The following is a 286514-nucleotide window of genomic DNA, read 5'->3' on the forward strand; positions in this document are numbered from 1 at the left end:
ATTATACAGTATTATTAACAACCATCATGCAAAAACAAAACACATAACTCTTATACAAAATATCATGATTATATACTACTATTGAGCAAGCCGGGTCAACTTATGAAGGTTTCCTCCCCTTTTCTTTAATTTCTTAATTTCGGATTGAGGTTTATATAGTTAAAGTGACCAATCAAACCTAACCGGTCAGTTTATCAAACCTAACCGACAACAGTCACATTCTCCCCCGGACAAATTCCACACACCGAGTAAGTTCCATCCGAGTCACATGACCTTATAAATATATATATATATCAGCCACATCCAAAATAAAAATCGAAAATTTGAGTTACCTGCAAATGAAATGAAAATGAAATGAAAGCTTTAAATTTCACGTTCCAGTTCCTAGGTGTTTTAGGGTAAATACTAATAACAAATTGAACAACTAAGGAAGCATTCCTCCACCTCCAGAGAATATCCACTGAGCAGCAATGGTCAGTAGTTCATCAACGTTTAGGAATTTATAACTTTCACACTTAAAACGTTGTAAAATTACGTGGCCTTCTCTCTCCCCTGCCAATTTCTGTTTTGTTTTGTTTGTTTTTCACTTTAAAATTCACATCTTATCGCTTTTATCTCGTTAAGTGGGCAATAATTCTCTTTGCTGCTCCACTGGTATACGCCATTACTTCGTTACGAATAATTTAGAACAATATTGCCACAGTCCTAGCTCTGGAGTGGGCTGAAAAATAGTACCAAATTGAAACAAAAAGGGCTGAATTCGTTATTTTTTTTTATGACAGTGTAATACATGGCTCTATAACACGAAACTAAAAGAGGTAAAGTTCCAGAACACTCCCCCCCCCCTCTTCCAAGAGTCCCAATCAAGAAAGTGCTCTTTTAAAATAAAACATCCAAATAGGAAGACCCTGAACAACATATTATTATAAATTTCAAGATTTCAAGCTAAAATTCCCATCACACTGCTTCTTTCTCGTCTCCTTCATGCGCGGCACGGATTGTTTCCAGATATAGTTCGAATTACGAATTTTCCACACAAAGTTATGAGCTGCATCGTCACAGAATGAATATTCAACAGCACTTTTAAAGAATCCAGCACAGAGTATGAGTAACATGAGGTGTAGGAAAATTCTTACTGACGCTTTTGAATATGTGACAAATATTTGTTAAATAGTGCTGAATTGAGTAGAATTGTACTAACTTTTTCACAAAAGGGGCTGAAAATGCCAGAGTTGTACCAACGGGCCGATGAATGACAAAAAGGGCTGAATTTGGTACAATCGTATCTAGTGTGGCAACACTGATTTAGAATCAAGCAAAAACGGATCTTTTATCCCCCCTTATTCCAGATAGGTTCGGAGGCAACCGACGAAAATTTTGAAATTTACAACCTTCTAAATTTGATAACCCTTTAACTTCTTCTGCTAATAGTATAGGATACTTAAAATTCCTAAAAAGGAATAAAACAGATTTGTTTTCTTACCTAAATTTACCTATATTACGTCGATATCGTAAAGAAAAATTATTTTTGTTCTTAACTTTTATTTCCTCCCTCTAGGTGGCAGTACCATCGCAAACCTCGAGGACAATAAACAACTCGAAATCGCTTTGAGTCGAACATAAAAGAGGCGCCATTTAGTATCCTTGAACTTCTCACAATACTTTTGATCGTCATTATTATGTTTGTGTATTGTCAAAGAAAGGTTGAATAAGATTCTTGTTCGAGACTATTCAAGATTATTTGATAAAAAAGACGTCATCACTGACGACATTTTTGTGTTGAATTCAATAGTTCCGACCAAGCGTTTTCATCTTGGTTCTATTCTAAACAATCCAATTCAAGAGCATTAAATAGCCAATCAGCGCCCGAGTTGATTACAGGAAAATACAAAACAACTATGTTGGCATCGTGCGACAGAGCGATAGTTGTTTAATAAATATATTTTCATTTTTTTCATATTTATCTGCTATTCAAAGTATGGTATATTATAATAAAGAAAAGCAAATTTTCGTGCTGGTAATCTTGTTGATAACATAAACGATTCATGTACTTACAGTGATTGCATTGTCATAACGATTCTTAAATTTTGAGTGAATGAAAGGTATAAATATTAATTTAAGAACTGAATATACAAGAATGTCAGGTGAAGGTTAAGAAACAAGACTGTCAAATTAATATACATTTGACTTTTCTTAGTTCTCCCTTTCGGACTCAGGGCATTTTTGGCCTTTTACTGCATTTTCAGTTAGTGACTTATTGTTCAAAAGCTCTTTACCCGATTGATATGGCCAAGGCCTTCTTTTTTTTTAGAAGAGATATGTGGCTACTTTGGTGTAAGATAAATTATTGATGAAAATGTACGGGTAAAAATGTACAAAAATTCTCTAACCTAACCTAAAAAAGTCTTTGGTGTGTTGGCAAGGTACAGTGAAAACCTGAAGTTGCTGGCTGCCATACAAAGAGATAAAGAAAAATCTCTGTCATCATACACATTAAATTTTGACACTTTTAAGCCTCAGAAGCAAAAATCAATAGATAAGCCGGGGCTAATTTGGACTGAAATTTGAGAAGTAAATTCGACACCCAGAAGAAAGGGAAACTAATATGATAAACTATGGTCCAACTATATTTGGCCAAAATAAAATTATTAGGATATGTTACTTAGTGTCCAGATAGGAGCGGATTAAAAAAGTGACACATTTGTATGCCACTTTGACGACCTCGGTCCGAAAGGGTTAATAATACCCTCCGGGCTATTATTACCTGGCACATGCTCAAATAAATTGCGTACAAATTAATAATATTTGTGCAAAGCGATGTGCCCTGCAAATGATTACATATTATCCTATTATAATATATGCAATTATTTCACCAACAAATTCATTTGTAGTACATTGGAAGTTGTTCTTGAGTGCAGATAACCATTACAAGTGCTTCGCTGTACGGAGTCCAGACGTATGTTATAAAAATTGTTTAAAAAAAAAAAAAAAAAAAAGACTGGCAACTAAAAGTGAAAATGGTATTTAATCGAGTCAGGGCAGTAATGCAGCAGGGGAGTCCACGAGGCCTCACGTCTGTAAGCAGCAGGCGTGTCACCAACGGAGAGCATGCACATAAATGAGAATAGTACAAGACGTAGGCCTACTTAATATACCATTCAGTCCTTTTAACTCTAATATATTCCTTGTATTTATTTGACACTAGTAACATTGAACTTGTAAACACAAAATTCTGGTTTCCTTTGTTGTACAGAAAAGCTCTGACAGTGGAAATTAATATCCAGACAATACCCCTTCGTATGTACTCACTCATTTTAACCGTAAAATTATCATTTTTATGACGGGCCATTATTAACCAATACCGAATTTATTTATTTAGTCCTTTTTTAAATGGCGAAGTTATGGCTAATCATGCCTTGTCTCCCACTTGACCATGCAAACATCAAGATTAAGATTATAATACAGTGGCGTGGCGTGACACTTTCACAATTGTTACCGGTTGTTGATATTACAAGTATCTCTAGTTTTTCAATATCAGAAAATCTAGTACTTTTTTTTCTTTTAGCGTATTAATCATTTCAGACTATAGGCATTGGCAACGATTTTTTAGGGGAGAGTCAAATCTCACTTCATTTACCTTGATCTTTTTGAAAAGTGTGGCTCTTCAGGTTCTTCCATTTTTTACTAAATATAATCGAAACCGTCTCTCAATGATCTTAGATATTCTTCAAAGTTATCTATTTTTTTTTCTGCAAAAACTTACATTATGAATTTCCTTCTGTAAGATATTGAACAAGGTTTCTTATCTTGATCCTAAAACATAAAACAGTTTAAGTAAAAAATTGAAGTCAAAACTTTGAAAGGTTTGGTAGAATTTTGCTGCACGAACTCTGGATTGAGAATCTCATTCGTCGATGTTTTCGTCATGGATTTAAAGAGTACTAACAGTTCATCTTTAAAGCTATACAGCACATCATTTATCCTACTTCTATAGTTCCACCTTGTGTTTGAAGCTGTTGGGATACTTTTGTTGACTACACAGGCCGGCAGAAAGCCCAAAAATGATGGGGGGGCTGGCTGAAGTTAGCGGGGCCCGATCCAACCTTGTTATAGTTAATCATCATATTATAGTTCATTTCCAAGCCTACTGTGAAAATTTTAGGGGGAGTAGCAAAAATTTAGGGGGACCCGACCCTCCTAAACCCCCTGGATACGAGCCTGTGACTACATAGTCCAAAGCATTTGTTCTTTTTGAAGACTTCGAGAATAAAGCAAGTCACAACATAGTTTTAGAAAAAAAAAACTTACACCCTTTTGTGCAGTCAACGGACTTTTCTAACACTAAATTAAGCCTATGGGCATGACAATGAAAAAAAAATAGACTTCTGTGCATCTTTGTTTAACAAGAGGCTGCTGCTTCCTACCTCACCAACCATAACCGAAGCTCCATCGTATGTTTGAGCAACAGGTTTTCCGTATTGAAAACTAGTCAGACTGTCAAACACAATTTGGGACAGTCAAACTACGGTACAATGAAGACGATTGCAGTTCTTTTTCAACACATCAAACTGCATCAAAGTGCAAATTCAACTAATGGCTAGAGGCTAAAGCTGGAAATTTGCTGAATCGAAAGTATTCTATGCTAAACTAAAAACAAAATATTTCCAACTTAATTGGCATAAATCCTAAATAATAATAAATATACGAATTAGAAGGAGCGCCGGGAAACATCTTTACTTCTCTCTAATTATCATTACTATGAAATTGTATACTGTTAAGACAATGAAATAACTTTAAGAATACGGAAATTACAGCCAACTTTCCATACTTGGATTAGGAAGCAAACCAAACACTATAGTTGAATCACACTGTCAGCTCGATCCTCTATAGCGAGAGGAGAGCGAGTAGAATAAACATGCTGATGATATTCTAGATTCTCCTTGTTTTGACAGGGAACGTTCCTATTTTTTCCTGTTCCACTCAGCCAAACGGTAACATAAGGGCCATTCCAAACGTCCAAATACGAGCGCGCAGGATGCTTCTGGCTGGCATGCTTGAAGGTGCTTCTGGAGTGAATGACCGCTATCGGGGCTCACGTTACCTCTGAAATCTACGGTATCAACAACAGTATGTTCCTATTTGGCACTGGCAGTGTAAATGCGGCATTGGCCGTCCGAACTTTAAAAAAAAAAAAAAAAGAAAAAAGAAAAAGAAAAAAAGAAAAAGAAAAGAAAAGAAAGAAAGAAAAGGAAAATATGTAAACATCTTCCCATGTTGATGATGAAATTTAGAGACGTATGAAAACAACGAAAAACTGTCATATTTTTACCGTTACCGCCGGTAACAGCGGTAATATGCACTACACGCCCCTGTTATAATATTAAGTATTTAACTAACTCTATGGCTTATGGAATCCAGAGGTTCAATGCCGCGTTCAGAAAAAGCTCTCCACTGACTTCCATCCTTAGCCAACCGGATACAGTTTCTACTTTGTATTCCTATTTCTGCGAGATCCATCTTAATATTGTCTCCCATCTGCGCTTAGGTCATCCTAATGAAGGTACACACACACACTTGAAATAGGCTAGGTTTGTGAGAAAATCTGATGTAGATATGGAAGTAAGTCCAGTAGCTAGGGGGAAAGTATATTGTCATTGCTTCGCTTACTTTTCTGTGTTTTCAAGTTCTTTTTAAAAATAGTTTTTCATGCCATAGCATAAATAACACCAAAAGGCACTCATTGTGATTCTGTTCTTCGTCCGCCGTGAGCAAATTTTATTTAAAAAAAAAAAAAAAACTCAGTACAGAAAACGGTTTTTATACCTAAGCAGCATTGTATTCTCTTAAAGTAAGCTAACCTTAACTATTTTTGACCAGAGGCGTCATTTTAGATTTAGCTTGGAAGGGACAAGACCCCTTGATATAAGTAAAATTACGCGTTTTTCACTGATTTGCAATTATTCTATTGTTACAATCTACATAAATCTCAAATTCAGGGGGAGCACTTACCCTTCCTGCCCCCTCTAAATGACGCCTCTGTATTTGACGTAGAAAGTACAAAATAACTAACTAACTAACTAACTAACTCTATGGCCTATGGAACCCTCAGGTTCAGTGCCGCGTTCACAAAAGCTCTCCACTGACTTCTATCCTTAGCTAATTGCATCCAGTTTCTACTTTGTATTCCTATCTCTGCGAGATCCATCTTAATATTATCCTCCCATCTGCGCCTAGGTCTTCCTAATGGTCGTTTTCCTATGGGTCTTCCAGTCAAGGCTTTGAAAGCGTTTCTACTTTCTTCCATTCTAGCTACATGACCTGCCCACCTAAGCCTCCTAGACTTGACGACCCTAACAATGTTGGGTAAACCGTATAAACTATGTAGTTCCTCGTTATGAAGTTTCCGCCATTCCCCATTCTCGTTCCTCTTGGGTCCGAATATTCTTCTCAGGATCCTGTTCTCAAATACTTTCAGTCTATGTTCTTCCCTCAGAGTAAGTGGCCATGTTTCGCAACCATACAGAACAACAGGCATGATTATCGTTTTATATATTTTAAGCTTCAAATTTTTCGACAGAATTCGCGACGACAAGAGATTTTGAACCGAATAGTAACACGAATACAGAAAGTACAAAATATTTATTGAAAATTTGATGATGACAAAATCAAGTGACATGTTTCCTAAAAGGTTTAATATAGTCCCTTAAATTCCAAATGCCTGCAGAAAGTTAAGAAAGAAACGCTATTGATATAGTTGAGCTCCTTCGTGGCTAAGCGGTTAGCGTACGCGCCTTTGGCGTGGGAAACCCGGGTTCGATTCCCGGCGGGAGCTCATGTGGTTCGGATTCCACGTTAATCAGTAGGTCCACGTCTCATATAGCCTCGCTGCTGAACGGGACGTTAAACCCTCAATCAACTCAGCTATTGATATAGCTATTCATGAGCAAATCTGAACTAAATCAGTACATAGTTTCGCTTTCACCTCTTTCGATAGTTTCGGTAACTTGTTTTAGACTGTCACTTATCAGCAAGTATATAAAACACGATTCAATACCTCTATGATCGTGTAAAATTTGTTTCAAGTTTATTCGAGACTGTTATTCAAGTGTCTTGAATAATATTCCTTCGAACGTGTTAATTTCAAGTATTGAATTACAGGGTGTCCGAGAAGTCCTTCCCTGATTACAGAAATTGATAACTCAGGCTAGAAATAAGATAGAAATATGAAACTGGTGTTGAATTGTTTACAAACTATAAAAGTTTTGGTCACATCAGTACACTTCCACATGAGCACCCTTGGTAGCACGTAGCACATCTAGGCGATATTCAATTTCCATCCACACATTAGCCAACATCACTGGAGGGATCGATGCAACGACTGTGGTTATTCGTTGCTGCAGGGTTTCAAGATCTGGTACACGTGTTCGGTAGACCTCATCCATGACATAACCCCATAAAAAGAAGTCTAATGGGGTTATGTCAGGAGAGCGTGGAGGCCAAGCTGTTGGTCCATCACGACCAATCCATCGCCCAGGAAATGTCCTATCGAGATAGGCACGGACGTCCAAACCCCAATGAGGTGGTGCACCGTCTTGCTGAAAAACGACATCGGGGCGATACTGAAGCAGCTGAGGAACAGCATACAGCTGCAACATATCCAGGTACACTGCAGATGTGATGGTATCCTCAGCGAAGAAGAATGGCCCGATAATTCGATCGTGCAATAACGCGCACCAAACATTCACCAAAAAAAAAAAAAAAAAAAAAAAAATGAGACTTGGTAAAACAGAACAAACCTAACACAGACAAAAATTTTTATAGTTTGTAAACAATCAACACCAGTTTCATATTTCTATCTTATTTCTAGCCTGAGTTATCAATTTCTGTAATCAGGGAAGGACTTCTCGGACACCCTGTATCTTGTTCAAGCTTTTACAGGTTAAGAAATAGTTATTATAAATATTCGTCTTATAAAGTTCATCTTAAAACCCCTGCCAAATTCTGTAAGGCGCTCAGTAAATACCCTCACATAAACTAGACCATGTTGACATGAAGTTTCTTGTAATATTTCTCGACGTATTCACCTGTAAGTACGTGTTTTTGTCATTTGGACATCGTCAGATTCTAATTCAACGTCCTTCCACTATTAGAAAACTGCCAGAATCACTTTGATATCCATGATATGACTAATAATGCTTAAGACTCATAAATCAAATCTACTTTATGGCTTTTTATGTTATTTATACAATTTGCTTTTACCTACAATTAACCTAGAACAGTACCTCTCAGCCTTTTGAACACTACAACTCCCTTTTTGTTAGACTCATACACCCCTTTTCCTTAGAAGTAATAACAATAATCAAATGTACAGTCACAAGCAGAAATCTCTCTCTCCCCTTGAGTGCTTTAATTCAATTCCTTGGTGTCCAGGACATTTGCAGTTGTGAAAACGCCTGGACAGTAGAGACCTGCACGGGCCGAATTTTTCGGCCCGAGCCCAATCCAGTCCGAATGTGCCTAGGCCCGGCCCAGCCCGGGCCCGAAAAGTTTTGGAGATTTTCGGCCCGAACCCGGCCCGACCCGATAGGTTTTTTTAAAATTCTTGGCCCAAGCCCGGCTCGGGCCCGATAAATTTTAAAAGTTTCATTTTGTAGCATTTTTCACGGGCACACTTCTTCAACGTTTGCCTTTATTCTAATTATCGTTTAATGAAAGTCAATAATTATTGCAATTAATCGGCCCCAGCCCGACCTGAAGAGAAATCAGTGTCTGCCCGCCCAAGCCCGGCCCGGCCTAAAGAAATAACAGAGTCGGCCCGCGGGCCGGGCTGGGTTTCGGGCCTCGAGTCGAGCCCGGCCCGTGCAGGTCTCTACTGGACAGATATAACCCAATTGACACGAAGCATTTCTTCTCAAGGACAGTAGTTGGTAGCACTGAGGCAGTGTTAATGGAGATAAAATTGTAGAGTAGGCGACGAATGAAAAAGTTCGTGGTTTTGGCAACAATACTTTTAATACATACCAGTTAGCACGCAATTTATCAATGTATACCCAATTGTTTCTGCATGCACCAGGAAAATAAGTGGATAATGTTTTAGGAAATCATTCAAAGAAATAGAATTTGGCAACTTGAAAACCTGCAAGGAAATTAATTCTATCGAGTTAAGTTGCAACTGCTAATATTTTGTTAACGCTTTTTTTTTTTTTTTTTTTTTTTGAGACCGTCCATGTAATTCTTATTCGTGGAGTTTCCGAATCCAGAGGAGACAATTGAGTACGCAGTTTATTATGAATTTGCAAACGTATATATGTAGACCAAACACAAATCGATTTACCACGAATTGGCCTGATTTAACATGACTCAGCTGTAGTGATTTCGGATTCACAAAAAGTATGTTGACTCGGGTCAATCTGTGCTGGAGTCTTAGTTTGAAAAGCCTTTATTAGCATGATAGCGTGATTTTAATTTCTCTACTTTCGTATCACAAAGTATTGATACAATGACGAGATAAACTTACTCAACTTTATAGGTTGTGCAGTTTGTGCTGAATACTTAGTGTTTCTCAGTTATTTAGACTGAAATAGTGTGCATCTTTCTAAGAGTTAGCAGTGGCAGCATTCAGGCATTATTTTCAAATAGCCACAATGTCCAGTGGAATTAGGGTCTTTTTAAAATTATTATAGCGACATTTTAAGTGATTGAATTGGTTATGACTGCTAATAAGTAGTGGAGGTCATGTTTCCTTCACTCATCATGATGAGAACATTTCATAGATCCAAACTTCAAAAACTGTTTTAGGTAACGCGTATGTTCCAACGTAATTTATGATTATTACTTTTTTTTCGGGGACACGATGGCTCAGTGATAGAGCGCTTAATTCCGGTGCTAAGGTTCTCTTGTTCGATCAGAGGCCAAAGGAGCTTATGGTAAAAAATCATCATGTTCTTGATTGTTTTCAGGGTTATCCCGCTTTTTCCCAGTGGCCCCGCATATCGTAGTCGCTAACGCTCTTCCCTTTGGTGCGCGCAATCCCCGGTTCGATTCCCGGTAGGGGCACTCGGTCGAAAAAAAAAAGTGTTAAAAGCATTTTCAGGCGAGCAATCCTGAATGAGGTTTTCCTGGGTTTTCCTCATTCACACCAGGCAAATGTCGGGCTGGTATCTAACCTATAGGTCCAAGGCCGCTACCTTCCTTCCTCAATCCCTTCTTCCTTCCCTTTCCCCGGATAACGAGCAAGCCGAGGAACGTCATCCCTCCTCCGTGACGGGTTAAATGGCCATAGACATAGGCGCCTGAAGGCGGGGGCAGGGTGGGGCCCGATCACTCACCCTGGCTCACGAAAATATATTAAATTTCTTAAGATTTTCTTCATACAAATAAAGGAAACCAAACGTAACATAACGACCAAAGAATTGAGCCCCGCCCCATTAAAAAAAAAAATCTTCGGGCGCCCATGGCCATAGATGCCGAAAGCCCAGATATCTAAATCCTAAATCTTAATCTGTTTCTTCCCATATTCTCATTTTACCACTTTTTCTTTATCATTCATCCTTATTAATATCCTTTGATCTAAAGAACATAGCCATGGGCCGTAACACAAGAAATTTAATTTCAATTTCAATTTAGTTTAGTTTTGCCATAGATTTCAAAGTATTTCTCTTTTAAAAGATGTGGAGGCCATACACTGAGAGTGTTCTAGGAACCTATGAAGAAAAAATAACTATTAGCCAACTTAATCTTATGATGGAAGTGCCGTATACCCTACTAACTACGAAAGACAATATTTAAATATGAAAATTAAACGAAATTTATTACGTAAACTGACTTGCTTTTATCAAAATACAATTTTTAGACATGAAACAAAATTTGAATTGTAAACATTTTTTTAAAGAAAAACAAGTTTTATGATACATTTAACTCAATTAGAATTCAACAAACAACAAAACTAAGATAGAAACAAACAGGGACAAGTAGAAAGAAACGACGGACAACTATTTCAAGTGAGTTTATGATCTCCTTTGTGTTTTCTTTGTTTTCGTACGGGATTTACCCTTGCTGCTGTGCGATTTCTTATCACCTGACCCAATTTTCCCACTCTTCTTGCGTTTATTTCTGTGCTTGCTTAGGGTGTACATGTCTTGAAGTTTAGGAACCTTCTTGAAAGTTGTAACGGAAATCTCCACTTTAGCTCCGCCCTCTTTAATACTTTCGCTAACAAATTTCATAAAATCGTCCACCGAGTAAATTTTCTTTGTGACTGTAGACTTTTTCAGGCGTAACGTAGTTTTGGTAGCTTCAGGATAGTGCCGATACTTTGCGGGTGGAAGCTTTTCGCTGCAGTTTGTGTTGAATGGGGTTATCTTGTCTTTAGCCATTTTGACAGATTTTACATGTGATTTGAAGTTAGACGATGCGTTTAAAGACACATTCGAAATAGCCAACCGCTTCCCATTACTAGCGTTCTCTGTAACTTTCTTGTTGGTCGGTTTGCTTTCCGTGGTCTTCTTATTGTCTTTGTAGCTGTTGGCGTTATTGTTGGCAAAAACTGATTGAATCTTTTCGGCTTCTTGCATTAAATTAATATTAACATTAGATTTTTTAGTGTTAGTTTCGTCTGCATTACCTTTCGAAAAACGATCGACTCTGCTCTTCACACTTGTAGTCACTGGCATAATTGTTTGTGTGCGTGTGTTGGCACCAACTTGTGTTATTTCTGGTTTGCGTGCAATAGTCGTTTTACCAGTAGTTACGTCAGTGCTTCCATGATGAATAACTGTCTTTTTCCCAGCACAACTTTCACAAGATTTAACTTCATGCGGAAATGTGTCATCGGTATTCTCATTGTTTGTAGCTGATGACCTCAAACTGTATCTTAACTGTCCATCATGACCTCTGGTACATTTCAAAGTTCCTCTTTTCACAGCAAACTCAACATATCTTGTGATCATATGGGATTCATTGACTTCATCGTAACAACGAATGAAATCGGAAATTTCTCGTAGGGATGAGCCTTCAGGGAGATCAGAAATCTGGATAGCTCGTCTAATCATAGGCCATAATTGACATAAACTTGATTTATTCTCAAAATCTTCAGCTTTTAGTGTTGCAGGTGGTCTGCCTGTTAAATTCATCTCTGTCAGTTGACCAGAAGTTCCTTTCATGCTTATCTTTTAATTTGTGCTAAATTCACTTTCCTTCTAAATTTTAAAGACAAGATTCCAAAATTTTCTACGGAATAATACGAACAGAATAAATAGTTACTTTCTTAGTCCCACATTACGCTGCGAATTTTCTGTCATAGAAACAAAATAATTTAATTGTTGAACTAGCCCTTATTTCTGGAAGAAAAGAAGCATAAATACTTTATTATTATTATTATTATTATTATTATTATTATTATTATTATTATTATTATTATTATTATTATTATTATTATTAAATATTTTCTGAACTATTTAAAACTTGTACTTTAATCTAAAAGTAGGCAGAATCAGTCTAAAACATAGATTTGTGAATTTCACCTCTTCTGTTCAACGTCTATATAGGAGGCTATAAAATAATTCTTTGATAAAAAAAACGAGAAAGGCGTAAAAGTAAATGGCCAGGTTTTCAGCACAATAAGGTTTGCTGATGTCATAGCACTGATAGCGGAGAACGAAAAGAACTTGCAGGAAGCACATTCAAACCTGAACGACCAACTTGGAAAAACATACAAAATGAAGATAAATAAGAAGAAAGCCAAAGTGATAAAGTGCACAAGAGTAGGACAGGAAGAGGCAAACATATGACTAGAGGAGAAGAAAATTGAAGACATTAAGGGTCTTCACTACAGCGAAATTAAACTACCGCTAATTTTAGAGTTTTCTGTAATATCTTCAAAAGAAATAAAATATTCGAAAAACAGAAACTTAGTGAACTAGACAATACGATTTTGAATGTGATACCGTTATCACAACTCATCTATCTGCTTTCGATTTGTAACTGTAGATAGATTTACCATTTTTTGCGGGTTCTGTAAATAGCGGCATACCAAAAGCAGATTAGGTGAACTGTGGTAAATGGGTCACATGCAAAATCGTACCGTCTGGTTCACTACGTTTCTGCTTTTCGAATATTTTTATTTGTTTTTAAGATATTACAGAAAAACTCTAAAATTAGCGGTAGTTTAATTTCGCAGTAGTGAAGACCCTTAAGACGTTCCTCTATTTGGGAAATCTAATTTCCTCGGACGGAGGAAGTGAAAAAGATATTTAAGAATAGCGCAGGATAAACAAGCATTCCATAAGAAAAGTGGACTACGAACGTTCAATGTGTCGTTGAACGTTCGTAAACGATTTATTAAGACCCTGCTATGGAGCGTGGCGCTTTGCGGATCAGAGACATGGACATTGAGAAAAGCTGAAATATCCGAGCTGGGAAGCATTTGAAATGTGGTGTTGGCGCAGAATGCTGCGCATATCATGGACCGAAAGGAAAAAGGATTAAGACGTACTAAAAGAAGCTAATGAAGGACGACATACCATGAAGATAATAGAGAAAAGAAGAAACGACATGTTTGGCCAACTAATTCAGGACTCCGATTGGATCATCGTGTTGATAAAGGGAAATGCAGAAGGAAAACCAGGAAGAGGAAGACCAATGTTAGAATTTCTCTAGATACAGTTAAGAAGAAGAGACATGATTTATTATTATTATTATTATTATTATTATTATTATTATTATTATTATTATTATTATTATTATTATTATTATTATTATTATTATTATTATTATTTATTGTTGCCTATTACAAGAATTCATCCTATTTACAACAGGTTTACACAATTGATAGTACATCTAAATGCGAACAATAAAGAAGAAAAAAGAAAAACTATCAACAAGAAAGCATCAGGATATTTAATGGGTAAATGCGTAATGCGTAAAATGCGTAAAAAAAGAATAACATGTGAATAAAATACCAGGAAGAGAAGCAGAGGCGGAACCAGGACAGCCAAATCACATACGACCAAAAACATAGAAGATACATTTGATGTCTCATATAATGTTGTTATGAACGTAGGAACAGTGAGATACTTCTAAGGTAATTTTACTAGATCATCTCTTAATACAGGGGTATAACAGAGTCCATAATTAACTAATCAAAAACAATTATTAACACATACATACATTATTGCTACAAAGCAAATTCAAAATAATAACACTAAAGGGGTTGTTGAGAGATTAATAACTTACATTGGTAACAAATTACAATTGAATCGCCTTGTATAATAAATAAGGCATAACATTGCAAATATCATAATTAAATAGCCTACTTGTCAATTAGTATTTAATATTTATACTATGGATCATCTAAAAGTGGTAAAATAGATATAACTGATGTTATGTATACGATGAGTGGCACGGCAAAATCAATTTCAATGTTATTTTGTATTAATTTGTTAAATAATCTACACGTATTTATCAAAGGTGCATTTGAATGTGCAATTGTTTTATATTTTTTACAAATAAATGTCAATTTTGTCATCAAACACTTATGTGTAATATTAAAATTTAATAAATGTAAATACTCAGAACTATCAAGGTATAAAATAGGTCTCCCAAGGGAGAGAAAAGTTTTAAAATTTCCATGTTGCCCATCAACCTATGGCTGAGTAGAAGAAGAAGAAGCATCTACGTCATATGGCAGACATAGGCGCCTGAGCCATGGGGCAAAAGGGGTCACTTGGCCCCCCACTTCCCAGACTGGGGGGGCAAACATAGCATTTTGCCACACACCCCCACTTTCAAGGCACCAAACAATATACAAAAAGTCTTGTCTTTCAGGGAAAACTACCTTTTAAATACAAAGTACTGAAATAAATTGATAAGTGTTTATCGTAGTTAATCTTCTCTCTCTCTCTCTCTCTTTGTATATATATATATATATATATATATATATATATATATATATATATATATATATATATATATATATATATATATATAATATGTGTGTGTGTTTTAATGGTGACAGGTTTTTATCTATAATGTTCAAAATGCATATGCTTGGGTCAAAATTAGTGAACCATACATAGGCAACAGCTGGAAAGAAAAATTCAAGATTCTCAGATTTCGGTAAACCATCGATACAAAGAGCTAGATTCCAGCATTCATTTGATGCTAGGTCAGTTTTAAAATGCGCATGTCCAGAACAATGTGGAGGATTAAAACAACTGCAGATGGAAAAGTGGGTACAATAACCTGTCAATCACATCCTTAGGGTGTCCCGTGCCGCAGTAGAAGAAATAACATGGTAGAAACGTGAGGTAAGATCAACTTCTGCCAGTGTCTTGTGAAGCAAAAAAAAAAAAAAAAAAAAAAAAAAGTAGAGGAGGAAGGTGGGCACTTCTACTATCAAGTGACAGTCTATGTTGATCTGTTTATCTTTTAACTTCCGAACAAAGCAAGTATACGGTAAAAGAACCAGTAACATCTTGCTGCATTGGATCATATTCGTACAATCGCTATCGCACATGTGGATGGAAAGAAGGCTACGCATCATTCTCACTTCCCTTCTTCTCTTTTATCTCCCCTCAAATCATGTGAAAGAAGTATCTTTATAGTTTCCTAAAAATTTAGACAAGAAAGAATGCAAGAGAGTTTTCATAGTTTTGGGACAGTATGTCTGTATTTCTGTATCACGCGGGTCCGGCTGGTGCTCTTTAATATCATATCTTAAACTGTGGTATGTGTTTGAGTCGAGACAAAATTTCTCTCTTGAAGTATTTTAAAAAATGAGTGCTGCGCAGAGTACACTCGAAACTGGTGAATCATCTTATACAGTGGTGCCCACCCCCCTTATGTCTATGACGCACCCCCCCCCCCAATTGTCTATCCGTATGTGTTCTTCCATGAAAAAATCTTCTTTTCGATTAATTTTACCCCCCCTCATCAAACATATTTATATAGATTTTACCCCCCCCCCAAATATTTCAATGACGCAGTTTGCGTCATAGCCCCCCCTTGTGGGCACCCCTGTCTTATATCAAGAGTGAAGATAGCATTTCTAGTGTAAGTGTGGAATCGAGACCGGGAAGTTCAAATGTCGATAATGTGTCTGACAAACAACAGCTGTTTAACACATCCACACGTAGACAATGATACTATAAAATTGCAAGATATTAGTGCTCCCAATCAACCACGCGATATTTCTTTCCCTCAAGTGTATTTCGGTAAAGTACGAAGATGCTTTCGGGCTTGTTGGTTCGATAACTACTCTTGGCTTCATTGGGATCCATTGCCAGAGCGGGTGTTTTGTTTCACTTGCATTAAAGCTACGGAGAAAAATCTTTCGTTTTCAAAAAATATGGACGAAGGGTTTACTAAAAATGGTTTCAAGAACTGGAAAAAAGCACTTGAAAAATTTTCTTGTCACGAAAATTCTCGTGTTCACCGAGAAGCAGCATTAAAATTAGTCCTTAGTAAAAAAAAAAAAAATGAACGTGAACAGTAAATTGAACAAACAAATAGCCGAAAATGTGGTGTTTGCGCAAAATGCTTTTCTTAAGGTGATTTCCTCAATTCTCTACCTGACGATACAGGGATGTGCTTTACGTGGACATTCTGAGGAAGCAGGAAACTTATACCAGCTTCTGCAGTTGAGAGCAGAGGATTCCGAAGATTTAAGCAAGTGGCTTCTTTGTTGAGATAAATGGCTCGGCCATGACATTCAAAATGAAATTTTAGAACTTCTTGCGCAATTCGTTCTTCGTGGCTTAGCATCTGATATTAAACGGCAAAAGTATTTTTCTCTTATTGTTGACGAAACTTTAGACATTTCGCGTCAGGAGCAAGTGAGCTTGTGTATTCGTTATGTAAATCAAGCATTCGAAATATACGAGGATTTTATCGGTTTCTATAAAGTAGAAGGAATGGATGCATCTACATTAACAGCAGTGATTACAGATGTGCTTGTACGAATGGATCTATCATTGCAAAACTGCAGGGGACAGTGTTATGATGGAGTTAGTAATTTGTCCGGTTGTTACTCTGGAGTCCAAGCTAAAATAAAAGAAGTGCAACCAAAGGCGCTCTATATTCACTGTACTGCCCATTCTTTACATTTAGCTTTACAGTGGGCAGTACGACAAATTCCTTGTATTAGAGATGTTCTTGAATTCGTGCGTGTGTTTGTAAATTTAATACGTGACTCACCGAAGCGTTTAGCTAATTTACGAATATTCAGAAGGGCTTGTCGGAAACTAATTACAGTTGTTCTTCAAGTGTCTCGTTGAGACCTTTATATCCGAACAGATGGACTGTGAAAGCTCTGTCATTTGACAGTGTTCTGAAGAACTACGCGCCGTTATTGGAAACCCTGTAAAATATACATGATGATGATACAAGTACAGGTGGGTCTGTCGCTGGTGGCTTGATGCGTAACATGAAGGATTTTAAAACATTTTTCTCTATGGAAGCCGCTAAGGTTGTATTTGAGCTTTGTGAAGAACTGTAAACTTCTACAATATCCTGCTTTGCCTCTTTCTGAGGCTATTGACGCAGCGATACGAACAAGAGATACTCTCACCAATCTTCGAACAGATGAACATTTTGACAGGATTTGGACTAATGCTACGACAAAAAGAGAGTTGTTAGGCGTGGAAGAACAAACTCTGCCGCGTCAGCGAAAAATTCCGAGACGACTGGAGGATGGCTCTTCAAACTACACTTTTAATGATGTGAAACAGTTGTATAAAGTAGAAATCTGGTATAGACTATTGGATACCGTTTGTGGTGAAATCGAAAGACTGTTTGACCAACAGGACGTGAATACAGCCTTAAACACAGAGAAACTTATTGTGAAAGCCGCATGTGATATACAATGAAGAACTGAGATATGTACTTGATACATATAACGATGATTTGGACGAAAGTAGACTTCGAGCTCAGCTAAGAATGTTCCGTGATGTCGTTATAAATGATGCCAGAGATGTTGTTTCAGTGCAAGACGTCGCAGATGTCCTAAGTAGCATGGGGAATATGTCATACCTCTTCTCTGAAATTAAAACTTTGCTGCAACTACATTTACTTTTTCCCCCTACAACGGCTACTGCTGAAAGAACGTTTTCAGCTCTCCGTCGATTAAAGACCTATCTTATTGTGAAGCACTATGACTCAGAGTAGACTTAATCATGTTGCTGTTCTTCAGATTTGACCAGGAAAGAGTTGACAAATTAAATATGCGTGATATAGCAAATGAATTCGTATTAAAGACAGAAATCCGCAGAAAAACATTTAGTTGTTTCTGAAGCCAAAACTATTGTGTATGTGGTGTGTTGGGAATTGCGAGTGATAGTGATATAGTTTGTGACTTTATTTTATGTATAAGCAGCTTCTACTGTAACTTAAAAATTTCGAACATTTGGTGTTTATATATATTTTTACACGCTCAGGAATTGGCCATTTTCAAGAAAGAAGCCTTAAATTTAAGTAAGTAGTAAACATATTACTTTTTTATCATGGTAGAGCAATGCAGTAATTTAGTATATAATTAGTTCGTTCTGTATAATGCTTTCAAAAGGCAAAATTCATTCCTAATTCGATTAGCAATGGTTATTCATATTGCTGTTCATAGTGAAAAATTGTTTTGACTTCTGGTCGAGTATATTTTGTTGTGAAATTCATCGAATTATCGATGCCTTGTGTAGTAAAAGAGTTCCGTGAGGAGTTTTTCTTTCTTTCTTTTCTTTTCTTTTTTTCCTTTTTTTTTTTTTGTGCGGTGAAATCTCCCAATGTTTTCGGATAATGTTCCCATTAAGGCGTCGAAAATTTTAATCAACCGAAAACCACTAGTAATTGAGGTTAGCGCAATTTATTTATTGATTGCACAATTTAATGTCATTATTATCAGAACATTTATTTACAATGGTGTGTTTTCTTCGTTGGGGTCTTACGTAGCGCAATTTGATAATGATCTTGGTTTCCGCTCAAGCGAATCCACTTTCAATTTTTAGAGGGTACAATCGGTCTAAAATGTGAGAAAATATACTGATAGATTTTCTTGTTCCACCAATAGTCTTCCTTCCCGATAGGGCGTTCAACAGTGATCATCTTCTCGTACGAACAGCAATCATGATTGCTGTAGACCACCAATACAAATAAAAATTGAAGCTATGCTTATCCTCAAAGCCAATGACACAAAGAATGAATATTTTAATAATAATAATAATAATAATAATAATAATAATAATAATAATAATAATAATAATAATAATAATAATTATTATTATTATTATTATTATTATTATTATTATTATTATCATTATAAAATTCACTTAATCTTTATTGGCCAATTTTGCCCCCCTACTATTTACATGTGTTAGGCGCCTATGGTGGCAGATTATGCTCAATGAACACTTATCAACAGATCTCCGATGTAATGCCTTTCCACATATCGAAAGGATTGTACTTTGTACTTTGGAACTGAGTATTAAATCTGAATTATACTTCTTTGTAGATAAAATGGTTGTATAGCTCTACACGTCAAAGAGAATATACTAAATAAGAATTGATAAGGAATTCTTATATATGGTACTATCAACAATGGAATTCTTCAAGAATCTTGTTTGTCATTTTTATAAACTACTTATTAAAAGTAACCCAGTGATTTGAGAGGCCTCATCACGGCAAAGTTAAAATACCGCTAATTTTACAGTAATTATGTGATATCTTCAAATAGTTAAAAGATAATCGAAATGTGGAGCAAGAGTGCCCTAGCCATTTTGAAAATCGGCATTTATTTTCGCGTTTCTAAATGGCTGCAAACGCAAAGAGATGACTCGTGATAACGGTATCTCATGTAAAATAATACTGCCTAGGGCGCTCTTGTTCCACATTTCGATTATCTTTTATCTATTTTAAGATGTCACATAATTACTGGAAAATTAGCGGTATTTTAATTTCGCAGTGATTAGGCCTCTTAAAGCTATATTGAATAATCAATAATACCAATTACGATAAAATGTTACAAGTAGATTTAAATGAAGTAAATAGGTGACATAAAGATATCCTTTTCAGAGCTACCAGCATAACTATCTCATCCCCCCCCCCTTTATCGAATGTTCTAATTTCATTACTTGAGATCCAGATCATTTGCATATAAAAGATATGCATTTGCATAAAGATGAGTAAGTACTAGTAAGTATAATCTCACCTCTTGAATGAGATTAATCCTCAAGTGAGGTTCTTACTCGTAATTCGTATGCATAAAAAAAAAAATAAAAAAAGAAGAACGAATAGGAATGAGATTGTTCTCATTGTGACACACAGTTGTTAACTTGGTTTTGATGACGTTTCATACAGAAATGACGTAATGAAGGCGAGGATCATTATTTCTTTCCTTCTTTATATCAGGAATTCACAGGTATGCAGCGAGTGAAAATATGTTATAAAATTAAAATCAGTACCATGATTTGTCCAGCACGATTTTTATTTTCTGTTGAAAAAGGGATTAAACTACGGCTACCTTCGTTTGAACATTCCAGCAATATAAAACAGTGACAACCAACTTCTCAGCACTATACATCTGCAACTCTGCTTGCAAGTTTGAGGAGCCAATTAGTATTGGACTATAGTCAATTACCCGCTTCGATGGGTTAAAATAGAAATTAGTAATATATTTCGTTACTTAGTCACTTTTTACTATTACTAAAGCGGTCTCTGATATTGGAAATTTTCAATCATTTTTATGTATCTCCTCCTCAAATTGCGGGGCTGAATTTGGACTTAAACGTCATCGGAAGTATCACTATTCATATTCGCGACCCCGAAAACTATAAATTTGGCATTTTCGATGATTTTATATATATATCCTACTCCCACCTCCTCTATGTTGCGGGACATGGTTTCGAAAGTGTCACTGTTCATTTCAGCGACGCCGAAAACTATGGATTTGATAATGATATTGGTCATTTTCGATCTTTTTTATACATCTCCTCTCTCGTCCTCCCCCAAGTTATGGGGCTGAATTTGGACGTAAAAGGGAATAGAAGTGTCACTGTTCAACTCAGCAGCCTGGAAAACTATAGATTCGACACTGATATTGGTCATTTTCCATAATTTTCATATATCTAGTCCAAGTTATGGGGCTGAGTTTGGATTTAAGCAGAATCGGAAGTATCACTGTTGTTCTCATCGTCCTCAAAAACTATAGGTTCGACATTAATATCGGTCATTTTCGATCATTTTTAAATATTTCCCTCTTCCCCTCCCCTGAGTTGCATCGTAAAAGTGAAATAATAAAAACTATCCCAAGCCCGAACCACATCTATGTTGAAAATTTGATCGAGATCGGTAGGGTGGTTCCAGAGAGTAATAATTTGTTTTAATTTCATATACAGGTTGTTTCAAAACAACACTGACAACGTTTGGGAGATGATTTCTGACAACAAGATAAGACAAAAAGTATAGACCAACTCGGGTGCACTTTAAAGGTTAATAGCTCCAAAACTATGGGACCTATCCTAGTCGGGTCAATGCTTCACTTGGAAACTAGTATGTGTCTTATCCAAAAATCCATGTTTCAGAATCCTAAAGTACTAACGAAGGAATTTTTAAAGAGGGAGTATGGCTATGGGCATATAATTTGAAGTACTCTCCAACTACCTCTATATAAACTATTGCGGAAGTACCACGGGATTCTGAAACTTGGATACTTGAATAGGGCACATACTAGTTCGTAAGTGAAACCTTGACCCAACTACGGGAGGTCCCATAGTTTTGGCGGGGCCGCGGTGGCTCAGTGGTAGAGCGTTCACCTCTGGTGCTTGGGATCCCGGGTTCGATCCCAGCCCCCGCCAAGTGAACTTTGTGGTGGACAAACACCGTGTGCGTGGGTTTTCTCGGGGTTCTCCCGTTTCCTCCCACTTTCTTCATTCCACCATTTCATTCATTACTCATTATTACCGTCTCCTTTAGCCTAACCGGCATAACCGTGGGACGTAAAACTCAATGATTTCATTTCATTTTTTCCCCATAGTTTTGAAGTTCTAGACCTTTAAAGTTAATTTTTTTTCATGTTTTCGGCAGCCTGTAACTCCGAAAGGAGGCACTTGAGCACCCAGATTGTTCTATACTTTTTTTTCTTTTTTTACTTATCTTAGTGTGAGGAATCAACTCCCAAACGTTGTCGGTGTTGCTTTTTAACACCCTGTATATAAACATAAAAAAGGGAACATTTTTGTATATGTGATGGTGAAATAAAACAGAAGTGTTAGCTGATGCAATGGTGTTAGAGGTTTCCGGGGATTAAAAAAAAAAAAAAAGCTGACTATCTCTGTTTCCCGAAAGCATAGAAGAGGTTAAAGAACGGGAGTTAAGTTTTAAAATAAGCAGAAAATTTTGGGTAGCTCCAAAATTAGAAGAAATAGAGAAAATGATCAAGTGCAATCTTATTCCTCATAAAAGGTTACGTCTAATCACACAGAGGGGATATATTAGAGTGCACATGTTGAAATTGGAAGTGGGTGGGGCACCGGTAACCCTAAGATAAAGTCGATTGTGAATTAATAAAGAACAAGAAATGGTTCCTCCCTACATCATCATTTATTTATTTTTTATATTTTTAATTGTTATTTTTTATTTATTGTATTTATTTATCATTGAGAATGCAACATGATAGATTTTGCAATTGTAAGAACTGAGCTGTTTCTCCAGCTGCTCCAGCTTACATTATCTGCAACAAACATTGTACAGTACTTACAACTCATCTTCTCATTATTCAGAGTCCCACCTCTGGTTTCCAGTACATACCCAAGATAATGCTGTGTCATCAATTGTAAATTTTGTTCTTCAAATATATATAGACCTTTATAGTCATGCACATTAGGGTCACTCTGAACTTTATAAATTTTAAATCTTGGCTCCACATCCATAAATTCTGCCATTTTGATCCACTCTCACACACTGAGAGACAAGCGAGACTGGTACTGAAGTGGTTCACGAAATTTGTAGATTAATCTCAGCTAGATGAGATTATACTCAACTTTATGCATACGAAAAGTAAGAAATCACAGTATGATTCATGAGTTCCGAGCATTTACTCAGGTGCCTCAGATTAAACACAAATGACGTCACGTTGTCTCGCTTTTTATGCATACAACCTTGAGATTAATCTGAAACACTTGAGCAAAGAGTAGGATCTCACTTTTATGCATATCACCCATTGTCTCTGGAGCCACAGCATGAAATAGCTCAACGGATGCCGTATGGAAATCGTAATTAACCAACTAAAATTTTGTTTATGTTTTGCAAAATTTCAAAACTGATGCACCAATTGTGGTCATTCTTTCTTTGTTTAAATGAGTAAACGTTTCAGGTTGCTCCACATAAAGCCCCATGGATGAATTATTAATAAGATTGGATTCTAGGACAAAAAAGGAATATGATTAAAGTTATGAAAATATATTTGGAATAAATTACTCGAATATATAGTATATTAAATCTGTAAATCTGTCTAAACGTAAAGTTACTTTTTTTTTTAAATAAGAAGATACTCTAGTCCAATTATCAAAGTTGTGGGAAAAGAAGACATACTGTTATGCGGGACTTCCAAGTATATCAAAATATTTACACTTTTTTTTTTTAACAGTAGGCCTATACAATTTATTCATAATATGTGAACATGAAGTTTCAAGCTCTGAAAGGAGATGAAATAGAGATCTTAAGGATTAGATGGTGAGCCGATGAATGTCTTGCTTCATCTGGGAGCAAACTGTATAGTGATACAAATGAAAGCGAAAGCAGTATACGGCGACGGTGATAGCATTGGCAGATAAAGCTGTTCCCCTAACTGGGTTACACTCATACTCAGCGGCAAAAATCTGTCTTCAACATTGAGGAAGGGGGGGAAGACCGTTCCCATATTTTTTTTAAAGCTATGTTCAAAGTATTTATGAAGTTGAAAAACAATGGTGTGGAGAATCAGGTGAGCAGAGTTGTCTTCACAATTGGAAGGCAGGCAGATTTGAGGCTTATTCTCGGGGGGGAGGGTGGGGGTGGGCGTGGAATGAGAGTTTTATTACGGTAGATAAATATGATTTCTGGGATAAACCTGTTGTATATTATATATCATGCGATATAGATGAAGTGACAGTCGGACATAAATCATCACATTTCTGCCTAAAAATACATTTCAAATCGGCTTATTGGAGGGAACAGTCCCCCCCTTCCTCTGGATTTGCGCCAGTGCTCATATTGCAATGTAACATTACAATCTTACGAATCTACAGGCAATTTAGGAAAAGTGACTGTGCTATAAATCTGCCACTGCTTATATTGAATTTTTATTTATTTATTTATTTTTTAAACTTCAGTGAATTTTATGTTTCGTTGTTGCGAAACAAAAATACCGAATTCCATTTCGCCCATCTTAAAGAGTAGAAGAACATGGAGTCAGCCAATGTCAAGATGTTAGTTATATATCATGATTCTAGACAAAGTGTTTCAGCATATTGTGATCTCTTTATAGAGTTTTCAGCATGTGCTGAATAAATTGAATACAAACAGTCCAAGTGAAAAAGTTGGACTTCTCCAATTGTTGTGTTCTTAAAGAAGCAGAAACTAAATAATGACAAATCAAGAAAGAATGAAATTAATGCTAAGAATCTGCGATATAAAAATAAATGTAATATTTTCTCAAGAAATGTAATAAATTTGTTGAAACTTTAAAGCCAGCAGTCACATCCTATTACATACACCTTTCCGGGGTTTGATTATAAGTACAGTTGAGGTACATTCTTTCATTTTTCCGAAACTTTTAAGTTACAGACGTGAAAATTCTAAAAATTTCAGCCAACGAAAAAGATCACAATTTGTGAGACAATCTTGTATCGATTCCCGGTCAAAACAGAACGCAGTTCTCGGAATTGGGACATAACTCGATTTTGATATTGATAGGCTGTGAAATGTAATGAATCAGTATTGGTTTCGAAATTAGTTCCAAAGAATCCCAGTATGTAATAAGTGCACGCGTCGTCATTCTAGACGTGCGCGTCTTCCCTCTCAAGCAAAGTGGGTGAGAGAGGCGAGGGCCATACTAGTGGGTTACTCCTACACTAACCCTATCAATAATAAAGTCGCCAGCGTTCTCTGTGATTACGTGTTTAGTAATCCTATTACTGGGGAAGGAGTTTCCTCTGCTTTCGCGTTCCATTTTCTCCATTTCAAGATTTTCCCTCCGAGTTGGGTGGAGTTCTGGAGAATTTTTGTATTCTTTTAAAAAATCGTGTCCAACATTCCGTTGGCTGAAGTTAGCGATCCCATGAGTTTCTCTGAGTCTCCTTCCACAAGAAGAAGAAGAAAAAAAAACTGTAAGTAATATGGAAACAATAATCGTTGTTTATTGTTTTGTTGCTGCAAGATTTATGATGTTTCTCATAATTAGAATGTAAGAAAATTAAAGAATGAAAAACTAAGGCAAACGATGTGTGCGTGTATAGTTCAGTGATATGGAGGTATGTCTCAAAGTGCAAATAGTGAAAAGTATATTTTCCTCTCGGAGATAGCACTAACTGACGGAGACGGTCAGTATCTCTGGAAAGAATGCCGCCTTGGGCCGGCAAGCGCCGGACAGCAAAGGCATGAGAATTGAACGTGTTAAATGAGTCAAAAATTAAGTGATAAATAAGCAAGTTATGATAACTGAATCTAGTTTTATGTTTGCAATTTCATTGGACTTATGTGGTTTTTAGGAAAGTTTAGATCAATTCTAGAATCTATGCATTTTTACGCAAGTTCAAACTTAGATTTATTGTAGCTCGTTATTTATATTAAAATTGCGGAATAACGAATAACCGCCACATTTTAGCATCAAATAGAGTTTTGTTACATTTTTTTCGACAATCAGAACGTTTTATGAGAATGTTGGTAAGTTTTACATGTTACTCACTTTAGTGACTTAACCTCTTGAGTTGGTTGATACTCAAAAATTGATTGAAAAATCTCGTCATACAGAAGTTTCTAGTACATTTTAGTATAATGTATCATTTTATTATAATACTATCGTAAACCCACAATTTCTAATATAAATTTTGAAATCTTCTACTTCATGTCACTTATAATAGATTCTGAGTGGCTATGATTACAACGTGAGATGAAAAGTTCAATAACTGAAGATTTTAGCATTAAGGTAAAGTAGCAATTAAAGTTTCATTGGCTTATTCAGTGAAATCTGAATTCTTTATGACCATTTTTGCATTTTTCTACATTTAACCTTTTGAGAAAACTAATAATTCCTAAACAGATTACCTAGATGAGTATAGTAGCATGTTGACCTAACTACGAGCGCACTTTCCCCCTCCACCCCTGACTACCGAAAATTACAAACCCGCCACTAACCATTGAACTTTAATAAAGAAGGTGAGAGCAAAGTAGATCAGATATTGTACACTACGCATATGCTTTTATGACATTTAAATCATAAAAACTTACATCTAAAACTTATAACTAAAACTACTTACATCTAAAACTACAACTCTTCTAACTTATAATGTCCCCATGGTAGGGTATTGATCCCATCCTTTAAAACACATCTCTTATCATCTACACAACTTAAAGCTAACTTATTTACTTCTATACTGTACAAATCGTGCTTATAACTTCTAATCAAATTCATCTTCTTATAATATTCTTTTTGGTTAATCAAACAGTCCTTATATTCGTTAAATGAAAGTTCTTTATACACAACACTCTTCTTAACACCTTTAGCTTTCTTACAACACTTTTCTTTATCGAACTTACCTTTAAAGTCTTTATCTGTTAAATCTATTTGAGGTGCTTTTATACTGTACATCTTACTTCTTAAACCCACAAACTCTTCTATGATTGTACCTTTAATCTCATCCTTCATATTACCAAGTATTTTCTTATTGATTTGTGGTATCTTATATTTGTTATCTTTAGAATAATCACTCGTGTCGAAGTAATCAATGTAATTTTTCATGTCCTCGTACACATCTTCTGTTTGAATATGGTATATATAGCTATCAGTATCTGTATAACATACTTCTATTTTGTCTTGGTATTTTGGCTTCATCACATTATAATGGAAGTCGTACATTAAATATTTTGACAAATCTAGAATTGACATACCAACATAAATCGGTTTGTTAAATTGCACTTTAACCTTGTTCATGTGAACTGCTACTAAATTTTCCGTAAAAACTGTGGTACTCTTATAATTCGGTTTTGCTACAAGCTTCTCGTATTTTTTCTCATCACTTACAAGTTTGATATTAACTCTCTTTCTAATATTTTCCATAGTCTTTCCAAAAACTGAATTGTTCATGAGCTTATAGAAGTCTTTTTCAAAGTCATTTGTTGCTCTAGTTCTCATCTGTGTGTTTAAATCAATATATTTCTTTAACCAATCTGATTGTTCGAACTCTATTACTCGATGTATCGTGTTAAGTTTTAATCCAAGTGAAAGACATTGTTTTAGGTTTCGATAGTGAATTACATATTTTTCTTTGTCATATAGGGTTGTTAAGAGTTTTGATTGTTTTGAACCAGGTGAACATATGTTTTGAGGTGCTAATGGGTAGTCTTTGTGATAGTCATGCAATTCTTTAGGATATTCAAGATCAACTTCTAATATGTAACCAGTATCAGAATCATCAGGTATATTTGTGAAATCTATTTCTTCAATCTCCTCCTCGCTTAACCATCTAAATCCCTTATACGGTAGATATTGACTCATTGCCCACCCATACAAGTTATTGGCATCTAGATACATTAAGTAAGAATCTTCTTTATCCTTATCGTAATCTTCCATATACTTATTGTTTGCTTTCACATATCTTTTTGAGCATTGACTAATCCCACCTCTTATACCTTTCTCTACCATTAATACCATATCATAATCCCACAACAGCTCTAATTTTATATTTGTCATCTTTAACATTGCATCCCAAGCTAAACCTGGTGCTGTCATATACCAAGCTGGATCAAGATCATAAGCTTTAAGACATGTTTATCTAAAGTTCTCAAACACATCTGCTAACAATAATACATCTGTTTTCAAATATAAATCATGGTATTTTCCGAGATTTTTAATGTCAAATGTTCCCCACACTTTCTTTGCATGCTTATAATCCTCATCGCTTATATGTGTGTTGTTAAGCTTGTTGTAGAATGCTTCCTTTGGTGGTAATTTTCTTTCTCTAAACCTATCCCAATTGTTAACATAATCATATGGGTAAACACCTTTTCTTATCACAAGTTGAAACTGTTCTTGATTAGGATAAAAGTGTTGGGTATGTATCATTTGCTCAGGTTTCAAGTTCGATGACAATTTGTCTAAACTGCAAGCCATAAATCTAAATGAATCTACAAATTTCAATTTAATAGCTCCAACCTTTTTACTGAATGATATGTATCTTTCCTCGTTATTGGGTATTAGATCTATTTCTTCTTTATTACATCCAAGCTCTTTTATAAACAGGTGAGAGTCATATCCTGTCAAGTTATGTATGATCACTGGTACAAACTTTGGTACTTTAACTTTTAAATTGCAGTTATTACATAGAGGTGCTACAAACTCTCCTGTTATATGATCGTGATGTTTAACTTTGTGGTTTTCTGGTGTATATTTTACTTTACAGTAAGAACAGGATTCGGATTGGTTGAACTCTTTTCTCTGACTTTTTGTTAATGGTAATTCGTTATTTTGTTTGTATATGTTCGATATGTGTTTGGCTTCTTTTGTTAACAGTCTTATGAACTTCTTAGCTGCATCTTTACCTCTATACACAACAGGATTGGTTTTACTCCCATCACTCTTTACTACATAATAACAAAATCCAGATGGTTTATGTTGTTGATATTTTTTCGTATATGGCTCGTTATCTGGATAACATTCTTCACAACCCATAACTTTATTTAACATTCAAAATCAGCATAAATCACAAATGGCATTTTCATTGTGTATTGGTAGTTTTTAAATTCAACACATTTACCTTTTTCAGGCATTATTATTTTTACCGGATCATTTAACGAACAATCTTGCTCATGTTTATTTAAAGCGTCTTGTGAGTAAAAGTATAACAAACATCTATCACATAAATATTTTCGAGCTCTCCATTTAGTTAACTGTGCACATACTAGTCTGCTTAAATCCTTAATCCAACAATAGTGTGTTTTAACTTGGTCTTCATTTTGTTCTTTTACATATAATAAATTGACATGATTTTCTTGCTTGTTTTGTGTGTGATGTAGTATATAGATTGAATAGTCTTTATCATATGCATAAACATTTATAGAAATACTAAGTAATTTTTCAGCTCTTGGAATATCACATAGTTTTACAGGAAAATGAATATTTTTTAATTTTTCTTCTAAGTATTTAACAGCTTGCTTGTACTTGGAAGGTCGTTGTGGATCTTTATTAACTGGGTATAGTGCAGAACAAATTGAATATAAGAAACATTTTTCATCTTCGTTCTTTACATTTATGATTGCTTGTTTATTTTTAATTTTATCAGGTAATTCTATGTATGTTGATCCTCTATATGGTGTATATTTGACGATTGCTAGTTGTAAAAAGTTAATGTTTATAAGAGCCCAGCCAGAACCTCTAGCTTGGAGCTCATCCATTCTTGTTCTTAACCTTTGTTTCATCTTAGTTATTTCTTCTTTCAAATTACTTGATCGATATATTTCTTGGTTTTCAGTGTTAAAATAGAAGTTTTGAGTTTCTTCACCTTTCTTATATGTACAACTTATATAAAGATTAGCTTTCAATGAACTATGTTTACTTAAGCTAATTTGTAATCTGTTTGATATAGCTTTAGATGTTGCAGTAATATATTGTTCAAGTGGATCTTGTGGTTTGTAATCTGTTGTAAATCTCCATGTTTCTAATCTTGATTTTAATGCAATGTTCTGCCGTTTTACATCGATTGGTATTGATTCAACTTTGATTCTTGGTTCTTCAAATACTTCTTGTTTAAATGGGAATACATTTCTAATCTGCCTTCTGCTTTGTTCATCATCATGTTGTTTAAGAAGGTCTATCAGTTCTGCTTTTCTTAATCGGGAATATCTTCTGATTCCCCTCTCTTTACATTGTCGTCTTAACTCTATTACAGTAAACTTATTATAATTACTCATCTTATTTGTTATATAGAAAATCTTCAATTTTTATCTTCACCGGGTTATTTCAGTTCATTTTCATTTGTCCTAGTACAACGCTTAACATTGTGCACCCCTGCCATTGTCTACATATTACGCGTTGTATTAGAACACGGCTTTCATGGGATTAACCCATCAAAGTCACATATACACATTTAAAACTGAATCATTTTTGTAAGCTTACTCATCATCATCATCATAATCATCACTACCATATTTGTATTCATCATCACTACTCAAATCAGATGTTTTTTGTTGCATTACTAATAACTCTTTTTCCTTTAACAGTATTTGCTTCTCTAGTAGTGTTGCTAAGAGTTTAAGATCATGATGAATTAGTTCAAGTCTATCATGTAATAAATCAAAATCTTTCTCCATATTTGTTATATAGAAAACCAACAAAAAATGAAATAAATTTAAAAATCTAAGAATAAAAACAAACATGACTAGTGCTAAGGAAATATTATCTTACAAACCTGTATTTGATTGTGTATGTAAATATTTAGATATTGGTGGTTATAATGATAAAGACAAAATAAATTTTAGCATGTCCATAGGTATGTTAGATCATTTGTTCAAGAAGGCCACTAAAGAAAACAACTCATTTCTTACACAAAACATTCTCTATGCGAACGTTATGAATTTGTCTGATGAAATATTAGATTCACTGACTGACGAACAATGGTTATCTATAGGCTATGATGATTATGAGGAGGAATATAACTATGATCACATTACAGAAGATTTCATACGCAAATATCTGTCGAAAGTTAATTTGAGTGAAATATGTTTATGGAAAGAGTTATCGGAAGAGTTTATAAGAGAATTCGCTGATAAAGTTGATTGGGAGATTATTTCAGGAAGTCAAGACTTATCAGAAGACTTTATAAGAGAATTTGCAGATAGAGTTGATTGGAAAGAAGTATCGTATCATTAAAAGCTATCTGAAGAATTTATTAATGAGTTTATAGATAAAGTTGATTTTGATGCTATATCTTACAAAAACGAACTCTCTGAAGCCTTTATACGAGAACATGCAGATAGAGTTAATTGGTGGTACATATCTGGAACTCGTCAATTATCAGAAAACTTTATAAGAGATTACGCTGACAAAGTAAATTGGGAAATGATTTCAATGTCTCAAAATTTAACAGAAGAATTTATTGCAGAGTTCGAAAGCAGAGTTCATTGGACTAACATTTCAACTTATCAAGACCTATCTATAGACTTTATATATTCATTTAGACATTACGTAGATTGGAGAGCTATAATAAGAAAATATCATAATAATCCCAATTTAGGTGATATGTTGAATGTAGCATTCACTGTTGCAGCAGAGGGTAATGTATAACTAATTATCTTTTATGGCTATTATACCATAAAAGTTGTAACCTTTACAAATATCTAAACACACAACTTATTGTTAATTGTCTCTTATACTCAAAAACAAGTCAACAATAAACTCGTCGTCTTCTTCAATATCCACATGACAACCATACGAAACAACACAGCTGTATTTTTCTTTGACTTTGTTTAGGAGGTTGACCGAGTTTGGATCTTTGGTTTCTGATAGCACTGACATTCTTGGGTACTTTTCTTTGAGACACTGGAGTCTTGCCTTGACGTTACGCTGCTGAACCCTTCCAACCCAATATTTGTATGACTCGTAACGCCTAACCTGATCATGTTTGTCTGTGTCGTACTTGTCTACTATGTCTTGAAGCTGACCAGCCGTGAGGTTCTTTTTAACAATAACTAGTTTGTGTACTTTCCCTGGATCTTCTGTATGTTCAGCTGCTATATCTCTAAGTCTTGTGTTTTCTATTCTTAAATCGTTCATTTGTTGTTCTATCTCTTCTACTCTTCTTTGCAACTCTTCTTGATCTTCTTGAATCTGTTTAAAATTAGAAACGAAATAGTCTTCGATGATATCATAGCACTTGTCATAGAAGTCTTGTGATATCCAAATGGCAATAGAGAGAAATATCTTTTTGTAGACATATGTTCCTGAGATAATAACATTGGTTTCTGTATCCCCTCCACCTTTTACTAGATACTTAGAGCGACTCCCAGGAAGCTGGGAGTCGGTTTTTTCACTGTAGTACCTTATTAGTTCTTTTGATTGTTTGTTTTCTAATCAATGATCAAACCTCTTACCACCACTCTGACACAACTTAGTAGCATTGAAGTATCCTGTACTCTTATCTATAATCAACTTGAAATCACCGAAGATACCATACCAATACTGATCCTTGATCTGCTCGTAACAAATATCGTTTAAACTAAGAGAACTATCCATAGTACTCATATAGAAAATTTTTATATTTAACTTCATTTTCGTTACCTGCTAGTTTTACTATGTAATATGACGATTTTTGCCGGAGCATATCTGCGCCACCTAATTTTTATGTAGAGCAGCAGAGCAAAAGTGCTCCATTGCTCCTCCTGTTATTTGATAAGTAGAGCGTCTGCCGGAAAGTCGACCTACGCTTTTTTGATCGTAGTATCTTATCAATTCAAAAATTAGCTGGCCTACATCCAAGCCAGCAAAAACTCAACGTATTGATGAGTTTCTGAAGTGGTCGGAATTCCGACGAATTCGAAGTTTGTTGTGTTGCTAATTTTTGATAATTTTATCCGCCCGAATTCGGTCCCTGGAAATGTATGCTATGGGGGGTAGCGTTTCGTTACCCCCTTTTCTCGTTCAAACTATCCTTTTATGGCATAATATCCATAAAAGACAAACATCTATATTTACACTACAACATTACTCTTATCTATCCAACTATTATGCGAATCATCAAACCCTAGCCATTTGACATATACTTTATCATCTTTCTTTCTCAACACCTTTTGTACCAAGTATTCATCTTTGTGTTTCGTCTTTAATAGTTCTGGTTCGTAAAATCTACCTTGCACATCCTCTTCTTCTAAATCTTTAATTCTATATGTAGACGGATTAGATGGAATAACTTCACTAATAACAAATACTTCTGTTGACCAATTAGGTGTATATCCTTTCTCAAATAACCCTTTCGACTTACTTATACGAACATGATCACCTAACTTGTATTTGGGCTTAACACGCTTATATTCTTTTTGATACACTTTCTCCAATATTGTTCTCTCATTCTTCTTGTTAACTTCTATAGGTTTTAAACCAATTGTTCTATGAATTTGATGATTTGTAAGTTACTAGGTTTTCTCGTTCTTAATATGGATTCGAATGCTTCTGTAACATTCTTCCCACTCTTATCTTTAACAGGAACAGCAAACGCATATTTCGAGAACACATCTATAATCGTTAGCAAATACTTATAACCTTTATTGATTTTGGAAACACCTTTTAACACTCCACTATTCATTTCTACAAGATCAGCCTGCCAAAGATCATCGATACCTTTTATAACCACACTTAATCTGTCAAAGTTTTTTGTAGATGGTTTGTGAATTTCTTCTATAATGTCTTCTCTAACACCTTTACCTTCTTCTAGTCAATCAGGCTTTTTAACGAATTGAGTTTTAGTAACACCACATACAGAACAAATACCTTTCTTTAGATATCTTCCATTCTTTGTTTGTTCAATTCTAATGGTATCTTTCTTCGTATCTGTCAATTTCTTACACTTAACACAATACATCCTGTTTATTATATAGAAAATCAATAACTATCGCTGTTTAATATTATGCTATCAACATTCTCACCATCATCATCACTATCTTCGTCTTCTCTTTCTATGCATAAGAAGCAACAGTAATTTACCATGTTTCAGATCAGAATCTTTAGATGGTCTAACTGCTAGATTATCATTTGTATTAAAGTGCAATGGAAAAGTTTCAACTAGAGAATCATTTAAATATATATCTATATAATACGTATTGTAAGATGACTCTATATGCATTATCCTACCTTTATAAAGAAATTTGTATGTGATAGATAGATTATGTATTAAAAAGAACGGAGTTTTAACATTTTCTGATATCAATCGACTATGAAGCTCTATAACATGACTCCGTTTGATGAAGTTAAGCTCTTCTTTTAACATAGCAATATCTTTTCTCACAACTGTACTATCTAACTCTGATGTCATTTTAACATTACCAAAGATATCCATATTTATTATATAGCAAACGTCCTTAGGAAAGCTCTCTTTCTATGTACATTACAACAAACAATAATTGCCCTTCTTCCATAGCTGAATTTTTAGTTGGTTTAATTGTAATTATATCACTCTTGTTAAAGTTAAAAGGTAAATTTTCAATCAAAGTATCACCCAAATATATCTCTAGAAAGTATTTATCCAAACTTAACTCCATGTGCATTATTTTCCCATTATAGAGAAATTTGTAACCGTTAGAGAGATTAAATATTCTAAAGATTGGCTCCTTAACGTTTTTAGCTCTCAATCGACATAATAGAGGCATGGTTTCTTTCTGCATAATCAATCTAGTAGTATCCATCTTAACCTTTTGAAAATCTTCTTTCTTGATGTATGTGTCTTGTAATGCATCTTCAAATCGTTTTCTATCGTTCTCTAATTGAACTTCTATCGATCTAAGTTGACTTACGCTAACAATATCATTTAAATTCTCCAACAATTTTAATTTTTCTTCGCTAATATCAACATCACCTTTTCTATCTTTAACATTACCAAATATATCCATACTCATTTATTATACAGAAAATGCCCATCCTAGTTTTTCAAAACATTTCTCTAACATCTCTATTTGTCTAAGTGAGCGTTTAAAATCAATATCAACATGAGCATCATGCTTTTTCAACAGATAGTACAATACACATTTTAGGTTAATAAACAATGCTCTTTCCGGATACAGCTCCCTAAAGACCTCGTGTAAGTTTTCGAAGTCGTTTATAAGTGTTTCTTCCATATGTTGTAATTTTAATGGTTTTTGATCGGTAAGGTGATAGTGTATTAAATAGACATCATCATAATATTTTGTGTATTTGTTTTTCTTTAGTACTTTTAGAACATCTTTTGTTGATATTAAATCTCTTGGTATATCTCTAAGTTCATCATTTAACACCTTGAGCACCTCTTCGGGGATAATTCTATCCTGTAAAGCTTGCAAACGAGATAGCTGTAACTTAAACCTTTTTGTAGTATCGTACCATGGTTTTCTCGCACAAGCAGCTTTCGTTTCTTCACAAGTACTGTAAACCCAACCACTCTCTACAGAACAATCGCCACAAATGTAACTACTCATACCTTTTGTTAATGACTTACTACCACAATTACTGCACTCTAATGGTCTAGAGCTATAATTTGACAACAACTCCTTTAACGTAATTATTGGGCGTAACTTTTCCAACTCTTCTTCCGTGTACAAAAATTTTGGTATTAGCATTTTCCACAAATCAATAACTGTATATACGTTGTTTCTATCTCTTAAGTCTATCTCGCTAACATACTCAAAATACTGATAAAAATTATACCTATCTAGTGCATCTAGTTCATCCTCATGCTTCTCAAAATAATCTAAAAATCTATTGTGTATAGCTTCCATATTTATCTTAAACAAAACTTTTATGGATACAAACCATAAAAGCACTTAATCATTTTTAATCATATACATAACGTCGCTAAAAGAATACCCTTGATTTAGAAGATTTAAAACCTTAACACAAAGATGGCCACATATAACTGAGTTAAAGTCTTGTATTCGTTCGTCATTGTAGAATAAGTTTTCAATACCAAGATATTGTACCAGTTGTTTAGGAGGAACACCACCATAAGAATCGAACACGTACTTTATGTTGTTATCTTTCCAATAGCATATCCAATGAGTACCAATGTTTTCTGATTTATCGAGGTTAACTACACCACACTCATTTACATAAGGTTTTTGTGGAAGTTCATCACTCATAAATACACATCTAAATCGTTTTATCTTTAATTCTCTAGCCAACCTCTCTATATCGAAGTTGGTTAATGGTTTTAGTTTTTTGACTTCTTTGGTTTACCTGCCCCCTGCTTTTCTTCCATAGCCATATTGTGTCTCTTTTGTTCTTCAAGTTCTTGTTTATTCTTCTTAGCATCCAGTACAGTTTTAGTAATCGCTGCTGCACCACCTGCTAATGAGCCAACTGCTCCTAAAGCTGCTAGAATGGCTGGAATTGTAAAGATAAAACCGCCAATATGCTCTTTCTTAATCTTTTTCATTTGTGCAGTAGTTAAAGTTAAATCCATTCCTTTACCTTCTTTAATTTTCTTGGCTTTATCGTTCAGTTGTTTCTTTGTTAATACATGATCAATATTTAAATCCTTTAGTTCGTTATAAGGAACACTAAACATACAACCTTTAATAGAACACATCTTCCTATTTATCTAAGAGAAAATCTTAGTTTGCAAAAGTACAGATGTTGTAGCCCCACCAAAATCAATTAAGGAATCATTCTCATCTGTTATCCTTATCTCAAAATTATCAACCTTGTCTTTGGATATAGGGAAAAATAATGGATAAGTAGGCTCATATATATTGTTTGAACTCAGCATCTGTTTTGAATGATGCTATGATCCCTGTTTCTCTATGTGTGTATTCTGTATCTTTAACAAACATGCCATCTGCTATATTACAGTGAACATTTATAGTATCGAATGGGTGAAACTTTGGCAACTTACTTCCAATATGTGTTTTGTTCTTTTCTAAAACTTCAAAAACATTAAACCCGAGGACAGTGCCTATACTCCCAATTGTAACATCATTACTATCAGTTTCAATTCTAACTCTATTTCTTAAATGATCTTCTGACTAGCAGCGTTCACCCCGCTTCGCTGGGGTCACCCCGGAACGCAATAAACTTTGTTACTTAGATAATTTTTACTTTTTCGCTTTCAAGTGATATGATAAAAACCATAGAAGAATGGAGTAAATGTTAACATTATATCGCCTGTCATTTATGTTAACCCGCCGAGTGACACGGTCATGTGGGTTGCATATAAATACGGTTAGATTTAGCTATGATGAGCTAACAAAGGATTTGTACGTTATGGACACTTGAATGGTCAATTATCTCAAGACACTGGTAATTGAAAATTAAAGTGATATGATAAAAACCATCTAGGGTCCAAATATTAATAACCCCCCAAAAATGAAAGAAATTGGTTCAGCCGTATTAGCGTGATGAGCTAACAAAGGATTTGTACGTTCTCTTTTATATATATAGATAATGTTATGTTGATGGATTGAGATTTTAAATATTCATTAAGACTGTTTAAGCTGTATTGCCCTTCTGGTATAAAAACTTGTCTATCACCATATGAAAAACTGTTTTTTTGTGTTGTTATGTTTGGTGTCAGATATGTACTGTAAAACCCAACTAGTCCTATACTTAAATAGTTGCTCTTGTTGTCTAATTCGTAATGAAGTTTCTTCTTTAAAACAGAAGTATCACTCGTTAGCTTAAATACCTTAGCCATTTATTATATAATAAATGAATGAGTTTGATTTACCTAGAGATATTCCAAGAGAGAAAGTAATCAAGTTAATAGAAGATGTCATTCGAAAGTTAGAATACAGTTTTAAGAAGAAAAAGAGAAAACTACGAATTGTTAAATATGCATACTACACTTTGATCGCGTTGTCGGTTATACTTTCTGCAACAACTGGGTTTATTAATATTTTTATACCTTTAACAATTTACTCAATATTAACAACGTCTCTTGCAACTGAAAGTGCTATTATAACAGGTTTGTCTTCGAAGTTAAACATAAGCAAAAGAAAAGATGAATATAAAACTATTGTCACTTGTATTAACTCATTTAAAGAACAGTTAGAGATGATAACAACATTAAATGGTGAGATGGATAGTGAATATATAAAAGATACGTTGCTTAAGATCAGAGAACAACTTAAAGATGTAAGATAGGCTATGTAAATACAAGTCAAGTCCTTAAAGACAGGCGCGAGTTTAAGTCTTTTACAGACGTCGGGAAAATCGACGGCCGTTGTGATGGTAAAGCAATCTTCATCAACGAACCGGGTCTGTACTAGTACTGGACATATAAAGATTTTTAAAGGTGAGCAAAACGCTCACCCTCTGATTTTCTCTATAATAAATGAGTAAGAAAACTATTAATTGGGATGTAAAAGAAATGATAAAAGAAACAACAGCTAAGAAAAGAAATGGAGAGGTTATACCTGATGATGTTCGATGCCTTATCGTAGGTTCGTCGGGGTCTGGTAAAACGTTTTTGCTATTTAATTTTTTATTACAGCCAGGTTGGTTAAACAATAATTACTTCTACATATATTCTAAAAGCATGAATCAGCCAAAGTATGAGCAGTTAAAAGATCGATTTGAAAAGGCAGAACTAAAGTTTAAGAAGCAAATAGCAACGTTCTTAAGCGGTAATGATTCTATTGTACCTATTGATGAATGTGAAAAATACTCTGTTGTTGTGTTTGACGATTACATTTTGGAGAATCAAGATACTGTTAGAAATTACTTTACAAGAGGTAGGCATAGACATTTAGACTGTTTCTATCTTGCACAAACATATTCAAAAGTACCTAAACAGCTTATAAGAGATAACGTCAACTTCCTATGTATATTCAGGCAAGATGATACTAATCTCAAACATGTGTATAATGAGTTTGTTGGAGGAGATATGTCTTATGATAAGTTTAAAGAGATATGTTCAAAATGTTGGCAAGAAGATTATGGTTTCATAGTAATTGATATGACAAGGAAGGTAAACAATGGTAAGTATAGGAACAAGATAAAACACTTTATAGACGTTTGACGTTTTTTGATGTTTGACGTTTTAACGTTTGACGTTTATTGACGTTCTTTGACGTTCATTGACGTTCGTTCGTTTGCTATACAATAAATGGATGAGAAGGAAATTGATAAGAATATTAAGTTGAAGGAGTTCTTGATAAAGGGCTTCAAATCTTGGAAGAAAGAAAGAGCAGGTATATACGATAAATTTAAGACACAAGAACAACCTGTAATTGATGCTATTCAAAACTTGGGAAGTGAGATCAAAGAAGTAGCAGAACAAAATACAAATCTAATAACTGAACTTGTTCCAGTTGCACATAAGACGGCTTCAATAGATCCTAGTCTGCTAGAAACACCTAAAAAGATAACTTATGATAGATCCCCAAGTAGTAGTGATACGCCTATAACGGGAGAAATAAAACAGATGAGAAAACAGATTAAAGACAAAGTGGAAGGAGTAGAACCTTTAACAACAGCACAGTCATTTGGTAAGATCGCAACGAAATATTATAGTAAAAGAAATGATACTGTGTTTGGAATAAGAACTGTAGAAGAAGATGGAAAAATAATAAACAAGATAGGAAATTTGGAAGTTAAAGTGAATGGTGATGATTTGATAATTAATGGTAAAACTTATAAAGGAACAGAAGGTCTATGGGAATTGTTAACGACGGATACTAGTAAAACCATTGAAGATTATGATGATGATGATTTTGAACAGTACAAGGAAATAATTATAGAATCAGATGCTGCCTTCCAAAAATATAATCGAGATAAAAAGGTAGCATCTAGTAGAGGTTCAAAGTACATTAATATTATCAAGCCTATTTGGGATAATTATATTAAACCAACTTTACCCCCAACTCCTAAAAAGAACACGACACCTAAAAGGACTGGTGAAGGAATTAAACAATATACAGAGATACCTAAAGAATATATATGGATGGATGATGTGAGAAAGCTTATAGATAGGTTAATAGTTATAGATGGAGAAGAAAAGGCTGGAAATGATAACTTTTATAATGAGAAAGTAGGTATAGTGAGTATGATTAATAATAAGCTTTCACAGTTTATTCCTAATGATCCAAAAGGTATAGGTTATTTGATTAAGATCTTAAATACGTTACCACCACGATTCTGGAATGATGAGAAGCTTGGGAAAAAATTAGTAAATGATTTGATTAATAAGCTCCCATTTGAATTACATATTCCAGGTTTTAGATTTTGCGGGCCTGGGACTAAGCTTCAAGAAAGGTTAGAGAGAGGAGATGAAGGTATTAACCCATTAGATGAGGCTTGTAAAGAACACGATATATACTACAGAGACAATAAAGATACAGAGTCGAGACATATTGCAGATAAGGAACTGGAAACTAAAGCATGGAAAAGAGCATTTAGTAGTGATGCGCCAATTGGTGAACGATTAGCTGCTTTTGGGGTTGGTACTGCTATGAATGCTAAGGTTAAGTTGGGATGGGGATTATAAGTTTTTGATTGTTATTATGTATGAGTCTTTTATGGAATATCCCATAAAAGCGCTAAGGGGGAGTTTTAACCACCCCCACCTTACAGAACGTTCATCCTCAAAACGTTTTTATCAACGATGTTTCAAGATTTTCTTTATAATAAATGGATAGTGTTGAGAGTTACGAGTTACAGAGTTTTAAAGCTAACACAAGAACATTTAATAATTTGGATGAAGCTAACAAAGATATTGAGTTCGATTTCAGTGTGGGTGATGGGTTCGTACATCCACACAAAGCAGATTGTCATATGACTTTTGAAGTTGTTGGTGCATCAGCTGGAGGAATATTTGGTGCAAATGATACTATAAAACTTGTAGATAACTTCTTCCCATTCTTCTTTTCTCAAATTGAGGTTAGAAAGCATGGTGTTGTTATAGACAAGATTGAGCTACCAGGGATAACATCTACAGCTATCGGAACATTAAAGATTTCCAAACCAGAAGTTGAATATCTAAAACAAGCGGGATTTGAAACAGATGATAAACTTGGTCTAAGAAAGGACTTTAGTGTTTTGTATCCATTAAGATTAATTCCTGGCTTTTTAAGTGATTATAAAGAGGTTATGTGGAAAGGTGGATTGAGAATAACATTTACAAAAGCTAACAACAATAACGATGTTTTGTACAAATGGGCTGGATCGGGAGCAGCTCCTCATGATGGAAAAATAACAATAAAAAGTATGGAGATAAGAATGCCTATTGTTGAATACGAATCTAATTACGAAAACAAGTTAAAGTTGAATATTCTTAAAGAACCCAAAATCGTGTTTTCATTCCATACTTATCAATGTGTTCAGAAAACTGTTGTAGGTTCTTTCTTGGAGTTTGATGTTACTACTCAATTTAATTCTAGACAATTTGATATGCCTGATTTCGTAGTTGTAATGTTCCAAACTGATAGAAGTGGTAAACAAACGGCAGATGCAAGTAAGTTTGATCATTGTAAGGTAAAGAATATCTATCTTAAGAATGGGAGGAATGAGGTATTTCCAAAAGAATCAAGAAACTTAGATATTGCTAACAAGGATTGCTTTAAGATGTACGAAGATTATACTGCGTTTAAGAGAATAACATGTGGCAACACCGAAATGTACTATGACCCTAAAGAGTTTATAGATAACAGACCAATGTATGTGATTAATTGTAGTAAGAGGAAGAATGTATCGGTAAATGAGAGAACAAACATAAAGATTGTTGTAGACTTTGCAGAAGCTGTGGCTGCTGATACTATATGTTATGCGATTTTAATTGGGCGAAAGAACTTTACATATGATCCCAAGAATGAGAAAGTAGTAGAAGAGTTTTAGATAGTTAGCAAAATATCAACGGGCATAAGAGTATCGAAAAGATACCCTTGCATCCTCAAACTGTTTTCATTAACGATTGTTTTATGGAAGTTTTTTCCATCAAACGAAATTGACGAAAATGATTAAATATTTTTTAGTGAAGATAAAAATTGAAGATTGATTTTCTATATAATAAATACGATGGCAAAACACGTTGATGTTTTAAACAAGCTTGGAAGTCTTGAACAAAAAGGTTATTGGATTAAGAGAATTAGAATTAAATACAGAATATAAGATTGTGAAAATGGAAAAGATTAAAACTAAGTTTGGAAAGAGCATTTTGGCTGAATGTGAAAAGATTACGGTTTTTCTTCCACCTAGATTTACAAAACACTTAACAGATATAATGATTGATGAGATCGTTAAAGATGGAATAAAAATCAAATACACTGGTCTAAAAGGTAATTATCCTACTGTTGAGTTCTGTATGTAAATCCAAAAATGAACGAAAATGAACAAAAATATGTTGTCAGAACCAAAAAATGGAGTGTTTAGAAATGGATCCTCAAAAAAAGTTCATTCTTACTAATAACTTTAATGTAATTGTGAAAAATGTGCAAACCGAAGTTCAAGTTGTTTTTGATATTAACGGTTGTCTATTCAGCTTGAATTACGATCAGTGGACAGAGTTTAAGAAGTCATTGTTTCCTATAGAGAACGAGGTTAACAGAAGATTCCATTATCAGTATCCGAACTTGTAATTTTAAGTATGTTCTAAGTGTTTTATGGTGATAAAGCCATAAAACTGAGATCTTTAAACATACACAATGCATAAGGACAAGCAGTACTTTTGAATGTCATTCGAATTTTAAAGATACATGTGTTAAATAAGAGATTTATTTGAGTTTTTTGTAATTATATCCTTAGAGTTATGCAATTTATAAGACATTCAGTAGATAGTCAATTTATTTGTCTATTGATTGCTGTTTGAATTTTGAAAATCGGTTAATAAACAACGGAGATATAACAAATTCGGAATAGTATCCTTAGAGGTATGCAACCCACAATACATTCACAAGATGGCAAATTTATTTCTCTATCGAATGTCGTTTGAATTTTGAAAATCGGTTAATATTCGGTGAAGTTACAGAGAATTTTAGAAAAAATCAAAATTTCGGGAATTTTTTAGGGTTTATTTTTGAGTTTTCGGGAAAATGTTATTCTTTAAAAAAGTCTTAGAATTTTTTGAAGATTATGCTAGTATTTTTTATTTTTCAAATATCTGAATTTTTATTCTTGCAGTGTATACCAACTCATAATTTTTTTCAGAAATTTGCCAACTTTTTTATTTTGATGAGTTAGCACATTATAACTATGGGGACGTAAGACTACCCTATTAAAAATATTTTGGGTAAACACTATAATATTGAGCAAGTGAGTTGGCAACACTGACATTTTTTCTTTTTTTGAACATTGAAGTTTTAGCTATATTTGCTAGCTAGGTGGACATTCTAAGAAGTTACTCAGCTACTCAGTAGATAGTGCTGTATATCATGTAGTTTATCACTTTGCTAATAGATGGCGTTGCTTGTAGAAGTATTTGTTCATATATAAGGACCGATTTTCACTTGATTTCTTGAGCGTAGTGTTAGCCGAGCTCGCTCGCTTGCAGTCTGGCCAGCTGTAAGTAGTTATCGGCGTGGACGTCGCAGGTTCGAGTCGCCTCCAAGCCAGAAGAAGGATTTTCACTCTCTCATCTATAAGCGGCAAATCAGATTGAGTTGACGTGAATGGAGACTAGCGCTAGTCGGGAAAAGAAAACGAAGGCACAACAGAAGCAGCAGCAGAAGCAGCAGCAGAAAGAGAAACGGAGGCACAAGAGAAGCAGCAGCAGAAAGAGAAACAAACAGAAAAAGGAGCCTGAGAGGCAGCCAAAAGCAAACCAAACAAACAAATAAGAGAAAGGCGTAAGTCCTCTCAGGTCCACCTGTGCACAGGTTTTGCTGCTTTTTACTTTGAAAATTTATTTATGATTTTAAATGTCATAAAAGCCTATGCGCCATACTAAACTTTATCTTCTTATAATTCAGCTATTTCTGAACCGATTTCGATCAAACAAAAACTATTTTTTCAATCAAAGACAGCACTATAAGTTATAAGTTTTAGATATAAGTTTTTAAGTGTCATAAAAGCATATTCAATCTCACTTTAGCATTTTAGTTATGGGAATACTTTGCGCTCTGTAACTTTGTTTAAGTACTATGGTTAGTGGCGGGTTTGTAATTTTCGGTAGTCAGGGGCGGAGGGGGAAAGTGCGCTCGTAGTTAGGTCAACATGCTACTGAGTATCTAGGAAGTCAATATAAGAAAGTTCTAGCATGGATTTAACATAGTTTACAGACTTACTGAATGTTTAACGAAAATCCGAACTTTTTATGACAATTCTGGCATTTTTAAATATTTTTGTCAATTTTAGATTTAGCTTCTGCAAGGTAGTAAAAAGGAGCGACAAAACTTCGACAGACAGTAAATTCAGTGTTAGTTTAATGATAAATAAGACTGTATTAGAGATTCAATGGAAACCCAACATTTTTATGACTAATTTAACATTTTTCTCCATTTTAGTTATTTTGAGAAAACTCAGGCTGTTAAGCACAGTAGACTACCGAGTTTCCGGCCTAATGTGGCAGAAAGGCCGGAGTTTCCGGCCGTATTACAAAAAAAAAAAAGCCGGATAGGCCGAAGTTCTATGAACTCATTTCTTTATAGGAAAAATAAGACTTTTAGCAAATAGTAATTTCCAGGTTCATTTCAATATCAGGAATAAATTTATTACATGTTTTAACTAAACCCCGAACTTTTAATGATAATATTGGCATTATTCTGTATTTTAATCATTATTAAAAAAAAAAAACTTAGTACTTGGAGCTAGCGATCAATCGCATGAAAGATGAAAATTGTAAGTAACACCAAATTAAGGTTCATTTTGGAAATTCTGATTTCTAATAGTGTGGTAACAGAAACCCCAAACTTTTTACGATAATTTTGGTATTTTTTACGTTTTAGCAAGTTATAACAAAATCAGTCTCTGAACGAGAGGTTTCATGTAAGTAATCGCTATTGAAGCTGAATCACAGAAATTCATGAAAAAATTAAATGATTATGAATTTAATAGCAATTTCTAGTTTGTCCAACGAAACTCTACTAATGTTACGAATTTGTCAATTTTCAGTATTTTTTTTAAATTACTAAATAAATAATGAATAGAATAGAGAAACAGTAACTAAGTAGAAAAAGATGATGTGCTTCAAATTAAGATTTAGTTGACTTCATTTCATTCTAGTATTTACTTAATTGAAATTTCCTCGAAAATCCAAAATTTTAAAGATTATTTCATATATATTTTTCAATTTTAATTCGTTTTCTAGTGTGGTTTAGCCTCTGAAGTGGGGCGTAGCATAACAAGTCATTGTGGTCCTGCAATTACTAATCACTCATTGCGATTTCAAATAAAGGAAGACCAGTTGAATTGGACAAAAATAATGAGTAGAATTAAATGTGAGGTTTTAATAAATTTCTTTGTGCTAAGAATAGAATGGTATAGATGCTATCGGGTAACTAACCAGCTGTTCCCCCAATTCCTTGATTTTTAAAACAATCCTTTGGAAGACAAGTGTCCATTTGATACAGCACTGAAGCAGTCAAATGTTATTTAATAACGACATGGCCAGCGGCCCAACTGAAATCAAGTTGAATCAGTGGTTTTTAGAGACAAACCTTAAACAAATCGAAAAACTGTCCGAGTTAGAACGAGAAAGGAGAGGTTACCTCCAGCAGACTACTCACGTTTGCATTCTTGTCTGAGGATGACAAATTTCTTCTTGAACCACTTTTTTTGCCGGAACGGCGCTGCAAAGAAAGACAGGATTTATAACAATAATAATAAGAAGAAGAAAAATAAGAAATGTTGAAAGTAGAAATATGGAGTAATATCAAATAAAAGCAAATAAAAAGTAGGAAAATAATGAAAGTAAATGACATGATTTCCGGTTGTTGGTTCCTAGAACATACAGTGATCGGTTACCTAGTGAGTATAATAAAGTGAATGTTCAGGTATGATTAATAATATATATATATATATATATATATATATATATATATATACAGGTGTCTCAAAAGTCCCTTACCACCCCTATTAAAATCCAAATGGATGTACTGTCAGCGAATTTGATGTGGTAGGTGAACTTGAAGGTTAAGGGGAAACTTTCTGGCGTAGGGTACGCGGACGGCCGCCATCTTGGTGCTGTCATCTTGAATTTATCTTTTTTATTACAAACGCCACGTGGGTCATGTGATACATGACTATAGGCTAGAATTTCAGCAGAATACCGAATCTGAAGTCAAAATGCATTTATCTTTATGTGGTAAACAGTTATCCACAATTGCAGGTGTGACTTTCGTATTACATAATGTGCCCAACATGTCCGTGCTGGGCAATGCACGTGTTCAGACGCTTCTCCCAATTGCTATGGACACGTATTAAGGTTTCTGGTGATATTTGTTCACAGGCAGCCATGATACGTAGTTCCAGATGGCGAACATCACGAATTTTCACAGCATACACCATAGCCTTCACATGTCCCAAGGGTAGAAGTCAAGGGGGGTTACGTCTGGTGATCGGGCAGGCCATTCCATTTATCCACATCGACCAATCAACGTCCCAGGGAATCGTTCATCCAGGAACTAACGCACCTGGATGCCATAATGGGGAGGTGCACTATCTTGTTGGAAGAACCTGGGGAAGGTACCATCCTCGGACATCAGAGCCGGTATTATGTTTTCCTGCAACAACGCGAGGTATCGGTCTGCATTTAACGTTCCTAGAATGAAAAACGGACCGACGATCTTTGTTCCCCATATGCCTGCCCATACCATAGTTTTCCCTGCACCGGTCATTTTCGAGGGATCTGTCCATGGGGGGTTGTCACGGGACCAATAGCGCATGTTTCGCCTATTGACCTCACCATTTACGTAAAAATGGGCTTCATCCGAAAAAAGTATCTGCATATCGAACTGCGGAGTTACCCTCAATTGCTCAATAGCCCACTCGCAAAACGACGCGACGATCGGGATCGTCCTCCGACAAATGTTGCTGCAATTGCATTTTATATGGATGCCACTTATACCTTTGGAGCACCCTGTGCACTGAACTGTGACTCACGGCACACTGCATTGCTAAACGACGTTTGCTTCGCTGCGGCGACTTCGAGAAGGAGGCCAGCACGGCAGTAGCTGTTTCTTCGTCCGTGACTGTCCTTGGCCGTAAACTACGGGGTCTATCCACAACTGTTCCCGTTTCCTCGAATTTGGTCAATAACCGTTCCACTGCAAAATGCGATACAGGTGCTCGATGTGGATGACGCGCACTGAAATCGGCAGCCACTGCGCGGGCACTCCTCCCGCCCCATATTTTGATGATCTGGATGCGTTTGTCTCTCGTTAATGGCATGATTCACAACCTGCAACACAAAAGAAACGTACTCAAATTCACAACTTCGATTGTGGATAACTGTTTACACATAAAGATAAATGCATTTTGACTTCAGATTTGGTTTTCTGGTGAAAGTTTAGCCAATGGTCATGTATCACATGACCCACGTAGCGTTTGTAATAAAAAAGGTAAATTCAAGACCATATCGAGTAACTTTCTCAGGCATAGAAGATCTGGAAGCAATGCCTCTGAGAAGCGTACAACCGACGTACATAAAAATCAATTAACAGCAAGGTCCAGGATCCGAAATACGAATACCATGCAGGAAAAGACACTATGCAGTTGAGCGAAAGGCGTACAAACACTGTGATACTCAGAGATGTTGTTGAAAATGACCGTCATTGACTTCTATACAACGCTGACATCGGAGAAGCACAGATTGTCTGGTAAGCTCAGGCACGTAGCCAGGATTTCGTGAAGGGGGGGGGTCCGTGACATCAAATACTGTCAGCAAAATAATAAAAAAAGTATTGAAAAAGATTTTACAATATTTATGTCCTTCTCCTGTTTATTCAAATATAACAATTTTCCTTTCGTTATGACCTCAATTATTATAAAAAGTACATACTGAATACTGTCTTGTAAACTATCTTCTAATATAAATGAAATAAAGAGCTTGTTTGTATGTTTGTCTGTCTGTCTGTCTGTGTGCGGCCGGGGGAGCAGGCGAGTGGACCGACAGTTACCAAATTTTGGTCACGGGTTCCTTGGCCCAGGCCCCAGATCAAGACGAAGCGTTTTATTTTAAATTTCGAAACAGTGGGGTCTCAGGGGGGCGTTTTCTGGAACCGGCTTGGGAACCAGACAAATTGACCGAGAGTTACCAAATTTTAGTCACGAATACCTTTGTTCAGGCTCCAGACCAGAGTTAAACATTTTTGTTGAAATTCGCACCAGGGGGTCTCAGAGGTGCGTTTACTGGGACATGTAAAAGTAGTAGAAAATGACCGAATTTATTTACTTATTTAACAATCACCAGATACAGCTCAGAGGCCATTTTACATTGAATATCCAACAACATTAATAATGGAAAGGATTTGGGAAGGTATCGGCCAGGGCCTGTTTAGTAGGTGCCATCCCAACATTTGACTGGTAGGACTGAAGGAAACCCTGGAAAACCTCAGTCAGGATGGTAGCCAGCGGGATTCGAAGTCACGACCTCCCGAATGCGAAGCCAACGCGCTACCACTTTAGTTATTAGTGTCGAATTCATATTTTCGCGGTCGCTGAAATTAATGGTGTAACTCCAGTCGCATTAACTTCCAAATTCACGCTATTCGGCTCCGGGCCGGGGGTCACCGGAGGAGGGTGAGATACCAAGACATATAAAAGTAATCCAAAATGACCGATATTAGTGTCTAATACATTGTTTTCGCGGTCGCTGAAATCAATGGGGACACTTCCATTAGCGATGACTTGCAAGTATGCGAGCCGGGAGTCAGCGGGGAATGGATACCGAGACATGTAAAAAATAGCCCAAAATGACCGATATTAGTATCAAATCCATAGTTTTCGCGGTCGCTGAGATCAATGGTGATATTCCCACAGGCGTTGATTTCCAAATACAGCCCCTGTGCGAAGCATGTGTATATTCAACTAGTTTTAACATATATGCGTTCCTTTCTCTGTTGAATCAAATGCCAACAGAACTTCCTTTCAACATTTTTTTTTGTTTTTATTATTCCGTCAACTACTGTCGGTTCCAAATGACAGGTTAAAGGACCAACAGAAAATTGTCCATGAAATAACGTTTGATACTGCAAGGATGCGATGACGAAAAGTTATGATTAAAAATGTCCACGCTGTTACACAACGGCACTTATGCTTTCGAAAGTTTGAAATTTCCCTAAATAGTAGCAGGAATTCTGAGAATTCCATAACTTTTCTTGTAATTTCAAATTCCCTGACTCTTCCAGAATACCTCGCTTACCTCGCCACCATATTGCAAGAAATACAAATCTCCTTATAAGAAAGAGTAAGCAAAAGCTTTCTGTAGTTTTCTTTTTAATTTTTAGCGCTGATTCTTCTTTTTGTCATTTCATTTTGTTTTATCCTTCCTTAATTTTTTTTTCATTTCTGGTCTCAAAGGGGGGAGTCCGGACCCTCCGGAGCCCCCCTTCCTTGGCTACGTGTCTGGCAGGCTCAAATCAATGTGGCATGTCATTAATTGTCAAAATAGTGATAGTGATACGAGCAACGAGATACTTAGCACTTTCCATACGGATGTCATACACGAACCTTTTTCATTTGTCCTCACAGAAAAAAAATCCAATTGGTGAGGTCGGGGGAGTGAGGTGGCCAAGAACGAAATTCACCCCTACCAATCCAGTAATCGCCGAAAATATCGTTGAGTACGACCCAGGTTACCTGGTTGAAATGCGCGGCGGCGATGTTGTGTTGATACCAGATACAAAGTCTGTCTGCAAGTGGTATGTTTTCCAACAGTCCAGGTAAAATATCCTGTAGAAACGCTCGATTATACTCATCATTCAAAGCAGTAGGCAAAATGTACGGACCTATCAATGGCCATCTACCACGCCACATCATGCATTCACTGCGAGTCTATATTGATGTTGGCCACAAGGATTGCTTGGAGATTGTCTATATTCCAGACGTAAGTGTTGTGGGTGTTGAACTTGGTGTCTCTAGTAAACGTGGGTGAATCGCTTCATAACACTATTTCTCGAAAATCTGTATTGACATATGTTTGTTGCACATACAATTGGCAAAAATCCATGCTCTTGGAAAAGTTCGTAGGTAGTATGTACTTCACCTTGTATAATTTGTATGGATACAAACCTTCGTCATGCAGCGTGTAGCGAGCCAGTTACACGCAGTCGAGCATCAAGTTGTGCAAAGGATTCCATGTCAGAAGGGCCCGGACAAAAGGGCGAGGATAAAAAGGACCGAGTCAAAACGACCCCGCGTCAAAAGGGCCCCGCGACAAAAGGACCCGAATCAAAAGAGCCCAACGACAAAAGAGCTGGATTCTTCATTGCGCCGGTAGAAACGGCCGCACGGCCAAAAAGCCTGAAATCTAAGCAGAAGTGGAAATGAGGGATGCAAGAGGGAGCTAGTGTCTCCATAGTAAGTTGAAGTGTTTTTTCCAACAGAAGGAAGAGTATCAGTGATTGTTAGTAACTAATAGGAAATTTGAATGGTGATACTGATTTTGTGTGGTTGTTGTTTGTTCTACAACAATTGCTATCTCTTAAGTCGGTTCTCCGTGAAAGTTTGTTTGCATTCTCGTCTCACTGGGCTTGTATTCTCGTCAGATAGCCCGATTAGACTTTACATATTAATGACTGTCATCATAATTCTGAAATTCCATTTTCACCCTTCGGTCAAAGTATAAAAATGCATATTAATATGAAAAATATTCTGTTGAAAACATTAGTTTAATTTTGCTGTGAGAAGACACATGTGGATCTGTATGCAGGGTTGTTCAAAATAATTGGGACAACACAATAATAACGGCATGCGTGGACGGAGGAAAAGCAAATACTCCAATTGGTATTGTTAGAAAAACTACATTGATTTAGAGTGTGGTCACCGTGGAAGCTATTTTGAATTCCGCCATATTGCATATCACACAATATTCTTTTAAACGTAAAGAATATGATTTTACACTTCAATTTAGTCTTGAATATTACCGCAAATGACAATGTGAACTCATTTCTGACACATCGGCATCAGTTTAAGAGACAAGCTGCGCTATGTTTGACATGCATCTAATAGAAAAAAGTATCATGGCAGGGCAGTAACAAAGGGACGCGTGGACATAGGAAAAGCAAATGTTACAAGTTGGTATTGCTTTAAAACTGCGTTAAATGATTTCGTGTACATCATGTCAACCATCTTGAACTTCGCACATTATATAACACAAAATATTTTTAAATAGAATGAGGTATGTGTGTAACATAAATTTAAGCTAGAATCTTAACAGAAACGAAAATCTAAAGTGATTCTTGACCAACCGTCATTCGTTTACGAGATAGTGTGTGTTACGTTTAATACTAATTTCTAGTAGAAAAACGTATCGAAACAGGTAAGTAATAAAGAGGGTGTTCATTGTGTCCTTCACGTTTCTGTTCTTTTGCTTGCGTTTGTAAACTATCGTAAAGTGAGTTACCACATATGTTAATAGTAAGTATTACATATTTTAACATTTTAAATAGTAAGTATATTTGTTGTTAACTGTTACTTTGCGAATAGAATGCTCTTAATATGAAACGATTCGAATATTCAGTAGAATTCAACGACTTAATTCAAACAGTAGCAGGTGGTAATGTTTTATCTGGTAAGCGTATTGTGTTGTATGGAGTTAATACGGTAAGGGTACAATGGCAGAATAGGTAGAAAGAAACCTTTGTTATCCACATTGATAAATAATTAAATTTTCAATTAAATAATTGGAAGATAATTAAATTTTCTATAGCTTTCGTAGTTAAGCCAAAAATGGTGGGAAAATGTGTTGTTTTCCAACAAATATACATATTAAACCTGCATGGATATAATGATAATAGTTTTTCGGCAAGTAAATGTCAAGAACTTCCAACCTATCTGAGGAGGTACCTTAAAACACTGAGGAGGAAGTGTAATGGTTTGGGTTATTTATATTCATCAGGTTTGGTGAGTTAGTGTGTTGACGAGATTATGACATACGAGTTACGGCGAAAGAAGGTTTGAAAAAAGCATTATGCACAGCATGGAACAATATTTTCCCACACTATACCAAGAAAATTGTAAGAACCATGGCGAAATGCTTAAAGAAATTGATAAATCGTCGTATGTTTGCTATTAAATGCTAACTGTATTAACTTGGAGGGAGAAAATAATTTTGAGAATATTCTACAGTAGTTTGTCTCATGATGTTGGAATATTTATGTGATAAGGTAAACACAGATCGGTACATGCAAGTTTAATTTTTATTAGTTTAGTTTATATTCATTGAATTAATTTTATAACTGTTGCAAACAGGTGTTTCTGTTTTGTTATATATATGTCAAATACTTCTCGCCTGTCCGATTGCCGTCAATGGAAAAATAATCAATAATGATGTTTCTTATCTACCCAAACATTCAGTTTCTCTGGATACCGGATATATATTAATATGAAATATGAATTATATATATATATCCAGTATCCAGAGAAACTGAATGATTGGGTAGATGATATTAACCATCATTATTGATCTTTTTCCACTAACGGTAATCTGACAGGTGAGGAGTATTTGACATTGCTTCATAAACAGATTCTTCCTGCCATCTACTCTTAATATACATCAACATTGATAACGTTTGGCTCCAACAGAGCTCCGTTAACTTGTTTCTTCACTTTTATAATTTACTCAGAAAAGAATGTTAAAATTTTGTACTAGTTTTGTACCATTTTGTACCACCAATAAAAAGTTTTGTACCACGTCCATTAACCAGTAATGGACGATTCAAAGTGGGGGAACAAGTTAACGCCTGTTCCCTCACCATAGCGAACTTTCCCGAAAATAGTGTCAAAGTTTTGTACTAGTTTTGTACTAGTTTTGTACCACCAATAAAAAGTTTTGTACCACCTCCATTAGCCAGTAATGGACGATTTAATGTCTGGGCCTAGCGTTAGCTTGTTCCCCCACCGTAACGAATTTTCTCGAAAACAAGTCAAAGTTTTGTACTAGTTTTGTACCATTTTGTACCACCCATAAAAAGTTTTGTAACACGTCCATTAGCCAGTAATGGACGATTTAATGTCTGAACCCAGTGTTAACCTGTTACCCCACCATAACGAGTTTTCCTGAAAATAGTGTCAAAGTTTTGTACTAGTTTTGTACCGTTTTGTACCACCAGTAAAAAGTTTTGTACGACGTCCATTAACCATTAATGGACGATTCAAAGTGGGGGAACAAGTTAACTTGTTTCCCCGGCATAACGATTTTTCTTGAAAATAATGTCAAAGTTTTGTACTAGTTTTGTACCATTTTGTACCACCAATAAAAAGTGTTGTACCACCTCCATTAGCCAGTAATGGACGATTTAATGTCTGGGCCCAGCGTTAACTTGTTTCCCCGGCATAACAATTTTTCTCGAAAATAATGTCAAAGTTTTGGGGTTACATGCACAGGACCGACACGGCGTAGGATCGACACGGCATAGGATCGACACGGCGTAGGATCGACACGGCATAGGATCGACACGGCATAGGAACGAAACGGCGTAGGATCGACACGGCATAGGACCGAAACGGCACAGGGCCGACACGGCATAGGACCGAAACGGCACAGGATCAACACGGCACAGGACCGAAACGGCATAGGATCGACACGGCACAGGATCGACATTCTGTAGGGTGGTCAACACTTTCTGAAAATATCAATATCGCATATCCCTCACCTTGAATTTGTGGATATAAAAAATTGTAAGGATAAATAATTCTAAATGGTCTATTTTTAAAAAAAATTATATATATATATATATATATATATATATATATATATACAAATTGTATAAAAATATTGTGCGTAATATATCCATGCCGTAATAAATACACCTTTAATTTTGTGATATTAAAAAAAATACGCTAAATAACTCCAATAGTTGATTCGAGGTTTTCAATACTGAATAAATAATATTATTTGTCTGATATTTTTATAATGCTGTAATTTTTTATGTATACTAAGTTGAAGTATGTACATGTAACTGCAATTTTAAAACTGTAGGCTTAGAATTTGCGTTTGGATTTTTTTTTAAAGCGAAGCAATGCACCTATGTTAAGTTGCCTCCTTTGAAATTTCGAATTGAAATCGGAAGCCAATCGTTTGTTTTTCGTTTGTTATTGACTTTTTTGAAGAAAAATAGTAAAAATCGTATCTTTCTTAAAACATAAAGAGATGTTTACAAAATAAAGTTGGTATATGGCAAAATTTACCCTTGTTCCTCCACTTAAAATTTTGATTGAAAATCAAAATCAATTGTTTGATATGCGTATGCTACTAATTATTTTGAAAAAGAATAGTCTGTTTCGAAAAACATAAAGAGTCTTTTCAAGAGAAATGGGTGATGGAATTTCATATTGGCTCCACTTTAAAGTCTCGAATCAAAACCGAAGCCAAGCGTTTCTTATTGGTTGTTTTTAAGAGCAAATCGCTTGTTTCGAAAAAATAGAGAAAGAGATTTACAAAATAAATTTAGAATATGATCAAATTCAATCTGATTCCTTTACTTACAAATTTCGATTCAAGACCAAAATCAATCGTTTGATATGGATTTGTTGTTGCTTGTTTGGAAGAAAAGTAATTTGATTCGAAAAACATAAGAATATAATTAAGAAATAATGTTGATGAAGGTGATTTGTTTCGGGGCGGTTTGCTTATTTTGAAGAAAAAATCACTTGTTTCAAAACAACCAGTAAAATATATCTATTTCCAGGATACATTTGGTGGTCAACTTCATACTGTTTTTTCTGCTTTTAAATATCGATTCAATACTCAAGCTAATAACATGTTTTCCTTTCTTATTGATTGGTTTGAAGAGGAAATAGTTTGTTTTGAAAATTATTAAGAGTCATTTACAAAATAAGGTTGGGTGGGCCAACTTTTTGGTGGTATTTCAAATTTCGATTTAAAATCAAACTCAATCATTTATTTTTCGTTCGTTATTGATTGTTTTGAAGAAAAACTAAGAACCATTAAAGAAATTTTTATAGTAAAGGTGGTCACCTTCACAGGGTTCCTGCACTTCAAATTTCGTTCAAAGCATAAAACGGTTAAAATAATAAGAGAAACACAATCAGTACTCTACGCAAATGTTTAGGGGGTTCAGGGGCTTTAGGAACACAAGTTTATATAATATCAAGTGTTTATATATATAAACGTGCTAATATGATAAACGTGCTTAATTTTGCATAATACCTTGCTCAAGGGGGGTTTCAAAGTCCTTAATACCTTTACTTCAGTACGCCACTAAACATCAATTATAAGTCATTCGTTATCCAAATTGTACTTCTTGTACTGATTCAATCCTTAATTTTAAAGTTCAAAATTATATGAGCACTTATTATGCTATTGGAAAAGAGCACATATTTTATGACAGTGCAAGGTAGTTTCTTGTTTTAACAATTGAAAGAAAGGAAAACACCAATAAAAGTAATAATAATACCTGACACGAATTCCGATAGTAAATCATATTTTATTATCTTATTTGAAACTTTGAGAAAATTGAAGCTCTACACCGAATACAAATTGGATAATAAGCAATGCTTTATAATTGCTTGATAAATTTCAAATTGAGAACAAAGAGAGTGATACTGTTTAAAAGAAAGATTGGATAAAAACAAGAATTTTAGGAATGATCTAAAAAATGGATCAAAGTATTATGATCTTGGCTAATATTAATTTTTGGATCAGTTACCATAAAATATTCGAACGGTCTCTAAATCGAGTTTTCTCCAGATATGTAGTTCTCCAGGTATAAGGAGTACAAGAAAAATTTCGATTAATTAAATATTTTGGATTTTTTTTATAACGGGCCACAAAATTTTTGGACGGTCCCTAAATCGACTTTTCATATTTTTTACGCAATAAGCATATCACACTGAGTTAAGTAATATCTTGGGTTGGGTTACACTATATGTAGTTCTCCATATATAAGACATACAATAAAATTATTGATTGAATGAAATATATTGGACTTTTTGGATCAGGGGCTACAAACGTTTGGACGATCCCTAAATCAAGGTTTCGTATTACTTTCGGAATAAGCACATCATGCTGAGTTAAGTGATAGTTTTGGTTTGGCTGCACTATATGTAGTTCTTCAGATATAAGACTACAAGATTTTTTTTTATTGAATGAAATATATTAGATTTTTTGGATCAAGGGCAACAGAACTTTTGAATGGCCCCTAAATCGAGCTTTCGTTTTATCCAGGCACTAAGCACATCATACTGAGTTCAGTCATAGTTTAGGTTTGGGTACACTATATGTTGTTCTCCAGATATAAAGCCTACAAGAAATTTATTGTCTGAAATATATTGGATCTTTTGATCCAATAATAGTCCTTCATCCTCCATTTATACATTAAGCAAGTAACAGTATAACGTGTACATTACGTGATACAATTTGTATTTTATGGTGTGATGTTTAATAATAAATTATTAACAGAATACCCGTTCTTCGCACGGGGAGAATAGTTTCATTTTGAGCATAAAGGGCAATGGAATCTGAGTATGGATTTAAACTGCATCGGGAGTGTTACTGTTCGTCTGAGTGACTCCAAATACTATTTCATCGACACTAATATCGGTATTATTTTTTATCATTATACATATAGTGTGTAACTTCATTAATGTAATGAACGTCTGGAGGTGATTCCTGGACTCGGAAGAAGAATTTAAATGAAACGAAGTCTTTAGCTTATCATAATTATAACTTCTATGCCAATGGTAACGGATGATCAATCAACGGCTTCTTGTTCAACTTAAGAGTGTGTAAAAATGAGAAAAAAATAACTTTGATCCAGAGTAGGTTTATAACGACTGTGCATAAGACAGTCAGGGGCAAAAGATCATGTACGATGAACTAGAGTATAAGGGATTCTTCACATAACAACAGTGATTCCCACAAATTATGTGAATATAATTTGAGCCAAAGTAAGCTAGATTAAAAGATTTCCTCCCCGTAATGCGTAAATTCGTGGAAGATAATAACTACGAGTACAGAAGGAATGAAACTCGACGATACTCAAGGTTTTGCGCGTGTTGCACAAGGAAAGAAAGAAATACAATTTCAAATTATCGATTTATTCTGTTTCGGAGAAGGTAGGATAACTGAAATACTCAGAGGTACCTTGTACAGTATTTGTGCAATGCAGTATGTGTACACGAGACAGCTATGAAGAATAACAGTTCACAGTCTGATATTGTCGACCGTTGACCGCATTGCAAAGATGACATCGGCGAAGCAAATTTTTCCGCGTGTGATCAAGCACATCTGAAATTTCGTAGATGATTGCCGCAGCTATATTACATCGAGCTACAAGTTCTTCGACTGTCGTGGCCGGAGTTTCATACGTATCCCCGAAATAAAAAATCAAGCAGCGTGAGGTAGAATGAACGAGGTTGTCATAACACAGGTTTTTCTCTCCCAATCTGGGAATGTTTCATTTAGGTAAGTCTGCATATTCCTGTCAAAATGTGCAGGTGTACTATCATACTGAAATCACATCTGCTGTCTTATGTTCAAGGGCACATGTTCTATCAATTTTGGGAGAAAATTACGTAAAAATAAAAGATACGTACTCCCACACAGGCAGACCGATAATAAATAAGATCCTACCACAAAATTATCCACCACACCACACCAAATTTCTGCTGCTGATCGTTTACTAGAGTTGCATGTGGGTTTTTACGCCATACACATGATAGTTTCAAGACGGTTTTGATCATTCGACGTACGCTGTCTTCAAGTTCAGCTGTCCATATGGGGCTATTTCCTCCGATTTCACGTACGAGAAACCGAAGGGACCCCTCTCTCGAAGTCGAATATGGAGGCGTGGAAAAATACAAGGAAAGTTACTCTCTTTTGAGGGCGACGGTCACGATATAAACGCCTCACTTCTGGGCTATTGCCCTTTGCTACTCCATAAATGAGTTGCATATCTGCCAGCTCGTGGACAGGGTAATCTTCCATCGCGCAGGCGTGTACAGGTTGACACAATCAATTTTACTTAAACACCAACGTCTACACTTTTACACGACCTTAAATACCTGGACACAACCCTCTACCGTTGAACACAACATTTCCCATCCTGTTATACAGCAATTACACGTGTAACAGTAGAGCATCTGACTATGTATATCACTCACAAGTTGCGTAGATGCTTATTACAACTCAGCCATGCTAACTGAAGCCATTCCACAATAAAACTTCAAGACAGCCTTCTGTAAGCCACTCGCAATTGGCACACAAGGGACGATAGTTCCGTAGGTATTCCTCCGTGTAGGTATTCCATACAGCTCTAAGGTATGTACATTAGAATGTCGAAAAAAGACTATCCTTTTTTTTAAAATGTACTTTCAACGAGCTTCCTTTGAGAAAATTTTTCCGGCAATGATAAAATCAAAATGTAAGTGGTCTACACTAGGATAGTATTTTGGTATATTCACAATAGCAATGAAGTTTTTCATAGCTCAGGGAAAAGTTGAGGTTTGCCAACTCGAAGGAAGGGGAAAACGCCATCAAAAGTATTCCTGGGAGAAGATTCATCTAACGGATAAATCAAGTATACTATTCCAGCGCACTTCTTGGTATCGTTATGCAACGTGTACAACATCCCTTGTTTCTCCACTTTTGTTGCTTCTGTGCACAGAAGTACCATATTCCACGGAATTACATATTACGAGGAAGAAACCGTTTAATGCAGCTTACTTTTGCCCCATATCTATTCACACAATATTTGGAATCCCTGGGTCATGTGGAGAATTCCTTGTACACTCGTTCATCACATATGATCTTTGCATTTTTCGATGTTATATTTATTTACATGCCGCCTGACTGTCCTATGCACAGTCGTTTTAAACCTAATCTGGATCAAAGTTATTTTTCCTTTTTCACACACTCTTGGACAGGAAGCCGTTCATTTATCATCCGTTACCATTAGCCTAGAAGATATAAGTGTGATACGTTAAAGACTTCGTTCCATTTAAAATCATCTTCCGAGACGTCATTATGTACTGAGACAAAATAGATGAATCACACATGTGTATCTCTCTTTCTTTCGAATTCTGAGTGTTCTTCTAACTTGAACGATGCACTATTATTTTTTAATGTTAAATCTTGTACTTGATTGATCATTTCTTCATTCAACGTTTGATAAAATACTCAAAGGAATACTCCAGTTTCTTTGGAAGTCATCCTTGCATCGTCACTGTACACTAATCGAATCTACGACTAAAAACAATAGACATTCTTTTGCCCGACTTCAATCCGACGTTTTGTTCATGAGTTATGGCGGTTTATACATTTTTCCGACAAATTTTCGGGTGTTACACCCAGGTTGTTGTATAGTTTTTGTTTTATTTCGGTGTCAGGAATCACCTAACGACGTTTGTTATATTAATTAAGTTACACCCTATATATATACGGGCGCCATTTTATGTATTAAAAAAAAACAAATTTGTTTAGTAACGTAAATAGCTAAACTATGAAAACGTATTTACTAGAGAAACACTTTTTAGTTCTTGTAATAATTTTCTCTCAAACAAACTGAAGGTAAATATATACCAATAAATCAATACAGCTATATTTTAGAAAATGAAATGAAATCTTAGAGTTTTACGTCCCACGGTTATGCCGGTTAGGCTGAAGGAGACGGTGATTATGAGAAATGAATGAAATGGTGGAATGAAGAAAGTGGGAGGAAACGAGAGAACCCCGAGAATATCCACGCACACGGCGTTTATCGACCACAAAGTTCACTTTGCGGGAGCAGAGTTTGAACCCGAGACCCCATGCACCAGGGGTGAACGCTCTACCACTGACCCACCGCGGCTCCAGCTATATTTTAGAAATACAATAGGCACTGATTTTTCGAAGACTGCTCTAATACATAGGAACAATCAAATTTGTAAATAGAGAGTTTTCTTTTTAAATAAAACAAACTGAATTGCTTAAACTGCGCTATATCGATTGGTTTCAGCATCTGATTTTTTAAAAATAAATAATTAGCAGCACGAAAAATTCCTATATTATCTTCGAAAATAGACCTACATGTTAATTGCTTTACTGGCTTTATACATTTTTTTTGAAATAGTGATTGTAGGGGAAGATGGGGCTAGTTGCAACAATTTTCAGGTCTGTTGTTTTACTCGAAAATTATTATAGATATAAAAACTATATTGAGTGTACTAAAAGGTACATGCCTTAACTACATACCAAAAAAAGAGAAGTGCAAAACATCGAACGGCAGTTTTGATAGCATCCACTTTTTGAACTAAGTCCGACTGCTGACACTTGCCCCACCCATGGGTTAAATTGCAACATCATCTGGGGTAAGTTGCAACAATCGGACTTGATTCAGAAATTTAATGCTATCAAATCTACAGCTTGAACATCGCTTCACTCATTTTCACTGTGGCAGTCAATGTCTATAATCTATACAGATGTAGTACGGATTTCTCTCGGAACACGACCAATGAGACCACTTCTCACAACATAAACACTGTACCCAGTCTTCTTCTGTATCCTGTTCTTCGTACGGTTCTTCAGAAACCAAACAGACGACTTGAGAATAAATTCTTCTCAGCTGATGATTTTACGTTTTCGGTTGCTTTTAGATGCTTCTTTTTCATTTCGAAAGTACTTTTTTCTAGAGTGTCTGTGAGAATAGCACATCTCTTCCTTTTCCGAGCTGTCAGTTTTCTAGTTCCAGATTTTGGATAGAACCATACATGTTCAGGAGATTATCTGAAGGATTCTACACTATCTTCTTAGATGCATTTGCAGGTGATCCATGAAGCTCACTTTGACCTGCAGTCTGAAGTTCTAACTGAGAAGATGAAAGGAAACAACTACTACTAGGCACTGCAAGCAATAAGCCATCACTGTTGTCCTATAATAATAATAATAATAATAATAATAATAATAATAATAATAATAATAATAATAATAATAATAATAATAATAATAATAATAATAATAATAGTAATAATAATAATGGAATAATAATAATACTCTTAGTTTTATTACCAACAACAATTGTTCATATAACAATGCTTAACCGCAAAAATTTCTATTTCAATGGCATGAGGCATGTTGCAACAGATGTTGCAAGTTACCCCATCGAAATATTTATATATAAAAGCTTTCCTCCCCACTAAATAGCAGGTAACATGGGAACAGAAATATAATGTCATTGTGCTTCAACTGTTATACTATTTGGGTACTACATCTTACTTATTGTTATTACATATATGTAAGGAGTAGTTAGTGCTCTCAAATGGGTCAGGTCGGGTCGGGTCAACTCGCGTCGGGTTGTCGTGTCGGGTCAGTCGGGTCAGCTCAAGTCGGGTTGTCGTGTCGGGCCAGCTCGGGTCGGGTTGTCGGATGGGGGTCAATCGGGTCAGCTCGGGTCGGTTTGTCGGGTCGGGTCAATCGTGTCAGCTCGGGTCGGGTCACTCGGGTCGGGTTGTCGGATGGGGGTCAATCGGGTCAGCTCAGGTCGGTTTGTCGGGTCGGGTCAATCGTGTCAGCTCGGGTCGGGTCACTCGGGTCGGGTTGTCGGGTCAGGCCAATCGGGTCGGGTTATCGGGTCGGGTCAATAGGGTCAGCTCGGGTCGGGTTGTCGGGTCGGGTTATTCGGGTCGAGTTGTAGAGTCGGGTCAATCGGGTCAGCTCGGGTCGGGTTATCGGGTCAGGTCAATCGGATCGGATCACTGGTCGGGTCACTCGGGTCGGGTCGGGTCAGTCAATTCTAGTCACGGGTCGGGTCGGGTCGGTCTTGAACCCGACCCGACCCGTTGAGAGCACTAGGTATAGTAAAGAAAGAAATGGTACCAGGTTATGCGTACGCTGATGATGTAAATTTAATAGGGAATGATGGGAGAACAATAGAAAGAAATGCAAAGGTCTTATTAAACGCTTGCAGGACAAGGGTTTAGAAGTAAATGCAGAGAAAACTAAATACATGGAAGTGGGTTGGGAACGTAATACGGCCAATTATGAATGCGTTAAAATATTAAATAATAACATATTTTCTGAGTAAGTAATGGGGAAATCGAACATAAAAAAATGTGCTCCCTTTGCTCTTTCCCTTTTATGTGTTCAATTTTCAATTTTCAATTTTCAGTTTTTTTTTGTTTTTTTTTAATAGGAAAGCTTATATGCCAAGTTTTATTTTACTAGCTTTAGAAACTTGCGAGATACACTACCCTTTAAAAAAATCTTACCCCACCCTTTTTACGATACTTATTTCCAAAAATTCCTTCTTATGTACTGCTTTCATAAGAAAATTATATTTTATAACTAAAATTTATCGACTCTACTTGTAGTAGTATGCCCAAAAATCACTCATCTTTACTCTTTTATATAAGAGTACAGAAGATAAATACAGTCAAACAAATGGACTTCCATGAACAGTTTCCGATTTCTTATAACTAACTTATTCGTACATTTCCCACAAGCTGTGGTTTTAAATTTACGCTCTGTCAAGGACCAGGTTTCAAAAAGGAAGTAACTGGAAATACAATAATATTATGTATTTATGTACATGTGTAATATGTATAAATTTATTGTCTTATTGAAGCTTTCGTAATCTGAAAATAAACTTTTGATTTGCTTTTAATATATAAAAATCAAGCTCCCCTAGAAAAAATTGCAGGCTACACCCCTAAATGACTATGTAGTAATTTCTGCAAAAATGGCACAGGACCTAAAATTTAGGTCTAGTGCTTATATTTTTAGGACTTGTGCCGTTTAGAACTTATGAATGTCACCCAATGTATTGCATAGTAAATGTTCTTTGTTCAATTTTAAATCTACTGCGTTCTTTATGTATACCGTTGGTATTTAATGTTCACTCGTGAAATGTCTAGTGAGCTTTTGTCTTAATTAAGTAAACTTTGGTGGATTTTTGTCTTACTCTTAATAAAATTCATCATGCTGCCTCAGTGATGGTTTGGTGGGGAGTGAGCTACTCAAGCACAACCCAGCTGTATTTTTGCGAACAAGGTGTTAAAACATCTGCCAAGGTATACCAGAACACAGTGCTAACACCTATAGTGTAACCACTATCTGCTACCATGTTCCCTGGAGAAAGGTGGACCTTCCAACAGGATTCCACTCCAGGCCACACAGCGAAACCAACTTAGGACTGGCTGGCGCGGAACGTCCCTCACTTCATTTCTACCACTGATTGGCCTTCTAGCAGCCCGGATCTTAACCCGTTGGACTACAAACTTTGGGCAGTACTTCAGGCAAAGGTCTGCCATAAACGGCATCCATCTGTCGACAGTCAGAAACAATCTTGGCCCGAGCAGTGAGCAATTTTCCCATGGACAGTTTTGGGTAAGTTACATGTAAAAATGTAACGCGTTACAAGTTACTTTACTTTTTCCTAAAATGTAACGCGTTACTTGCCCCCAAAAAGTAACTGTTACTTTACTTCGAAAGTAACGCGTTACTTTTAGGTCTGAAACTTAGAATATGTGAACAAATGTTATCACTTCAATTTTCCGTACTACTATTACTATCGCTTTTATTATTATTATTATTATTATTATTATTATTATTATTATTATTATTATTATTATTATTATTATTATTATTGCCCTTTCTGAATTGCTTTATGTAAATGCAAGGACACATTTTTACTTGACAGCTATAAGTTATGAATATTTTCATATAAGGTAACATTGGCTAAAATGCCATACTGCGTTACTCGTAGGGATGGGCTAGGGTAACCAGACGTACTGATTTTCGCAGTACAGTACTGTTTTTCAAAGAGCTGTCCTGCGTGTTGCGAAGATGTCTAGGAAATCGAGAAATATCCTTCTTCTTTAAAATGTCCTGCGAAATGTCCAGAGTTAATTTATTTGCAATATCTTAATGTTTCATTCTTTATTCACAATATTTTGAATCAAACACACTCTTTTCCTGAATGATGAACCGCTGTGTTTTTTAACACTCCTCAGAAAACTAGGGATGGAGAACAATCAACAAACCATTTTTTACAATACATCGCTTTTACTGAGAAGGCCTTGTTGAGATATCGGTAAAGTAGGAAAGGTTTCTTATTGAACTTATGACAGTGATGCTAACCAAGTTAAATAGAAGTTCCTTTGTGCCGGTCTAAATTTTCTTTCATTTCTTAAAATAATACCACGCTTCGAAATTTATTATTATTATTATTATTTTTTAGCCCAACACGAACTTTGACTGTACGTTCATAAAATAAACCAATTTGTTATTCATCAAAGCATTTGGAGTTGTGTTTAATTCCTTTAATAATTTTGTTCAGTGCTTCTTCTTAACAAAAATGTTCATTAACTTAAGGTTAACATTAATTGAAATAATGATATGCGTATTGCCGACGCAGTAAGATATCATATACAGTACTATTATACTTGTGTCCTACTTTTCGATTGTTAGAATGTGGTCATCCTACGATGGGCACGAGTGAGTACGAGCGAGTATTCTTTGAAACTCGATTCGACTAAAAACAGACATCTTTGAACGCGATTCGAAAAATTTCCTCCAACTCGACTCGAATTCGGGTCGAGTCGAACCAAATCTGGTTTGTAGTTTCGAGTATTCTCTTCAAGTATCTTGCATAGACAATATAGGTTATCAATGATACTAGTACTACTACTAGTACAACTTTTATTATTATTATTAATAATAATAAATAATAATTATAATTATAATTATAACAACACTGTGTTTAAACATGAAAGAAACGCGGTCTGTGTTTGAATACTAAAAAACTAGTTGATTGCTAACCTCGGTAGTCGTGAATTCTAGGAGTCAAGGATATTGTTCACGAGCTTGTGAATTTGGGTTGAGGGTTTAGGTTTGTATTCGGGCTCGAGCCAAACATTGTTAAAATTATAGGGCACTGGCCAAATATCTTCAAAACTGTTCGGCCCGGGTTTACAATTGTAAACAACTTGAGCAGCTGGGCTCACAGCTCACTCACTATGGACCCGAACCGAGAAGTGAGCCGAGCCAACAGCTCACCGAACCGTGTCAGCAAGAGCCTTCGGCCCAGATGAGCCGAACCGAGCAGATGGTTCATCCAACCAAGCCAGCTCGAGCCGATGGTTCACCCCAAGCGAGCCGGCTCGAGCCATCGGCTCAGTTATTACTTCCCAACTGAGCTTCTTATTAAAAAAGTCTCTTGTGGTCTCGATATCGAGACGAGAAGACATGCGAGCATGTTTCCTCTAGTGAGCAACATTAAAAGTATTCCATATTACTACTTAGCTTACATTTCTCATGGCTTTCGCTTTCTAGTGGAATCAGGCCATGATTTCAAAACGAGTTAAAACGTAATAATAATAATAATAATAATAATAATAATAATAATAATAATAATAATAATAATAATAATAATAATAATAATAATAATAATAATAATAATATAATAATAATAAATATAAGTATTCCATACATATAGAAATGCTTTTGACCAAGCACACAAGAAATTATATTTTGTCCATTTAGCACTATCATTCTTTTGTCACTCACAATTATTAATATTCATATAGTAAATATCTTATAATTCTTATATTTTAAAATCAATTGACAGGTCTCTGATTGCTTTTATGAGAAATAAATATTTGGTTTTATAGATACTACGCAGTGGGGATGATCGTGCGTCGTTTCGGTCCTATGCCGTTTCGGTCCTATGCCGTTTCGGTCCTGCGCCGTGTCGATCCTGTGCCGTGTCGATCCTGTGCCGTTTCGTTCCTATGCCGTGTCGATCCTGTGCCGTTTCGGTCCTATGCCGTGTCGGCTCTATGCCGTTTCGATCGTACGTATTCTATGCATATAACTTGCACAGGCATAGAATCGACAGGAGTTTATAATTTCTAAGAGCAAAGATTAAACAGATAATAAAAATATTATTTTTTTAGGCATATGATTAAAAGTTAAATTATTTCAGAGCAGCGGTGTGAGAGCAAAACGGCACAGGATCGACACGGCATAGGACCGAAACGGCACAGGATCGACACGGCACAGGACCGAAACAGGTTTCTGAGCTGAATTGTCGGTCGTATGCCGTGTCGATCCTGTGCCGTGTCGATCCTGTGCCGCATCCCCAAAGTTTTGTACTAGTTTTGTACCATTTTGTACCACCAATAAAAAGTTTTGTACCACGTCCATTAGCCAGTAATGGACGATTTAAAGTCTGGACCTAGCGTTAACTTGTTCCCCACCATAACGAACTTTCCCGAAAATAGTGTCAGAGTTTTGTACTAGTTTTGTACCGTTTTGTACCACCAATAAAAAGTGTTGTACCACGTCCATTAGCCAGTAATGGACGATTTAAAGTTTGGACCTATCGTTAACTTGTTCCTCCGCCATAATGAATTTTCCCGAAAATAATGTCAAAGTTTTGTACTAGTTTTGTACCGTTTTGTATCACCAATGAAAAGTTTTGTACCACCTCCATTAGCCAGTAATAGAAGATTTAATGTCTGGGCCCAGCGTTAACTTCGTTCCCTTACCATAACGAATTTACCCGAAAATAATGTCAAAGTTTTGTATTAGTTTGTACAATGTTTTTTCAACAATACAATGTTTCATACGACGGCCGTTAGCCAGTAATGGACAAATTCATATGCTTATCGATTGATCCTTACCTTACGAATTTTTCCCAAAAAAAGTGTCGAAGTCAAGTAGTTGTTTTGTACCACAAATTAAAAGTTTTGTACCATGTCCATTAAGGAGTAATGGATGATTTAAAAGGGTGAACAAGTGAACGCCTTTTCTTGAATATCAACGAAATTTGCTATAGTGTCAAAATTTTGTACTATTTTTTTTTTTTTTTTTTTTTTACCATTTTGTAGTCTTTATAGAAAATTTTGTACCAAGTCGATTATCGAGTAATGGATGATTAAAATTGGGGGAACAAGTTAACGCCCGTTTACCAACCTCAACAATTACTCCCGAAAATAGTGTCAAAGTTTTCTACTTGTTTCGTGCCACGTCCATTAGCCAGTAATGGACGATTTAATTTCCGAACCCACCGTTAACGGTTTCCCAACATTAACGAATTTTCCAGAGACTAGTGTTAATGTTTTTCCTAGTTTTGTACCAATTTTTATCACCAGTATAAAGTTTGTACCACGTTCATTAGGCAGTAATGGACGATTAGAATTGGATAACAAGTTAATGGATCTTTCCCAGTCTAAAGTATTTTTTAAACATACAAATATAATTTTGTGGCTAAGCACAAAATTTAGGCGCCCTATTGAATTTCAAGATTTTAGCTGGTACCATTATGGGGTAACTAACCAGCTGTTCCCCCAATTCCTTGATTTTTAAAACAATCCTTTGGAAGACAAGTGTCCATTTGATACAGCACTGAAGCAGTCAAATGTTATTTAATAACGACATGGCCAGCGGCCCAACTGAAATCAAGTTGAATCAGTGGTTTTTAGAGACAAACCTTAAACAAATCGAAAAACTGTCCGAGTTAGAACGAGAAAGGAGAGGTTACCTCCAGCAGACTACTCACGTTTGCATTCTTGTCTGAGGATGACAAATTTCTTCTTGAACCACTTTTTTTGCCGGAACGGCGCTGCAAAGAAAGACAGGATTTATAACAATAATAATAAGAAGAAAAATAAGAAATGTTGAAAGTAGAAATATGGAGTAATATCAAATAAAAGCAAATAAAAAGTAGGAAAATAATGAAAGTAAATGACATGATTTCCGGTTGTTGGTTCCTAGAACATACAGTGATCGGTTACCTAGTGAGTATAATAAAGTGAATGTTCAGGTATGATTAATAATATATATATATATATATATATACAGGTGTCTCAAAAGTCCCTTACCACCCCTATTAAAATCCAAATGGATGTACTGTCAGCGAATTTGATGTGGTAGGTGAACTTGAAGGTTAAGGGGAAACTTTCTGGCGTAGGGTACGCGGACGGCCGCCATCTTGGTGCTGTCATCTTGAATTTATCTTTTTTATTACAAACGCCACGTGGGTCATGTGATACATGACTATAGGCTAGAATTTCAGCAGAATACCGAATCTGAAGTCAAAATGCATTTATCTTTATGTGGTAAACAGTTATCCACAATTGCAGGTGTGACTTTCGTATTACATAATGTGCCCAACATGTCCGTGCTGGGCAATGCACGTGTTCAGACGCTTCTCCCAATTGCTATGGACACGTATTAAGGTTTCTGGTGATATTTGTTCACAGGCAGCCATGATACGTAGTTCCAGATGGCGAACATCACGAATTTTCACAGCATACACCATAGCCTTCACATGTCCCAAGGGTAGAAGTCAAGGGGGGTTACGTCTGGTGATCGGGCAGGCCATTCCATTTATCCACATCGACCAATCAACGTCCCAGGGAATCGTTCATCCAGGAACTAACGCACCTGGATGCCATAATGGGGAGGTGCACTATCTTGTTGGAAGAACCTGGGGAAGGTACCATCCTCGGACTTCAGAGCCGGTATTATGTTTTCCTGCAACAACGCGAGGTATCGGTCTGCATTTAACGTTCCTAGAATGAAAAACGGACCGACGATCTTTGTTCCCCATATGCCTGCCCATACCATAGTTTTCCCTGCACCGGTCATTTTCGAGGGATCTGTCCATGGGGGGTTGTCACGGGACCAATAGCGCATGTTTCGCCTATTGACCTCACCATTTACGTAAAAATGGGCTTCATCCGAAAAAAGTATCTGCATATCGAACTGCGGAGTTACCCTCAATTGCTCAATAGCCCACTCGCAAAACGACGCGACGATCGGGATCGTCCTCCGACAAATGTTGCTGCAATTGCATTTTATATGGATGCCACTTATACCTTTGGAGCACCCTGTGCACTGAACTGTGACTCACGGCGCACTGCATTGCTAAACGACGTTTGCTTCGCTGCGGCGACTTCGAGAAGGAGGCCAGCACGGCAGTAGCTGTTTCTTCGTCCGTGACTGTCCTTGGCCGTCAACTACGGGGTCTATCCACAACTGTTCCCGTTTCCTCGAATTTGGTCAATAACCGTTCCACTGCAAAATGCGATACAGGTGCTCGATGTGGATGACGCGCACTGAAATCGGCAGCCACTGCGCGGGCACTCCTCCCGCCCCATATTTTGATGATCTGGATGCGTTTGTCTCTCGTTAATGGCATGATTCACAACCTGCAACACAAAAGAAACGTACTCAAATTCACAACTTCGATTGTGGATAACTGTTTACATATAAAGATAAATGCATTTTGACTTCAGATTTGGTTTTCTGGTGAAAGTTTAGCCAATGGTCATGTATCACATGACCCACGTAGCGTTTGTAATAAAAAAGGTAAATTCAAGACCATATCGAGTAACTTTCTCAGGCATAGAAGATCTGGAAGCAATGCCTCTGAGAAGCGTACAACCGACGTACATAAAAATCAATTAACAGCAAGGTCCAGGATCCGAAATACGAATACCATGCAGGAAAAGACACTATGCAGTTGAGCGAAAGGCGTACAAACACTGTGATACTCAGAGATGTTGTTGAAAATGACCGTCATTGACTTCTATACAACGCTGACATCGGAGAAGCACAGATTGTCTGGTAAGCTCAGGCACGTAGCCAGGATTTCGTGAAGGGGGGGGGGTCCGTGACATCAAATACTGTGGTCATCACAAAAGGGGATCGATCTCTCTAAACTATTTTACTGGAACATACATTGGTACGTTTAGCCAGGATTTCGTAACGGGGGTGGGGTTGGGGGAGTGACATGAAATTCTGAAGGCCCAGGAGCTCGATCAATCGAAACTACTTTACTATCAACATATATTAGTTTGTTAGGACAATAAAATGAGGATATGTTGGGAAGTATTTTAATAACACACTATGAAGAAATTTCGAGCAAAATAATAAAAAAAGTATTGAAAAAGATTTTACAATATTTATGTCCTTCTGCTGTTTATTCAAATATAACAATTTTCCTTTCGTTATGACCTCAATTATTATAAAAAGTACATACTGAATACTGTCTTGTAAACTATCTTCTAATATAAATGAAATAAAGAGTTTGTTTGTATGTTTGTCTGTCTGTCTGTCTGTGTGCGCCCGGGGGAGCAGGCGAGTGGACCGAGAGTTACCAAATTTTGGTCACGGGTGCCTTGGCCCAGGCCCCAGATCAAGACGAAGCGTTTTATTTTAAATTTCGAAACAGTGGGGTCTCAGGGGGGCGTTTACTGGAACCGGCTTGGGAACCAGACAAATTGACCGAGAGTTACCAAATTTTAGTCACGAATACCTTTGTTCAGGCTCCAGACCAGAGTTAAACATTTTTGTTGAAATTCGCACCAGGGGGTCTCAGAGGTGCGTTTACTGGGACATGTAAAAGTAGTAGAAAATGACCGATATTTATTTATTTATTTAACAATCACCAGATACAGCTCAGAGGCCATTTTACATTGAATATCCAACAACATTAATAATGGAAAGGATTTGGGAAGGTATCGGCCAGGGCCTGTTTAGTAGGTGCCATCCCAGCATTTGACTGGTAGGACTGAAGGAAACCCTGGAAAACCTCAGTCAGGATGGTAGCCAGCGGGATTCGAAGTCACGACCTCCCGAATGCGAAGCCAACGCGCTACCACTTTAGTTATTAGTGTCGAATTCATATTTTCGCGGTCGCTGAAATTAATGGTGTAACTCCAGTCGCATTAACTTCCAAATTCACGCTATTCGGCTCCGGGCCGGGGGTCACCGGAGGAGGGTTGAGATACCAAGACATATAAAAGTAATCCGAAATGACCGATATTAGTGTCTAATACATTGTTTTCGCGGTCGCTGAAATCAATGGTGACACTTCCATTAGCGATGACTTGCAAGTATGCGGGCCGGGAGTCAGCGGGGAATGGATACCGAGACATGTAAAAAAATAGCCCAAAATGACCGATATTAGTATCAAATCCATAGTTTTCGCGGTCGCTGAGATCAATGGTGATATTCCCACAGGCGTTGATTTCCAAATACAGCCCCTGTGCGAAGCATGTGTATATTCAACTAGTTTTAACATATATGCGTTCCTTTCTCTGTTGAATCAAATGCCAACAGAACTTCCTTTCAACATTTTTTTTTTTGTTTTTATTATTCCGTCAACTACTGTCGGTTCCAAATGACAGGTTAAAGGACCAACAGAAAATTGTCCATGAAATAACGTTTGATACTGCAAGGATGCGATGACGAAAAGTTATGATTAAAAATGTCCACGCTGTTACACAACGGCACTTATGCTTTCGAAAGTTTGAAATTTCCCTAAATAGTAGCAGGAATTCTGAGAATTCCATAACTTTTCTTGTAATTTCAAATTCCCTGACTCTTCCAGAATACCTCGCTTACCTCGCCACCATATTGCAAGAAATACAAATCCCCTCATAAGAAAGAGTAAGCAAAAGCTTCCTGTAGTTTTCTTTTTAATTTTTAGTGCTGATTCTTCTTTTTGTCATTTCATTTTGTTTTATCCTTCCTTAATTTTTTTTTTCATTTCTGGTCTCAAATGGGGGAGTCCGGACCCTCCGGAGCCCCTTCCCTTGGCTACGTGTCTGGCAGGCTCAAATCAATGTGGCATGTCATTAATTGTCAAAATAGTGATAGTGATACGAGCAACGACATACTTAGCACTTTCCATACGGATGTCATACACGAACCTTTTTCATTTGTCCTCACAGAAAAAAATCCAATTGGTGAGGTCGGGGGAGTGAGGTGGCCAAGAACGAAATTCAACCCTACCAATCCAGTAATCGCCGAAAATATCGTTGAGTACGACCCAGGTTACCTGGTTGAAATGCACGGCGGCGATGTTGTGTTGATACCAGATACAAAGTCTGTCTGCAAGTGGTATGTTTTCCAACAGTCCAGGTAAAATATCCTGTAGAAACGCTCGATTATACTCATCATTCAAAGCAGTAGGCAAAATGTACGGACCTATCCAATGGCCATCTACCACGCCACATCATGCATTCAGTGCGAGTCTATATTGATGTTGGCCACAAGGATAGCTTGGAGATTGTCTATATTCCAGACGTAAGTGTTGTGGGTGTTGAACTTGGTGTCTCTAGTAAACGTGGGTGAATCGCTTCATAACACTATTTCTCGAAAATCTGTATTGACATGTGTTTGTTGCACATACAATTGGCAAAAATCCATGCTCTTGGAAAAGTTCGTAGGTAGTATGTACTTCACCTTGTATAATTGTATGGATACAAACCTTCGTCATGCAGCGTGTAGCGAGCCAGTTACACGCAGTCGAGCATCAAGTTGTGCAAAGGATTCCATGTCAGAAGGGCCCGGACAAAAGGGCGAGGATAAAGAGGACCGAGTCAAAACGACCCCGCGTCAAAAGGACCCGAATCAAAAGAGCCCAACGACAAAAGAGCTGGATTCTTCATTGCGCCGGTAGAAACGGCCGCACGGCCAAAAAGCCTGAAATCTAAGCAGAAGTGGAAATGAGGGATGCAAGAGGGAGCTAGTGTCTCCATAGTAAGTTGAAGTGTTTTTTCCAACAGAAGGAAGAATATCAGTGATTGTTAGTAACTAATAGGAAATTTGAATGGTGATACTGATTTTGTGTGGTTGTTGTTTGTTCTACAACAATTGCTATCTCTTAAGTCGGTTTTCCGTGAAAGTTTGTTTGCATTCTCGTCTCACTGGGCATGTATTCTCGTCAGATAGCCCGATTAGACTTTACATATTAATGACTGTCATCATAATTCTGAAATTCCATTTTCACCCTTCGGTCAAAGTATAAAAATACATATTAATATGAAAAATATTCTGTTGAAAACATTTGTTTAATTTTGCTGTGAGAAGACACATGTGGATCTGTATGCAGGGTTGTTCAAAATAATTGGGACAACACAATAATAACGGCATGCGTGGACGGAGGAAAAGCAAATACTGCAATTGGTATTGTTAGAAAAACTACATTGATTTAGAGTGTGGTCACCGTGGAAGCTATTTTGAATTCCGCCATATTGCATATCACACAATATTCTTTTAAACTAAATTTTCAATTTAGTCTTGAATATTCCCACAAATGACAATGTGAACTCATTTCTGACACATCGGCATCAGTTTAAGAGACAAGCTGCGCTATGTTTGACATGCATCTAATAGAAAAAAGTATCATGGCAGGGCAGTAACAAAGGGACGCGTGGACAGAGGAAAAGCAAATGTTACAAGTTGGTATTGGTATAAAACTGCGTTAAATGATTTCGTGTACATCATGTCAACCATCTTGAACTTCGCACATTATATAACACAAAATATTTTTAAATAGAATGAGGTATGTGTGTAACATAAATTTAAGCTAGAATCTTAATAGAAACGAAAATCTAAAGTGATTCTTGACCAACCGTCATTCGTTTACGAGATAGTGTGTGTTACGTTTGATACTAATTTCTAGTAGAAAAACGTATCGAAACAGGTAAGTAATAAAGAGGGTGTTCATTGTGTCCTTCACGTTTCTGTTCTTTTGCTTGCGTTTGTAAACTATCGTAAAGTGAGTTACCACATATGTTAATAGTAAGTATTACATATTTTAACATTTTAAATAGTAAGTATATTTGTTGTTAACTGTTACTTTGCGAATAGAATGCTCTTAATATGAAACGATTCGAATATTCAGTAGAATTCAACGACTTAATTCAAACAGTAGCAGGTGGTAATGTTTTATCTGGTAAGCGTATTGTGTTGTATGGAGTTAATACGGTAAGGGTACAATGGCAGAATAGGTAGAAAGAAACCTTTGTTATCCACATTGATAAATAATTAAATTTTCAATTAAATAATTGGAAGATAATTAAATTTTCTATAGCTTTCGTAGTTAAGCCAAAAATGGTGGGAAAATGTGTTGTTTTCCAACAAATATACATATTAAACCTGCATGGATATAATGATAATAGTTTTTCGGCAAGTAAATGTCAAGAACTTCCAACCTATCTGAGGAGGTACCTTAAAACACTGAGGAGGAAGTGTAATGGTTTGGGTTATTTATATTCATCATGTTTGGAGAGTTAGTGTGTTGACGAGATTATGACATACGAGTTACGGCGAAAGAAGGTTTGAAAAAAGCACTATGCACAGCATGGAACAATATTTTCCCACACTATACCAGGAAAATTGTAAGAAACATGCCGAAATGCTTAAAGAAATTGATAAATCGTCGTATGTTTGCTATTAAATGCTAACTGTATTAACTTGGAGGGAGAAAATAATTTTGAGAATATTCTACAGTAGTTTGTCTCATGATGTTGGAATATTTATGTGATAAGGTAAACACAGATCGGTACATGCAAGTTTAATTTTTATTAGTTTAGTTTATATTCATTGAATTAATTTTATAACTGTTGCAAACAGGTGTTTCTGTTTTGTTATATATATGTCAAATACTTCTCGCCTGTCCGATTGCCGTCAATGGGAAAATAATCAATAATGATATTTCTTATCTACCCAAACATTCAGTTTCTCTGGATACCGGATATATATTAATATGAAATATGAATTATATATATATATATATATCCAGTATCCAGAGAAACTGAATGTTTGGGTACATGATATTAACCATCATTATTGATCTTTTTCCACTAACGGCAATCTGACAGGTGAGGAGTATTTGACATTGCTTCATAAACAGATTCTTCCTGCCATCTACTCTCAATATACATCAACATTGATAACGTTTGGCTCCAACAGAGCTCCGTTAACTTGTTCCTTCACTTTTATAATTTACTCAGAAAAGAATGTTAAAATTTTGTACTAGTTTTGTACCATTTTGTACCACCAATAAAAAGTTTTGTACCACGTCCATTAACCAGTAATGGACGATTCAAAGTGGGGGAACAAGTTAACGCCTGTTCCCTCACCATAGCGAACTTTCCCGAAAATAGTGTCAAAGTTTTGTACTAGTTTTGTACTAGTTTTGTACCGTTTTGTACCACCAATAAAAAGTTTTGTACCACCTCCATTAGCCAGTAATGGACGATTTAATGTCTGGGCCTAGCGTTAGCTTGTTCCCCCACCGAAACGAATTTTCTCGAAAACAAGTCAAAGTTTTGTACTAGTTTTGTACCATTTTGTACCACCCATAAAAAGTTTTGTAACACGTCCATTAGCCAGTAATGGACGATTTAATGTCTGAACCCAGTGTTAACCTGTTACCCCACCATAACGAGTTTTCCTGAAAATAGTGTCAAAGTTTTGTACTAGTTTTTACCATTTTGTACCACCAATAAAAAGTTTTGTACCACCTCCATTAGCCAGTAATGGACGATATAAAGTCTGGGCCCAGCGTTAACTTGTTTCCCACCATAACGAACTTTCCCCAAAATAGTGTCAGAGTTTTGTACTAGTTTTGTACCGTTTTGTACCACCAATAAAAAGTGTTGTACCACCTCCATTAGCCAGTAATGAACGATTTAATGTCTGGGCCTAGCGTTAGCTTGTTCCCCCACCGTAACGAATTTTCTCGAAAACAATGTCAAAGTTTTGTACTAGTTTTGTACCATTTTGTACCACCAATAAAAAGTTTTGTAACACGTCCATTAGCCAGTAATGGACGATTTAATGTCTGAACCCAGTGTTAACCTGTTACCCCACCATAATGAATTTTCCCGAAAATAATGTCAAAGTTTTGTACTAGTTATGTACCGTTTTGTACCACCAATGAAAAGTTTTGTACCGCCTTCATTAGCCAGTAATAGACGATTTAATGTCTGGGCCCAGCGTTAACTTCGTTCCCTTACCATAACGAATTTACCCGAAAATAATGTCAAAGTTTTGTATTAGTTTGTACAATGTTTTTTCAACAATACAATGTTTCATACGACGGCCGTTAGCCAGTAATGGACAAATTCATATGCTTATCAATTGATCCTTACCTTACGAATTTTTCCCGAAAAAAGTGTCGAAGTCTCGTAGTTGTTTTGTACCACAAATTAAAAGTTTTGTACCACGTCCATTAAGGAGTAATGGATGATTTAAAAGGGTGAACAAGTGAACGCCTTTTCTTGAATATCAACGAAATTTGCTATAGTGTCAAAATTTTGTACTATTTTTTTTTTTTTACCATTTTGTAGTATTTATAGAAAATTTTGTACCAAGTCGATTATCGAGTAATGGATGATTAAAATTGGGGGATCAAGTTAACGCCCGTTTACCAACCTCAACAATTACTCCCGAAAATAGTGTCAAAGTTTTCTACTTGTTTCGTGCCACGTCCATTAGCCAGTAATGGACGATTTAATTTCCGAACCCACCGTTAACAGTTTCCCAACATTAACGAATTTTCCAGAGACTAGTGTTAATATTTTTCCTAGTTTTGTACTACTTTTTATCACCAGTATAAAGTTTGTACCACGTCCATTAGGCAGTAATGGACGATTAGAATTGGATAACAAGTTAATGGATCTCTCCCAGTCTAAAGTATTTTTTAAACATACAAATATAATTTTGTGGCTAAGCACAAAATTTAGGCGCCCTATTGAATTTCAAGATTTTAGCTGGTACCGTTATAATGTGGAAATGACTTCCGGTAACACTTCTACTTCCAAAAGATCCGATATTCAGGAACCTGAATTTAATCGTGGATTCTGTTTTTGATCCGACTTTCGGTTGTAAGCAGGAAGTGACATTTAAACCACTTTCAGCCACACTTCCTGTTCGAAAATACCCGACTTTTAGCGTACTCGGGAACTTGAATTCTATGCCGATGCCTATTTGTAAATCCAATTTCCGATTAAAAAGTTATAAGGGGGCACAGTCAGTCAAACTGAAAATCACTTTTATGCCACTTCCGATCACACTCTGGGTTCCAAAATACCCCATTTCTAGTCTGCTTTAAGTGTAGTTGAGTATTTGGACTTAATGAAGTCCGTTTTTCGATCCAACTTCTTGTTCTAAACGGGTAGTGACTTTTAAACCACTTACTGTTCGGAAATATTTGATATCTAGCGTACTCGGAAGCTTGAATTGAATGCCGAAGTCCGATTGTTGATGCGACTTCCGGTTCAAAAGTTACCGGAGGACAGGAGGGACAGACAGACGTACAGGACAATGGCAATAGCGACCAAATTTTCAATAGTTCGCTAAAAATATGTGAAAGTTTTGTATGATTTTGAAGCACATGCTACGTGCCACGTTATGTATCTCATGCGTTAGCTAGTAATTGTCGATTGAGTATTTAAAGCCACCGTTAACTTCTCCCACATGAACAAATTTTTTCGAAAATAATATCGAAGTTTCAACTGGTTTGTACGATTTTGTACCACCATTAAAAAGTTTTGTACCACGTCCATTACCGATTAATGGACGATTCAGTAAATGAACTCAACGTTAATTGTTCTCCAACTTTAACAAATGTTTCCGAAAATAGTATCAAGTTTTGTGCTAGTTTTGAGCTATTTTTAGCAGCAATAGCCAGGTTAAGTTGCAAATTTGCATGGTTATTTATTATTATTATTATTATTATTATTATTATTATTATTATTATTATTTTGCATTTGTGCAATTCTTTTTAAGTCCTTGTGTCGTGTTAGCTATTCATCTGTTTTTGTGCTCTGGAACTGCTAGCAGACGGTTTTCTGCTTTGAAAGAATTTGAATTTATTTTATAGCTTTTAGGCAACTGTGGCTTCGAATGAATGGATGATGATGATGATAAGATGAATTCATATTATATTTTATGTTGCACTTTACTCATACAATTATATAAGAAAAATTGATTCGCGAGGTTTATATAAATACTACAAGAACGTCCCACGATTAAAAAGATCTAACTTGCTATAGAAAGGTATTTTAGTAGAGGCTATTTGGGATAACACTAAAATATTTTTACAAAATTTATTTTTGATACCATAAGAAAAAATACATAAAGCTATGTACAAACAAAATAAAAATACATGTTACTTTTTAAATGAATAAAAGGTAATCTTGTATATACTTATCATCGTATAGAAAAATTTCCAGCGTGCAAAAGGTCGGTCAAGATGGAGTTCCACATCGTCATTTACAAAAATACATTATACCAGGGTTTTGTACTAGTTTTGTACTGGTTTGTACCAACAATAAAAGGTTTTGTACCAGTCCCAAAATATCCCAAATTCAAACTTCTAATTTGGGACACAAACAAATCTCAGTCCCATAAACATATATAACAATGATGCTGGTCTCATTAGATAAAGAAAGATTTGTACTGTTTTGTACCAACAATAAAAGTTTTGTACCAGTCCCAAAATATCGCAAATGCAAACTTCTAATTTGGGACACATAAAAAAATCTCAGTCCCATAAACATACAGATGGTGATCAGAAAAATGGAAATATCTGTAGGTTGCAACACGTCAGATGTATGAGTTGGCAATGGTGTCGTGGCGCCCGCAGCGCCGGACCGCTGGTGGTGGTGTGTTAGGTCGGACTCCATGCTACGTCACGCGCAGTGGAACAGCAGTGTCCAGTGGCTGCAGCAGACGGAGGTAGTGTAAAATAGGAGACCTTTCAGATTTTCAAAGAGGGCAAATTGTTCGTGCGCGGTTATGTGGAGTGAGTGTGACAGCAGTGGCTACTGTGTTAGGTATGTCGCCTGGGACAATGTCGAATGTGATGACGGCCTACACAACACACGGGAAAACCACATCGGGGAAGCGGAACAGTGGGCGGAAGAAAATCATGAGTGACAGGTCACGCCGGGTATTAAAGCGCATTGTCTAGCAGAACCGTCGTGCCACTGCGGAGCAAGTGACGGAGGAACTCAATCAGCACCTCCCCCACCCTGTTTCGTCAATCACAGTCCGCCGCGAATTACATGACGTAAACTTAAGGGGTCGTGTTACATGGGCCAAACCGCTCATCAGGGACCATAACGCTTTCGCACGCCGCAAATGGTGCCGCGATCATGCAACTTGGACCGTTAAAGACTGGAAACGTGTGATATGGTCGGATGAGTCATCCTTCACCCTATTCCCAACCACGGGCCGTATTTATGTGTGGAGAACGCCCAAAGAAGCTTATGATCTGCAGTGTCTCCGCCCAACTGTGAAATATGGCGGCGGCTCGGTGATGCTGTGGGCCGCAATATAATGGTTTTCATTGGGCCCTGTGGTCAGACTTAACGGACGAATCACTGCCAACGATTATGTCGCAATTTTAGGAGACCACTTGCATCCTATGGTCCGGATGCTTTCCCGGACAATGATGCCTTCTTCCAGGATTATAATGCACCCATTCATACAGCTGGTGTTGTTGCAGCGTGGTTTGAGGAACATCGGGATGAAGTTCAACACCTCCCCTGGCCCGCCCAATCCCCAGATCTCAACATAATTGAACACCTGTGGACCGTCTTGGAAACACGACTCCGGCGACGATTTCCACCTCCATCCTCTCTCACAGAACTGGCCGATGTCCTGCCCGAGGAATGGTGTAAAATTCCACTTGCTACCATTCACGACGTCTATGCCTCCATCCCACGTCGCATCAAGGCTGTTCTAAAGGCGAAAGGTGGCCCGACACCATATTAATCTGGTAAGTTGGAATTTCGTTCAGGTGTTTCCATTTTTCTGAGCACCATCTGTATATAACAATGACAATGGTCTCATTAGATAAAGAAAGTTTTGTACTGTTTTGTACCAACAATAAAAGTTTTGTACCAGTCCCAAAATATCGCAAATGCAAACTTCTAATTTGGGACACATAAAAAAATCTCAGTCCCATAAACACATATATCAATGATGCTGGTCTCATTAGATAAAGAAAGATTTGTACTGTTTTGTATCAACCATAAAAAGTTTTGGATCTGTCCCAAAATATTCCACATTCCACATTCTAATGTGGAACACTAAGGTCAAGTTAGAGTTCCACATAGCCCGATCTCTTTCAAAATCGTCTCATTAGATAAAGAAGGTTTTGTACTTTTTTGTACCAACAACAGAAAGTTTTGTATCTGTCCCAAATTTCATCTTCTAATGTGAAACGCCAACAGCCATCTCAGTTTTCCAAATAACAATTTACAAATAAAAGTTTTACCAGTTTCTTACTAATTTTGTACTGTTTTGCACCAACAATAAAAAGTTTTGTACCAGTCCCAAAATGTTTCAAATTTTAGATTTTAGTATGGAAATCCAAGTTGACCTCTGACTTCTACACTCGCCGATTTTCATTAAAGTGCCCTCATTACATAAAGAAAATTTTGTACTGTTTTATACCAAGAATAAAAAGTTTTGTACCAGTCCCAAAATGTCCCAAATTCAGGCTTTCTTTATCTAATGAGACTATTTCGAAAGAAATCGGAGTATTTTAACTCCATGTTTACCTTAGTGTTCCGCATTAGAAGATGGAATTTGGGACATTTGGAGGAAGGCACAAAACATTTTATTGTAGATACAAAACAGTACAAAACCTTCTTTATCTAATGAGACCATTATCATTGATATATGTGTTAATGGGACAGATTTGTTTATGCGTTATAAATTATAAGTTTGAATTTGTGACATTTTGGGACAGGTACAAAATGTTTTATTGTTGGTACAAATTAGTACAAAATTTTTATATCTAATCACATCACTTTGATGCAAATCGGCACATGAGGAACTCAGAGGTCAAGTTGGAGTTCCACATTAAATCTAAAATTTCGGAACATTTTGGGACTGGTACAAAACTTTTTGTTGTTGGTACAAAATTAGGACAAAACTCTGGTACAACTTTTATTTGTAAATTCTTATTTGGAAAACTGAGATGGCTGTTGGTGTTTCACATTAGAAGGTGACATTTGGGACATTTTAGGACAGATACAAAACTTTGTGTTTTTGGTACAAAAAAGTACAAAACTTTCTTTATCTAATGAGACGATTTTGAAAGAGATCAGGCTATGTGGAACTCCAACTTCACCTTAGTGATCCGCAGTAGAATGTGGAATTTGGGACATTTAGTGACAAGTACAAAACTTTTTATTGTTGGTACGAAACAGTAAAAACTTTCTTTATATAATGAGACCATTATCATTGATATATGTGTTTATGAGACTAAGATTTATTTATGTGTTCCAAATTAGAAGTTTGAATTTGGGACATTTTGGGACTGGTACAAAACTTTCTATTGTTGGTACAAAACAGAAAACTTTGTTTATGTAATGAAGCCACTTTGATGTAAATCGGCAAATGTAGAACTCAGAGCTCAAGTTGGAGTTCCACACTAAAATCTAAAATTTAGGACATTTTGGGACTAGTACAAAACATTTTACTGTATGTACAAAACAGTACAAAACTAGTACAAAACTCTGGTACAACTTTTATTTGTAAATTCTTATTTAGAAAACTGAGATGGGTGTTGGCGTTTCACATTAGAAGATGAAGTTTGGGACATTTTGGGTAAGATACAAAACTTTCTGTTGTTGGTACAAAACAGTACAAAACTTTCTTTATCTAATGAGACGATCTTGAAAGAAATCGGGCTATGTGAAACTCCAACTTGACCTTAGTGTTCCGCATTAGAATGTAGAATTTGAGACATTTGGGGACAGGTACAAGACTTTTTATTGTTGGTACAAAACAGTACAAAACTTTCTTTATCTAATGAGACCATTATCGTTGATATATGTGTTTATGGGACAGAGATTTGTTTATGTATCCCAAATTACAAGTTTGAATTTGGGACATTTTGGGACTGGTACAAAACTGTACAAAACTCTGGTACAACTTTTATTTTGTAAATTCTTATTTGAAAAACTGAGATGGCTGTTGGTGTTTCACATTAGAAGTTGACATTTAGGACATTTTAGGACAGATACAGAACTTTCTATTGTTGGTACGAAACAGTAAAAACTTTCTTTATATAATGAGACCATTATCATTGATATATGTATTTATGAGACTAAGATTTATTTATGTGTTCCAAATTAGAAGTTTGAATTTGGGACAATTTGAGACTGGTACAAAACTTTCCATTGTTGGTACAAAACAGTACAAAATTTTCTTTGTCTAATGAGACCATTATCATTGATATATGTGTTTATGAGACTAAGTTTTGTTTATGTGTTCCAAATTAGAAGTTTGAATTTGGGACATTTTGGGACCCGCACAAAACTTTTTATTCTTGGTTCAAAGCAATACAAAACTTTATGTAATGAGGCCACTTTGATGTAAATCGGCAAATGTAGAACTCAGAGGCCAAGTTTGAATTTGGGACATTTTGGGACTGGTACAAAACTACAAAACTCTGGTACAATACAGTACAAAACTAGTACAAATCTCTGGTACAACTATTATTTGTAAATTCTCATTTGGAAAACTGAGATGGCTGTTGGTGTTTCACATTAGAAGATGAAATTTGGGACATTTTGGGGCAGATACAAAACTTTCTGTTGTTAGTACAAAATAGTACAAAACTTCCTTTACCTAATGAGACAATTTTGGAAGAAATCGGGCTATGTGGAACTCCAACTTGACCTTAGTGTTTCGTATTAGAATGTGGAATTTGGGACATTTGGAGACAGGTATAAAACTTTTTATTATTGGTACAAAACAGTACAAAACTTTCTTTATTTAATGAGACCATTATCATTGATATATGTGTTTATGGGACTGAGAATTGTTTATGTGTTCCAAATTAGATGTTTGAATTTTGGACATTTTGGGACTGGTGCAAAACTTTTTATTGTTGGTACAAAACAGTACAAAAGTGTCTTCATGTAATGAGGGCACTTTGATGCAAGTTGGCGAATGTAGAACTCAGAGGTCAAGTTGGAATTCCACACTAAAACCTAAAATTTGGGACATTTTGGGACTTGTACAAAACTTTTTATTGTTGGTAGAAAACAGTACAAAACTAGTACAAAACTCTGGTACAACTTTTATTTGTAAATTCTTACTTAGAAAACTGAGATGGGTGTTGGCGTTTCACATTAGAAGATGAAGTTTGGGACATTTTGGGTAAGATACAAAACTTTCTGTTGTTGGTACAAAACAGTACAAAACTTTCTTTATCTAATGAGACGATCTTGAAAGAAATCGGGCTATGTGAAACTCCAACTTGACCTTAGTGTTCCGCATTAGAATGTAGAATTTGAGACATTTGGGGACAGGTCCAAAACTTTTTCTTATTGGTACAAAACAGTACAAAACTTTCTTTATCTAATGAGACCATTATCGTTGATATATGTGTTTATGGGACAGAGATTTGTTTATGTATCCCAAATTAGAACTTTGAATTTGGGATATTTTGCGACTGGTACAAAACTCTTTATTGTTGGAACAAAACAATTCAAAACCTTCTTTATCTAATGAGACGATTTTTAAAAAATCGGGCTATGTGGAACTCCAACTTGACCTTAGTGTTCCGCATTAGAATGTGAAATTTGGGACATTTGGGGACAGGTACAAAACTTCTTATTGTTGGTACAAAACAATACAAAACTTTCTTTATTCAATGAGACCATTATCATTGATATATGTGTTTATGGGACTGAGATTTGTTTGTGTCCCAAATTTGAAGTTTGAATTTGGGACATTTGGGGACAGGTACACAACTTTTTATTGATGGTACAAAACGGTACAAAACTAGTACAAAACTTTGACACTATTTTCGGAAAAACTCGTTATGGTGGGGGAACAGGTTAACACTGGGTTCAGACATTAAATCGTCCATTACTAGCTAATAGACGTGGTACAAAACTTTTTATTGGTGGTACGAAACGGTACAAGACTAGTACAAAACTCTGGTACAACTTTTATTTGTAAATTCGTATTTAGAAAACTGAGATGGGTGTTGGCGTTTCACATTAGAAGATGAAGTTTGGGACATTTTGGGTAAGATACAAAACTTTCTGTTGTTGGTACAAAACAGTACAAATCTTTCTTTATCTAATGAGACGATCTTGAAAGAAATCGGGCTATATGAAACTCCAATTTGACCTTAGTGTTCCGCATTAGAATGTAGAATTTGAGACATTTGGGGACAGGTACAAGACTTTTTATTGTTGGTACAAAACAGTACAAAACTTTCTTTATCTAATCAGACCATTATCATTGATATATGTGTTTATCGGACTGAGATTTGTTTGTGTGTCCCAAATTAGAACTTTGAATTTGGGATATTTTGCGACTGGTACAAAACTCTTTATTGTTGGAACAAAACAATTCAAAACCTTCTTTATCTAATGAGACGATTTTTAAAAAATCGGGCTATGTGGAACTCCAACTTGACCTTAGTGTTCCGCATTAGAATGTGCAATTTGGGACATTTGGGGACAGGTACAAAACTTCTTATTGTTGATACAAAACAATACAAAACTTTCTTTATTCAATGAGACCATTATCATTGATATATGTGTTTATGGGACTGAGATTTGTTTGTGTCCCAAATTTGAAGTTTGAGTTTGGGACATTTGGGGACAGGTACACAACTTTTTATTGGTGGTACAAAACGGTACAAAACTAGTACAAAACTTTGACATTCTTTTTTGAGTAAATTTTAAAAGTGGGGGAACAAGTTAACGGAGCTCTCCAACAGGACGGAACACAGCCACATTATGAACTGAGTTTTTGATAATACTTGCATAAAAATAAAACCTCTGCACAACGAAGACGAGTATGATCAAATGGCACGCAATATTTATCTGTCACTCCTGGGTTACCGTATATAGGGGTGCATTATGGACAATGTGCATCACACCAAACTACACACACTTAACAACTTATGGATCCTATTGCGAAAGAAAGAAGTCTTCCTCGTGCATCACTTTCCAATTTATATGATCAAATGGCCTATTGTTAACCAATCGATAAAATGCACATAAATGTAAGTAAATATCATATTATCTTTCTCTGTAGTATGCAGTGTGTAGTTACCCACAGGAATATAGTAAACCTTTCAGATGCATCTCAATTTTTAATGTCAATCGTAGCATACTCTATCTCGTAAAGAATTAGAGATATGTGAAAAGTGAGTTCTGATTATCTTTTCGGGATACATCCTAGTCAGTATTGATGTGTCACACATATCCTTTCCATTTCAAGAATGTTGTGTGACATCCAATGTGGCGGAATCAAAGTAGGCTGCCACGATGTCCACATTCTCATTTAATGCAGTTCTTGCACCAACACAAACTTCCAACATTTGCTTTTCCTACGTCATATTATTACTTGATTGTCCTGATAATTTGCCTACTACGTACAAATAGTAAATATAACACATTTACTTTGAAAAAAATGGGGAAAGGTAAAAAGATAATAAATTCTGATTCTCGTTTGTGGGAAGATATAAGCCTAAATTTATGAGCCAAACACAGCCGTTTCTATTTACAAATCTTGTGTGATATCCAATATGGTGAAATATTGTATGACATCCAAGATGGATGTCATGATGTCCACACCCTCAATCACTGTAGTTTTCGCACCAACGTCCCACTTGCAACACACAAGCCAAACTACACTCGCAGCAGCAAACCGACAAACTTACAGGATGATCAATGGTGGACTAACAATAGTCTCTAGGGGTCACGACCAACGCCAATACCTTACTGATACCACATACTTTCCGCACCTCTAGTGTCGCTTTCTGTATCAAATCGCGGCAAGTGTTCACAGTCTACACCGCATAGCGTCATTTTTGAATGTAGTTTTGCACCCCGCTGATTATGTGCCTTTGAGGTCTGTACTTTGATTGTAGCAGACCACGCTGCCATTGAGTCGTATGGGTCCAGCAGTACAGATGGCTTTTCTGGTTTTACTTATCTGTGGAATACATTCCGTCGGCAATCACAATCGATAATAATGTTGCTGAAATAGTGTTATGCACGAAAGCAGGTCTCTCTTTCGACGGTTCGTGGGTAAGGAACAATTTTGGTGGTTTGTCATTGCCTTCTATGAGATGCTAATGACATCCTCCATTTTTACATTGGATCCGAACCTCTTGTGTCTCAACCAGAATCGAACCCGAGAACTATGGAACGGAACGAAAGGAACTAACCATATCTGTTTTTTTGTTTAGTTGGTTCACATAACTTATTAGTCGTTTTCATGATACTTACACAACCAGGTTGCCATCAGGCTACGGGGATCATTTGAAAGGATTAAGCAAGTGGACACAGGACAGAAGGACAGACAGAAAAACAAATTTAACCAACAATTGTAGGGCATCAAATGATTGTAATCTGGATAGGATTGTGACCTATATCACAAAAAACAAAGATTTGTATCCACTAACATTTCACTTCCCTTCCCAACGTTAGGTACTCACGGCTTTCACGTAAGGTAACATATTTCCTGATATTTGCCTGGGCAAATTGCAATGCCTTGCATGTGATTGATGCTACACCTCACATTTCTATCATTTTGAACTCACATTACTAGAGTACATTTCTGAGCATTTTTTATGAAGTGTTTCCACACTTGTGAATCAATCTGTTTCACATGTGTTGTGCTCTAACACCACTACAGATGTCTTTCTAGATCATTGAACTACAAATTTTCTATATGTAATACTAAAAACGTCACTGTTGACTATCATCCGTAACTGACGATTATGTACCCACACACTGGGTATACATGTGCCTGCCATTTTGTATTTGTTTAAGATGTCAACTTCATACACACGAATTATTGTTATCAGGTGGAAAATTGGTCAATCCATTCATATCCGTTTAGATCAAGATTTCATTGGCAGATTATCTGGAAATCCCTGCGTTCCCTTGAGGAATCTATTGCCCGTGCATTATAGGGTTTAGTCACTTGCATATTTCAATATAGCAGCTATGGATTATGTTCATTTTTAACTGCGCTCCGTACGTTGGATACATTTCGCAATACTAGCGTCCGAAAATCATTTCCCCATGCTTTCAGCACCTTGTAGGTTCGATTGCAGTTCAAAAGGGCGTTTTTTGGTCTCAGTATCAGAAATCGCCTCCACGAATTTTAACAGTTATTTTGCATCATTGGAAGTAAAGCATCAAGAACACGAATTAGAAAAAAATAATTTCAAACTTCAACATTTTAAACAGTCCTTGGAATTTACAGCAAAATACGAGCATTAATATTTGCTGACAAATAAATTCCTTGATAAACATACAGTAAGAAAATATTATTGACTACGAAAAATGTACCAACTCAGTCACTTTATAAATCAGCTGAACTAGTACTTGGTCTTAGATCACATGAAGCTGTTTCCGACCTACGTGGTTTCTTGTTAAAAAACAAATCTCTGTTGAACTGGATGGTGAAAATGCTTCTAGTGGAGGACTTTCAATAGAAATTCTCATCAACCAGTCAAAGTGTTACATTTCTGAGTTGATTTCGATGGTCTGTTTACACGCGCTTCATTGTTGAGAATGCGCGTTCAATTTTGGAATTGGAAACAGGAAATAACCTCAAAATATTAATCAGATGAATAAAGTTCGGAAAATGTTCCCCATAACAATTGTCCAAAGTTGACTTCCCGAGAAGTGTCTCATATTAGAGCACCAAACTATCTTGAAGTCCGCCCACTCATGAGGAATTCTGTTAATTAACACTCCAATTAACTAGTAAACTAGTAGCCAAAAACCCAACAAGTTTATTACTGTCATTTTCGATTCCGAACTCTGCAAAAATGTGTGTTATTGCATTTAGAACTCCTACAGCGGAACTACAGGGAAGTTCAGCTATTTTCAAGTACTTGAATTCTACCTTCCAAATCTCACTATCTACATATCTTTCAGTTTCACTAACGTCTGTGGACCCATCACAACAAATAGTAAAATATTTAACATTTACCAAGCTAGCTTTTAGGTTATTCATCATATCTTCTGCGATACAAGAAGAACATTTTTCGCATTTATTCATGTTATAGTATGTATCACCTAAATCAACACCATGGCGTTTTCTCAAGTTCTATTAGTATAGAAAATTTATTACATGCAATCTCTTCTTGTACCAAGAGGTACGCAATGTCAATAAGTTTTTTCTACGTGTTTTAATGTCACATCGATTACGGATGGCATAGCTCGCTCTACTGGAGTCTCAGAAAAAAATCTTGAACTGATTTTGGATTCTTGCATGCATTTCAGATTTTGAGTGTTTCAGGCAATTCTTTCTTGAGTACACCACCGCTAATGCCGTAAATAAAGGAAGAGTTAAATTACGGATTCCACGAAGAAAGTTATCATTTTTGTGACACAGATCACAATACACCAATTTCACATTTCCTTCTCGTAATTCACACTTTAACCAAACACCGCACGAATCCAAATCGATTTTCCAGTTCTTAAAAGTACTATATCGAACACTGTCACTCTGTCGCCATTTTTCACAAGGATGGAAAGAACAGCCGAGATCAATAATTCGGGAAGATCTACACTGACAAGAGATTATTGTCTCTATGAGACGAAGGGGCCCCGTCTCTATGAGACTCCCGCACTTCGAAACAAAATGCGCTTTCTCGACTACAAAGAACAAGAACTCCTTCACTACTAAACTAGAAGTGAAAATGACTTCGAATTGGAAATAATAGATTTATGCATTTAATTTCGGGAAGAGGCTATAGGGAACTTTAGAGTTTACAACTTTTCTTTGCATTTCCCGCACATTGTTTAACAAACAATATATTTTATTATACTATTTGTCAAGATTAGCAAAATGGGAGTTTTGCCACAGCTGCAAAGTCAACAATTAGGCTCAAAAAAACACCACAGAGGTTGTCCTTTCTTCAGACACGTGTTTTTGAGTTAGGTTTATAGCGTCTCGCAAGGAGAAATCTTCCAAATACTGTATCTTGGTGTTTACAAGTTGGTATATCAATACTTGAAAAGAGAAACGAAAAGAAAAGAGAAAGGCGAGTGTATTTTTCTATACTTTCGGCACTGACGGATGCCGTTACCGTTTGAGTGATGTACTATACGCACTTCTGCGTTTTATTAACCACATGCAAGCACCATTCATGCTACACTATATATCGGCTAGGTCCAATATAGTTCGAACTTGTGTTCTCTGCTATTAATGCGAGTTTTCTTCAAGGGACATTTCTTTATTACACACTAAGAAACAAGGATAGGATGACCTGAAACCTGTGGTCTGGAGAATGACCCACTAGCAACAAACCGACAAAGGGAAGGAAAGAGGCATTTTTTCTAGTAACCCAAAGTCGAGGCATTTTTTCTTCCAGGAACCGATTCTTCAAAGAAAAGTTTCTTGAAATATTAGTAATTTCTTTTCAGCTTGCTCCTTATTTTAGCTTCCGTGGTAATAACGAAAGAGGCAAAGACGCATCGCAATTTGCGATACATTTTTCAATTTGTGTCGCATTTCCATGTTTTTGCATCGAAAACTGCGATGCGATACCGCGTAAAAATGGATATATATATATATATATATATATATATATATATATATATATATATATATATATATATATATATATATATATATATATATAGATATATAGATAGATAGATAGATAGATAGATAGATAGATAGAGAGATAGGTATAGAAAGATAGATATAGTTCATGACCATTGAAATTTGAAATGATGATTCACATTACCTCAACACCTGTTTAAACGTATTTTGTTACTTTTTATATTTTACTGACAACCATACTCCTTTCTTCTGGCACCCCTTTTCTTCCTTTCGATCTTAAATGTCAAGAAAATGTCGGATTTCAAGAATGCTTTCTTAGTGGACCTCTTATGTTACAAGCCATATACACACTACAACACTCGTATTTCTAAACTACTCGCTTTGGCCGTGACATTTATAAATCATCCAGTATTTTAATCATTCACTCAGTCAATCAAGAATTCTTTATAGTTAGAGATTTAAGTAAAATAAGTAACAATTGAACAAAACTAATTTGAGTAACTTCAACTTTTTTGTGTGTATAACTTTCCATTTAGCCGCCGAAACGTATCACCTCACTCCTCTGGTAGGGATTCCGTATAGGAAACTAGGCGGTACAAAGTTATTATTGTAACTTCAGATTTGTGGTATAGACTTCATTCATTACAGCTATAAGTGTTATCATTTATGTATATTAAGTATGAATCTAATAATAATTAAGTATGTAATTAAAATGAAAGTTAAATTATTTTCTATCCTGGGGTAAAGAAAGGTTAGCGTTAATATATAGAAAGATACTTATGTTTAAATACTAATAAAAATCATATAAAAAACATATTCAATAAACAAGTTATCGTACGTACAAATGACCAAAACGTACCCTCCGCACATGAAAATGGCATGGAGTCACTCGAAGATTTATGTCTTGTTCTTTTATCCATATGTCTCGGGTTCCTCTGGTTCCTTTTGGTGGAATGAAGCAGTACCTTACTTCCCCCAAATCCTTCGTTCTAAATTCGAACGCGCAACGTGTTCTCTGATCCGCTTGCTTATACAGTTCATTTATAGTTCCCCAATTATTTTCAGAAATGACACGATCTGTGCTTTCAGGAGGAATTTGAGTTAAGTATACTGCAGAACCACAGTCACCTATTTTGCTCTTCTTGATTGTTCTACTCTGGATAATCAGACCTGCGTTCCTATACGAAGTATAATGATATAGTACTTCAGGTGGCGACTGAAAAGAAATAATAGTAGTTAATAGAGTAGCTTTGACCAAATTAAAACCTCTAACAATTATTCTTAATAAATAGCAGAGGTACTGGAAGCTAGTTAAATTATTTGAATTATGTATGTATTAAATAAGCGTTTGTTATTATAATATTCAGAGTAAAATAATTATATTTAAACGACCAAGTAATTTGAAACCAAAATATGGATAGAGAAAATGGTTTGACATTTTAGATAATACCAAAATATGAACAGTGTTTTCACCCAACATAATGTTATATATATATGCTATTGTTTATAAGCAGCATACGATCCATAAACCCAGGAAGACACGAAGAACAACACGATGGGAACAGAAACGATCCACCTCAAGAGATCCTATAAAGGTGTAGTCAAAAAACACGGATGCATCAGTTGACCCTAACCCATACCAGCTCTGGAGGTCGCCTTGGACGAAGGAGCTTTACCCTGTCTAAAATCCCTGCAGGCTGTCTTGAAGCAAAAGGGGATTAATAATCACAAACCATTCTTCACGAGGCTGCCATGAGCCGAGGAATTTACTTAAGGACCCTAACCTTAAGGACTCCGGTAGTTGCCATGAGCGAAGGGGTTCCCGTATAAAACATTCATTCCTTCACCTCTGGCATAAGGAAGATTAAGATATATTAACTTTCTAGACACAAAAACTATTTTGTAGTTTTGTAAAATAAATAAGTTTATGCCTACAATCCCCGACTGTCATTGTCTCTACCTGCACAAAATATTGCATGGTGCTAGGCGCTGAGTTTTTGTACGGGACGCTCTTTTTATTAACTTCTTAACAGGCATAAAATTCAAATTGGACAGTATCAAAATTTTCCCTCTTCCATTTTCCCTCTTCTTCTTCTTCTTCTTCTTCTTCTTCTTCTTCTTCTTCTTCTTCCTTCTTCTTCTTCTTCTTCTTCTTCCTTCTTCTTCTTAGTGCGCTTTTTTTATGTCGAAAACAAGGTCTGGTAGACAGGCATATAGATCACGAGAAGGTAACAGTACAAACTTTAACATAATAGAGGGTGCATAGAATGTCTTTTTGTATACCTCATCTTACTAAATATTCCGGCCACGTACATGAAGAAACAGATATATTTTTCATGTTGTACGATCACATGGCTACTACGCAGTCGTGGTCATCAGCTAAGGAAAAGGAAATACTACCCATATATTTACCCATGGTCTACATATCTACCCATGGTCTTTTAGAAAAACATTGACGGCGAAAATGCAAATTTTACTTAGAAACATTGATTCTAGATAGTATGAGAGGTTAAACTTTGTACAATCTCACAAACTGACTGTCATTTGAAGGAATTTCCGTAAATTTTAGACTTGTTTACTTAAATGCTAGTGAAATTCTACTCAAAACAGGCAAGTTTGCTGGGAGGAAAGAAAAAAAATCTTGTACTTAATAATGCAGTTTTGAATATTAGAAGGTAGTCCTTAGGTGTCTGACAAGTTGCGCTATTATTATTATTATTATTATTATTATTATTATTATTATTATTATTATTATAGCGTTTAGGCGACAAAATTTTTCATATTGTAATGTAGAAAATCTATCTAAGAAGATTCTCTGTTGTTTTAAAATATGTGACGTCTGACATACGATGCACATACAAATGGTGATCAGAAAAATGGAAACACCTGAACGAAATTGCAACTTACCAGATTAATATGGTGTCGGGCCACCTTTCGCCTTCAGAACAGCCTTGATGCGACGTGGGATGGAGGCATAGAGGTCGTGAATGGTAGCAAGTGGAATTTTACACCATTCCTCGTGCAGGGCATCGGCCAGTTCTGTGAGAGAGGATGGAAGTGGAAATCGCCGCAGGAGTCGTGTTTCCAAGACGGACCACAGATGTTCAATTATGTTGAGATCTGGGGATTAGGCGGGCCAGGGGAGGTGTTGAACTTCATCCCGATGTTCCTCAAACCACGCTGCAACAACGCCAGCTTTTTGAATGGGTGCATTATCATCCTGGAAGATGGCGTCATTGTCCGGGAACAACATCCGGACCATAGGATACAAGTGGTCTCCTAAAATTGCGACATAATCGTTGGCAGTGATTCGTCCGCTAAGTGTAACCACAGGAACCAATGAAAACCATGATATTGCGGCCCACAGCATCACCGAGCCGCCGCCATGTTTCACGGTTGGGCGGAGACACTGCAGATCATAAGCTTCTTTGGGCGTTCTCTACACATAAGCACGGCCCGTGGTTGGGAACAAGGTAAAGGATGACTCATCCGACCATATCACACGTTTCCAGTCCTCAACGGTCCAAGTTGCACGGTCGCGGCACCATTTGCGGCGTGCGAAAGCGTTATGGTCCCTGGTGAGCGGTTTGGCCCGTTCAACACGACCCCGTAAGTTCATGTCATGTAATTCACGGCGGACTGTGATTGTCGAAACAGGGTGGGGGAGGTGCTGATTGAGTTCCTCCGTCCCTTGCTCCGCAGTGGCACGACGGTTCTGCTTGACAATGCGCTTTAATACCCTGCGTGACCTGTCACTCATGATTTTCTTCCGCCCACTGTTCCGCTTCCCCGACGTGGTTTTCCCGTGTGTTGTGTAGGCCGTCATCACCTTCGACACTGTCCCACGCGACACACCTAACACAGTAGCCACTGCCGTCACACTCACTCCACATAACCGCGCACCAACAATTTGCCCTCTTTGAAAATCTGAGTGGTCTCCCATTTTACACTACCTTCGTCTGCTGCAGCCACTGGATACTGCTGTTCCACTGCGCCTGACGTAGTATGAAGACCGACCTAACACACCACCACCAGCGGCCCGGCGCCGCGAGCGCCACGACATCACTGTCAACCCATACATCTGACGTGTTGACACCTACAGGTGTTTCCATTTTTCTGATCACCATCTGTACTTGTGCATTTGCTGAAATTCAACAATTTCCCATTTTAAATTGTATAGAAATTTTCTGTATTATCGGCTGTAATTTGTTTGATATGTACGATTAGAACATTGTTCACCATTGTACGATTTTAAAGTTGCAGAATATGTAGAGCGTGGAATAATATAGAGTTGGTTTGTGCGACAGCCCCGTGAAGAAGAAGAGGCACTGGGTATGCCGTGTAGTGAACAGCAAATGTGGACACACAGGAAGCTACAGGTTAGTGTTGAATAAATATTGGTGTGGTATGAGTATGTGCATATGGTCTAAAGAGGTGTCGTCGTAATATGTTTGGTTCCTTTAGGACCTTCCAATAAGTTTCCACCTTTGATCAAATAGGGGTCGTTTCTTATAAAATTTTGGTATATCGCGATTGTAGTTTATTCTTCCGCGTCATTGGATTGCTTGTGATTATTGCGCAGAGCATATGAACTTCGTGGTTCCACGACGTCAGTAAGAATCGACACGTCTAATTTCGATAGCCGAGAAAAGATGGCTTGTGCGTGTGGTTCTAATGGATCAAACAGCACATCCTGTACATTAGCGCAAGCACTGGAGGCTGTTACACAGTGTTCCCACAAACATTTCTACGTTGCCTGGCAAAGTGTGCCATTTGATGTCACTTATTTTTGTGGTTTTTGCTGACAGGTATGAAAGACTCCAAGGTGTTGCGAAGGTAGCAACAGGAGAGGTGAACAACAGGATAAAGTATTTTGAGACGAATCACGCTTTGGTGTTCAGCATCATGATGTCCGCAACCGTATCTAGTGCTAGTGTAGCACACTAGGCTGAGCGAGGCCTGCATTTTTCACTGCCAGATCGGTCCCACACCGAATACTATCGTATGTGCTTGTACGCACTGATGGACATTTGATCAGCCAACGGTTTATTGGCGATGTGTTGGACACGATCGTGGGACCTTAAGTTCAGGTGTTGCTGGGACTACATTCCAGCAGGATAACTCGTACCCTTATGTTGCAGTACTCTCTTACACAATTCTTGGATGGTGGACAATATTAATAGTCTTTTTTGAAAGGTGCGTTACCCAGATCTTTCATCAATTGAACCAAATGGTTTATGGTTACAGAACGTCTCTAACACCTGTGAACTCCACTTTTTACAGAGGATGAACTGTGGCATCGCGTCGAAGACACATGTCTTGGCATGTCCTCGTGATATAGTTGCCTTCTTGTTGCCTTCCGTGTTACTGGTGTTCCAACCGCCTCTGGTAGGCACATTATTGACAATCCCTTGTTCTGCTTCCCTGTCGTCACGATGTCAATCATAGCTGAGTTCAATCTTTTGCTATGTGTGCCATCAGTTTATGTCGGTCAGCTTTTGGCGTTTCTATCTTACCTTATATCTGATATTTTGTATAAAATGGCAAGCAGTATACGAGACCATGTATTTTCCACCTTTCATTGTCGGAGTAAAAAGAAAAAGTTATTACATTGGTTTCTGAACACACTCAATCCAATATAGCCACTCAGGTGGTTCTATATTTATTTTGTTCATGACAGTACATGTATTTTGAACAGTCATTTTAGTATATCCTTTATTGTACACAGAAAAGTGAAAAAGCCAAATCTATGTGTAACTTCTTTCTTTTCTGTTTGTTGGATAATGAACTTATGCTTTGTGTAAAGAAACAGGTGGTGAAATAGACTCTGACGCCTCAAAAGCCAATTTGAAGTTAGTTTACATGCAACCAAAAGATAAAGACTCCATTCATTGCAAATCAAACGTCAACGCATTTCTTTGTTTAAGTTTCTGTATCCAGGTTCAATGACAATTCTCTGATTCAGGATTGTTTATACCAGAGATTGGTTTGCTCTTTCGCACAAGCGACACAAAGCGAACCAGGAACTATACTAAGAGGGTAGTTTTATCAATGTGATGATTTGGCCAGAATTAGTGAACTTCTTAATGAAGTTCACGGATGATGCCTCAACTGTGGATCTAACGGTCACGTAGAATGTAAAGTCACACAAAAGTTAAGTTTTACATTTAGATGTAGTACTAATATATGCGCTCTATTTCCAGATGCAAGATATATGTTAAAAATCCAAACCGTTGTGAAGAAAGATGTCGGGCGATGTTAGTCCACTATACAACACATTCCTTCAACACACAAGATTAGAATTTAAGCGAATTCTACACACGATATTTTTGTGGGTACAGAGTAAGATGATCGCTCAGAAATGTCTTAATAAAGAGAAATAGGCGACAAATCAATTAAAGATTGGACAGCACTTCTCCGAGAAGTTTGCTTCAGATAGAATAAAAGTATAATGTTTGACGGTGAATGAAATCGACGAAACACAAAGGATGAATCTTAAAAGGACAAAAATACTTGGCTGTTGAAGGAAGAGTCCACTGGCAAGTACTGCATGAAATAACAAGAAAATGCGAGCCACAATATTCGAAGATATATGTAATTAGACGAAATGTGAAACCAAAAACCTTGTTAATGACAAATTGCTTGAGAGGATACAGAAATATTTCTAAAAGATATGATGTAAAACACAAAACTATCTATCATTTGGTATGTTTATTTCGAGCTGAACTCTCAGTTAATCTGAATGAGGGTAAATCATCAACCCTGAGTGTAGAAACAAATCACGTGGGGCGAATGTGGAAAGAATTGCAAAAGAGACAGAAATAAATCAGAGAATATATAAGAAAAATGAGACGCATATTGAGTTTACACCATCGTAGACAAATCAATATGTATAATTTTGAAATATGGTCAATCGGTACAAAAAAAAAAAAAAAAAAGCGACCGTCCGAAAGTACGGACAATATTTCAGCACATACAGGATATACGCTCTGTTTGTCCAGGTTAACGTGGTCACCTATATCGCAGCTCTGTGATACCACTGCTGAAACAAATGTGTCATTATTCGCATTTCTCGACAAATATCACGAACTACGACTTCTCCTTCTCATCCTCAGTCACGGCTTCAAAAATTACTGAACATGATTTTTGAAGATATTACACGAATGCATGAGGAATTTTGAAGAGATATTGTAATTTCCTCAGTCTTTCTCAGTATCCTGATGCCACATTTGTGTTTTAAAGATTCCGTTTTCGCAATTGTCAGAAATAGGGATCATATTTTTAACATCACAACACAGCTACACAGTTTAATGTCCAGTAGTGATTAACATGAAGAATTTAATTTAATCAAAGATGCAAACAGCAAAAAATATTCGAAACAAGTGCACCTAGCAGGAATGGTGATTGCTTTTTCCAACTCAATCAGTATCTTACAGTATGTTAACAGTGTTAAAGCAATGTTAACAATTAGGAAAATATTATATGAAATCGGAAGTCAAACATGTCCATGTTTGCCTAAAACCTAATAATCGACAGTTGGTAGACAGCATTTACAATCTTGCCCAACATATTCCACTTAATGGTCTAACTGACTTAGGCACGAACTAGTATATTTAAAAAGGCGTAACGACCTGTGGTTGGCGGACAGTCCAGGCCTGCAATACATGTATAACAAGTCATACACTTAATATAATTATGCTCAAAAAGAACACTTAGTAATCACACCAGCAACAAACTGAAATCTTCTTCCTGACAATCCACCTTCACGATACGATCAGAACAACCAGGCTAGTCAAAATATTTCCGGAAGTTTGTTATAGTTCTTTATTATCACAATACACGAACACATCTACTTAATCAGCTTCGAAGTAGGCACCCTCGGAACAAACACGCTTGCTCCATCGCTCCTCTCATTCCTGGAAACACGGATGAAAGTCTTCTTCTGAAATTCAGCCGTCACGTTAGTTTTAATCTTTTCTACGGTGGCAAAACGGGTACCTTTGAGGGTCATTTTTAGTTTTGGGGAGGTCCAAACATCCGATGGTCTAAACTATTTGTACGGCTATCAAAGTCTCTTTTGAGTTTTCCCCAATTTGCACATGAACTTGATGTTTGCGCATTGCTTACACTCCGTTCATCTACACTTCTCATACGCTGTCTGCTATGTCTTGTTCACACTTGTCAAATTCATAACTAAGCAACCTAAGAACTGTACTTACTGTTCAAGGTTCAGTGTGATTGCATCACAATGCTAAAACTACAACAATATTTCACAACTTTTTGATTGTTCTGGTATTGTAATTCCCACTGTACGCATACACAATGTCTAAACTCTAAATGACTTCACACAATATGTGAAACAATCTAAACAACGTACAAGTACCACCTCTGATTACTTTTACTCAGTGTTGCAAGCACATTAAAATACTTATTGCAAACTACATGGATAAAATAGTGTTAAGAAAATAACTTTTATTTTCAATTTCGGGAAAATGGAGGCTAATACAAATTAGGTACATAGAGACACGCCACCATATAATGTTAAGTTAGAGTATTGGTAGAGTGATAAAAAGTCGTGAGATCTAGTGACCACATTTTCACTACTTTAGAAATTATAACAAATTAATCATCCAGACGGGTCAAAATGACCCCTCTGATACTTCTAGTGTTAACTTATAATATTGCAATGCTTTGTAAATTTTGAACGGAGTCTATTTTCATTAGTCAATATGTTGAATGAATATTTCAAAGTATGGGTGAAACATTATTATTATTATTATTATTATTATTATTATTATTATTATTATTATTATTATTATTATTATTATTATTATTATTATTATTATTTTATTAATAATAATAATAATAATAATAAAACAAATACAAACGGTTCAGACTCTAAAATTGAAATGAATGTACCTGATTGAATCTCTTTTCATTCTTACAACTGAACGATAAACTGAAACTTAAAAACTTATACAAAGGTGAAACTTCTGGACTATAAAGCCTTATCACCCTTGAAATACCACGTATGTTGAACAAAAAGGGAGAAATGTGGAACGTCCATCGCCTTTTGACGAAGATGAAATACCAAAAGTAAGCAGAGGAAAGTTTGGAATATGCCCATATCCGTTGAGTAATTGATCTTTTCAACATATGAGCTGCCAAGAGTGGATTTTGTTATTCAACGGTGAAGGGCCAAACGTACTTACTTACATTATTTTTGCTTTGTTCATATTTTTAAAACATAACGTTAATGCTGAAATATTAATCTAAGGTGATATATTGAATCCGCGTGCATGAAAGTTGGGGGTCCAATCGGACCTACTCCTGTATGTTTTTTTGATGGGCTACGGGATGAATTACAGTTGCACTGGCAACTTTGTTTGATAGTGATGCGTTCATTATTATATGAAGAAGCTAGCTTTGTGTGAGAAGTGGGAATGAATTCCCGTTGCTTTAGTGCTAATAAGTAGTTTATGCAATGAGAAACGAAGAAATATGCACAAAACTTGATTTCATTTGTAATATCAGTATAGTGATCTGGATCTTTAGCAAATAGACGGGAAGTTCACAATACTGGCACATTGTCAAAATAAATTAGACTAAATCACTCAAAAAGCAACGCGTAGGTCCGATCGACCCTACAGAATTAGCAAATACTTCTTAATTGAAATTCAGCGCCTATAGAGGCGTTAATTATAAACGTCGAACATCAAAATCTACAGCATAAATATCTCCTATATTATGTGTGATAGAAACACTACAGTTCACTAACACTAGAGGCAACACTTTGAAATACACGTAATTTAACATCAGCTCGACGGATTAGAAACTGTAGATCCGATCGAACCCACATGGCCGCCAACGTGTTATATAAGAGGCTCTGTTATTACAACGTGAATTAATAGCGTACCCATATTCTATCTAATTTTTATGAACATTTCTATACAGTTTGAATTTCCAACCTATAAAAGTAACATTCCTTTTAGTTACTTTGTATATAATTATTTAAAACACAATAATAAAAAACCGAAATATTTTATGTAAGTTAAATATACATACCCTTCCTATAGCTATACCTTTTCTGGTTGGAGGATTAGCTCCATTTGCTGAAATATAATAATTAGACTTTAGTAAATAGTTATACAATTACGTTATATATATATATATATATATATATATATATATATATATATATATAATGTGTGAACCTGGTGAACATGAAAGAAAAATTTTCAGATATACGACTAGCCCGTAAGCCCGTAAATCTAGACTTAGCTCTTTTTACGGATCTTAAATTAATATTATATTACATATCAAGGCAAAGTGTGTTTGAAATCAATTAGTGAGATCTATGGGCATAGACAAATTAAGTAATTTATTTCTCATTATCTTTTCAAATTATGAAAATGCGATTTCATACAACTGCTGGTTTAAATTTGGTAAATTATAATAAGCATCAGTGACGTCGTACTTACGAGATAAATCCTAAAAGGTAAACGTTGTCCAGTAAAATCATTACTGTTGAACTAACATCAATACATTGAAAACTATCATCATCTGAAAACGCGTCAGGAATTTTTGGGACTAACGAAAGGATATAAAAGCCAAGTCTGAATCAGCAAGCACAAGATAAGACGATGGTACAAACGAAACTAACCTCAATCCCAAGCGACTACACAAGGATAGTAAACTCCAGCTAACTCAAAATATATTGCATAAAGTTAATGTATATTTATGTCTAGTAGCATTATTTTAGGTTGAGTGCGGGAGCCACGGTTTATAAAATATGTTTATTACTTCACTATCGCATCAAATTAGTAAGATGAAACTTAGTATATGAACTCCTCCTTATAAATAAACGTGTCCATGTCAGAGCATTTCAGAAGTTTTCAATTTTAAAGAGAGGAATTTATCTATATGTAAATGCGTGTATATTAAGCATAACTCTAGAATACATGAAGCACTTTCGAACAAATTTGGTACAATATACTTTACAATCTAGGAAAAAAGCTATGGGAATAGGGCACAGTCCTTTGGGGGGTGAAAAGGGGAATGCATACAAACATTACCGAAAGCGACATTTTTTGTTGTTGTTGTTGTTGTTGTTGTCAAATCCGCAGATTTCAGTTCGCTTGAGATTATCAGAGACATTTTCGATGGAATTGAAGCTCAACTTCATCAAGAAGCGATACGTAATTAGCCTGGGAACCGACAGGGGCAACGCCTAATGTGTTGCTCATCGTTACATATTTCACTTATTTTTCTATTTTCTCCAAAGGAAACGTCGAAGGCTTTGCTCTTATTCATATGTTTTACTTATTTCATTATTTTCCAAAAACAACTTCACCTGGTGCTGCCTGGAAACTGACAGAGGAAACGTAAAGGTTGGTTGCTCTTCGCGATTTTATTTATATATTTCGAAAGAGGAAACGCCAAACGCTTTGCTATTGATTAAATTCCTTTTCCTTGGCAGTGCCTGACAATTGCCAGAGGAAACACCGAAGTCGTTGCTTTCTGTTATTTATTTTGCATTGGTCTTTATTTTCAAAGGTGCAACGACAACGACAAAAACGGCGCCATTCATTTTTATTTCAATTAGCAATGCTCGGAAATTTACAGAGGCTAGGCGGAAGAATTTAGGTTTCATTATTTAGTTCACTTATTACTTAACTGACACAAAGACGTTGGGAGTGCAACACAAAAGGCATCGTGCTTCGTTATTTATTTCAATAAACTCATTAACTTTCAAAAGGAAACATGCAAGGTGTTGCTCTTCATTATTCGTTTCACTTACAAGGACATTTACGGAAATGTCACTCATCGATTTGAATGAAACTTTGCATACTTGTACAACACCGAAAATTAATCGACACGTATTTTCTTTTATTTCGGGAATGGTGCGGGTTTAAAGGTAGAAACCACCCTTTGAACGAAAGGGGGGTCTCCAAATATATAAAGAAAACAATCATTTAATGTAGAAAACAACATACTGCCAGGGGGATTAGAACAGCTGATGAAGACTCTGACGTCAAAATTGCAAAATTCAAAATGGCGGACCCAATATGGTGATTTGATTACAATTACGAAACGTCTTCTGGTTTGAAATGCTCTACAATTAGGCAAGAACAATCAAAGTTGGCAGGGGTTGCTGCGAGAAGGTTACAGACCGATTTGAAATCCCTTTCTGTACGTACTTCAACGGGATGCTCGGTTCAAGTGTGTCTCTGCACCTCTCATTATTTGGGGTGCTTATTTATTGTAAGCCCCTCGTCTCTTACTATTCGGGGTGCTTATTCAAAGAGTTCCTTCGCCTCTCACTAGTCGGTGTGTTTATTTAAAGTGAGTCCTTTCGCCTCTCACTACATAAAAACTTCATGTATCCTCAATTGTTATAATTATGAATTTATCGACAAAACGTTTCAAAGTAATGATATTCCGCAAAACGTGTGATATATAAACATCATTTACAATACAGAAATAAGTGTAAACAAGTCGTAAAATGCTGCAGAATCTTTGAAACAAAATGTTACGGGATTTTCAAAAGCAGGTGGTTTTTCTTCCAAATTATCGCTTACCACGCATACCTAATAAGATTTGTAAATCTGGGAGAAGAAAACTGATTATGAATCAGTGATTGGATCTTCATTATATTATTACGGATATGTAAATTTATGTTATAGAGAAGGACAATGTCAGAAAATTGTCTCAAGAAATTCTTCCACTGCGTAAAGAAGAATACATCAAGAGGCTGAATCCTACCAGTTTCAGGAATGGTTTCTATTTTGAGGTACTCTTTTGTTCTTAAAATAGATTCAAAAGTTGATGAATTGTGAGCACTCTACGAACATAGATTTTGCATTAGACGCTAGAAGAACAAACCTCTTGAAACCATGTTCTCACAAGACTTTATGTTAATTTTTCCGAATTCGATGCTGTCCTCAAGGACATTTTCAGATTTAAAGAGGTTATTTTGAAACACGGTGAGAGGCATGGGTACTCTCTTTCAATAAGCAACGCGATTAGTGAGAGGCGAGAGAATCCACCTTAAATAAGAACCCCTAATAATGAGAGGCGCAGAGACGCATTTTAATGAAGCATCCCGTTAAAATACGCCAGGAAGGAGTTTTAAATCGGTCAGCAACCTTCTCGCAGTAACCCCTGCCAACTATGATTGTTCTCGCCTAACTGCAGAAGACGTTTTGTAATTGTAATCACTATATTGGATCCGCCATTTTGAATTTTGTAATTTTGACGTCAGATTTTGCATGGGCTGTTCTAAAAAACCCCAGATAGTATGTTTTCTTCTACATTTAATGATTGTTTTCTGTCTATGCTTGAAGACCACCCCTGCCGTTCAAAAGCTGGTTTCTACCCTTAAACCCGCATCATTGCCGAAATAAAAAAAATACGAGTCGATTATTTTTCGATGTTCTGCAAAGTGTGTAAAGTTTCATTCAAATCGGTGAGTGATACTTCCGTAAGTCTCCTAGTGCTCCGTGGATACTGACAGACGGAAACATGAAAATCATTGCTCATTATTGTTTATTTCAAACACTTCTTCATCTTCAAAGGAGAAACGCTAGAGATGCTCTTCTTTCTTAATTTCGCTAGACATTGCTCGTTCTTAGAGCACATTTGTTTTATCTTGGCATACTTCCCGCCAATGTATTTGGTTGGTTTTTAGAGAATTTTCTGCTATTACCCACGTGAACGTTTTAATCCAATACACGTCTTATTGGTTTTGTCGTGTAAGTGACGTTAGTAGACAGACAGCCCATCAAGTAAGGTCATTACTGTTTGGCGGGTTTTTGAAGTGCTTAGTTGCCAAACGCGAACAAGTCAATCTTCGTAGTTTGAGGGAAATTCCCCTAATCTTGGCAAATTTCGTTGGTAAATTTAGCAAAAAGGGGAAAAGGGAATTTTTCGATAAAACGTGAAAAATCCAGGGAAATTCTCGCGCTGACTGACAGAACAATATATTTTTCCTTGTTCCTCACAAGTAAATGAATAAGGTAGCAATAGTTTGTCTTCGAAGTAGCAAAATTTGCATTCATTGCTGGCTGGGAGCATTTGTATTTTTTTTTTTTTTTTTTGTAAAATTAAACTGGGTGGAAAAGTAAAAACAATAGAAGCAAAAAGTAAATAAATAAAACAACTGTAGTAGGCACTTTCTTTAATATAGCTAAATTAATATTATTACATAACGTCTGTCATAGAACTTGGACACCCAATAAACCAGGGAAAATCTGATAAGAAAAGGAAAATTTTTCTATCAATCGAAGGAAATTTTGTTAAGGACACCTACGAACACTGTTACAAGTGTATTACAGTGAATTGTGAGTGGTTTCTTTCCTAGTGAATTGTAACTGTCGACTTAACCGTGTTGTGGCAACAATGCGTTGCTGACAGATCCATATTTTAGGCGGGAAGAAATAAAATCTTTAAGTTTTACGTCCCACGGTTATGCCGGTTAGGCTAAAGGAGACTGTGATGATGAGAGATGAATGAAATGGTGGAATGAAGAAAGTGGGAGGAAACGGGACAACCCCGAGAAAACCCACGAGCACGATGTTTGTCCACCACAAAGTCCACACGGCGCGAGCTGGGATCGAACCAAGGACTCCAAGCACCGGAGGTGAACGCTCTAACACTGAGCCACCGCGCCCCCTTTAGGCAGGAAGAGTGACAAGAAAAAACAAACATACTTTAATCCATTTCATTCCATAATTTTCTTATACAGAGAGTTTAGAATTGTAACACCTAAAGCGTGGTTCTTCACTATTTGTTTCACACATTGATTTAATTTAAAAGGGCCACACCAAAGGTATTATTCTTCATCAGTGTGACCATCCAGTAAAAATATTTCGTACTAATCTATGCAGCAAAAATGTACTAGATCTGAAGAAAAAGTGTTAAAATTTTATCTGCTCCCGTTTCAGCCTATTTATGACTTTTCGATATTAATATCTCATTAGTTTTTCGCTAGCTCCCCCACCCCTATGGGTGGGCGAGTGATCCTCTACATTCTTGAAAGAACCCCAATTTAACATTTTTTTTAAAAGTCAAAATTCGATACAAACTGTGAAAACCGCTTACAACCTCCCAATTTTGACTTTACACCCCCAAAACTAAAACTCTTGGCGAAATCCCTGCTTAATTATCGTGGTAGAACTCACTGTAAAACCAGTAAAGTAACACTAGTATGACAAATATAGAGATTACAGGGAGAAAACAAGAAATATCATAAAATGGGCTTATTGAGAAAATCGAGTTTTAATTTCGCTCTTCTAAATACCACTATTAAAGAAGGCAAAAAAATGTTACTAGGAGCAGTGAAGTTTTAGTGCATTGACAAATTTTCATGAGATTATTTTTCCTCTTTCAAATGTGTTTATGAGAAAACAAGAGGAGGAGAGATTTGCTGATAAACGTACTAGAACACTAGAATATTATAAAAAAGGTACTACATTTAGTACGAAAGTACTAGCAGTACTCACACTGTTCTTCATTACTCATTTTAATTTACGCTGCCCGGAAAGATATAGGAACATCGAAACCATTCCTCTTCGTTATTTATTGCCCTCATTTATTTAAGTAAATTCCACTGTCGTTAATATTAGTTATTATTTTGACTCGATGTTGCCCAAGGATTCACAGTGACAACGCTGCATACGTGACTATTTGGAACACATTTCATTCCATTTCATATTTTTATAATACCGGTAATGCCACATAAAAATTGTAAAAAAAAAAACAGTCTAATTTATATCTATGCGATAGCATATTTATAGTACGGAGTACTTTTCCCTCTCTCTGTGTGTGTGTCTCTCTTTTCAGATCAAAATAAACCGTGTATTTCGCTATTTAAGACAAACATGGCATCACTAGCCATGAACTTCTAAAGGGAAACTTAACACACGAGGTTGGTTCTTTCCATGGCCGGCATATAAACGATTCACTACTGACAAGTTTGAATAATCGTGGTTAGCAATATGTTTTGCGCATTCGTAATTTCAAAATTAGCTTGCACCATGTCTATCTTCTTCTTGCTCATTCAATGTGTTTTTACTTAAAATACTGGCCACAAACTGTAATGTCAAAGAGCATACAGTTGGAAATGATTGACAGAAAAGCCTTTACCCCACTCAAAGTCCTTGGGATTTCGAGGTATGTCTCAAATGAGTGACGACCTTCACTTCACGTATTTGTATCGTGATAATAATAATTTGGTATTCAATAATTGGAAATTTGGAGCGATGCGATGGACTTTTATTGATTATTCCTTTTTTCGCTGATTATTCCTCAATGGTATGCCCAATCGGAGCATGCAACCTCTAATGACATTCAGTGCACGCTCTCAAATCACCATGTCAAATGTCGTTAACAACGGTTCAGCCATCTCGTAGAAATATCCGGATAAACGAAAACCTAAGTAAAGAGAACTTCGCTTTGAAAAATTGTATTTGCAGAACAAAACGGAAAGGTCTACTCCCTATTTCTAATACTGAAAATTCTATTCTGCATTATTTACAATGAGAATTCACGCGCCAAATGGTTTTCCAATGTTAAGTCTATGAACACCCTGTTTTCTGGTGATTACTGGTCAATGGTATGTCTGATCTAAACATGCCACCAATCACGACACTCAGCGTGTGGTCTCGAACCACCGGGTCAAATTTGGTGAAGAACGGTTTCAGAATCTGGGAGATACGGCTTGCCAGTGATTATTCCTCAATGTTGTCTGATCGGGATAGGCGACCTCTTACGACATTCAATGTGTGCGTCGAATCACCATGTTAAATTTGGTTAAAAACGGTTGCCATCACGAAAGAGTATCCGGATAACCGAACTCCAAAGTCGAATAAATAGGGGCTTCACTCCAATAATAATAATAATAATAATAATAATAATAATAATAATAATAATAATAATAATAATAATAATAATAATAATAATAATAATAATAATAATAATATCGAAGAAAGTTGCTGAAATTAAGACCATGGCTTCGGATGAAATTGTCCCTTGTGTTTGGGTAATGTCAGCTATCATACAAGCGATTCATTGGGAATTGTGAAATAAAGTACAAAATCTTTTCGTGGAAATTCAGTATTTTTGAGGAAGGCAATCATTTGAATGTGTTCTCAGCGTGAGATGAATCAAACATTTTACTATGAGAAATTTTAGTGGAAAACCATTGCAGGAAGAATATAAATTAATACACAATAAACTATCGTCTATAAAATACTGTTTTATTTATTAAAACCTTTAATCAAATCTATTTTCAGTCTGTTATAATTGCATTAAGTCACTCACTATCTATCTATTTAACTCCAATCGTTCTATGTTAAGGCGGAACTTGACAAAAGTATGCGACGTATTGAATCAAAAATGATCATTTAATAAAGTTATTGTGTAATATATTTTTATCATTGTAGGAGAAGGGAAAATTCATGTCTTGTTTCTGATTAATTTTTAACCCCAGGCATTAGAAATTATAGGGAAAAAATCTTTTAAGAATATTTATATTCTAAGCAAGGTCACATGCGTGGTGGTGAGATTGTTCAATTCCTTTTTTCTTGACTAACTTTCAACGAAGGCAATTGTTAAGCCTGAAAAAAAAAAAAAAAGATACAGCATATTACAGAAATAGTTCAGTGCAATTAGACCAAAAAAGGGCAAAACCCGAACATTCAAAAAAACAAGCCGAAATATTTTGTAAAATGATCAGGATACTCTATACAGTAACTCAGAGAAAGTCTACAAAAATCCCCCGTCGGGTTTGGTCACTATGGCCGCCATATTGGATAGACTATTCCTAATACCAAAAGTATTCGAGGAGACTGACTGTCAGTTAAAGTATCATTTATTTTAACTGACAATAATACAGGTTGGAAACAAAACAAAGGTATGAAGCATACCTCGTTGAAAAGATATTTAATCAGTTGTTCTTATTGTGTAAAAATGTTTGAAATTTACGTTTTTCCTAAAGGGAAAAACGGGAAATTCTACAAAATTTTGCAGAACAGAAGTGAAAAATTGAGTTTTGAGATTTTTATTACAATATTGTAAGGAGAAGAAACAAGAAAACAACCCAAAACCTTTTTAAAAATGATCATGATACTCTATAAAGTAACTCAGAGAAAGTTCCAAAAAATCCCCCGTCGGGTTTGGTCACTATGTCCGGCAAATTGGGTAGCCTATTTCCAATGCCAAAGTTTTCAAGGAAACTTCGCATTTACTTTAACTGACTATAATACAGGTTGTAAACACAGTAGAGATATGAACCATACCTTGTTGAAAAGATTAGTTGTAGTTTTTGTGTAAAAATTGGGGAAATTTAAATTTTCCCAAAAGGGAAAAAGGGAATTTCTACAAAATTTCCCAGAACAGAAGTAAAAAATTGACTTTGAGATTTGTATTACAACATTGTAGGGAGAAGAAACAATAAAAAACCGAAAACCTTTTCTAAAATAATCATGATAATCTATTCAGTAACTCAGAGAAAGTCCAAAAAAAAAAAAAAAAGCCGTCGGGTTTGGTCATTATGGCCAGCCTATTTCGAATGCCAAAGTTTTCCACGAGATCTAGCATTCACTTTAACTGACTATAACACAAATTGTAAACACAGTTGATACATGAACCATACCTTGTTGAAAAGATATTTAATTAGTTGTAATTTTTGTGTAAAGATTGGGGAAACTTAAATTTTCCCAAAAGGGAAAAAGGGATATTCTACAAAATTCCCCAGAACAGAAGTGGAAAATTGACTTTGAGATTCGTATTACAACATTGTAGGAGAAGCAAAAAAAATCCAAGAAATTTTCTAAAATGATCACGATAATCTATTCAGTAACTCAGAGAAAGTCCAAAAAAAATCCCGCGTCGGGTTTGGTCATTATGGCCGGCCTATTTCCAATGCCAAAGTTTTCGACGAGACTTCGTATTCACTTTAACTGACTATATTACAGATTGTAAACACAGTAGAGATATGAACTATACCTCATTGAAGACATATTTAATTAGTTGTTGTTATTGTGTAAAAAGTTAGGAAATTTACATTTTCCCGAAAGGGAAAAAGGGAAATTCTACAAAATTTCCCACAAGAGAAGTGAAAAATTGGGTTTTGAGATTTTTATTACAACATTGTAGGGAGAAAAAGGAAACAATCCAAAACCTTTTCTAAAATGATCATGATACTCTATTCAGTAACTCAGAGGAATCCAAAAAAATCACGCGTCGGGTTTGGTCACTATGGCCGGCATATTATGTAGCCTATTTGCAATGCGAAAGTTTTCGTGAAAACCATAGCATACACTTTAGCTGACTATAATAATAATAATAATAATAATAATAATAATAATAATAATAATAATAATAATAATAATAATAATAATAATTATTATTATTATTATTATTATTATTATTATTATTATTATTATTATTATTATTATTATTATTATTATTATTATTTGGTACACTATCTTTCGGCAGGTCCTGGGACTAATGAAGATTTTTTTTTCAATTTTAGATTTGGGCCTGGAAATGTTTCTTCCACAGAAGACATTTTTTTTCTCAAGGTGTGTCCAATCCAATTGGCCTTTCTACGAAGAATAGTGGCTAGAATTGTCCTCTTCTCTCCTATCCATTTTGAAACATCTTTGTTTGTTGCTCTGTCTCTGTCCATTTTATCTTCTCCTTCTTTTTCCAACACCACACTTCGAAGCTCTCCAAATACTTCCTCTCTAACTTCCGTAAGTCCAAGTCTCTGAACCATACAGTCCAATGCTCCATATACAGAACTTGACCAACTTCTTCTTAAGTCCAATATTGAGCCTGCTAGTTAGTGATTTTTTCCTGTTGAATGCTTCTTTAGCTATGGCAATTCTTGACCTGATCTCTTTGGTGCAGTAAGCGCCTCACGTCGAAATACTTCCCAGACACTTGAAATTATCGACCTCTTCAAGTTCCTCTTTGTTCTACTCTGATTCGTAAGGTCGTGTTTCCACGGGATATTCTCATAACTTTCGACTTTTCGATGAGAATTTCCATTCCATACAGCTTTACAGTGTCAACTATTTTGTCAATCATCTCCTGTAGTCTTGATTCGGTTTTAGCTATTATAACCGTATCATCTGCATACCTGATCTTGCCAACGATCGGCCCTCCAATCTTGAAGAGTCCATTTCCCATTAATGCTTTCTTCGTTAAACATTCACTGTAAATTTTGAATAATTGGGGCGACAAACTACATCCTTGTCTGACTCCTCGTCCAATCTCCACACTATTGGTTTCTTCTTCATTCAAGCGCAGCTTTACTCGTTGTCCTATGTACAGGTTTCGAATGAGTCGTCGATCTCTCCAGTTGACTCCGATTCCTTTAAGTATTTTCAGAACTTTCGTCCAATGGTCCAATTGACTTGGTCGAAAGCTTTTCTCCAGTCGATGAAGCACAAACACGACTCTTCCTTTACATCAAGAATTCTTTCTGATATAATTCCCATCAATCCAATAGCATTTCTGCTGCCTTTTCCTTTCCGGAAACCAAATTGATCTTCTTCTAACCTCTCATTTATCTTACTTTCCAGCCGCCTGTTCAGTATGCTGCAATGATCTTTCCAGTGTGTAGAATCAGGCTAATGGTTCTGTGATCGCTGCACTTGTTTGCTTGATTTTTCTTGGGCAATGCAATTATTGTAACTTCTGGCGTGGGAGACCCGGGTTCGATTCCCGGCGGGAGCTCATGTGGTTCGGATTCCACGTTAATCAGTAGGTCCACATCTCATATAGCCTTGCTGCTGAAATGGACACTAAACTAAAATCAGCTCAACTCAACTCAAGCAATTATTTTAAATCAAGAAAATCCTTTGGCCATTCTCCACTCAGGTAGATCTTGTTAATAATTGAGGTTAGTATTTTCATTGCATTTTCTCCTAATTCCTTGAGCAAATCTACTGGTATGTCGTCGTCTCCAGTGGCCTTTCTCCTTGCATGTCTTTGATTGCTTGCACTACTTCACTTTTTAATATACTGGGTCCTTTTTCATCATCATCTAACTTTTCCCCTGCTACGATCGCAATATCTTTGGGGCGGTTCTTCTGATCATACAGATCTTTTAAGTATTCCTTCCAAATTCTAAGGATTCTTTGAAGTTCAGTGGTTACATTATCTTCTTCATCTTCGATGTCCAACGTTCGTTTACTTTTGTTATCTCTCTCTCCTAGTTCTTGTGCTTTTTGGTACATCAGATCATTTCTGTCGCGCCGTTGAAGTTCCATTATTTCTTCACATATCTGCTCCATGTATATTTCTTTGGCTCTGTCTATCTCTCTTCTCAACTCATTATTCAGCCTTCTGTATTTTTTGATGTCCGTGTTTTCTGCCCTTCTACGTTCCTCCATCTTCTGAAACATTGCTTTCAGAAGATGGTTTTCTCGGTGCTCTTTCCATCCAATGAATGTTATTGTGGAGTGTGTGAAGTAGAATCTGTTTAACTTTTCCCCAACTATTCTTTATATTGTCAACCTTATCTCCCATTGCACAAATTTTTTCTTCAATTTCTTCTTTCACATCATGGTCTATGTTTCTTAGTCATTCTAAGTTCCATTTTCGATTTCTCCTCCCATTTTTCTTGATCGATTTTAACCAGGTTTGCACTTCTGCCACCAGTAGATTGTGATCCGAATCAATGTCCGCTCCTGGCGATGTCTTTACGTCTCGTAAACTATTCCTGAAACATTGCTTCACAAGAATATAATCGATTTGGTAACGTTTCTTATCTCCAGGACTTTTCCACGTGTACACCTTGGTTTTCCTTTTTTTAAATCAAGTCTTCATTACCACTAGATCTTGTTGCCTACAGAAATCGATAAGCATTTGACCTCGTTCGTGTCTTCTACCTAGTCCAAATGGTCTCACTACATTAGTCGCAACTCCTTCTCCTACTACGCTGTTGAAGTATCCCATTACTATGGTGTTGACCTTACCTCTTCCTTCCTGATGCAATATGTCACTGATCTGATCATACATTACTTTTACTTAATTATCATCATGGTCGGTTGTTGTTATATACATTTGTATTATCACAATATCCACTGGTTTTGCATAAAATTTTACAAACATCAAGCTGTCACTGCAGTATTCCACTTTGGTTACACTTCTTGCTACTTCGTTCTTCATTGCTATCGCGACACCATTCTCGGCTTTATCACCACCCGAATAGTATATTCTGTAATTTCCTGATACTATCTTATCTTTCCCTGGCCATCTCACTTCACTGAAGCCCACTATGTCCACTTTACATTTGTCCATTTCCACTTTTAAAGTTTCAAGTGTTCCCTCAGAGTTCGTAGAGTTCGTACGTTCCAGGTTCTCATGTTGAAATGAAAGCTTTTTTCTCCTCTGATGATTCTTCCCGGAGTAGTCCCCACCCGAAGATCCAAACGGGGGACTGTTTTACCTCCGGAATTTTTTTTTTTACCTCAGGAAGAACCATCATATTTATTTATTCTCCTCCTTCGTCCCTTCTAAGAAAACGATAATGTGGTAGTATTTCCATTTCCTTTCCACATCTCCATGCCGTTGACCATCTAGTGGTTCTTTCGCCTTTTAGGACAGTTTCCCCTCCTAAGGACAAGAAGGCGGCCTGACCTCCACCCATTCATCCGCCCTCCGAGAAGACCGTTGGCACTTGGTAGAAGCTGACTCCTTATCCCTTATCCCGGGAGTCGGTCGGTCCCAACCTACATTAGCCGCTAAAGACGTTGCCTGCTTTCTCGCGCGAGGAGGTGAGGTTGGGATTTTCCCTTCGTTTAGGATGAGACCCAAAGGATTTTCTCAAACTTTTCCAGACAGGTTGTAAACACAGTAGAGACATAAACTATACCTCGTTAAAAATATAATTAATTAGTAGTTCCTATTGTGTGAAAGCTGGAGAAATTAACATTTTCCCAAAAGGGAAAAAAGGAAAATTCTACAAAATTTCTCAGAATAAAAGTGAAAAATCGAGTTTTTGGATTTTTATTACAACGTTGTAGAGAGAAGAAACAAAATATGTACAAAATTGTTGGCTACACCTATCTTAGTAAAACATTAAAAATACATAATATAATATCTCCGAAAAACTGGGATTTTGAAGATTAATATAATGCATTAATTCTCTCTTGATCCATATTGTAAGATTTTCACCTCTGCTCCACAAGTTTTGAGTGAAGTTATCAGTGGGTAGGTACTTGCAGAGTCTTCCATAACGTCTACAAACTTAAATATTAACTTGCTTGGAGAAATGAAGAACAGAAAATTTCCGATAATTTCATGGAAAGTTTAATATATAAGTATACAGTCCTTGGAAGTAGGAATAATCGGAAGAAATTAACATGTATCCGCAAGCATTGATTAATTCTTCTTTAGTCAGGAAGTCAATCCAATTCCCAGGTTGAGAGTTTTTCTAGTTGTTGTATTATTGATTAAATTTTTAAATAGCGCATACTTATTCATCCACTTAGTCATCATCATCCTATGGAAGGCAATGGCAAACCACCATGGGTTTACTTTGCCCTAGGAACCTTCGGGTCAAAGACCTGCATTCAAGCAGAACACTACATCATCATTATGATTAATTCAGCTAATGATTCTGTAAAACTAGAGTATATTTTACTAAATCAAGAACTCCCGAAGTTTGTATAACAAAGCTACTTCATAGTTAGACAAAGTGAAAAGTTTTGATGTGGAATTTGGAGTGACCTTACAATTGAACAGGCTTTGATGAGAGCTATGAAAAGCACTGGTAGCCTCACGTGGGGACGAGGAAATTTGCTTCAACTATTACTACATGGGTTCATTCCATACCTGCATATTCAAGAATAGTGGAAGCTGTAGAGAAATGCACTACTGTTCCTCCACCTCCTCCAAACAACATGTTGACTTGCGAGAGTCTCGTCAAACTCGTGACGCGGAAGATATGTCTGTTTCATCAACCTGCTTCGGGAACATAAACCATTCGAGAGATCATCCCAACTTACATTAATATCTACTGATTTGCTAGCAGATGAAAATGTAAATTGTGATAAAGCATTAGAAGTTAGACTTACTGTGATGAAGAAGATTGAGAAATTCAGTGAAATTCATCTGAAACGCAAGTCAAGTGTGAAGTCTTTGGATAGCTTAACAAAATCAGTAACTGTGGGTAAAGAAGCAATGTGTGTAAACCCAAACAAGCTTCTGCACTCCATAATATGTACAGTTAGCTCTGAAGAACAGTTGTTTGAGATCTTCAAATATGAAGTATCTGCGTATACTCTCTCCTTATTTTATGAAGGAGGTCTAATGAGAAAAAGGTACAAAATCATCGACAATATCCGTTTTGTCATGAACGTCGACCCAGAAAACAACAAGTGGTGCCGCAAAACAGAGTGTATTCTACACAGTTGATGGTGGGTATCTCTTGCATCGTGTTGTATTGCAGTGTCCAGCCAGGTTCAAACAAATACGTCAGCAATATACTGCATGCGTTGTTACACATTATGGAAAAGGTCTCGTCGTTTTAGAGGAAAATAACGAAGGTATAAGGACAAAAGATGAGGAGCATCTGCGACGTGCAGGAAAGACTTGCCTCATAGACATAGAATCAGAAGATAATATTACTGTTATTGAAGGGCAAACCGAAATTCTTTTATATCACAGCAACAAAATGAGATTCAGCCATCTTTGCAGTAAGCATCTCAACAAATCAGGATAGAAGTTACTCTATTCCAAGGTTGCTATGCTGTTTTGATTGGTGAAGATAAAAGATTTATTAGTTCTTCTAGTTGCCCTTGCTCCACTAGACACATCTTTAAAAATGATTATGCCAGTTCATTGAAGATTTGCCCAGACAAGATTCAGCATATTGGAACTATTCAAGATGATATAGGTGACGTGAAGAACATTCTTCTAATTGTACACGGCTTCACAGGATGCGATTCAGTTTCGTCAATTTATCGAAAAGGCAAAATCTCTGCTTACAAAAAGTTAGAGTAATAAGAAACCTTTAGAGAAACTAAGTATTTTCAATAATTCTCGAGCGTCAGCTGAAGCTGTGGCTTAAGCTGGTGAATCTTTCTTTCTGTCACTGTATGAGACAGAAAGATATCGGGAACTTGGACTTTTATGCCAACAACTATATGGGAAGACAATTGCCAAACAACCTATACATTTGCAGTTTAACTTAGCTGCATTTACTCCTACAACAGGAGCCGCTCGTGATCATTCACTCCGAGTCTTTAGTCAAGTGCAGCAATGGTGTGGTGTTAACATGGACACTTTACGCTAAGGCTTGAAGTTAATCAATAGCTATCTATGTCCCATACCAACTTCGAAGTCCGCTGCTCCTGAAGACTTACTACATCTTACCTCATGTTCCTCACGCTGACGACTCTGAATGAAGTTCTGAGTGCTGAAGAGGTATGTTAAAATGCTTAATCATGTATATGTACTTCGTATGGCATGAATGTACCAACTGAAACATAGAAGATGAAGTGGAAATGGATGGAGATTTGCTAGTTCCCGAAAAGGATATCGAAGAAGAGACATTCCAAGATGCCAAATATCCTCGTCTGGAATAGATTCAAGTAAAGGTAAGTTACTTTCAAATCAAAATTATCTAAGTTTGAAACCTTTACGTAATAAAGAATTACCATTTATGGTTTTTCCTACCACAAACATTATGAATTTTTATACGATACTAAACACGATTTTTTTCAATAATTTTGTACACACGTCAAATTCTTCCGACTAATCTGGCTTGCTAAGAATAAAGAATTTTTCAAAAATCCTTCAAATTATTGGATTTTCTCTTTTTCCCTTCCCCAAAACAGTCAACATTTGATTTTGTAACAGATATTGCAGCTTTTTCAAATACCTTATCATTGATAACTTCAGTCAATACTTGTGGATGCACAAGTGAAAATTTTACAATTTTTGGACAAGAGGGAAATTTAACGTGAATCTAAGTTTAAAATCCCAGTTGTGTATTATGTTGTGTATTTTTAATTTTTTACTGAGAAAGGTTTAGCCAACAATTTGCACATATTTTATGTTTCTTCTCCCTACGATATTGTATTACAATAAGGATTTAAAAAAAAACAAAAATATTTTAAGTTCTGTTTTGAGAAAGTTTGTGGAATTTCCATTTTTTTCCTCTAGGGAAAGTGAAAATTTCCTCAATCTTCATACAATAAGAACAACTAGTTAAATACATTTTCAATGAGGTATAGTTTATATCTCTTCTGTGTTCACAACCTGTATTATAGTCAATTAAAGTGAATGCTAGGTCTCCTCGAAAACCTTTTGCATTGGAAATTGGCTATCCAATATGGCGGCTGTAGCGACCAAACCCGACGCGGGATTTTTTTGGATTTTCTCTGAGTTACTGTATAGAGTATCATGATCACTTTAAAAATAGGTTTCGGCTTTTTTTTTCCTTTTTGAATGTCCGGGTTCAGACCTAATTGCACTGTACTAAACTGTCGAACATGTTTTAAGGAAAGTTTCAGTATTTTCTTTAATTAGATGGTGGTAAATGAACCCTGATTTACATCAATTCATTTTAAATTCTTTACTGACTTTAAATAAAACAAATATCATATACACTTCACTGCTTATCAATTATACGAGGGGCGTTCGATGTTGATTTACACTTTATTATTTTTTTACGCTTCTAAGAACCCTTATGCCTCGGCAGATACATCCACTTTCTTAACATAGTCTACATTAAGAACTACACACTTGCGCCACCGATGTGGTAACTTCTCTATGTTCTCTGCGAACCACATTTTCTGAGTCTGTCGCACCCACGGCTGACAGCGTCTTGCAATTCCTGGAAGTCAGCGAAGTAACGTCCACGCAGCGTTTCTTTTTCAATGCCCGGAAATCAGAAAGGGCCAGGTCAAGAGAATAAGGTGAATGTGTCAGCACCTGAAACCGCAGCTCATTAATGACAGTTGTGGTTGCTCGACTCGTGTGGGGACAAGCGTTGTCGTGTTGCACGAGCCCACCCTTCGCCCATTTTGCTGGTCGTTTCCTCTAAATTGGACGGCACAAACTCCGAAGCGTTGTCAGGTATGACTCCCTGCTAATGGTGGTCTCGGGTTCCAGCTAGAATATGAGGATGATTCCATCCTTGTCTCAGAATATTGTGACCATGCGTTTGCCTACGAAAAGCTGTCTACGGAACTTCTTTGGTGTGGGGCTGCCGTTATGTTTCCACTGCATTCATTAGGCTTTGGTCTCTGGGTCTTGGTAGTGCAGCCAAATCTCGTTGCAAGTAAAGAGTAAACATGAAGTCCTCTTTATCCTGGCCGTGGAGTTGCAGAAGATCATTTGTCATATCCTTGCGTTGTTGTCTTTGTGCTGTAGTCAGAGATTAAAGAACCAACCTGGCAGACACCTTACCCAGCTTAAGGTGTTCGTGCACTATGCGGTGCAGAGTAAGTCTGACAAGTTCTGTGGCCGCCTCAAGCTCCGTGAACGTAATGCACCTGTTGTTTGGAATAAGCCGCTCTACTCTTGAAATGTTCACTGGTGCTTTTACAATTACTTTCCTTTCAGAACTGATTCCCCTCTCCGTTGATGTGCGATCATTTTTCCGGCCATCCACTCAATTTGATACGATTTTGCGTGACGGTGCGCACTCTCCCCCCTCCCACCAATCGCCTTTGAATTTCCGAAGTCTGTAACCCTCTATCCACAGAAATCACGTTGTCCAGCTCTGTCCTTCCTAATTAAATTCTATGTTGTCCGCTCACGTACTTAAAGCTGTCGATGAAATGTGGTGTAGTTTCCAGGGATTACACTTCTCTGTATTGTTCTTGCACCTGAAGGCAAAATTAGATACTACTTCCTCCCAACTTTAATGATGAGCTCAATGGTGGACCCCGAAAGAAGAAAAAAGGGAAGCATGAATCAATATGGAACGCCCCTCATATTACTTTACCAGATATAGGGTTATAACCACAATTTCTAGTAAATACAGTGTTTAATTTACTCGTTCATCCTTGAAAAATTTTAAACCCACTTATCTTGATGATTAAGAAGACTTAAAAAAAATACTTTATTAAATATTTCATAAAAATCTATTTCTGTTTTCACAACAACTACCATAGAACACAAATTTGAAATTGGAGAGGGTAATTCATATCTCATTAAGATAAAGAAATCGTCGAATTATTGCCTGACTTTAATTACAATCAGAAAAGTATCAATCTATTATAAACATCATATTGTAAATTCCTTTCGTTTTCACGAAAAATATCACGATACTTATTTTCACAGCAAAGGAAGTTTTATATTCAACTGATCCATCTTGATCAATTTCATACCTATGTAGAAAAGATTATTGTAAACTTTCAAGGAAAATGCAAGTCGTATTGCTTCAAAACAAGAACATCATGGTGAATGTAATGGAAGAAAACTATTTTTATTATCCCATAATGTAACTGAAGACTGGTGAGATTTATCTTCTGTTGCTTGCTAATAGCTAAAACATTTCAATTGCAATCAACCGAAATGATCAGAATATCGTAACGAATAAATACTGTATCATATGTTTGGACAATAAATGAGTTTGAACTGGACAAATATTACGTATGTATATGTGCACAATTACAGAATAAAGTTGATTTTATCATATTTGACTCTGTCCATGAAGGATTGAAATTTATAATAACGTATTGTGTTCTGTAATTGGAAGGAATACATACAAAATTTCAGACATTTAGAACATTTCAATAAAATTAGCAAAACAATTAGCAAAAGTTAAATATATATGTATATAAAATAACGTAAATCATGTAAAATAAATAACTACACGGAAGTCAAGGAAAAGTTTTTTATCTTGCAATCTACTTCGTAACAAAAGACCGCCTATTATAAATATTACACTATGGAACACAATTATGTTTAATCTATAGTGTAATATACTATATGTTATGGTAATGTATTCCGCTATCCAAAAACTTAACAGAAAACATTCGTAGATTGCGCAAGGGATCATAAATGAAAATTCTTAATTCAGTCTGCAGATATTAAATTCTGGACGACGTTTCTTGCCATTTAACTGCAAAATATGCACATTCCACTACCGTTGTTTCAATAGTAGAGTATGAGATATTGATAGCTAATTTTAAAGTCATCGTTACAATTGTATATGTTAAGGAATTCACTTCGTCAACGAACAAGGCCGTGATGATATCTCCAGTCATCTATTGCAAGAAAAATTAAAATTTGTCTTCGTTCAAGATTCCTTTTGTGAAGAGTAATGAACGTACATAAGTGAAAAATGCCAACCAAGATATAAAGCGGAATGAGCGGAGTTTCAAAATACAGATTGAATTACTTCCCTTTTATTTAAGAGTAATTCTGTAGATTAAAGGAAGATATCTAGATTCGGATATCAACTTATACCCTGAACTCTAAGCATTGCTTTTCCTACTTCTTCTGCTACTCAATATTAGGGTACACTACTGCGAAATTAATGTAGCACTTCGTTAACAAAAATAACTATTTTGTAGATATTGGGTACGTAACATATAGAAATTCTCACCATCAAAAATAATAATAATAATAATAATAATCGATCATGAATAACCATATTTTTATTCATTAATACATTAATGTTGAATGTGATAAGATAAAGTTAACCCGAGACGTTGCATCCTCCACATACATTTTAAACGTCATTACTACAAAGCAAGAGCAATAACTACAAAATATTTCAAGGTATTACACCCAGTAGTTACGGGGATCTGTACAATGAAAACATCAAGGCTACCTCAAAATTTAAGAGCTAAATAATGTTTTTCTTTCTTTGTTTCTATTTGCTTTACATATTTACACTGCCACTCTCGAGAAAATATGTGAACAAATTTTCTATCTCTGATACTTAATAGGAAACTAAATGTAGTTTCCGAAAACAGGTGCATTAAAATAAATTCAGTTGATCGTTCCTTCAAGTCCTATTCCACATAAACCAGTTACATATATAAGCTTACAGTTCTGATGGTGTCAGATAGGGACAAGGGAATACTATGATTCGTTAGCTAATCTGTATTTCCGAATATACCAGAAAAAATGTATGAAGCATAAGTAACGCGAAACTTATATATCGGTGTACAAAATGCTAGATATACTCAAAGTATCTGATAATCTGTTCGCTTCCTTTCCCAAGAAAGAAAGCTTTACATATTCACACTCTTTGAATAAAACGAGAATATTAAAGTTTCAACAATTCTCACAGATCTTTAAATGATTGAGAAAGTAGATATGTAAGGCTCTTTACTCAAAATTGGTAACAAACAAACACAACCCATCTTATAACAAAAATTAAAAGTAAGCACCAGGTAAAAAAAAACAACTAAGCGTTGAACGATACTGCCTGGTAATATGTATTGCGTGTGAAATCTACTCTACGACAGTTTCTGCCACGGTACAGAAGCACAATGAGTGGAGAAGCCGAACTTTTGCATATTTCATGACAGGTGGTTAACATATCTTCGTCCATATCCCAGATACATTTATTAAATAATATGGCAGGTATGTATTTTTGAAGATTATATAATGTATTTTACGATATGAAAATATTATAAAACAGTGTAACCATACGGTTCAGCTCAGTCAATTTTTAAGAAGAAATTTTTAACTTTTTAAATGAACCTCGCGTAAAAATGCTCTCAAGAATTTTTCTCTCAGCCAACAAACGAATGTGCATATATGTATATGCGTCTCGTCTGCGACGGAAATCGTAGAGTTCCCCTCTCCTTCCCAAATAAGGAGCTAAAATTCAGCACAATGGACAAACGTCGTCTCGAAACATTCCTATCTATAAGTTGTCATAGCTATTTTTAACTTCTTACATCACCAAACTGCATGGCAAAGCGAGTTGTTGCCTAGCAACAGGACGAGACGGAGAGAAAAGGTGCTTTAGTCTGACGAACACATTCATAGAAGTTACCACGAGGAATTGGTGCGCACAACTGAAATGAACAAGCAACTTAAATAATGTTTAATTTTTGTCAAGTGTGAAATATTGAACTAACGCTATAATTAAGAAGATTAGAAATAATTTTAAAATGTTCGTTTAGAAGTGTACATCTAGAAGATGTTCCTGCAACATGGAGTAGGCAAGTAGCAAAACCACCTGTTCATCAAAAGAAGATGAGAGGAGACCAACCCGCAACCTTCTGGACAGCCCCCTTTGGAACCCCCAAAAACAGTTTCTCTTCAATTGTCACAGTGAGTAAACAGTGCTAGTGAATAATAAAAATCAACCATGTGACGAAATATAACGAATAATTCGTGGCAACCGCGTCGACCGCGCTTTTCATATTAAATGGGCCTAAATTAAAATATCATTATTATTAATGGTTATCTAAAATGAAGTGCTACAGTTAATGTAATATTTGTTCGTGAAGTTCAAGTGTTAATTAAATTAAAATTCAAAAACTGAGTATCCTTTCAAAATAATAATCATGGTCTAAATTTATATATGTTAATTTTAAGAAACAACCTAATTCATTTTTCTTTACAACACGAGTGATTAGCGCCTATGCAACTTAGTAATTCGCACATTAATAAATTGCATCAGCGCTAAATATGCGATTGGTATCTACTTTTATGTTGGTTCTTTAAAACGTTCTGGTTCGAACTCCGTATCATGTGTCCAGTGGCTATATAGCAGGATTAAATGAATGATTCGAATTGTTGTTGAATACGAAGGGAGACAAGTAAGCTTTAGAAGATCGAATCCCGGACCATTGTAGATGTCCGAGCCCACTTGGGGATCTGTAGAATCAGAATTACGTACTGTGATTAAAGGCTTTACTCAAATATGAGGATCGAACCCAGTATTATCACAATAATAAGGCGTACCGAACAAGATACGAACCCCTGCAGGTCATAAAATGGCTTTCCCGAAGGGAAACACGATCCAATCGTGTTACAGAAATGGCTTTCCCGAACGGAAACACGATCCAATCGTGTTACAGAAATGTCTTCCCGAACAGGGACAAACGAGAATCGAACCCAATCGTGTTACAGAAATGGCGCTCCGAACTGAGACAGAATTCCTGAACCGCTAAATCGAAATTAGTAATCTATGTCCTGGAACGTTTGATAAAACCACATAAAAGCGACGCTAATTGTATTTTTGATCAAGGTAAATTGTAGTGCCTTTTCAGTGCTTTTTAATTTTGTTGTTTTGGTATTCGTAAATCAGTCATCATGTATGTGAATGGAGAAATGGTACCTGTCATGAAGGAAATGCGAAAATTTCTAAAAGAAACAGAGTATGTAATGGTAGAAAGGCAATTCAGATATAGAATAGAACCATTTACATTGCGAGAAGTTGAAAATGCTTTGAAGGTAGATCAGGAAGTATCTAAAATTCGTAAAAGAGCTAAACAGGAAGCTGCAAAATTTCTTTTGAAAAGCAATATAGAATATAGAGCAGGAGTTGAAGATAAAATTGTGTCTAAAATGCATGAAATACGCAAATCCGATCTCTATCAAAAAGTCAAAGATGAATGTATTTTTAAATCAAAATCTGTTTCTTTGTCAGACATTAAACGTAAGTTAAAGATTGACTTCGAAATTTCAGAGATAGTACGTATTGCGAAAGAAAGGTTAGCCGAAAAGATGTATAAAAAGTACTTAAAACATCACAAGATTAGTTGTAATAAGGATTCCAGCGATGAACAGAAGGTAAATTGTAAAACAGTACCACCAAAACGGGTTAGGTTTGCTGATTCTCCTTAAGTGTTAATATGTCGGAAAATGTTCAAAATTACGAGAGTCATTAAAGGAAAACAGTACCATTAGAAAGAAAATTTGCTAAAAATAGCTTAGAATTTGTTGAATATGAGTCTGTAGGTACTTTGTGGGACATTGCCCCCGTAGCTCAGAAAGCATACGCACGAACAGTGAAAAATGAATGTGTTAAACGTTGTACTATTTTGCCATGTGTTAGGTCTCAGTCACCACCTATTGTTGTAAATCAAGCCAATATTGAATTTCTTGACAATGAATTTGAACAGGTTGAAGAAATATCTGAGTGTGAATTAAAAGTAGAAAAAGAAATCATTCCTGTTGTTAGTTACGTTAATGTTGAGTTAGGCCAAGCCAAAGAATTTGTTTTGTCTCTTTCGAATAGCATTCTAGAAAGAAAAGAAACAGAAAGAAAAAAAGAATAATGAATTCAACCCAGCTGTCTTGTTGCAACCCCCACCAACTATCGAGTTGGTCACATCTAGTATAGATGTGTGTGAGAGTCAGCGGTTGGCTGCTTCAGCTGTTTGTTTGTTTTGTGAAGGAACAAAAGGCATTCACGGATGCAATGCGTGCGTCACTACATAAAGGTTTACTAGAGTTGTAATAAATTGCGTTGAAAAGGGGAATGAGAGTAGCCCATATACGCAGCCTTGTAGTGTATTATGTTTATTAGAGGAAAATTGTTTTTATGGCACCTTGCTAACCAGTAGATTAGAATGCGTTCCGTTTCACAAAACTTGTTTATTTTTTGTGTCTGTTAGGGTTGTTGAGATTTGTCAAGAGAAAAGTAGTTTGTTAAGCTGTGAGTTGAAAGTTAAAAGCATACAGATAGAAGAAATGAATTATGTCATGTTTTGCATTGTCACTTGCATTCAAATTGTGCATTTAGAAGCTAGTACAAACGGCTTTATGCCAGGTAGGCCTAATGGTAATGACCATAACTCAGTAACGTGGGATGAGAAATTGAAAACCTGTCAAGAATATTTTAGTAGATTACGAAATGTTGTTTGTCAAAGGGCAAGAAAGTATAATTTACAGGTTCAATGTGGCAAAAAGCACCGGCAATATAAAAAGAAAGTACGTAAAGTCAGACGGAAGCTAAAAAGAGTTAAACGCATGTTGTATTGGTTTTCAAAATTTAGCCAGGCAGATCTTGTCGAGTGATCAGAGAGAGTCATAACTGAATTATTACGTTGTAAAAATTTAGCTGTGGATCTTAAAGGCGCCGATAAATTTTATTAAATCTCGACAAAAAAAAGCGTATGTTAGTTAATATTGTGTGAAAATAAAGTTTCTAATATGCAATATGTTTTAAAAATCTGTTTACTAATGAAAGAATACATTTCATATATTCGTGTTACTGTATTATTGCATTGTGTTTGAAGTTAACTAATTAAATAATAGTGCTGTTTAAATGTTGTATTTTAAATGTTTGAATGAGAAAAGTTGTACATTATCAAGAGTTATTTTGAAAATTAGTTATAAGGAAATATATATTCATAAAAGGGTTATTTTTGCATTTCATGTGTCATTTTTCTCAAAATATTGAAAATTGCATATATTTAGTACGATAAGAATATTTAGGGTAAAATGTAATAATACGAGTCAGATACTTACAAAAAAAAGAGAGATTGAAATTTTATGTAATAGTGTAAGAAATATATTAGTTAAAGGAATATGAAAATTATATATGATATAACATGAAAACATAATAAATAATCAATATATTATGCAATTTATATTGAAATATTGTATTATGAAGATAAATGTAATCTTATATTTACACATACAAAAAAAGAGCCCATTTAAAACATGTAGCCCATAAAAAAATAGATAAATAAATAAAATAGCCTATCTACGTTTATGGAGAGTGTTAGTGAGCTATAATAAGTCAAATATTACTAGTGGAAGAAAGAAGAGGAATAATAACCGGAAAAATAAACTTTTGGGAAGAGGATAATTTCAAGGTTCCAGGATTCTGATAATCTTCGAAGAAGATCATCGTCCCTTTCGCACGCCATTTGTGAGGGTGTAGCCCCCCTCACTCCCATTCCATTTTAATTTTCCCAGTATTTCTTGGCTGAATTGGAATAAGGCTCCATGTACTATATGTCGACGCAAACTGTGTTTTAGTTTTATCTTTTTCTATGAGTTGGCAGTCCTGTAAGTGGTGACTTGTGCTTTCTGTTCACCGAACAAAAGGGAGGTGATGTGGCCGTGATGCTACAAAGAAATAATCCGACTGAATCTAAACCAATCAAAGTGCATTTTTATTATTTACAATATTTTAATCATTTTATTATAATAGAAAACACGTCTAAAACCGTTCGATGTATGTATTCTTCGTAAAGAACGTTTTTTATGGATATTTTTTAAATATTTTTCCGGCGTGACTGGCGCAAACTTACTGACGCTTAGTCTGAAAGGCGGAAAGGTGTGCTTGCTGATGATGGCGGTATAAGTTGTTCTACATATCTGGTGTCCATCAAAAATATCCAAGATTTCCTTTAGCATCGTTAAATATTGTAGAGGAACTCGATTTTCGAGAATAATTATTTGTATATTTCAAATTTATTGTTATGTTTATGTCTTGAAATTATTAAGAAAGGTTATGGGAATTTAATGTTGAATGTGTAAAGTTAATGCAAGCTGCACAATCTCGCTAATAGTTGTGTCAGCAATTCATTGTAAACAATGTTGTATAAAAATGTCATCGTATCGTGTCTGGCAATGTAGGAAGGAAATGTTGAAAATGTGTCTTTCCTCACATTAGCCAGATTCTGGAAATTGTACAAAAACATGAATTTGTGGGATGGTATGAATTTCATGAGATTACGGATGTACGGAGAATTGCTTAGGATCGGAAAATCAGAACGTGTCGAGGGTTGCAGTTTTGAGTTTTGACACATGGAAGGAATTTGTCTCTCCATGTGAAAACGGGGTCACACGTGCAACAGCAGACGAAACAGCAGACGATGGTAGTTGGACCCAGCCAAACAAAACCACAGGACGAGAAGGTTTTGGGAGGAGTTCATGGAGATTAGTTCATGGAGATTGGATCAGTTCTTGAGGAGCAGTTCTAAGAGTTCCAAGATTGGTCTTCGATTTTGAAGATACTTGGGTTCGAGTCTGGAGAACCAAGTTACATTTAATTAGCCACCAGATGATAGGAGAAGACAGTACGTTGTACTTCGACAGATTATAACGACGCAGAACTTCGAGGGAGATTTACATTGAGAGGCCCATTCCTCAATGCCAGCTTTCATCGTCCAACAACAAGGAGTGACAGCTTAAGGTGCAGAGTTCAACACCAGATCGACGTGGGACAACAACAGATTGAACCAGGTATGTGTGACTCCGAGTCAGAATTCAAAGCTCAATGCTTGGTCGTACTCTATCTTACTGGCAAATAACTCCGAATATCCGTTATAGCAACTATTCAGAAATCTCACAATTCATTCATCAGATTTTAGAAATACAGTGTTCTATGTTAAATGAAGTGGAAGTATATTTATTTGTTTAAATCCCCAAATAAACCTCTCGCAAGTTAAGTTATAAGTTACCCACTCATTTTAGATGGTGAGTGGAAGGCGCCTAGTATCACTCATTATTGCATCCCCAAATAGGCACTGAGTGGCTAGGTTGTCATGATGGAGATGCTGTGAGTCATTTTTGACTAGTGTAACGATCCTAGTGATTAGATAGCATGGTGGACATGCTGTGAGGTCATTTTGACCATTGTAACGATTCCAGTAATTATTTAGAGCATGGTAGGAGATGCTGTGTTTCGATTCTAGCTTTGTGAATAATAAACCCTCCCATCCCTCCCAGATATGATTAGAATCAACACATTTGATTTAGAATTTAAATGATATTTTATTACGTAACTAAAGCCCACCCTTCCCACCCTCTCTACGATGAAGTGTAATTTTAAGTAGTATTTCGTATTTTCTCGATTTAGGTTAAGGTTTAATGTGTTTATTGATATAGTGAATTTAAGGTTTTTGCAATAAGAAAATAGTAATCCGATTCTCCCGATAATTTGATTAAGTAGCTCGAATATACGTATTATAAGAATAAATAAGGTTAAATAAGTTTTAAGTAAATGAGTAACGAAAGTATTCGTACTAGAGCACAAAAAGCGGCAAAAGGAGTACAGGTCGGTAGTTTGTTTAATATTGCAAGTTCAAGTAAGAGAAAGCAAGAAAGTGCGAAACCGAATTTGAAAGTAGGACCCGTCGAGAATTTTCCTTCTAGTCCTATAACTAAATCATATACGGAGGATTTTACGTCAATCTTTCCATTTGAAAGTAGTGTAGTTGGTAATAATCAAGCGAATAGTACAAAAGAGGATAAAATGGCGACTGGTGTAACATTTTATTCCGATGTTAACAAACTTCCAAAGTTTGACTTGAAAGCAGATAGCGATATAATAGGTTTTTTCGATGAATTTGACGACGCGTGTCAAATGGCAGGCGTAAGTGAAGAAAAGCGAAAAGAGCTATTACCTAGTGTTTTCAAGGGAAATGGTAGACAGTGGATAAAGGTATTTTTAAAGAGAAGGAATGTTAGTGAAACTAGTTATAAGGATTTACAGAAAAGCATAATCGAAGAGTTCACACGTACTAATGTAACGTTAGACATAGAAGATCGTATAAGGGAAAGGTTACATCTCGAGGATGAGCCTATAATAAACTACGTGTATGATATGCTTGTTTTGTGCGAAAGACTAGACGCCAACATGAATGATAAGAAGAAAATAGGAATAATTTTAGGTGGTCTTCAACCGTATTTTATGGAACGTGTAGGTACAAATTCATATGCAACGATTGATAAATTTGTAGAGGATCTTCAAAAAGTAGAGAAGAATAAGTGCAAAGTAGAGAAGCGCGTTAAACGGGAAAACGGAAAGGTTACCGTTAAAGATCTTTTAAAGAAGATGAGAGAGCAAGTAGAAGAGGAGGATAGCGATGTAGAAATTGATAAGTTATTGTTAAGGAAAGAGATTAAACATAAGGAAGACGTGAAAGTTAAGCAAGAGCCAACAAGTATTACTCAATTGAGTGAGTTAGAAAAGAAAATAGAGAATTTACAGTTGACATTAGCTGCGAATTTTCAAGACCGAAATAGTAAAGAAGATAAAAATGGTAGTGATTCGAAGCAATACAGGAACAATAGTAATAATTTTAGAGGAAATAAAAGTTTTCGGAATGGAGGACGAAATTTTTACAAGAATAATGGAAATAGGAATTGGAATAGGAATGGTAATAATAATTATACTAGGAATAGAGGTTCTAACGGTTATAATAATGGTAGAGGATTTCGAAGTAATTGGCGAAATAACAGAGGAGGAAGAAAGACAGGTTACTGGCAACAAAGAGGAAACAGTTGTTGTGAGAATGGTGCGAATAGGCCAACATGGTGCCAAAATCATAGCCAAATAAATAATCCCGTGCAGTATGTTCCGGTAGTACCGAACCAGATAAATGGTACGACTTATTATCAGGCTACAACGTCGAATAATTTAAACTAGGTCAAACTGTAAATGACAGAGGCACATTTACAGGGAGTAAATTAAAAGTTAGAGAAATAGTAGCCTCTACGTTAACTGACAATAATATGCTCTATGTTCCGATAGAGGTAGATGGTAGATGTCATAAAGCTTTAATTGATACAGGATCGCAGATATCCATTGTGAACGAAAAACTAGTCCCTCCAAGTGCGAAGGTAATCCCTAGACCGACAAGGATTCGTGGAATAACACAGAATGTGTTAGTAGTGAATAAGATCGCTGTAATTAGATTTAGAATGGCCGGACAGACATTTCATTTGGAATTTCGCGTAGTAAAAGATTTTCCGTATCAAGTTTTGATCGGGAATGATTTTCTACAGAGTCAAAATTGCCAAATAAATTACGGTCAGAATAAATTGACATTGCAGAGATTTGGAAAGCCAAAATTAAGGAAAAGGGAAGAACTGGAATCTGTGACTGTGTCTGATAATGCGGCATTAGGAATAAAGCATTGTATTCGACCAAGATGGGTATTAGGTCATAAGGTACGGTTGTTACCTAGGTCTAAGACAACGGTGGAAGTAAATTTGGTTAGTTCATGGAATAACAGGGAATATTTGTTGGAACCAGATAGGAAGGTAGAAGCCCAATACAATGTGTTGGTTCCCCGTGCACTTTTATCGGAGGAAAATAACAAGATCGAGATTATAAATCCATCTAATAGAGCAATTTTATTGAAACCGAATATAACATTAGGAAAAGCTGAAGAATGTGTGGATGAAGAGAAATTGAAGAGTGAAGGATTATCAACTGAAGATATTGATAGTATTTTAAGATCTCGTAGAAATTTTGATAAATCTAGATTGAAATTTGGGAATGAAACGAAACCGGAAATTAGGAATAGAATTGAGAGTTTGTGCTATGATTTTGCGGATGTTTTTGCGTGGCAGGATGACGAATTAGGCCAAGTAAAACATTTTGAGCATCACATTGAGTTAGAAACAAAGGTACCATTTAGGCGTCACCAATATCCGATTCCCATAGCGTTAAAAGATAAGGTAAAGGAGCAAATTAACATTTTGTTGAGACAAGGAATAATTGAAGAGAGTTCAAGTGCTTACAACTCTCCAATGCTGTTTATACAAAAGCCGTCAGGAGGTATTCGTGCAGTTTTGGACTGTCGGTTTTTAAATAAACATGTTAAATTGCATAGCATTGCGTTGCCTCCGATTCACCAAATTTTAACGTGTATGGGAGGACACAAATATTTTTGTATTTTGGACGTAAAATCGGCCTACCACCAAGTACCGATTTCTGAGGAGTCACGGGAGTGTACTTCATTCAATATACCGGGCGTAGGAGCTTATCAGTATCGTGTTCTTCCTATGGGTTACTTACAGTCACCCGCCATATACACAAAGATAATGGCAATGACCTTGGCAAATGTAAATCCTGAGTCAGTTTCCTATTATATGGATGACGTATTCTTATATACAGATAATCAAGAGAAAATGGTGGATGTACTTCAATCAGTTTTCAAGAGATTGAGACATTACGGACTCAAACTATCTGTGGAAAAATGTCAATTCATAGAAAGGAAAATTATGGCTCTGGGACATATTGTCAGCGATGCGGGATACGAGGTTAGCCCGAAGATAATCCAGGCAATAAAAGCATGTAAGGCTCCGAATAATGTGAAGCAGTTAAAATCTTTTCTTGGTTTAACTAATTATGTTCGAAAATTCTGTAAAGATTATGCCAAAATCACATCAGCGTTTCAACCTATTTTGAAGAAAGGCCATAAGTTCGAATGGAACGAATCTTACCAGCAGGCGTTCGATCAATTAAAAGCAGCACTAATGAATGCACCATTGCTAGCTCCATTTAGGGAAGATCTAGACACAAGAGTGTACACAGATGCATCGACTAGTTCGATCGGCGGAGTATTAATGCAAAAACAAACTAATGGTGAATGGACACCAGTAGCTTATTACAGTCGCGTGTTACGACCACAAGAGAAGACCAGGCACATAGTGGAATTAGAGATATTGGCAGTAATAAGTTCTTTAAGAGCATTTAATTATTACTTGTTCAATAAAGAATTTGAGCTGTACACCGATTGTAAGGCATTGAAGTATTTGCAAACGTCACCTAAATTAGCTCCGAAATTGGTAAGATGGAGTTTGGACTTAGCCCAATATAAGTATACACCGGTGCATTGTCCTGGAGAAAAGAATCCTAGTGATATTTTGTCCAGGAACACAGACATCGAACCGACGGAAGAAGATGTTGAGTTAGAGACGTTGAAGGTGAATGCGGAAGATCTCCAAGTTAATTTGACTTTTGATAAGGATATTAACGTTGGCGAATTACAGAGAAAAGACGCATTTTTCGGACCAATCATGCATGCAATAGAACACCCAGAGGATGCCGATGTAAAAGCTGAGAAGCAGGCCCGATGGTATATAATAAAGGACGATAGACTGTATAGAACACAAAGAATGGCAGGTGGTACAAAATTACTATTATGTATTCCGTATGCGTTAAGAGAACAAGTATTTAAGAATCTCCATTGTTCAGTATACGGTGGCGGACATTATTCGTACACGAAATGCTATAAGCGTGCTTTAAAAGTAATATACTTTCCAAACATGAAGAAATTCTTCATGGAAAAGATAGGAGAATGCATAAGCTGCCAGATACAGAAAAGGAAGACAGGAAGAGTACCATTTCACGCTCAGACGTACCCCTCTTATGCTCCATTTCAATCAGTTGTGATGGATGAGGTCGGACCTTTTAAATTGTCTCGTAACAATAGAAATAAGTACATTCTAGTGTTTGTTGATAATGCAACTAGATTTGTGATCGCTAGAGCGGTACCCGCAGTAACGGCAGAGATCGTTGCGCAGGTAATTTTCGAAGATCTGATTACGAAACATGGGGTTCCATCTCAACTTCATCTCGACAGGCTATCATCCCATCGCAGCCGAATAGTGGAAGAAATGGCAGAGAAATTTGGAATGCAATTGCATTTTGCGAATACAAGCGCCCATTATTCTATAGGGAGTGCAGAGAGGGCCATAGGCTCATTACAACAGGTAATGAAGCATTATATTGATAAGGATTTTTCAAACTGGGACGAGATCTTGCCAAGTTTGATATTTACTATGAATACGCAAGTGCATGATGGTACTGGTTTTTCACCATACTATCTTTTGCATGGAGTCGAACCAAGAACGTTTCTTGAGCAGGACTTAGACATTCCTTGCGAATACGTCGACAATGAGGTGAGACTTCAGAGCATAAAAGAGGCACGCCAGCTAGCGTACAAAAATTTGCAGAGAAGATTCAGAACTCAGAAGAAACAAATAGAGAAAAAGTTTGATCAACCGAGTTTTGAAATTGGTCAGAAGGTATTAATAAGGGAAATGCCGAGAGCAGGTTTGCCCGCATGTTTTGGTAACCGTTATAATACTAAAGGGGTAATAGTGGACAAGATAAACAACAATTCATACAAGGTACAGTATGAAACGAAAAATGGTGAAACGAAGAGTGATACTATAGACTTAAGACGTTTGAAATTATTCGTAGAAAGTAAAAATGGTGAAAGGTATGGTGAGACAGGTCAAACATTAGATGGTGATGAATAAAATTTTGATTTTTGAAAAAAAAAAAACAGTTTTTTTTAAGATTAACATAGGGTCTAATGTAACTATGGTACAAATTGGGTCTACCGATGAAGTGTCAGAAAGGGGGCACTTTCTCAACCAAACCCTAATCCCGAGATTGGAGGAAATGCTAATCTCCATCAGGAAATTTCCCGAATCGATAGACACTTTTTGAATTATAGTTACTAGAATAGTAAATAAAAATAAATGTATGGAATGTAAAATTAAAAGTATTGATTAAAATCAGGTGATACCTGGAAAACAAAATAAAATAAAATACATAGGAATGTAATACATTGTTGATAGTAGACTAAAAATACAAATAAATAAATAAACAGTAACAGGAAATTAATATTAGGTTTTACTAATTCCAGAATTTTATTCAAGACTGAAAAGGAAACATTAGAATATGGAAATAACAATGTGGGTGATCTATATGAAATTGATAATTATGGTTCATATTGCGAAGTCTGAAGATCATCATCAAGTAACTATGAAGGATGTAGGGGTAGCCCTAACACAAGATTCATTGGCTGTTCATGCATCAAACATGGTATATACGACCATTCGATTACATGTTAATTTTCACGAAGCTGTGCCGATGCACAATGTGTGTAGTGAATCATATGACATTCAGGAAGAATACGCCGAAAGGGAAAAACAATTTAGGCTAAACATGATAAACTCAATACCATGTCAGTTTGTATTTGTAAATGGTAGTTCTAAATGTATAGAGTCAGCAAGGACTAAACGTTCGATTTGGTCTATGCTATTAGGATTTGGGTCTATAGGGTTGTCAACCTATAATCTAATACATACACAACAGTTGTCGAACTCAATTCAAAAATTGTCCGAACACGAAAATGTATTGGCTGAGGAAATTCATAAATTAAAAATTTCGCATAACGAAGAAATTTCAATAATGCATGGTGTGGTAGTTAAGGTACATCATGTTCTTCAAAATGTAAGGAGTAAACTGCAAGAAATGTATTGTTACTTGCAGCAAGCTCAGAGGAAAATTTTGACTAATCTATTTTCTCATTTAGCTAGAGAAAGGGTAACTAAAATATTCAACGATATACTTAGCAACCAATTATCTTATCATATTTTGTCAAACTTAGATGTAAATAAATTTATAAATAGTCATGATATTTTGAAGTATTCAATTTATCGTTCTGATATAGGAATGTTTTATCGAGTATCGTCGATTTATTTAATGAAATATGACTATAATGAAAACAACATCGACTTATTACTGAAAACGCCAATTGTTTACGAAAATACAGTTTCGAAAATGTTTAATGTAATTTCTATGGGTTATCTAACTAACAACTTTAGAACATACTACAAGTTACCGGAAGTGGTATACTTAGCAAATGGAATATATCACACACTAGATCGATCGAAATGTGAGTTCAAGAGTTTTTTGTATTTTTGCGAGCAGATAACATTGGATGATACTGCTAAATGCTTGAATAACATTGTGTTCAATGGGTCGTTAAGTGGTTGCGAACAACAAACAGAGAAATACCTAGGCAAGGTAGTGTACAGATACACTCATGCTGGAGTATTATACTCGTCATTGGAAAAAGGATATATTACTAAGCTAGGTAAACATCATGAAGTGACATCAACGAAGGTGGATTATGGGAACAATTGCTCATATTTTATTGAATACGATTCATTTGATAACCTAATTTTTGGAGAATTGGCGATTCCAACTAGAAAAGTAATAAGTGTAAACAATAAGCATTTAAGTTTGTTAGGAAATTGGACGCTAAAGCAACTAAATTTTAGTATACATCATGAGGAACTCAACATTTTAGCTGAAAATTTGTTAAAACTGAAAGTGGATACCACTGTACCACTACTAATAATTAGGACGAATTACATAATGTATGTGATAGCAGGAATTATCATCGTATTAATTATTTCAATCATAGCATTGATAACGTTGTATTGCAGACTGTATAAATCAATAAGGAAATATAAACTGGAAAATAGTGAACCATAATAATCATAATAATAATAATAATAATAACAACAATAATAATAATATCATTTAAGATCATATTGTATAAGATTTGTTTGTATTTCATGAACTACTATGAGAAAAAGTTTAGAAAAGGTTGTAAACCAAGTCATAAACATTGGAATTAATTATTGGTAATTTTGGGAATTTGAAAAAAAAAAAAAAGAACTAAGATATCGAATGTAAACAAACATAGAAATATGTTAAAGTGTATTCAGATCATGCATTCCATACTCACCAAACAGCCATCACCAAGTGTAAACACCATCACCATATGAAGGTATAAGGTTATGTAAATAAAGTCTATAGTAGTCTATAATAGTCCATAATAGTCATACTACCCAAACCGGATAGGTTGTATTGTAATACGGTATACCAAACGATGTCCCATTTCCGTATAAAGTGTGAACAAAATGAAAGAAAGTGTGAAATAAGGATAGAAATAGATGAGAAATAGGTTACCTAGATGAATCTAGGATAGTGACATCAATCATTGATAGATAAAGTCTGAAAACAGGTAAACATTCAAGAAGGGATAAGGAAAATAAATGTAGAAAGTAATAATATTAGTAATAACAACACTAAAGAATAGTTAAAAATAGATAAAAATAGATAAAATAGTAATAGGTTACTATTATTGTAATAATAGATAGTATATATGTATAAATATTACAAATAGTTTTATAAAGTAGTGAATAATGAATTTTATATTGTATGAAAATAGTGAATTAAAAGTTTAAAAGATGAAAATAAGCATAGAAAAAGCTAGAAATAATTCACAAATAGAGTTAAAGAATGTTTAGTGTATGTAGTAATAACGTATTTATTTATTATTTTTAAAGTCCGAAAGTTTTTGTAAATTTTAGAAAAGAAAAGAAAAGAAATTAATGTATTTTATTATAATTAGTAATAATCAATCAATATTGATTGAAAACAATCATTAAAAGCATTAATTTTAGTGTGCAATGTAATTGGTAAACGATATGAGCAAGGCTCACATGGTATCTTGTATGGGTTTGCGTCAAAACAACAATGCTCTGAACAGCTGGAGGAAAGAATGAGGAATGAGACCTGTGCGAGAGATTATCTCCGCGCGAGGCTATGCTAATCTCCACTCCAGGCCCCGAGCACATGGTAAACTCGAACGTTTCCGAAGTGAACCCGAGCGGACACGAACAGGATTGCGTTCGTTCAAGCCCCGTGAAGCGCCTCGCTGCTTCAATTTTAATCCTAGTTCAAGCGTAAAGTCATATAATATACTTTTAGAAATTCAAGAAAAATTATTATTTAATAAAATTATTCATATTTAACTACGGAAATGATTAAAATAAGGTTTAAACTACATATAGACGTACGAAATAAGTGGTAAAAGCTTAAATATAGAGAGAAATAAAGAGTATAATTTAATGCTACATTTATGATAGAAAAAGAGTAAAAACACGAGTTTTAGGTGTGAAATATAGTCTCCAAGTTATGGTTTGATAGACTTCACACATAGCTAAAGTTTTAATCGTCAAGCACAAAGATTACTAGGAAAGTAACAAGGGGTGCTAGACACAGAGAGAACAAAATAAGACTGCTTCGGAAAATACGCAATTTTAGAACGCTATAAGTGAATGCAGACACAAGATAGATATTTTAATAATTTAATTAACTATAATAAATGTACTTTTCTACGAATTTTAAGTAGGCCTATCCCGACTTTATCTATTTCTCGTCTATTTCAGATAATATCCGAAAGAGAAGGAAATGGACATCAATACAATATTATTATTAATATCAGCGTTAGTTTTAGGAAGTGTATTAGTAGTAATAGTAATTATAACATGTTATATTTTGTTAAAATTAAATAGGATAGAGAGAAAATACGGAAATAGTGTAAGAAATAGTAAAAATAGTGTAAGATCAAACATAGATGTAGAGATAAATGATAGAAATGAGTCTGAGACTTACGCAGTTGCTCATGCATCACCAATTTATGCCACTATTTTTAATAAGAACAAATCTACACTAAAAACTATTCCACAAAGCACTGAAATCACTATTTTTAAGAATTTGCCAGAAGGTATAGTAGATTTTTGTAAGAGCACTGAGACTGAACGGAAACACACACAATTACACCACATCACCACAGAAGATGAGAAAGACACTAATACATCAATGGGACACTGTAAATTCACGAAAACCGACGTTTTTAACGAACATTCCGAAAATCACGGGAAAACTGAGTGCCCGAAACAGACGAAAAGTGAATTCTTTTTTCCGTGTGATATTGTCGTTATATAAAATAATGTGTTTTAGAACTATTAGTGTAATAATTGCGACGCAAGATTGGAACTTGATGTTATCCAGTCGACGATGACACGTGAATAGAACGCAGGAAGTTGAATTAACCTTGACAAAGCTTGATTGAAAAACTGTTGAGCTTGCAGTTACTAAGTTGCTTGAAGAATCAGGATTTCCAATGCACTACTGCAGGATTTTTTTCTGTTCAGATTAAAAATCAGTGAATAAAAAAAAATTTTATGAAAATAAAACATTAATATTTTCAAGCTATATAGTGCAGATGTGAATATGTTAATTGCATATGTTTTAATAACTTTGTGACAAGTTTTATTTTTACAGTTCCATCCACGGAAAGGTGGAAAGAGACGGAGTTAAAACATTACTGATACGGCCAATAATTTCATTGGTTGGCCAGTATGAACATTCAGAGTGATGGAAATTTTTGGTTACTTGATACTGTAAAAGCGTTGTTTCTAAGAGGAGATAACTCAAGAGTACTTGCAAATGTGTATGCACATTCACTCTTGACGAAATGTGCTGTGCAAGTAGTTTAGGAAAAACTCGTTAGATGTCGCGAGGAGATACTTTGTGACATGACATTTTGAAATGTCGTATTTTATAATGTTAAAAAAGTAATACAAAGATTAAAATTCGAATATATATATAATTTTTAAATAAATGTTAGGTGAAGGAAGATTAATCAATATTTATATAATCATGTTGAATAATAATACATATTTTATTTCATTTTAAGTCGATATTTATCTTTAATATGGTGTCAGTATATATATCATGTACAGGGTGTTTATAGAAAATCGCCCTCTTACGACGTCGAATTTGGTTTGCGGAGCAACCAATTTTTAAGGGGGGACATGTAGAGGAACTCGATTTTCGAGAATAATTATTTGTATATTTCAAATTTATTGTTATGTTTATGTCTTGAAATTATTAAGAAAGGTTATGGGAATTTAATGTTGAATGTGTAAAGTTAATGCAAGCTGCACAATCTCGCTAATAGTTGTGTCAGCAATTCATTGTAAACAATGTTGTATAAAAATGTCATCGTATCGTGTCTGGCAATGTAGGAAGGAAATGTTGAAAATGTGTCTTTCCTCACATTAGCCAGATTCTGGAAATTGTACAAAAACATGAATTTGTGGGATGGTATGAATTTCATGAGATTACGGATGTACGGAGAATTGCTTAGGATCGGAAAATCAGAACGTGTCGAGGGTTGCAGTTTTGAGTTTTGACACATGGAAGGAATTTGTCTCTCCATGTGAAAACGGGGTCACACGTGCAACAGCAGACGAAACAGCAGACGATGGTAGTTGGACCCAGCCAAACAAAACCACAGGACGAGAAGGTTTTGGGAGGAGTTCATGGAGATTAGTTCATGGAGATTGGATCAGTTCTTGAGGAGCAGTTCTAAGAGTTCCAAGATTGGTCTTCGATTTTGAAGATACTTGGGTTCGAGTCTGGAGAACCAAGTTACATTTAATTAGCCACCAGATGATAGGAGAAGACAGTACGTTGTACTTCGACAGATTATAACGACGCAGAACTTCGAGGGAGATTTACATTGAGAGGCCCATTCCTCAATGCCAGCTTTCATCGTCCAACAACAAGGAGTGACAGCTTAAGGTGCAGAGTTCAACACCAGATCGACGTGGGACAACAACAGATTGAACCAGGTATGTGTGACTCCGAGTCAGAATTCAAAGCTCAATGCTTGGTCGTACTCTATCTTACTGGCAAATAACTCCGAATATCCGTTATAGCAACTATTCAGAAATCTCACAATTCATTCATCAGATTTTAGAAATACAGTGTTCTATGTTAAATGAAGTGGAAGTATATTTATTTGTTTAAATCCCCAAATAAACCTCTCGCAAGTTAAGTTATAAGTTACCCACTCATTTTAGATGGTGAGTGGAAGGCGCCTAGTATCACTCATTATTGCATCCCCAAATAGGCACTGAGTGGCTAGGTTGTCAATATGTTGTGAATTTGATTATTGGAAGATCAAGTAAAACTTACATAAGTGCTCAATCGTAAAAGTTTCACAATATCTATGTGCGTATGTTAAAACAGCGCCTAATATGCAAAATGATGGAACTCCACGATGCATAAGTAAGGAATCCATGAAGGTAAAAGGGTTAATTGTATTTACAGCAGAAAAATAATAACTGCAACGGAGCCTAAACCATGACTATTTGACGAAAAACAAGAAGTAAGGAGAAATCTTCTTGCCGAGAATAACTACATTTCCCCCCCCCAATCCATCAATTCACAGTGCAGTAAAGTGTGATCCGAATAAATAGCGTGTGTTAAATGATAGTGCATCGTGAAGTGTAAATTATAGCCGGCATCTACAGTGCATCATTCTCTTTAAAGAAAGAAAGTAATTAATCATATATAATAATTTCTTCGTGTAAATTCCAAATTAATACGAATATGGGCTCACAGAATGGTAATACATGTTGAATAAATTTCTTAATAAAATGTTGTAACGTTGTAAACGTAAGTACCATACATAAGCTGTGCTGATTGAATAAGATTTATATATTGTATATATTTTGTGTGCTATTACCTTTACAGTATTTTCTATATAATTACTACCGAAATGGTGGATGTCATGTATGATTACTTGTGTTTGTTCCGCTAATGCCAGCAGGCGTGGCAAGGACGGTAGGTACTCGCAGTCGCAACCTCAACTGAAAGTCGTTTTGGTTCGAGATCTAACTTGGAGGTTTGCGCACTCTTCATTTTGGTATTGTCATTTGTGTAGCGAATGTCCTTTTCCCACCAACTACTAAAATCCACCATAGGCAAGACGTATAGAATAAGAGTTGTGTCCAGCGGGGTTATAAGAATTACTTATCCCATAATGAGAACAGGTAAGAACCAAATGAAAATTGAATGCATGGTGTTATGAAATCGTCTCCCAAACAAGGACAGTCAAAGATCGAACCAATATACTGTCATAATAACAACTTGTCCGAACAGGAATCGAACCAAACATGATCTAATCGTGTTACAACAGCGGATCACATATTTCTTCCTGATGACAGACTATACGATCTAACACGTTTCCTTCCTGTGTAGGAACTCGAATCTGTAGAACTTATAGAATGTATTAGATATTTTATTAGTATAAAATTCTTTTATCATAAAGTAATACTAGTGTGAGTAATACCTTTATCTTATTTTCTTAGAGTAGTATTTCTTCTAATGTTTATTTATTCTATAATTTATGTTATTTTAGGTTTAAATAATCATCATAAATACATATATCATGATTGACGCATTGCACTATGACATGCCCAAAGATATATATATATATAAAGGTAGTCCAAAATTACGGAAGTTTGAAATTTTACCGCGGCATCCCCTAAATTTGTCCTCCCATATATATAAATAATACATTCAAGATTTCAAGTCAATAGGTCAATATTTAGAGGTTGGGTAATCGACTTGAAGTTTAACAAAATTAGTGCTTTATGATCTCTATGTTAACAATGGGATACACTCTAGTTTTGTGCATTTATTCTCTTGTACCCAGTTTATGTAGTTATTTATTACAAATCAACTATACCATCATAGGAAATATTGTTCCAGCAATGATAAATAAAGACTGTCTTATCATTCCCTTTTGTGCATCCATTGGATTTTGTATTTATCATGCCATTAGGAACAATGTTAGTTTTACCAATTTTAAACAATATTCACTGCAATGACGAATTTGTTGTGAGACATTTGGTGGCCATTTGCTGCACCTAGAGCTATTCACCATGCCAAGTGAATGGGAAAGGAACTGTACGCATTCAAAATATGGCTTTTTAGATACCAATTAAACCTTACTCATCAGTTGAGAAAGGGTTGATTAGTTTGGGTACGTTCCTTGATAAAGTTTATGTAAATACGTGTTTCTTATCACCAGTTACAGCATCTGCTCCAAGAAATAATCACGAGTTCATGAAAATCCCTCTTAAATATGAAACAGAAAATCCATCCGTTTACAAAACCCAGGGGAAAAATGTGGTTATCTCTCATTGGATGGCGTTCTCCGACGACGAACTGTACGCAGAAGCAAGGCAAAAAATGGTGAAAACTTTAAACACAGATACCAGTAATCATGAGCCTGCAAAAGACTTGCACTTAGCTTGAAATGCTCTTGTTTCACTACAGGATGCCAAGATCGAGAATTTGGTAACGAAGAACGTGACGTAGTTTTTTTTGAACGTATGAATATTCGAACATTTCTTGCACAAAATACGGAGACATGGAAATCCAACACTGACAACTTACCTGGTTATGAAGTATAATGGTAACCAAATAGTTCCGTCGCTTTCTCACCCACCACTTTCGAACATCGAAATGATACCTAAGATATATCTGGAAAATAAAAATAGTCCCCATCAGCATCAACGATCTTCTGCCAACGTTCTAGAAAGCCATGAATTCCATCGCGGTAGAACTTGGTGGGCCGTTAAGCGAGTAAGGTATTGAGTGCATTTTGCACCTCTACTAGGAATTTGAAAGGGCGTCCTCTAAGGTGATTGTCCAAGCAATGGAATAGGTAATCATCGGACGGTGCAATCTCCGCGGAGTATGGCGAATGCAATAGCGTTCCGGAGAATGGTGTTCCGGGTCACCCTAGCCACGTGGGGCATAGCGTTGTCCTATTACAGAAGGACCCGTTTGCGATCCAGAATTGCAGGCTCCAGAGGATTGAGTTTTTCTTGAACACGGCTCAACTGCTGACAGTACACAGTTGTATTGAGGCTCTGACCAACTGGTAGCAGTTCTCGATGCACGATGCTCCGAGAAGTCCACCAAACATACAGGAGGACCTTCTTCTGGTGCAGTGCTGGTTTCAGATGTTTTGGGACCGGTTCATGGGATGCTAATCAATGACGATGGCGCTGTGGAGTTTTGTACGGGATCTACTTCTCATCACATATCAACACCCTGTCCAGAAATGGCTCCTTCATTAGACAAGACAGCAAAGAAACACAGGTGTCTGCTCGCGTTGCCTTCTGGTCCTGAGTCAAATCATGTGGGACTTATCGACCCAACTTGTAGTGCTTCCAAGTTGATGGAGGTGATGCCGAATGGTTTCTCAACTCCCAGTTCCTCACATACGTGGCCACTGTTCGCTTCAATTACTGCCTGAAGATCTTAATTTTGTACATGTGTTCTTCTTCCAGCAGATGGTGTATCTTCGAGTGTTTCGATACGGTCTTTCAACTTGTTAAACCACCGCTGCAATGATCACCTAGTCACGACGCCCTCATCAAGGGAAACCTAATCATTTCCTCCGTCCTACTGCAGCGTTTGACTCCGGTTTGAACTCGTACAGCATACACGCCCTAATGACGCTCTGTGGAGGTCCCGTGTTAACTCTGTCCTTACCCACGTTCACGATGAAATTGAACTACCACAATCAAGTATTATATTGGATATATCAACACCAAGAACTGACCTTCGCCTTATCTTCATACTCATTCAACTCACGGTGTGAGGGCCAATGGAACTGAGACCTCCACAAAAAGCGACAGAACTTTCTTGATTCCCTTTATAGTTAAAGACCACGCAGAATGTAAAGTTGGCCTCATACAAGAGAATAACGGTATTACGACAAAGGACGAGGATCAGAAACAGTACCTATTTCAAGTTGTTGTGGAACATAGGAACCACTATCCATACTGTTCAAAGAATAGCCAATCTAAGTAAACTAAATATGCAAAAGTGAAGTATAAAAATAGAGTAAACAAATAAACTTTACAAAGTTTCAATAACGGAAATACAATCAGGAATAATGCGCATTTATGTATAATTCTGTAATAGGTATATAAAAGTGTGTATAATAAACTTTATAACAATATATATGTATAACTATGTGTATATACCTATAGCATTCAAAATTTCAATCGGCTTCTGCAACCATTGAATATTGTTCTAAAAATTAAAAATTTTACCAGCGTATCTATTTTTAGTCGTGTAATAAATGTTAGGGGTGTCGCAGCTGAAATTCAGTAAAAATATTTTTGAACCACCCTGATCTCTCTCTCTCTCTCTCTCTCTCTCTCTCTCTCTCTCTCTATATATATATATATATATATATATATATATATATATATATATATAATGTATGCATGTATGTATATATTCTTAAATTCCTAACCTTTTTCATAAAACCTTCCTTTAAGAAATATTTTATAAGGTTAAAATTATGTGAAATATAGTAGTGCTACGTTTCAAAATTTTATGTGTATTGTGACAGTCAACAAACGGAAGTTCCTTGCTACAGGTTTTCTTAGGCGATAAATGTAAATTAAAAGGATTTAAACTAAGGCATTTTCTGTCTTTTTAAAGTTAGTAAATTACAGAGAAACCGTATATTTTACTGTATCAATTAATACAGTTCACTCTAAGCATTATACGTGTAGATTAGTTTTTCTCTTAATTCTTCTGCTGTTCAATAATAATATGCACTATTGCGACTTTTCATGTAGCAATTCGTTCAACAAAACGACCCTATGAAGTAGATATTTTCCATAATATTTCTCCAAAACTAGTATCATTTCTACATTAACTGGTTTTGACTGACACAAGAGTGTTTTTTTTTTTTTTTTTTTTTTTTTACAAAAAATGAAGCTTCAACAATAAAATCACCTCACACATCTTTCCGTGATTGTGAAAGTAGACATATAACGTTCTTGACTAAAATAATGTAACAAAAAATACAACCACCCTTATAACACAAATTGAAAGTAAGCATAAGGTAAACATCTAAGCCATGACCGACACAGCCTGATAATATGAATTGAATGAGAATTTACTCTACGACTGTTTCTGTCACGGTACAGAAGAACAAATAATAGGTAAGCAGAATTCTTGCATACTTCCTGACAGGTGTTTATAAATCTTCGTCCATATATCGGATGAATTAATGAAATAATATGGAAGATGTGTATTTTTGAATATTATATAATGTATTCTAGGATATGAAATTACTACAAGATATTTTTCCAACATCAAAATGAAGACTAAACTTAATGTTGTGCACGGCACAATAAAATGGATCAAAACATTTATAGCAAACGGGAACACATGGAAATTGCGCTGTCCAAATCGTTTATGAATCGCTGATGAACGATATAATTCTGTAATCTACCAAGAACCACAACTCAGTACATACCACAATTGACAATTGGATTATTATAATATTGTAATCATTTAGGCTTAAGAAGATTTATTATTATTGGAAGATTAATGATATTAGACTTACAGCAACTGCATGCTGTTTGTTCTCCAATGTGTATGACTGAATAAAAATAGTACCGAAAATTTTATTCAGTCATCCACATGGTGATTTCACTATGTTCGCGCTCTATTGAAGAAGCTGTAAGTAAATCTGCATCCAGTAATGCAAGTCCGCCCTTCTGCAAGAGTAAACCTACCGTTGAAAGACATGGATACATTACTAATAAGACTCCAACTGACCAAAACAGTATATATATTTTAAAATTATATGTTTGTGTTATAGTTTCGGTTATGTAACATAGCCTTCCTCATTATAATGGATACTTAGATAATATAGATAATGGTTACATTATGATTCTAAGTATGTGTACATCAACTGGGACTGCACGTTTTTCACTTACTAATGACTATCCTACTAAAGAAGTTGTCAATTTCACGAGATAATATTAATTTAAAAGTCATATCATTTTTTCATTATTCAATGATTTTTTAATACATTGTATAGTGCAAGTTTATAATAGACCGTCATAAAAATGGCAATTTTATAGTAAAAAAGAGTTGGCTATAGATGAAAGTAGATTAATATGATATTGATTTCCACTGGTGGAACATTTTTGCAAAATGAAGGTAATCAGTATTTTATTTTAACAAGTGGTATACTGCGGTTATGATGAGTGACTCCATATGAAAGACGATTGTGTAATATATTAATTTCACCAGCGGAGTCTTTCTCTATAATATAGGAAAGTATATTTATGTTTACAAGTTTAGAGTTATTACTGTGGAACCATGACAAGTGCTTAAATCTAAACAAAGATTCTCTACAGAAAATGCTTTCATCAAAGTACACGTACACTATGTTTCTAAATACTGTTTTCTTAATATAAATTCCCATTTAATATAAATATCTTAATATAAATATCCAACACCATTTACTTTTCTTTTTTCTTGTCACTGCTATTTAATTTCGTCCCTTAAGTCTTCTGCTATAACATCGCAAATTGTACCAATTACTTTCTGCTTGGACATCTTTAAAATTGCCAGTCGATTTCGAATCGACCAGAGGAGAGCGAGTCGACAAGCAGCATTCAATTTCGGTTGAAGCAATTGAAAACATACATCGATCTGATTCGGCCTACGTGCATCAGCTTAGTCGCAAATGCAGCGAGTCGATTTAGCCGTGCGACTAAATCGACCAAGTGTAAACGCCCCATAAGAGACCACATTTTGATTTTCATTTAAATTAGAACAACTTTTGATGTAACTCCTTTTAGCGATAATAAGTTTCGTCCTGGCTCTCTACTTTCAATAATTAGTATGAATTACTCATTGGCATAATCACTAAAACAAGTATTTCATAATGTCATATTTCTGAAATTTAATTTGGAAACAAATATTAATATTAAACACATTTTTAAAATCAATTTGGTTTTTCAAATTCCTGTACACATTTACCGTCGTGTGGTCCGTGTCGAAGTAGAAACAAATCCGAAATAAGCTCATAGATCATCAGTAGTTTAATATGATCGCTAAGAGTCAAACCTTTAGAAAGAATTACATTTCAGAAACTATATTCAAATCAGAATTCATAATACTGATCACTACATTATCAGAATAGGGATTTTTCAATAATGTTTGGAAACGTGGTCCTGTTTCAAACTGTGCGTGAAGCTGGATTTCTAATCAGGGGAAGAGACGTAAAACGAACGGAATTGTTAGGTTAATCAAATTATGTACATCCAATATATATATAAAGATTAGATTTCTAGTGTCCTTACCACCCATCACTACAGTACTTCGCGGTAAGTTTTCCCGCATTGCACCTTTGTTTAGTGACGTCATGCTAGGAGGAGAGGAGCCTATAAAATGTAAGAGTTACTTTATTAATATAAAATCTTTTTATCACAAATTAATACTAAAGTGACTAATAACTTTACCTTATTTTCTTAAGATAGTATTTCTTATAATGTTTTTCTATTCTAAAATTTGTTTTATGTTAGGTTTAAATATTATAAGTGTACAAGCTTATTATTATTTCAAGAAAAAAATTATTAGATCGCAAACCAGTAAGGAAAAAGGACGTCTTCTGGTGAACTGCGAGATAGTTTGTTTCAAGTAATCTGTGGTTGAACTTGTGTGAATATGAAATTATATGTGTAAAGCTTCCGTTGCAAAATCGCACCCAAATTTGGCTCAAAAATGCAGCAAGAAACAGTGAGTGGGCTTGCGGAAGAATACAATGATTTATAAAAAGTAATCCCCCTGAATATCGTTAATCATCGGACTATAACCATCATTTATTAGTTACCTTTCCCTTCAATATTAATTCATCAAAGTTAAAGAAATATATTTAATTAGTGAATTAGTTATATCACGTGTAAATATGACATGATGTAGCGGTATAGCAGTGGCGGAGGAATACGGTCGAACAAAGCGTGCTAAAACATGCTATTCTGATTAACACTCACCAAAATGGAGCAGCGAATGAAAAAGGTGTGGTGAACACATTATGTAGAGTAGTGAAGGAAAGAAGTATTATAACAAATTAATTCAATACAAATTGTTTATGGTGATCATTAAACTTAATTGAATGTGAAAATAATAACAAACAGTGCGAATTTCACGTCGATACCGCTATCGCTCGTGTGCGTGCCGCGGTAGTGAACCATATTATGGGCTAAAACTAAAATAAAAAAAACTTCAAATCATAGAATGCAGGTATGAATTAAAAATTAATGTTATAAAGATCAATTTATAATGTTACTAGATACAAAACATGTAAGTATTTGTGAACAGTAAAAAGAGCACTAAAACAAACGTCACTACGACAGGCCGAAAATGTACATGTTAAACTAAATTGATTTTGTTTAATGAAAGTGTTACTATTTATTCAAATGGTTAGTTTTAAGCTATCTGCATGCTAAATTTGTAATGTTTGTTCTTCAATGTGTATGTCTGAATAAAAATATTACCGGAATTTTATACAGTCATTCACATGGTGATTTCACTATGTTCGCGCTTTATTGAAGAAGCTGATCGCTAAGTAGTTCACAATTTTGGTTCGAATCCCAACTTGGTAATATAGCGCACCGAACAGAACCCAAACCACAAGAAATATGAATAGTAGAATCCCGAGCAGGTATATAAGGGAATCAAACTCTACCATTCTTGCTTTACCTTCACTGTGAGTGGTCCTAGGTTCGATTCCCGGCGGGGGCACTCGATCGAAAAACTATCAAACGCTTTTCAATGCGAACCATCCTGAATGAGGTTTCCTTATTCACACTAGGCAAACGCCGGGGTGGTACCTAACATAGATCCTAGGCCTGTTCCTTCCTTCCTCAATTCTTTCTTTCTACCCTTTCAGTGGGCTCGCCAAGGGACGTCATCCCTCGAAAACGTGACGGGCTAACATGCCCTTTGATGCCGAAAGCCCAGAAATATAAATTCTGGCTTTTAGTAGCTACCTAACACAAGTTGGCTAGTGCTTTCTGTAGCTATTTACTGTAAGCTTTAATGGCACTTCTCTATATTTGTACCGATAACAGCTAAGCCTTTTTAAAGCAAATCTGCATCCAGTAATGCAAGTCCGCCCTTCTGCAAGAGTAAACCTACCGTTGAAAGACATGGATACATTACTAATAAGACTCCAACTGACCAAAACAGTATATATATTTTAAAATTATATGTTTGTGTTATAGTTTCGGTTATGTAACATAGCCTTCCTCATTATAATGGATACTTAGATAATATAGATAATGGTCACATTCTGATTCTAAGTATGTTTACATCAACTGGGACTGTACGTTTTTCACTTACTAATGACTATCCTACTAAAGAAGTTGTCAATTTCACGAGATAATATTAATTTAAAAGTCATATCATTTTTTCATTATTCAATGATTTTTTAATACATTGTATAGTGCAAGTTTATAATAGACCGTCATAAAAATGGCAATTTTATAGTAAAAAAGAGTTGGCTATAGATGAAAGTAGATTAATATGATATTGATTTCCACTGGTGGAACATTTTTGCAAAATGAAGGTAATCAGTATTTTATTTTAACAAGTGGTATACTGCGGTTATGATGAGTGACTCCATATGAAAGACGATTGTGTAATATATTAATTTCACCAGCGGAGTCTTTCTCTATAATATAGGAAAGTATATTTATGTTTACAAGTTTAGAGTTATTACTGTGGAACCATGACAAGTGCTTAAATCTAAACAAAGATTCTCTACAGAAAATGCTTTCATCAAAGTACACGTATACTATGTTTCTAAATACTGTTTTCTTAATATAAATTCCCATTTAATATAAATATCTTAATATAAATATCCAACACCATTTACTTTTCTTTTTTCTTGTCACTGCTATTTAATTTCGTCCCTTAAGTCTTCTGCTATAACATCGCAAATTGTACCAATTACTTTCTGCTTGGACATCTTTAAAATTGCCAGTCGATTTCGAATCGACCAGAGGAGAGCGAGTCGACAAGCAGCATTCAATTTCGGTTGAAGCAATTGAAAACATACATCGATCTGATTCGGCCTACGTGCAACAGCTTAGTCGCAAATGCAGCGAGTCGATTTAGCCGTGCGACTAAATCGACCAAGTGTAAACGCCCCATAAGAGACCACATTTTGATTTTCATTTAAATTAGAACAACTTTTGATGTAACTCCTTTTAGCGATAATAAGTTTCGTCCTGGCTCTCTACTTTCAATAATTAGTATGAATTACTCATTGGCATAATCACTAAAACAAGTATTTCATAATGTCATATTTCTGAAATTTAATTTGGAAACAAATATTAATATTAAACACATTTTTAAAATCAATTTGGTTTTTCAAATTCCTGTACACATTTACCGTCGTGTGGTCCGTGTCGAAGTAGAAACAAATCCGAAATAAGCTCATAGATCATCAGTAGTTTAATATAATCGCTAAGAGTCAAACCTTTAGAAAGAATTACATTTCAGAAACTATATTCAAATCAGAATTGATAATACTGATTACTACATTATCAGAATAGGGATTTTTCAATAATGTTTGGAAACGTGGTCCTGTTTCAAACTGTGCGTGAAGCTGGATTTCTAATCAGGGGAAGAGACGTAAAACGAACGGAATTGTTAGGTTAATCAAATTATGTACATCCAATATATATATAAAGATTAGATTTCAAGTGTCCTTACCACCCATCACTAGAGTACTTCGCGGTAAGTTTTCCCGCATTGCACCTTTGTTTAGTGACGTCATGCTAGGAGGAGAGGAGCCTATAAAATGTAAGAGTTACTTTATTAATATAAAATCTTTTTATCACAAATTAATACTAAAGTGACTAATAACTTTACCTTATTTTCTTAAGATAGTATTACTTATAATGTTTTCTCTATTCTAAAATTTGTTTTATGTTAGGTTTAAATATTATAAGTGTGCAAGCTTATTATTATTTCAAGAAAAAAAATATTTAGATCGCAAACCAGTAAGGAAAAAGGACGTCTTCTGGTGAACTGCGAGATAGTTTGTTTCAAGTAATCTGTGGTTGATCTTGTGTGAATATGAAATTATGTGTGTAAAGCTTTCGTTGCAAAATCGCACCCAAATTTGGCTCAAAAATGCAGCAAGAAACAGTGAGTGGGCTTGCGGAAGACTACAATGATTTATAAAAAGTAATCCCCCTGAATATCGTTAATCATCGGACTATAACCATCATTTATTAGTTACCTTTCCCTTCAATATTAATTCATCAAAGTTAAAGAAATATATTTAATTAGTGAATTAGTTTTATCACGTGTAAATAAGACATGATGTAGCGGTATAGCAGTGGCGGAGGAATACGGTCGAACAAAGCGTGCTAAAACATGCTATTCTGATTAACACTCACCAAAATGGAGCAGCGAATGAAAAAGGTGTGGTGAACACATTATGTAAAGTAGTGAAGGAAAGAAGTATTATAACAAATTAATTCAATACAAATTGTTTATGGTGATCATTAAACTTAATTGAATGTGAAAATAATAACAAACAGTGCGAATTTCACGTCGATACCGCTATCGCTCGTGTGCGTGCCGCGATATTGAACCATATTATGGGCTAAAACTAAAATAAAAAAACCTCAAATCATAGAATGCAGGTATGAATTAAAAATTAATGTTATAAAGATCAATTTATAATGTTACTAGATATAAAACATGTAAGTATTTGTGAACAGTAAAAAGAGCACTAAAACAAACGTCACTACGACAGGCCGAAAATGTACATGTTAAGCTAAATTGATTTTGTTTAATGAAAGTGTTACTATTTATTCAAATGGTTAGTTTCAAGCTATCTGCATGCTAAATTTGTAATGTGTGTTCTTCAATGTGTATGACTGAATAAAAATATTACCGGAATTTTATAAAGTCATTCACATGGTGATTTCACTATGTTCGCGCTTTATTGAAGAAGCTGATCGCTAAGTAGTTCACAATTTTGGTTCGAATCCCAACTTGGTAATATAGCGCACCGAACAGAACCCAAACCACAAGAATTATGAATAGTGGAATCCCGAGTAGGTATATAAGGGAATCAAACTCTACCATTCTTGCTTTACCTTCACTGTGAGTGGTCCTAGGTTCGATTCCCGGCGGGGGCACTCGATCGAAAAACTATCAAAAGCTTTTCAATGCGAACCATCCTGAATGAGGTTTCCTTATTCGCACTAGGCAAACGCCTGGGTGGTACCTAACATAGATCCTAGGCCTGTTCCTTCCTTCCTCAATTCTTTCTTTCTACCCTTTCAGTGGGCTCGCCAAGGGACGTCATCCCTCGAAAACGTGACGGGCTAACATGCCCTTTGATGCCGAAAGCCCAGAAATATAAATTCTGGCTTTTAGTAGCTACCTAACACAAGTTGGCTAGTGCTTTCTGTAGCTATTTACTGTAAGCTTTAATGGCACTTCTCTATACTTGTACCGATAACAGCTAAGCCTTTTTAAAGCAAATCTGCATCCAGTAATGCAAGTCCGCCCTTCTGCAAGAGTAAACCTACCGTTGAAAGACATGGATACATTACTAATAAGACTCCAACTGACCAAAACAGTATATATATTTTAAAATTATATGTTTGTGTTATAGTTTCGGTTATGTAACATAGCCTTCCTCATTATAATGGATACTTAGAAAATATAGATAATGGTCACATTTTGATTCTAAGTATGTGTACATCAACTGGGACTGCACGTTTTTCACTTACTAATGACTATCCTACTAAAGAAGTTGTCAATTTCACGAGATAATATTAATTTAAAAGTCATATCATTTTTTCATTATTCATTGATTTTTTAATACATTGTATAGTGCAAGTTTATAATAGACCGTCATAAAAATGGCAATTTTATAGTAAAAAGGAGTTGGCTATAGATGAAAGTAGATTAATATGATATTGATTTCCACTGGTGGAACATTTTTGCAAAATGAAGGTAATCAGTATTTTATTTTAACAAGTGGTATACTGCGGTTATGATGAGTGACTCCATATGAAAGACGATTGTGTAATATATTAATTTCACCAGCGGAGTCTTTCTCTATAATATAGGAAAGTATATTTATGTTTACAAGTTTAGAGTTATTACTGTGGAACCATGAAAAGTGCTTAAATCTACACAAAGATTCTCTAGAGAAAATGCTTTCATCAAAGTACACGTATACTATGTTTCTAAATACTGTTTTCTTAATATAAATTCCAATTTAATATAAATATCTTAATATAAATATCCAACACCATTTACTTTTCTTTTTTCTTGTCACTGCTATTTAATTTCGTCCCTTAAGTCTTCTGCTATAACATCGCAAATTGTACCAATTACTTTCTGCTTGGACATCTTTAAAATTCCCGGCGGGAGCTCATGTGGTTCGGATTCCACGTTAATCAGTAGGTCCACGTCTCATATAGGCTCGCTGCTGAACGGGACGTAAAACTCAAAATCAATCAATCAATCTTTAAAATTGCCAGTCGATTTCGAATCGACCAGAGGAGAGCGAGTCGACAAGCAGCATTCAATTTCGGTTGAAGCAATTGAAAACATACATTGATCTGATTCGGCCTACGTGCATCGGTTTAGTCGCAAATGCAGCGAGTCGATTTAGCCGTGCGACTAAATCGACCAAGTGTAAACGCCCCATAAGAGACCACATTTTGATTTTCATTTAAATTAGAACAACTTTTGATGTAACTCCTTTTAGCGATAATAAGTTTCGTCCTGGCTCTCTACTTTCAATAATTAGTATGAATTACTCATTGGCATAATCACTAAAACAAGTATTTCATAATGTCATATTTCTGAAATTTAATTTGGAAACAAATATTAATATTAAACACATTTTTAAAATCAATTTGGTTTTTCAAATTCCTGTACACATTTACCGTCGTGTGGTCCGTGTCGAAGTAGAAACAAATCCGAAATAAGCTCATAGATCATCAGTAGTTTAATATAATCGCTAAGAGTCAAACCTTTAGAAAGAATTACATTTCAGAAACTATATTCAAATCAGAATTGATAATACTGATTACTACATTATCAGAATAGGGATTTTTCAATAATGTTTGGAAACGTGGTCCTGTTTCAAACTGTGCGTGAAGCTGGATTTCTAATCAGGGGAAGAGACGTAAAACGAACGGAATTGTTAGGTTAATCAAATTATGTACATCCAATATATATATAAAGATTAGATTTCAAGTGTCCTTACCACCCATCACTAGAGTACTTCGCGGTAAGTTTTCCCGCATTGCACCTTTGTTTAGTGACGTCATGCTAGGAGGAGAGGAGCCTATAAAATGTAAGAGTTACTTTATTAATATAAAATCTTTTTATCACAAATTAATACTAAAGTGACTAATAACTTTACCTTATTTTCTTAAGATAGTATTACTTATAATGTTTTCTCTATTCTAAAATTTGTTTTATGTTAGGTTTAAATATTATAAGTGTGCAAGCTTATTATTATTTCAAGAAAAAAATTATTTAGATCGCAAACCAGTAAGGAAAAAGGACGTCTTCTGGTGAACTGCGAGATAGTTTGTTTCAAGTAATCTGTGGTTGATCTTGTGTGAATATGAAATTATATGTGTAAAGCTTCCGTTGCAAAATCGCACCCAAATTTGGCTCAAAAATGCAGCAAGAAACAGTGAGTGGGCTTGCGGAAGAATACAATGATTTATAAAAAGTAATCCCCCTGAATATCGTTAATCATCGGACTATAACCATCATTTAGTAGTTACCTTTCCCTTCAATATTAATTCATCAAAGTTAAAGAAATATATTTAATTAGTGAATTAGTTATATCACGTGTAAATATGACATGATGTAGCGGTATAGCAGTGGCGGAGGAATACGGTCGAACAAAGCGTGCTAAAACATGCTATTCTGATTAACACTCACCAAAATGGAGCAGCGAATGAAAAAGGTGTGGTGAACACATTATGTAGAGTAGTGAAGGAAAGAAGTATTGTAACAAATTAATTCAATACAAATTGTTTATGGTGATCATTAAACTTAATTGAATGTGAAAATAATAACAAACAGTGCGAATTTCACGTCGATACCGCTATCGCTCGTGTGCGTGCCGCGGTAGTGAACCATATTATGGGCTAAAACTAAAATAAAAAAAACTTCAAATCATAGAATGCAGGTATGAATTAAAAATTAATGTTATAAAGATCAATTTATAATGTTACTACATACAAAACATGTAAGTATTTGTGAACAGTAAAAAGAGCACTAAAACAAACGTCACTACGACAGGCCGAAAATGTACATGTTAAACTAAATTGATTTTGTTTAATGAAAGTGTTACTATTTATTCAAATGGTTAGTTTTAAGCTATCTGCATGCTAAATTTGTAATGTTTGTTCTTCAATGTGTATGTCTGAATAAAAATATTACCGGAATTTTATACAGTCATTCACATGGTGATTTCACTATGTTCGCGCTATATTGAAGAAGCTGATCGCTAAGTAGTTCACAATTTTGGTTCGAATCCCAACTTGGTAATATAGCGCACCGAACAGAACCCAAACCACAAGAAATATGAATAGTAGAATCCCTAGTAGGTATATAAGGGAATCAAACTCTACCATTCTTGCTTTACCTTCACTGTGAGTGGTCCTAGGTTCGATTCCCGGCGGGGGCACTCGATCGAAAAACTATCAAACGCTTTTCAATGCGAACCATCCTGAATGAGGTTTCCTTATTCGCACTAGGCAAACGCCTGGGTGGTACCTAACATAGATCCTAGGCCTGTTCCTTCCTTCCTCAATTCTTTCTTTCTACCCTTTCAGTGGGCTCGCCAAGGGACGTCATCCCTCGAAAACGTGACGGGCTAACATGCCCTTTGATGCCGAAAGCCCAGAAATATAAATTCTGGCTTTTAGTAGCTACCTAACACAAGTTGGCTAGTGCTTTCTGTAGCTATTTACTGTAAGCTTTAATGGCACTTCTCTATATTTGTACCGATAACAGCTAAGCCTTTTTAAAGCAAATCTGCATCCAGTAATGCAAGTCCGCCCTTCTGCAAGAGTAAACCTACCGTTGAAAGACATGGATACATTACTAATAAGACTCCAACTGACCAAAACAGTATATATATTTTAAAATTATATGTTTGTGTTATAGTTTCGGTTATGTAACATAGCCTTCCTCATTATAATGGATACTTAGATAATATAGATAATGGTCACATTCTGATTCTAAGTATGTTTACATCAACTGGGACTGCACGTTTTTCACTTACTAATGACTATCCTACTAAAGAAGTTGTCAATTTCACGAGATAATATTAATTTAAAAGTCATATCATTTTTTCATTATTCAATGATTTTTTAATACATTGTATAGTGCAAGTTTATAATAGACCGTCATAAAAATGGCAATTTTATAGTAAAAAAGAGTTGGCTATAGATGAAAGTAGATTAATATGATATTGATTTCCACTGGTGGAACATTTTTGCAAAATGAAGGTAATCAGTATTTTATTTTAACAAGTGGTATACTGCGGTTATGATGAGTGACTCCATATGAAAGACGATTGTGTAATATATTAATTTCACCAGCGGAGTCTTTCTCTATAATATAGGAAAGTATATTTATGTTTACAAGTTTAGAGTTATTACTGTGGAACCATGACAAGTGCTTAAATCTAAACAAAGATTCTCTACAGAAAATGCTTTCATCAAAGTACACGTATACTATGTTTCTAAATACTGTTTTCTTAATATAAATTCCCATTTAATATAAATATCTTAATATAAATATCCAACACCATTTACTTTTCTTTTTTCTTGTCACTGCTATTTAATTTCGTCCCTTAAGTCTTCTGCTATAACATCGCAAATTGTACCAATTACTTTCTGCTTGGACATCTTTAAAATTGCCAGTCGATTTCGAATCGACCAGAGGAGAGCGAGTCGACAAGCAGCATTCAATTTCGGTTGAAGCAATTGAAAACATACATCGATCTGATTCGGCCTACGTGCATCAGCTTAGTCGCAAATGCAGCGAGTCGATTTAGCCGTGCGACTAAATCGACCAAGTGTAAACGCCCCATAAGAGACCACATTTTGATTTTCATTTAAATTAGAACAACTTTTGATGTAACTCCTTTTAGCGATAATAAGTTTCGTCCTGGCTCTCTACTTTCAATAATTAGTATGAATTACTCATTGGCATAATCACTAAAACAAGTATTTCATAATGTCATATTTCTGAAATTTAATTTGGAAACAAATATTAATATTAAACACATTTTTAAAATCAATTTGGTTTTTCAAATTCCTGTACACATTTACCGTCGTGTGGTCCGTGTCGAAGTAGAAACAAATCCGAAATAAGCTCATAGATCATCAGTAGTTTAATATAATCGCTAAGAGTCAAACCTTTAGAAAGAATTACATTTCAGAAACTATATTCAAATCAGAATTGATAATACTGATTACTACATTATCAGAATAGGGATTTTTCAATAATGTTTGGAAACGTGGTCCTGTTTCAAACTGTGCGTGAAGCTGGATTTCTAATCAGGGGAAGAGACGTAAAACGAACGGAATTGTTAGGTTAATCAAATTATGTACATCCAATATATATATAAAGATTAGATTTCAAGTGTCCTTACCACCCATCACTAGAGTACTTCGCGGTAAGTTTTCCCGCATTGCACCTTTGTTTAGTGACGTCATGCTAGGAGGAGAGGAGCCTATAAAATGTAAGAGTTACTTTATTAATATAAAATCTTTTTATCACAAATTAATACTAAAGTGACTAATAACTTTACCTTATTTTCTTAAGATAGTATTTCTTATAATGTTTTTCTATTCTAAAATTTGTTTTATGTTAGGTTTAAATATTATAAGTGTGCAAGCTTATTATTATTTCAAGAAAAAATTATTAGATCGCAAACCAGTAAGGAAAAAGGACGTCTTCTGGTGAACTGCGAGATAGTTTGTTTCAAGTAATCTGTGGTTGATCTTGTGTGAATATGAAATTATATGTGTAAAGCTTCCGTTGCAAAATCGCACCCAAATTTGGCTCAAAAATGCAGCAAGAAACAGTGAGTGGGCTTGCGGAAGAATACAATGATTTATAAAAAGTAATCCCCCTGAATATCGTTAATCATCGGACTATAACCATCATTTATTAGTTACCTTTCCCTTCAATATTAATTCATCAAAGTTAAAGAAATATATTTAATTAGTGAATTAGTTATATCACGTGTAAATATGACATGATGTAGCGGTATAGCAGTGGCGGAGGAATACGGTCGAACAAAGCGTGCTAAAACATGCTATTCTGATTAACACTCACCAAAATGGAGCAGCGAATGAAAAAGGTGTGGTGAACACATTATGTAGAGTAGTGAAGGAAAGAAGTATTGTAACAAATTAATTCAATACAAATTGTTTATGGTGATCATTAAACTTAATTGAATGTGAAAATAATAACAAACAGTGCGAATTTCACATCGATACCGCTATCGCTCGTGTGCGTGCCGCGGTAGTGAACCATATTATGGGCTAAAACTAAAATAAAAAAAACTTCAAATCATAGAATGCAGGTATGAATTAAAAATTAATGTTATAAAGATCAATTTATAATATTACTACATACAAAATATGTAAGTATTTGTGAACAGTAAAAAGAGCACTAAAACAAACGTCACTACGACAGGCCGAAAATGTACATGTTAAACTAAATTGATTTTGTTTAATGAAAGTGTTACTATTTATTCAAATGGTTAGTTTTAAGCTATCTGCATGCTAAATTTGTAATGTTTGTTCTTCAATGTGTATGTCTGAATAAAAATATTACCGGAATTTTATACAGTCATTCACATGGTGATTTCACTATGTTCGCGCTATATTGAAGAAGCTGATCGCTAAGTAGTTCACAATTTTGGTTCGAATCCCAACTTGGTAATATAGCGCACCGAACAGAACCCAAACCACAAGAAATATGAATAGTAGAATCCCTAGTAGGTATATAAGGGAATCAAACTCTACCATTCTTGCTTTACCTTCACTGTGAGTGGTCCTAGGTTCGATTCCCGGCGGGGGCACTCGATCGAAAAACTATCAAACGCTTTTCAATGCGAACCATCCTGAATGAGGTTTCCTTATTCACACTAGGCAAACGCCGGGGTGGTACCTAACATAGATCCTAGGCCTGTTCCTTCCTTCCTCAATTCTTTCTTTCTACCCTTTCAGTGGGCTCGCCAAGGGACGTCATCCCTCGAAAACGTGACGGGCTAACATGCCCTTTGATGCCGAAAGCCCAGAAATATAAATTCTGGCTTTTAGTAGCTACCTAACACAAGTTGGCTAGTGCTTTCTGTAGCTATTTACTGTAAGCTTTAATGGCACTTCTCTATATTTGTACCGATAACAGCTAAGCCTTTTTAAAGCAAATCTGCATCCAGTAATGCAAGTCCGCCCTTCTGCAAGAGTAAACCTACCGTTGAAAGACATGGATACATTACTAATAAGACTCCAACTGACCAAAACAGTATATATATTTTAAAATTATATGTTTGTGTTATAGTTTCGGTTATGTAACATAGCCTTCCTCATTATAATGGATACTTAGATAATATAGATAATGGTCACATTCTGATTCTAAGTATGTTTATATCAACTGGAACTGCACGTTTTTCACTTACTAATGACTATCCTACTAAAGAAGTTGTCAATTTCACGAGATAATATTAATTTAAAAGTCATATCATTTTTTCATTATTCAATGATTTTTTAATACATTGTATAGTGCAAGTTTATAATAGACCGTCATAAAAATGGCAATTTTATAGTAAAAAAGAGTTGGCTATAGATGAAAGTAGATTAATATGATATTGATTTCCACTGGTGGAACATTTTTGCAAAATGAAGGTAATCAGTATTTTATTTTAACAAGTGGTATACTGCGGTTATGATGAGTGACTCCATATGAAAGACGATTGTGTAATATATTAATTTCACCAGCGGAGTCTTTCTCTATAATATAGGAAAGTATATTTATGTTTACAAGTTTAGAGTTATTACTGTGGAACCATGACAAGTGCTTAAATCTAAACAAAGATTCTCTACAGAAAATGCTTTCATCAAAGTACACGTATACTATGTTTCTAAATACTGTTTTCTTAATATAAATTCCCATTTAATATAAATATCTTAATATAAATATCCAACACCATTTACTTTTCTTTTTTCTTGTCACTGCTATTTAATTTCGTCCCTTAAGTCTTCTGCTATAACATCGCAAATTGTACCAATTACTTTCTGCTTGGACATCTTTAAAATTGCCAGTCGATTTCGAATCGACCAGAGGAGAGCGAGTCGACAAGCAGCATTCAATTTCGGTTGAAGCAATTGAAAACATACATCGATCTGATTCGGCCTACGTGCATCAGCTTAGTCGCAAATGCAGCGAGTCGATTTAGCCGTGCGACTAAATCGACCAAGTGTAAACGCCCCATAAGAGACCACATTTTGATTTTCATTTAAATTAGAACAACTTTTGATGTAACTCCTTTTAGCGATAATAAGTTTCGTCCTGGCTCTCTACTTTCAATAATTAGTATGAATTACTCATTGGCATAATCACTAAAACAAGTATTTCATAATGTCATATTTCTGAAATTTAATTTGGAAACAAATATTAATATTAAACACATTTTTAAAATCAATTTGGTTTTTCAAATTCCTGTACACATTTACCGTCGTGTGGTCCGTGTCGAAGTAGAAACAAATCAGAAATAAGCTCATAGATCATCAGTAGTTTAATATAATCGCTAAGAGTCAAACCTTTAGAAAGAATTACATTTCAGAAACTATATTCAAATCAGAATTGATAATACTGATTACTACATTATCAGAATAGGGATTTTTCAATAATGTTTGGAAACGTGGTCCTGTTTCAAACTGTGCGTGAAGCTGGATTTCTAATCAGGGGAAGAGACGTAAAACGAACGGAATTGTTAGGTTAATCAAATTATGTACATCCAATATATATATAAAGATTAGATTTCAAGTGTCCTTACCACCCATCACTAGAGTACTTCGCGGTAAGTTTTCCCGCATTGCACCTTTGTTTAGTGACGTCATGCTAGGAGGAGAGGAGCCTATAAAATGTAAGAGTTACTTTATTAATATAAAATCTTTTTATCACAAATTAATACTAAAGTGACTAATAACTTTACCTTATTTTCTTAAGATAGTATTACTTATAATGTTTTCTCTATTCTAAAATTTGTTTTATGTTAGGTTTAAATATTATAAGTGTGCAAGCTTATTATTATTTCAAGAAAAAAATTATTTAGATCGCATACCAGTAAGGAAAAAGGACGTCTTCTGGTGAACTGCGAGATAGTTTGTTTCAAGTAATCTGTGGTTGATCTTGTGTGAATATGAAATTATATGTGTAAAGCTTCCGTTGCAAAATCGCACCCAAATTTGGCTCAAAAATGCAGCAAGAAACAGTGAGTGGGCTTGCGGAAGAATACAATGATTTATAAAAAGTAATCCCCCTGAATATCGTTAATCATCGGACTATAACCATCATTTATTAGTTACCTTTCCCTTCAATATTAATTCATCAAAGTTAAAGAAATATATTTAATTAGTGAATTAGTTATATCACGTGTAAATATGACATGATGTAGCGGTATAGCAGTGGCGGAGGAATACGGTCGAACAAAGCGTGCTAAAACATGCTATTCTGATTAACACTCACCAAAATGGAGCAGCGAATGAAAAAGGTGTGGTGAACACATTATGTAGAGTAGTGAAGGAAAGAAGTATTATAACAAATTAATTCAATACAAATTGTTTATGGTGATCATTAAACTTAATTGAATGTGAAAATAATAACAAACAGTGCGAATTTCACGTCGATACCGCTATCGCTCGTGTGCGTGCCGCGGTAGTGAACCATATTATGGGCTAAAACTAAAATAAAAAAAACCTTCAAATCATAGAATGCAGGTATGAATTAAAAATTAATGTTATAAAGATCAATTTATAATGTTACTACATACAAAACATGTAAGTATTTGTGAACAGTAAAAAGAGCACTAAAACAAACGTCACTACGACAGGCCGAAAATGTACATGTTAAACTAAATTGATTTTGTTTAATGAAAGTGTTACTATTTATTCAAATGGTTAGTTTTAAGCTATCTGCATGCTAAATTTGTAATGTTTGTTCTTCAATGTGTATGTCTGAATAAAAATATTACCGGAATTTTATACAGTCATTCACATGGTGATTTCACTATGTTCGCGCTATATTGAAGAAGCTGATCGCTAAGTAGTTCACAATTTTGGTTCGAATCCCAACTTGGTAATATAGCGCACCGAACAGAACCCAAACCACAAGAAATATGAATAGTAGAATCCCTAGTAGGTATATAAGGGAATCAAACTCTACCATTCTTGCTTTACCTTCACTGTGAGTGGTCCTAGGTTCGATTCCCGGCGGGGGCACTCGATCGAAAAACTATCAAACGCTTTTCAATGCGAACCATCCTGAATGAGGTTTCCTTATTCGCACTAGGCAAACGCCTGGGTGGTACCTAACATAGATCCTAGGCCTGTTCCTTCCTTCCTCAATTCTTTCTTTCTACCCTTTCAGTGGGCTCGCCAAGGGACGTCATCCCTCGAAAACGTGACGGGCTAACATGCCCTTTGATGCCGAAAGCCCAGAAATATAAATTCTGGCTTTTAGTAGCTACCTAACACAAGTTGGCTAGTGCTTTCTGTAGCTATTTACTGTAAGCTTTAATGGCACTTCTCTATATTTGTACCGATAACAGCTAAGCCTTTTTAAAGCAAATCTGCATCCAGTAATGCAAGTCCGCCCTTCTGCAAGAGTAAACCTACCGTTGAAAGACATGGATACATTACTAATAAGACTCCAACTGACCAAAACAGTATATATATTTTAAAATTATATGTTTGTGTTATAGTTTCGGTTATGTAACATAGCCTTCCTCATTATAATGGATACTTAGATAATATAGATAATGGTCACATTCTGATTCTAAGTATGTTTACATCAACTGGAACTGCACGTTTTTCACTTACTAATGACTATCCTACTAAAGAAGTTGTCAATTTCACGAGATAATATTAATTTAAAAGTCATATCATTTTTTCATTATTCAATGATTTTTTAATACATTGTATAGTGCAAGTTTATAATAGACCGTCATAAAAATGGCAATTTTATAGTAAAAAAGAGTTGGCTATAGATGAAAGTAGATTAATATGATATTGGTTTCCACTGGTGGAACATTTTTGCAAAATGAAGGTAATCAGTATTTTATTTTAACAAGTGGTATACTGCGGTTATGATGAGTGACTCCATATGAAAGACGATTGTGTAATATATTAATTTCACCAGCGGAGTCTTTCTCTATAATATAGGAAAGTATATTTATGTTTACAAGTTTAGAGTTATTACTGTGGAACCATGACAAGTGCTTAAATCTAAACAAAGATTCTCTACAGAAAATGCTTTCATCAAAGTACACGTATACTATGTTTCTAAATACTGTTTTCTTAATATAAATTCCCATTTAATATAAATATCTTAATATAAATATCCAACACCATTTACTTTTCTTTTTTCTTGTCACTGCTATTTAATTTCGTCCCTTAAGTCTTCTGCTATAACATCGCAAATTGTACCAATTACTTTCTGCTTGGACATCTTTAAAATTGCCAGTCGATTTCGAATCGACCAGAGGAGAGCGAGTCGACAAGCAGCATTCAATTTCGGTTGAAGCAATTGAAAACATACATCGATCTGATTCGGCCTACGTGCATCAGCTTAGTCGCAAATGCAGCGAGTCGATTTAGCCGTGCGACTAAATCGACCAAGTGTAAACGCCCCATAAGAGACCACATTTTGATTTTCATTTAAATTAGAACAACTTTTGATGTAACTCCTTTTAGCGATAATAAGTTTCGTCCTGGCTCTCTACTTTCAATAATTAGTATGAATTACTCATTGGCATAATCACTAAAACAAGTATTTCATAATGTCATATTTCTGAAATTTAATTTGGAAACAAATATTAATATTAAACACATTTTTAAAATCAATTTGGTTTTTCAAATTCCTGTACACATTTACCGTCGTGTGGTCCGTGTCGAAGTAGAAACAAATCAGAAATAAGCTCATAGATCATCAGTAGTTTAATATAATCGCTAAGAGTCAAACCTTTAGAAAGAATTACATTTCAGAAACTATATTCAAATCAGAATTGATAATACTGATTACTACATTATCAGAATAGGGATTTTTCAATAATGTTTGGAAACGTGGTCCTGTTTCAAACTGTGCGTGAAGCTGGATTTCTAATCAGGGGAAGAGACGTAAAACGAACGGAATTGTTAGGTTAATCAAATTATGTACATCCAATATATATATAAAGATTAGATTTCAAGTGTCCTTACCACCCATCACTAGAGTACTTCGCGGTAAGTTTTCCCGCATTGCACCTTTGTTTAGTGACGTCATGCTAGGAGGAGAGGAGCCTATAAAATGTAAGAGTTACTTTATTAATATAAAATCTTTTTATCACAAATTAATACTAAAGTGACTAATAACTTTACCTTATTTTCTTAAGATAGTATTACTTATAATGTTTTCTCTATTCTAAAATTTGTTTTATGTTAGGTTTAAATATTATAAGTGTGCAAGCTTATTATTATTTCAAGAAAAAAATTATTTAGATCGCATACCAGTAAGGAAAAAGGACGTCTTCTGGTGAACTGCGAGATAGTTTGTTTCAAGTAATCTGTGGTTGATCTTGTGTGAATATGAAATTATATGTGTAAAGCTTCCGTTGCAAAATCGCACCCAAATTTGGCTCAAAAATGCAGCAAGAAACAGTGAGTGGGCTTGCGGAAGAATACAATGATTTATAAACAGTAATCCCCCTGAATATCGTTAATCATCGGACTATAACCATCATTTATTAGTTACCTTTCCCTTCAATATTAATTCATCAAAGTTAAAGAAATATATTTAATTAGTGAATTAGTTATATCACGTGTAAATATGACATGATGTAGCGGTATAGCAGTGGCGGAGGAATACGGTCGAACAAAGCGTGCTAAAACATGCTATTCTGATTAACACTCACCAAAATGGAGCAGCGAATGAAAAAGGTGTGGTGAACACATTATGTAGAGTAGTGAAGGAAAGAAGTATTGTAACAAATTAATTCAATACAAATTGTTTATGGTGATCATTAAACTTAATTGAATGTGAAAATAATAACAAACAGTGTGAATTTCACGTCGATACCGCTATCGCTCGTGTGCGTGCCGCGGTAGTGAACCATATTATGGGCTAAAACTAAAATAAAAAAAACTTCAAATCATAGAATGCAGGTATGAATTAAAAATTAATGTTATAAAGATCAATTTATAATGTTACTACATACAAAACATGTAAGTATTTGTGAACAGTAAAAAGAGCACTAAAACAAACGTCACTACGACAGGCCGAAAATGTACATGTTAAACTAAATTGATTTTGTTTAATGAAAGTGTTACTATTTATTCAAATGGTTAGTTTTAAGCTATCTGCATGCTAAATTTGTAATGTTTGTTCTTCAATGTGTATGTCTGAATAAAAATATTACCGGAATTTTATACAGTCATTCACATGGTGATTTCACTATGTTCGCGCTATATTGAAGAAGCTGATCGCTAAGTAGTTTCAATTTTGGTTCGAATCCCAACTTGGTAATATAGCGCACCGAACAGAACCCAAACCACAAGAAATATGAATAGTAGAATCCCTAGTAGGTATATAAGGGAATCAAACTCTACCATTCTTGCTTTACCTTCACTGTGAGTGGTCCTAGGTTCGATTCCCGGCGGGGGCACTCGATCGAAAAACTATCAAACGCTTTTCAATGCGAACCATCCTGAATGAGGTTTCCTTATTCGCACTAGGCAAACGCCTGGGTGGTACCTAACATAGATCCTAGGCCTGTTCCTTCCTTCCTCAATTCTTTCTTTCTACCCTTTCAGTGGGCTCGCCAAGGGACGTCATCCCTCGAAAACGTGACGGGCTAACATGCCCTTTGATGCCGAAAGCCCAGAAATATAAATTCTGGCTTTTAGTAGCTACCTAACACAAGTTGGCTAGTGCTTTCTGTAGCTATTTACTGTAAGCTTTAATGGCACTTCTCTATATTTGTACCGATAACAGCTAAGCCTTTTTAAAGCAAATCTGCATCCAGTAATGCAAGTCCGCCCTTCTGCAAGAGTAAACCTACCGTTGAAAGACATGGATACATTACTAATAAGACTCCAACTGACCAAAACAGTATATATATTTTAAAATTATATGTTTGTGTTATAGTTTCGGTTATGTAACATAGCCTTCCTCATTATAATGGATACTTAGATAATATAGATAATGGTCACATTCTGATTCTAAGTATGTTTACATCAACTGGGACTGCACGTTTTTCACTTACTAATGACTATCCTACTAAAGAAGTTGTCAATTTCACGAGATAATATTAATTTAAAAGTCATATCATTTTTTCATTATTCAATGATTTTTTAATACATTGTATAGTGCAAGTTTATAATAGACCGTCATAAAAATGGCAATTTTATAGTAAAAAAGAGTTGGCTATAGATGAAAGTAGATTAATATGATATTGATTTCCACTGGTGGAACATTTTTGCAAAATGAAGGTAATCAGTATTTTATTTTAACAAGTGGTATACTGCGGTTATGATGAGTGACTCCATATGAAAGACGATTGTGTAATATATTAATTTCACCAGCGGAGTCTTTCTCTATAATATAGGAAAGTATATTTATGTTTACAAGTTTAGAGTTATTACTGTGGAACCATGACAAGTGCTTAAATCTAAACAAAGATTCTCTACAGAAAATGCTTTCATCAAAGTACACGTATACTATGTTTCTAAATACTGTTTTCTTAATATAAATTCCCATTTAATATAAATATCTTAATATAAATATCCAACACCATTTACTTTTCTTTTTTCTTGTCACTGCTATTTAATTTCGTCCCTTAAGTCTTCTGCTATAACATCGCAAATTGTACCAATTACTTTCTGCTTGGACATCTTTAAAATTGCCAGTCGATTTCGAATCGACCAGAGGAGAGCGAGTCGACAAGCAGCATTCAATTTCGGTTGAAGCAATTGAAAACATACATCGATCTGATTCGGCCTACGTGCATCAGCTTAGTCGCAAATGCAGCGAGTCGATTTAGCCGTGCGACTAAATCGACCAAGTGTAAACGCCCCATAAGAGACCACATTTTGATTTTCATTTAAATTAGAACAACTTTTGATGTAACTCCTTTTAGCGATAATAAGTTTCGTCCTGGCTCTCTACTTTCAATAATTAGTATGAATTACTCATTGGCATAATCACTAAAACAAGTATTTCATAATGTCATATTTCTGAAATTTAATTTGGAAACAAATATTAATATTAAACACATTTTTAAAATCAATTTGGTTTTTCAAATTCCTGTACACATTTACCGTCGTGTGGTCCGTGTCGAAGTAGAAACAAATCCGAAATAAGCTCATAGATCATCAGTAGTTTAATATAATCGCTAAGAGTCAAACCTTTAGAAAGAATTACATTTCAGAAACTATATTCAAATCAGAATTGATAATACTGATTACTACATTATCAGAATAGGGATTTTTCAATAATGTTTGGAAACGTGGTCCTGTTTCAAACTGTGCGTGAAGCTGGATTTCTAATCAGGGGAAGAGACGTAAAACGAACGGAATTGTTAGGTTAATCAAATTATGTACATCCAATATATATATAAAGATTAGATTTCAAGTGTCCTTACCACCCATCACTAGAGTACTTCGCGGTAAGTTTTCCCGCATTGCACCTTTGTTTAGTGACGTCATGCTAGGAGGAGAGGAGCCTATAAAATGTAAGAGTTACTTTATTAATATAAAATCTTTTTATCACAAATTAATACTAAAGTGACTAATAACTTTACCTTATTTTCTTAAGATAGTATTTCTTATAATGTTTTTCTATTCTAAAATTTGTTTTATGTTAGGTTTAAATATTATAAGTGTGCAAGCTTATTATTATTTCAAGAAAAAAATTATTAGATCGCAAACCAGTAAGGAAAAAGGACGTCTTCTGGTGAACTGCGAGATAGTTTGTTTCAAGTAATCTGTGGTTGATCTTGTGTGAATATGAAATTATATGTGTAAAGCTTCCGTTGCAAAATCGCACCCAAATTTGGCTCAAAAATGCAGCAAGAAACAGTGAGTGGGCTTGCGGAAGAATACAATGATTTATAAAAAGTAATCCCCCTGAATATCGTTAATCATCGGACTATAACCATCATTTATTAGTTACCTTTCCCTTCAATATTAATTCATCAAAGTTAAAGAAATATATTTAATTAGTGAATTAGTTATATCACATGTAAATATGACATGATGTAGCGGTATAGCAGTGGCGGAGGAATACGGTCGAACAAAGCGTGCTAAAACATGCTATTCTGATTAACACTCACCAAAATGGAGCAGCGAATGAAAAAGGTGTGGTGAACACATTATGTAGAGTAGTGAAGGAAAGAAGTATTGTAACAAATTAATTCAATACAAATTGTTTATGGTGATCATTAAACTTAATTGAATGTGAAAATAATAACAAACAGTGCGAATTTCACATCGATACCGCTGTCGCTCGTGTGCGTGCCGCGGTAGTGAACCATATTATGGGCTAAAACTAAAATAAAAAAAACTTCAAATCATAGAATGCAGGTATGAATTAAAAATTAATGTTATAAAGATCAATTTATAATGTTACTAGATACAAAACATGTAAGTATTTGTGAACAGTAAAAAGAGCACTAAAACAAACGTCACTACGACAGGCCGAAAATGTACATGTTAAACTAAATTGATTTTGTTTAATGAAAGTGTTACTATTTATTCAAATAGTTAGTTTTAAGCTATCTGCATGCTAAATTTGTAATGTTTGTTCTTCAATGTGTATGTCTGAATAAAAATATTACCGGAATTTTATACAGTCATTCACATGGTGATTTCACTATGTTCGCGCTATATTGAAGAAGCTGATCGCTAAGTAGTTCACAATTTTGGTTCGAATCCCAACTTGGTAATATAGCGCACCGAACAGAACCCAAACCACAAGAAATATGAATAGTAGAATCCCTAGTAGGTATATAAGGGAATCAAACTCTACCATTCTTGCTTTACCTTCACTGTGAGTGGTCCTAGGTTCGATTCCCGGCGGGGGCACTCGATCGAAAAACTATCAAACGCTTTTCAATGCGAACCATCCTGAATGAGGTTTCCTTATTCACACTAGGCAAACGCCGGGGTGGTACCTAACATAGATCCTAGGCCTGTTCCTTCCTTCCTCAATTCTTTCTTTCTACCCTTTCAGTGGGCTCGCCAAGGGACGTCATCCCTCGAAAACGTGACGGGCTAACATGCCCTTTGATGCCGAAAGCCCAGAAATATAAATTCTGGCTTTTAGTAGCTACCTAACACAAGTTGGCTAGTGCTTTCTGTAGCTATTTACTGTAAGCTTTAATGGCACTTCTCTATATTTGTACCGATAACAGCTAAGCCTTTTTAAAGCAAATCTGCATCCAGTAATGCAAGTCCGCCCTTCTGCAAGAGTAAACCTACCGTTGAAAGACATGGATACATTACTAATAAGACTCCAACTGACCAAAACAGTATATATATTTTAAAATTATATGTTTGTGTTATAGTTTCGGTTATGTAACATAGCCTTCCTCATTATAATGGATACTTAGATAATATAGATAATGGTCACATTCTGATTCTAAGTATGTTTACATCAACTGGAACTGCACGTTTTTCACTTACTAATGACTATCCTACTAAAGAAGTTGTCAATTTCACGAGATAATATTAATTTAAAAGTCATATCATTTTTTCATTATTCAATGATTTTTTAATACATTGTATAGTGCAAGTTTATAATAGACCGTCATAAAAATGGCAATTTTATAGTAAAAAAGAGTTGGCTATAGATGAAAGTAGATTAATATGATATTGATTTCCACTGGTGGAACATTTTTGCAAAATGAAGGTAATCAGTATTTTATTTTAACAAGTGGTATACTGCGGTTATGATGAGTGACTCCATATGAAAGACGATTGTGTAATATATTAATTTCACCAGCGGAGTCTTTCTCTATAATATAGGAAAGTATATTTATGTTTACAAGTTTAGAGTTATTACTGTGGAACCATGACAAGTGCTTAAATCTAAACAAAGATTCTCTACAGAAAATGCTTTCATCAAAGTACACGTATACTATGTTTCTAAATACTGTTTTCTTAATATAAATTCCCATTTAATATAAATATCTTAATATAAATATCCAACACCATTTACTTTTCTTTTTTCTTGTCACTGCTATTTAATTTCGTCCCTTAAGTCTTCTGCTATAACATCGCAAATTGTACCAATTACTTTCTGCTTGGACATCTTTAAAATTGCCAGTCGATTTCGAATCGACCAGAGGAGAGCGAGTCGACAAGCAGCATTCAATTTCGGTTGAAGCAATTGAAAACATACATCGATCTGATTCGGCCTACGTGCATCAGCTTAGTCGCAAATGCAGCGAGTCGATTTAGCCGTGCGACTAAATCGACCAAGTGTAAACGCCCCATAAGAGACCACATTTTGATTTTCATTTAAATTAGAACAACTTTTGATGTAACTCCTTTTAGCGATAATAAGTTTCGTCCTGGCTCTCTACTTTCAATAATTAGTATGAATTACTCATTGGCATAATCACTAAAACAAGTATTTCATAATGTCATATTTCTGAAATTTAATTTGGAAACAAATATTAATATTAAACACATTTTTAAAATCAATTTGGTTTTTCAAATTCCTGTACACATTTACCGTCGTGTGGTCCGTGTCGAAGTAGAAACAAATCCGAAATAAGCTCATAGATCATCAGTAGTTTAATATAATCGCTAAGAGTCAAACCTTTAGAAAGAATTACATTTCAGAAACTATATTCAAATCAGAATTGATAATACTGATTACTACATTATCAGAATAGGGATTTTTCAATAATGTTTGGAAACGTGGTCCTGTTTCAAACTGTGCGTGAAGCTGGATTTCTAATCAGGGGAAGAGACGTAAAACGAACGGAATTGTTAGGTTAATCAAATTATGTACATCCAATATATATATAAAGATTAGATTTCAAGTGTCCTTACCACCCATCACTAGAGTACTTCGCGGTAAGTTTTCCCGCATTGCACCTTTGTTTAGTGACGTCATGCTAGGAGGAGAGGAGCCTATAAAATGTAAGAGTTACTTTATTAATATAAAATCTTTTTATCACAAATTAATACTAAAGTGACTAATAACTTTACCTTATTTTCTTAAGATAGTATTACTTATAATGTTTTCTCTATTCTAAAATTTGTTTTATGTTAGGTTTAAATATTATAAGTGTGCAAGCTTATTATTATTTCAAGAAAAAAATTATTTAGATCGCAAACCAGTAAGGAAAAAGGACGTCTTCTGGTGAACTGCGAGATAGTTTGTTTCAAGTAATCTGTGGTTGATCTTGTGTGAATATGAAATTATATGTGTAAAGCTTCCGTTGCAAAATCGCACCCAAATTTGGCTCAAAAATTCAGCAAGAAACAGTGAGTGGGCTTGCGGAAGAATACAATGATTTATAAAAAGTAATCCCCCTGAATATCGTTAATCATCGGACTATAACCATCATTTATTAGTTACCTTTCCCTTCAATATTAATTCATCAAAGTTAAAGAAATATATTTAATTAGTGAATTAGTTATATCACGTGTAAATATGACATGATGTAGCGGTATAGCAGTGGCGGAGGAATACGGTCGAACAAAGCGTGCTAAAACATGCTATTCTGATTAACACTCACCAAAATGGAGCAGCGAATGAAAAAGGTGTGGTGAACACATTATGTAGAGTAGTGAAGGAAAGAAGTATTGTAACAAATTAATTCAATACAAATTGTTTATGGTGATCATTAAACTTAATTGAATGTGAAAATAATAACAAACAGTGCGAATTTCACGTCGATACCGCTATCGCTCGTGTGCGTGCCGCGGTAGTGAACCATATTATGGGCTAAAACTAAAATAAAAAAAACCTTCAAATCATAGAATGCAGGTATGAATTAAAAATTAATGTTATAAAGATCAATTTATAATGTTACTACATACAAAACATGTAAGTATTTGTGAACAGTAAAAAGAGCACTAAAACAAACGTCACTACGACAGGCCGAAAATGTACATGTTAAACTAAATTGATTTTGTTTAATGAAAGTGTTACTATTTATTCAAATGGTTAGTTTTAAGCTATCTGCATGCTAAATTTGTAATGTTTGTTCTTCAATGTGTATGTCTGAATAAAAATATTACCGGAATTTTATACAGTCATTCACATGGTGATTTCACTATGTTCGCGCTATATTGAAGAAGCTGATCGCTAAGTAGTTCACAATTTTGGTTCGAATCCCAACTTGGTAATATAGCGCACCGAACAGAACCCAAACCACAAGAAATATGAATAGTAGAATTCCTAGTAGGTATATAAGGGAATCAAACTCTACCATTCTTGCTTTACCTTCACTGTGAGTGGTCCTAGGTTCGATTCCCGGCGGGGGCACTCGATCGAAAAACTATCAAACGCTTTTCAATGCGAACCATCCTGAATGAGGTTTCCTTATTCGCACTAGGCAAACGCCTGGGTGGTACCTAACATAGATCCTAGGCCTGTTCCTTCCTTCCTCAATTCTTTCTTTCTACCCTTTCAGTGGGCTCGCCAAGGGACGTCATCCCTCGAAAACGTGACGGGCTAACATGCCCTTTGATGCCGAAAGCCCAGAAATATAAATTCTGGCTTTTAGTAGCTACCTAACACAAGTTGGCTAGTGCTTTCTGTAGCTATTTACTGTAAGCTTTAATGGCACTTCTCTATATTTGTACCGATAACAGCTAAGCCTTTTTAAAGCAAATCTGCATCCAGTAATGCAAGTCCGCCCTTCTGCAAGAGTAAACCTACCGTTGAAAGACATGGATACATTACTAATAAGACTCCAACTGACCAAAACAGTATATATATTTTAAAATTATATGTTTGTGTTATAGTTTCGGTTATGTAACATAGCCTTCCTCATTATAATGGATACTTAGATAATATAGATAATGGTCACATTCTGATTCTAAGTATGTTTACATCAACTGGAACTGCACGTTTTTCACTTACTAATGACTATCCTACTAAAGAAGTTGTCAATTTCACGAGATAATATTAATTTAAAAGTCATATCATTTTTTCATTATTCAATGATTTTTTAATACATTGTATAGTGCAAGTTTATAATAGACCGTCATAAAAATGGCAATTTCATAGTAAAAAAGAGTTGGCTATAGATGAAAGTAGATTAATATGATATTGATTGCCACTGGTGGAACATTTTTGCAAAATGAAGGTAATCAGTATTTTATTTTAACAAGTGGTATACTGCGGTTATGATGAGTGACTCCATATGAAAGACGATTGTGTAATATATTAATTACACCAGAAGAGTCTTTCTCTATAATATAGGAAAGTATATTTATGTTTACAAGTTTAGAGTTATTACTGTGGAACCATGACAAGTGCTTAAATCTAAACAAAGATTCTCTACAGAAAATGCTTTCATCAAAGTACACGTATACTATGTTTCTAAATACTGTTTTCTTAATATAAATTCCCATTTAATATAAATATCTTAATATAAATATCCAACACCATTTACTTTTCTTTTTTCTTGTCACTGCTATTTAATTTCGTCCCTTAAGTCTTCTGCTATAACATCGCAAATTGTACCAATTACTTTCTGCTTGGACATCTTTAAAATTGCCAGTCGATTTCGAATCGACCAGAGGAGAGCGAGTCGACAAGCAGCATTCAATTTCGGTTGAAGCAATTGAAAACATACATCGATCTGATTCGGCCTACGTGCATCAGCTTAGTCGCAAATGCAGCGAGTCGATTTAGCCGTGCGACTAAATCGACCAAGTGTAAACGCCCCATAAGAGACCACATTTTGATTTTCATTTAAATTAGAACAACTTTTGATGTAACTCCTTTTAGCGATAATAAGTTTCGTCCTGGCTCTCTACTTTCAATAATTAGTATGAATTACTCATTGGCATAATCACTAAAACAAGTATTTCATAATGTCATATTTCTGAAATTTAATTTGGAAACAAATATTAATATTAAACACATTTTTAAAATCAATTTGGTTTTTCAAATTCCTGTACACATTTACCGTCGTGTGGTCCGTGTCGAAGTAGAAACAAATCCGAAATAAGCTCATAGATCATCAGTAGTTTAATATAATCGCTAAGAGTCAAACCTTTAGAAAGAATTACATTTCAGAAACTATATTCAAATCAGAATTGATAATACTGATTACTACATTATCAGAATAGGGATTTTTCAATAATGTTTGGAAACGTGGTCCTGTTTCAAACTGTGCGTGAAGCTGGATTTCTAATCAGGGGAAGAGACGTAAAACGAACGGAATTGTTAGGTTAATCAAATTATGTACATCCAATATATATATAAAGATTAGATTTCAAGTGTCCTTACCACCCATCACTAGAGTACTTCGCGGTAAGTTTTCCCGCATTGCACCTTTGTTTAGTGACGTCATGCTAGGAGGAGAGGAGCCTATAAAATGTAAGAGTTACTTTATTAATATAAAATCTTTTTATCACAAATTAATACTAAAGTGACTAATAACTTTACCTTATTTTCTTAAGATAGTATTTCTTATAATGTTTTTCTATTCTAAAATTTGTTTTATGTTAGGTTTAAATATTATAAGTGTGCAAGCTTATTATTATTTCAAGAAAAAAATTATTAGATCGCAAACCAGTAAGGAAAAAGGACGTCTTCTGGTGAACTGCGAGATAGTTTGTTTCAAGTAATCTGTGGTTGATCTTGTGTGAATATGAAATTATATGTGTAAAGCTTCCGTTGCAAAATCGCACCCAAATTTGGCTCAAAAATGCAGCAAGAAACAGTGAGTGGGCTTGCGGAAGAATACAATGATTTATAAAAAGTAATCCCCCTGAATATCGTTAATCATCGGACTATAACCATCATTTATTAGTTACCTTTCCCTTCAATATTAATTCATCAAAGTTAAAGAAATATATTTAATTAGTGAATTAGTTATATCACATGTAAATATGACATGATGTAGCGGTATAGCAGTGGCGGAGGAATACGGTCGAACAAAGCGTGCTAAAACATGCTATTCTGATTAACACTCACCAAAATGGAGCAGCGAATGAAAAAGGTGTGGTGAACACATTATGTAGAGTAGTGAAGGAAAGAAGTATTGTAACAAATTAATTCAATACAAATTGTTTATGGTGATCATTAAACTTAATTGAATGTGAAAATAATAACAAACAGTGCGAATTTCACATCGATACCGCTGTCGCTCGTGTGCGTGCCGCGGTAGTGAACCATATTATGGGCTAAAACTAAAATAAAAAAAACTTCAAATCATAGAATGCAGGTATGAATTAAAAATTAATGTTATAAAGATCAATTTATAATGTTACTAGATACAAAACATGTAAGTATTTGTGAACAGTAAAAAGAGCACTAAAACAAACGTCACTACGACAGGCCGAAAATGTACATGTTAAACTAAATTGATTTTGTTTAATGAAAGTGTTACTATTTATTCAAATAGTTAGTTTTAAGCTATCTGCATGCTAAATTTGTAATGTTTGTTCTTCAATGTGTATGTCTGAATAAAAATATTACCGGAATTTTATACAGTCATTCACATGGTGATTTCACTATGTTCGCGCTATATTGAAGAAGCTGATCGCTAAGTAGTTCACAATTTTGGTTCGAATCCCAACTTGGTAATATAGCGCACCGAACAGAACCCAAACCACAAGAAATATGAATAGTAGAATCCCTAGTAGGTATATAAGGGAATCAAACTCTACCATTCTTGCTTTACCTTCACTGTGAGTGGTCCTAGGTTCGATTCCCGGCGGGGGCACTCGATCGAAAAACTATCAAACGCTTTTCAATGCGAACCATCCTGAATGAGGTTTCCTTATTCACACTAGGCAAACGCCGGGGTGGTACCTAACATAGATCCTAGGCCTGTTCCTTCCTTCCTCAATTCTTTCTTTCTACCCTTTCAGTGGGCTCGCCAAGGGACGTCATCCCTCGAAAACGTGACGGGCTAACATGCCCTTTGATGCCGAAAGCCCAGAAATATAAATTCTGGCTTTTAGTAGCTACCTAACACAAGTTGGCTAGTGCTTTCTGTAGCTATTTACTGTAAGCTTTAATGGCACTTCTCTATATTTGTACCGATAACAGCTAAGCCTTTTTAAAGCAAATCTGCATCCAGTAATGCAAGTCCGCCCTTCTGCAAGAGTAAACCTACCGTTGAAAGACATGGATACATTACTAATAAGACTCCAACTGACCAAAACAGTATATATATTTTAAAATTATATGTTTGTGTTATAGTTTCGGTTATGTAACATAGCCTTCCTCATTATAATGGATACTTAGATAATATAGATAATGGTCACATTCTGATTCTAAGTATGTTTACATCAACTGGAACTGCACGTTTTTCACTTACTAATGACTATCCTACTAAAGAAGTTGTCAATTTCACGAGATAATATTAATTTAAAAGTCATATCATTTTTTCATTATTCAATGATTTTTTAATACATTGTATAGTGCAAGTTTATAATAGACCGTCATAAAAATGGCAATTTTATAGTAAAAAAGAGTTGGCTATAGATGAAAGTAGATTAATATGATATTGATTTCCACTGGTGGAACATTTTTGCAAAATGAAGGTAATCAGTATTTTATTTTAACAAGTGGTATACTGCGGTTATGATGAGTGACTCCATATGAAAGACGATTGTGTAATATATTAATTTCACCAGCGGAGTCTTTCTCTATAATATAGGAAAGTATATTTATGTTTACAAGTTTAGAGTTATTACTGTGGAACCATGACAAGTGCTTAAATCTAAACAAAGATTCTCTACAGAAAATGCTTTCATCAAAGTACACGTATACTATGTTTCTAAATACTGTTTTCTTAATATAAATTCCCATTTAATATAAATATCCAACACCATTTACTTTTCTTTTTTCTTGTCACTGCTATTTAATTTCGTCCCTTAAGTCTTCTGCTATAACATCGCAAATTGTACCAATTACTTTCTGCTTGGACATCTTTAAAATTGCCAGTCGATTTCGAATCGACCAGAGGAGAGCGAGTCGACAAGCAGCATTCAATTTCGGTTGAAGCAATTGAAAACATACATCGATCTGATTCGGCCTACGTGCATCAGCTTAGTCGCAAATGCAGCGAGTCGATTTAGCCGTGCGACTAAATCGACCAAGTGTAAACGCCCCATAAGAGACCACATTTTGATTTTCATTTAAATTAGAACAACTTTTGATGTAACTCCTTTTAGCGATAATAAGTTTCGTCCTGGCTCTCTACTTTCAATAATTAGTATGAATTACTCATTGGCATAATCACTAAAACAAGTATTTCATAATGTCATATTTCTGAAATTTAATTTGGAAACAAATATTAATATTAAACACATTTTTAAAATCAATTTGGTTTTTCAAATTCCTGTACACATTTACCGTCGTGTGGTCCGTGTCGAAGTAGAAACAAATCCGAAATAAGCTCATAGATCATCAGTAGTTTAATATAATCGCTAAGAGTCAAACCTTTAGAAAGAATTACATTTCAGAAACTATATTCAAATCAGAATTGATAATACTGATTACTACATTATCAGAATAGGGATTTTTCAATAATGTTTGGAAACGTGGTCCTGTTTCAAACTGTGCGTGAAGCTGGATTTCTAATCAGGGGAAGAGACGTAAAACGAACGGAATTGTTAGGTTAATCAAATTATGTACATCCAATATATATATAAAGATTAGATTTCAAGTGTCCTTACCACCCATCACTAGAGTACTTCGCGGTAAGTTTTCCCGCATTGCACCTTTGTTTAGTGACGTCATGCTAGGAGGAGAGGAGCCTATAAAATGTAAGAGTTACTTTATTAATATAAAATCTTTTTATCACAAATTAATACTAAAGTGACTAATAACTTTACCTTATTTTCTTAAGATAGTATTACTTATAATGTTTTCTCTATTCTAAAATTTGTTTTATGTTAGGTTTAAATATTATAAGTGTGCAAGCTTATTATTATTTCAAGAAAAAAATTATTTAGATCGCAAACCAGTAAGGAAAAAGGACGTCTTCTGGTGAACTGCGAGATAGTTTGTTTCAAGTAATCTGTGGTTGATCTTGTGTGAATATGAAATTATATGTGTAAAGCTTCCGTTGCAAAATCGCACCCAAATTTGGCTCAAAAATTCAGCAAGAAACAGTGAGTGGGCTTGCGGAAGAATACAATGATTTATAAAAAGTAATCCCCCTGAATATCGTTAATCATCGGACTATAACCATCATTTATTAGTTACCTTTCCCTTCAATATTAATTCATCAAAGTTAAAGAAATATATTTAATTAGTGAATTAGTTATATCACGTGTAAATATGACATGATGTAGCGGTATAGCAGTGGCGGAGGAATACGGTCGAACAAAGCGTGCTAAAACATGCTATTCTGATTAACACTCACCAAAATGGAGCAGCGAATGAAAAAGGTGTGGTGAACACATTATGTAGAGTAGTGAAGGAAAGAAGTATTGTAACAAATTAATTCAATACAAATTGTTTATGGTGATCATTAAACTTAATTGAATGTGAAAATAATAACAAACAGTGCGAATTTCACGTCGATACCGCTATCGCTCGTGTGCGTGCCGCGGTAGTGAACCATATTATGGGCTAAAACTAAAATAAAAAAAACCTTCAAATCATAGAATGCAGGTATGAATTAAAAATTAATGTTATAAAGATCAATTTATAATGTTACTACATACAAAACATGTAAGTATTTGTGAACAGTAAAAAGAGCACTAAAACAAACGTCACTACGACAGGCCGAAAATGTACATGTTAAACTAAATTGATTTTGTTTAATGAAAGTGTTACTATTTATTCAAATGGTTAGTTTTAAGCTATCTGCATGCTAAATTTGTAATGTTTGTTCTTCAATGTGTATGTCTGAATAAAAATATTACCGGAATTTTATACAGTCATTCACATGGTGATTTCACTATGTTCGCGCTATATTGAAGAAGCTGATCGCTAAGTAGTTCACAATTTTGGTTCGAATCCCAACTTGGTAATATAGCGCACCGAACAGAACCCAAACCACAAGAAATATGAATAGTAGAATTCCTAGTAGGTATATAAGGGAATCAAACTCTACCATTCTTGCTTTACCTTCACTGTGAGTGGTCCTAGGTTCGATTCCCGGCGGGGGCACTCGATCGAAAAACTATCAAACGCTTTTCAATGCGAACCATCCTGAATGAGGTTTCCTTATTCGCACTAGGCAAACGCCTGGGTGGTACCTAACATAGATCCTAGGCCTGTTCCTTCCTTCCTCAATTCTTTCTTTCTACCCTTTCAGTGGGCTCGCCAAGGGACGTCATCCCTCGAAAACGTGACGGGCTAACATGCCCTTTGATGCCGAAAGCCCAGAAATATAAATTCTGGCTTTTAGTAGCTACCTAACACAAGTTGGCTAGTGCTTTCTGTAGCTATTTACTGTAAGCTTTAATGGCACTTCTCTATATTTGTACCGATAACAGCTAAGCCTTTTTAAAGCAAATCTGCATCCAGTAATGCAAGTCCGCCCTTCTGCAAGAGTAAACCTACCGTTGAAAGACATGGATACATTACTAATAAGACTCCAACTGACCAAAACAGTATATATATTTTAAAATTATATGTTTGTGTTATAGTTTCGGTTATGTAACATAGCCTTCCTCATTATAATGGATACTTAGATAATATAGATAATGGTCACATTCTGATTCTAAGTATGTTTACATCAACTGGAACTGCACGTTTTTCACTTACTAATGACTATCCTACTAAAGAAGTTGTCAATTTCACGAGATAATATTAATTTAAAAGTCATATCATTTTTTCATTATTCAATGATTTTTTAATACATTGTATAGTGCAAGTTTATAATAGACCGTCATAAAAATGGCAATTTTATAGTAAAAAAGAGTTGGCTATAGATGAAAGTAGATTAATATGATATTGATTGCCACTGGTGGAACATTTTTGCAAAATGAAGGTAATCAGTATTTTATTTTAACAAGTGGTATACTGCGGTTATGATGAGTGACTCCATATGAAAGACGATTGTGTAATATATTAATTACACCAGAAGAGTCTTTCTCTATAATATAGGAAAGTATATTTATGTTTACAAGTTTAGAGTTATTACTGTGGAACCATGACAAGTGCTTAAATCTAAACAAAGATTCTCTACAGAAAATGCTTTCATCAAAGTACACGTATACTATGTTTCTAAATACTGTTTTCTTAATATAAATTCCCATTTAATATAAATATCTTAATATAAATATCCAACACCATTTACTTTTCTTTTTTCTTGTCACTGCTATTTAATTTCGTCCCTTAAGTCTTCTGCTATAACATCGCAAATTGTACCAATTACTTTCTGCTTGGACATCTTTAAAATTGCCAGTCGATTTCGAATCGACCAGAGGAGAGCGAGTCGACAAGCAGCATTCAATTTCGGTTGAAGCAATTGAAAACATACATCGATCTGATTCGGCCTACGTGCATCAGCTTAGTCGCAAATGCAGCGAGTCGATTTAGCCGTGCGACTAAATCGACCAAGTGTAAACGCCCCATAAGAGACCACATTTTGATTTTCATTTAAATTAGAACAACTTTTGATGTAACTCCTTTTAGCGATAATAAGTTTCGTCCTGGCTCTCTACTTTCAATAATTAGTATGAATTACTCATTGGCATAATCACTAAAACAAGTATTTCATAATGTCATATTTCTGAAATTTAATTTGGAAACAAATATTAATATTAAACACATTTTTAAAATCAATTTGGTTTTTCAAATTCCTGTACACATTTACCGTCGTGTGGTCCGTGTCGAAGTAGAAACAAATCCGAAATAAGCTCATAGATCATCAGTAGTTTAATATAATCGCTAAGAGTCAAACCTTTAGAAAGAATTACATTTCAGAAACTATATTCAAATCAGAATTGATAATACTGATTACTACATTATCAGAATAGGGATTTTTCAATAATGTTTGGAAACGTGGTCCTGTTTCAAACTGTGCGTGAAGCTGGATTTCTAATCAGGGGAAGAGACGTAAAACGAACGGAATTGTTAGGTTAATCAAATTATGTACATCCAATATATATATAAAGATTAGATTTCAAGTGTCCTTACCACCCATCACTAGAGTACTTCGCGGTAAGTTTTCCCGCATTGCACCTTTGTTTAGTGACGTCATGCTAGGAGGAGAGGAGCCTATAAAATGTAAGAGTTACTTTATTAATATAAAATCTTTTTATCACAAATTAATACTAAAGTGACTAATAACTTTACCTTATTTTCTTAAGATAGTATTACTTATAATGTTTTCTCTATTCTAAAATTTGTTTTATGTTAGGTTTAAATATTATAAGTGTGCAAGCTTATTATTATTTCAAGAAAAAAATTATTTAGATCGCAAACCAGTAAGGAAAAAGGACGTCTTCTGGTGAACTGCGAGATAGTTTGTTTCAAGTAATCTGTGGTTGATCTTGTGTGAATATGAAATTATATGTGTAAAGCTTCCGTTGCAAAATCGCACCCAAATTTGGCTCAAAAATGCAGCAAGAAACAGTGAGTGGGCTTGCGGAAGAATACAATGATTTATAAAAAGTAATCCCCCTGAATATCGTTAATCATCGGACTATAACCATCATTTATTAGTTACCTTTCCCTTCAATATTAATTCATCAAAGTTAAAGAAATATATTTAATTAGTGAATTAGTTATATCACGTGTAAATATGACATGATGTAGCCAGTGGTGCCCACCCCCCCTCATGTCCATGACGCACCCCCCCTCAATTGCCTATCTGTAGTTGTTTTTCCATGAAAAAAAATCTTTTCGATTAATTTTTACACCCTCTCAAACATATTTATATAGATTTTTAACCCCCCCCCAAATATTTCAATGACGCAGTTCGCGTCATAGCCCCCCCTTGTGGGCACCCCTGATGTAGCGGTATAGCAGTGGCGGAGGAATACGGTCGAACAAAGCGTGCTAAAACATGCTATTCTGATTAACACTCACCAAAATGGAGCAGCGAATGAAAAAGGTGTGGTGAACACATTATGTAGAGTAGTGAAGGAAAGAAGTATTGTAACAAATTAATTCAATACAAATTGTTTATGGTGATCATTAAACTTAATTGAATGTGAAAATAATAACAAACAGTGCGAATTTCACGTCGATACCGCTATCGCTCGTGTGCGTGCCGCGGTAGTGAACCATATTATGGGCTAAAACTAAAATAAAAAAAAACTTCAAATCATAGAATGCAGGTATGAATTAAAAATTAATGTTATAAAGATCAATTTATAATGTTACTACATACAAAACATGTAAGTATTTGTGAACAGTAAAAAGAGCACTAAAACAAACGTCACTACGACAGGCCGAAAATGTACATGTTAAACTAAATTGATTTTGTTTAATGAAAGTGTTACTATTTATTCAAATGGTTAGTTTTAAGCTATCTGCATGCTAAATTTGTAATGTTTGTTCTTCAATGTGTATGTCTGAATAAAAATATTACCGGAATTTTATACAGTCATTCACATGGTGATTTCACTATGTTCGCGCTATATTGAAGAAGCTGATCGCTAAGTAGTTCACAATTTTGGTTCGAATCCCAACTTGGTAATATAGCGCACCGAACAGAACCCAAACCACAAGAAATATGAATAGTAGAATTCCTAGTAGGTATATAAGGGAATCAAACTCTACCATTCTTGCTTTACCTTCACTGTGAGTGGTCCTAGGTTCGATTCCCGGCGGGGGCACTCGATCGAAAAACTATCAAACGCTTTTCAATGCGAACCATCCTGAATGAGGTTTCCTTATTCACACTAGGCAAACGCCGGGGTGGTACCTAACATAGATCCTAGGCCTGTTCCTTCCTTCCTCAATTCTTTCTTTCTACCCTTTCAGTGGGCTCGCCAAGGGACGTCATCCCTCGAAAACGTGACGGGCTAACATGCCCTTTGATGCCGAAAGCCCAGAAATATAAATTCTGGCTTTTAGTAGCTACCTAACACAAGTTGGCTAGTGCTTTCTGTAGCTATTTACTGTAAGCTTTAATGGCACTTCTCTATATTTGTACCGATAACAGCTAAGCCTTTTTAAAGCAAATCTGCATCCAGTAATGCAAGTCCGCCCTTCTGCAAGAGTAAACCTACCGTTGAAAGACATGGATACATTACTAATAAGACTCCAACTGACCAAAACAGTATATATATTTTAAAATTATATGTTTGTGTTATAGTTTCGGTTATGTAACATAGCCTTCCTCATTATAATGGATACTTAGATAATATAGATAATGGTCACATTCTGATTCTAAGTATGTTTACATCAACTGGAACTGCACGTTTTTCACTTACTAATGACTATCCTACTAAAGAAGTTGTCAATTTCACGAGATAATATTAATTTAAAAGTCATATCATTTTTTCATTATTCAATGATTTTTTAATACATTGTATAGTGCAAGTTTATAATAGACCGTCATAAAAATGGCAATTTTATAGTAAAAAAGAGTTGGCTATAGATGAAAGTAGATTAATATGATATTGATTTCCACTGGTGGAACATTTTTGCAAAATGAAGGTAATCAGTATTTTATTTTAACAAGTGGTATACTGCGGTTATGATGAGTGACTCCATATGAAAGACGATTGTGTAATATATTAATTTCACCAGCGGAGTCTTTCTCTATAATATAGGAAAGTATATTTATGTTTACAAGTTTAGAGTTATTACTGTGGAACCATGACAAGTGCTTAAATCTAAACAAAGATTCTCTACAGAAAATGCTTTCATCAAAGTACACGTATACTATGTTTCTAAATACTGTTTTCTTAATATAAATTCCCATTTAATATAAATATCTTAATATAAATATCCAACACCATTTACTTTTCTTTTTTCTTGTCACTGCTATTTAATTTCGTCCCTTAAGTCTTCTGCTATAACATCGCAAATTGTACCAATTACTTTCTGCTTGGACATCTTTAAAATTGCCAGTCGATTTCGAATCGACCAGAGGAGAGCGAGTCGACAAGCAGCATTCAATTTCGGTTGAAGCAATTGAAAACATACATCGATCTGATTCGGCCTACGTGCATCAGCTTAGTCGCAAATGCAGCGAGTCGATTTAGCCGTGCGACTAAATCGACAAAGTGTAAACGCCCCATAAGAGACCACATTTTGATTTTCATTTAAATTAGAACAACTTTTGATGTAACTCCTTTTAGCGATAATAAGTTTCGTCCTGGCTCTCTACTTTCAATAATTAGTATGAATTACTCATTGGCATAATCACTAAAACAAGTATTTCATAATGTCATATTTCTGAAATTTAATTTGGAAACAAATATTAATATTAAACACATTTTTAAAATCAATTTGGTTTTTCAAATTCCTGTACACATTTACCGTCGTGTGGTCCGTGTCGAAGTAGAAACAAATCCGAAATAAGCTCATAGATCATCAGTAGTTTAATATAATCGCTAAGAGTCAAACCTTTAGAAAGAATTACATTTCAGAAACTATATTCAAATCAGAATTGATAATACTGATTACTACATTATCAGAATAGGGATTTTTCAATAATGTTTGGAAACGTGGTCCTGTTTCAAACTGTGCGTGAAGCTGGATTTCTAATCAGGGGAAGAGACGTAAAACGAACGGAATTGTTAGGTTAATCAAATTATGTACATCCAATATATATATAAAGATTAGATTTCAAGTGTCCATACCACCCATCACTAGAGTACTTCGCGGTAAGTTTTCCCGCATTGCACCTTTGTTTAGTGACGTCATGCTAGGAGGAGAGGAGCCTATAAAATGTAAGAGTTACTTTATTAATATAAAATCTTTTTATCACAAATTAATACTAAAGTGACTAATAACTTTACCTTATTTTCTTAAGATAGTATTACTTATAATGTTTTCTCTATTCTAAAATTTGTTTTATGTTAGGTTTAAATATTATAAGTGTGCAAGCTTATTATTATTTCAAGAAAAAAATTATTTAGATCGCAAACCAGTAAGGAAAAAGGACGTCTTCTGGTGAACTGCGAGATAGTTTGTTTCAAGTAATCTGTGGTTGATCTTGTGTGAATATGAAATTATATGTGTAAAGCTTCCGTTGCAAAATCGCACCCAAATTTGGCTCAAAAATGCAGCAAGAAACAGTGAGTGGGCTTGCGGAAGAATACAATGATTTATAAAAAGTAATCCCCCTGAATATCGTTAATCATCGGACTATAACCATCATTTATTAGTTACCTTTCCCTTCAATATTAATTCATCAAAGTTAAAGAAATATATTTAATTAGTGAATTAGTTATATCACGTGTAAATATGACATGATGTAGCGGTATAGCAGTGGCGGAGGAATACGGTCGAACAAAGCGTGCTAAAACATGCTATTCTGATTAACACTCACCAAAATGGAGCAGCGAATGAAAAAGGTGTGGTGAACACATTATGTAGAGTAGTGAAGGAAAGAAGTATTGTAACAAATTAATTCAATACAAATTGTTTATGGTGATCATTAAACTTAATTGAATGTGAAAATAATAACAAACAGTGCGAATTTCACGTCGATACCGCTATCGCTCGTGTGCGTGCCGCGGTAGTGAACCATATTATGGGCTAAAACTAAAATTAAAAAAAACTTCAAATCATAGAATGCAGGTATGAATTAAAAATTAATGTTATAAAGATCAATTTATAATGTTACTACATACAAAACATGTAAGTATTTGTGAACAGTAAAAAGAGCACTAAAACAAACGTCACTACGACAGGCCGAAAATGTACATGTTAAACTAAATTGATTTTGTTTAATGAAAGTGTTACTATTTATTCAAATGGTTAGTTTTAAGCTATCTGCATGCTAAATTTGTAATGTTTGTTCTTCAATGTGTATGTCTGAATAAAAATATTACCGGAATTTTATACAGTCATTCACATGGTGATTTCACTATGTTCGCGCTATATTGAAGAAGCTGATCGCTAAGTAGTTCACAATTTTGGTTCGAATCCCAACTTGGTAATATAGCGCACCGAACAGAACCCAAACCACAAGAAATATGAATAGTAGAATTCCTAGTAGGTATATAAGGGAATCAAACTCTACCATTCTTGCTTTACCTTCACTGTGAGTGGTCCTAGGTTCGATTCCCGGCGGGGGCACTCGATCGAAAAACTATCAAACGCTTTTCAATGCGAACCATCCTGAATGAGGTTTCCTTATTCGCACTAGGCAAACGCCTGGGTGGTACCTAACATAGATCCTAGGCCTGTTCCTTCCTTCCTCAATTCTTTCTTTCTACCCTTTCAGTGGGCTCGCCAAGGGACGTCATCCCTCGAAAACGTGACGGGCTAACATGCCCTTTGATGCCGAAAGCCCAGAAATATAAATTCTGGCTTTTAGTAGCTACCTAACACAAGTTGGCTAGTGCTTTCTGTAGCTATTTACTGTAAGCTTTAATGGCACTTCTCTATATTTGTACCGATAACAGCTAAGCCTTTTTAAAGCAAATCTGCATCCAGTAATGCAAGTCCGCCCTTCTGCAAGAGTAAACCTACCGTTGAAAGACATGGATACATTACTAATAAGACTCCAACTGACCAAAACAGTATATATATTTTAAAATTATATGTTTGTGTTATAGTTTCGGTTATGTAACATAGCCTTCCTCATTATAATGGATACTTAGATAATATAGATAATGGTCACATTCTGATTCTAAGTATGTTTACATCAACTGGAACTGCACGTTTTTCACTTACTAATGACTATCCTACTAAAGAAGTTGTCAATTTCACGAGATAATATTAATTTAAAAGTCATATCATTTTTTCATTATTCAATGATTTTTTAATACATTGTATAGTGCAAGTTTATAATAGACCGTCATAAAAATGGCAATTTTATAGTAAAAAAGAGTTGGCTATAGATGAAAGTAGATTAATATGATATTGATTTCCACTGGTGGAACATTTTTGCAAAATGAAGGTAATCAGTATTTTATTTTAACAAGTGGTATACTGCGGTTATGATGAGTGACTCCATATGAAAGACGATTGTGTAATATATTAATTTCACCAGCGGAGTCTTTCTCTATAATATAGGAAAGTATATTTATGTTTACAAGTTTAGAGTTATTACTGTGGAACCATGACAAGTGCTTAAATCTAAACAAAGATTCTCTACAGAAAATGCTTTCATCAAAGTACACGTATACTATGTTTCTAAATACTGTTTTCTTAATATAAATTCCCATTTAATATAAATATCCAACACCATTTACTTTTCTTTTTTCTTGTCACTGCTATTTAATTTCGTCCCTTAAGTCTTCTGCTATAACATCGCAAATTGTACCAATTACTTTCTGCTTGGACATCTTTAAAATTGCCAGTCGATTTCGAATCGACCAGAGGAGAGCGAGTCGACAAGCAGCATTCAATTTCGGTTGAAGCAATTGAAAACATACATCGATCTGATTCGGCCTACGTGCATCAGCTTAGTCGCAAATGCAGCGAGTCGATTTAGCCGTGCGACTAAATCGACCAAGTGTAAACGCCCCATAAGAGACCACATTTTGATTTTCATTTAAATTAGAACAACTTTTGATGTAACTCCTTTTAGCGATAATAAGTTTCGTCCTGGCTCTCTACTTTCAATAATTAGTATGAATTACTCATTGGCATAATCACTAAAACAAGTATTTCATAATGTCATATTTCTGAAATTTAATTTGGAAACAAATATTAATATTAAACACATTTTTAAAATCAATTTGGTTTTTCAAATTCCTGTACACATTTACCGTCGTGTGGTCCGTGTCGAAGTAGAAACAAATCCGAAATAAGCTCATAGATCATCAGTAGTTTAATATAATCGCTAAGAGTCAAACCTTTAGAAAGAATTACATTTCAGAAACTATATTCAAATCAGAATTGATAATACTGATTACTACATTATCAGAATAGGGATTTTTCAATAATGTTTGGAAACGTGGTCCTGTTTCAAACTGTGCGTGAAGCTGGATTTCTAATCAGGGGAAGAGACGTAAAACGAACGGAATTGTTAGGTTAATCAAATTATGTACATCCAATATATATATAAAGATTAGATTTCAAGTGTCCATACCACCCATCACTAGAGTACTTCGCGGTAAGTTTTCCCGCATTGCACCTTTGTTTAGTGACGTCATGCTAGGAGGAGAGGAGCCTATAAAATGTAAGAGTTACTTTATTAATATAAAATCTTTTTATCACAAATTAATACTAAAGTGACTAATAACTTTACCTTATTTTCTTAAGATAGTATTACTTATAATGTTTTCTCTATTCTAAAATTTGTTTTATGTTAGGTTTAAATATTATAAGTGTGCAAGCTTATTATTATTTCAAGAAAAAAATTATTTAGATCGCAAACCAGTAAGGAAAAAGGACGTCTTCTGGTGAACTGCGAGATAGTTTGTTTCAAGTAATCTGTGGTTGATCTTGTGTGAATATGAAATTATATGTGTAAAGCTTCCGTTGCAAAATCGCACCCAAATTTGGCTCAAAAATGCAGCAAGAAACAGTGAGTGGGCTTGCGGAAGAATACAATGATTTATAAAAAGTAATCCCCCTGAATATCGTTAATCATCGGACTATAACCATCATTTATTAGTTACCTTTCCCTTCAATATTAATTCATCAAAGTTAAAGAAATATATTTAATTAGTGAATTAGTTATATCACGTGTAAATATGACATGATGTAGCGGTATAGCAGTGGCGGAGGAATACGGTCGAACAAAGCGTGCTAAAACATGCTATTCTGATTAACACTCACCAAAATGGAGCAGCGAATGAAAAAGGTGTGGTGAACACATTATGTAGAGTAGTGAAGGAAAGAAGTATTGTAACAAATTAATTCAATACAAATTGTTTATGGTGATCATTAAACTTAATTGAATGTGAAAATAATAACAAACAGTGCGAATTTCACGTCGATACCGCTATCGCTCGTGTGCGTGCCGCGGTAGTGAACCATATTATGGGCTAAAACTAAAATAAAAAAAACCTTCAAATCATACAATGCAGGTATGAATTAAAAATTAATGTTATAAAGATCAATTTATAATGTTACTACATACAAAACATGTAAGTATTTGTGAACAGTAAAAAGAGCACTAAAACAAACGTCACTACGACAGGCCGAAAATGTACATGTTAAACTAAATTGATTTTGTTTAATGAAAGTGTTACTATTTATTCAAATGGTTAGTTTTAAGCTATCTGCATGCTAAATTTGTAATGTTTGTTCTTCAATGTGTATGTCTGAATAAAAATATTACCGGAATTTTATACAGTCATTCACATGGTGATTTCACTATGTTCGCGCTATATTGAAGAAGCTGATCGCTAAGTAGTTCACAATTTTGGTTCGAATCCCAACTTGGTAATATAGCGCACCGAACAGAACCCAAACCACAAGAAATATGAATAGTAGAATTCCTAGTAGGTATATAAGGGAATCAAACTCTACCATTCTTGCTTTACCTTCACTGTGAGTGGTCCTAGGTTCGATTCCCGGCGGGGGCACTCGATCGAAAAACTATCAAACGCTTTTCAATGCGAACCATCCTGAATGAGGTTTCCTTATTCGCACTAGGCAAACGCCTGGGTGGTACCTAACATAGATCCTAGGCCTGTTCCTTCCTTCCTCAATTCTTTCTTTCTACCCTTTCAGTGGGCTCGCCAAGGGACGTCATCCCTCGAAAACGTGACGGGCTAACATGCCCTTTGATGCCGAAAGCCCAGAAATATAAATTCTGGCTTTTAGTAGCTACCTAACACAAGTTGGCTAGTGCTTTCTGTAGCTATTTACTGTAAGCTTTAATGGCACTTCTCTATATTTGTACCGATAACAGCTAAGCCTTTTTAAAGCAAATCTGCATCCAGTAATGCAAGTCCGCCCTTCTGCAAGAGTAAACCTACCGTTGAAAGACATGGATACATTACTAATAAGACTCCAACTGACCAAAACAGTATATATATTTTAAAATTATATGTTTGTGTTATAGTTTCGGTTATGTAACATAGCCTTCCTCATTATAATGGATACTTAGATAATATAGATAATGGTCACATTCTGATTCTAAGTATGTTTACATCAACTGGGACTGCACGTTTTTCACTTACTAATGACTATCCTACTAAAGAAGTTGTCAATTTCACGAGATAATATTAATTTAAAAGTCATATCATTTTTTCATTATTCAATGATTTTTTAATACATTGTATAGTGCAAGTTTATAATAGACCGTCATAAAAATGGCAATTTTATAGTAAAAAAGAGTTGGCTATAGATGAAAGTAGATTAATATGATATTGATTTCCACTGGTGGAACATTTTTGCAAAATGAAGGTAATCAGTATTTTATTTTAACAAGTGGTATACTGCGGTTATGATGAGTGACTCCATATGAAAGACGATTGTGTAATATATTAATTTCACCAGCGGAGTCTTTCTCTATAATATAGGAAAGTATATTTATGTTTACAAGTTTAGAGTTATTACTGTGGAACCATGACAAGTGCTTAAATCTAAACAAAGATTCTCTACAGAAAATGCTTTCATCAAAGTACACGTACACTATGTTTCTAAATACTGTTTTCTTAATATAAATTCCCATTTAATATAAATATCTTAATATAAATATCCAACACCATTTACTTTTCTTTTTTCTTGTCACTGCTATTTAATTTCGTCCCTTAAGTCTTCTGCTATAACATCGCAAATTGTACCAATTACTTTCTGCTTGGACATCTTTAAAATTGCCAGTCGATTTCGAATCGACCAGAGGAGAGCGAGTCGACAAGCAGCATTCAATTTCGGTTGAAGCAATTGAAAACATACATCGATCTGATTCGGCCTACGTGCATCAGCTTAGTCGCAAATGCAGCGAGTCGATTTAGCCGTGCGACTAAATCGACCAAGTGTAAACGCCCCATAAGAGACCACATTTTGATTTTCATTTAAATTAGAACAACTTTTGATGTAACTCCTTTTAGCGATAATAAGTTTCGTCCTGGCTCTCTACTTTCAATAATTAGTATGAATTACTCATTGGCATAATCACTAAAACAAGTATTTCATAATGTCATATTTCTGAAATTTAATTTGGAAACAAATATTAATATTAAACACATTTTTAAAATCAATTTGGTTTTTCAAATTCCTGTACACATTTACCGTCGTGTGGTCCGTGTCGAAGTAGAAACAAATCCGAAATAAGCTCATAGATCATCAGTAGTTTAATATAATCGCTAAGAGTCAAACCTTTAGAAAGAATTACATTTCAGAAACTATATTCAAATCAGAATTGATAATACTGATTACTACATTATCAGAATAGGGATTTTTCAATAATGTTTGGAAACGTGGTCCTGTTTCAAACTGTGCGTGAAGCTGGATTTCTAATCAGGGGAAGAGACGTAAAACGAACGGAATTGTTAGGTTAATCAAATTATGTACATCCAATATATATATAAAGATTAGATTTCAAGTGTCCTTACCACCCATCACTAGAGTACTTCGCGGTAAGTTTTCCCGCATTGCACCTTTGTTTAGTGACGTCATGCTAGGAGGAGAGGAGCCTATAAAATGTAAGAGTTACTTTATTAATATAAAATCTTTTTATCACAAATTAATACTAAAGTGACTAATAACTTTACCTTATTTTCTTAAGATAGTATTTCTTATAATGTTTTTCTATTCTAAAATTTGTTTTATGTTAGGTTTAAATATTATAAGTGTGCAAGCTTATTATTATTTCAAGAAAAAAATTATTAGATCGCAAACCAGTAAGGAAAAAGGACGTCTTCTGGTGAACTGCGAGATAGTTTGTTTCAAGTAATCTGTGGTTGATCTTGTGTGAATATGAAATTATATGTGTAAAGCTTCCGTTGCAAAATCGCACCCAAATTTGGCTCAAAAATGCAGCAAGAAACAGTGAGTGGGCTTGCGGAAGAATACAATGATTTATAAAAAGTAATCCCCCTGAATATCGTTAATCATCGGACTATAACCATCATTTATTAGTTACCTTTCCCTTCAATATTAATTCATCAAAGTTAAAGAAATATATTTAATTAGTGAATTAGTTATATCACGTGTAAATATGACATGATGTAGCGGTATAGCAGTGGCGGAGGAATACGGTCGAACAAAGCGTGCTAAAACATGCTATTCTGATTAACACTCACCAAAATGGAGCAGCGAATGAAAAAGGTGTGGTGAACACATTATGTAGAGTAGTGAAGGAAAGAAGTATTGTAACAAATTAATTCAATACAAATTGTTTATGGTGATCATTAAACTTAATTGAATGTGAAAATAATAACAAACAGTGCGAATTTCACATCGATACCGCTATCGCTCGTGTGCGTGCCGCGGTAGTGAACCATATTATGGGCTAAAACTAAAATAAAAAAAACTTCAAATCATAGAATGCAGGTATGAATTAAAAATTAATGTTATAAAGATCAATTTATAATGTTACTACATACAAAACATGTAAGTATTTGTGAACAGTAAAAAGAGCACTAAAACAAACGTCACTACGACAGGCCGAAAATGTACATGTTAAACTAAATTGATTTTGTTTAATGAAAGTGTTACTATTTATTCAAATGGTTAGTTTTAAGCTATCTGCATGCTAAATTTGTAATGTTTGTTCTTCAATGTGTATGTCTGAATAAAAATATTACCGGAATTTTATACAGTCATTCACATGGTGATTTCACTATGTTCGCGCTATATTGAAGAAGCTGATCGCTAAGTAGTTCACAATTTTGGTTCGAATCCCAACTTGGTAATATAGCGCACCGAACAGAACCCAAACCACAAGAAATATGAATAGTAGAATTCCTAGTAGGTATATAAGGGAATCTAACTCTACCATTCTTGCTTTACCTTCACTGTGAGTGGTCCTAGGTTCGATTCCCGGCGGGGGCACTCGATCGAAAAACTATCAAACGCTTTTCAATGCGAACCATCCTGAATGAGGTTTCCTTATTCGCACTAGGCAAACGCCTGGGTGGTACCTAACATAGATCCTAGGCCTGTTCCTTCCTTCCTCAATTCTTTCTTTCTACCCTTTCAGTGGGCTCGCCAAGGGACGTCATCCCTCGAAAACGTGACGGGCTAACATGCCCTTTGATGCCGAAAGCCCAGAAATATAAATTCTGGCTTTTAGTAGCTACCTAACACAAGTTGGCTAGTGCTTTCTGTAGCTATTTACTGTAAGCTTTAATGGCACTTCTCTATATTTGTACCGATAACAGCTAAGCCTTTTTAAAGCAAATCTGCATCCAGTAATGCAAGTCCGCCCTTCTGCAAGAGTAAACCTACCGTTGAAAGACATGGATACATTACTAATAAGACTCCAACTGACCAAAACAGTATATATATTTTAAAATTATATGTTTGTGTTATAGTTTCGGTTATGTAACATAGCCTTCCTCATTATAATGGATACTTAGATAATATAGATAATGGTCACATTCTGATTCTAAGTATGTTTACATCAACTGGAACTGCACGTTTTTCACTTACTAATGACTATCCTACTAAAGAAGTTGTCAATTTCACGAGATAATATTAATTTAAAAGTCATATCATTTTTTCATTATTCAATGATTTTTTAATACATTGTATAGTGCAAGTTTATAATAGACCGTCATAAAAATGGCAATTTTATAGTAAAAAAGAGTTGGCTATAGATGAAAGTAGATTAATATGATATTGATTTCCACTGGTGGAACATTTTTGCAAAATGAAGGTAATCAGTATTTTATTTTAACAAGTGGTATACTGCGGTTATGATGAGTGACTCCATATGAAAGACGATTGTGTAATATATTAATTTCACCAGCGGAGTCTTTCTCTATAATATAGGAAAGTATATTTATGTTTACAAGTTTAGAGTTATTACTGTGGAACCATGACAAGTGCTTAAATCTAAACAAAGATTCTCTACAGAAAATGCTTTCATCAAAGTACACGTATACTATGTTTCTAAATACTGTTTTCTTAATATAAATTCCCATTTAATATAAATATCTTAATATAAATATCCAACACCATTTACTTTTCTTTTTTCTTGTCACTGCTATTTAATTTCGTCCCTTAAGTCTTCTGCTATAACATCGCAAATTGTACCAATTACTTTCTGCTTGGACATCTTTAAAATTGCCAGTCGATTTCGAATCGACCAGAGGAGAGCGAGTCGACAAGCAGCATTCAATTTCGGTTGAAGCAATTGAAAACATACATCGATCTGATTCGGCCTACGTGCATCAGCTTAGTCGCAAATGCAGCGAGTCGATTTAGCCGTGCGACTAAATCGACCAAGTGTAAACGCCCCATAAGAGACCACATTTTGATTTTCATTTAAATTAGAACAACTTTTGATGTAACTCCTTTTAGCGATAATAAGTTTCGTCCTGGCTCTCTACTTTCAATAATTAGTATGAATTACTCATTGGCATAATCACTAAAACAAGTATTTCATAATGTCATATTTCTGAAATTTAATTTGGAAACAAATATTAATATTAAACACATTTTTAAAATCAATTTGGTTTTTCAAATTCCTGTACACATTTACCGTCGTGTGGTCCGTGTCGAAGTAGAAACAAATCCGAAATAAGCTCATAGATCATCAGTAGTTTAATATAATCGCTAAGAGTCAAACCTTTAGAAAGAATTACATTTCAGAAACTATATTCAAATCAGAATTGATAATACTGATTACTACATTATCAGAATAGGGATTTTTCAATAATGTTTGGAAACGTGGTCCTGTTTCAAACTGTGCGTGAAGCTGGATTTCTAATCAGGGGAAGAGACGTAAAACGAACGGAATTGTTAGGTTAATCAAATTATGTACATCCAATATATATATAAAGATTAGATTTCAAGTGTCCATACCACCCATCACTAGAGTACTTCGCGGTAAGTTTTCCCGCATTGCACCTTTGTTTAGTGACGTCATGCTAGGAGGAGAGGAGCCTATAAAATGTAAGAGTTACTTTATTAATATAAAATCTTTTTATCACAAATTAATACTAAAGTGACTAATAACTTTACCTTATTTTCTTAAGATAGTATTACTTATAATGTTTTCTCTATTCTAAAATTTGTTTTATGTTAGGTTTAAATATTATAAGTGTGCAAGCTTATTATTATTTCAAGAAAAAAATTATTTAGATCGCAAACCAGTAAGGAAAAAGGACGTCTTCTGGTGAACTGCGAGATAGTTTGTTTCAAGTAATCTGTGGTTGATCTTGTGTGAATATGAAATTATATGTGTAAAGCTTCCGTTGCAAAATCGCACCCAAATTTGGCTCAAAAATGCAGCAAGAAACAGTGAGTGGGCTTGCGGAAGAATACAATGATTTATAAAAAGTAATCCCCCTGAATATCGTTAATCATCGGACTATAACCATCATTTATTAGTTACCTTTCCCTTCAATATTAATTCATCAAAGTTAAAGAAATATATTTAATTAGTGAATTAGTTATATCACGTGTAAATATGACATGATGTAGCGGTATAGCAGTGGCGGAGGAATACGGTCGAACAAAGCGTGCTAAAACATGCTATTCTGATTAACACTCACCAAAATGGAGCAGCGAATGAAAAAGGTGTGGTGAACACATTATGTAGAGTAGTGAAGGAAAGAAGTATTGTAACAAATTAATTCAATACAAATTGTTTATGGTGATCATTAAACTTAATTGAATGTGAAAATAATAACAAACAGTGCGAATTTCACGTCGATACCGCTATCGCTCGTGTGCGTGCCGCGGTAGTGAACCATATTATGGGCTAAAACTAAAATAAAAAAAACCTTCAAATCATACAATGCAGGTATGAATTAAAAATTAATGTTATAAAGATCAATTTATAATGTTACTACATACAAAACATGTAAGTATTTGTGAACAGTAAAAAGAGCACTAAAACAAACGTCACTACGACAGGCCGAAAATGTACATGTTAAACTAAATTGATTTTGTTTAATGAAAGTGTTACTATTTATTCAAATGGTTAGTTTTAAGCTATCTGCATGCTAAATTTGTAATGTTTGTTCTTCAATGTGTATGTCTGAATAAAAATATTACCGGAATTTTATACAGTCATTCACATGGTGATTTCACTATGTTCGCGCTATATTGAAGAAGCTGATCGCTAAGTAGTTCACAATTTTGGTTCGAATCCCAACTTGGTAATATAGCGCACCGAACAGAACCCAAACCACAAGAAATATGAATAGTAGAATTCCTAGTAGGTATATAAGGGAATCAAACTCTACCATTCTTGCTTTACCTTCACTGTGAGTGGTCCTAGGTTCGATTCCCGGCGGGGGCACTCGATCGAAAAACTATCAAACGCTTTTCAATGCGAACCATCCTGAATGAGGTTTCCTTATTCGCACTAGGCAAACGCCTGGGTGGTACCTAACATAGATCCTAGGCCTGTTCCTTCCTTCCTCAAGTCTTTCTTTCTACCCTTTCAGTGGGCTCGCCAAGGGACGTCATCCCTCGAAAACGTGACGGGCTAACATGCCCTTTGATGCCGAAAGCCCAGAAATATAAATTCTGGCTTTTAGTAGCTACCTAACACAAGTTGGCTAGTGCTTTCTGTAGCTATTTACTGTAAGCTTTAATGGCACTTCTCTATATTTGTACCGATAACAGCTAAGCCTTTTTAAAGCAAATCTGCATCCAGTAATGCAAGTCCGCCCTTCTGCAAGAGTAAACCTACCGTTGAAAGACATGGATACATTACTAATAAGACTCCAACTGACCAAAACAGTATATATATTTTAAAATTATATGTTTGTGTTATAGTTTCGGTTATGTAACATAGCCTTCCTCATTATAATGGATACTTAGATAATATAGATAATGGTCACATTCTGATTCTAAGTATGTTTACATCAACTGGGACTGCACGTTTTTCACTTACTAATGACTATCCTACTAAAGAAGTTGTCAATTTCACGAGATAATATTAATTTAAAAGTCATATCATTTTTTCATTATTCAATGATTTTTTAATACATTGTATAGTGCAAGTTTATAATAGACCGTCATAAAAATGGCAATTTTATAGTAAAAAAGAGTTGGCTATAGATGAAAGTAGATTAATATGATATTGATTTCCACTGGTGGAACATTTTTGCAAAATGAAGGTAATCAGTATTTTATTTTAACAAGTGGTATACTGCGGTTATGATGAGTGACTCCATATGAAAGACGATTGTGTAATATATTAATTTCACCAGCGGAGTCTTTCTCTATAATATAGGAAAGTATATTTATGTTTACAAGTTTAGAGTTATTACTGTGGAACCATGACAAGTGCTTAAATCTAAACAAAGATTCTCTACAGAAAATGCTTTCATCAAAGTACACGTACACTATGTTTCTAAATACTGTTTTCTTAATATAAATTCCCATTTAATATAAATATCTTAATATAAATATCCAACACCATTTACTTTTCTTTTTTCTTGTCACTGCTATTTAATTTCGTCCCTTAAGTCTTCTGCTATAACATCGCAAATTGTACCAATTACTTTCTGCTTGGACATCTTTAAAATTGCCAGTCGATTTCGAATCGACCAGAGGAGAGCGAGTCGACAAGCAGCATTCAATTTCGGTTGAAGCAATTGAAAACATACATCGATCTGATTCGGCCTACGTGCATCAGCTTAGTCGCAAATGCAGCGAGTCGATTTAGCCGTGCGACTAAATCGACCAAGTGTAAACGCCCCATAAGAGACCACATTTTGATTTTCATTTAAATTAGAACAACTTTTGATGTAACTCCTTTTAGCGATAATAAGTTTCGTCCTGGCTCTCTACTTTCAATAATTAGTATGAATTACTCATTGGCATAATCACTAAAACAAGTATTTCATAATGTCATATTTCTGAAATTTAATTTGGAAACAAATATTAATATTAAACACATTTTTAAAATCAATTTGGTTTTTCAAATTCCTGTACACATTTACCGTCGTGTGGTCCGTGTCGAAGTAGAAACAAATCCGAAATAAGCTCATAGATCATCAGTAGTTTAATATAATCGCTAAGAGTCAAACCTTTAGAAAGAATTACATTTCAGAAACTATATTCAAATCAGAATTGATAATACTGATTACTACATTATCAGAATAGGGATTTTTCAATAATGTTTGGAAACGTGGTCCTGTTTCAAACTGTGCGTGAAGCTGGATTTCTAATCAGGGGAAGAGACGTAAAACGAACGGAATTGTTAGGTTAATCAAATTATGTACATCCAATATATATATAAAGATTAGATTTCAAGTGTCCTTACCACCCATCACTAGAGTACTTCGCGGTAAGTTTTCCCGCATTGCACCTTTGTTTAGTAACGTCATGCTAGGAGGAGAGGAGCCTATAAAATGTAAGAGTTACTTTATTAATATAAAATCTTTTTATCACAAATTAATACTAAAGTGACTAATAACTTTACCTTATTTTCTTAAGATAGTATTTCTTATAATGTTTTTCTATTCTAAAATTTGTTTTATGTTAGGTTTAAATATTATAAGTGTGCAAGCTTATTATTATTTCAAGAAAAAAATTATTTAGATCGCAAACCAGTAAGGAAAAAGGACGTCTTCTGGTGAACTGCGAGATAGTTTGTTTCAAGTAATCTGTGGTTGATCTTGTGTGAATATGAAATTATATGTGTAAAGCTTCCGTTGCAAAATCGCACCCAAATTTGGCTCAAAAATGCAGCAAGAAACAGTGAGTGGGCTTGCGGAAGAATACAATGATTTATAAAAAGTAATCCCCCTGAATATCGTTAATCATCGGACTATAACCATCATTTATTAGTTACCTTTCCCTTCAATATTAATTCATCAAAGTTAAAGAAATATATTTAATTAGTGAATTAGTTATATCACGTGTAAATATGACATGATGTAGCGGTATAGCAGTGGCGGAGGAATACGGTCGAACAAAGCGTGCTAAAACATGCTATTCTGATTAACACTCACCAAAATGGAGCAGCGAATGAAAAAGGTGTGGTGAACACATTATGTAGAGTAGTGAAGGAAAGAAGTATTGTAACAAATTAATTCAATACAAATTGTTTATGGTGATCATTAAACTTAATTGAATGTGAAAATAATAACAAACAGTGCGAATTTCACATCGATACCGCTATCGCTCGTGTGCGTGCCGCGGTAGTGAACCATATTATGGGCTAAAACTAAAATAAAAAAAACTTCAAATCATAGAATGCAGGTATGAATTAAAAATTAATGTTATAAAGATCAATTTATAATGTTACTACATACAAAACATGTAAGTATTTGTGAACAGTAAAAAGAGCACTAAAACAAACGTCACTACGACAGGCCGAAAATGTACATGTTAAACTAAATTGATTTTGTTTAATGAAAGTGTTACTATTTATTCAAATGGTTAGTTTTAAGCTATCTGCATGCTAAATTTGTAATGTTTGTTCTTCAATGTGTATGTCTGAATAAAAATATTACCGGAATTTTATACAGTCATTCACATGGTGATTTCACTATGTTCGCGCTATATTGAAGAAGCTGATCGCTAAGTAGTTCACAATTTTGGTTCGAATCCCAACTTGGTAATATAGCGCACCGAACAGAACCCAAACCACAAGAAATATGAATAGTAGAATTCCTAGTAGGTATATAAGGGAATCAAACTCTACCATTCTTGCTTTACCTTCACTGTGAGTGGTCCTAGGTTCGATTCCCGGCGGGGGCACTCGATCGAAAAACTATCAAACGCTTTTCAATGCGAACCATCCTGAATGAGGTTTCCTTATTCGCACTAGGCAAACGCCTGGGTGGTACCTAACATAGATCCTAGGCCTGTTCCTTCCTTCCTCAATTCTTTCTTTCTACCCTTTCAGTGGGCTCGCCAAGGGACGTCATCCCTCGAAAACGTGACGGGCTAACATGCCCTTTGATGCCGAAAGCCCAGAAATATAAATTCTGGCTTTTAGTAGCTACCTAACACAAGTTGGCTAGTGCTTTCTGTAGCTATTTACTGTAAGCTTTAATGGCACTTCTCTATATTTGTACCGATAACAGCTAAGCCTTTTTAAAGCAAATCTGCATCCAGTAATGCAAGTCCGCCCTTCTGCAAGAGTAAACCTACCGTTGAAAGACATGGATACATTACTAATAAGACTCCAACTGACCAAAACAGTATATATATTTTAAAATTATATGTTTGTGTTATAGTTTCGGTTATGTAACATAGCCTTCCTCATTATAATGGATACTTAGATAATATAGATAATGGTCACATTCTGATTCTAAGTATGTTTACATCAACTGGAACTGCACGTTTTTCACTTACTAATGACTATCCTACTAAAGAAGTTGTCAATTTCACGAGATAATATTAATTTAAAAGTCATATCATTTTTTCATTATTCAATGATTTTTTAATACATTGTATAGTGCAAGTTTATAATAGACCGTCATAAAAATGGCAATTTTATAGTAAAAAAGAGTTGGCTATAGATGAAAGTAGATTAATATGATATTGATTTCCACTGGTGGAACATTTTTGCAAAATGAAGGTAATCAGTATTTTATTTTAACAAGTGGTATACTGCGGTTATGATGAGTGACTCCATATGAAAGACGATTGTGTAATATATTAATTTCACCAGCGGAGTCTTTCTCTATAATATAGGAAAGTATATTTATGTTTACAAGTTTAGAGTTATTACTGTGGAACCATGACAAGTGCTTAAATCTAAACAAAGATTCTCTACAGAAAATGCTTTCATCAAAGTACACGTATACTATGTTTCTAAATACTGTTTTCTTAATATAAATTCCCATTTAATATAAATATCTTAATATAAATATCCAACACCATTTACTTTTCTTTTTTCTTGTCACTGCTATTTAATTTCGTCCCTTAAGTCTTCTGCTATAACATCGCAAATTGTACCAATTACTTTCTGCTTGGACATCTTTAAAATTGCCAGTCGATTTCGAATCGACCAGAGGAGAGCGAGTCGACAAGCAGCATTCAATTTCGGTTGAAGCAATTGAAAACATACATCGATCTGATTCGGCCTACGTGCATCAGCTTAGTCGCAAATGCAGCGAGTCGATTTAGCCGTGCGACTAAATCGACCAAGTGTAAACGCCCCATAAGAGACCACATTTTGATTTTCATTTAAATTAGAACAACTTTTGATGTAACTCCTTTTAGCGATAATAAGTTTCGTCCTGGCTCTCTACTTTCAATAATTAGTATGAATTACTCATTGGCATAATCACTAAAACAAGTATTTCATAATGTCATATTTCTGAAATTTAATTTGGAAACAAATATTAATATTAAACACATTTTTAAAATCAATTTGGTTTTTCAAATTCCTGTACACATTTACCGTCGTGTGGTCCGTGTCGAAGTAGAAACAAATCCGAAATAAGCTCATAGATCATCAGTAGTTTAATATAATCGCTAAGAGTCAAACCTTTAGAAAGAATTACATTTCAGAAACTATATTCAAATCAGAATTGATAATACTGATTACTACATTATCAGAATAGGGATTTTTCAATAATGTTTGGAAACGTGGTCCTGTTTCAAACTGTGCGTGAAGCTGGATTTCTAATCAGGGGAAGAGACGTAAAACGAACGGAATTGTTAGGTTAATCAAATTATGTACATCCAATATATATATAAAGATTAGATTTCAAGTGTCCATACCACCCATCACTAGAGTACTTCGCGGTAAGTTTTCCCGCATTGCACCTTTGTTTAGTGACGTCATGCTAGGAGGAGAGGAGCCTATAAAATGTAAGAGTTACTTTATTAATATAAAATCTTTTTATCACAAATTAATACTAAAGTGACTAATAACTTTACCTTATTTTCTTAAGATAGTATTACTTATAATGTTTTCTCTATTCTAAAATTTGTTTTATGTTAGGTTTAAATATTATAAGTGTGCAAGCTTATTATTATTTCAAGAAAAAAATTATTTAGATCGCAAACCAGTAAGGAAAAAGGACGTCTTCTGGTGAACTGCGAGATAGTTTGTTTCAAGTAATCTGTGGTTGATCTTGTGTGAATATGAAATTATATGTGTAAAGCTTCCGTTGCAAAATCGCACCCAAATTTGGCTCAAAAATGCAGCAAGAAACAGTGAGTGGGCTTGCGGAAGAATACAATGATTTATAAAAAGTAATCCCCCTGAATATCGTTAATCATCGGACTATAACCATCATTTATTAGTTACCTTTCCCTTCAATATTAATTCATCAAAGTTAAAGAAATATATTTAATTAGTGAATTAGTTATATCACGTGTAAATATGACATGATGTAGCGGTATAGCAGTGGCGGAGGAATACGGTCGAACAAAGCGTGCTAAAACATGCTATTCTGATTAACACTCACCAAAATGGAGCAGCGAATGAAAAAGGTGTGGTGAACACATTATGTAGAGTAGTGAAGGAAAGAAGTATTGTAACAAATTAATTCAATACAAATTGTTTATGGTGATCATTAAACTTAATTGAATGTGAAAATAATAACAAACAGTGCGAATTTCACGTCGATACCGCTATCGCTCGTGTGCGTGCCGCGGTAGTGAACCATATTATGGGCTAAAACTAAAATAAAAAAACCCTTCAAATCATAGAATGCAGGTATGAATTAAAAATTAATGTTATAAAGATCAATTTATAATGTTACTACATACAAAACATGTAAGTATTTGTGAACAGTAAAAAGAGCACTAAAACAAACGTCACTACGACAGGCCGAAAATGTACATGTTAAACTAAATTGATTTTGTTTAATGAAAGTGTTACTATTTATTCAAATGGTTAGTTTTAAGCTATCTGCATGCTAAATTTGTAATGTTTGTTCTTCAATGTGTATGTCTGAATAAAAATATTACCGGAATTTTATACAGTCATTCACATGGTGATTTCACTATGTTCGCGCTATATTGAAGAAGCTGATCGCTAAGTAGTTCACAATTTTGGTTCGAATCCCAACTTGGTAATATAGCGCACCGAACAGAACCCAAACCACAAGAAATATGAATAGTAGAATTCCTAGTAGGTATATAAGGGAATCAAACTCTACCATTCTTGCTTTACCTTCACTGTGAGTGGTCCTAGGTTCGTTTCCCGGCGGGGGCACTCGATCGAAAAACTATCAAACGCTTTTCAATGCGAACCATCCTGAATGAGGTTTCCTTATTCGCACTAGGCAAACGCCTGGGTGGTACCTAACATAGATCCTAGGCCTGTTCCTTCCTTCCTCAAGTCTTTCTTTCTACCCTTTCAGTGGGCTCGCCAAGGGACGTCATCCCTCGAAAACGTGACGGGCTAACATGCCCTTTGATGCCGAAAGCCCAGAAATATAAATTCTGGCTTTTAGTAGCTACCTAACACAAGTTGGCTAGTGCTTTCTGTAGCTATTTACTGTAAGCTTTAATGGCACTTCTCTATATTTGTACCGATAACAGCTAAGCCTTTTTAAAGCAAATCTGCATCCAGTAATGCAAGTCCGCCCTTCTGCAAGAGTAAACCTACCGTTGAAAGACATGGATACATTACTAATAAGACTCCAACTGACCAAAACAGTATATATATTTTAAAATTATATGTTTGTGTTATAGTTTCGGTTATGTAACATAGCCTTCCTCATTATAATGGATACTTAGATAATATAGATAATGGTCACATTCTGATTCTAAGTATGTTTACATCAACTGGGACTGCACGTTTTTCACTTACTAATGACTATCCTACTAAAGAAGTTGTCAATTTCACGAGATAATATTAATTTAAAAGTCATATCATTTTTTCATTATTCAATGATTTTTTAATACATTGTATAGTGCAAGTTTATAATAGACCGTCATAAAAATGGCAATTTTATAGTAAAAAAGAGTTGGCTATAGATGAAAGTAGATTAATATGATATTGATTTCCACTGGTGGAACATTTTTGCAAAATGAAGGTAATCAGTATTTTATTTTAACAAGTGGTATACTGCGGTTATGATGAGTGACTCCATATGAAAGACGATTGTGTAATATATTAATTTCACCAGCGGAGTCTTTCTCTATAATATAGGAAAGTATATTTATGTTTACAAGTTTAGAGTTATTACTGTGGAACCATGACAAGTGCTTAAATCTAAACAAAGATTCTCTACAGAAAATGCTTTCATCAAAGTACACGTACACTATGTTTCTAAATACTGTTTTCTTAATATAAATTCCCATTTAATATAAATATCTTAATATAAATATCCAACACGATTTACTTTTCTTTTTTCTTGTCACTGCTATTTAATTTCGTCCCTTAAGTCTTCTGCTATAACATCGCAAATTGTACCAATTACTTTCTGCTTGGACATCTTTAAAATTGCCAGTCGATTTCGAATCGACCAGAGGAGAGCGAGTCGACAAGCAGCATTCAATTTCGGTTGAAGCAATTGAAAACATACATCGATCTGATTCGGCCTACGTGCATCAGCTTAGTCGCAAATGCAGCGAGTCGATTTAGCCGTGCGACTAAATCGACCAAGTGTAAACGCCCCATAAGAGACCACATTTTGATTTTCATTTAAATTATAACAACTTTTGATGTAACTCCTTTTAGCGATAATAAGTTTCGTCCTGGCTCTCTACTTTCAATAATTAGTATGAATTACTCATTGGCATAATCACTAAAACAAGTATTTCATAATGTCATATTTCTGAAATTTAATTTGGAAACAAATATTAATATTAAACACATTTTTAAAATCAATTTGGTTTTTCAAATTCCTGTACACATTTACCGTCGTGTGGTCCGTGTCGAAGTAGAAACAAATCCGAAATAAGCTCATAGATCATCAGTAGTTTAATATAATCGCTAAGAGTCAAACCTTTAGAAAGAATTACATTTCAGAAACTATATTCAAATCAGAATTGATAATACTGATTACTACATTATCAGAATAGGGATTTTTCAATAATGTTTGGAAACGTGGTCCTGTTTCAAACTGTGCGTGAAGCTGGATTTCTAATCAGGGGAAGAGACGTAAAACGAACGGAATTGTTAGGTTAATCAAATTATGTACATCCAATATATATATAAAGATTAGATTTCAAGTGTCCTTACCACCCATCACTAGAGTACTTCGCGGTAAGTTTTCCCGCATTGCACCTTTGTTTAGTGACGTCATGCTAGGAGGAGAGGAGCCTATAAAATGTAAGAGTTACTTTATTAATATAAAATCTTTTTATCACAAATTAATACTAAAGTGACTAATAACTTTACCTTATTTTCTTAAGATAGTATTACTTATAATGTTTTCTCTATTCTAAAATTTGTTTTATGTTAGGTTTAAATATTATAAGTGTGCAAGCTTATTATTATTTCAAGAAAAAAATTATTTAGATCGCAAACCAGTAAGGAAAAAGGACGTCTTCTGGTGAACTGCGAGATAGTTTGTTTCAAGTAATCTGTGGTTGATCTTGTGTGAATATGAAATTATATGTGTAAAGCTTCCGTTGCAAAATCGCACCCAAATTTGGCTCAAAAATGCAGCAAGAAACAGTGAGTGGGCTTGCGGAAGAATACAATGATTTATAAAAAGTAATCCCCCTGAATATCGTTAATCATCGGACTATAACCATCATTTATTAGTTACCTTTCCCTTCAATATTAATTCATCAAAGTTAAAGAAATATATTTAATTAGTGAATTAGTTATATCACGTGTAAATATGACATGATGTAGCGGTATAGCAGTGGCGGAGGAATACGGTCGAACAAAGCGTGCTAAAACATGCTATTCTGATTAACACTCACCAAAATGGAGCAGCGAATGAAAAAGGTGTGGTGAACACATTATGTAGAGTAGTGAAGGAAAGAAGTATTGTAACAAATTAATTCAATACAAATTGTTTATGGTGATCATTAAACTTAATTGAATGTGAAAATAATAACAAACAGTGCGAATTTCACGTCGATACCGCTATCGCTCGTGTGCGTGCCGCGGTAGTGAACCATATTATGGGCTAAAACTAAAATAAAAAAAAACTTCAAATCATAGAATGCAGGTATGAATTAAAAATTAATGTTATAAAGATCAATTTATAATGTTACTACATACAAAACATGTAAGTATTTGTGAACAGTAAAAAGAGCACTAAAACAAACGTCACTACGACAGGCCGAAAATGTACATGTTAAACTAAATTGATTTTGTTTAATGAAAGTGTTACTATTTATTCAAATGGTTAGTTTTAAGCTATCTGCATGCTAAATTTGTAATGTTTGTTCTTCAATGTGTATGTCTGAATAAAAATATTACCGGAATTTTATACAGTCATTCACATGGTGATTTCACTATGTTCGCGCTATATTGAAGAAGCTGATCGCTAAGTAGTTCACAATTTTGGTTCGAATCCCAACTTGGTAATATAGCGCACCGAACAGAACCCAAACCACAAGAAATATGAATAGTAGAATTCCTAGTAGGTATATAAGGGAATCAAACTCTACCATTCTTGCTTTACCTTCACTGTGAGTGGTCCTAGGTTCGATTCCCGGCGGGGGCACTCGATCGAAAAACTATCAAACGCTTTTCAATGCGAACCATCCTGAATGAGGTTTCCTTATTCGCACTAGGCAAACGCCTGGGTGGTACCTAACATAGATCCTAGGCCTGTTCCTTCCTTCCTCAATTCTTTCTTTCTACCCTTTCAGTGGGCTCGCCAAGGGACGTCATCCCTCGAAAACGTGACGGGCTAACATGCCCTTTGATGCCGAAAGCCCAGAAATATAAATTCTGGCTTTTAGTAGCTACCTAACACAAGTTGGCTAGTGCTTTCTGTAGCTATTTACTGTAAGCTTTAATGGCACTTCTCTATATTTGTACCGATAACAGCTAAGCCTTTTTAAAGCAAATCTGCATCCAGTAATGCAAGTCCGCCCTTCTGCAAGAGTAAACCTACCGTTGAAAGACATGGATACATTACTAATAAGACTCCAACTGACCAAAACAGTATATATATTTTAAAATTATATGTTTGTGTTATAGTTTCGGTTATGTAACATAGCCTTCCTCATTATAATGGATACTTAGATAATATAGATAATGGTCACATTCTGATTCTAAGTATGTTTACATCAACTGGGACTGCACGTTTTTCACTTACTAATGACTATCCTACTAAAGAAGTTGTCAATTTCACGAGATAATATTAATTTAAAAGTCATATCATTTTTTCATTATTCAATGATTTTTTAATACATTGTATAGTGCAAGTTTATAATAGACCGTCATAAAAATGGCAATTTTATAGTAAAAAAGAGTTGGCTATAGATGAAAGTAGATTAATATGATATTGATTTCCACTGGTGGAACATTTTTGCAAAATGAAGGTAATCAGTATTTTATTTTAACAAGTGGTATACTGCGGTTATGATGAGTGACTCCATATGAAAGACGATTGTGTAATATATTAATTTCACCAGCGGAGTCTTTCTCTATAATATAGGAAAGTATATTTATGTTTACAAGTTTAGAGTTATTACTGTGGAACCATGACAAGTGCTAAAATCTAAACAAAGATTCTCTACAGAAAATGCTTTCATCAAAGTACACGTATACTATGTTTCTAAATACTGTTTTCTTAATATAAATTCCCATTTAATATAAATATCTTAATATAAATATCCAACACCATTTACTTTTCTTTTTTCTTGTCACTGCTATTTAATTTCGTCCCTTAAGTCTTCTGCTATAACATCGCAAATTGTACCAATTACTTTCTGCTTGGACATCTTTAAAATTGCCAGTCGATTTCGAATCGACCAGAGGAGAGCGAGTCGACAAGCAGCATTCAATTTCGGTTGAAGCAATTGAAAACATACATCGATCTGATTCGGCCTACGTGCATCAGCTTAGTCGCAAATGCAGCGAGTCGATTTAGCCGTGCGACTAAATCGACCAAGTGTAAACGCCCCATAAGAGACCACATTTTGATTTTCATTTAAATTAGAACAACTTTTGATGTAACTCCTTTTAGCGATAATAAGTTTCGTCCTGGCTCTCTACTTTCAATAATTAGTATGAATTACTCATTGGCATAATCACTAAAACAAGTATTTCATAATGTCATATTTCTGAAATTTAATTTGGAAACAAATATTAATATTAAACACATTTTTAAAATCAATTTGGTTTTTCAAATTCCTGTACACATTTACCGTCGTGTGGTCCGTGTCGAAGTAGAAACAAATCCGAAATAAGCTCATAGATCATCAGTAGTTTAATATAATCGCTAAGAGTCAAACCTTTAGAAAGAATTACATTTCAGAAACTATATTCAAATCAGAATTGATAATACTGATTACTACATTATCAGAATAGGGATTTTTCAATAATGTTTGGAAACGTGGTCCTGTTTCAAACTGTGCGTGAAGCTGGATTTCTAATCAGGGGAAGAGACGTAAAACGAACGGAATTGTTAGGTTAATCAAATTATGTACATCCAATATATATATAAAGATTAGATTTCAAGTGTCCATACCACCCATCACTAGAGTACTTCGCGGTAAGTTTTCCCGCATTGCACCTTTGTTTAGTGACGTCATGCTAGGAGGAGAGGAGCCTATAAAATGTAAGAGTTACTTTATTAATATAAAATCTTTTTATCACAAATTAATACTAAAGTGACTAATAACTTTACCTTATTTTCTTAAGATAGTATTACTTATAATGTTTTCTCTATTCTAAAATTTGTTTTATGTTAGGTTTAAATATTATAAGTGTGCAAGCTTATTATTATTTCAAGAAAAAAATTATTTAGATCGCAAACCAGTAAGGAAAAAGGACGTCTTCTGGTGAACTGCGAGATAGTTTGTTTCAAGTAATCTGTGGTTGATCTTGTGTGAATATGAAATTATATGTGTAAAGCTTCCGTTGCAAAATCGCACCCAAATTTGGCTCAAAAATGCAGCAAGAAACAGTGAGTGGGCTTGCGGAAGAATACAATGATTTATAAAAAGTAATCCCCCTGAATATCGTTAATCATCGGACTATAACCATCATTTATTAGTTACCTTTCCCTTCAATATTAATTCATCAAAGTTAAAGAAATATATTTAATTAGTGAATTAGTTATATCACGTGTAAATATGACATGATGTAGCGGTATAGCAGTGGCGGAGGTATACGGTCGAACAAAGCGTGCTAAAACATGCTATTCTGATTAACACTCACCAAAATGGAGCAGCGAATGAAAAAGGTGTGGTGAACACATTATGTAGAGTAGTGAAGGAAAGAAGTATTGTAACAAATTAATTCAATACAAATTGTTTATGGTGATCATTAAACTTAATTGAATGTGAAAATAATAACAAACAGTGCGAATTTCACGTCGATACCGCTATCGCTCGTGTGCGTGCCGCGGTAGTGAACCATATTATGGGCTAAAACTAAAATAAAAAAAACCTTCAAATCATAGAATGCAGGTATGAATTAAAAATTAATGTTATAAAGATCAATTTATAATGTTACTACATACAAAACATGTAAGTATTTGTGAACAGTAAAAAGAGCACTAAAACAAACGTCACTACGACAGGCCGAAAATGTACATGTTAAACTAAATTGATTTTGTTTAATGAAAGTGTTACTATTTATTCAAATGGTTAGTTTTAAGCTATCTGCATGCTAAATTTGTAATGTTTGTTCTTCAATGTGTATGTCTGAATAAAAATATTACCGGAATTTTATACAGTCATTCACATGGTGATTTCACTATGTTCGCGCTATATTGAAGAAGCTGATCGCTAAGTAGTTCACAATTTTGGTTCGAATCCCAACTTGGTAATATAGCGCACCGAACAGAACCCAAACCACAAGAAATATGAATAGTAGAATTCCTAGTAGGTATATAAGGGAATCAAACTCTACCATTCTTGCTTTACCTTCACTGTGAGTGGTCCTAGGTTCGATTCCCGGCGGGGGCACTCGATCGAAAAACTATCAAACGCTTTTCAATGCGAACCATCCTGAATGAGGTTTCCTTATTCGCACTAGGCAAACGCCTGGGTGGTACCTAACATAGATCCTAGGCCTGTTCCTTCCTTCCTCAATTCTTTCTTTCTACCCTTTCAGTGGGCTCGCCAAGGGACGTCATCCCTCGAAAACGTGACGGGCTAACATGCCCTTTGATGCCGAAAGCCCAGAAATATAAATTCTGGCTTTTAGTAGCTACCTAACACAAGTTGGCTAGTGCTTTCTGTAGCTATTTACTGTAAGCTTTAATGGCACTTCTCTATACTTGTACCCAGTGTGCGAATCAGATAATCTATATTGGGGGGGATAAAATTATTCCAAAGGACATAGTCTGAAGGTTCAAATTTCAAAATGAGACAGTAAATGCCTTACCCCCATATATATATATATATATATATATATATATATATAATATGTGTGTGTGTGTGTGTGAGCTGTAATAAATGAAAGATTTATTAATTTAATAAATCTACCGACAATAACTATGCACATATATATTGTCTGACATGCACACACCCCACCAAACCTTTCTGAACGTGTTTTAATGTTGTACTCACTCTTGTCCCCGTAGCTCTCTAAGGTTTATTTAGTTAATAATTTGGCTCGAGCGATAGCCATGATCACAAGCATATGTTAATTTTTTCACTCATATTGAAAGCTTCCACTTTGCATTAATACATACACGTTGCGAAAAGAAACCTACTTCAGTCTTGTGAAAACCACTAAAATTATCAGTTAAACCGGACATTTTTTTTTAAAAAAAAAGATAATCTAGATATTAGCCTACCAAATAAGAAATGGATTGTTGCTGGTCCCGATTTCTCACATCAAGGTCAAATCGAAGGCCAAATATTTAAAATCTCTTAATTCAAATTTCGAGCTTGTGCTTCTACTTCCCGCTAAAGCTGTGCTCATCACGACTTTTTTCTCCAAATATCGATTCCGTGATGGGCACGGAAAGTCAATACTTAAAAATTACTTTACTGTTAGGTTGAAGATGAGTTGATTCACTATGGGCTACGTTATTCAAATAAAGTAAAACATTACACTGAAGTTTTTCAGACAACATTAATTGCGTGGACAGTAAACTGTACAGCAAAAAGATGGAAAAATGAAGGGTTAACTTTTAAAAAACCCACTCCAGTTGAAATGCTTATACAGACACGGACAATGACACGGAGAACCAGTCGTATTAACATATGCTGAAACAAATCTTGAATTATTCGCTTATTCACCTAAAAATCGCCTTCATTAACATGTCTGCTCACTAGAGCGTATCCCCCAGCGTGTACGTTAACATATACTTACGAGAGAATACCTATATCTCAGATTTTGAGTACAGTTTCAAAAGTTCATTTCCGTAAACTGTAAAAGCAGTGATTACTATGCTAATTATCACAAATTAAATGCAACTTTTGAGTTGCATACACACAACCTACTAGGGAATGAAGACCATGTGCCAACAAAGAGTACACTGGAAAATGAAATAACATGTTATAACAAAAATTAAAATAAGATGATAATCGATACAAATATAGAGGATGAATAAGACATATCCGAACTTCGCCAAGTATGGTAGAAGAAGCTATTTGTTTACTTCTTCTTGGCCAACCGCTAAGAACATTTATAAATCTATATGTGGCTTTGTTATACGCAATTAGTACCTTCAAATTCACAAACGATGACGAACTGAAGGGTACGAAGGTACAGTTGCAAGTAACAACCGTAGTCATAATAATATAGTTCTACTAAACAACGTTGAAAATAGTGGGTAATTAGGTGGTAAGTAGAAATGACCAAAACTGAACAATTTACATCGATCATTTCGAAATACAGATAGAAGATTAAATTTACAAGAAATAACAAAAATCAGTGAAATTTGGAGTTACACTAAACATAGTTTGAGGGGGAAAGCGAGCTTCCCCGGTGGGGATACTTCAGCTGACTTCTTTGGGGGGGAACAAAATGTGATTGCGGGTGAAAATCCCCCTCATCCCCCCCGGTAATTCGCACCCTGCTTGTACCGATAACAGCTAAGCCTTTTTAAAGCAAATCTGCATCCAGTAATGCAAGTCCGCCCTTCTGCAAGAGTAAACCTACCGTTGAAAGACATGGATACATTACTAATAAGACTCCATATTTTAAAATTATATGTTTGTGTTATAGTTTCGGTTATGTAACATAGCCTTCCTCATTATAATGGATACTTAGATAATATAGATAATGGTTACATTATGATTCTAAGTATGTGTATATCAACTGGGACTGCACGTTTTTCACTTACTAATGACTATCCTACTAAAGAAGTTGTCAATTTCACGAGATAATATTAATTTAAAAGTCATATCATTTTTTCATTATTCAATGATTTTTTAATACATTGTATAGTGCAAGTTTATAATAGACCGTCATAAAAATGGCAATTTTATAGTAAAAAAGAGTTGGCTATAGATGAAAGTAGATTAATATGATATTGATTTCCACTGGTGGAACATTTTTGCAAAATGAAGGTAATCAGTATTTTATTTTAACAAGTGGTATACTGCGGTTATGATGAGTGACTCCATATGAAAGACGATTGTGTAATATATTAATTTCACCAGCGGAGTCTTTCTCTATAATATAGGAAAGTATATTTATGTTTACAAGTTTAGAGTTATTACTGTGGAACCATGACAAGTGCTTAAATCTACACAAAGATTCTCTACAGAAAATGCTTTCATCATAGTACACGTATACTATGTTTCTAAATACTGTTTTCTTAATATAAATTCCCATTTAATATAAATATCTTAATATAAATATCCAACACCATTTACTTTTCTTTTTTCTTGTCACTGCTATTTAATTTCGTCCCTTAAGTCTTCTGCTATAACATCGCAAATTGTACCAATTACTTTCTGCTTGGACATCTTTAAAATTGCCAGTCGATTTCGAATCGACCAGAGGAGAGCGAGTCGACAAGCAGCATTCAATTTCGGTTGAAGCAATTGAAAACATACATTGATCTGATTCGGCCTACGTGCATCGGTTTAGTCGCAAATGCAGCGAGTCGATTTAGCCGTGCGACTAAATCGACCAAGTGTAAACGCCCCATAAGAGACCACATTTTGATTTTCATTTAAATTAGAACAACTTTTGATGTAACTCCTTTTAGCGATAATAAGTTTCGTCCTGGCTCTCTACTTTCAATAATTAGTATGAATTACTCATTGGCATAATCACTAAAACAAGTATTTCATAATGTCATATTTCTGAAATTTAATTTGGAAACAAATATTAATATTAAACACATTTTTAAAATCAATTTGGTTTTTCAAATTCCTGTACACATTTACCGTCGTGTGGTCCGTGTCGAAGTAGAAACAAATCCGAAATAAGCTCATAGATCATCAGTAGTTTAATATAATCGCTAAGAGTCAAACCTTTAGAAAGAATTACATTTCAGAAACTATATTCAAATCAGAATTGATAATACTGATCACTACATTATCAGAATAGGGATTTTTCAATAATGTTTGGAAACGTGGTCCTGTTTCAAACTGTGCGTGAAGCTGGATTTCTAATCAGGGGAAGAGACGTAAAACGAACGGAATTGTTAGGTTAATCAAATTATGTACATCCAATATATATATAAAGATTAGATTTCTAGTGTCCTTACCACCCATCACTAGAGTACTTCGCGGTAAGTTTTCCCGCATTGCACCTTTGTTTAGTGACGTCATGCTAGGAGGAGAGGAGCCTATAAAATGTAAGAGTTACTTTATTAATATAAAATCTTTTTATCACAAATTAATATTAAAGTGACTAATAAATTTATCTTATTTTCTTAAGATAGTATTTCTTATAACGTTTTTTCTATTCGAAACTTTGTTTTATGTTAGGTTTAAATGTTATAAGTGTGGAAGCGTATTATTATTTCAAGAAAAAAATTATTAGACCGCAAACCAGTAAGGAAAAAGGACGTCTTCTGGTGAACTGCGAGATAGTTTGTTTCACGTAATCTGTGGTTGAACTTGTGTGAATATGAAATTATGTGTGTAAAGCTTTCGTTGCAAAATCGCACCCAAATTTGGCTCAAAAATGCAGCAAGAAACAGTGAGTGGGCTTGCGGAAGACTACAATGATTTATAAAAAGTAATCCCCCTGAATATCGTTAATCATCGGACTACAACCATCAAAATATAAAAATTAGTTACCTTTCCCTTCAATATTAATTCAATTTATAATAAAGATCGATTTATAATGTTACTAGATATAAAACATGTAAGTATTTGTGAACAGTAAAAAGAGCACTAAAACAAACGTCACTACGACAGGCCGAAAATATACATGTTAATCTAAATTGATTTTGTTTAATGAAAGTGTTACTATTTATTCAAATGGTTAGTTTTAAGCTATCTGCATGCTAAATTTGTAATGTTTGTTCTTCAATGTGTATGACTGAATGAAAATATTACCGGAATTTTATACAGTCATTCACATGGTGATTTCACTATGTTCGCGCTTTATTGAAGAAGCTGATCGCTAAGTAGTTCACAATTTTGGTTCGAATCCCAAATTGGTTATATAGCGCACCGAACAGAACCCAAACCACAAGAATTATGAATTGTGGAATCCCGAGCAGGTATATAAGGGAATCAAACTCTAACAGGTTACAAAAATGGGTTCCTGAACACGGACGTACGACAATCGAACCCTACCCGGTTACAATATTGAACAGGATATACATGACATCATTCCACTATGATGTTCTCAAATACATGTATATATATATATATATATATATATATATATATATATATATATATATATATATATATATATATATACTTATATTTATTTATATAATGTATATATGTATGTATATAATCTCAAATTCCTAACATTCTTCATGAATTCTTTCTTTAAGAAATATATTATTTAGTTTATAATCATGTGGAATATGATAGTGCGTCGTTTTAAAACATTATATGTAATGAGGCGGTACAGACGTACAAGAAATGGGGAAGCGGAATTCTTGCATATTTCCTGAAAATTGGCTTCCACAACTTCGTCCATATATTGGATGCATTTATGAAATGATATGGGAGATATGTATATTTGAATACAATATAATGCACTCTAGGATATGAAAATACTATTAACAACCTTCTGCAACAACTAAATGAGCAGGCTTAATGTTGTGCAAGGTAGAATAAAATGGAGCAAAGTATTTGTAGCCAACGGGAACAAAGGGAAACTGCGCTGTCCTTATCGTTTATGAATCTGTGATGAACGATATAATCCTGTCATCTTTCAAGAATCACAACTCAGTACATACACACAATTGGCAATTCGATTATTATGAAATTGTAATCATTTTGGATTACGAGAGTAATGATTTTTGGAAACTATTCCATAGAGATTAATTGGAGCATTTATTTCGCTTTACATTCCGGGAAAAAAGTAGACCCTAGCACTACTCCAATTTACATAATTTCTGGGTTAGACTTACAGCAATGTTCCACTGTAATCCATACTTTGACACATCAGGAAGCATTTGCTCCCATTTAAGTTAACGAAATTGAATGTTGATGCCCTACATCAATTTCTATAGGTCATAAGAAACAGAACATGCATAAAGTGAGGATCAGTGGTAAGCAGACTGGTATATGCAAAGATGATTCCTCAATCTCGTCCCATAGTTGAGGACTAACATCCAGCAAACAACAAGGGACTCAAAAAATATATGCATCTACAGTCTTCACCTGTTTCCCATTGTCATTTAGTTAAATAGTACGAAAACTTATAATTAATGCGGCGTTTATACTTAGACGATTTGCGTTCGATTCAGTTGAATTGACGTCACTTTCAACTTAATCGACCGTGTAAACGGGACTTCAACTTAATCGCTTGTTGATCGAAGGCGACTAATCGACTGGCAACTGAATTGAAAGACGTTCTATTTTCTGTGGTCGATTCGATCAGATTGCCTAGCGAATACGACTAGATTGCCTAATGTAAACACCTGATTCCAAAACATTTTCAGGGGAAAGGAAAGTGTCCGGCATGCGGTTATGCTTATTTTACATTAAATTACTTTTATAATTATATGAGAAAAATGAATGTTTATGGAATACAAAAATACTCTTTACAGAAATATTGCTACTAGAGGAACAGCACTAGATTTATTCATCAAGTGAATTTAAAAATCACAACTGCTGATCTTTTTACGCTGGATTATATAAGCTCCATTAGAACGTATAGGTCTACTTTTGTCGCACCACTAGAAAGAATTGTTGAAAAACTATAAATCTTTCACTAATATCCTTCTTATTATAACCTAAAAGTTTCCACTGGGCACCATGAAAATACCTCACTTGGCATAGATAAAATCCAAAGGGGCCACAAGAAGTAATTGCTGAAAAATTCTTTTACGATTTGCGTATAAATACGGCTTCCGGGTGCGTAGAATAAAACCTACAGTTAAGAAACGCAAACCAACATTTGCTAGGTGGCCATTGAAAGAAAAATACTATTTAACGGAGTCAGACAGGACGAAGCTAGTGGATTTTTCTGTTTCTACTGTGCATCATCAGCATCATTGTATCAGAAGTATTCCACCATTACCAGCTGGTCACTTACCGCGACTGAGAATCTGCCATGCTTTACGATCTTCTGTTAACCTTTCTATCTTCACATACGATTTTTCTGTTTCGATATCGCCAATAGCCTAATTCTGCTTATATATAGTCTCATTAATCCCCTCCCTCTCTTTCCTGCCAACATACCCTCTAGCACATCCCTCATGATACAGTTCCTTCTTAACTAATATCCCAACCAATTTCTCTTCCTCTTCTTAATATTTTTCTCCTTCCATTTCTAACACCCTCTCATTCGTTTTCCTCTCGACCCAGCTATTTCTCTCCACTCTTCTCCACGCACATATTTCGAAAGCCTTCAATTTTTTCTCATCATTTTTGCATAATGTCCATAATTTTGCCTTATAAATACAGTAAAATACAGTACACGAAGCATTTATAAGTTTTTTTTTCAATTCTATTCAAGGTCCCACAAAATAGTATTTTCTTAATCCTAAAGGCGACTTTCGCCATTTCTATCCTTGCTTTTATTTCACGTTCGCATGTCATATCATCACTAATAATACTACTCAGATATCGAAAACTAGTCATTTGTTGTTTTCTTCCGCTCCTACTTCCATAATTGATAACGATCGCTTCGTTTCAATCACCATGGATTTTGTGTTTCTAACATTTATTTTCATGCCATATTCTTCAGAAGCTTTTCTCAAGTTTTCTACATCTTATTAATTTTCTTTTAGATTCTGCAACAACAACCATACCAATCCCAAATCGTATACACCTCATCATTTTATCTCCTATCGAAATTCAATCTTTATTAGGTAGACTCCTTTTCGCTATCTCTTCTATATAGCTATTAAATAATGTCGGCAAAAATCTCTGTTGAACTCACCTTCCAATTACACTGACTGTCTACTGTGCATGCACCAGCGCATTTCCATGAAAGATCATGAATAATTCGTATAATTTATATAATATTTATGGACGAATACGTAATAGAATCTATATGAATAACATATCATTCCGCAAAGTAACGAATACGGTAAACATAAAAACATCAATACATATTACATCAGGGTGAAATAGGTATTAATTTCAGACACTTCAAAATACACTTCATTCGTTCTTACCGCTGGTCTAGTGGCTAGCACGTGTGCCTTTAGTGTACGGGGTCCCGGGTTCGATTCTCGGTGGGGGAACTTTGGAATTTTAACTGTTCTATACGTTTTTGAATTCGTGTTCCTCTCGTTCAAGCTTAAAGAAAATGTTTGTAAAACGTGTATAAACGAATTGAAAATACGGACAACTTACTCAGATACGTTCAGTGAATCAGTTAACTTAAAGAAAATAAACAAAGTGTCTAAGGCATTTGTCTGTAAATTTAAAGGAACTCTTAGACGTTAGTTCCAGTTCCACCAAAGTAACATTTTTCTTTTACCTGTTCTCGAAGTTTCTCTTTGTATTTCTATCGGATTCGAACAAATAGAACTTCAAATTGAGACCACGCTGAATTCATTTATTGAGCAAGCCTGACATTCTTATAAAACATGTCAATGATTTTATTATTATTATTATTATTATTATTATTATTATTATTATTATTATTATTATTATTATTATTATTATTATTATTATTAATGAAAGTAAGAAGTTTGAAATCAGGCGATGCAGTATTTACGTAAACTAAATGATAATTTATTTGATAATATTCACTAGCCCACTATACATTTGCGAGGTTTTGCTTTCGGAAATGAAGTGTATACGACATTGAATTCTAAAAATATTACAATAAAAATATATTATTAAAAATATTGATCAAGTAATTGGAGTTAAACGTGCTTTCCAGTAAGAATTATATATAGAGAGGATTTACTTTAAAGTGCATGCAAACGAATACTCTAGTTTTAGTTCGATTAGAAATCGATAACTTACAGAATACTATTTACTTCATTAGTTCTATAAATATTTATGCTTATCGTATTATAATTCTTTAAAATTATGATTTTGTCATTTCAAAACGTAGAACGAGAAATAAATGTAATATTCTACCCAGGGGCGGATCCAGGACCGACTTCTGGGGGGCGGTGGGTTGTCATAATGCAACTTTTAAGGGCTCCAAACTCTGGGATAGATTTTATTTATATATATAAAGTAAGAAAGTTTCCTCTTCTGGAAGGGGGCCGACCGCCACCCCCTGGATCCGACCCTGATTCTACCTACGTATTTGTTAAGGAAACCTTTCAAACAGTGATGATTTCAGGGCAGGACCTGTGGGAGAATTTGAAACCTTGTCAACATAAATTTCCCCCTTCGTGACCATATTTTCGATCATGCTCAAAGTGGACTAATAATGTTTTATCAGTTTTCTCTCATTCATATATTGACCATTACCCGGGGAGAATCTTCTAAAATTATCAATGCTTATAATTAGTTTTTCATTTCAAATCAAAGGATAATATTGAAATAATGAACATACTTAATATTTTGTTTTCAGCTTTGGATTTTAGATTTGCAATTCATATAATGTTCCTTTCTAATCGAATTTGAGAGAAAAGTAGTTGCCTAAGATTTATTCAAAGAAATGTTCTCAGTTCTCTGATGAAAATAGGAACACACTTTTAAGAAAGAAAAAGTGAATAATACTTACAGGGTTTGAACACATACACTTATGATTGATAGACTATTCACCCAAACCGCTCGACCAGTTTTTTTTAAAGTCAACTGACTCACCGAACGTGTTCCAGTAACTTGCTTAAACTACTTATATCTAATTTTACTTGCTTTACTCAATTTTAACTGGCTTTCTCAATTTACCTATAGCGACAGGGACACGAACACAGAAATATCGAGGACAGTTAAAATCACAAAGGCTCTCCCACCGGGAATCGAACCCGGGACCCCGTGTACCAAAGGCGCACGTGCTAGCCAGTAGACCAGCAGGGAGGGCGCCAGTTCGTACGTCTTCACTGAGCTTCTTTACTTTTGTGTAAAGTAGTTTTCTGCTCCACATTTTTTTGTTTATTTCGATACGACTATAAGTTTGTGGTGAATATTTGGGCGTTACAGGTCTTGCAATGCATAAAAGTCTTTTTCGTATGAACTACATTCAATTTTACGTCCTAATAACTTATATACAACAGTTTGAATCTGTGAAATGATTGGGGTTGGAGTGATCGTAAACGTTTTCATAGTTAGAAGCCTGGATATGCAAACCCGCTTAACGTGGAGACTTACTTTTGTGAATTTTGGGACATATTACATCAAAGTAAATTAGGCTTAAATTTTATCCAATAGAAAATACATGCTATTCTGTAAGAAGAATTGCTACTCGAAGCCTTTGCTACAATCACTAGTTGCTACAATGGCCAAGTGGTCTAAGGCGATCCTTTTTGTAAAACACCCTGTGAGCTTAGTTCGAGTCCCCGGAGAGTCCAACGCATTTTTTCTCTCTCTTTTTACGAGTTCTCGATTTGTGTCTGTATTCCTGTCGGATTCGATTAAATAGAATTTCCAATAGAGACCAATTGTATGATAAATGATAATTTATTTGTGAGTCTCCACTCGCCTAATATACGCTTTCGAGTGTTTTGTTTTGGAAGTGTATATAATATGGAATTGTGAAAATAGTAAAGTAGAAAATATTCTTATAAATATTGGTTAATTAATTGGAGTTGACCATGGCTTTCAGGTCAGGATTATATAGAGACGAGTTACTTTCAAGTGCAATGCGAAAAAAATTTGAGTTTTAATCAAACACAAAATTGTAACTTACAGGATAACTTTTACCTGATTAGTATTATATTTTTTGTTTTTTATAATTCTGTATAAGTTATGATACTACTATTTCAAAATGTAGAACGAGAAAGAAGTGTAATATTATATTTTGTTACGAAAAGCTTTTAAGCACTGATAATTTCAGGGAGTGATCTGAGGAAGAATTTGAGACCCTTCTCAAGCTAAGAAATTTCTGCCTTCGGGACCATAACTTGGATCATGCTCAATGTGGATTACCAATGAGTAAAGCCACCACCCGTATTAAAAATTCCCCCAAGGATAATTTTCTCAAATCACCACTGTTTATAATTAGTTTTTCGTTACAAATCAGAGGATAATAATGGGAAAACATACTTTATATTTTGTTTTCAGCTATGGATTTTAGATTTGCAATTGATATATTGTTCCGTCTTAACCGAATTTGAAACAAAAGAATTTTCCAATGAGTTACTCAAATAAATGTTTTCCGCCTCTAAATGAAAATAGAAAGACACTTAGAAATACTTATTATCGGGTTTTAACACACAAACCTATGATTGATAGAGTATCGACCTAAACCACTCGACCATTTTGCATGTTTTGTAGGCTTTCTTTTATCTTTTGTGAAAGCAGTTTACTGTTCCATACTCGCTTTTGTTTATTGCGATACGACTATGAGTTCTCAGTGAATATTTGGACGTCACAGCTCTTGCAATGTATAAAAGTGTTTGTAGAATAAATCACATTCAATTTTACGTCCTAATAACATACGTAAATCAGGTTGAATTCATGAAATGATTGAAGTTGGAGTGAGCGTAAATGTTTTCATACTTAGGAGTCTGGATATGCAAACCCGCTTAACGTAGGGATTTATTTCTGTGAAATTTGGGACATGGCGAATAAATACGAGTGAGCTTGGAAATGTGAAAGTTCATCTGAATTTGTTTTACAATCACTTCAAAATACAACTTTATATATATTTTTTAAAAAAGCCATCCCTATTTTGAAAAAAAGAATTTTACTGTACTCAGGCTCGAATCGCCGCCCTCCGGTTCTAGAACTCTAACAGCACTATTAAGCACGCTTGACCACAGAGGCAACTCACGAAAATGTGTTGTGATATAGCTAATAGAATCGCTCCAAGCGCAGGTTTACACTTGGAGTTCTAAATAGCCATTTTCTGTCTTTTTCAGTAATTTCAACTGAAGATATTGACTGATTTCCCATATTGGAACTTTGCGTGAAGTGTGAATTGTATGCTCATTTCAAAAATGCACTATTTTTTGTTCTTTCAATTTTACGTAATTGGGAGTGTTCCTAAGACCTGTTGTGTGCAGCGATTTCCACACAGTTAAGCGTTTTACTAACCCCGGAGGCATAATGTGTTAAACGTAGGCAGCATTCTGTTGTTATCATAGTAGAGTCTCTTGTAAAGGCACACCTAGTATTAGTTGTTTTGTTCTTGTGTTGACCTTGAAGGACCAACAAATGCCTTTCGTGAAGCTACAAGTTTCCTTTAATCCGCGAAGTTGATATACAGTAGAAGTGGCCTATGCCAATGCATTATTATCCCGAGAAAATAGAAAGACTTATAATGGTTTTACCTGAACAACCACAGCGTCTGATTAATGGATTCCATATTTTCCGTAAAAGCTCTAGTTAAAGCGGAAGTGGTTAGAACTTGTCATTTTCGATTTCAATGTTTATCGACATTGAAAGCAAATGATAGCAGAAACAAAGAAACATATTTTACACAAACAATTCATTGTCTTAAGATAACATAAAATGACAATCCGCAACACACTACTAAACCGAAAGTGATTCAAAGTTACTATTACTTCCGGTTGTAATACTTATTTCTATACAGCAAACATGGTAGGAGATACGAGATGCATTTTTTTCAATTGATTTAGCTTTCCAAGAATAGGCTCCTTCAAGTCCATTAAGTCTATGTTTCAACACGTTCAAATTAAACATTTCTGGTTTCAAAGGTTACCACTAATGGTATACAGAAATGGTAATAGATAGTGACAAACGGTATTGGCAATGGATACAACCTCTCAATTGTATATATATCATCACAGCTTGCAGCACCATATCAAAAGTAGGAGTGGTTGAATTGACTAATACATCTGGTTTCAGATTTTCACAGAGCATCAACTGTAAAAGATGTTGAGGAGTTTTGTTTCGATCGGTTTAATGTCCCAAGGATAGGTTCTACTCCTTACCTTAACCTTCTATTTATACTGTAAGTGCTTCAAATTAACGATTTCTAGTTTCAGAACTTCTCTCCATATGAGAAAAGTGTAAGGGTAATGGTTTTGAATGGAAATTTTTAAGGTTTACGTTCCACAGTTATGAAGGTTAGGCTAAAGGAGAAAGGTGGTGATGAGAAATGAATGAAATGGTGGAATGAAGAAAGTGGAAAGAAACAGAACAACGAGAAAACCCACTACACGGCGATTGTCCACCACAAAGTCCAAACGGCGCGAGCTGGGATCGAACCAGGGACCCCAAGCACCGGAGGTGAACGCTCTACCACTGAGCTACCGCGCCCCCAAAAATGAAAATTATTCATGCTTCTGATACCTATATATATATGGAGAGAGAGAGAGAGAGAGAGAGAGAGAGAGAGAGAATAAATATGGTTGTGTTTTTCATAGGGCCGCGGTGGCGTAGTGGTAGAGTGTTCACCTCTGGTGCATGGGGTCCTTGGTTCGATCCCAGCTTGCACAAAGTCAGATTTGTGGTGAAGAAACACCGTGTGTTTTCGTTTCTTCAGGATTCTCCTGTTTCCTCCTACCTACATGGTTGCACAATTTTCATTCATTTCTCATCATCTCTGACTCCTTTACCTAGCCGACATAAGCATGGGACGTCAAACTTAATTTCATTTCATTTCATTGAAAAAAATTACTATAATTCATAATCTGTATCTTTATAAACAAATTCAACAATCCATATGGACGTATAATGCTTAAAATTGAATTAAATCGCAATTGCAGTAATCTGCAATATCTTAGGTTTCTCATTTATTTACATCAAATGTTTAGTTATTTGATACTTTATAGCAAGAATATTAACTGCTATATAAGACACAATTATATACCTGTGGCGTGGGAGACCCTGGTTTGATTCCAACGGGAGCTCATGTGTTTCGGATTCCATGTTAATCAGTAGGTCCCGTCTCATATAGCCTCGCTGCTAAAAAAGGACGCTAAACTCAAAATCAACTCAACTCAATAATTATCTATACATTGAATTTAATAATAAGGGAGACCATAAGGGAGGGAGGCCGAATAAAGAGGGAGGTCTTAAAATTTAAAACGTAGGGTCAGCGTGAGTCAGAGAGGCCACGGTGGGTGGTGTGTCACAGTGAGTCACGTCCTGTTGACCCACGACCCACTGACCTACTCACAAATCTTGACCCAATTGACCCACTCCATATCTGGACTGTACACACAGATAAAGCAGACATATATGTAATATGACCTTACTTGGCCTTCACTAATAATCTACAAAAAATGAAAGAAAGCAATTTCAAACGCATAATATAGAAATGTATTTTCAACGGAACAGAAAAAAACGTACTAGCCCAGATTTGAACGCGGATTTCTCCAGTCAGCAAGCAGACGTCTTACCGACTTACTCACGGCATATCTTCCGACTTCTGGTTTTGAAACTTTATTTACACTGCGTGTGTTAGGTAACAACGTTACGAGATGTCCTTACTGTTGTGTTAACACGCGTTCCGTAAATTTACGAAGTCGCTCTTTTAATCCTCAATCAATTCGACATATATGTATAGATAGATAGATAGATATGTTGGTGCACCAGTAAACTCCCAAGAGTACAGATTAATTCATTCTTGATTTTAATCTACAGAACAAATGCTTTTTATGAAAGCAAGGGGACTGCTACCCATAGATGGCTAAGTGAGGTAAATAAAATTTAAACTTGAAATGGAACTGGGGTGGCTCACCGACAATGGCTGATTTAACACGTTTGATAACAGCGCGGGTAATAGCTGATTTATAAACGCAGTAGATAGAGCCTGTGTAGGTAAGTGGATACCACGTGAGACTGTCGGGCTGGGGTTCGAGTCTCGGCCTAGCCTGAATTAAAAATTTTTCAAGGAATTAAACACTATAAATGATGTTCGCGTTTGATACTGAAAGAGATTTATCCTATGAAGGGAGAAAAACCAAGACGGGGGCAGGGGGAAAGACGGACACTGTTTATCCTTAAATGTTAAAATATAATTTATTCCTGTGTCTTTTGCTCTTTCTTTTCCCTCTTTCCTTCTTTTCTCATTTTGTTTAGCTTTGCGTTGGTTTCTGCATGAAACGTATTATTCTTTTCGTTTTCTTTGCATTAATTCCTATATCTTTGAACTTAATGTGAATGGAATTTCTGCAGATTTATCTCGTGGTTGTTTCTCTAAGTGATGCTCGCAGATAGGAATACTTTTTTCCTCCAAATGGAGGAATATTCTGGCATGTTATGTTTTCGAGCACGTATTTGCTGTCATGTTGGTTGTCCAATTATCAGACATAGAGTGAAACTATTCTGCTACTGGAAAAAGCTACCATTTCTTATGTATCCAACCTCCACTTATTACTGTCGCTGACTGTACAATAAAATATAGTACAATGGCAGCACAAGGTTTACTCCCAAAGAAACTGGAGTATTCTTTTGAGTATTTTATCAAACGTTGAATGAGGAAAGTGAACAACCGTCAAGTACAAGATTTCAACAACCAAAAATAATACTACATCGTTCAAATAAGAATACTTAGAATTTAGAAGGAAGAGAAATACACATGTGTTATTAATCTAGTTTGTTTCGGTACAAAATAAACTCTTGGAAGAATTTAAATGAAACGAAGGCTTTAACGTTTTATACCTTCTAGGCTAATGGTAACGTGTGATAAATAAACGGCTTCCTGTCCAAGTTACGAGTGTGAGAAAATAAAAAAATAACTTTTATGCAGATTAGGGTTGCCATATTTTAAAATTAGAAAAGCGGGGGATTTTAAACCGTAAGTACTGATGTGAACTTGTGTATTGCAAATACTGATCTAGGATCCTTCCGACTTTTTTTTGTAACGATTTCTTTGTTAAGTGACACTTCCAATGTACTTTTCTAACGAAACTAAAGTAAAGAACATTTAGTTTTTGCTTTTAATGTTTTATTAAGTTCAATAAATGTGAGACTTTAATTTTGAAGTAAGTATTAAGTAAGTACTACAGTAAGATAATTGTAATTGTAAGGATACCTGTAAGACAAATTTTCCAAATTAAAAAAAAGAAAAGCAAGCAATATATGGCAGATATTGTTCATACGGTTTTCTCTCTAAGAAACAAAATAATCCCTGAATTTTAACCATAAGAAAGGTAAAACATTGTGCATAAGAGCAAATCTCTTATTAGCAAAGGCTCTGCGCACGCACACTGGGCAGATAGCTCACACCCTGAACCTGAGTGTGAGTTCAAATTTAACTCAATCACGATTGAGATTGACACAGAGATGTAGTAACGTTTTACGTTGAATATAACAATACTTCATCAACAAAGTCGTCTTAGATTTTTCTTCAATAAAAAAAAACTGTTTTTTTCGTGATTAAGAGATAATTAAGCGGGGGACGAATATAAGGTCTGAAAATCGGGTGGTACCCGCTAAAATCGGGTAATATGGCAAACCTAATCCAGATTAGGTTCAAAACGACTGTGCATAGGACAGTCAGGCGGCATGTAAAGAAACATAACATGTAGTATCCAAAAATGCAAAGATGATATGTGATGAACGAGTGTATACGGCAGTGGCGTATTTAGGGGTGGCTTCCGGGCTTAAGGCCCCCCGAAATCTTACTTACTATAGTAAAGTATATGAAATATCTTGCACAATTTTCAGATTTTCATGCAAAGCCCCCCCCCGAAAGTTAGCAAAGCCCTCCCCGAAACAAAATCGTAAATACGCCACTGGTATACGAGATTCTCCACATGTCACAGGGATTCCCAAATATTGCGTGAATACATATTAAGAAAAAGTAAGCCACATTAACGGGTTTCTCATCGAAATATGTAATTCCGTGAAATATGATACTTCTGTGCAAAGAAGTAACAGAAATGGAAGAAACACGAGATGTTGTACATGTTGCATAACGATACAAAGAAATGCGCTGGGACAGTATACTTGATTTATCGATTAGGTGAAACTTCTTACAGGAATACTTTCGAGTGGCTTTTCCCCTCCCTTGGACTTTGCAAACTGCTCTTTCCCCTGAGTTACGAAAAACCACATTGCTATTGTGAATATACTAAAATAGCGTCCTCGTGTAGCACATTTACATTTTGAATTTGTCAGTGCTGCAGAAATTTTCTAGAAGAAGCATCGTTAGAATTACATCCAAAATATGAACGAAAATCTGACCATCGGGTTTATATCGTGACCATCGATCCCGAAGGAGAGTATTCGGGATCCTTCGGGATCGGGGACCTTCCCATGGGAGAGTATTTTTCCACGCCTCCATAATCGCCTTCGAGAGATAGGGTCTTTTCAATTTCCCCTACGGGAAATCGGAGAAAATCACACCATGTGGAAAGTCGAATTTGAAGACAGTGTACTGGGAAGACTAGCAGTAGTCATGTGCAGTGCGTAAAAGTCCACATGCAACTCTAGTCAACGATCAGCCGCAGAGATTTAGTGTAAGCATGCGGTGCGGTATGGTTGATAATTTTGTGGTCGGGCGTTACTTATTACCGGCCAGCCTCTGTGGAAGCACGTACCATTTATTTTTACGAATGTTCTCCCGAAATTGTTAGAACATGTCCCCTTGAACATAAGACAGCAGATGTGATCCCAGCATGATATTGCTCCTGCCCATTTTGACAGTGATACGCAGACCTACCTAAATGAAACATTTTCAGATCGTTGGATTGGGAGAGAAGGACATGTGTTATGACCACCTGCTCACCCTAGCTCACGCCCCTTGATCTTTTAGGGGTGTTATGAAACACCCTTTGTATGCAACACCAGACACACCAATCGAAGAACTGCTTGCGAGTTTCAGCTGCTGCAGTCATCACCGACATTTCATATCGTGGAAAAATTCTCTTCATCGATGTCATCCTTGCAATGCGGTCAACGGTCGACAATATCAGATTGTGAACTGTTATTCTTTACAGCTGTCTCGCATACACATACTGCATTGCACAAATACTGTACCCCACAGAGCACATCACAGCCAGTGGACGTACATATTAGATCCACAACGTCCAGTTTTAGTACATTGACTTATGCGTAACATCCATTGGTGATCCATATTACGCTCGGCAATGGATATCCACATTATGAACTTGAGTGGACGGTCCATTGGATGTCCATATTAGTTCAGAAGTGAATATACATTTTCTGGACTTCAGTGGATGGTCCATTGGATGTCAATATTTAATCCACGAATGAAACGTCCACGGACCTACATGATCTGGATAAAAAGGGGACGTACGGAAAACAACATTCAATTGTTAGTGACGGCACATGCGCAGATCCTTGCACAGAGCACTCTCAGCCGGTTTGAATTGAGTGGTTGATTAGGAGCGTAGAAATTTCAGTAATATTAATACTTTTAGTTCTATGGAAGGAAAAGAGAATAGGAACTGCGAAAAAGGTAAGATATGATGAGTGATTTGTTTATATAGATTTACTCCGGTGCACCATTTATTATACAACTGAAAGTTTTTGTGTATGTGGACAAAAGTAACTCATTATCAATTATAAATCATTTCAAATCTTATATTCGGGTGTATTATAATAGGCTGGGGTAACGTAGATGGGCACATGTGAATTGGTAATATATATATATATATATATATATATATATATATATATATATATATATATATATATATATATATATCAGTGAATTCAGATGGTGAAGGGTGTAATAACACCCTCATATAAGATACTAGTGAGGTTCGTTCCTTCTGTACCAAAGCTCAGGACTCAATTCGACATTACTCGAGAAGACGATTCTACCAAATTTTGACAGATTTCTTACATTCCCAGGTTAGATTAGAGTTTTGTATTTCTTTTAGCCCAGCATGCACAAAATGAGGAGCTCCATTACTACTTGCAGATTGACTTCAGGAGGGCTCAGTATGGGTTAACTACTGTATCGCCGGACGAATTTTAGAAAATTTACCAGATAAATTGGAGAGTTTCTTTTGGTTCGTGAGTAAAAGTAAATTGAGGGTGATAGTTACCAAAATACTTGTCGTTAGTTATTTTTTGATATTGTAAGCTACACTATATATATGGGGGGCGAAAGGGACTATTTGACGGTATATTTGTTATGATTTTTGGGAAAGGCATTGCGTAAATGACAAGGTGTCATATCGTGATTGAGTCTTATGAAGTTATACAAAAATGAGTGTCAGTTGTCGAAATTGTGTGAAAGGCATGGTCTACTAAACAGGCAAAAAGTTTATTGTGACTATTGTAAACAAATTAAAGCTAAAGAAAAGAAGAGGAACATTTAACCAAACCCAATCGAGTATAATCTAATTTAGTACATTTTGGTACTTTTTTTGGATTGCATGTAGTACCTCCCCCAAAGCTGTGCAACACATAAGGCCTGCATTTTACGAAATGAACTGTTTGATGAAATTGTTTTTCCACCATCCTCGTTTATGCGTATACTCATCGCCGCTGACGCGCCTGCTCCCTACGGACGCTGTTTCTGCTCTCCTGTTTTGACTCGGTTAGATGGCATTCTTGCTTTTTACTGGCCACGTAGCACAAATTAGTCAGTGTTTTATGGACTAGCTTTTATGTCATACGTTCACATCGTATTTCGAACAATAATCATTATCAAGTGAGCCAGGGTCAATATCTAGTATTTTGGGTGAGAAACTAAATAATATTCCTTTTCTTATTTTCGTATTCTGGCAATACAGCAGTAATACCATAAGTATAAATACATTGCCGATGTGAGCTCCTCCGTGGCTAAGCAGTTTGCGTGTGAGACCCGAGTTCGATTACCGGCGAGAGCTCAGGTGGTTCGGATTCCACGTTAATCAGTAAGTTTACGTCTTATATAGCCTTACTGATGAACGGGACGTTAAACTCAACAGCAACGACATTGCGGATACCGGTTCTGAAAGACTTGCCTGAGCCTAATAAAAAAATTACGGGTGTGTGGCATAAAGCCTACAGTACATGATGATGTACCAACTTGTGCTAGGTAACCAATAAAAAGCACGAATGTTATATTCCCGAATCAAGGCTGGGGCGCGGTAGGGAGGGCGTCTCAGCTACGAGAGTTATACGCTAAACGAGGATAGTGGAAAAACACATATACACATAAAATACTTCCACTATCACTCGAATTCATTTTAATATGGTGTGAACTGACAGTAATTACTTATATTCACACTTTCATTCCTTCACGAAATGTGTTTCCCATCATATTTTACCCATAAATTTTCTATTTGGTGGAATCGTTTGCTTGGATGAACCCCTCAATTCACATAGCGAGCGATAGCGGATAAAGGTGGGTTGTTAGAGCCCCGTAGGGCACATTACTTTCTTGTTTTATTACAACTGAATGGGAGGCGAGTCAGTGTTCTGCACCCCTACCGCTTGAATATGTTGATGCTATATGAAATGTTCTGGGAAGGATCTAGATAACTGTTCCATTATTATGTGTATTTACATCAGGTTAGGTTAGGCCTAGTTTGTTTCAGAGTATAATGAGAGTTCTTGGACATTTTACACTTGTAGTTATCGCTTAAAAGCTCTTCTCGCATCATTTCTCGTCTGCTCAGAGGAATGGGGTGAACGTGTATTCGCCAAGCGGTGCTTAGTCTCTACCGAAGTTGCATACAGTACAACCCAGTAATGTCTATCGTTAGATTTAAATAAGGAGAAGAAAAGTAAAAAATAAATAATTTAAAGATGAACCCTCCCTCTGGCCCCCATCGACAATAGCACAAGTTCCTTGAGTCCACCTCTTTTCCTTCTTTTACCTTTCTTCTCTTCACCTGCTTCCCCTTCCCCCTTCTAATCACTTATGCTCCGTCGTTTCGTAAATGAATGAAAATTATATTTTTGAGTTTTACGTCTCACGATTATACCTGTTACGCTAAATGAGATGGTGGTGATGAGAAATGAATTAAATGGTGGAATGAAGAAAGTGGGAGGGAATGGGAGAACCCCGAGGAAACCCACGCACATGGTGTTCGTCCACCACAAAGTTCACTTGGCGGGAACAGGGTTTGAACCCGGGGCCATATGCACCAGAGGTGAACGCTCTACCACTGAGCCATCGTTTCGTAAAGTGAGAATTCTGCAAGTCAACTGAAGGCATTATTTTATAGTGAAGATGCGCTTTCACAATATATATACTAAAAACTTTTACATGCAGTGTTTATCTACTTAAACATATCTGCAGTTATTGTAATATAAGTACTGAAAATACTGCACAATAAAAACTGAAGATGCCGGATCATAGACACTCAGATGAAAGTAGTCGCCAAATTGTGTATTTCTATGTACTTGTTTTTTATTTTATTTTAATTTTTTATTTTTATTTATTTACTTTTTCCCCTGAGTTATTTTTCCTCTGTTCTGCCTGAAACGCTCCCGCATTTCAATACTTCAGTGTGTAACTTATCGTTACAATGATTAGAGAGAGAGAGAAACTCTTTTCATACCCTCCCCCTTTCCCGTATAGATTTTTTATCGTGTATTTAAGTATCAGCGCTTTGCCAAGAAACAGAAATGTCAGTTAATAAATAAACGTAAAAGGTCTATAGCATTTTTTTGGGATCATAATAGTAAAGTTTATTATTTACAGTATCCTTTATATTTATTAAGTTGAAATAATTACTAGCAAATGCTAGCAATCATATTTTTTCTTCGTCACATCTGCCACAGGTGGATAGAAGAAATGTCATTGGTTAAAGATTTTAGCTCTCAGATTTCTAGAAGCTGGGAGTAGGAGATGTAGAAGCGTCTTTTCTTCGAATATCGGGGTTGGATTAACACGTACAATGTAACTATAGAAATTTTCAGTTTTAAAGTTTCGGCATAAAAGGTATATCGACCAGATGAGGTTGAGTGGAAATTAGTCGCAATTCGGCGTGTAAGTGAAGACGAATAGTGTAATGACATCTATGCGTATTGATATCTTCCGAAACTTCATAAATACGTCCATATATTATTTAGTAGCGTTATTATATTATATATTTACAATATTTCCAATAATGAGGAAGATTTAGTAAGGAAAAGTAATACAGATTAACACATTCTATGTTTTTTTTTATTATTTCGGTATTTTCCAGTTTTTTGTTGTACTTTATTTTCATTCGAATAAAGTACTTTCTTCCTACTTTGTTTCGTGTGAGAGGAAATTTTCATCTCCTTGTATACTTCATGGCGTTTGTCATGGTTCCTTCGGGGCAGAGCGGTGTGATGTGGAGAGACATGTGTGTGAGCTCACACTAAGAAAGTTTAACGTTATTTTCCATCACCGATGGACTTGTACTAATAACTATCCGATTTAATTTTAAGCTTTCCTCCGGACATGCAATTTATTCCTATTTACTTAGTTCACCTTTTGATTAGAGTAATTTCTATTATTTAAATTTTCTTAAAGTGGATTTTTTAAAATTTTCCTTTCTATTATCTTTGCTTTTTAACCAACTTTTGGTGGTAACGAAGTTTCTTTGTTATATAGAATTTATTTGTAAATTCCAATTCTGAAGGTCGTCTAGCGGAGACGAAATAAATAAGACGCAGTTACTAAGGGGGAACTTTCTAACGGTGGTCCTCCTTCGTATCTCTGCTTGGTCACAGACTTATAGCTGGTTTGAGGATAGTATAATCGGTCTGTATTGAGAGGACCATACGTTTTTGGGGTCTATGTCTAATTGTTTCGGTTTAAGTCAACAAATGGTTGTAAGTTTTGTAAGTCATAGCACACCATCTCCAGAATTAAATGGCATTTGCAGTACTGTCCTAGTAGAAATGCAGTGTTAGGTTCATACGTGTAGCATGTTATCAGAGACACGCGTCTGAAATATAAAAAATTGTCAAAAATATTGCACCATCAATTTGCTTTTAGTCTTAATATTTAAAGATTTGGTTTTAGTCTTAATATTTAAAGGCTAAATAAGCTATAATGGATGTAGATAAAATTGTAATTGATTTCATAATTTCTTCTAAGACAGTTAATGATTTTTTTATCCAGGATAACACGAAAATAAAATTTACTTGAAAGAAAAGGGTCGGGTTGAAAATGGGCTGTAGTGTAATAATTTGACGTGCAATGACTCAAATATGTTTATTTCCTTTTTTTAAAAAAATAGTACAATTTTTATGTTGCACATTTAATGTGCGATAAATATATTTTCGTAGTAAATGGGCTCAATGTTAGATAGATAACATTTTTGAAGTCGATTACAAATATCTACCTTATAACATTTTTCCTTTCAATTACACTTAATATATCATGTCTTGCTCTAAATTAAAGTTAGAGGCAGCGCCGTAACTTAGATTTTTTTTGGGGGGAAAGCATTAATATTTGAGCCCCCTCCAAAAGATTGTTTTGGATTCCCCACAAAATTCGAAAATAGATCTCGTCTTTCCATTTTTCTCTTACTCTTTGTGGGCCCTCCAGCTCTCTGCAGGGCCCATTCCGTACATGACAAATTAACTAAAGAGACAATATTTACAAATGTCAAAGCCATAAGAATAAAGATTTCTGGGGCAATTAATAATATAGATATTTTACTGAAGTGAGTCCACGACACATTTTTGTTTTATCTACCTGTTGTGTGCTGTTTTGTGTATGTAATGTAGTGAACCTGTTTGATGCTTCATTTATAATTACAGTATAACAGTATATGGAATAAAAAATTGTCTTAAAGTAGGCACCCTCGAACGGCGGGAAGCTTCCCTGGAGGGGCAGTTGCCCTCCCTGCCCCCACAAGTTACGGCCCTGGTTAGAGGCAAATAGGCATGATTACGTTAATTGCTGCAAAATTCTTAGTTGCTGTTTTTACGTTTTCTGGCTATAACTAGTTTAGATCTCATAGATTTGCAGATGTTAGAATGTCAAAATAATACACAAAGACTCAAGTATAACACTTATTCTTCTTTCCACAGAATCCGTAGAAAAAGCTTGCGGGACAGTTACAGAGAAAAAGTGGAGACGATAATTCAGAAGCGGCTGCGACGAACGAAGGAGAGACAGGAGGGAAGAGAACAAAGGTTAGTTATGATTTATTGAGCAAGTATAGTTTTAAGTTATAAAATTCAACAAATTTCCAAAGTAGTAAAATGATATTACGGTTGTTTTAATGGATTGCGTAGAACATAAGGTAGACGAACAAGATAACGTACAGAATAGAAACTGAAGTTTAATGTACTCTGGCAACAAACTCTACGATACCAAGAAGCTGTGTTGTATTGAAGTAATAGTATACTTGCTTACAGTTACCCGTTTAATTAAATTTTTTAAAAATATCAGGGTGTTTACTCAGTGTTTAACAAAAGTTTTGAAAAGAAAAATGATAGTTTCACCGAACAGCTTGATATTCATTTGTATTCATGCTACATAAGTAGTAGATTAAGATACGAAACTATAAATAAATACATAGAAATGTTTAACCTTTTAGGATTTCCATTTTTTGAGTTAACCTGAGACTTTCACTCAAACAACTACTGCTTCCTTAATATCTGTCGTAGGATCAATGTTCATACCTTGTTTCTGAAGGATTGAAGATACTTTCCAATGGTATCATTTGCTTGTCCGTATTATACACTAGAAACGAAAAAAAACTGGGAGATTTTTTGGAAAAAAGAAATCGAAATTTTTACGCCCTTCTGGTCCGGGCCTGGGTAGTCATGGTTGAAACGTCATTTTCTTCAGTATAACGAGCTCTTTCTAACAGTACCATTACATGTCCGTATCGTATACATCAACCGGAACAATCGAGACAATCGAAAATTTTCCAGAAAAACTCACCGCTTCGGACCCCTCCGAAAAACACTTGAGCCCCTCGTACTCGACCCTGGTTTTACATAGGGATCTCAAAAAGAATGAGAAATACCTAATGGTGCACGCAATCAGTATGCAAAGTTTCAATCTGATATCTTGAAAATTAAAGGCGTGAAAAATTTCTGAAATTTGTTTTATGAAAAATTTCACGCCCCTCCGCCCCCACTTGGCGTCGCCAAGTTCACCATCCGGTTTCAAAACGCATCTGGGGTGTTCTTTGGTTCATTCTAGACTTGACCAATAAAAAAAACGGCTTAAATATTTGTTACAGAACCTAAATAAGCGATCAAATACGATACTACGCCGTGGTAACAGAAGTTACTATAAAGCCTAAAAGGGTTAAGCTTTGGAAACAGAACGCCAATGTTGAGCTTCGCACTTCCGCCACCTGTATATATATTATTTCGGAAAGGTGGGGATATATTCGTACTTACAGTATATATTTCTTTCCGATATTTTAGAAAATCGGAAAACCTTTAACATTCTTCGATCTTACAATGGAATGAGAAAGCCTGTTTCTTAGATGGAACGACTTTTGGGAGTTAAACTTGAAATTTGAGATTCATTGTATTGTGCTTGAACAGAATAAAGTATGAAAATGAAATACATTTTGTGGCCCAAGGCTGCAAGAAAAAAGTAGATTTTCAGAAACTTGAAACTGCCGCTAATAATACATTTTGTAATTTGTATTGATTAATTTATTTTTAGTTTAACGTCCGTTTCAGCAGCGAGGGTATATGAGACGTGGACCTACTGATTAACATGGAATCCGAACCACGTTGGCTCCCGCCGGGAATCGAACCCGGGTCTCCCACGCCAAAGGCGCGTATGCTAACCGCTTTTTTTTTTTTTTTTTTTTAATAGTATTTATTGAGCACTTACATAATAGTTACAGTAATAACAATTAGAAAAATGCAACTAATAACAAGAAATACAAAAAATAAACATACCAGTAGTTAGAACAAAAAAAAAAAATTAATAGATCGCCTGATAATACTGAGCAAACCAGCGATGACGTTGGGGAACAGGTATACGCAAAAGAGAATAAGATAACCAAGAAATGTATAAATCCGGGGAGAAATCCGTAGAAAGATGAAGAAAGAGATCAGCCGTTGTAATTGTCAACCACACAACAAAATTATGTTTAACTGGAGGGAAGAAAACAAAATCGGGGCGCAAAATCATATTGTCACAAGTTATATAGTCGGTACTAGTGCGAAGGATTCTGGCAAGAATCTGAGTATATTTTTGCCAAAGAGGGTATATCCTAGTACAGGTATGAAGACGATGTGAGAGGGTATCAGTTTGTCCACAAATGTGACAGAGGGAAGCAGGGGAGATGCCCAGCGTATAAGCTCGTGCATTTGTTAAAAATAAGTTATGCACCAATAAATACCAAAGCGAACGTAAGGGGGAAGATAAAACTGGGGAACCAATGTTACGCCAAATTTGATGCCAGTTATTATTAGGAAATTTACGTACTATAAGCGGAACGCAAGAGGGAGAAGCATAATATTGATATAATTGTGAAACGGTCATATCTTCAAGCCGAGCCCGTGCGATAAGGCCATATGCAATATCGAGAACTACCGTTTTGAAATAAGGATAGGTCTGTGACCATCCATGAACGGAGACAGGAGCAGTAAGCGTCACGTGACTCAGGCAGCGCATGATGTATTGTGACGAAAAGGAATTGCTAAAAACACAAAGCAGTTTACAGGTTCTATGAAGAAAAAGACATCTGGCCTGTAAAGCAATGTCCTTGATACCAAGGCCTCCAACAGAAGGTCGACTGCAAACTACCTGGCGATTTACCCGAAGAGTATGTTGATACCAAAGAAAATATAACATATGTTTGTTTACTTTGTTAAGAATAGCAACCGAGGGCGGGAAAAGTTGCATAATAAAATATAAAAGACTAAGAGCATAAACCTGAATAAAAGTGGCACGTTCAAAAAGGGTAAGATTTCTTGTTTTATGTTGATAGAATAAAGTAACCAACTTAGAAACAATAAGATTATAATTTACCGATATGGTATGTTTAACGGATGGATACCAGGTAATACCAAGAATTTTATGACAAGAAACAGATGTGAAGGGGGAAACAAAAGACGTATGTGCTTGGTCGGAAAGGCATAACAATTTGGTTTTCTTAACATTGAGGGTCGCACCTGAGGCTTGACTAAATAAGTGCAAATTATGTTGAATCGTATCAAGGTCACTTTGAGAATGAAAAAAGAAGCTAAAATCATCAACGTACGTTTGTAGTTTGAGAACCGCCTTATTAAGACAAATGCCATCAATTTCACGATAAATTTTACTAATAAAAGGCATAACTGCAATGCTATACAAAAGGGTGGACAAAGGACACCCTTGGATTAGACCACGTTCAAGCCGAAATGAAGAAGTAAGCGCTCCATTAAGTTTCAATTGTGCCGTACGATCTCGATAAAGAGCACGGAGCATATTAAAATAACTGGTGCCCAAATGTAATGCTTCCAAAATACGAAAAAGATAGTCATGATCAATTTTATCAAAGGCCTGGGAAAAGTCAGTACTTAATATTGCTGTGGCGCGAGTGGGATAACGCTCAAAAAAAGCGATGGTGTCACGAATATTTGCTAGTGCCAAATATAGGGGGTGTTGGACATCATGACCAAATTGGGCAAAATGTAAAATATTTGGGAGGAAATTACGTAAACGAAAGGCAAGAACCTTGGTTAAAAGTTTATAATCACAGCAAGTAAGACTTATAGGCCGGTACTGAGTGACACAAGGGGACTGAGACTGCTTCGGAAGTAAAACGATAATACTATGCGTAAGAGAGGTCCCTAAACGTAAGTTGACACGAAAATCATTAAAAAGTTCGGTAAAAAAAGGAATAAAAATATCAGCAAAAGTTTGATAAAATTCATAAGGAAATCCATCCACACCACTAGATTTATGTTTTGGCGTGGTCATTATAACATGCTTGATTTCATTTTCAGTAAAAGGGGCATTTAAAACATCTTGAGCTGCAGGTTCTAAGGGAGTCAACTCAGAAAACAAATCATCAGGGCACGGAGAAGAAGGATGTCGGCTATAAAGACGGGTATAATAACGGGTAAAACAAGGAGCAACATTGGTTCCCAACCATAAACGACCCTCCTCATCTTGAATCTTACCGATTAGCCGTTGTTTGCCCCGACGTCTTTCAGCAGTTACTTGAACCAGACCGGGAGATTCAGTGGGCTGACTCGAAATAAGTTTACTCCTCACACTAATACCGGATAACTTGGTGCGATGTAATGATAACAGAAAAGCTTTCACCTGTTTAATTTGTGATAAAACAGGAGCCCCTTGTTGAGAAGCAAGATGGTACTCATGCAAAAGTCGGTAATAATAATTATACTGTTCATGAAAGTTTTTACTTCGCTCACGACAATAGTCTCGACAGAGACGTCTAAGGGTAGGTTTACCCCGAGAGTCCCACCACTGCATAATGTTACGCTTACGTAAAGATTGCTTACTTATTTCATTCCATTGTTGTCGAAGAAGTGCTTGAAAGGATGGATCAGACAAAATACTAGTATTAAGATGCCAAAAAAAAGATTTTCGTAGATATTGTGTTACAGGTAAATTAACAGTTAAAATAACAGAATGATGATCAGAAAAACAGACTGGGACCAGTTCTATGCTTTGAACATGAGGAAGCAAGGATGCAGAGATGAAAAAAGCATCGATGCGAGATGCTCCTTGAGAATGAACATACGTATAACCCGGGTCGTGAGGGTGAAAATGACGCCAAACATCCACGAGACCAAATTGAGTAAGAACATGAAGCAAATTAGTGGAAGGGGTACGGTTCACCGCTTAGCCACGGAGGAGCTCATTTTTGTAATTTGTAGTTCAATTTGGAATTTGTAATTGTAACTTTGTATATCTTTGAGTCTCGTTTGTATAGTTTAAAGCCAAAAGTCCCAAGTTGAATCCGTCATGTAATTTTCACTCTTTAAAGTTAAACATAAAGAACCTTACTTAACAGCAACCTCATAATCTGATTTTCATTTTGATCGTTGTGATGTTGATTATACCTAGAATTAATTTTCCCATTTTCTTAATTTCAGAAAAAGGAAAAATGGAGCGCATGAAGAAAGAATCTCAGTTATAAATTTAAATTAAAGGACTTTGTCTTTTTATTTTTAGGTGAAATTATTATTTAAAATAATGAGTTCTATGTTTGAGGCTATGAAATTATTTGTTAAACTAGGATTACAATTGTATTACAATCTTATTCAATATATTAAAAAGACAAATATTGTGGAGCAGTATATGTAATTAGAGGTAACCTAATAAAGTATATTGTTATGTTATTCGTTTCTTTCTATGTTACGCCTTTCTTACTCTTTAATGTATATAAGTTCAATAATTTGTAACGTTCTCGGCCATTAATGGACGGCATGTTTTGATTGAAGATAATGTTTCTCCTATGAGTATAATAATATGCCAAAAAAAAAAGGGTTTTTGGGATAGTGTTAAAAAGTTTTGGTCATCATTTGTTTCAATATGAGAAGTGAAGCGTAGCTGTCTTGTCTGTTCTCAATACGAAGGAAAAGGGAGAACTGATATTTCCAAATGAATTTGAAACTTTAGAGTGAATCGAGGGAGGTTTCGGTTTGTGATATCTTTCTACGCATCTACAAAGAGTGGAAGAGGATGCAGGTTTGAAGCTTTTTTTAATCAACAAATTGTATTAACTGAAGCGTATGGGCAGAATACTTTACTTTGTTAATTATATTTTGAGTTCTCATTTTCGGGAGATAAGGATGCATTATTGTAAGGAAGGATTAATTCATGTAAAATTGGAACTAGATTTGCTATTGATACCGAATCTTCAAATAGTTTGACCTTTCAGTAGATAAAAATCGAAAACCAATTATTTTCGTGGAACACACAACAAGAATTTTGACTGGAAAGGTACGAAATATTAAACGTATTAAAAATTTTTCTCATTGTTTTTTTCTTTGCTCATAAAACTTTATAGTATAAATGTTGACGTGTGTATTTGTTGACTGATAGTAAAAATTGATGGAAGATGGCTTATTTAGATGTCACTTTGATATGGTAAAATTTAACGGATGTTAAAAATAGATTGATACTAGATAGTATGGCTTCTGTAGCGGGCTTTAAGTGAATAATTCTTCTGTGGCAGTCCTTTAGAACATTCAGTGAAAGGCCATAATTGGTCCGTGTAGGGACCAAAAATAGTCACAATTTGTACGTTCAGGTTCCAATGATATCCACATATGGACATCATCCACGTGAATTTGAAGTCCATAATTGGTCCTTTTTAGCTCAGAAAATGGACATATGTACGTCATGGACGTTCAGTGGATGCATAGCAATTGTCCAAAAGTGACGTCCTGTGTATATCCAGTGGACATCGTATGGACCAAAACCCCACGTCCTCTGAACGTCAATTGGACGTCGGCACGTCCATAATTAGTTCGTTTTGGTGCCAGAAATGTACCTAATATGTACATTCTGGATGTCTAGTGGACGCACGGCAACAGTGCGACCTGTACTCTCCCGTGTACATTTACAAGACGTTGTATGGACCAAAACCACACGTCCACTGGACATCCCGTAAATCCTTGTCCGAACGTTAAATGGATGTACATTGGACGTTGATGTGCTGTGTGGGACAAGGTACCTCTGAGTATTTCAGAGTTATCTTATTTGGTACGAAACCGAATAAATCGGTAGTTTGAAACTATTTCTTTGTATCATTGCGCAACAGCTTGTGTTTCGTCGAGTTTCATTACTTCTATGCCCGGAATTATTATCTTCCACGAAATTACGTATTACAAGGAGGAAATCTTTTAATACAGCTTACATTCGCAAAAATAGTATTAACATAATTTGTGGGAATCACTGTTGTCATGTGAAGAATCCCTTATACTCTCGCTCATTATACATGATCTCCTGACTATCTTATGCACAGTCGATATAAAGCTAATCTGGATAAAAGTGATTTTTCTATTTTCACACACTCGTAACTTGGACAGAAAGCCGTTCATTTATCATCATATACCATTAGCCTAGAAGGTATAAGACGTTAAATACTTCGTTTCATTTAAATTCTTCTTCCGAGAGTTTATTCTGTACCGAAACGAAATAGATCAATAACACATGTGTATTTCTCTTTCTTCCGAATGTTAAGTGTTCTCCTTACTAGAACGATGTACTATTATTTTTGATTCACGTTTATATGGGCGCTATTTTGGTAGACTTGTCCACCGCCCTCGTTAGTATCCCTGCACGGGCCTGATCCTGGCAATCATGCCTTTGAGGAATGTTTGCAGTAGCAGAGCACGATCGCGAAGGGAAAGTGACAATTACCAGAAAGCGGGGTAAAATACTGAATTTATTGGTTTAAACAAAGTGTCAAGATTGTCTGCCAAATATAAATTAGCGTCTGTAACCAAGAGTTCGTACGCAAATATAAAAAGAAACAGGGAAACTTTTGTGTTGAGGTTTGAAGTGACAATCTCCATGGCTATAAAATAGCAAAACTGAAATCAAAAGATAAACCTACTCAGACTGGAGTAGAGTGGGAAGGTGGGTAGAGTGGTGGAGTAGAACTTCTACTATTTTGACACCAGATCGAATCCCATCCCATCTTTTAAAAAAATTATAGAAAGTGTAAAATTTTCATGTTAATAACTACCGAAACAATATAATAAGGAAATAACTTATTGATATTTTCCTTTAATCGACGTATTTATTCAGGATTAGACTATTGTTGGTAACAGTGGTTGTTTTCAGTTTATGGTCTTGTATGCTTACTCCTCCCCTCCCTGTCCTTACACAGCAGACCAACTGCAAGTAACTGCAGGTTTGTGTTGAGTCAAGAACAGAAAAAGAAACATACTCAACATGTAGCCTTTCCAATCTTAGCACCAAGCATGACCTACAGAAAAGCTTGTTGTCATGAAAAAAGGAAAAGCTTATGTCAAATTATTCTTCTGGTTTTTTACAGTATTGAAAGTTCTTTGGTTTGGTAACAGTCATACCCACAAGTGCAAGAAATGCAATCATATTCATAAGTATTGTAAGGAATAAAGAATAATTTTCTTTGCACAAAAATAAACTATAGAGATCGTGTTGTGGAACATGATTAGTTCCAAAAAATAGAATGTGTATGAACGATAATCATACCATTCGTCTAATATATAAAATAGAATGAACAACTGATGTTAAAAGGATATAAGAAACAGGCATAAGCTATTTTCTTCAAGCATGACAACAAATTAAACATAACTCATTAAATTTTTTGAATGACAGATTATCACCTCACGTGTCGGTGTAGGTCTATTCGTTTTCAAATTCGGTGCCACGGTAGCTCTGTGGTAGAGCGTTCACCTCTGGTGCATGGAATCCTTGGTTCGATCCCACATTGTGCCTAGTGAACTTTGTGGTGATAAACAAGAATGAAGGATACTACGTTTGTGACTTCTTTTGAACCATCTGAACTCTTGAATCATCCGACCGATCTCGATCAAATTTAGCATTTAGATGAGGTTCTGTCCTGATATGGATTTTATCTACTAATTTTGGTCATGCAAAGTATGGACAGGGGGAGAAATATGGAAACGATCGAAAATAGCCAATATTAGTGTTTCATCTATATTTTTCGGAGTTGCTGAGATGAATAGTAACACTTCCGATGACGTTAAAATCAAAATTCAGCTCTGCAATTTGGAGGAGGGGAGATATATAAAAATGATCAAAAGTCACACATATTATTGTCGAATCTAAATAGAGACTTCATGGATACCAAACACGTAAGGAGTTATGCATTTAAAGTGCTTATTTTAACCTCCATTGGGGGAAAATCACCCTAAAATAAACTACCTCTTATGGATTTTTTTTGGACAAGCGAGTTATGCCATATTGTATGATTGTTACTGAAATTATTACTAATGAATTACAAACACATTCGTCTCAGTTATTTGTGAGAAAATGGTAAAAGAAAAACACCACCCCTTTAGAAGAACCAGTCCATCTGAATTTTTCCGTTACAAAAGAGTTATAGAGCATTGTTATATTCCATTATTGAAACATTTCTTTGCGAAATATGAACTACATTGTCTAAGGCGTTAACGGGAAAACCATCGATGAAAACTTCATCCTGTGGGTAAACCCTTACCTTCACTCAGGGGTGCCCACAAGGGGGGGGCTATGACGCAAACTGCGTCATTGAAATATTTGGGGGGGGGGTTAAAAATCTATATAAATATGTTTGATGGGGGGGGGGGGGTAAAATTAATCGAAAAGAAGATTTTTTCATGGAAGAACACCTACGGATAGACAATTGGGGGGGGGTGCGTCATGGACATAAGGGGGGTGGGCACCACTGCATCCTTCCGAATGTTTACATGACGAATGAGTAATGCCATATTGTTGTGTTATTAGTGAAATATTTATTTATGGAATCTGCTTGAGAACAATTGGGGGGAAATAAACTCATCACATAGAATAATTAAATTTTTGGTGTTTTTAGAGTCATAATGTATACTACGGTGTAAGGTTGTTAATGAAATATTAATTTATAAAAAAAATAAATAAAATCGTTTCAGCGTTTTTGGGAAAATTGAATTAATTTAAATTTTCATTCTCCTATAAACTACCTTTATTTTTAGGTGCAGTAGGAACGTTTGAAAGGGTAGAATATTATAAAAACCTTATGTGTAGAATTGATCCAGATACGTTGATTGGCATGGTCTAGAAAACCCATTTTGCTGATATGTTGGGGGCTATGATACTTAAATTCATTGTAATATCCAATTCAATTTTTATCGCTCCCACAATACTTTCTTCTTTCGTCGCTCAAATGTGGAAATGAAATGAAATGTTTGTCTTACGTCCCACATGTTCTTCGGTTAGGCTTAAGGAGACAGTGATGATGATAAATGAGTGAAAATGATGGAATCAAGAAAGTGGGAAGAAACGGGAGAACCCTCACAAAATCTACGCACATGGTATTTCTCCAGCACGAAGTTCAATAGGTGCAATCTGGGATCGAACCAAAGATTCCATATACCAGAGGTGAAAGCTCTACTACTGAGCCACCACGGCCCCCAATGTGAAACTGGATAGACTTACACCGACACGTGAGGTGATAATCTGTCATTCCAAAAATTTAATGAGTTATGTTTAATGTGTTGTCATGCTTGAAGAAAATAGCTTATGCCTGTTTCTTATATCTTTTTAACATCAGTTGTTCATTCTATTGTATATAATAGACGAATTGTATGATTATCGTTCATACACATTCTATTTTTTGGAACTAATCATGTTCCACAACACGATCTCTATAGTTTATTTTTGTGCAAAGAAAATTATTCTTTATTCCTTACAATACTTATGAATATGATTGCATTTCTTGCACTTGTGGGTATGACTGTTACCAAACCAAAGAACTTTCAATACTGTAAAAAACCAGAAGAATAATTTGACATAAGCTTTTCCTTTTTTCATGACAACAAGCTTTTCTGTAGGTCATGCTTGGTGCTAAGATTGGAAAGGCTACATGTTGAGTATGTTTCTTTTTCTGTTCTTGACTCAACACAAACCTGCAGTTACTTGCAGTTGGTCTGCTGTGTAAGGACAGGGAGGGGAGGAGTAAGCATACAAGACCATAAACTGAAAACAACCACTGTTACCAACAATAGTCTAATCCTGAATAAATACGTCGATTAAAGGAAAGTATCAGTAAGTTATTTCCTTATTATATTGTTTCGGTAGTCATTAACATGAATTTTACTATAATTGAATTGATACTATAATTACTATAATTTAATTAACTATAATTAAATTTCTATATTTTTTTAAAAGATGGGATGGGATTCGATCTGGTGTCAAAATAGTAGAAATTCTAGTCCACCACTCTACCCACCTTCCCACTCTACTCCAGTCTGAGTAGGTTTATCTTTTGATTTCAGTTTTGCTATTTTATAGCCATGGAGATTGTCACTTCCAACCTCTTGACAAGAGTTTCCCTGTTTGTTTCTATATTTGCGTACGAACTCTTGGTTACAGACGGTAACTTATATTTGGCAGATGCTAACTATATTTGGGAGACAATCTTGACACTAGGTTTAAACCAATAAATTCAATATTTTACTGCGCTTTCTAGTTTCTTATTCCAGCTGTTTATACTTGTAATTGTAACTTTCCCTTCGCAATCGTGCTATACTTCTGCAACCATGATTGCGAGGATGCACAAATCCGAGCATAATTTTGTTTTTTGTTATATTTTTATTATCTTATTATATATTTTAGAAACATCTAATACATGGATTGCTTTCTATTATCTCCACTTATTAATAACAGAATTTTATCCATAAATGTAAGGAAAATAAAATAAATGCGACAAATCGTGAGTTACAGTATACGCGATTTTTTTTTTAACATAGTGGTACCTATTGTGTATGGAATTACGAGGATCACTACGAAAGTTTTGAGATGTGAAATAATTTATACAACTTAAAATCAATTTAACACTTACATTTTCTCAAAGTATTCACCATTACACTGTACACACTTTTGCATCCTCGAAAACCACTTTTGGAAGCAGTGTTGCCAGTCTTTTTCTTCAAGTGTTGATAGTTCATTCTCGTAAGCCATTACAGCTTCTTCAGGGCTGTAAAATATCTTCCCATGCATGCGATGTTTGATCCTGGGGAACAGAAAAAGTCACATGAGGCCAGGTCAGGGCTATACGGCGGATGAATCATAAGTTGTACCTCCGTAGATTCTAAAAACTGAATTGTAATGTTGGCCGTGTTTGCGGACGTGTTGTCATGATGAAGCAGGATCCCACACAATCCAGTTCTTGGACGTCGTTCCCGAAGCTTCTGGAACACTTTTGTTAGGCCAACAGTGGTGTACCACTGAGCAGTAACAGTCCTTTGTTCTTCAAGTGGAACTGTTGCAACATGGCCAGATTTGGAGAAGAAAGTTGCGACCATCTTCTTCCCCACACTTCGCGGTCGCTTCACTTTTGTGTGTGGATTTTCGTCTGGAAAGATCCAAACTGTAGACTGGCGTTTACTTTCAAGGTCAAATTGATAGATCCAAGTCTCATCACCAGTAACAATGTCAGAGACGCGTTGAGAATTGTTTCCATCAAATCTTGCAAGCATTTTTTCACACCATTCCACACGCATGCGCTTCTCCTGTTCTGTCAAAGTGTGAGCCACCCAACGAGATGAAACCTTCTTGAGCCAAAGATGATCATGAAGAATTTTTGTAACTGCTGGTGATCCAATGTTCACTGTAGATTCAATGTCCTTGAAAGTTGTGAAAGTATGGGAGAAAATTGGAACATAATGTTGCCTACCACAAAACTACTTTTTGCGGTGTTTGAACCAGGGACCCCATACAACAGAGGTGAACGCTCTACCACTGAGCCACCACCTACCTTATTGGTGCGAATGAAGTAGAGGTATTTGGTTTGAGCTAATGTGTTTGTTTGACGTCGGGCTGACCCTATTTCCCTTTTGGGACCCCCTACATGGACCATAGCGAATGAGTTAGAGATGCTTTGGTTTGGGATTGCATTACCTATTGAAAATTTTTGCTTATGTTTACTCAGGGGCAGGGATCACTCAGGACACATAAGATCACCTTGATTTACATCAGGAGTTGGGGGGCGGGAGGGGAGTATTGGACCTCGTTCCCTTTGATGATTATCGATTTTGGAGCCTTATTACGTTATATGGAAGCATATTTAAAATTATTTCCTTAAATTTGATAAGTACTTTGTGATCCACTTTGTTCCCTTTCAGGGGTGAACATGGATACCTTGCAATCGTCCCGAGTTCGATTCTTGGTGCTAGTTTAGGAAATGTTGAATTTAACGTCCCCAGCGAAAACGATGGTGATGAGAAATGATAGGACGAAACAGGGGAAAACATGTTCCCTTTTAGGGGTACAAAATTGCCAAAATATAAACGTAAGCAATACGTTGTACCACGTGTTTGGTCTTTAGGCCCAATCTATCCTCTTGGATGAGGTCCTATTACCTTATATAGTTATATGGGCGTATACAGGGGTTCATTATCTTTCATAAGATATGGGTATATTTGTGCACCCCTTTAAAATTTGGGTGGAGTACTTTGGCCCACACCCTTCAATTTTGGAAATTGCCCAATTTAAACATTTGGTATAATAGTATAGGACTCTAATATATATTATTATAAATTTGGGTGGTCCACCTCGTTCCTTTTAGGGGCACAAAATTACCAAATTTTACTACAACCACGTGTTTGGTTTTCGACCTAATTTATCTCCTTGGATGAGGTCCTATTACCTTATATAGTTATATGATCATGTATAGGGGTCCATTTCCTATTACACTGGGTAACAAATTTTGACCAACTCTATGTTTATCTGATTTCTTTTCTTTTTTTGATATCGTTAAATGGTACTAATAACGTGCATAACATTAGTTTTCTCGAAATGTTAAAAATCGCCTTAAAATTCGTCTTTAACCCTTAGAAATGGGGTAATTTGTCGAATTTTCCCTCCATTTTTCGTTAAAGCGTAATAACTAAGAAACCATTTGCCCTAACACAACCGGTTATGCCTTACTTTTTAAGCAAACGAACAGGCTTTTAAACTGTGTAAATTTATTTGCAATATTACATTCAAAAGAAAATTTATTCGACAAATTTTGAGAAAATTCTTAATTTTTCCTCAAAATTAAGTATTTTAATTTCTGGAGTTGGCAATACTGTTTGTACAGTTATTCAAATTTCATCAGATATTTTTTTGATCAGAAATTGATTCTGTAAGTTTTAGATTGGTATTCACGAGACGACACAAAATGTTGGGGACAAAATTAGAAATTTGGTTATGAAATCAACTGGAACTTGACAGAAAAATGAAAAAAGTCAATTTTTCATTTCCGTGTAATAGTTCCTAACCTTTATTTTCAACTAAAAAATATTACATTTCTAACACTTTTCGTACGCAGAAGAAGTGAATATTAAATGGCTAGTCTATATAAGCCGCAGTTTTGGCCCGGTTTTGATTTTTATCGAGAAATTTGGAGCTAATTGCTATCTTACAATATGCTTCACTGAAGAAATTATGCAGAATTAAGTTAGTCACTATGAAGTACGAACACAGCGTACAAAATTTAAAAACAGCAAAAATATATCCACTTTCACTACAAGCACATAACGCAGAACATTTTTAAAATGAGCACGCTTGCTTTTTCGCTTGTGTGAAGTTGATTTGTCATCAGAAATCAATGTCCAAATGTAATCTCCCATCATTGCGGAGTCCCAGCGCCCTTGGTATCTTCTTTCCATTTGTTCAATGTTTTGATGAAAGCGTTCACCATGTTCTTCACTCACATCTGCTAAATTTGAACGGAAAAAATCAACATGGGAAAACAAAAAATGCAATTTCAACGACATTCTACAACCCAAATTGCGATATAGGTCAAGCAAAGAATCTATTAACTCCCTATAATTTTCACTCCTATTTTTACCAATAAAACCTTATACTACCGCCCTAAAAGCTTCCCAAGCACTTCTTTCCTCTCGAGTCATTCTATTCTGAAGTTCTTCAGACTGAAGCATCACACATATCTATGGGCCAGGAAATACGCTAGCTGTGATTTTAGCGTCAGTTAACTGTGGAAACATTTGTCTTATGTAAGAAAGAGGTGCTGAATGTGGATCTAATGCTCTAACAAACTGTTTTACAAGTCCTAATTTTATGTGGAGTGGTGGGAGTAAGATTGTTTTCTCTTTCAACTAAAGATTCATGTATGACATTGTGAGTGCCAGGAAGTAAATGTTTCCTTTCTGGCCACACCTTGAATGTATAATGACGGTCAGTAGCTCTGCTATCCCAAAGGCAAAGAAAACACGAATATTTAGTATTACCACTCTGAAAACCTAGAAGAAAACAGATCATCTTAAAAACTCCACAAATATCCCATTTATATTTTTGGTACTCAATCTTTTCCAACAATAATTTCACGTTTTCGTAGTCTTCCTTCGTAGGGACTGAGTGTGCAACTGGTACAGGAGGATTCACATTTCCATTGTGCAGAAGAACTGCCTTCAAACTTCTAGATGAACTGTCTATGAAAAGACGCCACTCCTCTGGTTGATGTGGGAAACTGATAGCTTCAAATAAACCACTAACGTCATGACAATAACACAAACTTCCTTCCATTTTGAAGAATTGTAAAAAAAGTCTTATGCCTTTTCCTATATTTTGATATTTTCCATGTTGGAAGGAGAAAATTCCACTCATTTAAACGTGAAGCAAGAAGTTCTGCCTTTGATTTGGGAAGATCTAAATCTCTTATCATGTCATCAAGTTCTTGTTGATTAAACAAATGTGGTTCCTTTTTCCTGGTTTCATGCGAAAAACTAATATCAAGATCGGAAGATTCCTCTGGCTCTCCTTCCGAAGACAATATCTCTGGTGGTTTGGGTACAGGAAGTTCGTCACTGTGTGGAACTGGAGCAATGGATGAAGGTAAACTGGGGTGTTCTATTTTTCTCCTTTCTGTTTTTATAGTGTGTCACGTCAACTGAACAGAAGTAGCAGTCATTATGGTGATTAATAGGCTCTCTCCAAATTCGAGGAATAGCAAATGGCATACACTTTCTGGTTCCCCGTAACCAACTTTCTAATGTAGAATGGCAACTACCGCAACACACATGCGGAGCCCAATGTTTATCTTGATCACCTACGGACACTCGAAAGTAAGCTTCATATGCAACACAGAACTTTGTTCCAAGCACAATGTTATGTTTAGGTTATTCTGGGGCTAATATCTACAAACATAGCAAAATGAGTCTGCTGACATTTTACAACGCCTACTTGTAGACATTTTATCTTCCACACAGCACCTATCAAATATCAGCAGCTAAATCAAATGCCACTGATATAATATAGTTCCCACTATAGTTACTTAATACTGTATACAGCTGGCTATGCAAGTGGAGTAATATATAAATTTACTGACTTTACTTAAGTAAAAGTTAATTTTTTTTAAAAGTAAGGGAAAAAATAAGAAATTATGTTATTCTAGACAGTTATTAATCATAGAACGCATATGTTACGAAACGGAACTTGCTAATTAATCTACAAGAGTTTATTCTGTGTTGCCATCTATGGACAGCCGAAGTAAAGGCTGAAATTCTTCCTCTAAAATGGTCTTCTTGAACAAAGACGATTTTGTAAAATTCCTTCCAAACAATCAACATTTGAGAGAAACTAATACCAGATTTGTAATTAGCAGGTCAAAATCATTCGGTAAATGTAAAAATTTTAAGATAAACAATTTCTTGTTGAGCAGTGTTATAAGACATAGGTGCATTTGTGCACCCCTTTAAAAATTTAAGAGGAGTACCATGGGCCACCCCTTAAATTTTGGAAATTTTCCAGTTTAAGCATTCGGTATTATAGTATAGGACACTAATATGTGTCATGATAAATTTGGATGGTTCACTTCGTCCCGTTTTAGGGGTACAAAATTGCCAAAATATAAACATAAGCAATATGTTGTACCACGTGTTTGGGTTTTTGATCCAATTTATCCTCTTGGATGAGGTCCTATTACCTTATATGGTTATATGGTCACGTATAGGGGCCTATTCCCTATCATAAGACATAGGTACATTTGTGCACCCCTTGAAATTTTTGGGAATGGTACCTTGGCCCACCCCATAAATTTTAGAAATTGCCCATCCACGTGTTTGGTCTTTTGGCCTAATTTATTCTCTTGGATGATGCCCTATTACATTATATGGTTATATGGTTATATATAGTGGTCTATGCCCTATCGTAAGACAGGTACATTTGTGCATCCCTTTAAAAATTTGGGAGGGGTACCCTGGCCCACCCCTTAAATTTTGGAAATCGCCCAATTTAAATATTTGGTATAATAGTATAGAACCCTAATATAGATCACTATAATACCCCTATGCACTCCTCTTAAGCTTTTTGATCAGAGAGAACCACGATACTTTAAGGTTACCTTCTTGGTCTTGGTGTTAGTTCGTGTAATTTATATCTTAAATAACATTGACGGTTTAGTTAAAATCATATCAAAATATTTTAGCCAAAATTTTTCAGTGAGTGCAAAGAGGGAATTGTTTCACGGTTAACCGAAAAACGTCATCCGGTTTAACTATTCGATTAAAAATTATCGGTTTTAACTATTCGATTAACAAATAAACGTTTTTAACTATTCGATTAAATTTTGAGTCCACTAATTTCCAGTTATTACAAAAGTTCAAGTGAAAATTTGAAACTAAATTTTTCGAACTCAAATTTTTCAAATCAAAAATATTCAAACTGAAATTTTCGAATTAAAAACATCAAACTAAACTTTTCGAACAAAAAAGTTGAAATCAATATTTTCGAATTCAAATTTTCAAACAAAAGAAATCAAACTGAAATTTTCGAATTATAAACATCGAACCAAAATTTGAAATAAAACTTTTCGAATTCAACTTTTTAAACCAAACAATTTCACACTGAAATATTTTAAACTAGAAATTCTAAACTAAAATTTTCGAATCAAAACATTTCAAACCAATTTTAGAACTAGAAAGTTGAAACTAAAATTTTCGAACAAAAAAATTGAAATAAAACTTTTCGAATTCAAATTTTTTCAAACCACACAATTTCACACTGAAATTTTTGAACTAGAAATTTTAAGCTAAAATTTTTCGAAAAAATGGAATCAAAATTTTCGAACCAAAACATTTCAATCCAAATGTTAGAACTAGAAAGTGGAAACTAAAATTTTCGAATTAAAAGTTTCAACCTGTTTTCGAACTAAAAAAAATTTATAACGAAATTTTCAAATGAAATTTTTGGACCTAAAATTTCAAACCAAAATTGTCGAACTGAAAGTTAAAGTTTCGAACAAAAGAAATAATTCGAAATTTTCCAACAAACTTCTTGAAAATATTTAACCATAGCCGTTTACTGATTTTAAAATTTTAATTGTCTTGAAGAAATATTTGGGACTAAGTTTTGAGAGATGAACCGCTTGGTAAGCCATAGCCAGACCGAGACATTGATATTCTTGAAATGAAGTTTAATCAAGCTTTATTTCATCAGACAATACTAACTTACGATCCGTTTTAGTGCATTTTTGTTTCAGATCAATGGCCAGCCATAATCGGACTTTTTTTTCGTATCATCATGAAAGCATGCCAAGCTTCTTCTGGTCATAGCCGCTACGCTACGACAAACCCGAATCCCTACCACAGAACAAACATACACAGGTTCGATTCAAGGTCTTGAAATATGCGTTTATGGTTGTTCCGTGGTAGGGATTCGGGTTTTTACGTAGCGTAGCGGCTATGACCAGAAGAAGCTTGGCATGCTTTCATGATGATACGAAAAAAAGAAGTCCGATTATGGCTGGCCGTTGATCTGAAACAAAAAATGCACTAAAACGGATCGTAAGTTAGTACTGTCTGATGAAATAAAGCTTGATTAAACTTCATTTCAAGAATATCAATGTCTCGGTCTGGCTATGGCTTACCAAGCGGTTCATCTCTCAAAACTTAGTCCCAAATATTTCTTCAAGACAATTAAAATTTTAAAATCAGTAAACGGCTATGGTTAAATATTTTCAAGAAGTTTGTTGGAAAATTTCGAATTATTTCTTTTGTTCGAAACTTTAACTTTCAGTTCGACAATTTTGGTTTGACATTTTAGGTCCAAAAATTTGATTTTAAAATTTCGTTATAAAAATTTTTTAGTTCGAAAACAGGTTGAAACTTTTAATTCGAAAATTTTAGTTTCCACTTTCTAGTTCTAACATTTGAATTGAAATGTTTTGGTTCGAAAATTTTGATTCCATTTTTCGAAAAATTTTAGCTTAAAATTTCTAGTTCAAAAATTTCAGTGTGAAACTGATTGGTTTCAAAAATTTGAATTCGAAAATTTTAGTTTCAACATTCTAGTTCAAAAATTTGGACTGAAATGTTTTGGTTCGAAAATTTTGATTTCATTTTTCGAAAATTTTAATTTAAAATTTCTAGTTCAAAAATTTCGGTGTGAAATTGTGTGGTTTGAAAAAATTTTAATTCAAAAAGTTTTATTTTAATTTTTTTTGTTCGAAAATTTTAGTTTCAAATTTCTAGTTCTAAAATTGATTTGAAATGTTTTGATTCGAAAATTTTACTCACTCATATATACGGGGGTGCCGTCGTATACTCTCGCGCCAAGCGCTGATTTTCCACGACACGGCACTAATCCTACTGAAGATTTCGTAAACTAAACTATTGATGTGTATGAAGTAAAGAAACCAAGGCTAATATGCTTGATTTACTATCAGAAGTGTGAGAAAGAATGATAACTTTTTGTTAAGATATTCCTATGTATGTTTGTTTTAGGACAAAAAATATTTGAGTTAATTTAAATCTTTTGAAAAACTTCCATATTAGTAACAAACAGTAACTACTGAATATAGGAAATAATAACAAAAATAGCTACTGTAAATAGCAGTTAAACTTTAGTGTAAAATATTTTTGCCAGTCTTTATTTAATGTTTTAGATAAAATTAAACGATTGTTTTTTTTAATTATAATCTCGCATTGAATATTTATCAGCAATTAGTCTCAATATTAGGTAAGATGTGCATGTGAATGGAATTGTTAAATATGCTGCTCTCTTGCAAAAATACAGAAAAATAACTATCCCCCCGAGGAGTTGACATTCCCCCCCGGGTGAAAATGTCTGAATTCAACACTGCTCAGGAGTTGTTCAAAGTAGCTAGTTTTCGCTACATGGGGCCTGATCCATAATAGCTAGTTTAATATGTCTGATATATTAAACATATGTATAAAATTAAAAAACGCTTCATACAGGATAAAATAATAATATTTGCGTATAATTTAGTTGAGTTTTCCATTTCAAAGAATCAGTCGGGTATTTACGATTTTGTTTCGGGGAACTCTGCTAACTTTATTCCTGGAAATGTGAAAATTCTGCAATATGTATAAAACAATAAAAAGTTGGGATAAAATTTCAGTGAGTGCTTAAGCCCGGAAGCTACCCCTCTTAAATATACCACTGCATAGAATACAATATTAAATACCTTGCATTGATTCAAATGAAATTCCTTCTTAGCATTAACATTTCTAGTGAAGTCACTATCACGTGATACATTAATTAAACGCAGTATTGTACTTACTTTAAAAGTGGGAGATGCAAGTAACAAACGCCCAAGATATTTGACAGCTAACAGTAAGAATGTACTTTCTTTTTCTCTCTCTCCATTTTCAAATACACAGGAAATGAAAACAGCAAGTGAGGAGGAAATTCCCCTCAACCCCGTTGCAAATCCCAAACAGAAGAAAATATGAACTGCACTTCTAAATATTTGTAGTGGAGCTAAATAGGGACATTCCATTAATACACAATGCGTGTTTCCTACATGTAAATATTTGTTTAATAATAATAATAATAATAATAATAATAATAATAATAATAATAATAATAAGTGAAAGATGTAATGATTTTTTCCTCTTTCTTTTTACACTATAAAACAAATTCAAGTAGTAGGGGTTGTACTTGTGCAAGCCTCTTGTGCCAGAGTCTTGGATTTGTCTTGGTCTTCCATCGGGATTCCTGGTCTTGGTCTTGCATGCAATACTTGCACAAACTGGAAGACCAAGACTCTTGCGTTCAACACAATTAATGCAGAGATTCTGCATAAAATTTCTGTCCCTTTGGCAGGAACGCTCATGCACCCTATTTAATCGACTTAAAGAATGGAGATGGTCTATTTAAACGAGGGACGAGAGTATAAGGTGAATGATTTTACTTCATACTGCAAAATATCTGGAGAAACAAGCATCGGACGAAAAATGTACAAAATAAAATGTTAATATTTTGCAGCAAGAAATTTATCTACGCTCAAAGTATTAGCATCCCGCTCCCCATTTAGGGGTGAGACAAGACAAGACTTTGAAAAATGATGTGAGAACTCCATCATTTTAATGACAGATTCGGGTTCTAGGGGGAAAAATACGTAAATTGTATTCGAAACACTTTTCAAACCCTGATAAGTGGTGGTGTAATCAGTTAAGATATCTTCAATTAGGTTGATTAGATAAGAGTTTAGCGTCCTTTTTCAGTACCGAGGCTATATAAAATGGAGACATACAATTAAACACTCAACTCATATTACTATAATGGGTTCAAATGTCAATATTCATCCACCGGAATCGAACGCGGGACTCCATGCAAATTTATTTGTAGTTAGTTTTCCATCCTTAGTCTTTCTTCTACAAAACTGGTAAAATAAAAATGTATAAGAACAATAAAACAATAAGAAAGAGAATGCCAACTAATTCTTGAAAATAAAATGCCATCATTCCCTGAAGATTTAAGTATCTAAGAACAACAAAACATGTGATTTCAACAGAACGGTTGCCCAAGAGGTACTTAATCGATACTATAATATTTGTTAGATCGGTATATGATACAGTTGGCTTATATTGTCCTGGTAGATCGCCAGATTTATTTTTGTGAAGAACACTAAAAGCAGACAACACTTAACAAGAAATCCAACAACTCGTGAAACTCGCCAAGTGAATCAAGAGTTTTTGTCCCCAAAACACAGCAGACACACTTTTAAGATGGGCACATTCATTTAAAGCAATGATCAAGAAATGCTTCTAAGTTAGAGGTAATGATTTTGGGCTATTCACGAAACTGAATGGAGAAAGGCAGAAAAATTAGTTTTTTTTAAAAAAAAGTAACACTATGCTGAAAGAAGATACGGAAAACAAGTTTCGCGGTATCCGCTTTTGATCAACAGTGAAGCACAATTCACTATATCATAGGAGTCCCACTTAAAAAAAAAGTAAACTACAGTATTTCTTTCTCGCTGAACGTAGCGCCATTTATCGTGAGTCGAGAAATACTTATTACAAATGAGTGGTATTGTCTCTTATCGTAGATTTATTCTTGAATGAAACATAGTTATTCAAATTCAATACACCTTATTCAATAGTTTTCACTGATCAAGTGACATCCATCAGGAATCGACAAAAAAAAAGAAAAAAAACAGTGGGATAAAATTACTGTATTTTCCTTCGTAGAATTCGAATGCCCTGTAGAAGATGGGGTTTCCCTAATATCGGGTGTTATAAAAATGGGACCCACGGACCAGAGAACACTATTATACAAGTCTAAATAAGACCACACACACACACACACACACACACACACATATATATATATATATATATATATATATACCTTTCGGGGTCCTCGTCTAGAGACGCGAATATTGTACTATGTGGCAACGCCGCAGAAAAAGAACCTGAATTAGCTCTACCAATTCGATTCTTGCCAGATGACAGTTAAAGTCTATAAACGTTGACACTAGCACCACTCATTACCTTAACAATCGATGTAACTACTTAATGGATTTGTAGAGCAATGCTAATGGTTCCAAGTTAATATGCGATGTTGCCACAGAGTGAAATTTTGATTCCCCATAGCGGCTGAAGGATGCCCCGGATGGCACTGCATCATCTAACATTTCGCGTAATTTTGACCTGTAGAATAGTACTGTGTGGTACGTGAGTGCTATTTTTAGAACATCCGGTATATGTTTCCAAAGTTTGACCCGGGGAAGGTAACTTAAGCATAGATGAACTTCCTCCTCGAAAATATTGAAATTTTGATTCATATATATGTTTCGTCCGATGTTTATTACTAAAGGTACTTGACGGTATTAAATGAAAACATAAACCTGTATGAATTGTAAATATAGTCGGTCAGATCAATTTTACTACGTAGTTTCGCATGTAAGAATTTTATTGTCCTCTTACTCTACTGGCAATTTGTCACATTATTAATTTTCTGGAATGTACTATTACGATCGAAAATATTGAGTGCCATTGGTTTTACTCTTGGAATTTATCAATGGATTCGGAAAGAAACACCTCAAATTATTTCAGTGAGGGTGCTGGAGCGAGATCAAGTAAAAGAACGTGTTGCTTCTATTGCTGGAATTTCACTACCTACCGACAATGATGTGTCCATGATGTGATAGCACTGTATATTGACAATGTGAGAGATAATAAGACTACTTCAAAATTTTTTGTATTTCTTCAGTTATGAAATAAATGTCTCTAAAGAAACTACCTGGAGTTGCGGACATTTCTCAGAATGATGATGATGGACCTACGCAACCAAAGTTAAAGACTTCTTAGTTCACGGTTTGGAAAAGTTACAGACATTTCAATTCATGTTAGTACGATCAATTTAAGTGGTATGAATAGAGTGTAATCAAAGATTCGTGTTTTTGCTCCATGTTGATTATCCTCTTCTAAAGCAAACGGAAGAGCAACATTCAAGAGCACTGGGTTTAAGAATTGGAAGGAAATTTTTAACTGCAAATATATTCAGTCAACGTGAGAATTCAGAAGATCATGAAAACGCTTTAGTCTCTTGGTCGAATTATTCTAGTACGAACCGTCGGCTATTTCAAAACTAATTGAACAGCATGAACAGACTTTTAAAGAAAACAGGCACCACGTAACTGCAATTTCGCATATTTTGCGTTATTTGTATGTGCAAGTGCTTACTTTTCGTAGAAATGAGGAGGGGAAAGAAAGTCTTAACAAAGGAGATATTTCTAGAATGTTCGCTACAAAATATGACGAAGTCGTATGGAAAAGTAATGAAATAGGTCCTCAGCAACAAAAGTGTATGCATTCTTCTGTCCAAAATGAGCTTATATACGTGATATCGATACTTATCACAACACAAATAAGTCAAAAGTGGAATAAACTGAAGTATGTGCGTTGATGGTAAATAAAACTAAGGACATAACAAGGAAAGAACAGCTGTCAATTTTCCTTCGTTACGTCGTTCTTGGAGAGATAAAGGAAACATTTTTGGGAATTGCTGCACTTGAGACACTGGACGATGAATCTCTTACTCACTGAATTGCAACCACCTACCTAATACTTTGTTGGTGTACCTTTTGCTCAGGACGGCCTGGACACTTTGTGGCATGAATTCTGTCAATTACGGATATGTTTCCACGAAGATTTGACTCCATATATTCTAAATAACATCCTACAATGAGAACACAGATGTCGGTGCAGAAGTCATGGTGCGAAGTGCACGTTCCACAACATGCCATAAATGTTCTATAGGATTAAGATCCGGCGAGTTATGGGCACAACTTATATGCTAGAGCTCCGTCAAATGTTCCGTAATCCAACCAAGTACAGTATTGACTTGATGACATCGTAGATTGTCGTTCTGGAAGTTGCCGTTCCGGCTGAGTACAGATGTTTCATTGTAGGGTTTACCTGATCCTCTAACATCTCCATGTACACAACGAATGTCTCGCTATGGTCCATGCACATCAACGGTCTCAGTCCGTACCAACAGAAGCTTCCCCAAACCATAGAGCCGCACCCATCTGATTTTATAGTACGGACCATGCACGAGGAATTCATAGCTTCGTATTTTCCGTCCGAGAGGAGTAGCGCAAACTGCGATTTATCGAACCAACACATCCTTTTCCAATTATCCACGGTTAAATTAGCGTGTCCCTGTGCCTAACTGGACGATGTTGGCGATGACGAGCCGTATGGAGTGGGCTGTCTGCTATGGAAATTCATGCGTACTAGTGTATGTCGCATAGTTGCGTGGAATATGGGTGTTATGCATGCATCGTTGTATTGGTCAGGTAATTACCGGCAACTGAAGGTTCGTTTGTCTGTCACGAGCTGTTTGACGTTACGTTCTCCCACGTTTTGAACTTCTGTATGCCTCTGCAGTTCCGTCTCTTGCAGACCTTACTCAATTTTCTTCCCACTTCTTGTACGCCTTCACTACACAGAAACGGGCGTATCCAACAAATGTTGCTTACTAGTTTATCTGTCAATGGTGTGCAAAATCGATTCCTGAAGGAAGTCCGCAAGCTTTGTACGTACACTGCATGAATCACAGGCTTCATCTAGTAATAATCGATGTATGCAAGAAAGTTGGAGAAGTTGAAAACTTTATTATGCTCGTGGAAAGTCTTTACATATGCATGTCCGGTCCAAGTATCCATTCCTTATTATATCATTACAAAGAAAATGCCTGGATCAGCAGTAAAGTTAAAATGCATCTATTCAAAAAATAAACAAGTCATTTACAGGCTTGTTTAACAGTTTCAAACACATTGAGGGAATATATAATACTACTCTTCTTATTATACTATTTATTATTAACTTGTCACATGAATTACCTTGTCATGCAAGTGTAAATTATATTCATGTAACCTTACATCATTGAAGGCTGAAATGCAAATATTACCTAAAACTTTGAAACAATACTCGAAAGATGGTACGAGAATGATTCATTTATTAGATTTCATCCGCTGCTTAACAAAGTACAAGTTGGGATTACATTAAGTACACAAACTGACGACCATTTCTCTGACAATCACAGTCTCCAGCGCTGTATGTGAAACAACGTTTTCTTGTCTGAAGCAAATTAAGAGCCTTGCTCATAATAAAATGCTGGATACCAGGTTAAAACATTTCGCTATTCTGGCGGTAGGAAAAGAAGAATGCACGCTCGTTAAGCTATTCAAAGTGGTGACTGCATGACAACAGGAGAATTGTGTTTCATTACCAAAGGTACAGTTTTGTTCTTTCATTATTTCCATAGGTACATGTAAAGTGTTGTAGAAATCTAACCGTCTTGTGCTGTAGAATCCAGTACCGTGCCTTGGAAGAAGGAGCGAGCGGGGCGACGGCCTCGGGCATCGAAGCAAGAAGGTGCAAAATTTAGGAGGAATTATATACAGAGGTTTGACAAAAAAATCTATAAACACTTGATACAGGACACGTAAGTTTGATCCTCCACTGTACAATACGTGTTGCGGTTGCCGATCGTTTTGTTTTCAATGTGTCATGTGTACCTTCCTCTTCCGTCAGCAGTAACCCGTTCACCTGTGAGTGCCGTGGTGTGAAAGTGGTGCGGTAAAATGGGTGATCTGACAGACTTCCAAAGAGGCATGATATTTGGTGCCCGTCCGGTTGAAGCTTCAGTGGCAACAGGGCAACAGTGGTGAACATTGTAGGGTATCGAAAGGCACTGTGTCAATTGTAGCGTCCCGGAGTGGCCCAATACTCCGGAACACCCCAGCAGGTAAGGTTAAAATTTTAGAATATAATATGAAATAGATTATTGTAAATAAAATCACAATATGGATACGCTGAGTCGCCAGTCTGTGAAGAACTGTACAAATGTGTCAAACACATAACGCAAAGAGGGCGCACAGACAACGTCCAACTATACGAGGCTAACCCACACCTGATCTACGAAGAGGTGCAAGTAAACCGCCATTTTCTCTTCTTAGTTAAACAACTATTAAACGTCATGTACACCTAAACAGTATCACCTTACCTCAAACTCAGTCACGATCTAACCTGTAAGGAGGGCTATGTTTAGCAGACAAAACTCAAAATAAAATTAACTATTTATTGGATATACTATTGAAAAAGATCATGGAAGCTTTGATACATGTATAACTATGTATATATTTCAAATGTATGCATGCATATATTTTTGCAGAACACTTAACTGCTACACTAAGGAAAAAGGTCAGCAGCTCTTGGGTGCTGAGAAAGAATAACTACTCCTCCTTAATAGTTCAAAACTCGACATACCCAGAAAGTATATTCCTAGCATTTAAAACTTTAGTATTTTTGCCAAGAGAATAGCACGGCACACAGCCAGACCAATTAACTTTGTATTAACATATGCGTGTCAACCGTATAATAAAAATCCTACGTTATGCACAACTAAATTGGCACTAAAGGAAAAAAAACAAATTATAGAAGTACAAAATTTATATATAAACACATATATGTAGGCAATTACTATGTTTGCTATAAAAGAAAATGTGAAACAAATTACCTCACACTAATTGACATGCACAGACATATATATAAATATCATAGAAAATTGTATTAAATCGAGTACTCGTTACGAAGCATGACGTCATACTTACATGTAAGTAATTCAATAAACATCATTCGATTGACATAATTAAAGTAAGTGAGCGTGGCTATTGTAACCTTCACTTCCATGCAGATAGGTCGGAATTCAAATTACCGACTGATTAAAATGCTACGGCGGAGGCTCTTAACAGACAGAATAAATATTTCTCTGGTAGAAGATAAGGCCATTATATGGGCATAGTGAACACGTATAACTTTTCACTCATCACAAAGATGCACTTAATCATCTGAGCATAACTTACTTGCAAAATACTTTGGCTTAAACAAAAGTGCTAAAAGGGTGAAAACAGCACTTGGGGAGACGAAATTAGCACTATAAACTGTCTAGCATACACAACAACCGCATAACATACGAACTGCTAGCATAACTTAATAAGCTCGAGAATGGCCACATATAAAATAACTGAAATTGTGACACGTTAAATTCAAATTGCTTAATTATTTAAGCGGTTTGCTATTCAAGCGAACAGAACTCAACACTGAGAAAGCATCACTTCAAGGACAGCACTTACATTAACAACATATAGAATGAAGATTACCCCACCGTGGTAAAGATAAACATGAATAAACCAACTAGGAAACTACTTCCACCTTGGATGGTTGTTGACTTCGAACATTAAGCATCTCGCTTAGGAGAGCACTGGGCACTAGACCACTTGGAAACAGAGTAGACTCGTCTAAACAACAAGTTATGCAAAGGATGAGCCACTAAAATCATAAGCTCAAATGAATTTGAGCAACATTAAACAAATACACTCATCAAAAATGGGAATATTGTCGCTACGAAGGGCAACCCCAAATCAGCATCAAAACTCTTATGAAAACTACCCTCATCACTAAAGCAACAACACTGCAACGATTCTTCGGGTATACTGATACTTGAAGCTTATGCGAAGTCGGGCGGAGCTTAGCTGGTGGGCTTCTGAGCATACACTGCAGCTAAAAATGCAACGTAGCCACTTCACTGCGTGGAATGGTGCAACGGAAAAAGGATACACATTTTTGACATACCAATTACCAACACAGATTGCAAAATAACGTGCGTCCTGAAAGCACGTAACCTTAATGCGAAACTTAACTCCTCGGCCAGGGCTGTAAGCAGCTGGACCGCTGCTCGTCATTTCCAACTTAACATTTTTACTTGAAGTTGCCATTACGACCTCTGCTCACTGTCTGTAAGAATGATTATATTAAAACTGCCTCAAAGGTAACTTAAAACAGTCATGAAGACATGATTTCCAAACTCCATGGAAGTAATGACTGTGTTTCCAAGCAGGAAGGAAATTGAATGTGAAGTTCAACGTAACTATGTAAGAAATAGCCATAATAATACTTGACGCAAAACTGATGCAGTCTTGGATTGGGACTCGTCACTTTTCCATTGAAATAAGACTAACATTGTTAGAAACATATGCTTGGTTTAAAGTACACGGAACATGGGAAAACTTCCACTGAACTTCTGCGTGACGGTGGCGCGTGATTCATTCATTTTATAACACATGGGATAACAACTAAACTTCTGAATAAAGGGAGAGTAAATGTTAGTTAGCACTATAAGAAGATTTAGATAGTTAGTTCACTTTGGAATTAGTAGGCAGAATAGTGTGTAGGCTAGGGTTTCCACTGAACGTTTACACACTCATTATTTTATTTCGCAGTGCTAGAAAAGCAGAAAGCATTGCTTAAAAGTTACTTTTAAGTTTGGAAATATACTAAAAGTGACTTTGATAATAGGATGTTCGTAGACACCTTCACCCTGTTACGGCAAAACCATAACAAAGATAATATAAAATTCCAATGCTATCACATAGCACTTGGAGACGAGTACACACAAAGAAAGATTTCTAATTTACCCATCATACTTGAAAACTAATAGCAAAACAGCCTTCTGATGCTTTAGTTGGAAAACATATTGCTCCGTCTGCCACTTAAATCATCATTAGGACTTGGATGAACCCTGATAACCACAGAAAAAACTGACTATTCGTCACTAGATTTAGATATACGTTATGACTGCTTTGGACATGATAGCAGTCTCCCTCCAAGCGGAAGCTGCGCGCTTTTTTTTTTTTTTTTTTACAGAAGCCGGAAGTCACAATGTTGCCAGCTCTTACAATGAGAAGTTTACACTGGTGGATTGAAATGTTACTATTATAAATTATTACGATTACTAAGGGCACTACACAATGTCACGAGGGCATACACAATTCATGGGCAAACGACGTCTGCAAAGCACAACAGTGGTCTAAAGACAATCCTGTCAGATAGGGACAGCAGGGCATTAAAACGGATTGTAGCAGCTAAAAAGACCACTGCAATGAAAATTACGTCTGAACTCAATTCCGGCCTACAAAACCAGGTTTTATCGAAAACAGTGCGACGGGAACTTCATAAAATGAAAATTCAGGGCAGGGCTGCTATCGCCAAACCTCTGGTCACAGCAGTAAATGCGAAGAGGCGTATCCAGTGGTGCAAGGACCACAAGGCGTGGACTCGTGAGCAGCGGAAACACATAATGTGGTCCGATGAATCGACCTTCACCTTTCCAACAACCGGTCGTGTTTACGTATTGAGAACACCGTCGCAGGCCTATGATACAGACTGTCTGCTCCCAACTGTAAAGCATGGGGGTGGTTTTGTTACAGTATGGGCAATGATATCGTGGTTTTCCGCAGGCCGCATCATAGCCCTGTATGGAATGTTGAATGTTAAGGCGTTTGAGACCATTTTGGGGGACCACGTTCTACCCATGGCCCAAATATTGATCCCTGATTTGATGGCATCTACCAAGATGATTTGCCACCCTGTCACGCTGCTAAAACGGTGAAATCATGGTTTCAGGAGCATGACCAGGGGCTATCACACCTCCCTGGGTCCCACAATCACCAGATCTGAACATCATTGAGCCATTGTGGTCTGAGTTAGAAAGGCGTGTTTGATCTCGTTACCCTCCACCAGCATTCCTTAAAGAACTGGAGCATGTTTTGGAGGAACAATAGTGCAAAATTCCACACACCATGATTCAGGAGCTGTATACGTCCATTCCATGTCGGATCCCAGCTGTTTTGGACGCAAAAGAAGGCTCCACAACATACTAGGAATGATTTTCACACTTTTGCAAACGTTTTAGATTTTTTGTCTACCCCTGTACATATACAATATTCTCTTGCCCAGAGCGCTGATTTTCCGTGGCACGGCATTGGTACAATAATCAAAATGTCCTCTGCTTGACATTTTTTTGTTATAAGTTCTTAATATCTAAACAGACTACTACGTATGATATAGACGAAAGTATACGCAAAAGTGATCCAATTTACGTTTACGGTATTAAAAGTTGCATTGAAAGATATTTCATGTGCAGTTATCTTATTAGTTGCCAAATTTATTTGAAATAAGTTTAGTTTATTATTACATAATATGAAAACAACAACGTAATACACGTAGTACTGTACTGTATGTCAAACATCATGTTTCGTATGCAAAAATAGCCGCCCCCCCCAAAAAAATATCTGACCGTCCTCTGCGCCCCTAAGAAATTAATGCTGACGTCGTCACTGACATAAACTGTGTTAGGGTTACATTTTTAAGCGTCATCGCGGTGAACGAAACCTAGTCTAACATAACCTAACGAAAACAAACGTCACTGGTCATTAGTGTCGTCTTATTGTATGTCTTATTTTCGTGAAAAATCTGGCAGACTTGTAATTCGGGGCATTTGTTCTTTTAATTAAATTATTATAAAATGGATAGTGATTATCATGAATATCAGTGCTTGCAATTTATGGTCTCCCGGCTTTATTATTTGTTGCTAAAGCCCTGGTCACATGGACCTGAACTGAGACCTCAACGCAAGTTACAACTTGACAGAGACTTGGTTACAGAGGTTTACTTGTAGCTAAGAGAAGAAAACTAACTATAAAATACTAATAGAGAACCTTCTTGAAAAATTGCGAGGCACAAGGTTGAAATATGTATTTTAAAATTCATTCACTGTTTGAATTTCCATTTGAGTTATTCTGAAAAATTAGGTGTTATAAGCAATGATCAAGGTAAGCGTTTTTACCAAAATATTTTGCAGATGGAAAACGTTATAAAGGGAAATGGGTATAACCACTAGACCAGCAGAGAGAACGCATTATATATATATATATATATATATATATATATATATATATATATATATATATTAGGGGAGGTCACAAAGTTTTGGTTCCGGCGAAACCGGTTCCAGACTTGGATCAGAAAGCTCGGTTCCAGAACCGGATCTTAGGAACCGTTTCTAAACCTGGATCTGAAAACCCGTTCCAGAACCGGATCTTAGGGACTGGTTCCAAACCTGGTTCCGAAAACCCGGTTCTAAAACTGGATCTCAGGAACCGGTTCCAGATCTGGATCCGAAAAGCCGGTTTCAGAACCGGATCTTAGGAACCGGTTCCATACCTGGATCCGAAAGCCCCCAAAGACCCGTAAAGGAGGAGCAAAGTCTACCTTCAAAACACTGCAAAGGGGATCACGTGCTTGTGCCCTCCCCGCTCAGACCCGCTTGTGCCCTCAAAAAAAATTTGGTCCACCAGTGGGTGTTTAGCCAAATGAGTTGGCCTGTTTGCCTACTTAGCCAATGAGTTTGCCAGTTACACAGTTTGTTTAGGCAAAAGAGACAAGCGCCCGCCGCCTGCCTGTCGCTTCCACCATTTCATCTAGCACACTGTTCACAGCCTGCCAGCAGCTCGGGTTTAGCGTAGGGATAGCGACAAAATTCTGGAACTGGTTCCAGACCTGGATCAGAAATCCCGGTTCCACACCTGGATTGAAAAACCAGGTTCCAAAACCAGATCTTAGGAACCGGTTCCAGGCCTAAACCCAAAAATCCAGTTCCAGAACCGGATCTTGGGAACCGGTTCTAGACCTGGATCAGAAAACTGGTTCCATACCTGGATCGGAAAATCAGGTTCCAGACCTGAACTCGAAAATCCAGTTCTAGAACTGGACCTTGGGAACCGGTTCTAGACCTGGATCCGAAAAACCGGTTCCGGAACTTAATCTTCTAGAATTGGATCAGTTCAGAGTCGAAAACCGGTTCAGCCAGGAACAGGTTCTGGCCATTCCTAATATATATATATATATATATATATATATATATATATATATATATATATATATATATATATATATATATATATATATATATATATATATATATATATATATATATTGGTTCTACACACCATGGTGGAAGTTAGTTGTAAACATGGGGCCCGCACCACCTAAGGCCGGCCCTGCCACAACAATTCATTTCTCGTATGATACGCTAATACCTAGATTTGTTTTTTTTTTAAAAAGTTAGTCTGGTTTAACTCACTGATGATCTTAGTGGTTTTCATAATACTGAAGTAGATTTTCTTAGCAAACTATGTGTAATAACGCGAAGTGGAAGATTTCATGACTAGAAAAAATTAACGAATGCTTGTGATTATAGCTATTGCTCGGGACGAAATATTAAGTAAATAAACCTTAGAGAGTTACGAGCACAAGAGTGAATACATTTAAACACGTTCAGAAAGGTTAGGTGTGGTGTATGCATGTCAGACAATATATACGTACATAGTTATTGTCTAGATTCATTGAATTAATAAATCTCTTATTTGTTACAGATGTCATATTTATGTGTGTGGGGTTGGGGCATAGGCAGAGCTGTGGGTGGCATTGCCTCCCAACTTTCCGACAAAAAATAAAAGTGCCACCTATAAGATCCTTCAATTCTCATTTGTATTTACCATGCCTCCCAGCAGACAAAGGTCTGCTTCCCCAGGAGACAATTCCTAACTCCGCCCATGGGGGGATAAGACATTATTGCCCCATTTTGAATTATTGCACCTTCAGACTTTACGTCCTGTTGTCCAAATAACCCCCCCCCAATATAGATTATGTAATTCGCCCACTGATTGCTGATATTCATGGTACATTGTCTTCAGATGCTGAAATCATTGGCATTAATCAGTTCTAGTTACTGTGTAATTACATTTCCATTTTTTGCTGATAAAAGTTTAAACTAGAACATAATTTGGAGCTGGGGGGATTAGGTAAAAAAAAAACACCATGTTTACAGGAGAAATGAGTTGATGTCACGTAAAGGTAAGTACTTAGTACTAACTTAACCTAATCTAAACTAAACTAAACTTACCTAGCCTACGCCATCAAAAACGCAAAAAATGAAGGAATAAAAGTCAGATAGTAATCAAAGAATTCTGTCCTCCCAATCCAAGAAAGGAAATGAACAAGATATAAGATTTAAAAATAAGATTGAATGTTAGTATATAATATTTCCCGGAAATTTATATATATACGATGTTCAGTTTATATGGTTTTATTATTACTTACCAGATGCGGCATTACTTGTACGCATAGATTTTGTGTAAGGAAAGCGATAGACTTCTGGATCTTCACCGTTATGTTGCAGAGCCTGAAACAAAATACATTTTATTTAATGTAATTAACAGCAAGTAAATAAAGTTGTCGTTTGGACAAACTTTTATTTCAGGCTTCTAAGCCTTAATACTTACCTCCTGCAATCTTCTCTGCAGTTCATTCTTCTTGCCCGACGTTTTCTGACCTCGTCTTTGTAATTCTTCGCGTAATTCGACTACTGTCAATTCTATCAACGACTTTTGATCTTTCTTCGGTGGCATTTTGACGGTTACAGAACGTTTACAGAATTTTAGTGAATCACAGACTAGATGCTGAAAATATTATTTTAATAAAATGGAATTTTAAATGGACTTTTCCAAATCCATCCAACTGACCAAAGATATTCCAAACCATTAAGAGTGTTCATCACATAATGGTAAAATATTGGAAGCAAATTTAAGAAAAGAGAAAAGAAAAGGGTAGTCTAGTAGTATGAGACTAGAGTCCGTATTTAAGAATTTACCCTAACGGTATGGGAGACACTTAAGGGAACTCTTTCAAGAAACAAATATTAATAAATCTCCTCTTCTCCCTGGCAATTCTCAAAATGGTGCAGATTTATTTTACGGATCCACAGATTTCTAAAATTTACAGAAGAAATTTGTAATAATATTTTAATAGAGTAATGTGTAAATAATGGACATACGGTGTGCACTTATCTCTAAGAAGCGTATTTACGTGGAAACGTAGAACTGAAAGTCGAACGTGGTACCCACGTATTCTGCCATCAGGTAATTAGAGATGGATGTCTATTTTGTGATAAATTACAACTAATATTGTAATAGACTAGTTTTTCAGCAATCGAAATAGTTTGTGTTTTAACTTCGGATACATAGAGTGTCGGACATAAGCTCATCGGCAGTCTTATATTACAGGGGCGGACTAAAGCTCACTGAAAGTAAACATAAGCTCCCTTAAGGGACTTGTAATAAAATTCACCGAATATTGAAATTTAGGCTTTGGCTATTTCCTAAGCAGAAAATGGAGCTACTATCTTATAACACTTATCAGGTATATAAAAAAAATAATAAGGACATTGCCGAGTTGTGTCGTATTAAACGTGGACATTCCTTGAGGAACTTGTAATAAAATGCCCCGGATATTAAAATCTAGCGCTTGACTACGATTACAAATAGGCCTAATAACTCAGTAGAAGAAAGAACTTCTAATGTCGTATATCAGTTATCAGATATCAAAATAAAAAAGGGATTTTGCAAGTTTAATGTGTAAGCATGGGGGACAGCAGGTCTAACTTTGGCTCTGGAAATTTTGGAACCAAATTTTTCTTAGAGGCCGGACAATTCATCATTGCATTAAAATAATTTCATGATTAGGCCTTAATATTTACATAATAGAATTTGCTTGCTAACAGGATTGGTGATTCTGGTTTCTGACTTTTTTTTACGAATTCATCATAATCAGATGTATTTAGGCCTTGCTTCTTAGATTACTAAAACTAAGCTTTCTTTGGTTCATAAGTTGTTGTTTTGTTCTTTGTATATAAGAAAGAGATTCTTTGATGAGTATTAGTCTGCAAGTATGATGGCAGACATACAGCGTTTGCACAGGTCCCCGGCAATGCCGGATCAGGTTCCGACAATGCCGGCGATGGAATCGGCAGCAATGTAATCAAATGGTAGCTTGTACACGCTTTCCGACCCGGCAAAAAAGCCGGTGGAACTCCCGGCTCCGGCAAATGCAGCCGGACTAGCCGCCGACATGTCGGTGTCGGCTCCGGCTCCGGTTTTGTCGGCGGCAATGCTTTCTTATGCGTGGATGCACACGCAGCCTTTAAAGACGGAGCCGGCTTGCTGATAGATTTCTTCAATCTAGCTACAGTGAGTGAGTAACAAGGCGTTGTGTATTTTTGTTTCTTTTCCTGTATTTGGATTTTTTTCCTTTTGGATTTTTGTTATTTTCCTTTTTTCACATCATATGAATATATAATGAAGAATGAAATAATCAAAATGACTGTGAGGTACCACAAATATAGCGGCTTGTTATTTACATAAATTCTCAGCAAGGGAAATTCCGATCTTGTTTGAATTATCCAAATACGGCAACGCGGAAAGTGAGTTTTACAGATGTATGTATGTACACTCATGCTCAAAAATTAAGGATAATTGCAGATTGTGGTACTACACAACGTGGCACTACACAAAACTGGCGCTAATAGCATAGGCACATACTGAACACAACATACGAACAAACGAAATATATCGTTACCACGGTATTGATGATATTCACGGTATACACGGTATCCACGGTATTGGTGATAAGTTGAGAAACACATGTGCTACACAACGCCACTGTTTCCTGCGCATGTACCCCGACATCAATATGGGATATGATCACCATGTACACGTACACAGGCCGTACAACGGGTTGGCATACTCTGGATCAGGTGGTCGAGCAGCTGCTGGGGTATAGCCTCCCATTATTGCACCAGTGCCTGTCGGAGTTCCTGAAGTGTCCTAGGGGTTTGAAGACGTGCAGCGATACGTCGACCGAGAGCATCCCAGACATGCTCGATGGGGTTTAGGTCTGGAGAACAGGCAGACCACTCCATTCGCCTGATATCTTCTGTTTCACGCTACTCCTCCACGGTGGGAGTTCGGTGGAGCCGTGCGTTATCATCCATCAGGAGGAAGGTGCGACCCACTGCACCCCTGAAAAGGCGAACATACTGATGCAAAATGACGTACCGATACACCTGATCTGTTACAGTTCCTCTGTCAAAGACATGCAGGGGTTTACGTGAACCAATCATAATCCCACCCCACACCATCAAACCACTACCTGCATACAGGTTCCTTTCAAGGACATTATGGGGTTGGTATCTGGTTCCTGGTTCACGCCAGATGATAACCCGGCGAGAATTACTGTTCAGACTATACCTGGACTCATCCGTGAACATAACCTGGGACCAATGTTCCATTGACCATGTACTGTGTTCTTGATACCAGGCTTTACGTGCTCTCTTGTGAACAGGGGTCAGTGGAATGCACCTTGCAGGTCTCCGGGCGAATAAACCATGTCTGTTCAGTCGTCTGTAGACTGTGTGGCGGGAGACAACTGTTTCAGTGGCTGTGGCAAGGTCCCGAGCAAGGCTACCTGATGTACTCCGTGGCCGTCTGTGGACACTAACGGTGAGATATCGGTCTTCTTATGGTGTTGTACACTGTGGACATCCCGTACTGTAGCGCCTGGATACGTTTCCTGTCTGCTGGAATCGTTGCCATAATCTTGAGATCACACTTTGTGGTACACGGAGGTCTCGTGCTACGACCTGCTGTATTTGACCAGCCTCCAGTCGCCCTATTATTCTACCCCTCATAACGTCATCAATATGTGTTCTTTGAACCACTTTCAACACACAGTCACCATTAGCACGTCTGACAACATCTGCAAACTTACACGCTGCACCGTACTCCGACATGCATTAGCACACTTCTGCGTATTTGGACTGCTGCCAGCGCCACCGTGCGACGACCGCACCTCAGGCAGCGCACCGAATGGTCAAATGCACCGCATGGTCATACCCCGAGGTGATTTCCAACCGAAAACCGCCCACCAGAGCGTTGTTTCACCATGTATCCGCATTATCCTTAATTTATGAGCACGAGTGTATATTAATTTGTTATCTTCTACAGCTGAAACTTATTTAAACGATATAACCAAAGGGGTCGTTGGATTCATTTTGATAGAGAATATGTCTTAGCATATATGAAGTCAAAATTTAAAAAAAAATCAACATGGCGGAAATGAACAAAATGGAGATACGAAGAAATTATGAATCTAGGATAGTTGTCCAGTGTTTATCCTGTTAATTATGCAACCCAGTATATACGGTATAAATATCGATCATAATCGTAGAAGTAGGCATTCCCAAGCATAACAAAGGTTGTAAATAAAATTAAAGTAAATAAAAACTACAACACAACTACAGAAAGAACTGAAAAAGCACAAACAGAACAAGAAAATTTCCATTCTTGTGGTTGCATACTGTTTTACTCTATAGATCATAATAAAAATATTCACGTACTCTGTCTTGTCTGGCATTTGTTCCATAGAACGATTGTGGACTGAGTGCATAGGTAGCCGCAATGTTGCCTTTTCAGAACCTATTATTATTATTATTATTATTATTATTATTATTATTATTATTATTATTATTATTATTATTATTATTATTATTATTATTATTATTATTATTTTAAATAGCTTGATCTCTCGGCCTGTTTCAATTTTGAGAAATTTAAATAGATGTTAAAATTACGGCAACAAAAGTGAAAAAAAAGGAGAAAGAAACCAAAAGAAGGCCATATACCTAGTGCGCACACATCCACACACACAAAGAGCAAATAACCTTGTATTTTTTTTAATCTTCTGTTTAGTCTCCCCCGAGGGGAAAATATAGAAAAATAATAGTTTGCAAGACTCCTTCCATCAATCATTGATAGGGATTAGGTTTCTCCTAAGCATTTTCCTTCTGTGTGGATTGTCTTTCTTGGCTCCTGCAAGATCATAGTACGTAATTTGGAAGGAAGGGGGTGTTTGTTGAAAGAGGGAAAGGAATGCATAAAGAAGAATATCTTGTATAACAGTATGATTTGATTTAATCAACACAACAGGCTACACCCGAAATAGCCTATGTTTTTGTTTTACAAGATGCAAGATACGTTGCAAAACGTTATCTATGAATGTTATATCGGACATACTACATATGTAGGCCTATCTAGAACAAAATCTTCCCTGGAAAAAATCCTCCTATGCTGAAGAAAATTATTATTTAGTTCCGTTTCCTCCGTTCGATTCCTGGAATGTACTCGATTCGTCTATCTGTATGCAACTATGCAAGCCCTCAGGGGATCAAGGCAGAAGTAGGTCAAGTTGACAGGGGGTGAATTAAACTGACCTTTATCATTTATATGAAACTATTCTGGAGTGCCATACTTTCTGCGTGAGTGTAGCTATATGTTACTTATTTCCGCTTAAAGTAGCTTTTTGATTTAGTGGATTGTTTTCTGCAGTGCACTGAAGTCTTGCTTCAGTGACAATTCATTTCATCGTTCATCGAGTGACAATGATTAAAGTGTTTCAGTACGATGTTTTGAATTTCATTGAATTAGTGGAAATGAGACCTTGTCTATGGGACAAGACTACAGACTCATATAAAGACAAGGTCGAAAAGCAGAAAGCCTGGAAAGAAGTATACACAAACCTTGCACAAGACTTCGACATTATGGACGAAAAGAAAAGATAAGCGACAGGTATGTATAGGATAATAGAAAACAATAGTGATTCAAATGCTTCCTGTTTACTTACAGTTGATACATAAAATGTAGATTATATGTAAATGAAAATAAAATGTACAATCGAAGACAGAAATGGGCCACTTCGATGTTTTCTTCGGGGTAGGGACAATTTACCAGCGGTCAATTTGCCACCAATTCGACAAAGCAGACAATTTGCCACCAGTTTTGGCAAATTATTGACAATTTGACACTATTGGATTGTGGGTTTAAGTATAAGCTTACTACCTATTGTGACTTGTCAAAATTATTAATTTAGCCATGTTTTTCTGCAAATGCTTTTGATTAGGAGTATATACGGATCAATTTACAATATACCTCTGTGTACTAAAGAAAATATATTTGGGAATTTAGACGTCAATGCTCCTACGTCACTTGATTGACGTAATACAATTAACCTTTTTCTTTGCATTGAGCTATTTCTCAGATATTGAACGACCCTTCCATTTATTCAAGTCAGTCTGTAATATTACACGGCTCTCGCAAAAAAAAAAAAAAAAAAAAAAAAAAAAACTGAACAGTGCTGAATATGATTGCTAATTCGTTGTACTAAGAAACAGAACGTTTGTTTAGACAAGCGAAAGTAATTAATTAAAAAATTTCCAATCATATGTCCGCAGCTTTTCATATAATGTATAAAACGAACCTTCCACATGAAGCACTGTCAACAATGGATGGATCCAAATCTTTTAGTGTTGCTTTGTTTCCTCTTTCTTCGCCGTAAGTACAGCAGGGCAAGGAGATATCGTTTATTTATTGCTGGACTCATGTTCTCTCCTTCACGTTCAAACTCAAACTACCTTTCGGCACCGGCATTCCCAGGCTGTGTGCAAAGCAGTGCCGGCACCGACATTGCCGGGGTCGGCACCGGTTTTGCCGGCTGCGTGCAAAGCAGCCCCGATTCCGGTTCCGGCATTGTTGGTGCCGGATCCGGCATTGCCGGGGACGTGTGCAAATGCTCTTAAGACTTGAACTCTGTAAAATTCTTAATATTTTATTCTGATGTCTGATAGCTAATATATGACGTTAGTCATATACCGGTAGCCTATTTTATATTGAGGAACTAGGTCTACTAGTAGTCAAAGTACAGATTTAAATATCCGGGGCATTTTATTAAGAGTTCCTCAAAGCCCGCCCACGTTTAACACATTAAACCCTGCAACATCCTTATTATTTTCTTCTGAGATCTGACAACTGACATATAACATTAACACTAGAACTGTCGGGCCGGGTATATGAGACCCAGCTACTTATATTTTAAATGAAATGTTCAACTTAAAATTAGCAGTTTCTGTTGTAACTTTGTATACCTTCCTGAAACGCCCGATAAGAGACGCTAGTGTTGCAATCCAGATCGATTTATTGTTAGTTTGCTTTTAATAGAGCTCTGAACCTCGCGTGGGCCTTTCAGACCAGTCCAACCGTTCACGTAACTTTTTATTTTATTTTATTTTTTGCTACTGTCAAGAATCTTGTAGGAAGTTTACTTTTTTATTGTGATTATCTATTTGAAAGTTTTTGAGTATGCGTATACGAACAACACCTCAGTTGGTATTTTGAGCAACTTTAGAACATATTGGAACGTATAACAATTTCTGTGAGTGAAATTCATAGAATTGTACATAATGATGAGAGTGAACTCTATGATTCCGATGCAGATCATGATTTTGAATTACGTATTTAGTGGCCATGGTATTAACAGTGAGTGTGATGAAGAAGATCATAAGTGTGAAGAATTGTTGTGCTGCCGCTGCTCAGAAAACTCCACTCACTCCGCCATTAGATAACAATTTTGCCAACAATGAAAACTAAAAAAACTTTACCCCCTGACATTCAATACGTTTCAACATAAGTTGTACTGCTCCACTAAAGTGATTCTGTACACTTGTTGTCAGTATAATTTAGTATTGTATGTTGATATCCTAGTTTATTTAATTTACTTTCATGTTTTAACTGTTTAATTTTATTATAATTTATACCAAGGAGTTAGCTTTTTCCTTAATAATCTTGTTTGAAAATTTGGGTGATTCGTGTATAACCATTGCACCTGAATAAGAAGAGGAAGAAATATATAATATAATATAATTTATATACTCGAAATGTTTTCAATCAAATGAAAAAGTGTAATAGTTTCATGAAAGTTTAAATTTGTGGAATAATCCGTATTTCAGTGTTTTTTCGTTTTACAAAGCAAAAAGGACCAGAACTAAATACTAATCTTTATATTATTCTTCAAAGAGCTTCGTAAGTAAAAATAATATAAATCTAAGCAGCTTAACAACGATATTTTTACTTTCAGTTCATGTACTTAATTTAGTATTTCGGAAGGAGAAGAAACCAAATAATCATGTTTAGCTAAATATTTGAATCTTTTTCAGGAGGTGAAACCTCCTGAATACAAATTTCCCCTAAAATCAAATGGAAGACATTCTAAATTTATGTCCTATTAACATCGATATTTTTCCAGGTTTAGGCCTATTTACTTTCAAATCAACAGTTTGGAAATTGTAGTATACGTACTTTTATATCCTACGTCAAGATTCCCCACGGCTATGGTAAGTAAAGAAATGCCATATATATATTTAACATCTTTTAACATCTACAAACGATATAGAGATAATAAAATTATAAATAAATTATCGAAAATATAGCAACATGGAGGTTACGTCAATTAAGTATGTAACATTGTTTGAAATAAAGAAGATTTCTGTGAGTGCAATAAATGCCGAGGGTTAAGTTCCAAAGTTGGGCGTCCGTTTCTAGCAAAACTTTTAATATTTACAGGAAAGATATAGATAATTTGATCGTCTGTGTGCTTGATAATATATAACAGTATCGAAAAATCTGTTTATTTGTTATATATAAGCTGTTATAAACATGAAACTATACGGCGAGCGGAGGGAACTACTTGGCGCAAGGTAACCGAACAGTTGCATTGTTTGAAAGAAACGAGCATTTATGTTATCAACATGGCAAATGTATCCTCGTCGCCATAAGTGCCTTTACATCGCAGTGACGGGTATGTGACCGCGCAGTACTCCAAGGAAGGGATGGTTGTATAAGAATTTGTGATTAATTTTTAAGAGTTTTTATTTTGACTAGGGAATTAACATAGGTGAAGGGAGTAAAGACACAGATTTGAAGCATCAGTTCACTGTTATTGAAGCATCAGTGCACGAAAAGATTCGTATTCTCAGTTTTTCTATTTATTGTTTTATATGTTAACTTAAACACCACAATATGTATCACTGATATCGCAGATCGTATTATTTTTTAAAATCGTGTTTGTAACCTATTGTCAAAACATTCATCTCCAGACATGATGTAGAGAGAAGAGAAACACATACGACATCTGTAATATATGTATATGTGATTCAATAGGTAACTGTAGAAATTAATTAAAGGACAGATAAGAGAGCGAAAAGAAGCTCTAGAAGTCTGAACTTTTTAGAAACGTCCTAGATAGGTGAAAATATAGTTAAAAATTGAAAAAGATATCATGTAAATTACCTCTCTTTTCTTATATTCTAGTATACTTTTTCTTTCACATCCAAACATCTCTATTCAGAATTACGAGATAAAGGTGAAGAGAGAAACATTTCCATTTCAAGAATTATATCAGAAAAAAATCTTTTGACTTAGACTAGATTCGAACTCGCAACCCTTGAATCCATGGCTCAGCGCTCTACCGATTGAGCTAACAACTGCTGTTCGAAAAGCCAGATTTCTACAACTACCGGTTGCTGAATGGTGTGCATTAACCAAGTTTGCCGAGATAATTGCTTCATATAGCTATAATAATAATAATAATAATAATAATAATAATAATAATAATAATAATAATAATAATAATAATAATAATAATAATAATAATAATAATAAAGCAGAAGAAGAACAGAATCTAAAAGTCACATATGTTAAAAGTTTGACGTGCAGAGTAAGTCCTAATATGAGATTTTATTAATTATATATAATAAATGTAAGCGTGGTTTATTCGTGCGTGCTACTCAAACTGCGCAACTCACTACCTAGTCCCATAAGAGTTGTACGCGTATGTACAGTATCCTTGCGTCCTCCAACCGTGAAGAATGTTTCTGTTTGAACCTATGCGTGTCCTAAGAGGAAGGAGGAGATTGAAAGAAAGAAAAGTGGTTTAGAAATTATGCAAACGTAGAATATGTCACGAGGTGAGGTGATATAGAATTCAGCGTGTCTTTCAGCTACTACTCTATACAAGACGTGCATCTACGACTTAACGTGGAACCCGAACCACACGACTCCTGACGGGAATCGAAACCCGTATCACCTCTAGTTCTATCATGGGAGACACAGGAACATGTAAAAATAATCGAAAATTTCTTCTATCTTTCTGATAAAGAAAACAAAGTTGATACCAGATATAAATAACGAAAAAACATATGAATTTAAGTGTAAAATTTGAGTCCAAAATACCCACTTATAAACAACTGCTGAATTTTAGAAAATAAAGACATGTAAATTGAAGTTATGTGATTAACTTGGAGCTTCAAAAACCAACACCCAGAAACCGCCGTGTAAAGTCTAACTGATGCAATTTTTTTATTGCATAACTTGCTTTCGGCTAGGCGGGGAGTCCGCCCCCAGACGCTTGCATTTGCTCTTTCTCCGACCTCTCACTTCTCATATCCCTAAGACCTCTGATCTTAAGTGGTTTCGAGATATGGCTATCTTATTGTAACAATTTCAACTCCCAACTTTGTCTTCCTGCTGTTTTTCTTCTAACCGTAATATATATGTAAAACTCTGAAATACATCTTTAATCAAGATGTTTCTACTCTTAAGGGATTTTGGAATATGGTCATTCTATTTTACCAATTACAATTTAAACCTTTTTTTCTAAGGAAAAATGAAAAAACGCAGAAACATGTCTTTAATTGTTTTACTTGCAAAACCTAAACACCAATTTTCATTCCCGGCGGGAGCTCATGTATTTCGAATTCCACGTTAATCAGTAGGTTAACGTTTCATATAGCTTCCCTACTGAATGGGACCTTAAACTCAAAATCAACTCAACCAATTTTCATGTCAATAACCTTAACGATTTTCGAGTTATGACCATCCAATTATAACAATTGTAACTTTACCCTATTTTCTTCCTTTCTAGGGCAAATATCATAAAAATGCTTACATACATATCTAATTATTTTAAATGAGAAGTCCATATACCAAATTTCATGTCGTTAACACTCAAAGATTCCAAGGTATGGGCATTTCAAGATAATTGCCACTCCTCTTTCTCCCTTTTCCCTTCAAATTTCCAAATATTCTTCTTTTAGTGGAACCTTACATTACAAATCATATGCCCTTTCTAAACTTCAAGTTTTTAGCTTAAGCGGTTTGGGCTAGCGTTGATCAATCAGCCAGCCAGAACTTGTTATTTTATATAGAAAGATACATAATAAGCAAATTAATGACAAAAATATTACTACAAAAGCAATATAGCAAAGAACTCATATATTGTGTTAAAATATGTAGATATTCATTCATTTGGTAAAATTCATAAAACTAAGGGCACAAGCTTAGCGTACGCGCGTTTGGCGTGGGAGACCCAGGTTCGATTCCCGGTGGGAGCTCATGTGATTCGGATTCCACGTTAACCAATAGGTCTACATATCATATAGCCTCGCTGCTGAACGGGATGTTAAACTCAAAATCAGCTCAGCTCTGCTAAGGGCATAAGCAGCGTGGACCTACGGCTCTTTGGGTCCAACCACAGATGACAAAATTACACCCCTATTGCTTTACAATTGCTGTAAATCTCCCTGCTTTGGAAATGAACGGAACTTGACATTCGCTTCACCAACTTGTCTATTTCGTGTGTTCATTTTAAAGCCGTCCACAGCGCATGAGGACATTGCTAAAGTTTTCAAAGTCAATGTAAGAAATACAGATGAGTTCTATTTACACAATGTGTACAGTAGAAAATATTCAATAATATTCCACATAGAAAATATCATATACAACAATGTGTAAGAAATTCATCAAATGTTTAAAAATCAAAGAAAACGTACTTCAACACAAATGCAATTAAAACCTGACTCTGAGAGCGCAATAATGTTATCTTGTTCGAAGGGTCAGTGATTTTGTGTCGGACAGGCTGAGCGTGGGCTTACCCTGTCTTATGTTTGGCAACATTGCTCTTGGTCAAGTGGTTTATTGCTTGTGCCTTTAGGTATTTGCCCTAAAGCTATACAGCGAGTTGTGTGCGTTCTTCCTTCCCTGCCCCTGGCTGGCGAAAATATCATTTGCTTTTCATGCATTGGGATAAGGGGCAAGACACCTTGCGACCTTGGAAGGGAGTAACATATAAAATGATCGAAAACGACAACCGATGTTTATGTAGAGTTCATAGTTTCGAGGTCGCTGAGATGGTTAGGCGTAAAGCTATCAGCTATTTTCTTTTAGTGATTTCTTCATATACGTCTACCAAGTTAACGAATCAGTGATAGAACGTTCACCTCTGGTGCTTGGGGTCACGGGTTCGATCCCAGCCCCCGCCAAGTGAACTTTGTGGTGGATAAACACCGTGTGCATGGGTTTTCTCGGAGTTCTCCCGTTTCCTCCCACTTTCTTCATTCCACCATTTCATACATTATTCATCATCACCGTCTCCTTTAGCCTAACCGGCATAACCGCGGGACGTAAAACTCAAAGATTTCATTTCATTTCATTTTCAAGTTAACGAACCTTGACTTACCTGCGTACAGTGGTTGGTTAGTGTGTCCTCGATGGCTATTTTTACTTTTTCCATGATCATCCCATACCATACAGTATTTTTTATGTTTTGAAAAAGCTTGGTTCTATCAATTCGTTAAACAACAATGTTTCTTTTTGTTCTAATCATGTTTCTTAGTATTATCCTCTTCATTCTAACTAATTTAAATATTTTCAATAATTCAGAATTTAGAATAAAAAATGTTACAATGATCAAGAATTGTATAAGAAGAGGACTCTTCATTTGTAATCATTGTCATAACCGGAAGGGAAAACTTAAAAAAAATTGAAATAACTTAGCAGACGTAGAAAATCGACGGAAATAATAAACATCAACTATTAGTTGACCCTTAGAAGTATAGTATATAGTTCTCAACCCAAGTAGAAGATGCACTCTTTGCTTCATGAAAATAATAAACATTTTCCAAAAATAATTACAGAAAAGTAATTTCATGACATTTACTAAGCGAACGTAGGTTACTGGTTAGCGTTGACCTTTGTAATTGGGAGTCTCCAGGTTCAAATTTCGATACGAGGCATCCTGACTAGTGATTTTGCAGTACCACTGGGCGAATACCGGGATACTTTTAATACATAAGCTTTGGCAAATTTTCTTGAAAACTTTGTTCTTATGTTGTTAATGTTTCAGTGTGAAATGGCATTTTGCTGCATGGAAAATATTTTTAGTAAACAAAATATAGTAGATGAATGGTTAGTATAAGGGACTCCTACTTGTTTTCTTTAGGTTCAAATCCCGACTGTTCTTATTGATTTTTTCTTTTAGTTACGCTCATATGTTGCGCTCCAGAAGTTCAATTTTGAATTAAATGTAGTCGCAGCTAGTTTAAACTGAAATTATTTTCAAAACTTTTTGCTATTATATGTTTTTGTTTTACTTGCGATGTTTCAACTTTGATATTAGATCTTAGACCATAATGTAACTCATTTTCCTACGTCATATTATGATGAATGTTTTCACAACAACGATAGTCGGACGGTAATACAGAATTCCATTGTTACTGCAGGGCCGGATCTTGAATCCTGCGAACTACGCGTTCGCAGGAGGCGCCAGGTGAACAGGCCAAATTAGAAAAATGAATTTTGTTTTAAATGTAAATATTCATTTTAAAAATGTTATGATGAAAAGTTTTCCTCATATAGCTTCGAATAAATATTGTACAGACTGAGATACAGATAAAATACATCAAAAAGACAATAAAGTCGAATCTTCGCTTGGTTAGCTGCAAACACCCCTTTACAAATGAAATGGACTCGCACATCAATTTCTTGCTGTACTGTACTGTGGAGTTACAACCAAAGTTATTTGCTCAATTATCAGTTCTTTACTGAAAGAATGTGGGGATAGCACTTCGCATGGCAAGAGAGAAAGTACGTGGGGATCTGAGCAGTATAGCGCTGAAGTAATTAATTGGGGATGAATGAAATGAAATGCATGTTTTCTAATAAAAGAAATCACAGAGACACAAAGGTTAGGAAAGGAAAGGGTTTTACTGTACCTCAGCCATTTCGATATGATGAGCCTCTTCAAATATCGGGTGAAGCCTTAACCTCCAATTCGTTGAGTGTTTCCGTCTGGTATCGATCCCGGACCTCACGTTCGAGAGTGAAGAACCTCTCGACCTCAGGGCAACAGCTCCCAGATGTCCTGGCCTCTTCAGAATGACACCTCTGTCATGCAATGGTTGGTGAGGGCCCAGGCGTGCCGACCGTCTTTCAATTGCTGCTACGACGACTCTTCTGAATAGGGGTCCAAAGTGTGTTTCTGGCGGCTTCTGTCACACTTCTCACCTCGAGGGTCCCGTGTCCCCTGGTTTTGTTCTACTTCTTTGCTTTCGCTTCTTCCTGGTGCTCCGCACGTGGATGACTAGCTCATCACAATTATCTTGGTCAATAGGGAAGTTTGTTAATTGCTGAAACGGCGTGGCTGAGCTTGTTTTGATGAAGTTACGGAAACTAGGAAGAGAATGGTAAGCATGAATTTGTATTGGGATGAGGTGACAACAAAGGGAAGTCTCTTCTTTATTATTTAATAATTACAATTTCTTGTTTGAAGAACAATAACAACATACAGGGAGAATTCAAAATAGGCGCTAAGCATGATATCCTCTAGAAATTGATGCCAATGCCACACTCACAAGAGATGCTAGTTTGAGGAAAATTTCCATGGCACAGGATAGATCTTATAAAGAGGGAAAAGGGATATTTTACGAATATGAGATAAAATCAATGTAAATTTAGCTTTCCAATAGATGTTGTATTAAGCACTATGACCGTAGAGCTAAAGACTGGTATTCTTTCCACAATCCCACCATATGCACAAAATACAAATATAACAGACTCTTCATTCCTTTCTCAACAGTTAAGGGTTGAGAAAGATCACCGTAAATGAAATGCACATTATCAAAGTTGAAGCAAGCATGGGCACCCAAAAGGGGACGAAAGGGCCAGGCCCCACCTGGCTTACGACATTTATAATGTATATGTATAATTTCTTAAGATTTTCTTAATACAAATAAAAATACCAAACGTAATATAGTAACGAGGGAGATGACCACCCTAAAAACATTCTTCGGGCCCCCATGCAAGCAAGTAGGCTTTCTTGTCCATTCGTCCAGGGAGTGGAGCGAATACTAAGAAAAGACGGGCGGTACAAATGGGTTCTTTAAAAATCATTTCTGAGGGGAATTTTAACTTAAGTTCCTAATGACTCACAATCGCTGTCCAGTGCTTAATGCTCACTTTGTTAATATCTATTAGTCATTTGTCATTCGTCAACATTTTCATTTCTATCCTAAGTCATTTCGTTTTTGTTTATATTTTTAATTTATAATGATGTGTGCTTTCACTTTTTAATAGTGCTTTGTTTTTCATGTAATAATAATGACCAACGATATAAAACCAAGTGAGCATTTTATCGGAAAAGAAAGCTACAAAACGTGAAAGAAGATAAGAGGCAACCGAAGGCTCTAAAAAAGTTTCTTTCGAGTGCTGGACAAAATTAGACAAATATTGAGGTGGGAAGTTGTCAATATCAGTCACTGTTAACGAAGCATTTGCAGGTCGACATTCTTTTGAAGCTGACAAATTTATTTTAACCTGATTGCAGTAATTTAATTGTTGAATTAAAATGGAACGATACGGTCATTTCGGTTACGGGTCTGAATTAAATTTCATGTATTTCAAAATTTGTTTGAATACAATTAGTTTTCACGTGGCATATAAGTATAGAACTTGAAAGGATATAATCGAAAGCGACGAAAGGTCATTTGGATGACAAGTATTTTTTTCAGTACTCTCACTTTCAATCACAGCAGCGTATACAGATCCTCGTTTTATTATGACAGATAACAATAATTATTAATCCATTCTCTGCTAATGAATTTAGATGGAGCGATATTTTAAATTAGTAATAATTGTAATGCAAAGTAGAGTTTTGATTATTAGTTACTTGTGTTCAGGAATGTACCGACATAGGTGCTACGGATGCGCAAGGGGCCAGGTCGAGACAGAATTTTCCAGACAAAATTCGAGTCGAGACACGGCTCTTCCAATAGAGAAATATACATTTTTCGAGTCGACCCATCACTTTTACAGCACATTTTCGAGACGAGACAGCCACAAATCTTGTATCGTGCGGATCCCTAATAGGTACAGTTTTCTATTCAGAAAACATCTTCCGGGGGGCACACTTACTAGGGCCACTGCTGGTACTCTTTTATTTATTATTATATTATAGACGTATTATTTTGATCTCCTCCCGGGGGGAGTGGCTCCCTAAAATATGTGTGGACGAAACACTGAACAGGCAGTCTGAGAGTCTGGATCCCCCAATTAGCTTAATTTCAGGGGGCAAATACACAAAATTATTTGCATTTTGTAGGCTATTCCGAAAATATCTTCGGACCTCAATGGGTGCATCATTACTTGTGTTTACATTGTGTTACTGCCTGATTTCGAACGTCTATGTTGGAAAGAAACATGAAAGAATTGAATTGTTCTATAGGCATAAGGGGCCCTGAAAATAATTTTTGCGGAGAAACCTGATTTTAAAGTTCTGCCACTGATCGGGAACAAATTACATATAAATTAAGACACACTTTTGTCATTTGTTGTGTATTGAACTAGTTTATGTAAAATTAATAAAGAATTATTTGAAATCAAGTATATCTCAAGAACGATTAAATGGACTAGCTTGATGGCCATTGAAGATGACATTCTGAATGAAATTGATATGGATGCAATAATAAGAGACTTTGCCAAATTGAAAGCCAGAAAAGTGTCTTTATAACATGAACTTTACAGTAACAAAGAAAACGAGAAATTAAGCTAATTACCATATTTGTATCACTAGAAAACACTATTTAAATATGCTTTTAATGAAGTGTAAGAGCATATCTCTTTGTCAAAATCAAACCTGTGATAATGTTAGACTTGAAGCTCATTAGTTTTATTCTATTTAGACTTTTATGTTTCAACTGTATTTGTCAAAATACATCTTAGGTATACATTTTAGTTGTTTCCTGTGCTTATTTAATAATAATAATCATAAAAAAAGATATAAATTATTAAAACTGGAACTTTGGTCATGATTCATCCACAGTTAATTAGGTTTAATTTTGCCATTTTCCTTTAATACTCACTGGAAGACTGAATTATTATATATTGAAGAAATTTGTAATTGCAACAATTATCTGAAGAACTTTTGTCCATTACAGCATTCAATTCTTTATTATCATATAGGCGGGGCGCCTAAATATTATTTGCTTACAGTTACGAAATGTCTACAACCGACCCTGTTACTGTTATATATATATATATATATATATATATATATATATATATATATATATATATATATATAGAGAGAGAGAGAGAGAGAGAGAGAGAGAAAGTTTTGACTCAGAAAAAGTACTGTTGAACGTACGATGCTACATGGGCTCCTGGAGGGTGCACAATTTACCCCTAAAAATGCTTTCGATCACTGAAATAAATTCCTGCCTACGCCCCTGTAAAGCAGTAAGAATGTTAGGGACTGATCAGGGGGTAATGCCTCACTGGATTAATTTCAACAAACTTAAGTATAGCTATAAACCACCACCTGTAAAATAAATGTGCGGGTGATCTTTTTCGGAGAGGAATTCATTAGCTTCTTTTCCAATGTGGTGGCTTTATTCGCTTCCCATGCTAAAGATTGCAAAAGAGCTCAACTTTATTTGCACCACTGTGCTATGAATATAGATTTTAATGGCATTTACTTTACTGAATGCTCGCTTAGGTGTTGCTCCCGTCACAGGAAAAGTGAGATACTGTTATAAATGAGTAGGGATATAAACAAATACGGAAAACTATTAGCAATGACGCCACTCGAAATGAGTTTTTGCAATATAATGGGGCAGTATTTTATTCAAATGTGAAGGAAATCTTTGCGTAAATTGTCCCTTCCCCTCCTTAGAAGTCTAAGCTACAATAAGTATCTAATAATTTTGAATTAGAAATATATGCATCGAGTTTCATATCCTTAACTTTAAGGTGTCCTGAGTTAAGTAAATGAATAAACTTCCTGCTAACGAAAGAGTAAAGCTTTGGGCTTTAATAGTATCGGGAGTGTAATTATGCATTTCAGTGACTCCGAAAGCTATTGAATAGACACTCATATATTTCAATTAATAATTTTTAATTTTCACCCCTCCCATTAAATCTCCATGCAGATAATGCTAAAATTTGATGTGAACGATATAGAGGGTATCATACATAATTCATGCACTCAAAAGCTATGGATTTAACATTAATATCGTTCATTTTCGATTATTTTTACATGTTCCTGTGTCTCCCATGATAGAACTAGAGGTGATACGGGTTTCGATTCCCGTCAGGAGTCGTGTGGTTCGGGTTCCACGTTAAGTCGTAGATGTACGTCTTGTATAGAGTAGTAGCTAAAAGACACGCTGAACTCTATATCACCTCGCCTCGTGAGATATTCTACGTTTGCATAATTTCTAAACCACTTTTCTTTCTTTCAATCTCCTCCTTCCTCTTAGGACACGCATAGGTTCAAACAGAAACATTCTTCACGGTTGGAGGACGCAAGGATACTGTACCATACGCGTACAACTCTTATGGGACTAGGTAGTGAGTTGCGCAGTTTGAGTAGCACGCACGAATAAACCACGCTTACATTTATTATCAGTGGCGGCGGTTGGACGTCAAAAGTGGGGGGGCAATACACGATCTCAATATTTGTATATCAATGTTAGTTTTCTTGCTTGCTTCTAACATTTTGTTTGACGAAAGGTTGTATAACTATTAGGATACTGTATTTTCCAGTTAAAATACCGTATATCGTGTTTCATATTTTACTAAGTAAATTGACAAGAGCAACGCAAGTAGATACTAGCCCTTTGTACTCTTAAACAACGAAGGTGTAAGAAGAGATTCGATTCCTTGCTCATGAACATCTTAAAATTCTGTCTGGAAAATTGTGTGGTCAGATTAGGGGCTTATTTGATAACAATTCGCAGAACAAACAGAAAGGATAATATTAATCGAATAGTAATGAAAAATGAGGCTTGTTTCGCAAAAGTTATATTGAAACTGCGAATTAATGAATAACTTATATCTTTAATTTCATGCATGTTATTATATGTTATTACTCTTAGAAAAACAGTAAATACTACAAGTATATGCTACAGCATTTAAAGAAATACTTTTGCAGCTTCCCGAAAAATTTTGTTGCCATTAGGTACGGTTTTCACTTTCTTGGAGTACATCAAAACCCAACAATACTTAGAATCACTCCAGACTCCAGTTATGCAAAATAATCCTAAAACATAGAATTATGTTGAATTCACTAAATTTAATTGTATATACAAAATTGTATACAGTATGTATACCCCTAAATTCATATATTACACTGCAAAACAATGCCGCATGTGGGAGACCCGGGTTCGATTCCTGGCGGGAGCTCATGTGGTTTGTATTCCACGTTAATCAGCAGGTCCACATCTCATATAGCCTCACTGCTGAACGGAATGTTAAACTAAAAAAAAAAATCAAAATATTCCTTACCATTAGAAAGAAGAAAAGATTTTAAGAACTGTCGATTTTTGTGCAATTAAAGAATAATTTGTGAACAGTGTTTCTTCCAGACATGCTTTTGGGAGGCACTGCCTCCCGAAGCTCTGAGAGTATCCCACTCCCCGAAGGAGACAAAAATAATACGTCTATAGTATAATATTAAATAGAATAGTACGTGCAGTGCTCCCCCTGGAATACTAAGTTTGCGCCCCGGAACATTGTTTCTGAATGAAACACTGCCTGTGAAGAATTTTTTTTTTTTCAAAATGTTATCTCAGTTAGTTCTAAAGCGACTGACTAACATATCGAGCCCTTGTAAGAAGAAATGAAAGTACACTCGAATTGTGGCACTCCAATAGGTTAATTTTTGGGCCATTTTTCGTGGCAATTAAAACGCAATTCATGCAGCTTTCTTCACTGTACGGGAAGACAACCAATACGTACTCACGAAACGGCAAATATTTTATAGCACCATTTTTATTCTATAACCGTTAAAACATACAAAACTTTATATTTCCAAATGAAATTATATACATTAATGGGTCATTTCAAAAAAGTGGGGGGGACAACTGCCCCCCTTTGTCCCCCCTAATCGCCGCCCATGTTTATTATATATAATTAATAAAATCTCATATTAGGACTTACTCTGCACGTCAAACTTTTAACATATGTGACTTTTTAGATTCTGTTCTTCTTCTACTTTATTATTATTATTATTATTATTATTATTATTATTATTATTATTATTATTATTATTATTATTATTATTATTATTATTATTATTATTATTATAGCTATATGAAGCAATTATCTCGGCAAACTTGGTTAATACACACCATTCAGCAACCGGTAGTTGTAGAAATCTGGCTTTTCCAACAGCAGTTGTTAGCTCAATCGGTAGAGCGCTGAGCCATGGATTCAAGGGTTGCGAGTTCGAATCTAGTCTAAGTCAAAAGATTTTTTTCCTGATATAATTCTTGAAATGGAAATGTTTCTCTCTTCACCTTTATCTCGTAATTCTGAATAGAGATGTTTGGATGTGAAAGAAAAAGTATACTAGAATATAAGAAAAGAGAGGTAATTTACATGATATCTTTTTCAATTTTTAACTATATTTTCACCTATCTAGGACGTTTCTAAAAAGTTCAGACTCCTAGAGCTCCTTTTCGCTCTCTTATCTGTCCTTTAATTAATTTCTACAGTTACTTATTGAATCACATATACATATATTACAGATGTCGTATGTGTTTCTCTTCTCTCTACATCATGTCTGGAGATGAATGTTTTGACAATAGGTTACAAACACGATTTTAAAAAATAATATGATCTGCGATATCAGTGATACATATTGTGGTGTTTAACTTAACATATAAAACAATAAATAGAAAAACTGAGAATACAAATCTTTTCGTGCACTGATGCTTCAGTAACAGTGAACTGATGCTTCAAATCTGTGTCTTTACTCCCTTCACCTATGTTAATTCCCTAGTCAAAATAAAAACTCTTCAAAATTAATCACAAATTCTTATACAACCATCCCTTCCTTGGAGTACTGTGCGGTCACATACCCGTCACTGCGATGTAAATGCACTTATGGCGACGAGGATACAAGGGCAATGAACTAACAGTTTTAACATTTGTGAAGCAATACGTTGATAACGAGCAAAATCTTTTCAAATTTTGTGAAGAGCACGGATTAATGAATCAAATAACAAATTACAGAAAGTGTGCAAGGGAGATAACAGCGGAAAAACGTGGCGGAAAAGGACGCCCAACTTCGGAATAAATGCCGAAGAGTTAATTATTGCATAAATAATTATAATGAGTCGTCGAAGCTATTTATCAATGATTAATGAATGGTCCTAATGTTCTGCACTAATGAAAGAGTAAGGATGATTAGATAAAATAATTTAAATAGAAACAGTTATGGTTAAATAAGATGAAGATTAAGGAAGTAGTTAAACAGAACGATAAATGTTATGCCTGCCTCCCATGCTGAAAGTGTCATTTATATTTCAATTTTTTTTTTTCGTTTAGCACGCCGAATGTATGTTGGTTGTACCTTATCAAGCTGGGATATAGTATACATGAAGCTGCATCAGTTCCCGAAGGAGCAGGACGCTCATACTTTTAGGGATTATTCATTGAGTATGTACGAACTTACAAAGGGGGTAACAAAGCGAGTTTTATTTACTTATCGACTGATACGAAAATAAAAAAGAACGTACCTGTACTTTATATCTGCATGTGTTGCGCCCTTGTACTTTATGACTATGTTTGTGTGGGGGGAAAGGGGGATTTAACGCATATCGCATGTCTTGTGCACATGGATACTTCTTACTATTGCACTACGTAGAAAATTTATGG

At 35.4% G+C, this 286514-nt stretch overlaps 1 protein-coding gene and 1 long non-coding RNA gene across 7 annotated transcripts; one reads left to right on the forward strand and one right to left on the reverse strand.

Annotated features, from left to right (window-relative positions):
- Nucleotides 1-12208: 12208 nt before the first annotated feature.
- On the reverse strand, nucleotides 12209-144736 carry LOC145685676 (uncharacterized). The gene is made up of 6 exons (XM_081758077.1): nucleotides 144684-144736; nucleotides 99396-99442; nucleotides 90190-90546; nucleotides 67501-67563; nucleotides 45568-45630; nucleotides 12209-12338 (listed from the first exon to the last, which is right to left on the reverse strand). Exons 1-6 carry the CDS (start codon nucleotides 144721-144723, stop codon nucleotides 12333-12335), a joined length of 576 nt encoding a protein of 191 aa, XP_081614203.1. The 5' UTR covers nucleotides 144724-144736; the 3' UTR covers nucleotides 12209-12332.
- A 4025-nt stretch (nucleotides 144737-148761) lies between these two features.
- On the forward strand, nucleotides 148762-236764 carry LOC145685682 (uncharacterized). Of its 6 annotated transcripts, none has more exons than XR_014131464.1 (3): nucleotides 148762-149042; nucleotides 231529-231633; nucleotides 236530-236764. It is a non-coding gene; the product is annotated as an uncharacterized LOC145685682 (long non-coding RNA). The 6 variants fall into 6 exon arrangements; XR_014131462.1 differs by lacking the exon at nucleotides 148762-149042 and adding an exon at nucleotides 196692-197208; XR_014131461.1 differs by lacking the exon at nucleotides 148762-149042 and adding an exon at nucleotides 203534-204050.
- The last annotated feature ends 49750 nt before the right edge of the window (nucleotides 236765-286514 follow it).

This window comes from Thermobia domestica, chromosome 1 (assembly GCF_964235325.1).
Source record: "Thermobia domestica chromosome 1, izTheDome1.hap1.1, whole genome shotgun sequence".
NCBI lineage: Eukaryota > Metazoa > Arthropoda > Insecta > Zygentoma > Lepismatidae > Thermobia > Thermobia domestica.

Excerpts from the sequence above, each read along its gene's own strand:
- LOC145685676 (XM_081758077.1), bottom strand. The coding sequence starts at position 144,723 with ATGCGGGAAAACTTACCGCGAAGTACTGTAGTGATGGGTG. Across the intron at positions 99,443-144,683 it reads AAGTACTGTAGTGATGGGTG|CAAATGGAGCTAATCCTCCA; the intron begins GTAAGGACACTA and ends ATTATATTTCAG. Across the intron at positions 90,547-99,395 it reads AAGGTATAGCTATAGGAAGG|TCGCCACCTGAAGTACTATA; the intron begins GTATGTATATTT and ends ATTTCTTTTCAG.